The 276,654-nt window shown below is 35.5% G+C and overlaps 18 protein-coding genes, 2 long non-coding RNA genes and 1 pseudogene across 30 annotated transcripts; 12 read left to right on the forward strand and 9 right to left on the reverse strand.

Moving 5' to 3' along the window:
- Positions 1-25,015: 25,015 nt before the first annotated feature.
- LOC110738347 (intron-binding protein aquarius-like) lies at positions 25,016-36,841 on the forward strand. The gene is made up of 14 exons (XM_021918718.1): positions 25,016-25,441; positions 25,537-25,629; positions 27,081-27,143; positions 27,545-27,631; positions 27,743-27,895; positions 28,024-28,178; positions 29,241-29,475; positions 29,586-29,696; positions 29,812-30,870; positions 30,998-31,249; positions 33,493-33,678; positions 33,782-34,936; positions 35,296-35,646; positions 35,953-36,841. The coding sequence occupies exons 1-14, from the start codon at positions 25,016-25,018 to the stop codon at positions 36,262-36,264; spliced, it is 4,638 nt and encodes a 1,545-aa protein (XP_021774410.1). The 3' UTR covers positions 36,265-36,841.
- A 1,185-nt stretch (positions 36,842-38,026) lies between these two features.
- On the reverse strand, positions 38,027-44,644 carry LOC110738350 (U3 small nucleolar ribonucleoprotein protein IMP4-like). The gene is made up of 9 exons (XM_021918722.1): positions 44,385-44,644; positions 44,182-44,265; positions 43,244-43,353; positions 43,089-43,139; positions 42,014-42,157; positions 41,834-41,923; positions 40,559-40,665; positions 39,067-39,151; positions 38,027-38,369 (listed from the first exon to the last, which is right to left on the reverse strand). The coding sequence occupies exons 1-9, from the start codon at positions 44,494-44,496 to the stop codon at positions 38,271-38,273; spliced, it is 882 nt and encodes a 293-aa protein (XP_021774414.1). The 5' UTR covers positions 44,497-44,644; the 3' UTR covers positions 38,027-38,270.
- A 7,377-nt stretch (positions 44,645-52,021) lies between these two features.
- LOC110738311 (mitochondrial import receptor subunit TOM9-2-like) lies at positions 52,022-52,345 on the reverse strand. Its single transcript, XM_021918675.1, has one exon. The coding sequence runs from the start codon at positions 52,343-52,345 to the stop codon at positions 52,022-52,024; it is 324 nt and encodes a 107-aa protein (XP_021774367.1).
- A 5,915-nt stretch (positions 52,346-58,260) lies between these two features.
- On the forward strand, positions 58,261-59,663 carry LOC110738352. Its single transcript, XR_002514602.1, has 2 exons — positions 58,261-58,529; positions 58,948-59,663. It is a non-coding gene; the product is annotated as an uncharacterized LOC110738352 (long non-coding RNA).
- A 95-nt stretch (positions 59,664-59,758) lies between these two features.
- Positions 59,759-64,227, reverse strand: LOC110738351 (U-box domain-containing protein 43-like). Its single transcript, XM_021918723.1, has 3 exons — positions 63,186-64,227; positions 62,787-63,087; positions 59,759-61,471 (listed from the first exon to the last, which is right to left on the reverse strand). The coding sequence occupies exons 1-3, from the start codon at positions 63,957-63,959 to the stop codon at positions 60,024-60,026; spliced, it is 2,523 nt and encodes an 840-aa protein (XP_021774415.1). The 5' UTR covers positions 63,960-64,227; the 3' UTR covers positions 59,759-60,023.
- Positions 64,228-69,036: 4,809 nt separating this feature from the next.
- LOC110738353 (basic blue protein-like) lies at positions 69,037-70,704 on the forward strand. The gene is made up of 2 exons (XM_021918724.1): positions 69,037-69,322; positions 70,150-70,704. Exons 1-2 carry the CDS (start codon positions 69,151-69,153, stop codon positions 70,515-70,517), a joined length of 540 nt encoding a protein of 179 aa, XP_021774416.1. The 5' UTR covers positions 69,037-69,150; the 3' UTR covers positions 70,518-70,704.
- A 1,246-nt stretch (positions 70,705-71,950) lies between these two features.
- Positions 71,951-78,587, forward strand: LOC110738354 (diaminopimelate epimerase, chloroplastic-like). Of its 2 annotated transcripts, none has more exons than XM_021918725.1 (10): positions 71,951-72,105; positions 72,679-72,969; positions 73,107-73,274; positions 73,694-73,764; positions 74,921-74,978; positions 75,553-75,732; positions 76,281-76,365; positions 77,663-77,722; positions 77,898-77,971; positions 78,131-78,587. In XM_021918725.1, the coding sequence occupies exons 2-10, from the start codon at positions 72,691-72,693 to the stop codon at positions 78,245-78,247; spliced, it is 1,092 nt and encodes a 363-aa protein (XP_021774417.1). In that variant the 5' UTR covers positions 71,951-72,105; positions 72,679-72,690; the 3' UTR covers positions 78,248-78,587. The 2 variants fall into 2 exon arrangements, with proteins under 2 accessions (XP_021774417.1, XP_021774418.1); XM_021918726.1 differs by having other exon boundaries at positions 72,686-72,969.
- Positions 78,588-82,794: 4,207 nt separating this feature from the next.
- Positions 82,795-84,181, forward strand: LOC110738277. Its single transcript, XR_002514589.1, has 4 exons — positions 82,795-83,331; positions 83,437-83,505; positions 83,623-83,783; positions 83,878-84,181. It is a non-coding gene; the product is annotated as an uncharacterized LOC110738277 (long non-coding RNA).
- A 2,241-nt stretch (positions 84,182-86,422) lies between these two features.
- Positions 86,423-91,194, reverse strand: LOC110738356 (putative disease resistance protein At3g14460). 2 transcript variants are annotated; one of them, XM_021918727.1, is made up of 2 exons: positions 90,392-91,194; positions 86,423-88,911 (listed from the first exon to the last, which is right to left on the reverse strand). In XM_021918727.1, exon 2 carries the CDS (start codon positions 88,097-88,099, stop codon positions 86,966-86,968), a length of 1,134 nt encoding a protein of 377 aa, XP_021774419.1. In that variant the 5' UTR covers positions 88,100-88,911; positions 90,392-91,194; the 3' UTR covers positions 86,423-86,965. Both variants share the same exon structure in this region, with proteins under 2 accessions (XP_021774419.1, XP_021774420.1).
- A 1,472-nt stretch (positions 91,195-92,666) lies between these two features.
- Positions 92,667-103,365, forward strand: LOC110738357 (putative disease resistance RPP13-like protein 1). Of its 2 annotated transcripts, XM_021918729.1 has the most exons (4): positions 92,667-93,657; positions 96,748-100,480; positions 100,563-100,622; positions 102,853-103,365. In XM_021918729.1, exons 1-3 carry the CDS (start codon positions 93,271-93,273, stop codon positions 100,568-100,570), a joined length of 4,128 nt encoding a protein of 1,375 aa, XP_021774421.1. In that variant the 5' UTR covers positions 92,667-93,270; the 3' UTR covers positions 100,571-100,622; positions 102,853-103,365. The 2 variants fall into 2 exon arrangements, 1 of the variants encoding a protein (XP_021774421.1); XR_002514603.1 differs by lacking the exons at positions 92,667-93,657; positions 96,748-100,480; positions 100,563-100,622 and adding an exon at positions 100,720-101,632.
- A 1,901-nt stretch (positions 103,366-105,266) lies between these two features.
- LOC110738278 (pectinesterase-like) lies at positions 105,267-107,273 on the forward strand. The gene is made up of 2 exons (XM_021918652.1): positions 105,267-105,715; positions 106,364-107,273. The coding sequence occupies exons 1-2, from the start codon at positions 105,343-105,345 to the stop codon at positions 107,056-107,058; spliced, it is 1,068 nt and encodes a 355-aa protein (XP_021774344.1). The 5' UTR covers positions 105,267-105,342; the 3' UTR covers positions 107,059-107,273.
- A 394-nt stretch (positions 107,274-107,667) lies between these two features.
- Positions 107,668-123,292, forward strand: LOC110738358 (CSC1-like protein At3g54510). Of its 5 annotated transcripts, none has more exons than XM_021918731.1 (10): positions 107,668-108,553; positions 109,477-109,617; positions 111,171-111,234; positions 113,127-113,339; positions 114,215-114,409; positions 115,380-115,678; positions 116,676-116,955; positions 117,244-117,522; positions 121,497-121,730; positions 122,148-123,292. In XM_021918731.1, the coding sequence occupies exons 1-10, from the start codon at positions 108,270-108,272 to the stop codon at positions 122,283-122,285; spliced, it is 2,127 nt and encodes a 708-aa protein (XP_021774423.1). In that variant the 5' UTR covers positions 107,668-108,269; the 3' UTR covers positions 122,286-123,292. The 5 variants fall into 5 exon arrangements, with proteins under 5 accessions (XP_021774423.1, XP_021774424.1, XP_021774426.1 ...); XM_021918732.1 differs by lacking the exons at positions 107,668-108,553; positions 109,477-109,617 and adding exons at positions 110,216-110,856; positions 112,800-112,954; XM_021918733.1 differs by lacking the exons at positions 107,668-108,553; positions 109,477-109,617 and adding exons at positions 110,801-110,819; positions 112,800-112,954.
- Positions 123,293-127,353: 4,061 nt separating this feature from the next.
- Positions 127,354-133,522, forward strand: LOC110738359 (integrator complex subunit 9-like). Its single transcript, XM_021918736.1, has 11 exons — positions 127,354-127,947; positions 128,148-128,534; positions 128,646-128,860; positions 129,967-130,272; positions 130,458-130,665; positions 131,061-131,153; positions 131,264-131,355; positions 132,099-132,216; positions 132,304-132,389; positions 132,737-132,788; positions 132,875-133,522. The coding sequence occupies exons 1-11, from the start codon at positions 127,939-127,941 to the stop codon at positions 133,349-133,351; spliced, it is 2,043 nt and encodes a 680-aa protein (XP_021774428.1). The 5' UTR covers positions 127,354-127,938; the 3' UTR covers positions 133,352-133,522.
- Positions 133,523-134,341: 819 nt separating this feature from the next.
- LOC110738360 (annexin D3-like) lies at positions 134,342-139,787 on the reverse strand. Of its 2 annotated transcripts, XM_021918737.1 has the most exons (7): positions 139,584-139,787; positions 139,333-139,478; positions 137,110-137,337; positions 136,327-136,539; positions 136,142-136,231; positions 135,338-135,424; positions 134,342-134,779 (listed from the first exon to the last, which is right to left on the reverse strand). In XM_021918737.1, exons 1-7 carry the CDS (start codon positions 139,657-139,659, stop codon positions 134,576-134,578), a joined length of 1,044 nt encoding a protein of 347 aa, XP_021774429.1. In that variant the 5' UTR covers positions 139,660-139,787; the 3' UTR covers positions 134,342-134,575. The 2 variants fall into 2 exon arrangements, with proteins under 2 accessions (XP_021774429.1, XP_021774430.1); XM_021918738.1 differs by lacking the exon at positions 135,338-135,424 and having other exon boundaries at positions 139,584-139,784.
- A 10,581-nt stretch (positions 139,788-150,368) lies between these two features.
- On the forward strand, positions 150,369-154,329 carry LOC110738361 (annexin D4-like). The gene is made up of 6 exons (XM_021918739.1): positions 150,369-150,491; positions 152,699-152,874; positions 153,021-153,239; positions 153,370-153,585; positions 153,747-153,818; positions 153,918-154,329. The coding sequence occupies exons 1-6, from the start codon at positions 150,443-150,445 to the stop codon at positions 154,125-154,127; spliced, it is 942 nt and encodes a 313-aa protein (XP_021774431.1). The 5' UTR covers positions 150,369-150,442; the 3' UTR covers positions 154,128-154,329.
- A 1,317-nt stretch (positions 154,330-155,646) lies between these two features.
- Positions 155,647-158,089, reverse strand: LOC110738363 (annexin-like protein RJ4). Its single transcript, XM_021918740.1, has 6 exons — positions 157,905-158,089; positions 157,237-157,382; positions 156,783-156,995; positions 156,462-156,683; positions 156,198-156,281; positions 155,647-156,094 (listed from the first exon to the last, which is right to left on the reverse strand). The coding sequence occupies exons 1-6, from the start codon at positions 157,975-157,977 to the stop codon at positions 155,888-155,890; spliced, it is 945 nt and encodes a 314-aa protein (XP_021774432.1). The 5' UTR covers positions 157,978-158,089; the 3' UTR covers positions 155,647-155,887.
- A 1,094-nt stretch (positions 158,090-159,183) lies between these two features.
- Positions 159,184-162,308, reverse strand: LOC110738364 (annexin-like protein RJ4). The gene is made up of 6 exons (XM_021918741.1): positions 162,149-162,308; positions 161,778-161,923; positions 160,344-160,556; positions 160,026-160,238; positions 159,815-159,904; positions 159,184-159,711 (listed from the first exon to the last, which is right to left on the reverse strand). Exons 1-6 carry the CDS (start codon positions 162,219-162,221, stop codon positions 159,505-159,507), a joined length of 942 nt encoding a protein of 313 aa, XP_021774433.1. The 5' UTR covers positions 162,222-162,308; the 3' UTR covers positions 159,184-159,504.
- Positions 162,309-202,862: 40,554 nt separating this feature from the next.
- On the forward strand, positions 202,863-221,300 carry LOC110738365 (protein LNK2-like). Of its 3 annotated transcripts, XR_002514604.1 has the most exons (10): positions 202,866-203,206; positions 209,300-209,591; positions 210,078-210,213; positions 212,048-212,360; positions 212,457-212,543; positions 215,572-216,288; positions 216,524-216,675; positions 219,605-219,995; positions 220,093-220,277; positions 220,363-221,300. XR_002514604.1 is itself a non-coding variant. In XM_021918744.1 (9 exons), the coding sequence occupies exons 1-8, from the start codon at positions 203,183-203,185 to the stop codon at positions 219,951-219,953; spliced, it is 2,064 nt and encodes a 687-aa protein (XP_021774436.1). In that variant the 5' UTR covers positions 202,863-203,182; the 3' UTR covers positions 219,954-219,995; positions 220,093-220,650. The 3 variants fall into 3 exon arrangements, 2 of the variants coding, with proteins under 2 accessions (XP_021774436.1, XP_021774434.1); XM_021918744.1 differs by having other exon boundaries at positions 202,863-203,206; positions 209,300-209,585; positions 220,093-220,650; XM_021918742.1 differs by having other exon boundaries at positions 220,093-220,650.
- A 29,023-nt stretch (positions 221,301-250,323) lies between these two features.
- Positions 250,324-254,578, reverse strand: LOC110738366 (F-box protein SKIP5-like). The gene is made up of 5 exons (XM_021918745.1): positions 254,230-254,578; positions 253,171-253,315; positions 253,008-253,086; positions 251,384-251,442; positions 250,324-251,022 (listed from the first exon to the last, which is right to left on the reverse strand). Exons 1-5 carry the CDS (start codon positions 254,426-254,428, stop codon positions 250,671-250,673), a joined length of 834 nt encoding a protein of 277 aa, XP_021774437.1. The 5' UTR covers positions 254,429-254,578; the 3' UTR covers positions 250,324-250,670.
- Positions 254,579-262,445: 7,867 nt separating this feature from the next.
- On the forward strand, positions 262,446-266,880 carry LOC110738367 (DNA-directed RNA polymerase V subunit 5C-like). The gene is made up of 4 exons (XM_021918746.1): positions 262,446-262,735; positions 264,555-264,731; positions 265,477-265,590; positions 266,565-266,880. Exons 1-4 carry the CDS (start codon positions 262,490-262,492, stop codon positions 266,688-266,690), a joined length of 663 nt encoding a protein of 220 aa, XP_021774438.1. The 5' UTR covers positions 262,446-262,489; the 3' UTR covers positions 266,691-266,880.
- Positions 266,881-267,982: 1,102 nt separating this feature from the next.
- On the reverse strand, positions 267,983-270,167 carry LOC110738312 (annotated as a pseudogene).
- Positions 270,168-276,654: the final 6,487 nt, after the last annotated feature.

Below are 276,654 nucleotides of genomic sequence, written 5' to 3' on the forward strand. Positions count from 1 at the left end.
CAGCAAGTGTGTTTATTCATGCATGATCCCAAAGAGGCTCATTATGATGCATTGAAACGCATTCCGCGTTATATTCAGGGCTCCACTGATCATGGGATACATTTATATCCTTATCATCCATGCACTTGATCACTTATACTGATGCAGATTGGGGCGGGTGCCTAGACACTCGTTGTTCGACCTCGGGTTATTGTTGCTTTCTTGGGGACAATCTCATTTCCTGGTCGTCTAAGCGTCAACCTACTCTTTCTAAATCCAGTGCAGAGGCAGAATATCGAGGCGTCGCTAATGTTGTTGCCGAGGCATGTTAGTTCATAATCTTCTTTTGGAGGTACATTGTCCTCACCAGCAGGCCACTGTTGTTTATTGTGATAATGTCAGTGCAATTTATGTATCTCATAATCCCGTACAGCACCAATGCACCAAGCACATCGAAATGGACATTCATTTCGTTCGAGAAAAGGTGGCGTTGGGGCATGTACGGGTCTTGCACGTTCCATCTCGTTATTAGTTTGCAGACATATCTTCACGAAAGGCCTCCATCGACAACTATTTTTGGAGTTCAGATCCAGTCTCAGCGTCCGTTCTCCTCCCGCTATGACTGCGGTGAGTGTGATAAAATATGATAAATATTCTAGATATTATTCTGTAGCGAAGTATATAGTTTGGTGAATATTCTGTAAATATCTTTCGAGTTTTCCTAACGTGATTAGGACTCACCTTTGTAACACTATATATATGCATCAATGGAAGCACTCCAATCCAAGGAGTTTCATATTATCTAACAATTTGTTTACTCCCTCTGTCCAAAATGATAATAGTAGCGGATTTTGGTCAAAAATATTAAAGGGGTCGAGATTTGAGCCTTTAACCTCTTGCTCAAAATATATCACCATGTCCCAATATTTTTTATAAGTACATTAGGTTATTCAAGTTCAATAACTATTTAATCAAATAATTTATTGGGGGCCGCGGTCAGAGTGGCTCTGGAAGGTCCCCCTTTGAAAATGAAGTACTGATTTCCATTTCCATATGGAGTATTATTCAATAAATGTAGATGTAATGAGTAATAATCGGTTGAGCTGATATCTTGTTAGGCCGGTTTACAAACTTGTTTTAGTATAGAGTGCATGTGATAATCTCTTAAGCCTTAACTCTTAAGATAGAGAAATTAATTACGTAAAAATAAGTCCAACTTCACTTGGTCATTTACACAATAAGTATGTAGCTTTTCAAAATCAAATAAATTTATCAAAGACGTTATTTGCCGATCTTCGTTGATTTTCCCTCTAGCCTACTCAAACTCTTGCAGTGTTATTCACTCTTACAACCCTCCCTATTTTGCATTTTCAGAGAGGCCCTGCTATTATGCATTTAGTTAGGAATCGAGAATTAATCTATAATTTGTGTTAAAAGGTCATTTCAATCAAAAGCTTAAACTGATGGTTGAGGGGCTTAGGAATATATTTGAACTTGTGACCTTTGTGTCACGTTGACTTTGATACTATGCTAAAGGATCATCTCAATCAAAATCTTAAGTTGATGGTTGAGGTCTAGAAATATGTTTTATATTCTATCAATTTACAATATAAATTATAATTGGAAGTGGGGAGATTTGAATCTCTGATGTATTAATGTAAACAAGCTCTTAGTCAAAACTAGCAACTTATAGATGTTGATGGATAATTGCCTAGAAATATGATTATATTTCGTAAAAAGCAAAACTTTGTATTTGGATCTAACCTAGTCTTGGCCCAATTACTAGTGAAACAATGAAATTATCCCTTTCTCTAAGATCGAGCTTACCTTAATCAAGTCCATTACTCTTAAACCACCCATAATATCACTATTATGGATTTACCCCTTCTCGATCAATCCAAGGTGTATTAATATGTAATCACATTGCTGGCTTAATACTATAATATCATACATGCAATAGAGACAAATACCTTTTTTTAATTTATTACTAGACTCTATCTAGTCTCTCTACAAAGGACAATTTTGATTTGGTTGTAAAATGGACATTGCAGGATCATAGATGGTTGGGTAGTCTTACCACTCTATGTTGAGCTAAGTTGGAACACGATGAGTAAAATTATGAACACTAATAATTTTAAAGTATGTTATATATATATATTGTTATTTGGATAGTATACGACAAGAGGGGAGGTGAATTGTAGTATGTTCCTAGTGGCTAATTTTTGCAAAATATAAAACAGTTAAAGTTAGGAACTTAAACAATGCAAAGCGGATTTTACGAGAAAACCTTCCAGGGCCCAACTGAAAGTAAAACCTCGACCCTCCAAGAGATTTTCAACACAAACACTTCACTATAATAGGGCAAAACTCCTAGTTACATCATACTACACACGAACCTTTCTCACAAGTTCCTCCACCACAACTTGCTACACTCACAAGTTCCTAACCGGACACTTGCTACCTGATAAGACCCTATCCTACCCAGGGGCGGAGCTAGCATGGGTTCAAGTGGGTTCATTGAACCTACTGATTTTTTTGAAAAAAATTAAAAACTTTTTTTTTGTAAAAAAAAAAGAAAAAAAAATCAAAATAGGTTTAAATAGAATATTTGTGTAATATATGACAAAAAGTAAAGCTGTAGCCCAGTGATTATTTTTAGCTCCCATCACACAAGATTTGTGGGTTCAAACCTTTTCTCTTCCTCATACCCCCAAATTGAAAAACCCTAACCTCTTCGGCCTTCTCTTTCCGTTCTTCCTCTCTCTCTTCTCTTTCGTCCTCCTTTTCTTGCAACCCACCGTCCTACCGGCGCAACTGCAGGTTGAGTACTAGCCAAGGCTCAAAGCTGCGAAGCAAAGCAGACCCACAGGCCACAACCACTCAACCCAATGGCGGACTGGCGGAAGTCAGCAAATCACAGTCATAGCCCGACATCCGTGTGCCCGTGTCTACTCGTCTAGGACTCTAGGTAAGTGAATTTGGGGATTTATTTTTGGCTAATGTAATTTACTTCTCAATTTGGGGATTTTTTTTGTGATATTTTGAATAGCTTTTTGATATTGTAAATGGTGGAAAATGCAACTTTCAGTGATGTTGTTTCTATTTGTTTCCATGTTTTACCTTGCTGATTTTTCTCAAGGTAATTTGTTTTGGCTTTTAAGCTAATTTATGAACTTTGATTTGGAATTTGTTTGAATTTAGTGTTATATTTTGTTTGTTTGTTGGATTGGATGGATTATGGATGTTGGATTAATCTTGGGATTTGTCATTTGTGCTGAATTTTACTGTTTAGTACTAATGGTGGTCTAATAGAAGTAATAGTAGGTTGCTTCTATTATTAATTATTATATTTTTTTCGGAAATTTCATGATATACCACTGAGTTTCTTCAGAATTCACCATATACCACACAAGATCTTTTAATTCACCATATACCATTCAGTTTCCGTCCGTTAGCACAGAATACCATTAATGACAACTGTCGTTAGTGTGTCGTTTGTGGTAATTTCTTAATTCACCATATACCATTACTTTTTTTTATTTTGCATTAAATACCATTTTTGATTGAAAAAATAATTGAAAAACTTTTACAAAAATAATTGAAAAAAAATAATTACCACCACCAACTCCCAGCCATCTCCTCGCCCCCAACCAGCACCCAGCCCAGCCCTCCGCCCCCCGCCACCCGCACCCAGCCTTGAACCCCGCGCCAGTACCCGCCCATTCCCTTGAACCACCATGCCCCCACTTCCCCTCTTGAACCATATCCTCGCCTTTCATCCTTAGCCAAAAATCTGGCAACCCCCTCGAAACCACTTCGCCGACAGCCTAAATCCCATCCCTCCACATCGCCACCTCCCACCATAGCCGATAACAATACCTCGTCACCTTTATACCCAAAAATCGAAATCCCCAAATTAAAATCGAAACCCTAAATTTCGATTTTAGGGATTTTTAATTTGGGGTTTTGGTGTGGTGGTTCAAGGGGTGGAGATAGCAGGGGGAGGGGCGGTTTGGGTTCGGGGTTTTTGGACGTCGAGGGTGGGGAGGGTTTTTCGAGGGAGAGAGGATGGGGTTTTTCGATTGGAGGGCAGGGGGCGTTTGTCGGGAAGGGGAATAAAGGAGGGAGGGGGTTGTGGGTAGGAGGGATGGAATCGCCGGCGAGGGCGGAGGTCACGCCGACACCAATGCGAAGGAAGGGGTGGATGCCTGCGACCGGCTGGCTGGGGTTGGGTTGGTGTTGAGATGGAGGGTGGATGGTGTCGGGGTTGGTGGAGTGAGGAGGTGGTGGTTGTTTTTTTTTAATTCTTTATTTAACTAATTAATTAAATAATATTAATAAGAGCCAATAAGTGACAGCCACGTGGCATAATTAACCCTAATTACTAACGGCGTTAACGGCACACTGACGACAGTTGTCATTAATGGTATTCTGTGCTAACAAACGGAAACTGAATGGTATATGGTGAATTAAAAGATCTTGTGTGGTATATGGTGAATTTTGAAGAAACTCAGTGGTATATCATGAAATTTCCGTATTTTTTTTTTCTTTTGTTAATTACGATTTCAAATTTTTGAAGTTTCGAACCCACACTTCGAAAATCCTGGTGACGCCACTGATCCTACCCAACCTAAGTTCCACACTTAGGTTCACTCAGCACTCCCAGAGAGTCTACACCCGGCTTCACACTAGAAGCTCACTCACTGTGCACTCACAGCTACCACATGAATTTTATAGAATTCAAATTCATAAGCTCACTCATTGTGCGCTCACAACTACAATCGAATTTTAGAGAATTCAAACTCATACCCCAATACATAAAACACTCAAAACCCTTTTTCTCATTACAAGATCTCATTGAATAACTCTAAATACATATATATGAATAAAGAGATAAAACTAATATGTTGGACACTTGAGATCTGTCTGGAACCCATTGGACGAACTGAAACCAAAACTTGATAGGAACTTTGACCAGGAGGACTAACTTAGCTTTGTGGTAAAGGATGAAACCATTAAGCACGGCCACTACACTTCGTCAGCCTCAACTTTGAATGAATACATATGAGCATATTTATAGTACACTTGAATTATTCATTTCATCTTGAAAAAGATAGGTTTTATCAAAAGATAAGTTTAAAAGATATTTTCTAAAAATAAGTTTTCCAAAAATATATCTTTTTGTTGAGAATAAAATCTGTCAATAACAATAAGATATAATTGACATAAAATCTGATTTTATTCAAAACTTATCTTTTTGTTTAAAAATACTTTCTAAACAAACTTATCTTTTTCCAAAAGGGATTTATTAAAAAATAAATATCTTTATTAAGTAAAACCAAATCCCTAAAAGATATACACGTATTAGGTGAATGTATATATATCATTTAAACCGACTTTTAAAACATGCATACTTAAGTTCCTATTAGCTTCGGAACTCCGACAATCTCTCAGGTCAGTAACTCTAAAGTTCACCTTGGTTCCATAAACTTGTTCAAGACCGACTTTTATGTCCAACATACTTACATAAATCCTAGAGCAATATACTTCTATTTCTCCGTCTTCATGTTGCTTCTTGAAACTCTTGTTCTGGAATCCTGTAATCTTGATGTATTCAGGATCTCGGGGCAACGTTCCACTTCTGGAACCGCAGGCCAAGTTCTAGTTCCTAACTGGAACTTGCTGTCACTCTTCTCCAGTGGCATTACACTGCAACTCGCAGACCAAGCTTCACTAAGCTTGTTGTCATGCTTCTGTTAGGAAGCTCCTTGTGTGTACCTGTTAGGGGACACCTCATGTACCTGTTAGGGAACATGCTCCGACTCTCGTGGGAAAGCCTATCGAAAGTTCCTTCTGCATCTCGTTGGAGAATACCTTCAGGTTTCTTTGTGGTTTGGTTCTCGTGGGAGAACCTGCTTTAGTTCATTCATTCTCTCTTGTTCCTCTTGAAGTATTCTATGTTCCAACCCATTGACTTCACCTAAGTCAGTTCATGTCTTCACATAAACACTTAAGAGAACATTAGATTGAAGTTTGTTTGTCACAAACAAACTTTAAGTGAGAGAACTAATTAAACTTAAAGCCACGTATTTTTATATTTTTATATTTATAAAAACAAGAAAGAAAACGAAACAGAACTAATCTAAACTAGAGCTAACTCAAAAGCAAACTAGAAAAACTAAACTAAATTAAAAGACTCCTACACATATATGACCCATGTATGCATAGGATACTTACCTCATGAAGCTAACATATGCAAACACCTATTTACATAGTTACCTTCATGGTTCCTTTGCCATCATCATGCTTATCAACCATCACTCATCATTGCTCTTGTTCCTTCTATTGCTTATCATATATTGCTCAGGTTCCTTATATCTTGTTCTAATCATAACTTGTTCTCTCTATGCACAACTTAACAAACACTCTAGATTGATAATCATCATAAGTTTACAATCATCAAAATCCTTTCTTTCCGTTTCAATTCTTCTTTATTTTTGATGATTTTCTTCATTTACCGAATTTTCAATCGAATACAATTGGTGATTACTGCGTGTCTGCGTTTCTTAGATATTGAATTAAACTCCCTTCTTTTTGCTTCAATTTAATTGATTTTGATTTTCTTCACTTACTTCTTACTTGCAAAATTTTGTTACTTGCAGTATGTTAATGGCGGAACTAGATCTTCTGGAAATGGGTATAAATATTTCTTCTTTTTCTTGATTTTGTTTTTCAACAACACGCACAAAATTGGCTTCTTTAATGGTGTTTTATTCTTCATAAACCATAAAAATGGTGAATTTCTAGATAATCCGCTGAAATAAAATTTAGTCATTACAAAATTAAAGCCCTTTTTTCGTCTCAATTTGAACGATTCACTTTGCTACTCAAAATAGCTAAACACCTTTTTTCAAAATATTCAAATCTCTTACGATTTATCCACCGAAATACCGTTTTAGTAGTTCAAATGTATTCGAATCTAACTTAGTTCAGTTTATTTTATTTTATTTTATTTTTGAACAAAACTGCTTTCTTCATTTACTTACTCAAAAATTGAAAAATTGAATCATGACACTCATACTCGTATTTTATACAAACCCACAAATGACCCTAAACCCTAAACCCTAACCCTTAACCCAAGCCCTAACCGTAAACCCTAAACCCTTTACCCTAACCCTAAATCCTAACCTTTAACCCTAAACCCAAACCCAAACCCTAAACCCTAAACCCTACCTCTAAACCCTAACCCTAAACCCTAACTCTAAACCTTAAACCCTAAACCCTAACCCTAAACCCTTAACCCTAAATCCTTTAATTAGTGAGCACATACTATTTATTTTTATTAATTTTCCTTGCCTAGGTTTGTGCACAAAATTGCAATATTACTACCTTGATGCATAAAATGCACTAATAAATCTTCCTTGTCTCACCCCCAACTTATGTGAGTGAGTAAAGAAATAACTGTTACTCGACTCATCATCACCATTACAAAATGGTTGAGAAATAATCATGAATCATGCTCAATAATTACAATTTTAGCTCCTTTAAACAAACATAATCCTGCTTAGTAATTTCATGTTTTCTTGATATTCATTAAGAAATAATACGACATGATTCAATTACTTTGAACTCAAGCTCGTAATAATAATTCCAACATACTCACATGCTTACATATAAGACATGGATATTAGATCAATTTCCAGCAACATAACCAACTTATCGTGCTAATAATCTCATACATGATACAAAAACTAAATTCCTTTCATGATACTACGCATAATTAAGTCATCCTACACGCATAAGTACCTTTTATAGTCTTTCCAATTAGCCACAATGCTAGAAATCACTCAAACTTAAAGTTTCTTACAATACCAAAGTACATAAACTTATTTAATCCCTTGATTATACAAATTCTCAGCAACTTTTAAACACTTATAAGCCTCTCTAATAAGCTGACATTTTTGTTTAAAACCATTACATCACTTTTGTTAAGTGGGTAATTAACACTTCCAACGTAAAAACTCCATTATAGTGTTTATATAAAATTACAGCGTACTTTTTAAGGTTTAAACTCTTCAAATAAACCTAAAAATTCTATTAAATAAACCACTTAAATCTTCTCTAATCTATCTCTCTCTCTCTTCCTCTCTTATTAATGGGTAATCAAACCCTTTTAGTAAAAACTTAATAGTATTACTTAAATTAAATTTTCAGCAATATAATTTCAATAAAAGCTCTTTAAAAACTTCATAAAAACATAATCTTTAGGTTTTATTATTAATTATAAACAGTGGTTATACAAAACCCCCAATTTGATTGCAAATTAGAAACCTAAAAATCAGCTCTTAAATACTTTTCAAACCCAAACTTTAAAATTTATAAAATCTTAAATTAAAATAATTTATAATATGAAATTCATAATCTTTAATCATAAAAGTATACTAACCATATTTTAACAATCAAAATCAAAAACCTAAAACATATAATTGTATAGATAATTAAAAACAAATTAGATGTAAGAGAGAGCGAGAAAACAACCACCATGGGTTGTGGTGGCCGATGGCTAGGTTGGTTGGTTGACGATAGCGTGCAGTGGTCGGCGTTAGGGGGATGCTGCCTGATGGTGACGTGGCAACGTGCACGGCAGCCTCAAGCTGCCATGCGTGAGCTTGGTTCACATATGAAAGGAAAAAGGAAAAGAAAAAAAGCAAGGGAAAGAAAAGAAAGAAAAGAAAAGAAAAGAAAAGAATTAGTTACATCCACAAATCTGAATTTTGATCTTCTTGTGTGGCAAATTTTGGGGTGTAGAATAGATTTGTTTATGGATGGTAGCTTAGGTTTGGGCTTTACAAATTAGTGGGCTTGAAATATTGAATATTTGACCCTCAATGGATCAAATATGGGATTGGACTTATTTAAAAGACGTGGATTAGATCCAATAGGAGTAGGGAGTTTAAGCTATACAATGTGATTTACCGAGTGAATCATCGGGATTATACTCGGTGTTTTACCATTGTATTGGAAATTATACTTGGTAATGTTGCCGTATGTATTTTCCATCTTGCTCACTCCTTACATAAGAGCTCGGCGTATGTGTCGTTTTGCTATTTTTTATGACAAGTCTTACTCGGACTTGGAAGGGTGCTGTATGAACAGCTCAACCTCTTGTAGAGTTTTTTTTACTTGTTCGGATTAAGGAGCCATCCAATATACGCTTGGACCATATAAAGATTTGTATATTTCCCTAGGAGGGAGGCTTGTTTGAAGGTATTAATACGTTTTACATTTATTGGGCCGTAGCCTTATACTAAGGGACCTTTGTCCTTAATTTCGAGAAGTGGCTACTCAATAAGGAATGTATGGACCTTAGTCTTTCCTTATTGCCCCAATGGGGTGGCTTGTCTTTCAAAGACTCGAATAAAATGTGACGGCTAGCATTTGGTTTAGTGATTTGGCCATTCAATTACTAGAAGCTGCCTTATCTTATCTTTGATAGGCTGTCTTCACCCTTCGATTATATTGTAATGATATACCCAACCTTGAAGCTATCTTACGAGCAATGAATGCTTACATAGATGGTTGGACACTTAGTAGGAATCTTGAAATCATGGAGGGCCTACTCGGCCTAATTATAATTCTTGCATTAAGCTTTCGAAATTTGTTGCACTTGCGGTCTTTAGTAATAAGTTGAGGCCTAATGGTCCTTGTCCACTTGGCTTCTCACGAGTGCTGCTTATCTTCCTAAAGGAAGGTTGTTTGCTCATTGGCTAGTCGGCACTTTGACTCTTCCAAATTATCTTCAAAAAGGAAGATTGTTTGCTCAAGCTAGGCCTTTTGGCTCATGCGTCGACCAGCTCGATCAGTTTCTTTATTGTGCACTATACTTTGCTATCTTTTGTGTACTAGCCCATATCCATTAGGACTTTATGCTTGGTTGGCCTTGTTGTCGTTTGACTTTGTTTCTAGACGACTCTCAAGGGGCCCAACTTCAGTACGCCGGCATACGGCTGATTGCATGATTTGGCTAGGACATTAAAGCCTTGCCATTGATTGTTGCTAGACACTTGGTACTATTGACATTCGTCTGGAGCATACTAAGACTGAATCGACTTTTTTGCTGCCCCTTTTCCTTTGTACTAGCCTTAGCACTTTGCATTTGTAAGCCCGGAGGTACGCCTCGTTGTTCAACAATCGACTGCCAACAATATAAAAGAAACATGGTTGGCTGTCACTTAGCCTCTGCCCTCGCAAGAGGCTCTCTTGCCTATCATTTGTCGTCATTCTACCATCTTCGGCAGTTCCACTTGGACAAAGACTATCTTGGATACTTTGACTTTATACTCGGCTCTTAAATATCGACCAAATTATCATTCTCGACACTTTAACTTATGCAGTTGTGAATGCCTCTTAGTATTTTAAAGAAAATCGTCCACTAGGGACGTGCATGGCACTTAGCAACACTGCCATGTAATGTACGGTAGTATAGGTAGGCTTCACTAAAGGGAAGCTCGACCATCTTACTTAGTAGCTATGCTCTTGACTTAGAGTTGTCTTGCATGCCCATCTTCGGGTGATGACACACAACGTTTGCTCGGGTAAGGTGTTGGTCGGCCTTAGCTCTTACCCACTTGGCAATGGTTATGCCATATGCTCGGCAATATTATTATTCACGCCACCTATTTTCTCAAAGCTAGCTTCACTTATATGGCCAGCTCGACTTCACATCCATATTCGACGAGGAAACCAGTAGCTTGCCAGTCTACCTTGGTGCCGAATTGTTTGTATTGATTAACTTCTTTTGCAATAGGTCACCTAGAATTGAGAAGATGATCCCTTGCTGAATAGCAGCTCGACCACCTAGCTCGACAAGGAAAAGGCCGGCTAAAATGAGAAGGTGCTCCTTTGCTTAATAGCAGCTCAGCCACCTAGCTCGTCAAGACGAAAGCCACTTAGAAATGAGAAGGTGATCCTTTGCTCAATAGCATCTCGCCCACCTAGATCGGTTGTGTTGGCCGACTAGCCACGCTTACTTGTACATGTTGGCAGGTCTTCAGCATTTTCGCCATCTTGGCATGTAATAAGCAATGTCCATTTGATTTCATTCGGCACGTTCATTAGCTGTCCGAGTAAAAGTGATTAGGAGTTCCTTTGCTCAATAGCAGCTCGGACACCCAATTTGATTCGCCACATTAGCCAAGTGAATACCTGTCCGCCTGAAAGTAATTAGGAGGTCCTTTGGTCAATAGCAGCTCAGACACCGAGCCATGGCCGACCATATATGCACTCGGCCAGGCAGCTCGAAGGTTTTTTTTTCAAACATAATAATGATGTCGGCTGATAATAATACCATCATTCGGCCTTAACACTCGTTCATTACATCGAGTTTCCTCATTTTACTTGACTCAAAAAACATTTAAGTGCCTTTTTTGGGCTTTAAATGAACTCAGATGGCTAAAAAAGCCTATTGTTCATTGCAAAGCAGTGAGTTGGACTCGTTAGCCCGTTTCCCTTTCTGAAAATATATTTTTTTGAGGCATTCTAACAAGTACAAATTTTTGCTTTCCATCATCGCTCGAAGGCATTGTTTGCCTAAAAGGGAGAAGATAGTTCCTTACTAAAAGGCAACTCGGATGCCCCGTGCTGGCCGATCATATATGATGCTTTCGAGGGCGGGGAATCCGAATTCATTCGGCTAAGAAGCTCGGCCACGTTGCTGGCCGTATGAAAGTAGGAACATGGGCTTTTACTCAATAGCAGCTCGGTCAGGCAGCTTCTCGGTCATGCCGGCTACTCGGCCAGAATTCCTTGGCTGTATCAAATTCTAAACATAGAGCTTTGCGTGAGGGAAACTCGGCCAGATTTGCTCGGACATTAGCTTGACCTGAAATTAAAAGTCGGGCAAGGCTTCTCGGCCAATTAGGCTGCGGCTACAAGGCTACTCAGACCTTATAACCTGCTTAGCCAACACTCGGTTTTTATATTGTGTTATTGCTGCCTCTGCCTCTCATTAGCTTGGACAGGTTGCGAGCTCTATAATATCGCTCGGACAGGATGCGTGCTTGGCTGCCTTGGCCAAAGATCCATGCTCATGTCAACGAGCTTCTTAGTTTTGCTCGGTTTGGCTACTTGGCTGCCCTGACCGAGTAACTATGCTTGAATAAGCAAGCTTTTCAATTTTGTTCGGCCTAGTAGCTAGCTAGCTCTGCTTGGGCTTCTTATGTCCGTTTCAATGTTGGGCCGAGCAGCTGTTCTCTCTGCCCTCGTTGATACTTTTTTGCTCGACCATCAATGTTGCAGCTATGTTATTGGCCGCACAAAAGTGGAGACATGATGCTCCTCTGAAGTGCAACTTGGCCTGGCTGTTGCGCTATTGCTGCCGAGTGTTGGCTCGACCAATTGCTCAGTCAAGCGTCCAACCTGCTATGTTTCCGCTGCCGAACTTGCTATGCTGCTGCCGAGTCTTGGCTAGGTAGCTAGACTTGGTAGCTAGCCGCATGGAAGTGAGCACATGGGGGGCAGCTTTAGGGAAACTCAGCCAGGCTGCAGCTCGGCCAAGTTGCTGGCCGTATGGAAGTAAGAACTTGGTGCTTTGCATGATGACAGCTTGGCCAGGCCGGGGGCTACTCGGCCAGGGTCATGCTGCATTCAGTTGACCTGCCATGTAGGGGAGGGCATTCTCTGCCTTTTTACTTGACCATCATTCGATTTTTTCATCTTTTTTGTCTCGAAAAAACGTTTAAAGGCTATTTTCGAGCCCTAAACAAACTCGGATGGCTAAAAAAGCATGTCACTCACAGCAAAGCTGTGTGTTGGACTCATTGGCCCATTTCCGCTTCCGAAAATATATTTAATGAAGCATTCTGACACCGAGAGCCCGACTAGTAGAAATCATTTCTTTTATTTTTGACGATTTTCTTCAACGTCAAGTACACGAAGAGCGAGCTTCCATTTCAACTTGGCTACCTATCCGCCTAAAATTAATTAGATAGTCACTTGATTAAAGGCAGGTCGGACACCCAACTCGGCTGCCGTCTGACCACCTATTCTCGCAAGGACCATCTTCGTGTTTTTACTCGGCCTCTTGGGCAGCTCGGATAGGTTGCTGGCCGCACAAATTAGAAGACATGGTGCTTATTTGAAAGGCAGGTTGGACACCCTTCCATGGCCGACCAAGCATTCTTGCGAGGGTGAGCTTTCTCATTTCACTCGTACAAGAAGCTCGGATAGATTGCTGGCCGCCTAGAATCAAGAACATGAAGCGTCTTTGAAGGGCAACTCGGCCAAACTACTGGTAGCTCGGCCAGGTTGCTATTTCACACTATGTTGCTGCTCATTAGCTTGGTCAGGCAACTCGGTCAGGCTACCTTGGCCGAGTTCCTATGCTTGCATGGGTGAGGTTTCCCATTTCACTCGGCCAAGCATGGCCTGCTGCACGCTTTTTTCTTTTCTTTTTTTTTAATCAAGTAATGAACTTTGTATACGGCCTTACTGATGCCGCTTAATTTTTGTACACCCACAAAGTTTTCATGTTCACCTTGGCCTTTCGGCTTATATACTTTTGTATATATTGGACAGTAACCAGCTCCGCTAGCATGCACCCAGCTCGGGCCAGGCTGCTTAGCTTCTTTGCCCGAATAGCTTTGCTCATGTAAACAAGCTTTTTGTTTTTGCTTGGCTGGCCACGAGACCGACCGGCTTTACTTGCAATGGTGTGCTTTTCACTTTTTCTTGGCCAACTATGCCTAGCAGCTGGGAAGAGCACTCTTAGGAATTCTACAAGGCCTTTCATTGGAAGAATTATCAAGATGCTTGGCCGCATTGCCCAGCCACATTGCTCGGTTGTGCTGCTGCCGCTTAGCTATGCTCACAAGGGGGAGCACTGCGTGGCTAAACAGTCACGCTGCTCGGCTAAGATGCCGACTTCAACGACTACTCATGCCATTTATGCTCGACCACAGACATTGTGTTGTTGCCGATCAGCTACGCTAGCGAGCGCTGCTTAGCCTTTCCTCTCGGCCATGCATGCTATTAAGTTGCTTGATCAATCAGTTCGACTGCCTGGCCGAGCATCAATGCTTCAAGCTACATGCTTCACTTTTTTGCTCGGACATGCTACTTTGCTGTCATATCCGAGCATCAATGCTTGTGTCAACGATCCTCTTGTTTTTGCTCGGACGGGTTGCTTGGCTATTTTGGTCGAGCATCTATGCTCATGGACTCACAAAGAGCTTTTGCTTCGCCGACTTTGATGGCGCTCGACAAACGTTGTTGTATGTACACCTATATAATTTGACAACAATTGTACTGAATTTTTTTTTTTTTTTTGCTATCATAATAATGATTATTATTTTGGATTTTAGTGCCACCAAAGTCTTGTCTTCATACAAGAGTTCGTCTCATTCTCTTTAGAATGACGACGACCCAAACGATTTGGGATAATTACAACTTTGCCCTCACATTGGGTTACATTTGTAACGAAGTAATCTACTTCTTGAGAAGGAGTTCGATTATGGCTAAGTGTCATTCTAGATGTGTCCCCCCATAGACGGCGCAAAATGTTTCAGGGATTTTTGAAATCACCTGAAAGGGGTGGGGGTATGGGTTCCCTCGGGAGACAGATTCGAAACGCAACACTTGTACGGCCTGAACACTTGCAAAACAACGAATCTCCTATTTACCGGAGATTCGCCTCCAACATCAAGTTAGTGATCGCAAATGAAATTTTAGAGAGAGAAAGTAGAGAGAAGTGAGAGCATATTTTAAGGCAAAGTGCCTTTGGGAAGTGGAAGATCATGCTCCTAGGGTTTCATAACCTAGGAAGGTCGGCTGCCTTATACGTGTTTGACACGTGTATTAGAGTTTGCTTCATGCTAGGCATGCTTCCTTTAATGGGCTTTGAGCCCCTCATATTCTAATATCTCTCTTTAGGCCACGTGTCATGCTCATATTGGCCTTTTTTAGCTAAGCATATTGTCAAGTATCGACTTATAATTGGGCCACTTGTTGGCTTCTTATTTATCTATAAAAAAAGGGGTACAAACACCCCGAAACAGCTACCACAGACAATATCATGTATGATAATCATACTTAAATTTTCCGATTTCCAAACATATAAAGTCACTAACTGTTACATTACTTATTGCAGCAAGTACATGTTCAAAACAGAGGTTCATAACTTCAATTGTATTAGGGGATGCTTCTAGTGTAAAATTCTTTGTTTTACGGCAGAAATAATTCGAAAGAAATATAAAATACCAATATAAGTAAATCACATCTTAGAACTAATTATATCGCATATTTGTTTAACAATCACATTAATTAAAAAACTTCATATGAAACAATATAATATGTGAGTTAGCACTAATTCGACTTGATTTAAATTCACAAATTGTAACACCCCAATAATTCTCTTTTTAAACATGTAAATACCTTTAATAAAATGCATGAGAATTACTGACGTGCTACCGCCACGTGTTCAAACGTTAAGGCTAATTCAGAATATAACAGCGAAAAAACTAACTCAGTTATATATAAGTTTATAAACTAACGAACAAAACCAAATTAAGCTTACAAGTTGGAACCATAAGGCCCTTATTCAAAACCCAATAAACAAAGTATTAAATAAACCAAACCAGAGTTTAAATAAATTCAAACTTTTGAAAAGAAATAAACTGCAATTAATAACCAACTCTCCACTCAAAATCCCACCACCTTGATGCAAGTCCAAAACTATGTCACCTGTGATAAGTCTGCTCCTCAATATTACAAGTGTAAAGATTGGATCATTACAGGGTCATTGAGGCAAAGGCCATGACCAAGAAAAGACACACAAAGGCACGCAATCAGCAACGCTGAGTACATACAAGCTACGAAGTATAACAAAGAATTCCTAGCATGCTACTAATTATCAATCAATACACAGCAGTTTAATTAAACACATGACTCAACTGTTAACATTACTAAGACTTCTCTAATTAGTACTGGTTACTTCATTTCATTTTATTCATTGGATTAAGCAATAAACAAGGTTGTCTCCCCATGCTCCGATTTGGAACATCAATAAAAGAAAAACCCCATGCCTCCTTTCGGAAACATCAATAAACATCCAATGGCAGACGGGCGCAACTCCGTGGTCATAACTAGTGTGAGATCTCATCTAACTCCTTATAGTTTTAAAAAGTATTTGAAAATAAGAAACTCGTAGATCAGACGGCCTCTAGAAAAGTGCATGGCTAATACCCCGTGTACCTCAACCCCTGTTTGTCATTACTCTAGATGTGCACAAATCTAGACTTTATTGCTCATCCATCTTGCACTTTACGTGAGTTACAGGTTTAAACTTGGTGGGGACTCATTTACAAAAGCAATACAACCAATCAAGCATTAATCATTCAAGCAAGTTCAATTTCCAATTTAATTCTTGAATTAGTAGTGCAAACAACATTTAGTATTGAATTCTTTAAACTACCTCGGTGTATAAACACCTTAAGTGCGTAAGGCGCCTCAAATCCTCGACCTCATCTAAAAAGACTTCAATTCTTCCTTTACTCATTCCATTTCAATAATCATGAACAAGTAATAATAATAAGGAAAATTTGTCAAAAAAATCTTTTAAATGCACTATTTTGTGAAAAAAAAGCTTTTAAAAGCTTTTTCGTAAAAGAAAACCCGAAGTTAAATTTTTTTGCAAAAGACAACTTGTGCCTCTAATTCACTTAATTAAGCTCTAATTTTTTTGTAATTATCCTATAACTCTCACTTAGCCATTTTATAATTAAATTAAATAAAAACCACCATATCATCCCTACCACCACTCCACCAGCCAGCCACCCTCTCCGTCTCCTCGCCCTCCCCCCTCCCTTGGCAGCAGCCCTCTCCCCCCAACTGAGACACCGCCCTGAATCGACGACGCAGCGGCGACTGCCAGAAAGAGGGAGAGAGAGTGAGTCAACGAGAGAAAAGGAAGAGGGAGAAGAAGTGTGCCACCTTGACCGGAAACACCCATTAATTGCTTGATGTTATACGTCGTCGAGGTGGGTCGCCGGGAGTTGGGGGTTCAAGGCGGTGGCTCGGTTCGGGGGAGGGGGTTGCTGCCATGGGAGGAGAAAAGAAGAGAGTGGCTGGTTGGTGGTGGGGGTGGTGGTTTTTATTGGCCGTCGAGGTGGGTCGTCGGGAGTTGAGGGTTCAAGGCAGTGGCTCGGTGAAAGGAACGGGGGCTGCTGCCATGGGAGGGGGAAAAGGAGGGAGTGGCTGGTTGGTGGTGGGGGTGGTGATTTTTGGGTTTTTATTTATTTATAAGTTAAATTAATTAGTAAATGGTTAAGTGAGACTTAGAGGATAATTAGAAGAAATTAGAGTTTAATTAAGTGAATTAGAGGCATTAGGTTGTCTTCAACAAAAAAAATTCACAGTTGAGTTTTCTTTTGCAAAAAAATTTAACTTTGGGTTTACTTTTACGAAAAAACTTTAAAAGGTTTTTTTCGCAAAATGGTGCATTTAAAAGGTTTTTTTTTGACAAATTTTCCTAATAATCATTCAATCCACATGCTCATGTATTTTTGCCTCCAAGTTCATATTGCAAGTTAATGCATATAAAATTACTTACAAGATAACTTAACATACTTAAAGTTATAAATCATGCACATTCAAGCATAAATACCAAAGAGATTTATTACCAAACAATTTCAATCAATCATAAGTTTCCTAATCATGATCCTAAGTTTTCCAAATCCTTAAACATGCTCCTAAAGTCACGGTTTTTCGTATCCTTGTACGTACCTTGAGTAAACGAATTGGTTAGCCACTTTAGAAACTAGAAATCACCCTCTACGAAGTCGTCTCCTAAACAATAATAATTCAATCAATGCCCAAGCAATTAAATTTACAGCAATACTAACTTACTTTAAAACCTTCAAAATTAAATTAAACAACACTTTAAAACCTTCCCTTTTACTAAAATTAAAATCTTATATATAGCTCTTTAAGTTTCCTACATAAAAACCTTAAAATACATACTTATTCATGAAATTACAGCAAGTTTAAAGCTTTATAAAAATCTGAAAATTTACTTTATACAAAAAATCTTAAAATTATAATAATCTTTGAAACTATCTACATTATAGATGGAGATAGTAGGCTTTAAACCCAAAAATTCACCAATTCAATGTAATTAAAGGCTTCAAAGTAATCAACAAAAATCTAAAAATTAATTATAATCACCAAAAATATAATTTTTAACATATATAATCACTATATATATAAATAACTTGACTTACACGTTTTTAAGCCCTAAAATCATGAAAATCAAGTTTTAAACCCTTATTTCTTAATTAAACCAAATCAAAAAAATTTATTCAATAAATTAAACATAGTATAATTCATAAATTTGTAATCTTTTAGGATGATTAAACATTATTAAACAATAATAATAACAATTCAAAAATAAAAACTTAATAAAGATTAAAACTTGAAATTTAACAAAAGAAAGAGAAAGAAGGAAGGAGGGAGGGAGTAAGAAGGGGAGAACTGGGTGGTCGCTGGTGCAGGCGGTGGTCGCCGGAGGCAGCAAGGTGGCACCGGTGGTGTGCTGGCGTCGGCAGTAGCAAGGTACAACAACAATTTTTTTATTTTATTTTTTTTTTTTGTGTCGTGATCAGCAAAAAGGGGAAGGCAGTAGAGAAATAACGTGGGTGAAGGGGGAAAATTTGAGGGTTTTGGGGTTTTTATATAGAAGTATGGGCTTGGGTGTTTAAGCTTTTTTTTTCTAATCCTAATAGGATTATAACTTATTTTTTTGGGCTACAACATGTTGGGTTAGATGAAAATAGGCTCTATTCATTTAAAATTGGGCTACTATTATTATAATACTATTGTCAAACTATGATTAGTAGATAGGAAGAGGATTTTTAATTTAAAATAAAGCTTATTCATTTAATAATGTTCAAATAAAATTTTACATAAAATAATTTATATAATGAAATCGAAATAAAATATTTGTATAAATAGTAAAGAAACATATTATAATTTACTCCAAAAATATAGGGGATTACACAAATGCATAATCGTTTGGGTGAAAATACTCATGTGATCATCTAGATACTTTCGGAGATTATAAAACTCTATATATTCAATCCACATCAGACGAACAAACAAAGAAAATTAAACACATCAGAAGAACCACCATCTTAAGGATGGAATAGTTATTGAAAGAAATAAAAATAAAAAATATAAAAAAAGTTTTTGGGGCTTACCACCAATAAGAACACCAGTGGAATCCCCTACAAATATTCATAACTAAGACCAAGAAGAAATAAGATGAAAGAGAAGGAAATAAATGAGAAAGAATGAAGGAAAAGTTGGAAAAAAAAACAGAAGTAACTTGGAGGCTAGGAAAAACCCTAGAGTGAACCAGAAAAAACTCTCCCAAAGAGAAATCCCATACTTTTAAACCCTAAATCCTAGACTGAAAATTAAACATTTATGGTGGTTATGTTTTTAGATATTGTACTGCAGAGTTAATGACTACTTTTTAAAAATTTCCATACAAATTATGCTGCCATAATTTATTTTCTTTTTATTTTATTTTATTTATTTATTTTTTTTTTTTTTTGCATGGTTAACGATGAGTTAAGGAGTAGTTAACTCACCGGATTTCTACCCTGATTATCTAAACTATACTATAAGCAAATAAAACATAGTACCTAATGTAATACTCTGAATTTTGGAAATACTAATTACTTTAGTAATTCCTTCTATTATTTGAATTTGGAGCCAAAATAAATTTTAAATTTTGGCGCCTAAATATAAGTATTTAATTATTTGAACAACTAATTATTTTTTTATTTCTAAATTACTTATAATTAATAATCTTGGTCGGTCCATATTTTATTAATTTCGAAATTTATGTTGTACGTACTTTTAGACTTAATTACAAGTATATTATTTTCCAATTTTTACCTTAATTAATAATATTCAACAATTTTAATTATTATCTTATGATTTACAACTAATTTTAGTTTTGATATTATCTAAAATATATTATACATTTGTATTTTTCAATAATAACTTGATTTAATTATTAGAATTAATTTTTTAGTAATTAAATTATGATTTCGCTTTTTTTTTTTATCTTAACCTTAAGTAGTTAAATATCCTAGATTATCTTACTTATTTTCTATATTACTCCCCTAACCAAATTAACATGTATCTTATTTTCTCTTCTCATCTTTTTGATTAGATTTTTCACATGAAAACCTAGACCCGATTGTACTCAAATTCACTTAACAAACCTAAATCTATGTTGCTCTTATACAAATCTTACTCCTCCTTAAACTATATCTTACTACCCCTTAAACACCTATAAATAGGCCCTTGATTCTCCTCACTCATTCACACACACAAAAAAAAAAGAAAAAAAAAACAGAAAACTCTCTTCTCTAGTTCTCAACTCATGACCCTCCTTCTCCCTCTATTCCTTTCTTATTTGCTCAAACAAACACCGCAACTGCACCATCATTGTTGTCGCCAACTGCCACCCTACTGCCGCCTTAACGCCAGCCACCTCACTGCTGCCTTCTGCCACCTCATTGTTGTCGTGTCTTGCTGCTAGCAAGGTGCAGTAGCACTTTCTTTCTTTCACCCTCCTTTTGCCACAAGAAACTAGAACCACAACAAAAATAATACTTGCTTCCTTTATTCCTTATCTAGTTATCTTATTATCATTATGAGTATCATTATTACTAATATTATACTAGTGCTATATTGATACTAACATTACACTTTTGATACTAATGTAACTATTTTTAGTACTAACATAAGCTATATAAAAAATTCGATTTGATAAAAGTTAATATTTAGGTAACTCATGCACAAGTAGAATGGTGTTTATGGTTTTTTGTTAACCTTATATTAATTAAGGTTTATTTGAATTGAATAGGAGGAGTCCCTTGATCTTGGTCAAGTGTAGTCTTACCTAAGTTACTTGTGATCAAGGTACATATAGGTGGTTGGGCCTTTGGTAAAAGTTGTGATTGCGTGTTTTGATGAATGATTTGAATGAATGAATATATGTTTGAATACTTAAAAGGTTGAATTAACGACTTGATGACGAGTTAAAATAATTTACGAGTTAAAGGTTGATCTTTTAAAAGTATTAACCAATTTTGATAAAGTTGTTTATAATTAATAATTACATGGTTTTGTAAGCTATTGAATTAAAGGAACTAATTTGAAATTTGCAGCTCATTATGGGTCTGAGTATGTAATATTTATTGCACTTCTACTCGGAACTGGTTAAGTAGGACTATGAACTTTGAATGATCTAGTCTTTCCTCGAATATAGTTTGACTTGCTTGGGGGTATGCACACTTAGGTGAGAAAAATTGGTTTTGAAAATTTGTCTAAGATTGAAAAGTTTATTAATTTGGAAATACTATATTTGAAAAGTCTAATTTTAGAAAGTGATGAATTTTGAGAAAGTCATATTTTGGCAAGTTAAATTATAGTAATTTTTTCGAAGGTATGTTTCCCTAATAAAAGTATTTACATACCTTACACTTATATGTACTCAACGATTTTGCTAACCTATATTCCTTTTTGTTTTTGGTTCACCCTATTTACCATTATTGGTAAGTAGGTGTGGAGTTGTTCATGCGCATGTTTGAGTCGAGATAGGGATCACCTAGTTAAGAATTAATTTGTTTATTCATGAGTTAGATAAATTTTATTTGGAGTATTTTGAAACAATTATTATGGTTTTTTTTATTAATAATAAAAGTCAGTTATTTTTCAGCTGCCATTCTGAGTAGTTTAGTAAGCTTTAGGTTTTCACGTGGCAATAATACGCACAAGTCTATTTCTACTGTATTTGTATATATATTATTATAATATTTACGTAGAGGGGGATTTAGTGGTGTTATACCTAAAGGATGAAAAAGTTGAAAGCTTAGTACCTTGTCTTGTACTTAATTCTACAATATAGAGTAATATAGATTATTATTTAGATTCTCTAATGTACTTACATTTCTGTTAGATTAGATGATATGATGTTGTTTAGTATTTAGAATACATTTGTAATTAGAAGGTTTTTAAAATTTATATATTATGTCAACATTTCACACATTTATGTATGTTCTTGTCTCAACCTCGCATGAGTTTCAAAAAACAACCAACTACAAATAAAGACCTATGTTGCACAGATACCGACACGGACACGGACACGGACACGATACGGACACGGGAAAACGGCAATCCTGAAATAGGGGACACGGGTACGGCGTATATCAAGGCATATAATATATCAAAAAAACGAGAATTTGACAACCTATTCAATAAAACACTAAATAATTAGCCTCAAAACACACAATTTTGTTTAAACAAGTAAATAAACAAAGTGTACAAACATAATCTCATACATATCAAGAAACCATAAAACCAAATACATGTCTTGATAATAGTTTTACAAATCATAAATAAGATAAACATAAGTACTAATAGTTTCATTCTTTACCATCACCAAGTACATCATCAAAAATCATATTTTCCATCTCGGGTTCATCAAGTGAGAGCTCGACCATCTCGGGTTCATATTTTCCAAAAGTTACATTTCCATTTATAATTTCCTCCACCACCCGATGTTTTATCACCCTTAACCACAAACTTCCACAAGGGTAGGGGTCTTTCATAGACTCAGATGAATTACTACTACCACTGACATTGCATGAAGCAGAGGAACTAGAAGACATTCCTGAGAATTTCAACAAGACAACAATACAATTTCAGTTTTTCATGCTTATATCAAATGCATTAAAGTTTAATTAAACAAGTCCAACAAGTCCAGCAACTAGCCAACTATACAGTATACATCAAAGTATCAAAAATCAAATTTTCAGTTCTTCATTTTCATTACAGTATACAGGATGTATACATGAAGGATCAATTATGCACGCTTGTTCCTGATTCTAATCAAGTTAAAGTTAAATTAATTGAATGTATACATGAAGGAGCAATTGAATTTCAGAAAATTAATTGAATGTATACATGAAGGAGCAATTGAATTTCAGAAAATTAATTGAATGTATACATGAAGGAGCAATCGAAAATTAGAAAATTAATTGAATTTAAAAAAAAAAAACAAAGTAGAGAACCTCAGAACCATACCTGGTGGCTGACGCGCGACGGACGACAGGCGACAGACGACAGTGAGCTGGAGACTGGTGGCCTGGTGGGCGGTGGCTGAGGACGAACAACGGTGAGAGAAGGCTAGCAGCCTAGCACGAGCAGCAGGTGACAAGCCTAAACAGCAACGAACGGTGACTCGGTGAGAGACGCAGCTAGCAGATCAGAGACAGACGTTTGAATGTGACAGCGGTTGTGAGACCGACGGCCGGCGGTGACGACTGACGGGCGACGACGACGAGCTACAAAGTACTTAGGGTATGAGTTAGTGAGAGAATGAGAGGATTGAGAGTTTGAGACTTGGGAAGTTGGGAGAGGCAGAGCATGAGTCAGTGAGGGTATTGTATTTCGCGTGTCCAATACAAAACGGGCCGTGTCTTGGGGTGACACGGTCCGTGTCCAAGTATCAAAATTTAAAAAAAAAAACGGACACGATTTTCTGCGTGTCGGACACGTGTCGCCCCGTGTCCCACCCGTGTCCGTGTCCGACACGCGTGTCGACTCGGACTCTCCTGTCAGGTGGCGTGTCTGTGCATCACAGATAAAGACCATAGATAATGACATTTATACCATGTAAATTAATACCTTACCAAGTGAAATTTAAGAGAATAACGACCCCAAGTAGTTGTATTATACTCCCTCCGTACTTTATATTTATAAGTGTTCTATTTCTCTGGGCACATAGTTTTAAGAGTGATAGTTAAATACATTACTTTATTATTGAAGTGAGGTAGCTTGAAGAAAAAAAAAAAAAATCTGAAAAGAGAGTATCAGAAATATTGAAATATGATATTAGTAGGGAGGAAAAAAGTACATTTTTGTCATAAGTTTCAAAAATATAAATGTAACATTTACTAAAAATACGACTAGAACTGAAAAGTAAAGCACTAAATCACTTACTAAAATACGGAGGGAACATCTTTTCATTATCTAGTTGCTAACATCCACTAGTTTAAGATTAATTTAAAAGTGCATTTTGTTATCGGGTCGCTATAATAATTAGATGGGGATATGAAACAAAATTGCAAAATCAAGAAGCTAGTGAGCCATTTGTCGTACTAAAAATTACGAGTACCATCATTTGATATTAGTGTATGAAATTTAAGGTGCGCATTCTTGAGGTTATACTAGTTACCCAAATGGCCAAATTGAGTAACAAATCTCAAATAGCAAAATTTAATTGTGAACAACTTTTTAATTTTTTTTTAATTTTTATGATTTTAAAAGCTAACCTCCGTTTCCTTCCATCTTCTTCAACCTCCTTTAATTTCCCTTCTTCCTTTCTCATCATCAATGTCAAATGAACCCAAACAACCATAAGAAACACCGTGTCTAACGTTAACTACTATACAATAACCCAACCCCAACACCACCATTTTTGGCGGGTTCGCAACCGAGTTTAACGAATAAAAATTAAAGACATGGTTAACCTCCAAATGTAAGATGTTTTCCTTCTTCCATTGATCTTATCGACCTTAAGTGCATGAAGAATTCAAACTCCATCAATAACGCCCGATTAACGCCTTCCATGCCAATAAATAATAAAAGACGTTGTATCTCCAATAAAGTGCACGAAAATACTAAAATACCCCTTGAGAAACTTGTCGAGTCCATAAAATACCTAAACACAAAATCGCAAAATTAAGAAAGCTAAGGAGCCTCGGACACACACACACTTTCAGTCATAGTGCTTTCTTCTCCGCCATGACCACCGCCTCAACATGCTCAGAAATGGCTTAAACCAAATCTCAACCTTTCGAACCTAAAACCCCATATTTTCTCTCTCCTCCTTACTCTTTCTCTCTCCTCAATCTTCATCTTCTTCCCTCAAAAACCCTAGAAAAACCCCCAATCTAGTTACATGACGAAAGTATATGGAACTGGGACCTACGATTTCAAACGCCATAGAGTGGCGGAATACCCAGTTGAAATCACCCATCAAATTGCTGTTGAAAAAACCCCTGATTCAATCCCAATTTCAAATGCCCCCAATTCAATTAGTCTTTCTGAAATTAATCGAGACCCTCTTACTAAAATTGCTGCTGATAATTGGATCAAATCTGGTGTAAATGATTCCAACCCCAGAAAACCCTTTGATGCTGAGCTTGTCAATGATATTTATCGCAAGGAGTTGCTCGTGAAATCGGGCCGAAAACCCGTGCCCTTGCAAAGGGTTATGATTTTGGAGATTAGTCAGTATTTGGAGAATTATCTTTGGCCTTATTTTGATTCTGAAACTGCGAGTTTTGAGCATGTTATGTCTATGATACTCATGATTAATGAGAAGGTTGGTTGGTTAGTTGATTGCATTTTTCGTGTTTTGTGTTATTAAATTTTGTTTTTTGGATTTTACATGGGTGTTTTATTTTGAAAATTTTGCAGTTCAGAGAGAATGTAGCAGCTTGGGTGTGTTTTCATGACAGGAAAGATGCGTTCAAGGCATTTTTGGAGAGGGTTCTTCGGCTTAAGGATCAGGTTTGTTTTTTGTTCTTATGTTGCGTTTTGATACTTACATTGAATTCTGCAACTGTTTGAGGTCATGTATGCAATTAAGGAACTGCTCGCAATGTTGCTCTTGTATTTACAGCGTATATGTAAAAATGTGTACGAAGTATAACACGGATTGTATACTTTGAGTTCTGTAAAATATGGGGGAGTTAGGTTTATAAGCCTGACTATGGCAAATGAAAGATTATGATCTTTTAGGGTGTGTTTTATTCAACTGAATTTGACTGTGAATTGAATTTGCCAGAACTTATTGTAGCTGTGAACCGAACTTATTGGAACTTATATTAAATTCAGTAAAGTTGAATGGAACACACCCTTTGTGTAAACATATATTTCATTTGTGGAGGTGGGAGGTGGGTTGCGGGTTATTGGAATATCATCTGGTAGATAATCATTACTTTATCAATCATCTTTAGGCCACTCAAAAGGAAAGAATAAAGAAAGAAAAGCAATTCGAAGCTGAAGTCCTGTTATATGTAGCTGGTTGGTGTACCAGTTATGTACACCTTTGGGTTATTTGAATAGCATCTAGAAAACAATATCTACTTTAACAATCATCTCTGCGCCCCCCACCCCCCCCCCCCCCCGAATAGGAATGAATTAAGAAAGGAAATTTGGAAGTTGGAAGTCCTGTTATATCACATATATGTAGCTGGTTGTTTGGCATGTTGCATTATTATATAATATCTTATGGAGTAAATTACTTTGCTTTGAAAATTTGAATGTTAGCTCTCTCCATCAGTCATCTCCCCTTCCTGATGGTCACAAACTTACAAGCAGTCAATTTTTCATTACTTGGAAAAATAACTAATGTGTAAGAAACATATCTCATGGAAAATTCACACGTACAGTGAAAATTTGAAACAAAGAGAAAGGGAAGAAAAAGCATTATATTCATTAGATTAACACGAATCTATTTTCAAATTGATATTCTTACAGTAGTGTACAAATTGCGTAATAATATGCATCTTAACATATAATCCCTCTGCACTCATTTGACCATTTTACCCAAAACTCTTGTCCCTCAATAAAATCTAATTTAAGCTTTATTTGTTAATTTATTCACTTTTAATAAACCAAAACCCCACCATTTACTTTTTAAATTCACTTCTTATTCAGTATCTATTTTTTAAATCATCTTTAATCAACAAAACCCCACTATCTTACAATTTTATAGACTATTCTAAAATGTGGTGCAAGGGCAAATGAGACTTTCATTTTGGGACAAAGGGCGTACAACATTTGTAATATAATATACAATATTTATCATATCATATACAATATATATACACAATATATAGATTGGATGGATGATTTTTCTCATTTTGCCTCTAAATATGTTAATTATATGTATCACATAGATACATTAGGCACTCCTCTTCTAACTTGTATTTTACTATATGTAATATTTGGTGCAGGGGGAACGCTTTACTATTGCGGAGAAGACCAACTACTTGGTTTTCATGATTAATGTCTTTCAGGTGTGCTAACATTTCACCTAATTGTTGCTTTTGAGAGTTGGCTTGTGTCAATAACTTATATCCATCATGTTAGCATGTAGAATTTTGAGTCGTCTTTGCCTCAGACAAAGTGCCAGGTTTATGTTTTAAAAATAGCAAAACTTTATGCTAATTGGTATGCTATATCAATCTCTTTTAAGTAGTTATGTTTTAAATCAGTTATTTATTTTTTAGTAGTATTTGTAGTGCTTCACACTGTTGAACCACGACACATGTGCTGAATTCTACCTTTAGTTTTATCTTAAACATGATATCCTTGAATTAGAGTTCAGAAAATGGGGAAGGAAATAGTCTGTTACGAAAATGTTGCCAAGGAGAAGCTGTTATCTAACAAATATATTTCATGGAACTTGTATTTGCAGAGTTTGGAGGATGAAGTTGTCAGCGATACTGCTTTAAGACTGGCAAGTCTGCAATGCTGGCATAGCTTGTCATATGGCCGTTTTCAGGTAGAGTTTAAAGAGGATATTGCTTCAGACTATATATATATATATTTTTTTTTTTTTTTATAATTTTGGTCTTCCCTATTTATTGATCATTTTGGTTTTACTGCTGATCAGATGGAGCTTTGTCTAAACCCTGATTTAATAAAGAAATGGAAAAAGATGACTAAGGCAGAAGCCAAGAAGGCTAAGAAGCGGGGAGAAAATTATGATCCATCAAAATCTCTTGAAGCAACATTCTTGAGAAGTCTCGTCATGGAGTTCTTGGGGGTATGTACCTCTGAAGAAGTCTATTTGTTTTTCTAGATCGCTAATATGTATGCTTGGAGGTTGATAGTTTTGTTCCTTTTGAGCACACTAATGAGAGTGTAAGTACTTACACATGTACACCTATGCAGGTATTGGATTCTGAGGTGTTTTTCTCCACACAGCATGATGATTCAGAAAGAATTAGTACGAATGGTTTACAAGAAGTTGATGATGCTTGTGTCTTGTACTGTGAGAGGTTTATGGAGTTCCTTATTGATTTACTAAGCCAACTGCCAACAAGGAGGTATGGTTGTGCTTTGATAGGATTCCAATTTTGTTTTATTTTTGCTTTGAATGGGCTCACCATGATAACATAAACTGTGTTTCGCTTTAGAGGGAAGTTTGCGGGGAGGGTGGTGGGGGTGAGGTCTTAGTCTGAATTCTTTTGTGTGTATATCTTTATTCAACTGCAGTATGCCTGTACACTTTAATAATGACTCCCTTTCCTTTTCAATATTGACTCTCTTTCCTGTTTAATATTGGCTCCCTTTCTGGCTGCTGATGTTTCTCCTTCCAAAGTAAATCTGCAGATATAAAATGTTCCTTTTTTAAAGCTATGAATGCAATTCTTCTCTTCCTCTCTTTTCCACAAAACTGTAGATATGGTCCAGCCATATTATTCGAAATATCTCTCTGCACTTGCAGATCTGAACACATTGACTTATATCTTGCTTTCTCTGTGGCTTTAGTTACTGATATTTCACCTACTGGCAGTCCCCATATCACATGCACCGGGGATCTATTTGATATCATGCATGATGGTAGCTTTTTTGAGTTTTCTGAATTTTCTCTTGTTGAGCAGGAATTGGAACCATAGCTATTTCAAAATGAGACTACATACATGCATGCTGTAGTTTTGTTTTCATAAGAGAATGATGTACACTCTATTTATATATGTGAAATGTTGGAATTATTTTATTTTGCAACGGTTTTGTTAAAACTTCGTAGTTGTCTAATTAGTGTCCTTAAATTAAAAATACTTCACTTTTCAAGCATTTCCTACCTTTTGATTATATACATTTCTCTTTTTTAATTTCATTTTTATTCCCATTTTATGTTTCATAATGTGTATTCGCTTGAAAACTAGAGGGGTTTCAGCGTTAGGATTCTAGAAAAAAAATCAAAGAACAGAAAGTAGGAAGCACAATAATTATTTTGACTCTTTAGGAGGGGGTTATACTTTGTACATGAAGATGATACTGTCTATTTTAACTTGTGTTTATTGGTTGTATATGTCATATTTTATCTAGCTGTCATTATGTGTTTTAAGTCATTTTTCTTATTTCATTTCTGTTGGCTATGCTAGATACTTGAGGCCTTTGGTGGCTGATGTTGCAGTTGTTGCCAAATGTCACTTGAGTGCACTTTATACTCATGTAAGAGGAAAGCTGTTTTCACAACTGGTTGACTTGTTACAATTCTATGAAACATTTGAGATCAATGATCACGAAGGGACTCAACTGACTGATGATGAGGTCGTTCAAGCACATTATGATCGCTTTCAATCCTTTCAATTGCTTGCTTTTAAGAAAATTCCCAAGGTTTGTGGACTTCGATTGTGTTAATAAAGCTGTGAAGTGATTGCAACTTGTCCTTTAAATTATTAAGCTACTTGTTCATGTAACCTTATGTATGCTTTTTTGTTCCTCAGTTGCGGGAGCTGGCTTTAGCAAATGTTGGTGCAATACACAAACGAGTTGATCTTTCGAAGAAACTTTCTGTTCTTTCGCCCAATGAGCTCAAAGACTTAGTGTGTTCTAAGGTTTATTTACGCTTTATTAAAGTAACATGTGTTGATTGGTTTCCAGACTGCATCACTTTGTGTACCTCTATGTCTGTTATATGTTTGTTAATTTTTTCCTTCCTTTTATGCACAGCTCAAACTCATTTCAGACAATGATCCATGGTCAGACAGGGTTGACTTTCTAATTGAAATTATGGTATCCTTTTTTGAGAAACAAAAGTCTCAGAAGGAAGCCATAAATGCTCTCCCACTCTACCCAAATGAGCAAATTATGTGGGATGAAAGTCTTGTACCTAACATTAACTACTCTGGAGAAGGATGCCTGGCTCTCCCTAAACTTAATTTGCAGTTTTTGACCCTTCATGATTATTTATTGAGAAATTTTAATCTTTTTCGTCTGGAGTCTACATATGAAATTCGGGAGGATATTCAGGAAGCTGTGCCGCACCTTCTTGCCTATATCAATAATGAAGGGGAAACAGCTTTCCGTGGTTGGTCGAGAATGGCCGTACCCATTAGGGAATTCAGGATTAGTGAGGTGAAGCAACCTAACATTGGGGAAGTAAAACCAGCAGCAGTTACTGCAAAAGTTACTTACAGCATTTCCAGTTATAGAGCACACATAAGATCTGAATGGGATGGATTAAAAGAGCATGATGTTTTATTTTTGCTTTCTATACGGCCTTCATTTGAGCCATTGAGCACAGAGGAAGCATCTAAGGCAACTGTTCCTCAACGACTTGGGCTTCATTGTGTACGTGGATGTGAAGTGATAGAGATCCGGGATGAGGAAGGAGGTCTGATGAATGATTTTACTGGAAAAATCAAACGTGACGAGTGGAAGCCTCCCAAGGGTGAATTGAGAACTGTAACTGTTGCACTAGACGCAGCACAGTACCACATGGATGTCACAGATATTGCAGAGAAAGGAGCTGAAGATGTGTATGGAACTTTTAACATTTTAATGCGGAGAAAACCAAAGGAAAATAATTTCAAGGCCATTTTAGAATCTATTAGAGATCTTATGAATGAAACGTGTATAGTTCCTGATTGGTTGCACAACATATTTTTGGGTTATGGGAATCCTTCAGCTGCTCAGTGGACTAACATGCCTGATCTTTTGGAGACTGTAGATTTTAAGGATACTTTTCTGGATGCCAATCATTTGAAGGACAGTTTTTCAAATTATCAGGTGTGTAATATATGCCATAATTTAATGCTGTTTTCTTTGAATCAATCATACCTTTCTGTTTTGGTTCCCCAGAACAATAAATGTACGTAAGATAATAATTTGTTTTCATTTCACCTTTTGGTTTCAGATTTCTTTCGTTAATCCTGATGGTTCAGAGAACCTGCATCCGGAGCCTCCATTTCAAATTAAGCTTCCAAAGACGCTGAAAAGCAATGTTCAAGCTCTCCCTGGCAACAAATCTAATATAACTGCTTCCATTGATGGTGATGTCAATGCAATTCAAGAAAGGCTCATTGTTGAGACATATATTCCTCCTGATCCAGGTCCATACCCCCAAGACAAGCCAAAACAGAACACAGTCAGATTTACCCCTACTCAGGTTCATACTTTAACTTGTGATAAAATGACATGGGTTAAAGGATTCCTTCATGCTTTTGCAGCATTGCATTTTTTGTTGGGAGTATTACTGTATTGCTGGTTTCTGAATCTAAAATCATCGTTATACTTGGCTTTAAATGAAAGCTTCTTTAAAAAATCAACATCTTTGTGTGACATTGAGAATTTTCTACTACACCTAAGATGTAGTAGACTATTAGTTGTGATCTGTTTGTGTTCTTTAATAAAAGAAATTCGTTGCTCTGATTTTCATGTGCCAATGGTAGCTGCGCTGGCATGGTCTCTTGCTTGTGGTCTTTTAATCTTTGATGTATGTGAGTTTAGGGTACTTTTGGGACCTTTTATTTTAACTTATCAAGGACGGTATTCTTTATTAGTTTTAATTCTTTGTTAACAACCCTGGCTGCTGACTTGCTGATTCTACTAACTGCCTGTTAAAAATTATTTAGAATATGGGATTAAGGCTTTGATTGATTTAGAATATGTGTTGGATTCAACCACCCCCCCCCCCTATTTAATTCACTTTATATTCTTTTTCCTCTCTCTCTATTTCTTCACCTTCATTACTCAGATATTCAGCATAAAAGTTTACTTTGATATAGAAAACCCAACTAGAATAATCACCATCCTTAAAAGAACCCAAGATCACGAAATACAACATAAGTTGTTGGAAGTAGATGACAGTATTTAATTTGCAAAAACTTGCAACCATAATTTTTACTGGTTTTTTTTTTTTTTTTTTTTTTTTTTTTTTTGCCTTTTGTCCTCCCTATACTTCTAGCATTATGATGATTCATTATTGTGATAATACTTCATCCGTTCAATTCTAGTTGCAACGTTTTGACTTTCGATTTTGCTGATGCACATCTTTGACTATGTTTAATTGTCGATTAGTAAAAAAAAATTATTTGATATTGTTAGTATATATATTGATATGAATCTAACAGGATTTTGCATGACTATGTATTGATATCGTTTATTTTATGTTTTATTTTTAATTTGCGAAGTCTTAACTCTTAACACAAAATAAATATGTTGCAACTAATAGTATATACAGGAAGTAGCTGTTAGTCACTTGGGCAAGAAAAAGGTAGTGCAAAGTCTTAACACAAGATGCTAAACATGTTGAAAAAAAAATGTAATCTATTCTCTTTCTGTATTTATAGTGCATATAAGCTAATGACCTCAAACTTATCCAATTAAATCCTTAGTAACTTAGTTTTGCTTCGAAGCAATTGACAACCATCATCTCAAGAAATGAAATTAATGTCATCTAGATTGCATTACCAACTGAAGAAGTTGAATCAGAAGAACAGCATTATGTTTACTCAAATAACGAATGCTCACAACTAAAATTTTAATTACAAAATTTCATCCCTGAAAACTTCTATGATAACAACAATACAGTGAAACACCTGATTCAGAAATCAGGTAATGCAAGTGTTGTCATCCATGAAAAGCAACATAATATATACAAAGTACTAAAGAGTAAGAGCTTTTGACTTTATCAATGGAGCAGAGAATAGGGAGTGAGAGCGCAAGCCTTATATATTGTGGAAGCATTGTTTAAACTTTGAAGTAGTTTGAATGTATATCCTTTTATGTTCACATATACTCCATGTGCAAATCACTAAAATAATCAAGATTTGGGTTTGTATCTTCAAACTAAGTTTTATTTATTTTTTATTTTTTTAAATAAGATGGTGAATTGGTGACCAATATATACGCAACGCAGAGAGGGTTTGTGTGTGTTGGGGGGTGGGGGTGGGGGGGTGTGGGGGAATGATAGGATGAGAGCAGAGAATATAAATTTAGTACATATATAAATTTTTTATAGATTTCTGTTCTTTTAATGGTTAAGATAATGCGAGCTGAATCTTGAGTCCTTAACAGTGGAAAAGTTCTGGTCCCATAGTTGACCTTTACACTGGAATGGGTGTTACTTGGATAAGTTTCTGCCCTCCAGTATTCTAATTTTCTAAGGTGTCTATCTTCTGTTTGCTTGTGCCATTTTATTGATATGAAGATTTTTGTTTCCTCATTTTATTTGTGTTATCTACCTATCCTTTTTATATAGCTGCTAGACTTGAATCTGTTGCTTCAAAACTGCAGCTTTCATCTTCATGATAAAGCACACCTTGGAATGACTCATATATCATGTCTTGTAAGACAAAATTTATAATTAATTTCTAATCCTCCATTTCTGTTTGTACCTTTCTTTGGCAGGTCGGGGCAATTATCTCTGGTGTTCAGCCAGGCTTGACTATGGTAGTAGGTCCACCTGGTACTGGAAAGACTGATACAGCTGTGCAGATCCTAAATGTTCTATATCACAATTGTCCTTCCCAGAGAACTTTAATTATAACACACTCCAATCAGGCTCTGAATGATCTTTTTGAAAAGATAATGGAGGTAGCTTTAGCTTGCTGGCTGACATATGTTGTATAATTTTTGGATGACTTGTTTACTTTGCTTGTTTAATCTGCCGTTTAATTGTTTTTGTTGTTTTGGTTAGAGAGATGTGCCCGCTCGTTATCTTCTTCGATTAGGACAAGGTGAACAGGAATTAGCAACTGATCTGGACTTCAGTCGTCAAGGTCGTGTTAATGCAATGCTTGTGCGACGTTTGGAACTGCTTAATGAGGTGGAGAGATTAGCGCGATCTCTTCAGCTTCCTGAAGATGTAGGCTATACTTGTGAAACAGCTGGATACTTTTGGCTGCTTCATGTCTACTCACGTTGGGAGCAATTTCTAGCTGCCTGTTCTGATAATAAAGATAAACCAACATTTGTTCAGGACCGTTTCCCATTTAAAGAGTTTTTTTCTGATGCCCCTCAGCCAATCTTTACTGGAAAATCGTTTGATAAAGATATGCGGACTGCCAAAGGATGTTTTCGCCATCTCAAAACCGTGTTTCAGGAGCTTGAAGAGTGTAGGGCATTTGAATTGCTGAAATCAACTGTGGATAGAGCTAACTACCTAATGACTAAGCAGGCAAAAATTGTTGCTATGACTTGCACACATGCAGCTCTCAAGAGAAAGGATTTCCTTCAGATTGGATTCAAATATGACAACCTATTGATGGAAGAAAGTGCACAAATCCTGGAAATTGAAACTTTTATTCCAATGTTGCTGCAGAGACAGGAAGATGGTTATGCACGCCTTAAACGTTGCATATTAATTGGTGATCATCACCAGCTGCCTCCAGTTGTAAAAAACATGGCCTTTCAGAAGTATAGCCACATGGATCAAAGTCTTTTTACTCGTTTTGTTCGTCTAGGCATTCCCTATATTGAGCTTAATGCTCAGGGTCGAGCACGACCAAGCATAGCTAAACTTTACAACTGGAGGTATAGAGAGCTGGGAGACCTTCCCTATGTAAAGGAAGAAGCTATTTTTAATAGAGCAAATGCTGGGTTTTCTTATGATTATCAGTTAGTGGATGTGCCTGATTATAATGGCAAAGGTGAAAGTGCTCCTTCACCCTGGTTTTATCAGAATGAGGGAGAGGCTGAATACATTGTTAGTGTTTACATATACATGCGCCTGTTGGGTTATCCTGCAAATAAGATATCCATCTTAACTACTTATAACGGCCAAAAATTCCTCATTCGTGATGTTATCAGTAGAAGATGTGTTCCATACGACATTATTGGCCCCCCAAACAAGGTAAGCCAATTCTTTAATGTCAATTGTTCAAAATAGAAAATGTTAGTATTCTTTTTGCATTAAATCACAAACAGCTATAATAGAAAGTATCTCTCTTCTTTCAAGCTAGGCTTAGTATTCTGATTTGCATGAATGCATCCTGATCGTAGTCATAGTGGTATTTTATCACAGGCACTTCTTACTGTAAAGGCTGTTAAATGATGTTTGACTGATTAGTTATGCTACATTTTGGCCTTTTATTATTAATAGATCATAGACATGTATATCACTAGATGTGATCTATAAAAGACTTTTGCTTCGCTCTTGACTCCTAGTAAATTTATTTCTGTATATTTACCCCCTTTCGACTTTAATTTCAGGTCACAACTGTGGATAAGTTTCAAGGTCAGCAGAATGATTTTATCTTACTGTCGCTGGTGCGCAGTCGATTTGTGGGTCACTTGCGCGATGTGAGAAGATTGGTTGTTGCAATGTCTCGTGCAAGACTTGGCCTCTATGTTTTCTGCCGCCGTTCATTGTTTGAGCAGTGCTATGAACTACAACCTACTTTCCAGCGTCTTCTACAGAGACCTGATCACCTTGCTTTAAACTTGACGGAGAACATGCCTTTCACTGATCGTCATGTTGAGGATACAGGTCCAGCCTATCTTGTCAGTGGTGTGGAAGAGATGGCTAATATTGTGAACTACAAAAGACATCAGGTTGACCAGGTGAGCTGACTTGTCTTGTATTTTTGTATAATTACAAAAGTTGATAGTTTCTTGCCTTAGAATGCACCTACTCCTTCCTTCCCAGTTGAAGTTTACCTAGTTTAATTTTGTGTCACAGATTTTAAAGCAAGGAAAATATTGTTGGGCTGGGGGAAGTATAGTTGATTTTTTTATTAATTGTTTTTAAGAGAAAATTAGGCAAGCCCTAATTTAAGATGGGAAGTATAGTATATTAAAAATATGTTTTATATTTTGTTGGGTGACGAATTTTGGGTATTTTCTGACATGTATATGCTGATGCTGCAGGCAAGGATGATGAGCCTTCAATATAATTCAGTTAATTTTGAACAAGGAGATCTGTCTGTGGGTGAACCCATCCAGAATGGACAGGAAGACTTGACCTCAGTGAATGACATGGAGACAGAAGGATCTGTCTTGGAAAATGGTAAATCAGGGCAAGTCCCGCCTGGAAATAAATCTAAGGAAAGTACAGTTATGGAAGAAGATAAGATTGGTCAAAACGGAGATGTGCAAGTAGAGAATCCTGAGGTTCGTGTAACAGAAAACGCTGTAACAGATGGTGATGCTGATCTTGCTGCCTCCAATATGGAGGAGTAAGTTGATGGAAGTATCAAAAGGTGATGTTTTACATGGTTGATATCTTATGCAGCTAAATTTAGCAATGTTCAACCTTGTCTTTATCCTTTGCTAGTCGGTATAGCCATGTCAACAAAAGAGGTTCAACAAAAGTGGCCAGTTAGCTCTTTGTTTTAAATGCCACGCGTAATAGAGACTGCTGAACCCCTAGTACATGATGATTTGAGCTGCTTATCGAGGAATCGAGTATATTCTTTGATGTAACTATGTAAGCCTTCAGCTCTATGATTTCTTGTAAATGAATTTCTTCTTATGTAGCTGTGGTAGCATGAAAATTACTGAGCAATGTCTCAATGAGCTAGGCAAAATGGCAATCATGGGATTGCTAATTTCAGCAGAAAAGTAGAATCGTTTTGGAGGGCTTAGGAAAAGACAGTGTGTTTCATAGTGGCTTTAGCCGTAGATTAGATCAATTCAATTTTGTACTGTACTGTATACAGGTTGATGTAACCTTAAGCTTTACTGACCCTGAAGATCTTGATCAGTATAACAAGAAAAGAACAATTTTCTAATTCTTATATGTCCATGCCTTCAAAAATTTGCACATTCAATTATATAGGATTGCGATGCATAGATTGAGTAATAATCGTGTTAGCAGCTGTCACAAAGTTCTGAATAGCTAATTCTAAAGAAAATCTTTTTATGTATGTTTTACTTATTTTCCTTCTCACTATGATTGCTCTTATTAACAATTTTGTTACAGTGGACAATTTCGAAAATTAGTGCGAGAGTGAAACGTTCCAAATTATTCTTGACGCAGACAGAGAGCTACTTCACATGTATAATAAATGAGTGAGGGAGGTGAGGAATAATACTTACGCTTTTTTATTCTTTTTTTACTTTCCATTATTATATTATTTTTTTCTACTTTTTCGTTATACCTTTTTTATGGCAAATTACAACTCTTATCCTTCTTTATTTCACCACAAAATCCACATGCTACATAATACTTCGTAATATCAATTTCTATACACAATTTACTACCCAAAAAAGTAAATAAGGGACTCACTTTTCACTAATTCCTCCTTTTCTTGTTATAGCAAGTAGGAAGATAAAAAAGAACTAAATGAGTATTTCATTTATGATACCATTTTTTTAGGAATTACTAGTGGATGAAGAAAGTTTTACTGACCCTGAAGATCTTGATCATTTTAACGACAAAAGACCCTGATCACAAAACGATTATAACGAGAAAAGATCTTGATCACAAAACGAAGTCATAGTAGTAGTGCACAATTGATTAAGAAAAAAGTGAGTGGTGCACAAAGTCAAAACTTGTCAACTAAAATAAATTGGAAGAAGCATTAAACTAAAACCCCATGTTCCCACTATCTTTATTCTATAGTTTTCAATTCCATAACAAACCCCAATTACACAATGTTTGTACACCATTCTATACTTATAAATAGAGAGGAATTTTTAATAAACTGATATCTTACAAAAATATAAAATGAGATTAATGCAATATAATTTAAAATTTAATACTTAAAAATACAATGATGGCAAATAATTGAGTATAAATAAGTTACTCTTTGTCAAAAAAAAAAAAAATAAAAAAAAAATAAAAAAAAAAAAAAAAAAATTGGAGACTCAAATCGTTGCAAATAATTTGAAACGGATGTAGCAGCATATATGAATGACGATAGTAAGTATGTGAGGTCATCTAAACATTACCTAGACCACGTTGTACATTATAGTACATATGAATGCAAATTAGCAAATATAAATACCAAAGATAGCACAGTAGATTACTCATGGTCAGTCTGACAAGAGATTTTACCTATTTTTATAACATGATCAAATTAATGTTTCAGTGTCAAAATTGATTACAAATTACAACATAAAGTTGCATTCATCTACCCATGGTAAGTGTGAGGCATCGCAAGGAAAAATTACAGGTATATTCCTGTTAAAAGAAGAAAAGAAATGACAACAGCCAACATCAGATCTAAGGTCAATCGATGCAATCAATCGCCAAGGAACTTTCTCTTCTTCGTAGTATTCATGTATGGCCTAAGTACCCATTCATTCTGGGCTTCTTTTTGCTCCACTGTCCCTAGCTTAATCTGCATTTGGGGAGAGTAAGAAATTAATTAGCAGACAGAAACATTGTCCTAGCATAATCTTTTCACGAGAAGGGTTAAATGTATTAGTTTAGCTTTAGAGTTCATCAGATGCAGGGTAGTTCATTTGTAAATCCATTCCATAGGACATGCCTTTAATGACTATGGATACAAATTATGAACTTAATCTTCGGTATTCCAGACTAGAAATTTGTAATAATTTCATTGATATAATAAAGGGGCAAGTAATATTACATTGGTAAATGGGGAAAGTAATAAGAAAAATAAGACAGATAACAAGAAATGGAGTAGCAGCTTCAATACTGATACCCTTGATTCTGCACTTGTTAACAAAGTTAAAAGAAAGATTACATAAGTATTCATAACTTCCCAATCAGTCATCAATTTCATGTAAAATAATTATAAGATCATGGGGAAGCCATTTTTCTCTAAAGAATAATCAGGAAATATTTGTATGTAGCAGTTGCTTTTTAGTATATTATATTATATATGAACAAAAGAGAGACTGAAATTACAGTGGAACTTGTCAGGAAGGCATCGATGAGACAAGCATATGTGACTATGCCTCTATGACCAAGTGCAATTAAGGCATGATATCATTCACAAAAATATAATAAAAACAAGCACAGCTGAGTTCTTTAGCTTTTGGTAACAATAAACAAGGCATCACCAAGTTCACCTGGTATAATCGTAGCTCAAAACGAGGACCGATCTCCTTAAGTTCAATTGATTTTGGACCCCCTTGTTTGTCATAAACATGGTGTCTGCAATACATTGAGAACAATTAGCAAAGTACAAAAAAAGTAAAAATTTAATGAGACAGGCGAAGTTGAAGGTAGATAGGACCAATTTACCATGAGATATCATTATCATGGTACTTGTTCTCTTTTCTTAATCTTCTTTCTTCATTTTGTGGGTGTGTGTGTGTGTGTTTGTTGGTGTTCTGTTGGGGGAGGAGGTTACTTCCCTAGAACATGTCTCATTACTAAGCCTAAAATAAGAATAGTACCTTACAACAGCATTTTTTTACATGGGGGAAAAGCACCCAAAATAGATAAATAAAAAAAACAATACTCTCCTAGTCTCCTTAGTCATTAAGTAGGATTGTAGGAGTGATAAAGTTAGGGACAACTGTAAGATGGATCAGTGGATGATCTGGTGATAGTGGCCAGGTAGCTCATAAGCATCAGAATTTAGTCTTTGGCTGTCATATCTTAAATCCAGGTCTACTACTTGGAACACAAATTGGGCATGCAGCAATAATGAAGCACAACACTACTGCTTGAAAAGAGTTATGCTGCTGCTCCATTAGATCTCTACATTTCCTGCTTTGAACGGCTAGTGTAAGGCTGTATTCTCTTCACCTTATTTTTGCTGAACTCTGATTATTTTTACTGAACAGAAATTATTTTTATTGAACATAAGTTATTTTTACTTAAACAATTCAAGTATATGCAATACATAAACTGAAGTGAAATTATCATTCATACTACCACGTAGAATTTCCACTTTTGGCATAGCTTTCCTCCCATCCTTTCATGCCTTGAAATATAGAATAGAATAGTAAAAGAGCACTAATCTAGATGGTCCAAATCCTAGTTACCTAAGTCTTAATAGCGAATTTAGAGAACATAACTCAAACAAAGAATGGAAACATGGATGAAGACGAGGAACTACTGAAAAATCAAGAAACTTGAAGGCTATGCTTGGTTTGACGTAAAACATATTCAATAAATAAAGATTTTCCATGGAAAATATTGCTGCTAGGGAAGACACAACTACAAACTAGATTTTTATTTGTTGGTTCCTCACAAGAAAAAGTTATTGAAAAAGGAAAATGGAAATAGAGGGGAAAATATAGATGGGAGGAATACATAATATGGCAATTTTTTTTCTTACAAAAGGAATAAGTTTTCCACTCTTGGAGAGCTGTTTTCAACCCTTGAGAAACATTTTCTCCGCCCCTTGATAAACTAAACAAGTTCGTAGAAAATATTTTTCGTCAAACAAAACACAGCTGAAATGTAAAGGCAAAAAAATGTATTCATTTCAGCGAGGATGTTGGGAGGTCAAGGTGTGACTTGATGGTTCATAAATACAAAGGTATTCCATCAAGAACTAGATTAAGATACCACAACATATAAATTATCTTTAAGCACTTTTGATCTGACCTGAATGAAATATAATCAGACTGGTTTGCAAAAGTAATAATTCGCTTAGAATCTGGCTTTGGTACCGGAAACAGATGCTTCAGGATAGTTGCTGTCCGATCCCCTAGCTAGAAAATAGTAATACAGCAACAAAAATATGATCAGCTTGTACGTATAACAGTTAAATCATGATATACAGAGGTATTTATATGAAAAAAAATAGAATCCCACTATCAGCTATGTGACTGAAACAAAATTAACCTATATTTGAGTGATATACATAAGCCACATCAATGAGGCTTAATTCTGACTATTTAAATTATAAAAAAATAAAATAAAAAAAAATAAAAAAACACTTGAATAGAGTAAAATTGATGTATCTCTGAACCACATTGCATATACTCAACACATAATCTTCAGTTTTAGTATTCATTAGCTGCAGATAAGTCCAAGAGTCAGCCCTGAGAAATTAAGCAGAAATTCAAGTTTTACTCCATGCAAAATGTGTCACGGGAAGATCTAGTATTTAAGAAGTGCACAATATAGCTTATGTCCACTGTAAAGGGGCTTCATAAGAATCACGGCACTTATGAATTATGTCATCGTAGATTTATGCACACCACCACCACCACCACCCCCCCAGCAAAAACCAAACAATAAAAAATAAAAATAAAAAAATAAAAAAAAATACCGAGGCCCACACTACTCGCTTAGGAATTAGGATTTTAGCAATCAAATTAGCAAGTGGAGTTTAAAGCGGTAAACCCCTTTTATAGTTCAGGTAACTTCTCCAACTAGTTATGAAGATGAATGAGTTAAATGGAAAATCTGAATATACATGTACCTTCAATGACAATTATTCTACTAGATTACAAACCCACTCCAATGTTAACATAATTGACTACTGCATTAAATAAATTTAGAGGAATATACTTAATAGACATGATAGTCAATACACTATAGTTGCAAAGTCCACAGTAAACTGTACTTGCAAAATGGCCCAAAGAGAGTCAATAATTTTTAATACAAGAAACATGCAGAGTTGCATAATATTACATGTGGACATCATGTGAACAAAATCTATGCAATACATTACATTAAAAATAAATAAATCAATAAAAATTAATAAATTAATAAAAAATAAAAATAAAAAAAGGGGCAATGGATCTCAGCCCGGACAGTCAAAATCCTTGGAGTGAGTTTGAAGAAGTTTGAAGCTATAACAAGACATCTTATACTCTCTGCTATGAACAATCAACAAAAGATAAAGTCGGCAATTTAAAAAATATGCCATACCTTGGTGGTGAAATTATTAAGAATAAGATGTGGATTAGCTCCTGGCATTGTTCCAATTGAATTTTTGTCTTTGATGTCATGTCTGGTAACCTGCAGGTAATATGATAAGGATCTTCCTTCCATGCCACAGGTGTAAATGTGTAAAGGCCTCAAGTACAAAACTAAAAGTGAAATACTTACGACATTGTGTAATCCAAAATATGCAGTAGGACCAAAAGGCAAATGACAAACAATTAGCCCATCAGGCACACCACGGTGCTCATGAACCAATATAAGATCTGTAAACTCTCGTGCACGGCAAGATTCAATTATCTCATTTATAACCTGCAGCCATAATAAAAAAAGCGTAGGCTGACGCAAATAAAAAAAACTTACAAACAAAACCTTGAATAAATCTTAAGATACCATTCTCAAACAATAGTCGTCAACTAATGCACTCAGAAGCAAAGCAATGAAAGAACGAAATAGAAAATAGAATCACTGATGCAGGACAAGTGATTTTTTTTACAGCCTATAAGGTGCATAAAACACATAACCAACATCTTCATTAATCAAGAGAAAGCCACTTGCTTCTCACAGTTTTTCTTCATGTTTATAGGTCTTAAAAAATATGTAGTCTAAAGCTTGAACCTAGCATTAGCTAATACTCCGTACATTGTATTCAGATCATAGGGGTAACTAGAGGGGCAAGAAACTCAGTTTGTTTGTGCAACTTGAGATGTTTGTCTTCTTTACATATATAAGACCATATACGTGTCCTTTTTCTTCATTTTTTCTCAGTTGGGAGGGGAAGAGGGGGGGGGGGGGGGGGATAAGGCTTTACAATCGGATTTCACATAGTCCAGGCTCCATACATCCAATATTGGACAAATTTAGGGCACGTACATGCTAAATGCAAAGGTCTATGACTTCCTGTCATATATGTCTACAGTTCAAACATTTTCAAGTATATGCAATACATTACTCCATCAACTCTTGACTTGTGTAATACAGAAAACCCCTTCTATTATAAAAAAAAAAAAAAAAAAAAAAAAAAAAAAAAAAAAAAAAAATTATGTATATGGGATTATTGGGTGAAGAATTTGCAGCCAACACATGTACAGCTGAGTAGCTGACAGAAACAAGGGTAACACAATTTACACAAATAAACAATGGATGACACGTTGCTGCAGAGTAACAAAGTTCCTATTATATATCTCAATTCTAGATCATAAGTTGATGGAGGAGCAATAAGAAAATAATTTCAATAACAAACCTGGCCTCCTCTATTCATACGTTCTGCATTAGGAAAGACAAACTTCAGCTCCTACAAAATAGCATTCCCTGGATCAATAATACTCTTGAATTCTAAAACCAAAAGGAACGTTCATATGACAGAAGCAAAAGATGATCACAGAAACTTGGACAAACCTTTGTAAACTGGGTAAGGGGTTGACTAGGATCCCTTGATGTAGTTAAAAGAATCTTCGGTTCTCGTTCAGTTGCCTTGGCATATTCATCATCAATAAGCGACCTAGGAACTGTGCAACGATGGGAACGAAATAACTAAATACTCCATTTAAAGGTATAAATCAGCAATAATCTAAACAGACCAATATTTTCCCTAGGGGCAAGTGGATAATAAACTACAAGCCTATACAGTCTGCATCTTGAACGTGTCATTAGCTACAACTTAATCCATCTCTTACCTGAGCTATGAAATTATAAAATCTACAATTTTTAAAGCTCATCCTTTAACAATGCTAGCCATACAGAGTAAAATACAAACTTTTCATTTCACATAAGGCACCCATGTTTATCCATGCATATGGCCGATATGGGAGCATGAAATTACACTAAAATAGAAAACACATAATTATGTAAAAAATGGCCAGGATTGATGATCAGACACACACTGAGTTTTATACTCGTAACAAAGCCTTGCATAATAGGCTACAATGCATGTTTTGCACTTAACCAAAGGGAAATACAAAGCAACTGAACATCATTTTACAAGATGCAGATTTCTTTTTCACATCGCCTTTCTCAACAACTTCCTAAGAAGTTTATCTTCTTGCTAAAAATAACTAAGAAGCTACAACACCCGAATCCCATCAAAACAACGCCTTAAACGAAAAACCAACATAAGTACATAACAATAAGCTTACAGCTCCTCTCAGTTGAATTCAAAGTAAACACAAACCCCCATAACAACCAAAAAGCCAACAACTTTTGGATGACAAGGCATAAGCAAACAAGTAGCATTATTAGTTTCGTATGCCTTTTCATTTGGATAAAATCAAATAATCTCTTAAATTCTCATAAAATTAAAACAGATTGATTAATGAAAAGATGGAAAAGGAATATACCGGCAGTGTAATCGTCTTCGAGGTCGATTTCTTGGCGAAGGGCAGCTTCTTCATTTCTCAATTCCGTTGGAATTGGCTTCCCATCTGTCACAAAATCACCCACAATAATCCATCCAATCACTTACACCCAGAAATGAATAAGAAAATAAAAAACCCAGAAATAAAAAATAGAATTAAACCCAGAAAAACAACAAAAATCAAACCTTCAAGAGCTTCTCTGATTTTGCGTTTCTTCTCATACAACAAACGCTCTTTGCCTTCTAAGCTTTTTCGGTAGAGATACTCTCTTCTCAGTCGAATGTTCCTTCTCAACATTTTTCTGAATTGGAACCCCTAATTTGGAATTGGGGATTTGATAAGCGTGGGTGAAGAGAGAGGAAGGCGAGTTTAATGGATGGAGGGTTTAGGGTTTAGGCAGTTCAGCAGTCTGCACTTTGTGACTGTGTTCGCCTAGCAGGAAGAAGGCAAGGGGCAATATGGTAATAGTACACAAGGCCTATAGGGCTATAGACAATGATGCAGATGAAATTCGAGTATACTCTGTATCTTAATTACTCGTATTATCCATATAAAGTATTCCCTCCATCTTATAATTTTGTGCCTGTATTTCTTTTTATGTGTTCCAAAATGTTGTGCCTCTTTCTAGAAATAGCACATAATTATTATTACTTACTTTTTTTATCTTTCTCATACAATATACACATATATCCAAAAAAAATCTATTACTTACTTTTTATCTTTTTCATACTACCTCCGTTAAGTTTTAGTTGCAACTTTGGGATATTATTTGTGAGATATAAAATATTTCAAAGTTGCAACTAAAAGTTAACAGAGGTAGTATAATATTCTCTACTTTTTATTATTCCCATATAATATTCTCTACTTTTTATCTTTCCAATAGAATATTCCCCTACTTCCACCATTTTCCTTAATTAATGTATTATTTGAGAAATAGGCACGAAATTATGGGACGGAGGGAGTAATTATTAATAGCTACACCCTAGTGTAGGAATTACTCCCTCCGTTTTTAAATACTTGCTTCATTTCCTATTACCTACACCCCTTCCCCATTATAAATTAATTTGCCACATAATTTTACCAACACTAGGATCACGTGTGTGTGTGTGTGTATATATATATATATATAATGGGTAGTTATTGATCCTCTTTCAAAAAAACGATTTTTAATTCAAAAAATAAATGCAGTAGGCAGTTATCTAATTGGAGGTCATTGAGGAAAAAAAATAAATAAATAAAGGGAAATTATCACTGGTACACTCCAGGTTCTGACTTTTGTCTTTGATACACCTCATTAAGGTTTGATCATCAACAGGACACTCATAATTATCACTAATTTACTACAGTAACTAAAACGTTAAGCAAACGTTTAGTTAGGGATAATGACAGGGGTTTTACTAAGACTTGACTTGACTAAAATGCCCTCCCACACATTAATTCTCCCTCCAAGCCCAACTGTCACCATTAACTCCAAATGTTTTGAACGTTCGTCTCCTTCACCCTTTCCCCTGTCCTTACTCTTCCCTAAAACCCTAATTGACGCGCGGGTGAAGCAAAATTCGTGGAGATTTAGGCCTACTTTGTGGATTGTAAAAGGTTAGTGTTGATATGTTATTGTAATTTGTGAATTTTTTGCTTTAAATTGTTAGGTTTTAGTTAATGTATGCAATTTCGTTTAAGTGGTTGGATTATGAGTTCGAGTTGAATTATGCTCGTTGTTGGATTTTGCTTTGAATTATGCTCGATTTGCCTTTAATTATGTGTGCTTACTAAATTTTGTATTTTATAGCTATATAATTCAAAATTGGTGTGTTTGAGTTTGCATGGTACAGTGTCAGTGGTTGTATGCTTAATCTAGGTTTAATTATGTGTTTTTCTTGAGTATGTGAGTTATTGTTGTGCTTAAATTGTTGTAGTTTAATCTAATTTTGCAGACTAAGTGACAAGGTTATACTGAGATTTAAGTATAAGGTGCATAATGTTGATATTGAAGTGGACTCTGATACTTGCAACCTCATGGATTTAATCATAGAATTTGAAGATCGCTTACAAAAAAATGGGAACAATTATATTGAACCCTATATTTTCTTAAGCATATAGTGGCAAACACTGACCAATAGATGATGATGGTGGTTTAATAAGATGTTTAACACATTTCCTAATGCTGACTTGTTTGAGATTTTGGTTAGGACTTGCTGTGAATTCAACATTCATGAATGATTTAGTTTATGAGTTTAGGGGGAAAAATAGTTGTTGAACAAGCTAACCAGGCTTTACATGAACCACCATAAACCACCTCCTCTAAATCAACCACCATAACCAACTTCCCTAAATAAACCACCACTACCACCTCCTGTAAATCAAAATTCCCAGCCTTCTATAGAATCTGTCCAACCTTCTAAGACTGAGAATGAGAACACCAAACTAAAGCCTAGGAGGAGATTAATTAGATTGAAATACTCTGAGGATGAAAATGTTGATCCCACGAAGTGCTTACTTCTAATAACCCTTCAACACAAGAGATATTTGATACTGTTTTTAACCATGACCCATAATCTACCTGGGCTAATATACAGGATGAGTATGAAGAGAGTGATGCAAACAATTTAGCAAAGCATACACTAAGGGTAGGAAGGAGTTTGAGAAATCATGTGAAAAGGCTCAGGGTAAAGGAAAGGGTAAGGGAAAAGCTGGTTCTGGGAGTAAGAATGCTAACGGTAAGGGCAAACAACCAAAATAGGTAGGTACTAGGAGTGAGAAGGGTAAGGGAAAGGGCAAACGATTAGTTTTAGTAGGTTCTGGGAGTGAGAAGTTACCCCCTTCTCTAATTTCACCACACATTGTCTTCAAAACACTTGTTGTGAGAAGAAGTCCAAGGTTTTCACCAGCCTAAGTCAAAAGCATACCATTCTCCTTCTAAGGTCAAGTCCAAACAACCAACCCTCAAATGTAATCATTGACCCTAACCTATTTTCTAGAAAAATGCCTAAGAGTACACAAATTAGGAAAGGGTATATGGAGTGGTTCTAAAGGGAGAGTGCCTGAATAGGGCAGACAACTCATGAAGCTAGGGGAAACTAGTGCACCTAGTGCTAGAAGAAAGGTTACTTATGTTTTGGCTAATACTGGTGGTGATCTTGATGATGGAGAAGATGATTCTACTGATGGGGATTAACAGGGAGGTGTTAATGATGATGAACCTCTAGACTCAGATGGAGAAGTGATTCCTGAAGATGATGTTCCTAAAGATGAAGTGAATAGTATAAGGAATGTTCCCCACATAGAAGACAACTGGGAACTTAGTTTTTGGTTAGGTTTCATATTCAGATGATGATGAGGTGAGATGTATGAAGATGTCAAATTTCGGAAGATTGTGCTTAGACCTTGGGTGATATTCATTGACAAGAGTCATTTGAGGGAGACCTTGAAGAATTATGTAGTTCAAGAAGGGTTTGTAATTAATGTGGTGGCTACAGACAACAAGAGATACACTCTCAATGCTGTGAATGGAGGATGCATGCTAGTAGGCTAGCAGATGGCAAGACTTAAGCTATTAAGAAGATTTTGCCAAATCTGCATAACTGTCGAGGTTTAGAAATGTACAACCCTATTTGTATAATTAGATGGGCTGCTCCAAAGGTTATGGAAGACATAAGGGCAAATCCAGATATTCCAAGTGTTTAGGGGTTTTCGGAGTCCCTAGGAGAGTTAAAATTCCAAGACTGGATGCCGAACGTTTGTACCTGCAAAATAACGGAGACTCCGATTGGGTGGAGTTCTGGCTTCGACGATCAATTAGTTAGTATGCGTATGGACGGAGTTACGGTTGTGGAAAAGTAAAGAGTCTTCTCGAATTCCGAGAGAGAATATCTGCAATTAATATAGCTCTTGTTGGTGAATATCTTTTTATGAATGCATTTAATGGGAATATCTCCCTATTTATAGGGTCTGAAAATCAGCCCCCAGTTTCTAGGTTATGGACCCCAAAGATTGGTGGGCTGATTCATGGATTTGGCAAGATGGCCATTCTCTTCTTTATGACTGGGGATGCCACGTGTCAGTAGAGGATTGGTTCATGTCGAACCTCTCTGAGAGTTAACGTGTCACCATCTAATTGGGCCACATGGCCTGGATATTTTTACCTGAAACACCAGGAAAGGCCCTAAATGAGCTCTTATTTCAGAGGTTTGACATTTACTTGAAGCAAGCCACCTTGTATATGATATGAAAAAGATGAACAATGATCTAATTTGAGGAATTTTTGTGAGTTTTTGACGGAAAAAAAAATAAAGATATGATCTTGGATCAAGATCTATGAGAACAAGCTAAAATAATCAAACACCAAGTAAATTATCTAGCAAAACTAACTTGATTTACTAGTCACAAAGTCTAGAAAAATAAGGGTTTCAATCCAATCAATCACAAATTTTGATATAGATTGAGATTTTACCACAAAGGAGAGATCACAAAGAACTCATTGAAGAGAAAACCTATCATATTTTCAATAATCAAAACAAGTCTATGTTTTATATCATAAAATAACCCCTTATATAAGGAGGCACTAGTACAAGAGATAAAACCCTAAACTTCATCAAATCTAAACCATACAAAATAAAAGGCTAGGATTAATTATGTAATAATAACTAAAATAAAAACAGCCTAAGTTGCATCCCACATATGAGGAAAATTATCCAAATAATTCAAATCGAGCCCAAATATTTTCGGTCTTTACCAAGTCAAAATTAGTCGGTTTTGGGCAAACAATTAAGGTGTTACATGAGTTAAAATAGTATCCAAGTTAATGAAAAGATTCACATTGATGGATAAGGATTCAAATGATCCATTCAAAGAAATTTAGTTTGTTTAGGTAATGTTAAGGGAAGGAAAAGAAGGGGAGGGAGGTGAAGGAAGGGGAAGGAAAAATGACGAGTTTTCCTTCCTAATCTCTCAATTGTTGGAGAGATCATTTTCTTAGAATTTAATCCCTCCATTTCTCTCCCCTTCAATTTCCTTCATCCCTAATTTGCTATCCATATGAAATATACCCCTCCCTTCATTTTCCTTTTCTTCCTTTCTCTCCATTTCCTTCAATTCAAACACATTCTTAGGGAAAATTAGGAATTTTGAGGGTAAAATATGCGATTGAATAATTTCATTAAAATTTAAAGCACACAAATCAAATTAACAACCCTTAAACCTCTATTTTTATTAGAAAGGTGATTTAAGAGGTTATTTTATGGAATAAGTGATTGATAATACTTCAAATGCGCAACTCAGATATGCCTCTTATCTCAACAAATGTGTCAATATAGCTAGTTCACCTCATAAGAATTCATGTAAACAACCATGTGTATAAAATTTCTTAATAAGGATAATAACACATTTAATGTATGAAAACATATCTCAGATATTTGAACCAAAACCAAAGACCAAGTACTGGTACACACTATTTGAAGTCCACAATATTATCCTTAACCTTCATAGGGTTCTTCAAATCGTCAAATAGATACTACGAATGAATAAATCTCATCATTAAGGGTTTTTTTTCTGTTTTTTTATTATTATTTTTTTAATAGCAACCTCCTTGGAAGCTTGAAATATCAATTGAGAATTTGAGACATTGCTTGCAACTTCTATTCCATAGAAGCAAATCAAACGAGTGACTAGATCGCAAATAACATTTGGTTCCCTTACATGTTCTCAATATATAGGCCTTGTTTGGTAAATGACTTTTGCTTTGCTTTTTGGTTGACTTTTGACTTTTTGCTTTTCATCTTGGTCAAGCGGTCAAAATAAGAGTTTGGTAAATGGCTTTTTTGTTGACTAAAAAGCCAGCTTTTACGCCAAAAATAAAAAGCCAGCTTTTTAGTATAGGCTTTTGGCTTTTTACCATTAAATTAATTTCCTATCTTTAATTAATAATTAACAAGTAAGCTCATCTTTTTTTTTTTCATCACTTCTTTAAATATAAGGCATGGTTGTTCAAGGTAAGATAATCCATAACACGACCATCACGAGTGCAAAAAAAAATAAAATCAAAATTAGCTCCTAAACAAACTTGAGAGAGTAATAACATGCCTTAACTTGGCGGCAATGAATCATACAACACCAGCAGAAATCCTAATTATACATGTTAATTACAGTCTAACTAAATAACAACAGGACAGAAACCTAAAAGGTTCCAAAACACCATCAATTTCAAAGACTAAACAAAGCCATCGCCCATAAGCCATAACGCATGCTTAAGACTTTAAGAGCAATGGTGGTAAAGCATGTGAATCCTAAGAAAACAATCATACTTTTATTTTTTAGGGATTCCTAAGTAAGGAAACAATCATAATTAAGTAATCCCTAAAAAAGACTTAATCCTAAGAAAGGTTCATGAGAACAAGGAGCCTACATAGTAATGGTTACAGAACCATACCAGGGATGATATTTATGAAAATCAGAGTAGACAAAGTCACAAAGCATATAATTTTTGCATAGAGTTGATGGGTGCTAAACTGCTAACATCAGATTCTTGATCCTACAGAAAGGTCATTTGAAGGGTAATTAAGTTGTTTGCTTCTACTCTCAATTTGATCTCCTCATCTCATTTCAATAACAATGCTCTGTCGCGGTTACAAAATATATACACAAATAATATAAGTCTAGTTGGCATGTGAAAGAGGTGCAAATAAACAAGCCCTGCTGGTATGATCCTCACATTCATGACCGAAATTAACAATCCTACTTCCTAGTATATCCACCATTTGCATCATGCATGCCCCCCTCATTTAACAAAAGAAAGTACCTAACATCAATTTTCTACATTAACTTTCTAGCTTCAAAAGAAACACAACAGCCATATGTCAGATTAATTGATACCATATAATTTAGTTTGTATACCACTATACCCTCTTTAAATTTTGGTTTAGGGACAGCTAAAAGTTCTCCTAACACACCTAGGTGCTGCCGTCTTCAACATAACAGCCATTGCCTAATTTCAATGAACCTCGAATGCAAAAGAAACTCGAATCACCGGCTTCTTTTCTCTATATCTGTAATACTCCTTCAACTTATAATCAACCAAATGGATGATTGTCGGGTCCACAGATATGGGATCCAAAAGCAGAATTTACCCTTCTCCCTCACTTCATAGCCCCTTGAAACTCACTATCAAATTCACCACAACAGCAAACTTTCCTACTCATAAGAAGTTTTTCAATTGGTAATGTTTCATTGTCTAATGTCTATCCATCAAAACATAAGAGCAGTAAAATAATACAAACACACCAAAAAGACAGAAATTTTTCAATAAAAATTACATTGCCCTAAAACCCCAAGTCCCCAACATAAAACCCCAGCAAGTCTGCAACTAAAATCAATATATAAGGTTAAAAAAAAAAAGCCAAGACCTTTAATCAAAATCATCACACATTCACACTACAGATTAAATAGCAAAATAATGGCACCTTCATCAGAATTCTTTCATAGCAGAAGGGTATTCACTAAAGAAGGTAATATCATACAAACCCAAAATTAAGCAAGAACACCCCTTAAACCTTCAATTCTTTCATAGCAGAAGAATATTAAGAACCCATAAGAAAATTAAATCAAATGTAATAATTCATAATAAATAATAAACATCAATTAGCAAAGTAAGCAGGTCCAATTTCATTATTATACCATTGAAAAACGGCTAAAACACATGAAAATAACATCTGTATATAAAGCCCAAAATATAGTTATATATATATATATAAATCCATAGATTATACCAAAACAAGAACCCTAAAACCCCAACAAAACCCAAAAATTACTAAAATCAAAGAAACAAACTTTAATAAGATTTGGGGGCAGCAGGAGGTGGGGTGCCAAGAAGGCTAGCCTGCTGAAGCTCCAAAGCATCCAACTGAGCATCGCGCTCGAGCTCGATGATCAGGGGAAGAGCGAGGACAAGGAATGTTGTGCCAACTATCCAAGCAGCTTTACCAGTGCTCTTAAGCAGCTTCTTTGTACTATTTGCCGCATTGCTAGCAGTTTGCTGGGTTTTTTGGTAGATGGGTGAGTTTGAAACTGTGGTTGTAAATCTGCTTAATATTCCTCCATTGTTGTTGTCGTTGCTTGATCCTGTTCGTTTTTTTCCGATGCTTTTTGATGCCATTGATTGATTGATGAATTTAGGACTTGATTTTTGTGAATGATTTTCTGTTTGTAGAAGAAGAAAGAAAAGAGAGAAGAGACAGGTAATGTAAGAACAAGAGAAGAAGGGTTTTTGTTGGGGTTTGGGGTTTAGGGATTTGTTCTAGAATGTACAAGAAGTTGAGGCTGTCTAGACTTGCACCGTCCTAGGACTTTTATCCGTGCACAAGGGCTGTTTTGTCTTTTCATACAAAAACGTAATTAATTTTGTTTTTTTTTTTTTTTATAAAAAAAAAATTAAGAAGAAAAAAACATTAAGAGTCCATCTCGGGAATTCTTAATGTATCGAAAAAAAAAATCATATATCATATCATATCACTAATAAATAAAGTCGGTCTCGCAGATAGACCACGAGATAGCGATACTTGACATTCCCATTTCTTTCAAGTGTCGCACCACGTAGGAGATAAATAGGTATTATTGTGACACGTATGATGCTAAGTAAGCGTTTTTTCCTTTTTAGATAGATTTTTTAAGATAAAATTATTGTGTAAAGTTTTATTATCGATAGAATTCTAATATTTCATATATACAAAATTAATCATAAGTTTTAAAAAGTTTTTTAATATAAAATCCATTTATAATACATTTAATCACAAACTTTTATACGTAGTTGGCCAAACCGTGTCACCAACTATTACAAGATCAAAGTTACTTCGTTAGTTTTTTTGGTGTTTAGAGTTACTTCATTAGTGTTATAGGGGTTACTTGGTCAGTGTTATATTGGTTACTCAATCAATACGTGTTATAGATAGGGGTTACTTAGTCAATGTTAGAGGTTACTTAGTTAGTATTACAGGGGTTACTCGATCAGTTTTATAGGGGTTACTTTGTCTGGCCAAATGGTGTGGTTAGCCGCATACAAAATGCATTGTTATTTAATTTATTTTAAAAAAATATTAGAGAATCAGTAAAATAAGTTTAGTCAGTATAAATAATTTTGGTTTGGTAAAAATACTTTCATTTCAGTGAAAATAATTGAAGTTCAATAAAAATAATTTCAAGTCAATAATACGGAGTAACATAGATCTATTTACAAACAAAACTATACAAAGTACACTTCATATGATATAATATGTCCAAATATCCTACATTATCAGAACGAATTATTTGACTGTATTTAACATTCAAATAAAAATGTTATCTTAAAATTTTATAAATCAGCTGGTTATTGTAATTAGATTAGATTGGATAGATAAGTTTAGAATAAAAAGGTATACATAAAATAATGGAAAAATTCATGGGAATAATCCCACCTTTGGGACGTTTCTTTTTAATAATCCCACATTTGGGATATTTTTAAATAATCCCGCCTTTACCCCCCCAATCTTTTTAATGGTCCCAATCGGTCATGTAACCTGTTATAACAAGTTACATGACATGTGGCGACCTGTGATTGGTAAAAAAAATAACTAAAAAAAAAACAGCCAACCCCTTGCCGCCGGCCTCCCTCCCCTTCCCCTCCTTCCTCGACAACCCCACCTCTGTCCTTCCCCGCGTTTTTCGGCGTGGTAGCGGTGGTTTTCTAGGTGCTCGGGAAAAAGAACAAGTAGGCATGAACATTTTTACTTAAAGAAGACAACAATGGAGGAAACTCCATTGAAGTTCACGTATGAAGTTCATGGCATAATGGGAACCTACTCATTTCTTCACCAAAATTCATGAAATTTGTATCAAAATGCTCACAATCCAACGTATATTCATTTGGTACAACGAATTACAAGAGTAGCTTGACCAAACAAAAAGGCCAAAATTAATTTTTTTTAGAATTCTTCACGAAAATCGGAAAATTTGAGCATATAAAAAGGGGAGGTGGTCGTGTGGGGAGACGCGGCATTCCAACGAGGGAGGGGCGGCGGGCTTGGCAGTGGTGGTGGAGGTTAGGGTGGACCGATGGGGGAAGGGGAAGCTTGCTTGGTATTCTGATTTTTTGTTTTTTTTTTAATTTTTTTTTAATTTTGGACAAATCAAATTGTGACACGTGTAAAATAAACTTAGTAAAAAAAATACCTCTTCAACCAGTTACTGGTCACCCGGGACCATTCTGAGCGGATTGGGTTAAAGGTGAGATTATTTAAAAAAATATCCAAAAGGTGGGATTATTTAAAAGAAATGCCCCAAAAGTGGGATTATTCTCATGAATTTTTCCTAAAATAATTTATAATTCTTTTTTTTAAAAAATTATCTTTTTATTGACAATAGAATTTTACTTATAACAACACAGTGACACACCACAAATCATATATCACTAATAAATAAAGCTGATTTCGCAGCAAGGCTATGAGACATCGACACTTGACATTCCAGTTATTCGCCAACTGTCACGCCATGTTGGTGAAAACAAGGTATATTGTGACACATATGATGCTAAGTAAGCGAATTTTAGATCGATTTTTTCAGATAAAATTATTATATAGAGTTTTATTGTCGATATATTCTAATATTTCATATATACAAAATTAATCATAACTTTTAATAAATATCCAATAACTCGGTTCTATTTCCATCATAAAATTCATTTTAAAAAGTTTTTTAAAATAAGATCCATTTATAATACATTAATTTATTTTAAAAATTAATAGTGAATATTGGTAAAAAATACTTTCAGTTCAGTAAAAGTAATTTAAGTTCAATAAAAATAATTTCAAGTTAATAATAACATAGATATATTTAATTTATTAAAAAATAGAGAATATGTAAAAATAAGTTTTAATCAGTAAAAATAATTTTTGTTTGCTAAAAATACTTACAGTTCAGTAAAAATAAATTAAGTTCAATAAAAATAATTTCAAGTCAATAATAACATAGATATCTATTTACAAACAAAACTACAAAAGTACACTACTATATAAATTATCAAAAGGGATTATATGACCGTATTTAGTATTTATGCAAAAACTTTATCATAAATCTTATCAACCATTCGGGCATTGCCTGAGCACAAAACTAGTCACTAATAAATAAAGTCGGTCTCGTAACCAGAACACGAGACAACGACACTTGACATTCCAGTTTTTTCGCCAAGTTTCATGCCACGTGGGCGACAAATAAGTATTTATTGTTTAAGGCTGAACTAGAGACACAATGTGGTAAGCACATTAAGATTGTGAGATGAGATAGGGGTGGAGAATACTATGGTAAATACACCGAGAATGGACAAGCATGTGGTCCGTTTGCAAAATTTCTTCAAGAGCATGGGATTGTTGCCCAATACACTATGCCTGGTTCTCCAGATCAGAATGGTGTAGCAGAAAGAAGAAATAGGACCTTAATGGAAATGGTGAAAAGTATGCAGAGCAATACTACACTTCCACCATTTTTGTGGATTAAAGCCCTTAAGACGGCAGCGTATATATTAAACCAGGTTCCATCCAAGGCTGTCTCTAAAACGCCTTTTGAGTTGTTCAAAGAATGGAAACCGAGTTTGCGCCATATGCGCATTTGGGGATGCCCGTCCGAAGTGAGAATTTACAACCCACAAGAAAAGAAACTTGACCCAAGGACTATAAGTGGGCATTTCATTGGATATGCCGAAAAATCTAAGGGGTATAGATTCTATTGTCCGTCTCATAGCACCAGAATTGTGAAATCGAGAAATGCAAAATTTCTTGAGAATGACTTGGTTAGTGGGAGTGATCAATTTCGGGACACCGTTTCTGAAAAGGATCATGTTGAAGTTTCCCCTATTAACTCAAGTGACATGATGGTTATTGTTCACGTCCCTCAAGTTCAACCGGGCGTAATGCAACCACTAACCAATGAAATTCCACAAAATGCTGATAATAATTTAATGGATAACAATGCAAATGAGGAACATGTAGGTGATCGACACATTGATCAAGTTCCTTTAAGAAGATCCACTAGAGCAAGAAGATCAGCTATTTCTGATGATTTTGAGGTGTATTTGCAAGAATCGGATTATAATGTTGAAGTTGACAATGATCCAATTACGTTTTCACAGGCCACAAACTCAATGGATACTGACTTGTGGATGAGTGCCATGAAAGATGAAATGAATTCTATGGCGTCTAATAAAGTTTGGGATCTTGTTGAGTTGCCCGATGGTGTAAAAGCCATTGGATGTCGGTGGGTCTTTAAGACAAAGAAAGACTCATTAGGCAACATTGAGAGACATAAGGCTAGAATTGTTGCTCGAGGGTTCACTCAAAGAGAAGGAATTGATTACAGAGAGACTTTTTCTCCCGTATCAAAGAAGGATTCTCTTCGAGTGATCATGGCATTAGTAGCTCATTTTGACTTTGAGTTACATCAAATGGATGTGAAAACTGCATTTCTGAATGGTGATTTAGAGGAAAAGGTTTATATGAGACAACTTGAAGGATTTATCTCAGAAAAGGGTGAGCATATGGTTTGTAAGCTTAATAAATCCATATATGGACTAAATTAAAACAGGCCTCCCGCCAATGGTATATGAAGTTCCATGAAGTGATTATTTCATTTGGTTTTGAAGAAAATATCATGGATCAATGTATATACCATAAGGTTAGTGGGATTAAAATCTGTTTTCTTGTATTATATGTGGATGATATTTTGCTAGCAACTAATGATAAAGGGTTGCTATATGAGGTGAAACAATTTCTTTCAAGCAAGTTTGTTATGAAAGATATGGGTGAGGCATCTTATGTCATTGGCAATAAGATCCATAGAGATAGATCTCGAGGCATTTTGGGTTTGTCTCAAGAGACCTACATCAACAAAGTGCTTAAAAGATTTAATATGAAAAATTGTTCACCAAGTGTAGCACCTATTGTAAAGGGTGATCGATTCAGTTTGGACCAATGTCCCAGGTTTGACATTGAAAAAGAAGAAATGAAAAATATTCCACATGCTTCAGTTGTTGGAAGCATTATGTATGCTCAGGTTTGCACTAGACCTGACATTGCATATATTGTTGGAGTATTGGAAAGATATCAAAGTAACCCAGGTCTTGATCACTGGAAGGCTGCAAAGAAAGTGTTGAGATACCTTCAGGGGTACCAAAGATTACATGCTTATGTATAAACGAACAGAAGATCTAGAAGTTGTGGGTTATTCAGACTCCGATTACGGTGGTTGCATTGACTCACGAAAATCCACCTCAGGATATGTGTTCATGCTAGCCGATGGTGCTGTTTCTTGGAGGAGCTAGTGCAAAGCAGACCTTAATTTCTACTTCTACTATGGAGGCTAAGTTTATATCTTGTTACGAGGCTACATCACATGGTGTTTGGCTAAAAGGTTTTATATCTGGGTTAAGAGTTGTTGACTCTATTATTCGCCCAATAAGGATGTATTGTGACAATTCAGCTGCAGTTTTTATGGCTAAGAATAATAAGAGTGGAAGTAAAAGCAAACACATTGACATTAAGTTTCGAGCCGTAAACGAAAAGAAAGTGATCATAGAACACATTAACACTGACTTGATGATTGCTGATCCCTTGACCAAAGGCATGCCAGTTAATGGTTTCAAGGGTCATGTACAAAGGATGGGACTTGGTTCCGTCATGTGAAACATTCGTTTGTTGCATTCAGTTTTGATATTTCTTGCATTTATGTACGTACATTTGGTTTTTTGGTTAATTCAATAAGAAATGTCGTTTTTGTTTGACCTAGAGTGAACATAAGATTTACTCATTTAGTTGTATGAGTGATGGAAAACTAAATATATTGTGATACATGGAAAATTAGTTCTCGCTATTAGGGAATTCGTCGCTATGATTCATATGTTGAGTTTTCTTTTAAAAAAGGACCAAGTGGGAGAATGTTGGATTATTAAAAAAAATAAAAAATAATAATAATCAATTTCAATTAAGTGTTCCATTTATCCTGGTAAATAGTTTCCCATGATCAAGGAAACTGATTACCACTAGTCCAACCACTTATCTACCTTTTTAGAACCACTACAACCAACTCTCATGTAATGAGGGTTTTTTTATGGCAAAACTCCCCATATATGTAGAATTGTAGATAGAAATTGTGAGTGTAATTTATAAAAGGTCACTACATCCAACTCTAAAAAAACAAACGTCATCTAAGTGAGACTGAGGGTTCAGCACCAAATTTACAAAAGGAGATCAAATTCGGTTTCGGCGCCGCAATGAGGTTGTTCATCTTCATCTTCCTCGTAGTTCCTGCAATGGCTGGAGGTAAATTTTACACTTTAACGCTTCCGCAATCATGAATTACATGTTGTAATTCAAGCTAATGAGAATGTTATTGTTTACGCGTGATTTACATGGATGAGAAGGATGGTATGAAACCACGCTGCTCTTCCTCGTGAAGGTGGACGTCCCCCATGCCAGCACCCGCTGGTAACCCGGCGGGGATAGCAGGAGGTGGCAAAAAGCCACGCTGCTGGGTGCTGGGGGGAGTATCGCACGCTTGCGAAGTCGAGCTGTGGGGAGAGGAGACTAGGTTAAGCTAGGAAACTATACACAAGATAATTACCATATACAAGAGATAATTATCAAAGATAATTACAAAACAATATATACATAAATAGATTATTTGCATAATCTATCACTTGGTAAATGCTAAATGCTTCGTATTTTTGTTATGATCAAGTTTATGCAGCAATCCAATTATTGGATTGGAGCACATCTGAGGACAAATGATTGAGAGATTTCAACTCACAATTTCGAGTTTTCTTCTATCATATGCTTGGTTTTAGCTGATTTCTTTACTTTAGTTCCTTGCTTTGTAAGTAATACTTTCATGACTGAAGTTTGATTCCAATTAGCCAGCATTTCTTGCACAATAAACCTTATGTGATTTCTATCATACATAACATATGTCATGGAGAATTGAAGTGATAGCGTTCTAAAACTCTGCATTTGTGCTCATATAAACATAGGGGTTTCTGCATCAATTCTACAGAGTACATTATTTCTCGAACAAAGCATGGCCGGGGCAATGGAATCCATCATGATCATCATCTTTTCTAGAATTGGATCTTAGTCAGAGAATTGAACCTTACTAAATACAGCAAGCAGAAAAGGTTGTTCTGCTGGTCAGTTCTTCCTGCTTTTAAACTATTTTGAAAAGAGTTCAGTTTGTGGAATTGATTGCCATGATGGTGTTGTTTTTCTTGACCTTCTTGTATGTTGAAGTAGACTTTTCTTCTTTCTTTGGAAGATAATAGGTGCTTGCATTGGTGCTTGATGCTGCTTCGTGTATCATAAAGTCGTACACTGTTAAATGGTACAATTCATCTTGATTTATCTTGTAACATAATCTCATAGCCATTGCTTAGAAAATAGTATCACAGCCATGTTCTCATTCTTCATGTTTATAAGAAATATACTTTTTTATGCCTGCTTCCCTGCTAATTCTCATAAATTTAATGGGATTAGAATTCAAATGAAATATACAAGTATTAGTAAAATTTTAATGAAAGGTTCCAAATCGTTTCATTTTCTTTCATACAACTGATTTCGTGTGCATGCTCAACTATTGCATGCTTGTGCTTATGCATTACAGTGTACACATTATTTACATCCATCGATATATATCTTTCCTTACATTTCCTCTATTATATATGCTCACAAGCCTAAATGATCCAATCTACTGCATTAAAAAACAGTTATACAGGAGTAATAAAGAGCAAAATATTATATAATGTATCCTATCAAAAAATATGACTAGAAGTAGCTGGATTGATCTTGTAACAATTCAAGCTGCATCAATATGTTAGCCACCAGGGGTCTCAAAGAAGGCTCCCCTTTGTGAGCAAGATCGATTAACAACACTTGAGTTGAACCTCCATACTTCGATCTAAATTCTTCAATCCGAAGAACTCTATCCAATATCCATAGTGCCGTTTCCTTAGCCTTTACACTTCCTACTTCTAACACCCTAATAACAGCCTCCACTCCACTTGATATTTTAGCTATGAAATTGCTTCCATCTTCCCAAATTTCATCCTGCAGTAGAGTGGCAATGGTTTTTAACACTGTTTCATCAGCTTCTCTTTCATCTCCCTCCAAAATACGGATCAGAAGAGGAATAGCACCAGCTTTTACTAGGCAAAAGTTTCCTTTCACACTGCAATATCCACTGTGGATTTCACAGAATCCATCTGCAGTAGGCGTAGGAACACAATAACCCCACCTCAAATTCCTAACCCTTTTAGAGGAAAGGGTATTTTGTGATAGCTGAGTTAGCGATGTTGCAGCTCTTGATTTGGCTTTAATTGATCCATGTGAGAGGATCTTTATTAGAATAGGTATAACTCCCATTTCTGCTGCATAGACTTGTAGTTTCTTGTCTGAAGGTAGTGTAAACCTGATAAAAACACTTGCAATACTTTCTTCTAAACATTGAGCAGTGGTGGTTGAACTTGAAGATCTCAAAGAACCAATTAACGAGACTAGCATAGGCAACAAATTCATCCCTTTGAGTATATCAGTTGCCTTTTTATCAGAAAGAGGAATGTTGCTCAACAAACCAATTGCAGCTGCCTTTTCAGCCTCTGACGATGAAGATGAGATTATATTCACTATGTTTGGAAGATAACTTTCTTCAATGGATACATTATTCGATATGGTAAATAAAAGATCCAAGGCTGCCACTCTTATTTTGGTGTCGGTTTCATTGATAAGAGGAATCAAAAGCTGCATAGCACCATTTTGGGTTGTTTTGCTTGTAACTTCAGCTGCACCAGGCTGAGAAAGAATGTTGTTTAAAGCTAGAAGGATATTGCACTTGATTTTTGGACTAGACAAGTTTACAAGTGACAGAAGTTGATCAGGCAAATCTCTATGTTCAAGAACAGAATCCGAACATGATATGGTTGCAAGGATAGCAGATGCAGGTTCCCGGAGGCTCATGAGAGAAGAAGTAACAGAGAAAAGGAGCTGAAGCAGAGGAGGGAGGACACCGGAATCAACTATGTACGATATATTTTTGGTTGTGAGGGAAAGATTTTGTAAAGCATTTAAGGCTGAAAGCTTTGCTTCAAGCTTTCCTGTCTTAAACATGATGATTAATGGTTGAATTGCACCGTCTTCTCCAAGTGAGGCTCGAGATTTTTCTGTCAATACCATTCTTGAAAGTGCAGTTGCCATTAGAATTTTACTCATTTCTGAACCTGCAAGAATATATGACTTTCATCATATTAGTGTAAGATTTTCTTACTTACAGTCACTCAAACTACAGATTCATACTACCAATTCATAACAGCAAGTAGAGCCTGTTACATTAATACTGCAATCAATAGTCCATTTTATTTACTATTCTTAAGTTCAGCAGAACAAGAAGCCTTCCACCTAAGTCAGACTGTTAAGTAATTATGATTTTATTTGGCTGGAAGGATATGTTTTCCTAGGAGAGAATCCATTTTTCCATTTTCAATTTTGAAGGGTGGAATATATAATTTCAAACTGAAAGTAGCTTTTCGGTGATGAAATATATTTTCTACAATGTATATTGTTTTCCATCATTTGCAACCCATTGAATAGAGGATGGTATGCTGGAAAATGTTTTCAAGCCTTTACCTTCAGTGAGTTTCCATCAAAGTATATCTTCAGTAGAAAATAAAATTAGTATAGAATGTTTTCCCTAAACTGAACACAGCCGAAAATAATTTTTGATAAACTGAAAGTGTTAGTATACTACTATATGCAATCCTTATTTAATAAAGTTTGCTCAATCTAACTTACAGTTAAATCTCTTCGGTCCCTAGATCCTAAAAAGAGTAGTCAGACTGCAGTAAAGTTGTATGGTACTTGCTCTATAAAGCAATAAAGTAGCTTGATCTCAGCCCCACCTTCCAAAGTTTAAAGTTTGATTCAAATCCAGGGATTCTTCCCTAAGCTTCTTTTGAAAGAAAAGTATCTCAGTGAAATGATATCCATTTGAATCTTTTAGATGAAAACAGCTAATTTGGCCACAATACAAAGGTGTAAAACATGTCTTTTATAAAGAAATGTGCTTAACAAGTTGCTTTACTATACTAACTTTGCCAAAGTTCTTGACAGCTTGATTTTTTTTAATCTAGACCTTCAAGTTTTGCCTACACATTGATATTTCCTGTAATTTCCCTGAATATCAAATTAGAACCTGTGATATGTAATTTGTAACGTATCTCAGTCATAAATCAGGCTGCCCAAGTTACAAGTAACTCAGCTCTTTATATAATTAACAACCTTAAAAACGATCTTATCCTAAAAATTAAAGCAACCTTGAAATTTGAAAAAGATTTAAGGGGAAACAGAACAAAGAGCAAAGAAGAAAAGGAAGTAAAGCTGCTAAAGAAGCTAGGAAAATACTAGTAGGTTTGGGAAAACCACGGTCCTAAAGATGTATCCTCGAATGTACTCATGAAGAAGTTGTCTCTTGATTAATTAATGCAATAATCTTTTCCCTCAAAAGAAATAAGTTAGGAAAGTAATAGTATACTATACCTTCCTTAAGATGCTGGATTAGAGGATGAAAATAGCCAGCCTCAGCCATAAGAAGAGCATTTTGAGTATTACATGAGAGACCAGCTAATAATTTCCCTGCATCATTTGATGAAATTGGATCACTCCCGTTTAATATAGCCACCAACATAATTATACACCCTTGGATCCTCCCAACTCTTCGTCGAACTGAAGATAGCTGAGAAAGATCCATCAGCAATCCAACTGCTTCTCTTCGTTCCATCTCATCTCTAGCCAAGGACTTCACCAATGTTGTTAGGGAATTAATATCTGCCATTTTTTCCTGTTAAACTTAATTAGTACAAAATCTAACTGTGCTTAATTACACTAGGAAAAAAAACCAAAAAACAGTTTAACAAATTAATAAAAAAGAGTAAGTACCTTGGTTCGAGGATTTTCATGTGCAATGCTTCTGAGCACCTTGATTATACTTAATCTATCAATACATTTGCTCGAACCCATTCGATTAAACAAAATGGGGATTATACCTTCATCAGTAATCCACTCGCAATCAACGATTTTATCCCTAATCATTATCTCTAATCCCAAAAGAGAATTCTTAAATTCATCATCATTTCCATACTTAAGTTGTAATGCAACATCCTCTCTTTCTATGATCATAATCTCTTCTTTTTCGCGGTAAATCTGTTCTTCATTCATGATCTCCTCAACAATCTCCCTAGTACTCTCACTCGACGAACAACAGTAAGAATGATCAAACTTAGCATTCATCAACTCCTTATGCAAAATCCCAAGTTTGTCCTTTAAGTCTAAGGACACCCCAATGGTAGCAAACAACAAAAGGCCTAAGGATCTCCCAAGATCATGAGTTAATTGTTGGATGACATCGAAACGATGATCATTCGAGCATGAATTCCTATTAACAATGCAGTTACGAGCTCGTTGAAGCTCGGCTTCTAAGGACCCTATGGCAGACCTTATGCTTGGAGTGTCCATGATAATCTTATCTTCTCTTAGAGTGTCTAAGATAGGCGAAAGCTTCTCAATGTAGATAGCAAACTCACTTAAAACTTCCGTGTCGATTTCCGAGTCTTTTGCTAGAGAAACCACTTCATCTGCAGATGCTACAAGCTCTAGCACTAGCTCTGAGAAACTCCTTGTACTCTCCATTTTTACTTGCTTAATTTTCTTCATTTTTTTTCTAAATTTTTTTTGGTTTTTTTGGGATCACCCCTTTAATTCTTTCAACTATTTATACTAGTAGTACTTTTTGGCTGAATGAAGATTGTGGTGGTTTGAAGAAGAAGAAGAAAACGAGTGATGAACAAACAAGACTAAAATGAAATTCCAGGAAAATTGAATGGTATAACTCTTTTTAATTAGATTAAGTTGACTGTTGTGGCCAAGAAATGAAGTGGAATGGTAAGAAAGGGCCTACCTTGGACTCTTTCTTTTGTTAAGTTAGTCTATAGAGTATCATTTCTTTATTTCTTTCCATGTATGTTGCGTTTCAAGTGTGGTAGAAAATTTTGACTCCACAAAGATTACTGAATTCTTAGAAATTCAACATGTTTTTCTTGTAAAAGGAAATAGCGTGGAAGAGATTCAATCTTATGTTACGGGTACTTCTCATACGACATTTGGTATTGAGTCAAGAATTGGGGATAGTATGAGAGGCAACTAACGCACGGGATAAGGAAAGCTGTATTCTAAAACCACATGACAATATAAGAAGAATCCTACAAACTTTATAAAATAGTCACCTTCTTACCGCTCTTTTGAAGTGGGACAATTGATCTCTACACATACATGGAATTTCTAATTGTTTTTTTCTTCTTAAAACTAAATATTAGGAAATTTTAGAAAGAAAAAAAAAACCCAAATTTTGATGATGAAAAAAAAATAAAATTATAATAACACCACAAATAAACTTAAAAATTTGATTTCACCACCTCGTAACGGATTTTTGGATGGAATCCGTTAATGGGGCCATAACTGACATGTGTCAATTACCTATTGGTTTTAAAAAAAATTATTAAAAAAAATAAATAGAAAAATTAAAAAAAATAAAGAGAAAAAAACCCTAAACCCAGCCAGCTCCACCACCGGCACCACCTTTCCCCATCCATGCCGACAACCTAATCCAAGCCGCCGGAACCTCCACCCCCCACCAAAACTGCCGAAACCAGCCCTTACTCTCTTCCCCCTCCCCGAAAACCACCCCAGCCGGGTAGCGTCATATCTCCAACCACAAATCCGCACCGAGCAACCCCGCAACCACCTCCGCCACTGCACAAAACCAATTCCCACCCCTTTGAACCACTGAAAATACCGATTCGCACCGATTCGGTGGATTGTGGTTGGTATTCGCGGTGGTTTGAAGGTGATGGGGTTCGAATTGGTTGTGATTGTGGTTATTGTTTGCGGTGGTTCAAAGGTGCTAGGGTTTCAATTCGGCGATTGGGGTTTCAATGGTGAAGTTGCTGTTGTTGAGGGATGTGGTGATTTGCAGTGGGTAGGTGGTGATTTGCAGTGGGTTTCGCCGGTTTTGGTGGGGCAGGAGTGCCGGCGGTGGGGGACAGGTGGTGCTGCTGGTGGGGCTGGCCTCGGCTGGGTTAGGTTGTTTAGGATTTTTTTTTTATACTTTTTTATTAATTTTTATAAACCAATAGTTTAGTGATACATATCTGTTGTGGGCCCCAGTAAGGATTCCACCAAAAATCCGTTAAGTGGCAGTGAAATCAAATTTTTGGTTTTTTTTTGTGGTGTTATAATAAAAGTTGTTTTTTTTTTTTTTTTTTTTTTTTTTTTTTTTTTTTTTTTTGTGGCTTGTTTTGGTGTTATTATCAAAATCGTGTCTTTTTTGTGGTGTTATTATCAAATTAATCCTAAATATTATTACAATAGTTAAATTCTATTTTTGTGTTCTAGTAGTGTTAATCTAATATAGCGGTAATCAAAGTAAAATTTCATGTCCATTTAAGCGACAATATTTCATGTCATATCCCAAAATTCTGTAGCAAAATTATCCTGTAATGTATAGTACCATGTCAACCTTTTTGACGCAGATGACTAAAGAAAAAAGGGAAGATCAAAGATTTTGGCACCCTTACAGAGTTACGCCAATTAGAATGTGGAATGTTGGGGGTTGAATTTCGGATTAGAGAGGAATATAATCGAGTGGAAAAGTTACATGTAGTGGAAAAAATTGTAAAATTCTAACGTTGTAAAAATGGTCCAATATTGTCGTGAAGTTCGTGGTAGTGTTGGAAGACCAAGTCATAGGCTAAGTTAATGTCTTCATATATAATCTTCTTCTTTAACAAATCACAATCACCGAGTCACTTTCAAAATGCAGCATATAAATATACAACTAGTTTTTGAGTCCGGGTGATGTCTCGGATTATTACGTAAAACTGATCATTAATATATGTTTTAATTTATGATTCAATTTTCTTGTAATTAAATTTATTGTTCATATTATCATTTACTACATATTAATATTTTATATTCAAAAGATTACATAAAAAAAACACATACTTTGGTGGTAAGACACTTAATTTTAGAATTAGAGGTTTAATATATTAGTATAGATTCCTTGATTGCTTTAATTATATTTAATTTTCATCTATCGATTGCAATTTTGTTTGTACGTTCCCCCACTAGAAATAAATGCCATTATGGATTTGTGGCCACCCTTGTATTACAATATGGCCAAATATGGTAAGCGAAATGACTACTCCCTTAATCCCTAATTTTTTTGTCCTACTACATGGAAAAAATGTGACTTTGATTAAAATAAAATCATATAGTATTAAAGTTATATTTTTTTAATCAAATCACCCATTTACATGAAGTGGTGGAAAAAATTCATGATTTTGACTTTCTAAAGTTATGCACAGTGAATTTAAGCCAAATTTTGTTCCGTGTAAACCTCGACTGGTTGAGACTGAAAGTTACAAAGGTTTTCAGGTCTAGGGTGAACTTGATAATATCGAGAAGTTGATGCACCAATCAAGTAGATTGAATTTTAGAACAAGGACAAAAGGGAGTGGGCATATATATTGATGACTTGTTCTCTTCACCTATAGTAAGATTTTCAAGTATAACGTGCATTTTTCTTAATTTTTAATCTTTTTTTTTTCATATTAGCGTTTACCAAAAATACTTACAAATGATGAAATCTCGTTGAATTTGTTTTCGGTTCGATTATTACTTTTTCAAATATGTTTAATCTTACTTAATTGGTGCATGGCCATTAATTAACCAATATTGGTAGTGGATGAGTAGCGTGAAGGCTATTTATTCTTCAAAATGGGGAAATTTTTGTTTGGATACGACAAGCTTAGTGGCCAAATGGAACCCTTTAGACGCAGGGCCGTCTTAATCATTTTCGGGGCCCTGTTCTGGTAAAAATAATTGGGCCCTTAATATAAAATGTACAATTTTTACTAACAAATCGTAATTAAACTTATTTTTTTAATTAGTCTTTGAATGTTGTAAAATAAAGAGAATAGGAGAGAGATTGGGGAGACAATAGATCAGAGTATTATTCTATTAAGTAAGGGATATATACACATATACAATAGTTAGGGTTTTCTTAGGAAACACTAAACCCTAAACCTAGAATATTCCATAGAGTACGGGAATATAATGGGCATTCACAAATATTTCATAACACTATCCCTTGGATGTCCATTATTAAAGATTGTGCCTCGTTAAAACCTTAATAGGAAAACCCAATGTGGGGTAAAACCATGGTCAAGGAAAAAATAGTGCAGCGCGTATTTTCTCCCCCTGATAAATACATAACATAAGATCTTCTAGAGCAATAAATCCAATATGGTTGGGTATCTTCTCATGTATGTTTCATAATACCATTCCATGGTCTTCGATCCTCCTAAATTGAATTTGCACCTTCAAGTCTTCACGTGAATGTGATAAATGTCTTCAATTCTCCATACTTGCGATAATAATACATGTGTTTATCTCTACATCATGCCAAATATCTGTTTAAAATTGCCTTAAATATTGCCTTCTTCCGATCCAGAGGTCATATCAAGTATAGTAAAACTAAGATCAATGTTTGATTAAAGACTAATTAATAATGATCTGATGATGTAGGGAATATTTCAAACATCAACTTTGAGTCCCATTGTGATCATGCATTTAAGCATAGTGGCGTCCAAAGGAAAAGAAGCTAGAGAGATAATTAATAAAGGTTCCAAGAGAGATAATTAAGGTCATATTGATTTGAAGGCGGAAGAACCAAAGTAATAGAAGGCTAAATTAATTACAAGTACAGCGTAGTAGTTATAGGGGAATGAAGGTCATTTTGGGGCCCTTTAAACTTTGAGGCCTCGTGCTAAGGGCCTATTTGCACAGGTCCTAAGCCGGCCCTGTTTAGGCGTTGAGCTCCGGGGGTAGAAAGTAGAAAACCAAATAGCTACCCCATAAGCCATAGTTAAGATGTCATCTATCGTTGAGGGATGAAGTACTCCAATTAATTAATGCGAATTAGGTTACATCTACTGAGTAATTATTTACATATAGAATAAGTGATTGGTGTCTGATTGCTCAATCAATTCAACTTATTTTGGATTATTTAAATTTGTCTAAAATTATTTAAACTTATTTGAATTATAATTAGATAAACATTAAGAAAAAAAAAAAGACTAATTTTTGTCTAAATAAGTGAGTGGGTATTAACTTTAGATCTACGTAGTATTTATTTTTAAAAATTATGTTACTTGAGCTTATTGTACTGTATATCAGTATATGTTATCTAAGGAGTGTTATGGGGTTAGACGACTTAAACGGTATACACGGAATTTGCTTTGATTGGAATTCATTCTTACCATTGTCTATTATCTACTCATGCAAAATGTTTCAGCAATAAAATAGATAAATGAGTACAGAGTATTTTACAAGAATACAAATATAAAATCATGCACCAAATTGACTAATAAACTTGCAAATATTAAACCCCAAATCATACCAAATTCAAAAAGAAGCAAGGAAAAATGAATAATGTATAATATAATCTGATAAAATTTCAAATTAAGCAAGAAATCTTTTCAAATAATAAATACCTTTAGAAAAATTGAGATTTTGAGACTCCCAGAAAGTTCATACAACCAACTATGATGGTGATAGTCTGTCAATAATCTTAGCACAGTAACAGCAACTATAATCCCTTAGTTGCAAAGCAAAGTTTAAGCCACCTGCATTTGTCTTCATAAAAACGTTAACTTTTATTTATACATTATATATAGCATAGCATTGTATTCCTACGATTGATATATTGTACTAATTAATAAGCTAATTTTTCGAAGAGAGATTTGATCGAACACGTACGAGCAATATAATAATACGACAAACTAACATGGAAGGATTGAAGAGAATGTCGATGATGGTGGCAGTGGTGTTTATGGTGTTGATTACAAAGGAAGTTAGTGCAACTCAACATGTTGTGGGTGGAAGTGATGGTTGGGATGAGAGTACAGATTATGATTCATGGGCTAAAAGCCAGACTTTCAAAGTTGGCGATACACTTGGTATGTTCGTTATATGTACTTCCTCTATTTTTTTTTAAATGATTTTTTTTCGTTTTGTATCTTTTGATATGTATTGTTTTAACCATTTGTTGTCTAGATTCTAAGCTTAAACTTAGTTGTGTATAGTATAAATCTTTGATAATAGATGTTTTTAGACATCTGATAAAACTATACAAGTATGTAGCCTAGGTTATATTTCAAACACACACACACAAAAAAAAAGTTTGTTCTATTCATTTGATTACCCCCCTATTAATTTCTAACTAGCTTAGTGAGTAGCTCGGGCGTTGTCCCTAGTTGCTACTGTTGTAGACGTGTAATCGATAAATTTTATAAATTCTTTTCAAAACTGCAATTGTCATTGTTAAACCAAAATTGAGCTATTCTTTGACTATTTTTTTTTTTTAATTTTTATTAAACCGTGTGGTTTGCATTTATATAATTTTTTTTTTTTTTACATATTAATAATATAGTTGATAATTGGCTTAGATGGTTAAATAGTTGTTTAAGAGGTTGAAGGTTCAAACCTCCTTATCGGCACAACGACCTTCTTAGGAACGTTTTTTAATACATTAGTATAGATATTTTCATGAACTTATTTTTCGTGAATTAAGGTGAACATATAACATAGGCTTATAATACTTTTGAGATTATACTTATACGTGGTAATCTTATACGTATGACATTACTCACATAAAATTGTTATTATAATGTGATAATAATACATCGTTAACTTTTAAGTAGACGGCTTGCTTTGAGCTTTGGCAATGACAAATTTGAATCCAATATATTTATTTTCACTAATGATGTTTTTTTTTTCTTTTCAGTGTTTAAGTACACTCCTGGATTACACAGCGTGATGGAACTAGGGAGTGAAAGTGAGTACAAAAAGTGTGACACTAGCAACGCTGCCAACTCAATGAACGGGGGTAACGATGTTGTTAAGCTAGACAAAGCTGGCACTCGATTTTTCGCTTGTGGAACTGCAGGACATTGTAGTGCAGGAATGAAGCTTAAGGTAAACGTTGTCGGCGCAACAGGATCATCGTCATCTTCCTCTTCACCTTCGTCTTCATCTTCATCTTCATCCTCGACTTCGGATGTGTCTAGTGCTTACCAAAGTCTCCTTCGTTACACCCCAATCATGGCATCACTTTCTCTAGCCATGACCTTTTTGCCAATGTTTGTGCTGTGAAAGGGTTCCTTTTGAATTGAAGAGTTATCTTTTTGAATATGTTTAATTAATGTATGTAGTCTTGCATTGGTTTATGTATGCAATTTTGTTATGTTTGCTATATATTGATTTTGGTTGTAAACTTGTAATAATATTCAAATTGTAGGTGGTACGTACGGTTAATGGAAAATAATCTATGTTACTCCAACACCCTACTATACAATGTGTACAACGACTGTTGGGTGTCGGATCCTCCAACACTTAAACAATGACATGATATCCAAATATTTAATGGCCTTATATGAAATTTTATAATTTCTTGAGCGTCGAAGGATCCGACACAATGTCGGGCATATACCTGAATCCGAGTCTGAGCAATATAGAAAGTAATGCATGAGGATTAAATTATCAATGTCATATCCTTCATATTAAAAATCTGGCCAAAAGTTTAAGTTTCTAGTGTTTGATTTTCATCTTTTCACAGATATTGTCACAATGGAGCTTGTGAGAGCCACACAATGTATAAATAGAAAATTTAAATCATTTCTACCTTTCCTCAGTTAATGGAGTGTATCACATGCGCACAAAAATGGAGGGAAAATGAAACTCAAAGGCCATAAACTTGACTTTTTGACCAAAATCAATCATTGAAGAGCCATTTTTAAATCAAAATTTAAATAAAGGTATCAGTTTACAAAAAAAATTAAAGTAATAAGGTACTATAATTCACAAATTAACTTACAAACAAGGTACGCTCATACGGAGTATTTTCAAATAATTTTGCCTAATTATTTTGAAACGAAGCAAGTATATGTAAAGAAGGCTACACCCAAAATTGCTAAACCAAATGAGATTATCAAATTTTGTCACCTTAATAAACAAAACACGTTAAGCTGGCAAAACTATACATAAATCAAAAAAAAAAAAAATTCAGATTAGTGTAATATTTTTGTAATCCGTAATAAGGTCATCAACAAGTGTGGTGTTCATTTTGTATGAAATTTTGTGAATTTATTAGTTGTATCAAATTTTTCACTTAATTAGCAATTTTTTTTTTATGACTAGGTTGGCTAACGGACAACATAACTAGCTATGTCCAGGAGCTATTTTGTTGGCAATATAATGAAAGAAAATATCTAAACATATATTTGTATGGGTATAAATATCCGCACATTATTTAAAAAAAAAAAAAAATGTAATGAGGGCAAAAAAATACGTAGTATTTTAGAGGATATATTGTTACTTGTAAACACTATTAATAATCATTAAATCAAAGGAAGAATTTTGAGGCACATCATATCAATAGGGACATACAAGTATATGTAAAGTTGGAAGGATAGTGATAATTTTATTTTCTCCTTGTAAAAAAAAAAAAAAAAAAAAAACCCTTGTATTTTCTCAACCAAATTACATGAGAATTAATGATGACCGTTGATATTAGATCGACGGTTAACATACTGTGTGTAATTTTCCTCCAATGTCTGTACGAGTATTTTTTTAGTTTTTTTAACCCCTTCGGAAATTCTTACATTTACGCTGCTCTTCTCCTCTCTCTCCTCCATTGAAGCAGTTTGTGAGCTTCCTCTATTCCATTGAATCTGCTTCTGAGGTAAGACATTCATTTTCTATTTTCAATCATTGAATATCAATTTCACTGTCTAGGGTTTAATTTTAATTTCACAAATTCACACTATCGTTTATTAAATTTAATTGGCAGTATACCCATTTCAGGTTTTTTCTGAGTTAGCTCATTGAACTATTGATTACAATTAACAAATTATTGAAAGATTATAACATCGTTCATATTTTTGATATGTTATATAGTTTTTTCATTCTTGCTCTTCATTTTAAAATTCCATGTAAAGAAATGATTATGCTCTAATGAATTCTGTTCACAAATTGGTTCTCTGTTAATATTCTTGTCTTCTACAAGTATCCCATCAATAATTTGGAGCATGATGCTCAATTTCTACTTGTAAAATGTTGGACTTTTATTGGGTTTTGTTAATTTTAGGAGCTAACAGTTTTAAATATTTGTATTTTTTTAATGTATAGTCCGATGGTTTAAATGAATAAATTAGTATGGTTGTTTATTGTGAATTGATAATGTATAAGATATACTACTATTGTATGCTGTATTGGATGAATATTAGAGCTTTTTTTAAACCAATTGATATGGTAGCTTACAGGTTAAATGGCAGCCACTACTACAAGCTCGATTTCCATCTCCTCTTCCTCATCATTGAATTCAAGCTCTCGGCGTTGCCTGTCCTCTTTGGTTCAGTCCCAACATTGTTCTTTTTTAAGGAACAATTTGACTTTGAATAAATCTTGTAAAGGACGTCGTAGTTTTCAAGTTGTGGCTGTGTCAATGGCCCCTGAAACTCAGGGGAGAGCCTCCTTTTTAGACCGGAAAGAGAGTGGATTTCTTCATTTTGTCAAGTACCATGGACTTGGCAATGACTTTATTTTGGTAGGCAATGTCCCCTTCATTTTGTTTGTTTACTACAATATTGAGTGTATTGAATTATTTCTCATATGATATCTCTTGTTGGGGAATTTTCTTGCTTAACTGTTCTGCCATTTACCTACTTTGTTTGTGCTGAGCAGGTTGATAATAGACACTCAACTGAGCCCAAGGTAAACCCTGAACAAGCAGTGAAGCTATGTGATCGGAATTTTGGAGTGGGTGCTGATGGCGTGATCTTTGCAATGCCTGGAACTAATGGCACTGATTATACTATGAGGATTTTCAATTCTGATGGAAGTGAGCCAGAGGTGTGTATATCTTTGTGAAGAGTGTACTTCTTGTACCAGTTTTATGAGGAGGAAATGAGGAATATGAGTTTTCATTTTGAAGTTTGGATCTTATTTATATGATTGTATTCTCTATGGGTTTCAAGTCTACTTTCTTTTTGTTGAAACTACTGTTACAACTTACAAGTTACCTCGACAATGCGTTTGTTTAAGTATAAACTTTGCAATAGAGGTCATCTATAAAAATTAACGTTTCAGACTACATGCGACATTTCTTAATTGACTGGATACATATATTGTTATGGTTACCTATTGTAGTTGCTCCAATCAAGTGTAACATTAATTTTAAAAGTAAGTGTTATTTTAAGTACTTCTTAACTGGTCTTTTACTGATTTTTTTTTATTTTTTTTTTTTTTTTTTTTTTTTTTTTTCTTTAAAGATGTGCGGTAATGGAGTGAGATGCTTTGCTAGATTCATTGCCGAGCTCGAGAACTTACAAGGAAAACACAGGTAAATGCTTTTCGACTCAATCATTATCTTCTAACTCCATTAAATGATTAATGACTTTTCTTTCTTGCTTTATGATTTACATTTTTACCTATTTGTAATGACTAGTTGTTAGTGTTAAAAAATGGTTGACCTGTCAAAGCATTGATAGAGAACTATAACTAGGTTTCTATATTCCCACCTGATCTGAGCTTGGAACTGCAGTGACACTTGACTGAAGATACAAACTTTACCTTTTACACCGTCAAGCCCTCCCCTGCCTGTGCATGTTGATCTTTATTTCATGTATATGTGTAATGTAAATAATTCTCTAATAAAAATGCATTTTCTTTGTTGAACTTTCACTGGCTGTAACATATCCTATCTTAAATCATGTACATTACCTATTGGCTTCGTGAGATTTTAGAAATGGCTTGCTCCTAAAAGAATCACTTGTTGATTAATTGTCATAGTATAGCCATCCCATAAGCTTCCTGTTTTTTTTGGTTTTAATCAGCCAGTTCAAATACTGAAAAATTGACCAGACTATGTCTTGTATGGCTAAAGCAACTGGTTAGCAATGATGCTTTGTACTTTTGGATAAGCAGGAACTGTTGTGCACTGTTAGTGTAAATGTTGTTCCTCTTGTGTAATTATGAACTGTACTTGTACAATTTGGTAACATAGCTTACACTGTTATTAAAGCCCTTGTTTTTTGGTGTTTATTTATTTTGATTTTTTTGGGTGTTTTCTAAGACTCAAACAAGTGAACAGGGCGTTTTCCTTTTTTTTTGCCATGTTCGGCATGAAATGGCATCTCCAACACTTTTTTTAAAAAACAGTTTTAGCATGACGAGTCATCAGCTGATTTTTTTTGAAAAAGAAAATTTTTAAAAGAAATGGTGCTTAGACTCTTTCTTCATCACGCAAGGAAGATCCAGAACAATTTGGGATATACGTGGACTTTCTTCTACAGAATTTGAATAGACATCTTTCCTTTTTCTTTTCCCAAGTGAGGAGAAAAAGAGAGGGGGGGGGGGATACAGAAGCCATTAATTTATGGACAGCTCATTGTGTTCTCTTTTGTGGTTGCTGAAACTCTTGTCTATCAAAAATCAGTTTGATCTTTATTCTGCCTCCCTAACTAACTATGTGTCATGTTCTATGCTATGCTGTTCAGTTTCACCGTTCATACTGGTGCTGGTTTGATTGTACCTGAGATTCAAGATGATGGAAAGGTACATAATTTAGCCTCTAGCCCTTTTTGGTGTTTTTATAGGGTATGTGTATTATTATATGGTCGCCTTTGCAGCTTAAACTTCACCGCGTATTAAAAACCACTATTTTCCCCCTCCTATAGCCTCATCTGTACAACTGTTCGACTGTACATAGCAAAAAGTAGTGTAAAAAGTTGATTGAATAAGTTTGTGCTCCCTTTTGGCAATCACTGCCTTCGTCATACTACAATTGCCCCATACCCCATAATTCTCTCATATAAGAGTTGGTTCATTTCTAAGCATGCAGGATGCTTTTTTTTTTTTTTTTTTTTTTTTTTTTTTTTTTTTTTTTTGCCTTTATGCAGTTGCACATGGGCTGTTAGAGGAGGAAATTATATCCTTTAAGTAACAGGGCAATCTCAATGGGACAACCGGACAACCATATTAGGAATATGGGGTAATCTTAGTGGGATGGAATCATGGAAGGAGTACAAAGTATTATGATTTTTGGATAAAATTTTAAAGACAAAAGTCTATGTTTCTGCTTATATGCTGGCACCTTATCCATTTTACGACATTGTTTTGTGTATGTAAGGTTAAAGTTGATATGGGTGAACCAGTGCTTAGAGCTGCTGATGTACCTACAAAACTGCCTGCAAACAAGGAATCTTCTGCTGTTAAATCAGATCTAGTGGTGAACGGAGAAACCTGGAGCGTCACCTGTGTGAGCATGGGGAATCCACACTGTGTTACTTTTGGTAGAAAAGGAGAGCAGGTATAATTTTGTCTGTCTTGTTTAATAACATCTTTTGATTAGAGATTGTGTAGGCTAATACTGCTAGATTCTAATCTGTTGAAGGTCAACGTATAGAATATGTTATTTCATGATTAGCTGAAAGTTCAGAGTCTGGAATCTGGTCTAGTTAGGTGTTAGGTCCTTATGGTTGACCATTTCTCTTTTCTTCTACATGAACATCCTTTGGCTATCTCATTTCTTCCTTGAAGAGTACAAAGAGTGCTTTATATGTGCTTTGAAACCTCTTTTGCTCTTAACTTCTCAAGTTCAACCCCTCTGCAGAATTCAGATTTCTCTGTTCTGCTCCCCACTCTTCTGCTGGAAATGTTTTTTCCAACTGGCTTAACCCCACCTGTTAAAATTGAAAGGAAAATATTTAGTATATGAAAGAGTGCATTATGGGTTGTAATTTTTATTTGTTAAGACATTGGTCATCATTTTCTTTCCCTCACTCACCCTTGGTGACGAATTATTTGTTTGTTTTCATGGGCATAATTTGAAATTTTGCTGATTTCGTGACCAAACAGAATCTGGTGGTTGATCAAATACAACTGGCTGACATTGGACCGAAATTTGAGCACCATGATGTGTTTCCAGCTCGAACTAACACTGGTCAGTTTTTAATTTTGATAAATGATGACATGATGTAAAAAATAACTGTACATTTTGTGTGTTTATCTTGCAAGGACGTTTATTCTCCATGTTTCCCTGATAATTAGAATACTCTTTCTTCTCATGAATATGTTGACATTAGAGGCAATTTCTGTGTGCCAAAAAATTTTATGATATCATCCATTGTTGATCCAATCTGAACTGGAACAAGTAGTTAGTGATTCTGAAAGCTTGCGCCTTGTTTCTTTAAACAAAGATATATCCATACTTTGATAGTCTTCAACACCCGTCCCACCCCCCCTCCCCCCCAAAAAAAAAAAAAAAAATATTTCCATGTTTGGACATTCGTTAATATTTGGCATATGCTGTCATTGTGCTTCTTATCTTCTGTTAATTTTCCCCTGAAATCATTTACAAGCATAGATGGCTAGCAGAAAATTTTGTACTCCAGCCTGGCAAAGTCCTGTTCAAAGTTGAAGCACTTTGGTTTCTGCAACAATGGAAATTTAGATTCTAACTCCTCTCCACTCCCCCCCCCCCCAAAAAAAAAAAAAAAAAAAAAAGAATTTTGCATATTATCATAATGGGATCAATCAGCGACTCTTTGAACAATCTGGTGACGATTGACTTTCCCCTGTATGGATATATTTCTATGTATGTTCTTGAACTCAAAGAACGAAAAACCTATCACACCAATTTGGCAATCTATATTTTTGGCTGTCTGAAGTCCAAGATGTTAACATTATGTAGTAATATCTATTTGTCTTATAAATTAAGCAAAAATAGTGGGATCTTGCATGCGGATATATCTACTTCAACATGATGTTGCTTTTGCCTTTCTGATTAATACGAAGCACACTATTACACTTTCCTGCGGAACATATAGAATTATAGATACACCAGACTGTCTGAATTTATCCATTGACAATTTGTTACCTATGAATCTTTCCGTTTATCTCAAAAAAGGCTCTATTGAAGTGCAGTCCGTGTTCTTTGTTGATTTATTCTTTCATTAGGTAAGATAAACTTTACTTGTGCGAAATGCACACTATTATTATAATTTTTTTTTACTCTGGGAGAGGGGGGGGGGGGTATAACTACTACATATTTATTATACCAGTTTCTGAATTATGATGTACTGGTCATGAATTGTGGTATTATGGATATCTGAACTTATTATTTCTTTTTAATTTTGGAAACATTTCAGTAAATCATACACTGAATTCTTTTTGAAAGTCTCGTTCATCGACAGCTTAAGGATCATGAATTTTCCTGAAAAACTGTATTGATCTTGCAGAGTTTGTTCAAGTTTTCTCTCGGTCACACCTGAAGATGCGTGTATGGGAACGTGGTGCAGGTTCGATTTTATTTGGAAGTCTTTTTAATAAATATATTTGAGAGTATAAAATTATAGAATGTATTTTTCTTTCCCTTCTTCTAAATTACTTCGTATATTTATATACATCTACTTATATTAGTTTGGCTGTTCCTCATCCTTGTTGACTCCAATTACTTGGTGTGCACTTGTGCAGGAGCTACTTTAGCCTGTGGAACAGGAGCTTGTGCAGTTGTTGTTGCTGCGGTGCTCGAGGATCGATCTGAGAGGGTGAGTACTTCTTGTATTTCATGTTTTTTTTATGCTCCCTGATAGCCAAACAACGTTCATATTCCTCTCTGAATTGCTTTCTGTTTCTTCATAGCCTATACTGTTTGATATTGCTACTTTTATTGAATATTTATTTATTTATTTTATTTGGGGGGTTAGAATTGCACTGTTGACCTTCCTGGAGGGCCATTGGAGATTGAATGGAGGGAGGAAGATAACCGTATATACATGACAGGCCCAGCTGAAGTAGTGTTCTATGGATCAGTACCACTATAATTTCCTCTGAAGCATCTTTCAGCTTTTGCTGTGCCAATTTTCTGCTCTTTTATTGAGTATTTGAAAGGCGGGATTGATTGTTATTCAATTACTGTGGTATGAACTAACCGTAGATGATGCAAGTGCATCAGCTTGTAGACTCATTTTTGTATCTCTTATAGTAGCAAACATGGTTTTTGATCTTAGTAAAAGTTGATTCAAGGCATCGGGATTGTTACTTGCTAGGTTAGATTATTTGTACTCCTCTTTGGTGTTGATGTTATTTGTATTGAATTCATAAAAACCAAACCTCTTTTCTTCCTCTTGGACCATCTGAATAAATCCATCCATTTATTATTTTCGTAGCTGCATTAAAATCAAATACATTAAATTGATGATATGTTTACTTCAAATACAGACCTTTTGATCATGAAATCTCTAGTTGCTGGTAGCCATTTTCCATACAAATACAATTATTAAAGTTAACAATGAAAATGGGAAATCTTGTCTGCATCGTATCAGCTTCTGCACCTTAGCCCATGCTGCCTACATTTTCTTTTCTTTGACAGCTTCGCGCCTTTGCCTAAAGTTACTTAATGACTCAAATAATGCCTTCATTATATGTAAGTAATGCAGTTTAACGTCTTAAACTATACATTACTCTATATACTCAGCTGATAAGCAATATTATGTGTCAAGTAATCGTTGATCTGTACACCCGGGTGTACCATGAGCATGGTACATCCGGGCAAAAACGACGCTGCCCAAAAAATAAAACGTAGGCAACAAACAAATTAAAAAAACACAAGAACATACTGTTTTGTAACAAAGAACATTCTGCTGAAAGAACTTGTAGATGTGAAACAAAGAACGCGAGTTTTTTAGGTATATTCATTAAATTTCGAAAAGGAATCAACCAAATCCCACATTAATTGATACAATCTTTTCAAAAAAATTAAGATTCTAGAAATTTTTCTCCTTCCAAAATTATTTTCTTCAAAATATTTCAAGATTATTTTTAAAATTCAAATTCAAAATTCAGATTCAAAATTTCATTTTCATATTTAAAATTTCAGTTACCAATATTTTATTTGATATCTTAAATTTAAAAAATCTCTACTAAAATCAATCATATTCTTTCAACAACTTTTTTTTTATGTAATTATTATAATATTCGTTATAATAATAATGGTCATGTGTAATTCTTGTAATGTTCTTTATATATTTTTTTATAATGTTTTTTATTAGAAAATATGATGTACTTTATTTTTGTATGTAAAGTACAATTAATTATTAGCACTATTTTTCTTCCATATGTCCACTATTAATATTATGATCTTTATTAGATCTTTTGATAAAATATTTTAAATGTCCATGTTCTCTAACTGTAATTGTAATGTACATTTATTGTCACATAATATCCATTGCTTATTGTGAAAATGTTCTTTAAATGTTTGGATCATTATTGTTAAATTTAAATATTTTAATTTAAGTAGTGCTTATTACATAATATAAATGTTATAGATGTTCTTTGGATCTGAAAACCAATCATCAATGTATGATGTCCAAAAAGAATATCTCCATCAACCATCGTGATCCTGAAAAAAAAATGTACACACTTATTTAATGTTATTAACATAAAAAAAATACAAATTTAATAAATAATATTGAAGATGAATAGTTTAATAATTAAAAATGACGTAAAAACTAATTTTAAAATAATATGTGCTATATCCTCAATATCCAAAGAACATAAGAGTTAAAATAAACGAACATGAACATAGAAGAACATATTATTCAGGTAAAAAGAACATAGTTCATATTATTGAAACACAAAGAACATTATACGTTAAAGAACATAATTTGTAATGTAAAGAACATATAGTTTAGATTCAAAGAACATATTAATCGTACTTAAAGAACATATTCCATTACAATTAACAAATTGAATGCGTGATAAAGGAACATTCATCATAATCAGAAGAACATCATCTTCAACCTTTGAAAATAATACCAAAAAAAAAAAAAAAAAACACCAATTTCCTTTGATTACAAAATAATCCACAAATTATGAAATTTAATAATTTAAGAGAACATTATCATTAGCATCAATATCGTAATTATAATTATAAAATTTAAATACGAAAAAGCCTATAAAAAAAAAATTACCTTCATATTTGATGTGAAATCCTCAAATTCATCTTCATTATTAACCAAATCTTCATTCTCATACTTATTATCAACAAATCTTTAATGAAATCATGTCGAATTTCTTACACCCCGCCATTAATTTTCTCTGCTAAAAATTTTCTCTCTCTGGAAATTCTCTCTGTATTTCGAAATTGTAATTATGTCTCTCCAAAAATATCAAATCTATTTTTGAAAACTATTAATATGGAGAATAACTAACAAATCCCTTAAATAAAGGAGGAATCATTTAAAAAAAAAAAAAAAAAAAAACTCATTTAAAGAAAGCCTTTATTTTCTACCGGGTGAACCGTGAGCATGATACACCCTGGTGTACTATGCAAATATCAAAGAGAGAGAGAGAGTGAGTCGGGTGAGGGAAATTTATATTCCCTTCGCCATTGAGAGTGCTCTAGCGTATCAGTCTCAAACTCTCGATAATTTATTATAGGGATTCCTTTGTTAGTAATTATAAAAGTTGTTTTATCAAAGTGTAAGAGTTAATTTATTATTTAAGGTTTACTCAACAAGGAGTAGGGGTACTCTTGTCTTTTCATATCTAGCATTCAACTTTGTCTCTCCTCACTCCTCTTCTACCTCAACCACCACAGCCACCACCATATCATCACTTCTTCGCCGCTGAACTCGACCCACAACCATCACTCGTTTTTTCAGATGTGGGTGGAGATCGGGGGAGGTAGGTGGAGATGTGGAAGCTTGAGTTTTGTTCCGCCGTGGCGTTGTGGGCTTGAGAAAGGACGAAGAAGAGGAGGTCGACGGGGGAAAGAAGATCGAGCGAGAGGGCTGTAATGATGGTGGTGGCTGTGGTGGCTGTAAGGAGGAAGGAAGAAGGAGGAAGGAGGAAGGAGGAAGATGCAATTATTTACAATTGTGCCATTTGAGTAACAACATTTGTTACTCAAATTGAGTAACTGGGGCTAGCTCACTCAACAAGGGGACCTTTATTAGTGTAAAAGTTTAAAAAGGTGTTTGAAAAATGAAGAAGAAAGGAGGAAAAGCACATACTAATAATTGATCCTTAGCTTACGACATGGAGGATATCTTGGATCATTTCGCAATCGAAGCCCAACGATACCAGTCGAAACAGGTGGAGGAAGATCACTCTCACCATGGGATTCTAGACAATATGGTTTGTGCTGCTACCTTCTTACTGATTTACTTTTCTCCCTAATTGCCAGATAATACTTCCTTTATTTTTTTTTACTGAGTAATGTATAAAAATTAGTTGTTATGAAAATATAAATTTAGAGCAGTCTGATAAGATCTCAGTTGACTTTTTTTTTTTTTTTCGAACCTATAAATCACTTAAAGCCAGCCAAAGTGAGACGTGAAAATAATATAAAAGTCAAACAGTTGCTATTTAAAAAAAACAAGGATGTAATATATATTTTTTTTTTATATATAATTTGTATTATTTTCTTACAAGTTGCAACTGATGAAACAAGTTCAACTTTGCAACTAGCTAAGATGAGATCTTACAACATTTACTTAACAATGGACATGGGAAGCTAATCCATATCCGAGTATTCGACTAGTTGACCCAAAACCTGTAATTTATTCAAGTTACTTGACCAGATTTTGAGAGTCAATGTGTCTAATAAGGACTATTTGAATTAAAATAAGCATTTTGATTATGGAACCGAATATAACCTGTAATTTACTAGAAGTTACTTGACCAGATTTTGAGAATCAACTACTATGCAGTATCAAAAAGAATTTGCTTACTATCAGAGGAACCAAGATAGACAAACCAATAAAAGAGTGGGGATTGCACCTTCTTACTTCCCTTTATGAGCTTAGACTTGAAAATGTAGGCAGCTGTGTTGATACACTAGAGTCCATTAGCTCTGCCCCTGTCTAGAGGCAGGGAATGGAAGATTCTCCCTGCCTCTGTCTCGAAGTCAACCAAGCTCTGCCCCTTCAAGTAAGTTTTATATGATGGAAAAATTTTCATTTTTACATCAACTTACATTTTCATATATCTCACTTCTGAGTTCTGACAGCTTGTTGATATAACAATCCTAATAATCAATGGAACTTCAGTAAAGCAAAAGATCAACTGGTCAGTATGAATTCAACCATCTCAGCCTAATTTATGCATTTTATAATTTGCAATTTTTGTCTCTTTTGAGTCTAATCTAATCAATCATAGATAGAATATATTTTGACTTTTTTTTTTTATTTTTTTTTATTTTTTTATTTTTTATGTGGGGGGGGGTATGTATACAAATATTATATGCAATGGATCTATACGATAAACAAAGTAAAAGCCAAAAAAAACACAAGAAAGAGAAAGGCAAAAAAAACTTATGGATGACTAGTAACTCACGCAATAAGCCAATATGTAAAAGCGAAAAAAAAAAAAAAAAAAAGAAGGTAAAAGCACAAAATAAATAAAAAGAAAAATGACAACACAATGTCAGGCGGAGTCGAACCCGCGACCTTCAAGTAAAACTAATGGACTTCAACCGCTGGGCCGCGTTAGAAGTTCAACACATTTCATTACATTATACTAGGTATTTTATTTATCTAAACTTTATAGCAAAGAAAACTAATCAGAATTTTCCGGATCAAGTATGGGTTCAGTGGGTTCACCACTGAGTATATATTTTAAGTACAATTGGAGAGTTAAAAAAAAAAGTTGAGATGCATTATTATGATGTTGGATTTGTTGTAGGAGGGAGTACATGTTCAACAAAGTAGCATAAAGATCTATACATAACTTTCATGAGATACAGTTAAATTTCAGAAATGGAAAAATCTTTATGGCATTTTAATAACTTGCAGAAAATATTTAATACAAAAAAAGTGCAATATTGTGGTATCAGGTACATACTCTTCAACTGTCAACTGTCATAGTGTCAAGACTCAAGAAGCTATTGAGAAGCTAAACCATGGTAATAACATCTACCAAAGCTTCCCTTTAATTTAACAGGAATGTGTTGAGTAATGCTTGTTTAATCTTTGACTTCTGAAACCAATGCTTTTGTTCTTCTCCTCAGTTTGAAGGTGGTTTATGCTTGTGATTGTCCTTCAATGAAATTCAACTGTCTTTAATCATCTGGCTGCTGGTAAAGACAATAAAATTTTCAGTATCTTTCTTACGTTACACAAAAGGGCTGCAACCCTGCAAACAAGAAAGTTCTCTACTTTTAGGCAATTACAACACAGTATTTTTTTCTCCTCAGGAAATCAATATATAGTGAAGTTCCTGTGAACAAGAACGTGAAGTGAAGGCCAAACTTTTGCAAATGATGGAAGCACGGTTTTCTACTGAAATCAGATAGTACAAAGCATTCTCAAGATCTACACTTTGATTATAGCTATCATCAGACATAAACTCTATAAGGTTAGACTACCTGATTTATGGTTATTAATTTATCTTGTAGTTGTTTCTATCATGAATTTTAAACTTAGGCTATTATAATGTCTCACATTCTCAGTTCAATGCCAACATCCAAGGACACTGGGGTTCATCAATGAAGATCTGACATCTGATGAGCTGTTTTGCTGCTGATGATGATGATGGCTTGCGTGACATCATTAAACGACCTTGAAATCATGATTTTTGGATTCTGACTATAGCTTGGTTTGGGGAAACATGAATGGAGGTTTATTATTGCCTTGAATTGTTGTGTATTGATTTCTTCATCTGCATAATACCTACTCATTTTGTTAATTTTCACTTTTGATTTGGGGACAAGTCATCTAGATGCGCCTATAACTTTTATTCACCGAAAATTTAATGATCTGCTTTTCATCGTAATGAATATGCCTTTCATCTATTTTCGACTGTTGGCATTTCAATAACAGCCAGGTTTTCTTCTTTAGGCACATATTATTGCTAATATAATTTCATGATTATAACCTAAAAAAAAAAAACGTAAAAGAAATAAAGATTGGGGCTTTCCACTAGCGAAAACCGATGGAAGCCCCTTCAAAATTAACGATGGAGGCTAGAGTTTAGGATAGAGAAGAGAGAGAGAGAGCAAGGAGGCTAGGGTTTCACTTTTCAATTCAAGATTTTTTTTCGAAATTTCAGACAAATGCATGCCTCAGACTTAGACATTGTACTGGTTAAGAGATACGTTGTTTGCGAATCCATCCACACAGTTATAGGAGTTTCTTTTTACTTGTCATTAGGAAGGATGATTATATTGAGATTAATGCTTCTAATTAGTACAGTGGTTCATAAAAGTAGTACGTAAAGGTAAAATTTGACTACTTTTAGCCTTTAAACATGATGGTGGGGGATTTATTTTTCCACAATATTACCCAATATTATCAACATTAAATCATACTTTAGTGTTTATTTGATTATTGTGCTATATATACACATTTTTATAGGCATCTTGATATTCAAGATTCGAAGTGGAATGGGGTTGAGTGGTAGTTGGCTCCAATCCTTTTATTTGGCAAATACTATAACCGAAAGTTTAAATTCCACCACCTAATTTTATGCTAGTATATGTTTCTAAGCAACTTTAAGCTTGAAGAATAGTATACATACTGCATAAAAAAGTACTGCAGATGCCAAAATGATCATTTCTGAAGGAATCATATAGTATCAATTGAGATATCACACTAGATTATATATACTTTTTAGATACCCATACTCTTCTAGTATTTCTTCCTCTGATGCTTTTTTTAGGAAATACGTCACTCGGTATCAAATCAATTAAGCCCAAAATATAGTAGATATTAACTACACAAGTAAGCAGTTTTACCTCACAGATGCTTTCACTGCAGGAAAACTGAAGAAAGACTGGAGTCCGGAGGCCGGACGTCATATATTGTTTCATAGACTAGAATTTACATTCTGTTCATTCTAGGTTGGTTTTTTCGGACGTTTTCTAGGATCACTAGATCGGCAAGGGAACCCGTAGGAAGGCGAGCTACGTGAGGCCAAATTCACATCAGAAATCGCCAACTCTGAAATCAAGAAAATAAAGAGAATAAAAGACTTGAATAATAGACAAAGTAGGAAAGACACTGAAAAACACATTGAAAAAAAGTGCATAGTTGGGATGTATGATAGTCACATATTCACATGGTATCACCTTATCATTACAGGGACTGCAAAAGACTAGCAAAAACGGAGATGAGTAATGCACGATAGAGTGTGACGAAGAGGATCCTTTTCCATTCGACGTTTCAGCACAGGACACTGAACAACCCATAATTCTTTAAGTTCAGGAGGAAGACAATTATCAACAAAACATTCAAGTTTTGGACATCCCCTAACATAGAGGGAAGTGAGATTTAGAATACTTAAGCAAGATACTGATTTCATATTAATGAAACCACTGATGGCTAATCCGGTCAATGATCAGGGCAGACGAATATCCTCATTTGGGAAGGAGTATATTGAATTTGAAGAGCACCCAATATCGGATATTGAGAGCTTTTCAAGAGAATTAAGGTTGTGCAACTCCCCATTCTTGCATTGGTTGTTCAATGTTGAGTCCATCCATGTAGAGTGAAAGCAAGTTCATGGGTAGACCGCCTTTTGGAAAGTAGTGGATTTTTGGACAGTTTGTAAGAAACAGGTCTTGGAGGGAAGTGAAGTTATGCATTTGATTTGGGAGGGACTCTAGGTTTCGACAAACTGATATCAGAAGATTTCGTAGGCCAGGGAGAACAAGATCTTCCGGAAATGAGATGAGATAGGGACATTCACTTATTGTTAACTTGGTGAGGTTAGCAAGTTTTGATGGACTCAAACCTTCTTCAAATAGTGAAAGATCAGAAGAAGAAATATTTCCTCTTTCTGTTAATCATAAAGTGGGAAAAGAACTAGGAGTTTCAAGGGTTTTGAGGCGATCTTTACTCAACAACGTTAACAGAGATTGGCAATTGACAACCTCCAGAACCTCCAGAGTAAGTTTTTCATCATAAGAAGAATATGAATCCCTGAATTCCACGAACTGTAGTTTCTGGCAACTAGAGATAACTAATTGCCGAAGGGTCAAAGATAGCTGATCAACCATGACAAGGGATGAACAATCATCTATTATCAACTTTTGGAGTCGAGGGAGGCTTGGAAGAGAGGCATACAGTTGCTTGCAACGTTGTATCTCAAGTGTGTGTAGCAAAGGGAGACATGAAGGTAAAGATTGCTGTAGAGATGAACAATCCTTGATTGAAAGCTCTTGAAGGCAAGAGAATCCCCTGTTATCAGCTGATGACTGTAACCAACTCTCCCAAGAAGTCATAGACTTAAACCTCAGAGTTCTTAATGTCGGAAATGGATTTGAACAACCAACACCATGAAAATCATAACCTACGACTTTAAGACCACGCATTTCTTGAACCTCAAGCTCCTTCAATGATGGCAGCTTTCCTAGTGGTGGTAAAGATTCACATCTCTCACAACCTACTAGCTTTATAGTAACCATCTTAGTAAAAGAAGGGTCTCCCAACCATCTTGGGAACGCCATACCGTTGTAGTTCCGCAAAGTTAACACTTTGATAGATTTGTGAGGCTCCAACTGATCAAGCACATCTATTCTAGTGTTGTCATCAACCCCGTTAAAAGTTTCCCCAATCCCATACCATCTCTAGCTCATGAAGACCTGATTTCTGATGCAGCCTTGCTTCTCTTGCGTCATTGGAGCTTAACACATTTTCTAAGCCAGTTATAGTTAGCTTTCCCCTAAGATGATTCAAATTCTTCAAATCTCTTATAATGGGTGCATTTGCTCCTATGATAAAATTGTTCAATGTTTGCAGGTTCGTCAGATTCCCAATCCCCAATGGCATCTCATGAACAGAGGTGCCATCAATATCCACATGGCGAAGGTTGATTAAGCATCTCATATTTTCCAACAGCTTTTGAAGTTTGTCACAACCTTTCAACAACGAAGTTTGGAGATTAACAAGGTTGCTCAAGGAATCAGGCAATTCTTCAATATTATTGTATGAGAGATCGAGAAACCGTAAGAGCTTAAGATCGCCTATGGATTCTGGAAATATTGTAAATCCCATGTGAGGTAGCAGTAGCACCCTCATGCATTGAAACATTCCTATAAGATCAAGTACTCGATTTGAAGAACCAGAAAATATATGCTTGTCAAAATGAGCAAAAGTACGAAAGTGGCTGACCTTCAAGGAAAACATACCGTCGCATCTGTCAGGCTCATCTAGTTCAGTGAAGGATATATGTCGAGCTCTACAAGAGGCCTTCGGCCAATCTTTATTAACTGAACAATCCTTTATTGCTAAGCATAATTTACCTGCAACCTCTCGAGCCAAATCACTTTGTAGGCTGTGCATTTTGAAATATTCTGATCCCTTTATGCTCGGTTCAAAAAATGATCTTGATACTAGATCATGAAAATAATCATGGCCTATGTCTTCCATTTGCTTGTTTCCTCCATTTTCGGGTAAAAATCCTTCAGCCATCCACAATAAGATGACATCCTTCCCTGTAAATACATGATCATATGGAAAAATGGAGCAATAAGAATAACACCGTTTCAGATGCGATGGAAGGTCATGAAAACTCAACTCCAATACCTCTAATACCCTGCTCTCGCTCATCCTCAAAGTATCATAATCAAGCGTCTCTTGCCACTCATCCTCTACTTTAGACCTCAAAAGGCCTCCAAGAGCTTTCGCTACCATGGGTAGGCCTCTGCACTTTCTTGTCATATCATCTCTCATTAAGCTAAAATTTGGGCTTAAAGAAATACCAGCATCATCAAATACATTTTGTACAATTATACGCCAACATCATCATCTGAGAGACCCTCCAACAAAATCATACTATTCAGCTGTGGATTCATGATCCTGGCAACTTTCTGGCTTCTTGTAGTAGCCACAACTCTACTTCCCTTCGCTCCTGCTCTTAATGGGGTCCGTAACCTATCCCAATCACTATACTTCTCACTCCATATGTCATCAAGTACGATCAAGAATCGTCTACCTGTTAGCACTTTCTTCAATTGCACTTGAGCTTGATCAAGATCACAAAAAGTGTTGCTTTCACCAGTGATTGAATTAATAATTGATGTTGTTATTCTTTTAGCATCAAACACTTGAGATACATAAACCCATGCCTTTAAAGAAAACACTTCCACTTCCTCATCATTGTAGATGAGCTGAGCAAGAGTCGTCTTACCAATGCCTCCTATTCCAACAATAGGAATTACAACATAGTTATTACCAGTCATTGAGTTCTCATCATTCAGTAGTCGACTTATGGTCTCTTTTCTGTCACCTTCCCGTCCATAAACAAATGGCTCACATAACAAAGAAGTTGATTCCTGCCAGCTTTTCCATTCTCGTTCTGCTCTTGGAGGTATAACTTGTTGCTGCATCACATGTACAGAAAGTCCTAAGCCCTTAGTCTGGCTTAAAATTTCTTTCAACTGCTGATTAATCTCTTCTATCTTCGCTGTTAAATCTTGGCCCGAGTTAAACATGAATGACAGATGCTCCACAGCTTTTGATCCACTAACAACAATGCTTTGCACCTGTCAGAAGATATTGCTATTAGTTACTGAAGGCAATTATAGTGCAGCAAGGAAACTTGAACATTAGTAAAACTCATGCATTACTGTAAAATTTGAGATAGTTAATGAATTTGCATACATTATATAATACTGAATACTCGATAATAAACTCATTACGAAAGAATTAACTGTCAATTTGATACTCGACAATTATTAGTCACTAATCAGTCGAAACATGTTAGCTACTGCTATATAGTTGCTGGCTATGTACATTGCTTATGGTAAAAAGAGTTTTTCTGCAAGACAAATTATGTAAAGTAAGATATTGTATTTAAAAATTAAAAAAAAAAAAAAAATCAGAAATTCTACATGAAATTATCCTAAATCATTCTATGATTTTATTGTATATCAACACTCAACATCCTTAACATTCCAAAGAATCCATAATATTGCTTAAATTTGTATACAATATGCTCATAAGAAAATTCTGTAAGAAGAATTACAGGTGAATGCAAGAAAATAACTGCTTAATGTTGCATACTGTGTAATACGAGTACAACTAAGAATATCATGTACGCTAGTTAATCTAATTGCGACATTTCATCGAACAGGTGGTATGCAATATATAGAAACCAATTCAATGAGATAGTCATTTGGCGGAAAAAAAATAACCCAAAAGATTGGTTTGAACAAGACATAAGTATGAATACTTCGGAATTCCCGACAAAATCAGATATGCAAGCTGCGGCAAAATTTAGCCAAGTGCACATAACAATTACAAAACACAGGGAGATGACTTGATACAAGTCACACCCACGTAAAATTTTCATCCCACCATCTACCCACTACGTATTGACCTATTAGGTATGTATCTAATATCTATACTCGTTCAAGTGGATATAAATTTATCGTTCTTCACTTCCTCTATATCTTGATCCACTTAATTAAAATTTCTATACCCCTACGACAACCCCACCTACCTACTCCTACCCAATATCGGCTACCTATAATGGGTATGTATCTAACACCTTGAAATTTGATGATTTAAGATACAATTAGACAAATTATTTTATTTTATTTAATTTTTTTTTTTTTTTTTTTTTTTTGGTTTTGGAATAATAGACAAATTATGTTTAGATAGAACCATACTGGTAAAATCGGTCTAAATTCCTAACCAAACAATTGGGACTAATGTATACTTTTTTACGTTAAACCATGATAATCTTCGTGGTTTGTTATTTGTATATACTTTTATAACTTGTTCAATTCACAAATAAAAATCTTCTTATTAGGTTTGGACTTGCATATTAAGAAATTAGTAGGGTGAAGTAAAGAAAAAAAAAAATATCAACGTCATGTGTATTGAAAAAAATGAAAAATTCTGTGGAAGACTAGTTAAAACAACAAATATATATAGGAAGATTATTGCGAATGAAAAGATTATAGTAGTAATATACTACCAAAATAAGCAATATTGTACAAAGTGGAGGACTTAACAAACCATATTATTGTTAGGTGAACTAGCAAAATTGGGGTCGTTATTCTTCAAAACACGGCCGTGCACATCTTCCTTGATCATCATCAACTCATAAATTTGAGCTTGTGTAGCAAATGCATCCAACACATCTTCTAAATCATAAGCCAAGTCTCGAAGATCCTGCATCCATGACTTTACACCATTATTACTACTATCAAGTTGCTTCTGCCCGGCATCGCTTAGTACCGCCTCTATCATTCTAAGTTGCTTCTCCCATTGCTTTATGGTTTTTCGTTGTATTTTGCCTCCCTTATTAACTTCATAAACATTGTAACTCCTGGTGACAACATCTTCTCAAACAATACTTGCAAAAATGCTGAAAGAAAAGCTTCTCCTATAGCCATTTTATATTTTTTTTTTATGTATGTTTACTTTGATATTAGAAATTCAATTGAGGCTATATTTTGTAAATTAGGAAGTAAACGATAATCGAGTCGTTCTTTGATGGTTGATAGTGGGGTGTAACACTATTATTTGAGTAGAATTGTCAAGAGTCATCAAGATCCCGTGGTTTGGGCAAGTCAACAGTCAAGCTTTAATATTAATTTTATCCACCCACCCATAATCCGTCCTCATCTTTCTTTCTTAGCGTAAATTAAAAATTATACTACGTACTTTCCATCTCTTTAAGATTGTCACATTGGTTTTTAGGTCAATATCAATTAAATTGTCATATTTTCATTTTAGTTGTTATGATCCCCACAATTCCTCTCTGTAACTCACAAAAACAAGATAAAACAAATATAAAAAAAACAAAATAAAAAATAAAAAAAAATCGACCCACTTTGCATAATAATTTTTTATCTTAACATGGAGAGAGCGTTTCAAAAGTAAATATTATTTTTTTTAAGTTGAGGAAAGTGAAACTAGCTAGATGTAGTGATCATTTGGTTGAACGTAGAAAAGTTTATTTCTTTTAATTTTTAGTTCCTATGGAGTTTACTTCTTAGAAAATGAGTGAAATTTATGTATGTAGTCATGCTAGTGGATGCTAGTAGAAATGGCAATGGATCGGATGCGGCTAAATCTAAATCTGATTCGTTTAGTAAACGAACCCTGGACTCGAATTCGAATCCGAAAAATCCGAATCTGAGTCCGATCCAACTTGTAATTTATTTCGGATCCGAATCCGGTCCATTTATTCGAACCTTGAAATGATCCGCTTTTTTTTTTTGGGTAATGTGTGATATATTATAATTGCTTGTATTATCATACTGATGAGTGAAGTATAAACATAACATATTTAAATTATACACTAAGTTACATAACAAAATTTTGTTACAAAACAAACAAGTAATTGTCCCAAGTTGTAAACCATATGCTTATACTCTCGGACTCGGTCGGACTTTGCATAAGGTCCAAGTCCGATCCGCCTCCTATTCGGATTTGGATTGGAACTAATTTTAAACGGATTCGGATCAGATTTTTTTTTTCTTCGAATCGGATTCGAATTGAATTCAGATTGAATTGCTATCCCTAGATGCTACTCATCTATTGTAAGTGATTTTCACATATAAAAAACATAATAATAATCTTCCGTAATACTAAAATTGTACCAACCAAATTTAAAGCTAAGCTAAATATAAAGTAATTAACAAAGAATCAACAACACACATCGGATTTTTCAATAATTAATTTCGAATTGATATCAGTTGACATGACACTATATATATAATAATTAGCCAATAACTTAATAATCAAAGGAATGGGAAAGATAAAGGATTTACTTGGTTACTACGTACTACAATAGTACAATGTAATGGAGAAACCTCCAATGATCATTGTGAAATGAAAGATAGAGAGTAATAGTACTCGGTAATAAGTTGCAGGTTGAAGCACAGGATTAGGTTATATACTCTATATATTATTGTATGACACTAGTGGAATTTAAGTTGATTCCTGGAATTAGGCTTTGTATTTCCGCTGTCCTTTTTACATGTTTATATTAATCCTTATAAAGAACAAGTGACAAAGATACTAATTAGAGAAGCGCAGGAAACTAAACTAGACATCAAAGGAAATTAAATAACTGCCTCTCTTGTACTAAATAATGTCTTGCCTTGGAGTCGAATTGAGCTAGGAAGGCCTTTTATCTTCTCGTGAAAAAAAATGTTTAACTCTTTAATATCGTTATTTACCCTAATTACTTAATAGTGCCAAACCTCCTAATAGGACACTTAAAAAAGAATAATGGGTACCAATATTTTACGTCAATAATTCATTTCTTCCCATCTTTCACCCTTAAAAACCCAAAGTAGGAGAACCATTCATGTCATTTACAAATTCACAATCACTTGTTATCTGAATTTCCAACTCTCATTTACAATATTTCTCCACTTGTGTCCACATTATAAACCCCCAAAACTAAGAGAACCATTCATTTCATTCACAATCACTTGTTATCTGAATTTAATTTCCATCTCTCATATATGATATTTCTCCACTTCTTTCCACTTTATTAACACCCAAAACTAATTAAGAGAGCCATTCATTTTAGTCATAATCACTCGTTCTCTGTTATCCAACTCTCTGCAGTTTTCAACTTCATTTCACCTCCCCCACCCAAAAAAATATGAAGGAGAAACCAATTCAACAAAAATACAGTTCTTTCCACAATAATTGACCATTGTGACTGTTGTGAGTACCCACATGTAACATTTCACTTTAAATGTGAGTACCAAATTATCCACTTCTTTCCACAATACTAATAATTCAGTTCTCCACTTGTTTCCACTCTAAACCCCCAAAACTTACAGAACCTTTCATTTCATTCATAAATTTTTCTGAAGAGTTTTCAACTTTATTTCAAAAAGAAAGGAAAAAAAAAAAAAAGAAAAGCAAGTATGGAAGTTGTAGAGATGGTAGTTTCAGCAATGTTTAAAGAAGTGTTGGATAAACTGGTCTCTGAAGGAGTGAAGCAGTTCATGAAGCTGGTCAACAAAGGAAAGAATTCTAAAAATAAAATCAATATCGAAGATTGGAAGAATGAGCTGGAGATGATTGAAAGGGTTTTGAGCGATGCTGAACAGAAACAATGTGATGAGCAACACGGAGCTGCAATCAGGTTGTGGCTGGAGAATCTTCAAGACTTGGCTTTTGATTTGGAGGATCTTTTGGATGACTTTGCATATCAAGCCCTGAAAATGAATCAGGGTAATAATGATGATTTTGATGTTCATCATTTCAAGAAGAATGCTCGTGGATTTCTTCCAACTTCCTTCCATAATATGGTTTGTACTTCTATTTCTATCTACTAATCCACTGCATTTTCTAAAGTATATATTTGCTCTTTAATTCAAAGTGTTACTCGTACACTTTTGTAGATACATGTAGAGTAGCTGAGTAGGATATAGTAGTGCTAAATGTGCATAAATTAAACTTAATCCATTTCTTTTACCGAGCTCACATGTTTTGACTGTGTTAACCCACTTTGACTTCATTTTGTGATTTAGAGCTTCTTTAATTCACTTTTTAGTTGCTGATCTAATCTGATTGTCTCATTAAATCAAACTTTGATTTTATGTGAACGATAATCTAAATAAAAATTGTATTAAATGGGAGTCTTGTTATATTTGTAATAGTGTGTATCTTATTAATTGATAACTTTCAAAATTAAAGATATTTAGCGATGAAAATCGCATATAATACGATGATCTCATCTGAATTTATTTTTAATGAAAAAAAAAATAAGATGAACTATGTTTTCTTAAGCTCGCCTGTTTTCGTAAAAAAAAAAAAAAAAAAAAAAAAAAAAAAAAAAAAGGGTGAACTAAACATGGACTTGATAATACTTAGTTACGGAGTATATGGGTCTTGTTAGACTTCGAACGATACATAGCTTTAAGTAATTTAATTGACTTTATAAAAATAAGAGATAAGTGAGGGTAGTTGGAGTATTAAAAATTGTAAAAGAAATATAATGGGGTTAATACTTAATAGTTTATTGAAAAGCAATAATAAATGTGAGAGGAAAAATTTAATACTGGAGTAATTAAAAAAAAAAAATACACTTTAATAATCCCAAATTTGCCCAATTTAATTTAGATAATCCTAACTTTTGATTATTCTACAATAATATCAACTTTTACCTGTGTTTTCTTTCTTCAATCCCGATTACCAGTAACCTGGAGAGAAGGTAAATTTTTCAAAAAAAAATCATAATTGCCACGTGTCGCTTGTTTAAGAAAAAAAGATTTAAAAAAATAAATATTCAAAACACCAAGCCTACCATGACCACAGCCGGTGGCCACGGCCTCACCAGCCGGATTTCCAACTCAGATTTCCAGCGCCCACCACCATTTCCCGACCCCTCCCTTCCCCTATCCCGCAACCTAGCTAGCCCCGAAACCGTAGCCGTTGGGACCTAGTTTGAAGGTGGGGGAAGGGAGGGAGTCAGTTTCTGGGTTGGGGGAAGGGAGGGAGGCCGGTTTCGGTGGTGTGGGAAGGGAGGGGACGCCGATTTCAGTGGTGTAGGAAGGGAGGGGGTCTATTTTCGGGGCGTTTGGAATGTGGGAATGGGAGTTCGGGGATTAAAAGGTGGGAATGGGATTGGGAATTAATTGTTGGGAATTCATGAAAATTTACCAATACCTTGTTTGGATAGTGAGTTGGAATATATAGGGAATAAATAACAATTTACAAATTTACCCTTACTAATATTTCCTTTCATTGTTTTCATTAATGACAAAAATGTCATTTTAAACTTATTCCCATTCCCATCCATTTATTACCTACCCTCCTTGGGTAATAAAATGGTGGGAATTCTCCCCTAAATATTTCCATTCCCAAACCTATTTTATTCCCATTTCCATCAAACAAACAAAACTTTTTTCTTGAATTGGGATTTAAACTCCCAATCCCACCCTCAATTCCCAAATACCAAACACCCCCTTTGGAGATTGGGTTGGGGATGGGAATGGTATCGTGGCGGCGTTAGAAGGGCGGTGGTGGTTTCCAAGGTGTGGTTGAGGTGGGGGGACCGATTTTAGGTGTTAGAGTTGGTTTGGTGGCAAAATCCGGCAGCGGGAGGCTGGGAGGAGGTGGTTAGGGGGTTGGCAGGGGAGAAAGGCCACCATTGGTGGCTACGTGGCTGGATGTTTAGATTTTTAAAAAAAAAATTTCTTTTTTTTTCCTTGTACTTTTTTTTTATTTTTGAACCACTAACGTGTTGACACGTGTTAGGAACCTAGAATAAAGGGTAGTTGACTTTTTTTGACTAGTTTGGGATTGCAGAAAGAAAACGCAGGTGAAAGCTAGAATTTATTGCAGAATAATCGATAGTTGAGATTATTTAAAGTAAATTTGGCAAAGTTAGGATTATTAAAGTAGAATAAAGGGTAGTTGACTTTTTTTGACTAGTTTGGGATTGCAGAAAGAAAACGCAGGTGAAAGCTAGAATTTATTGCAGAATAATCGATAGTTGAGATTATTTAAAGTAAATTTGGCAAAGTTAGGATTATTAAAGTGTATTTTTTCTAAAAAAAAAAAGTAGAAATGGGTTTAGATCGAGACCATGAAAAGATAGATATATAACATTAAAAATGTAATTTTTTGTTAAAAAAAGAAGTGTAACACTTATTAAAATATGACCGCATTTAGTGAGTGCAACACTTATTAAAATATAGCCGCGTTTAGTGAGTGTAACACTTATTAGATACGGAGAGAATATGACATGTTGTTCAATTGTATATTGATATTGCTCTTTAATTGGAATTAAGCCAAATATGCCTATCAATTCAAAGATATAAGCAAAATAATGAAAGATTAGTAGTAAAATTAATGATCCTGTTTAATATTTTTCAATTTTTCATTTTTCTAGGTAAAAAGATATATGAAGAGATGTTTATAATATTTGACTCAACTATCTTCTATTATATAAGAAATTGATAGAACCAAGAGACGTAAGTGAACAATTAATTATATTTTTGAAAGAAACTAACTTCATGTAGGTGAAGAGGAGAATCACAAAATACAAGTGACTTTTAAGTGAAATAAGATTCCGGAAATGAAAAAACAAAAAATTAAATGAAAAAATAAAAATGAAAGTGTAACAAAAGAGTGGGACACGTGCCAATGTATATTGTTTGCAAAAGTTCTTGCTATTAAATATTAGTATAGATTTTTGGTTTTCGTGAAATAGAAAAGTAAATAAATTAAAAAATAAACATGGAGAGAGTAAATAATTTGTTTATGCATAGAGAAAGAAGGATTTCTATCATATTTTTATACAAGTTTAATTTTAATAGTTTATTTGCTTTTTTCTTGAATAAATTAGCTGTAGAATTTCAGCATTGTCTAAACGCATCATTTGCATCAATCAGGTTGGCAGTGTTTTGGCGTGTGGATGTAGTACTTCCCGGCAAATTGGATACTCTGGTCCAGACTTTTCATCAAGGATTGATGAGATAAGTAATGCCTTGAACAAGATTCAAACCCGGGTTTCGACTTTGGGTCTCCTAACCAACAACTTGAGGCAACCAACAAACGCAGTAGAGGAGCAGCATCGAAAGATGCGAGAGACCTCTTCTTTGATAAGCGACAAGCATCATGTTTACGGGAGGAATGATACGAAAAAAGATATCATCTGTCAATTGTTGGAAGATAAACTAAGTTATGAGAATTATGTTGTGATCCCTATCGTTGGAATGGGAGGCATTGGGAAGACAACTCTTGCGCAGTATGTCTACAATGATAAGGAGGTGAAGACTCACTTTGCTCTTAAGGCATGGGTGTGCGTATCAGATGCGTTTGATGTGAAACGGATAACAAATGATATCATCAACTCGGCCACCCAAGGCAATTTTGATTGTAGCAACCTGAATCAAGCACAAGAGAAATTGCAGCAAGTGCTAAAGGACAATAAATTCTTAATTGTTCTTGATGATATTTGGAGTGAGAAATATGAGGAGTGGAACCAGCTACAAATACCTTTTCTTGGTGCAGCACGAGGAAGCAGAGTCATCGTCACAACCAGAAAGGAGGTCACTGCAAGGGTGATGAATAATCCCAACCCCATCCATTTAGAACATTTGTCTGGTGAGTATTGTTGGAGTATATTTCAGCAGCATGTTAATACTATGCATTCAGACCTTGCTGAGAGGCGGGATGATATTATCCGCAAATGCGATGGATTGCCTTTGGCTGCAAAAGCTCTTGGTGGTCTGCTACGAAAGACAGTGGAGAAGAGTCGGCGCCAAAGGATAATAGATAGCAATATTTGGAGCAAGACGTGTGAAATTTTGCCTGTTCTATGGTTGAGTTATCATCATCTGTCATCTCTTCTGAAGTGTTTATTTGCTTATTGTTCCATATTTCCTAAAGATTACGAATTTGAGGAGATGGAGATTATCCAACTGTGGATGGCTCAGGGCTTCCTACCAGACACCACAACAAATGAAAGAATGGAAGATATTGGCCATGAGTACTTCAATGATTTGGTATCAAGGTCATTATTTGAAAAAAGTCCATCTGCACGAGGAATGTTTATCATGCATGACCTCATACATGATGTGGCTCAATCTGCTGCAGGCAACCTATGCAACGTAATGGATGGCACGGATACACAGACGGATTTCAGAAGAACTCGTCATTTGTTTATCACCAAGCATGTTCAAACCTTGGGAAATCAAATTATGGCTTCTCAGTTGCGTACTTTTCTATGGAATTATGCTTTGAAAATTGACTATTCTGATTTTTTCAACAAAATCCGTTACATACGCACTCTATTTCTATATTCGGATGAAATTGAAGCTTTGCCAGAATGTATCGGTGATTTAAAGCACTTGCGCTACCTTAGTCTCAAACTTAGAAGAATAAAAGAGTTGCCACTTTCAATCAACGATCTTTGGAATCTCCAAACACTTTGTTTGAAAGGATGTGGTGGACTTGAGAAGGTTCTATGTATTGAATCGCTTGGGAAACTTCGTCACCTGTACGCTGGAAACAATTGCGTTGGCATCGGGAAATTAACAAACTTGCAGACTCTGGATATACTAGGTGGGTCCAGGTTAAGGGAGTTGGGGAAGTTGAATCAGCTCCGTGGAAGATTAAGAATCATGTTCGCGCTATTAAATGTGACAGAGGTTGAGGTTAAGGACGCAGAGGAAGCCCAGTTGTGTAAGAAAGAGCATCTTGATCGGTTGGAATTGATATGGAGGCGTAGATGGAGAGAAGTGGTCAATGGCAATAAAATGCAAGATGTGGTTGAGAAGTTGCGGCCTCACACTTCCATCAAAGAGTGTGAGTTGGGGGATTACATGGGCTCGACATTCCCAAGTTGGTTGGGAGATTCCTCTTTCATTAACATGGTGGACATATATGTGCATAGTTGTGATAATTGTGTATGCTTGCCTCCATTGGGGCAACTACGCTCATTGAAGAGTTTTAAGATTGTCTGTATGGATGGTATTAAGGAGGTTGGTCTTGAATTTTATGGGAAATGCCCAATTCCTTTTCCATCTTTGAAGACTCTAGAATTTTCTTGTATGAGATCCTGGGAGAAGTGGGTGCACCCACTAGTTGACAACAAGGCATTCCCCAACCTTGAAATGCTTTCTATTTATGATTGTCCGTCATTACAAGGTGATATACCTCCTCATTTGCCTTCTCTTAGGAGGTTGGAAATCAATGAAGTCGAGCAGCTACAATCCTTGGAATTGAAGAATTCGTCTTCCTCAACTTCTCATCTTCCCTTGACTCTAAAATCGCTGAGGATTTATAATTGCAAGAAACTACGGTATGTAGAATTTGATAAACTATCTACGAATTCGTCTTCCTCAATTTCTCATCTTGAAGAAGTCATTGTTATGTATTGCAAATCTATGGTCTCTATTGGTCAAATTCCCTTGACTCTAAAATCGCTGATGATTGATGATTGCGAGAAACTACGGTATGTAGAATTTGATGAACAATCTACGAATTTGTCTCGTGGAAGTGACAAATTGGAACTTCCTCTTCTCACCGAATTGGAAATAGTAAGATGCCCAAGTCTAATATCATTACAGCAAAGCCTGCTTCTCCCAGCTTTACGAGATCTTCACTTAAAGGAATGCGAAAATATGGAAAAGCTTCCTGGTGAATTTGATAAACTATCTACGAATTCGTCTTCCTCAATTTCTCATCTTGAAAATGTCATTGTTGAAAGTTGCGATTCTATGGTCTCTATTGGTCAAATTCCCTTGACTCTAAAATCGCTGAGGATTAATGATTGCGAGAAACTACGGTATGTAGAATTTGATGAACAATCTACGAATTTGTCTCGTGGAAGTGACAAATTAGAACTTCCTCTTCTCACCGAATTGGAAATAGTAAGATGCCCAAGTCTAATATCATTACAGCAAAGCCTGCTTCTCCCAGCTTTACAACATCTTCACTTGAAGGAATGCGATAATATTACCTCCCTGGTGACAGAAAAGCTTCCTGGTGAATTGCACAATATTACCTCCCTCCAGAGCTTAGCGATTGAAGACTGCCCTAAAATCCATAGCTTAGCAGAAGGTGGTTTACATTTCCTGACATCACACCTTTCTCTCCCTTCTTCCTTGTCTACATTACATATCAACAGTTTCCAAAATTTGAAAACCGTATCATTCAATGGCAGCACCAGTCCCAACCTCACTCGTCTTGTTGTTAGCGAATGCCCAAGGCTTGAATCATTGGGATTGCACCTTCTTACTTCCCTTGAATTTCTAGATTTTTATAATGAAGAACTTAGTAATTCCCAAGGCTTGAATCATTGGGATACACTAGAGTCCATTAGCTATCCTGACTTTCCCTCTTCCTTGTGTGAGTTAAATATCGGGAGTTTTCAAAATTTGAAAACAATATGTTGTTCCACTCTTCCCAGACTACGCAGGATGCATATCTTTGGTTGCCACAAATTGGAATCCTTTGGTGACAATGGCCTTCCTCCACACATTGATAATGTCGATATTGAATTGTGTGAAATGATAGAACAACATTTGACAAGTGATCCCAATGGTCGTATAACAAATTATGGGAGAGGAAAATTCTCAATGCCTCTGTCCGGAAGTCAACCAAGCTCAGCCGAAACAAGTAAGTTTTACATTTTTACATTAGCATACATGTTTCATTTTCTTACATTTACTTACATTTTCTAATATTTCACTTCTGACAGCTTGTTGATACAACACTCAACAATCAATGGAACTTCACTCAAACAAAAGATTATAAACTGGTTAGCATGAATTCAACCATCTCAGGCTAATTTATGCATTTTACTTTGCAATTTCTGTCTCTTTTCAGTCTAATTATAACAATATATGATTGTACAAAGTACAAAATTTTTTATGCAATAGATCAGTAAGTTTAGATATATAAAGGTATTTTCTTTTAAGGACATATTCTTTAGCTGATTATTATTTTCAAGTTTTCCGTGCACTGGCTTAATTGATACATAAACTAGCTAATCTTGATATTTCAGCATACCTACATGCTGTTGAAACTTGGTTGTTGTACTCGTTAAGCGATACTTTGTTTAGGAATTCTAAGACCATGCAACATCTATAGACCAGAACATTAGTACATTGATATTGCCTGGCCTTTTTGCCTACTTTTTGTGGGGATGCCCCAGTTTCTCATAGTGAAAAACAAAATTTGTTTCTCACATGGCATTTTCGTTAATAAACCAACAATTTTATTCAACTTTATTCAATTGTGAAGCCCACAATAATGAAAAATTTGTTGATTTATTCACGAAAATGTCATGTGAGAAACAGGGAATTTCCCCTTGTATTATGCATTCTCAAACAGATAATTAGTATAGAGTTCTAGAAAAGTGAAGGAACATTATCACGATGTTGCAAATAGTAATCGCGGAAGGGAAAACTTGATCAACTAACTAGTTGTACATATTTACATATCTTTCATGACATACTACAATTTAACTTCAAATCAGATTTCAATTTTGTGTCATTGTGGAAACTAATGGATATTGTAGTTGTAGATACCTTTTCTATGTATTTAACTTGATTGTTACAAATTTACCTTTTTAGATGTTTTTCAGATGAAATAAAAATATTGATATTTTTACTATCTTGAAGCTATTGTTATAGAATAAATGTGCAATGTTCTGATATATCGTAATAGCAAGTACATGACCTTCAAATGCAACTGTTTGCTCATATTATGGTGCTAAGAACTCATGCAACTGAAAAGCCTAACAGTAGTAACATCTACAATTTTAAGGTACTGGAAAATTAAGCTTGCCTTTGCTGTCAATTTATTTTTAATTTAAGATGTAATTTCTAGTGCTGCTGATGGTGATCTGAAAAACTACGTTACCTGATAGAAATTTCAACTCATGGCATGTGTTTATGGTTTAGATTTTTGGGGTTATTTCTTTGGCTATCTTGTCATTATTCGTGTCTAAACTTCTATTGCTGAACTTATTCCTTTGCTCTTTCAATTCCGTACTTCTAGTTTAAAGGATACCTCAAGGACTCGAGTAACATATTCTTCAGTCTGCCAGAAAATTAAAGGATTTGTTTTTAATCACAATTAAAGTGCCATTCATCTGTTCTTGACTTCTAGTAGTTCAATAACAACCAGGTTTTCTTCTTTAGGCATGTGTTATTGCAGAGTTATCTCAAATTATAAAAATCTCTTGGCTAATTTATTGTCTTGATCATCCCAAACTAGTATGTTCTGATGTATAATCACTCATAGCTTATTAATTACTAATACTCTTCTTTCTTTGCTCTGTTGATAAAACTTCCTGCTGGTTCTGTTTGTTTTCCTACCATTACCCATTTTTTCGGCTACTGATGATTTCAACCTCCTAAAATCTTTGGAGTTATTCAGCGCCAACTGAAATGTAGTGTTAATTCATGTATCCAACTTAGTATTCCATGAATAATGCTTGTTAGTTCACTTAACTTTGTCAATACTCATTTTTGCATAGTTCAAAAAGAAAAAAAAAAAAAAAACTCATTTTTGCTGATATTGTATGCTCTTCCCTTTTATTAACTGGTAAGAAGATACTTCTTCTGTGTCATGTACTGTGTAAACTTTTGTAAATAAACAATCACTTTCACAGTTGTAAATTTTACTCCTTTTTATGCTATTATAGTTAATCATTAGTCATAGACTCGTAGCCAATGACTATAGAAGATATACATTAAGGATGAAAATTTCACAGCTGCGCCAAACAAAGTATTGTAAACCTATTACTGAGTATCTGTAAGGGAAGGGCAATGAATTTGACTTCTACATACTGCTAGTAGGTGATTTATAGTCAACGAGGTATTTTATAATTTTCAAGTATCATCTTTTTTTTTTTTTTCTTTTAAACAATGAGATGATTTGTACTATTTTATCTCATGTTTGCACTAGAAACTTGTAGAAAGCTAGAAGCAATAGCATATAATCCTTTGCCTAATAGCATTGCACATACTCTCTTATATCAGGTGACAAACATTATTGGTTCTACACTTCTAGAGCTGCAGAAAGTTTGTCCACGTTCAGACATTCATCCAAGGATTAATGTCATTTCATAGTTGCAAAGTGATCAGATCCCGGCAGAGTGTTTTAGTTACGCTGCAGATGTGCCAAGTAGAATGAAGCTTGTCAAAGCTAGGAAGTTTCGACGCTGTTTATTACAGTAAGCAATAGTGTGGCTAAGATACACTGCTATAGTACCAAGAAGCATCAGATAAGCATAAATTGGCATTTCTCTGTTTGAGCTTGATAGCAACTTTGTTTAGCCAATATACTTGAGACCGCTCTATATGTTGCAACTTCAAGGTTTGTTATTGCCTTAAATTGTTGGCATTTTTCATTTATGATTCAGAGACAAGTCATCAGGATGCGCCTTTTATTACTAGAGAGACATAAATTGAGGATTTGCTTTTCACTGTCAATAGCAACGCATTTCATCTGGTTGTTGTTCAATAGCAACCAGGATTTCTGCTTTTGCTCCACACGTTTAGTAATTTCTACTATACTATTGATGATCAATAGCTTTAGGAAGCACTAATACTAATAATATTTATTTTTTGTCATTTCAATCTCCTAGAGTAATTTCTCCTGATGATCTAGCTAGCACTTGAGTTGCAAGTATGCACAAGAAAACTGGAAAGTAACGTAAAAAATAAAAATTCCCTATTAAAATTGCTCGTAATTTTTATTATCAGGCGACACATTTTTGGTTCTTGAGCTGCAGAATGTCTCTCCATATCGCTCAATCTAGTTGTTGACATTCATTAAAGGATTACTGAGGTGGCGTGTAATTTGCAGATAAATACAACCCCGGCATAATCTTTTGGTTACACCACAGCCATATCAATTAAAAGCAATTGGGTGAGCAAGATACACAATTATAGTACGAAGCAACATATATTATATGGTGGCATACCGTACTGGCATTAGACATCTGCACGAGTTTGTGGCAGCTCTCGCGCTTTGGTTAGGCAAGTTACTTGGGACCCATTTTAATGTCTGCAACAAATTGAATGTGTGATAAAGGAACATTCATCATAATTAGAAGAACATCATCTTCAACCTTTGAAAATAATACCCAAAAAAAAAAATCACCAACTTCCTTTGATTACGAAATAATCCACAAATTATGAAATTTAATAATTTAAGAGAACATTATCATTAGCATCAACATCGTAATTATAATTATAAAATTTAAATACGAAAAAACCTATAAAAAAAAAATTACCTTCATATTTGATTATGAAATCCTCAAATTCATCTTCATTATTGACCAAATCTTCATTCTCATACGTATTATCAACAAATCTTTAATGGAATCATGTCGAATTTCTTACACCCCGCCATTAATTTTCTCTGCTAAAAATTCTCTCTGTGGAAATTCTCTCTGTATTTCGAAATTGTAATTATGTCTCTCCAAAAATATCAAATCTATTTTTGAAAACTATTAATATGGAGAATAACTAACAAATCCCTTAAATTAAGGAGGAATCATTATAAAAAAAAAAAAAAAAAAAGAAAAATTATTTGAAGAATGCCTTTGTTTTCTACAGGGTGTACCGTGAGCATGGTACATCCTGATATACTATACAAATTTCATGTGATAAGTAGATTAAAAGTTAATTACTCCCTCAATCTTTTCTTATGAATGGAGGGGTATTTATTTGGTAATTAGAAAGTTATGACTCTTTTGAGTATGATTAATAAACAAATAATCCTAACCATTATGAACCAAACAATTCTCGCTATTAACCTAATTTAAAACTTCAACGAGAGAGTGGCAATCCCACTGCTGCTTCCTACCTCTCAGGCTCTGACACTGTTGAATTTCCTCAATAAGACAATAAGCCGTGTTAATACCTTTTCTAATTATTAAAATTTGCCAAAATAGATAATGTTACACCATGTAGAAAGTTAACGTACATATATATTATTTATCAATATAGTTTTCTGTTATGAAACAAGTAGCCACATATAAATGTAATAAGGTTACACAAAGTTACATATGTGGTTGGCCACACCGTATGGCCTGAATTACTTATTCAGAGTTTACGCGGTCCGTCAGGGTTACACGGTAAGGGGTTACTTGGTCATGGATTACTCGGTTGGTTAGGGATTCGGTCAGTCAAAAGTTACCCAGTTAGTATTTTGATGTACATCAGCCGGCTACACGGTGTGACCAGAACGCGTTGTAGATATACTTATAGTTTAATACTACGTATTAAGAAATCATTTTTTTTTAATTATTTCATGATAAACTTTAAAGAATTCTTTTAATTGATCTTATACAAGTAGATAAAAACTCTTGAGACCTAAAAACAATCAACTTGATAAAAAAAAAAAAAAAAAAAAAAACATAACAAAAGATTAAGAAACATTTTCCTCCGTATGATTTTCCTACATACACAAAACAACCAAAAAAAATTGTATCCACAATAATAGTTGCACGAAAATTCAAAATGGCAGAAAATAATTGTGTTTGGCTTATACTGCTGATTCTTGTAGTGGCTGTTCCTGGAGTTTATTTCTTTGTAAAATATCATGATAAACTGCATAAACCCAACTCCATTACAAGCAATATCAACTTCAATGCCACAGTATCTCTAGATGGAGATGGGGATTTCACAACAATCTCAGAGGCTATCCTCTCTGCTCCATCATACGCCTTGTCGCGATTCCACATTCGGGTTTGCTCCGGAGTGTACAATGAAGTGGTGACCGTGCCTCAAAGCAAGACTAACATTGTATTAATTGGGGATGGAGCAGAAGTCACCAAAATAACAGCTAACCGTCAGATTTCTGAATTTTCAACTTCAGAAACTGCCACTTTCAGTAAGTATATATCAGTTTATTGTTGTTCATATTGTTTCTTGATTGTGATTAATTTTTCAGTAACAATAGATGATTTTTATTGTTTTATCATTGATTTCGCGCTTTGTGTTATTGATATATTAATATATAAATGCTCAGATTCTACAGAAAATGGTGGCAATTAGCAGTTTTCTATGTTCTGTATCATCCTTAGAATCTGATGCACTTGACAAAACAATGCTTATATCTTCTGTCACAACCTGTTTTTTAATCTGTAAAGCATATAAAAACTTTCAATATATGGATTTCAATTAGATTGATTTTGTTTTAATTTGGTATGTAATACACGAAACGGAAGCTGCATTGACAAGTCTTCTGATTCTAGCAGGATTACTTTTTTACTCGTTGAAAGCCAATTTCATACGCTGTATAACATACTTTTATATATTTTCCAGGAAAGATGTTATATACTTTATACAATTCATTATATGTTGTAATGAGCTGTAATTTAGCATACTTTATGCTATGATATGTAAGATTGTGTTTGTGTCTCCTTTGTTTGGAGGTTCGATAGTGTAATTGATACTTTGTCAATTTGTCATGTTAATTCTCAAGCAGAAGATTTTAGTTTACGCCCGTGTTAATATGATCTTGTACATGGAAATGTAGCTGTTTTAGGTGATGGATTCATGGCACAAGACATAGCTTTTGAGAACAATGCAGGAAGTGAGAGTGGCCAAGCAGTAGCACTTTTATGTTCTGCAAACCACGCGATTTTTTACAGATGTAAAGTCATAGGGTACCATGACACTCTGTATGCTAAAGAAGGTAGTCAATTTTATAGAGAGTGTGACATCTATGGAACAGTTGATTTTATCTTCGGATTTGCAACTGCTGTATTTCAGAAATGTAACCTCTATGGTCGCGTATCAGAATATCAGATAGTGACCTACACAGCACAAGGAAGACAGTCCTTAGATCAGAATTCAGGATTCACACTGCAGGGCTGCAACTTTACATCAGCACCCGAGGATGGGTTAAGGACCAACATAAGTGGATTTCTAGGTAGACCGTGGTTTCCTTACTCAACTGTCATGGTAATGGAATCGTTCTTGGATAGGTTAATCAGTCCTTCTGGGTGGGAAGAGTGGCCTAATACCACTGATTCAAATGCGATTTACCTCGAGTACAGAAACTTGGGACCGGGAGCTGATACGAGTAGGAGAGTAAAATGGTCAGGTTTTAAGGTGGTTGAAGATGCAAGTGAGGCATTGCCATACACTGCTTCTCAGTTGATCCAAGGAAATGAATGGATCCCTGCAACTAAGGTTCCCTATGATAGTGAATATCTGTCATCAAATTAGTTGAACAATGCATATTTTTACTGTAAGTTAGTCTAACTTATTGATCTACTTCTGTCAAAGTAAGGCAAAAATATGTAGTAGTAGGTAAATTTTAGTCATAGGTCAATATACAATTATTAGGTAGTGGGTAACTACTAACTAGTTAGGCTTTGTATTGTTTCTTTGTCAAAGAAGGCAAAGAAAAAAAGAAATCAATTTCTTACAATTGTTTACAATGTGCCACACCATTTATTTATATGAGAATTTCATTGGGAATTTTGATAGGGGTTTATTGTCACCATTGATGTATGAATTTATGAGGAGAAATAGGCTAAAATTACCACTCCTTTCGCCTCAAAATAATTCATATATGACTTTTAAGGTAAATTATTTTAAATTTTGAGTGTATTTTGAACTCATGTATAGATATTAACATCATTAAATAGAATTTGTTAGATTGGTTACACCATATATTTTTAACAAATTAAAATTTAATAATATCTATTAAAAAGTAATGCGTATTTGACCATTCACAGATTTGATGTATATCAACCAACAACACAAGTGGTAGAATCTTACAACTAATTTGGGATGGAGTACCAAGTTGCATTGATTTGGGGGACAAAGTTACCAACTCTTAAAATTGAAATCTTTTATTTCATATAATTTGGTTGTCTCGAAGCGAAATTAAGTAAATAAAATAGTTATAATTACAAGAAAACTGCTTTGTATTAAAGATTCATACCACTACAATCACATATGGATTTCACTTGAATTTTATACATTTTTATTTGCTACTCGTGTACTCCTACTACCTCTTTAGAACTGTCTCATTCTCAATCAATTCAACTTTGTTACACTTTAGCATTTACAGTAATAAAAAAAAAAAAGTAGAGAGATTGGTATGACCCTGCTAACTTTAAAAATAAAAATAAAAACATCATATATTCCTATAGGAAAACAAGGAAACTTAAGACGGACAAAGATATAGTAATCGACTAAACCGAGTAATTAAGTTTGGCCTGATTCAAACACTAGTTATCGTCTCACTGAGGTCCTTTCCCTAACGGGTAAGCAAAAGAAGAGGGCTAAATTCCCGCTCTAAAACTCTGCCACGTTAAACATGCAATAGACAACAGTGTCAATTGAAATGTCACTCAGAAACAAATCAATTCACCTCCATTTTCACTTCTCTCTTCTCACTTTTTCTCTCCTGAAAAACCTCCATTAAAATGACTCCTGAAGGTCTTGTAGCATCAGCAGCAATAAACATAGGGTTAGCAATGGCGATCCTCTGTATTTTCTCCATTCTCAAGAAACAACCTTCGAATTCCTTCATTTACTACGCTCGTCGTCTCTCTCATCAACAACAACCGCTGTCGTTTGATCGCTTCTCGTTTCGCCGTCTTCTACCTTCCGTTTCGTGGATTCCTCGCGCTCTTCGGGTTTCCGAGGATGATATTCTTAGCTATTCTGGCCTTGATGCTCTCATTATCATCCGTCTCTTCAAATTTGGGTATTTTACTACATATTCAAACATTTTATTGAATTAGTTTTGTTTGATTTTATTTTCTTCCGTATTGTTCTGTTTATGAATTTTTTTTCTAATTTGTATGAGTTAGATGAGAATATGTGAAGGTATACTATAGGTATAAAATACAATGCTGTAATTTTTAAAATTGAATTTTATCATTTTTTTTTAGAGTAAAACTATATGAAAATATATTCATATTCAATTAGTGCAGTATTTTTTTTATTACGAAATGATGTAATTTCAGGTCAATGAAGCTCACATTAAATCCTATTTGTTATTGATGAAAACAAGAAGGTCTAAATTAAAGAATAGGACAATCTTTTTAGATAAAGTGATGAACACTAAACTATTGGTGGTAATCAGGAAAATATTGCTATTTGAATAACGTTCACTGTTTTGTGATGGATAGTTAAGCTTCTTCAGATATTTTGCATCTGACCTCTCTTCTATTAGTCAACAAACACATAAAGCCAACTGTTGGAGATGTGTAAGAGTTAATTGTCTCATATGAAACATGTAAATCGTACACTTATATTGATTTATGGTTGATGATTATATGATCTCCTTGTTTAACACAAACAAAAAGCATTTTACTATGGGAACATTTGGGGTAACTTGGTACTACAAAAAGAATGAATATGGATTATGGATTATCATAAATCTATGATCTGCTTTTGGACTAATGCCTGTTAGAAATGATGTCAAATTTAAAGGGTTTTCCGCGTTACATAATTTGTGCTGTTTAGTTTCTAGTGTTAACCATAATTGTTTGGAACACATGTAAGGTATGGTATGTCTTCTCTTTTATATCTAACTCAGTTAGTTCTGATGTTCCATTCTTGTAAGAAACTTCTGACTATTACATCCTTTTCACTGTTATTTATACGGAGATCTCTTTTTTGCAGTATTAGATTTTTTGTGGTTTGCTCTGTGATCGGGTTGCTAATACTTCTTCCACTCAATTACTATTCCGAGTCCTCACAGTCCAACCATTCACATTACATGAATTCGTTTACCATATCAAATATCAGAGCAGGGTCTAATAGGTACAGAGTAAATGCTCCCCTTCATCTTCAGCAAAATAATGTATGAGAGTAGTTGATTGTCTTCATTGCTGCTTCTAATTATATGTACCTTATTGTCTTGGTTTCTGCTTGTAGATGAGTTTAGCAAATGATTGTTGTAGTAAATCACCCTTCGCCTTCTGTTTTCCCCTTAAAGTGGGTTTTGGACTTTTGTTGGCAGGACTTTTTGCTGTTTCTTTTCTTTGGAGATAATTATGGCTGTATTTCTTCTAAACTACTTAATTTGAATTAATATTTCTGTCCATTATTTATTTTTTTTACTTAAAACTTTTCATTTACTCCTGTGGTGGAAACAAATCTTAATATAATCAGTAATTTGCATTGTTTTGCGTCAATGATATAGAGTATGAGTTGAATTTTCTTCTAAATCTTAGAAGAGGACTTAAAAGTAAGAAACTGTACTAATGAAATAGTAGTAACTTGCATTGTTTTGCATCATCTTTTTGAACTTTAAAGGTCCTTTATGGATAAGGGTCCCCCCCCCCCAATTAGCTGCCATATCATTCTATAGTAATATGCTATTCTTCTTCTTCGCGTCTTTGTCTGACACTACTACAAGTGCCTAGGGATAGAAATATCTAGTGGATGATCCAAAACCCTAATCACCTCGTTTAATATCATGGAGGAAGTGGTGACGGATGCAGGTCGGATTCGGGTAATCTATTTTAGTCCATCACCCGTTTACCAGTCATCCCACCAAGGCCACCACCCGTTTAAATAGCTCTACTTTAGACATGATATGTGTGGGGTCTGGGGGTGTAGTTCTAAGTCTTTATTATTTTTTTCTAGAAGAAATGATTGTATATGTAGGAAGATTATGTTTCATTAATTATGGATTATGCGTGATTGGTTGAATTTATTTTATGATGTGTAACACATCTTATCTACATTTGGCGGCCGCCTTTGCCTCCATTAATGGGCATGTTGTGAGAGGTCATTGGGGGTAATTTGTATGATATCCTTGGTATCACTTCATTCTCAATGACTTCATCATATTTCTGAATTGGACGTTGAGCTGGATGTATAATTTTATGATGATACCCTCATAGATGTTGGATCCTCATGATTTGGAGCCATTAAAGTTCAAGGAATCAGCCCAGGCCCGTCATCACTTATGCTTGCAGGAAGGCCAAGAAGAATTCACCAGCAACTTGAGAGATGAGGTGGAATTCTGTTATGAGATTGTTAGTGGGTTTTGGGGTAATAAAGTAATTTTGGAATTTGTCTGTTATTCCTTCTTAGCTGTAAGAGTTTGTTAGCAACTGATTATAAATAGAGGAGTTGTAAGAAGAGAGAGGTTTCCTGAAAATTGTAGTAAGAAGTTGGGAGAGAATCCTTCCTCTCGAAAGAAGGATTGTTGTGTTGTTAATTTCTCTGATTATCAATACAACATAGTATCATTTGGGGCCTAATTTGCTTCTTAGCTGTACTTAGAATCTCTGTTTCTGATCTAATTCCTAGCACAAAGTTAATTTTTCAAGTGTATTGACAACCTCTTTTACTTCTATCAACAGGCTGTGGGTCCACTTTTCTTGCTTATGGTTCATTTCCTTGTATGGATTGTACATGTTGTATAAGGTGAGTTCTGCACTCAATATCAATCGGTCGTTATACATGCTTTAAATGGAACCATTAGTATTGCTTGATTAGTATAATAGTAATTGCCTTCTATTGCACAAACGAATGTTCATAATGTAGATTCCTAAGTAATCTAGATTTAAGGTTCTCCTCCATTATATTGGGAGTTGGTATCATCATGTTAACTTAGAGCGGTTAGAGGTGTCTTAGAGCTTCCTAAACTTGAAAGTGTAAAAATATATTATTAATCTATTGCACTGCTTCTTCTTTTTGGCTTTCAATTTCGAAACTAGTTCTTTCTGATTTTTCTAGTGTTATCATTTGGTTGGGATACAGTATTGCTAGGATATTGGCCTTATTATATCATCTTTACAGAGACAGTTCTAGAAGAAATTGGTATAGGAATTCAGGCACTTTCAAGTAGGGCTTTTTCATTTTTTAACTCAAATAGATAAGAAATTTCAAGTGGAGAATAATGAATCTGTAAAACATGCTATCACTTTGCAAAAGATTTTCTTGATTCTTGTGAAGCCTTGCAGTTTGACATTTTTTTGAATTATGAAGGTGATTCAAGAGGAATCTAAATATACTCTGCATAATATCTTGAAAATTTCGATGTTGTAAGAATTGTAAATTTTCTTTCCCAAGAAAAGTATGCATGTTTTTTTTTTAACAACTTTGGAAATGACGGGGATGGATTGGAGTTGTGGATTGAGTGTAATGAGGTATTCTGAGGATGACAAATCTTCTTAAAAGATAATCTTCCTCTGTTTAAAGGTTCTTTTGCTAGCTAAAGAATATTTGAGAAAGGAAGTGTCAATTAGCGGATCAGCCTATATCAATGATAGGACTTGTTCTGTGCATTGCTGCTAGCATGGAAAGAAACAACTGGTAAAGGAATTCTATGTGGTTATGCTTACTAGGTGCTGCCAATAGAACTATCACCTATAGATTGTATTAGGACCACTCAATGTAATTATCATTAAATGGGATGTTCAAGGGTAATTATCAAGATGTGAGAATGCCTTGGTCTAATTACCTTAAACTATTGAAAGTTTTTTAATGCAATCTCTAAAAACTAGGGTTGCTATTTAAGCTTAATGTATGAGGAGCTAAAGAGTTGCCGATCTAATTTATTATACTACCTCTGTTTCATATTATGTGTAACACTTACTAAAAATGGCTGCTACACATTATGCAGCAAATGTTTTCTTTCCTTTTTAAGTTGTCATTTTTCTCTATCTCTTTTCTCATCAGATACATTTTTATCTCACTCTTCATTTAACACTCACAAACAAATTTTGCCTAAGAGTCTGTATAAATTCATTTGTTGCAAATAATATGAAATAGAGGTAGTATACAATTGACTATACTGACAACTGATAATGTGACTCATAATATACTGCACACTTCTACATACTCTCTTTGTTTTTCAATAGATGCATCATATTCCTTTTTGGGAAGTTTTACAATAGATGCATCACTTCTCTTTTTAGTTAGCTTTATGTGCGAAATTATTATCTTGTTCTCATAATAAGTGTAGACCAACTCTCCACTTTTACCAGGTAAAGTTTAACACATGGACAAATATGTAAATCACACCACTCTCTTTCCTTCTTATTGGTTTGTGTGCCATTTCTCTATGATGCATCAATTGAGAAACGTGAGGAAGTATAACCTTAACCTTGTCAGAATGAGACATTTTCAGCCACTCTTGAAGGTAATGGCACTGATGAGATCTGTAGTGGATTTTAGCCTGGTTTATGAGAGGGACTTACTTTCCATGACTCAATGTGAATAAGTTTCGTAAAGACAATGTTCTTTTCTCTTTTTGATATATGAATTACCTATGAACCAGTAATGCCAAGACTTACATCATTTCTAATATGCAGGAATATAAAGAGATTCTGGCTAAAAGAATTCTATGGCTTCAAAAATTAAAGAATAGACCAGATCACTTCACTATTTTAGTTCGAGAAATTCCACTTTGTCCTGAACATAAAACCTATGGATGCAGTGTACATCACTTCTTCACCAGACATTATCAACATGCTTTTCAGTCCCATCAGATGCTGTATGATGGGAGGGATCTTGTTTTGCTGCAGGTAAGCACTATGAGGCATCAACTAATTGCTATTTTCTTGAATATATTTATATAATTGTGCACCAATTTGCAGACTGCCTATAGATGAGACTTGAAATCAGCATTTTCTTCAGAGTGTTTGGCTACTTACCTAATGTATGTCATTTATGTAAACTTTTTGAAAGAATGAAGGGTTGGAGTTCCTTATTGTTTTTAGTGTCATTAAAGATATGAATTTTATGTGCATGACCATCCTGGGAAAGTAAATAGAGCTGCAAACCACAGTATATATATATTGAAATCTAAGATTTGCATTTTTGTTTTAGTAATGAATATTCCTTATAAGTAGAAAGTAGAGAGATATTTAATTCAACTTGATCGGATTTTTAGCCACCCACGTTACAGCCTTGCTTCAGATAGTTTGAGCCTTCTTCTTCTCTTCTGCTTCCTTATTATGTACTACATATCTGTTTCCTTTGTGGGACTGTATCACTTTCTTGGTGTTTCTCTGGAGCTAACTTTCAATAATGGTGTGAAATATGGCTAGCTCAATTTAGTTTTTTGTATTACTTATTTTCCTTAGTAGAATCTTTTTCTTTTGTTTTTGTGCTCTTGTAAATGATCTTAGAGAACTTATTAAAAAATCATATTCTTCAATCGGCTAAATCACAAGTACACCAGGGATTGATGTTTGATAGGGATGTTACCCCTGAATGCTGTGTCCTCCCTATCATATGTATTTTACTCTCAGGGGAAAAAAAGTTAAATTAGTTGGCCAAATGAATAACAGTTGAGTTGCTTCAAGCTACCACTCTTGTTCTAAGTTTGGGAACTAGATTAGTCTTTTCATTCTTGTGGAACTATTAGTATATCAAATAAATACATTGCCTTATGCAGGAACAAGCAGCCTTAATACAAAGAAAGATACAACGATTGCAAGAGAAGTCCATGAGAAGGAAGTTTAATCGGAAGGATTCACTTACTGAACCTTTGAGAAAAGATGCCTCAAAAATCACTTTGCTGGAGGAAAAACTTTGCAGAATATGTGGTGTTATAAGTGGTATGCAGTATGAAACTATGCTTCAGAAAATGGTAAATTAGTTTTGTAGTGACAGTTTCATTCATTACCTAAGATTAGACATTGTTACTATTTGCTGTTCGTTAAGACTTGTGTGGAGCCTGTATGGTCATACTTTCTAGTTGGATAAGATAAATGCATACGCTCTTCTATTTTTGTCTTCCCAACCCCCTTCCCTGATTTATAAGTGATGAAGTACTTTGCGTGTGTGTCTTTGTGTATGTATGCACACAAACATGCAGGCTTTTAATCATATACATGTAAGTATAAATTTAAATATGGAAACATATTCATGTACATGTTTTTGGCTAAAGACATTAATGTTTGTTAAACACAGTATCTTATGTGGTGTATTATTTAAATTGTTACTTAAAAAAAAATGGTTTCTGAGCAAAGGAGGGGTGGTTTTGGTGATGAGCTGTTGATGGTAGAGAGAGCCTAAATAGGTGGATGAAAGTAAGGAAGAGATTGTGGTAATGGAGAGTGATAGGAAAGAGAGGAAAAGGAATGATGTTAGTGGGTGACTGGGTGGAGGATTATTCTTTTTTCTCTTACTTTTACAAATGAAATGAACAATGCCTGCCTCAGACTATTATCGGAATAGCCCTTACTCTGCCTTTAGTTGTGAATATTTTGAGTTAGCTCAAAGTCGGGATTAATAATAGATGGCCAAAACTTGAGATTATTCTTGTCTACTGTAAATATTTTTTTTTTTTTGATGTGCGCCCGTGCATGTGTGAGCACAGGGGAGCTAAAAATTATTGTAATTTAGTGCTTCAAATCTTAGTCTTGTACAATTTAACCTTTTAGGTATTGTGTTTAAGACTTGGCCCCTTTAAATATTCTTTTGCCAGTTTCACCCATCAGAATTTTCAGTTATGGTAAATAATGGAATTGAAAGCAGCTACTAATCCCTTTTCCTGTCCATAACGTCAATTTGTGTTGTGCTAAGTTAAGCTCACCAAGAATCTTTTGTTTTTTCAGGAGTTGGCTGCTGCTTTTGTGACATTTAAATCTCGGGTGGGAGCTGCACTTGCTGCACAGTCCCAACAGCACCCACATCCTTTCTTGTGGATTACAGAAGAAGCTCCAGAACCTAGAGATTTGTTATGGAAAAACTTGTCAACCCCTTCTCGGAGGCTGCTGTTGTACAAAATTGGGTTCTATCTTGCTGCAACACTTCTTACAATTTTCTTCACTGTGCCGGTAGCAGCTGTTCAAGGAATAGCTAAATTTGAAAGGCTGATGAAGTGGTTCCCTCCAGCAATGGCCGTGCAGTTAATGTGAGTATTCTTGTTTCATAGCTATCTATATGCTAGCTTAATATGGATATGTGGATTTAACATAACTTCTCACACCTAAACATAATTAAACATCTAAGTCTATAAATCAGCCTATATAGTTGATGAAGCTACTGAACTTGAATTAAAATACCCAACATGTAAAACTCACATTTTGCTAGCATGGCAAAATCATGTTAGCTATTAGATAGTAAATTGGTTGGAAACTTACCCTTTTTTTTATTTGATCTGGTAGCAACGTTTTTTAGTTGAAAACATTATTTCTGGTCTTAAGTATAACTTGAATCTATGTCTTTGTGAGCCATTCTGCAAAGCCACACCCTAACATCAAAGTCTACTTTGTCTAAGTTAATTGACAAATGTGTTTTCCTCCATTTTTGTGAAGCATGTTTGTTCACTTATAAATTTTGATAGTAACTTCCAATTAAGATAAACAAAACAATGACTTGGCCAAAATATATCTATTATTTGAGATCAGATTCCTTTGAAATGAACAGTATGTAAAGGTTAATAGAATGACTTACGTGAAGTATAACTGATGATTCTAAATTTGTCATAAATCTATGCCAAAAAATGATTTTTGAATGGAATTGTAAAATTTAGGAACACAATCATGCATTGTGTTGTTTTCTTTTGGCACACTATACTATTATTGCTTATTTAATGGGTTGAAAAACACGTGCTTAAAAAATAATGCTCAGCAAGACTTTAGCCGAGGTGAAAAAAATTTAGATCATTCATAGATGCAAAACTTATTTTGTCGTATAAATGTTTGATTGGACAGGAGCCACAGGACACACCTATATAGGATATATTTTTTTGTCTGTTTTATGGTTCTGTGACTTCGTATTTGCAAAATTGAGCAAACTGCAACTTTTTTCTTCTCACCTATTTTTTTCATTATTGCTGATGCTGCTGAAATGTTGAATGTAATGATGCTGTATGAATGGTTAATTCAAACATTTGAACTCTTTTGCAGACCAGGATTAAAATCTGTTGTAACAGGGTACCTGCCAAGTGTTATACTCAATGGATTTATATACGTTGTTCCTTATTCAATACTGGGGATGGCTCACTTAGCAGGCTATCCCTCAAGGAGTCAGACAGAGATAAAAGTCTGCAATATGGTGTTTTACTTTCTAGTTGGCAATGTCTTCTTCTTGACCTTATTATCTGGATCTCTCCTTGATGAACTTGGAGAATCTTTCAGTCATCCAAGTGATTTTCCAAGCCGCTTGGCTCGTGCTGTTGCAGCTCAGGTAAGGTTGTCAAACCAGTTCATAATGCCAATTTTTTTTATGGAATCCGGGAATATGTTTTTTGTTTTTTTGACACTACTTGATTCCATATTTAAAATATATATATACATATATATTAATCTGTGATATCAAAAAGTAAGGTATGAGGGAGTATTGTTTTATTTTTAGGTATGAATAATAATTTTAATTAAATCCTAGTATCCTACTCTGTAAAATGCAATGATTTCAAACATGTATGCTTTAACATTGTAGATTATGAACATCTCATAAGCTTAATTTGTCTATCAGGCTGATTTTTTCACAACATACATCTTGTCTGATGGACTGTCTGGTTTCTCATTAGAAATTTTGCAAGCGGGCCTACTGGTTTGGGATGCCATAAAGAGACATACATTTGGTCGTGGAAAGGAAAGATCTCCTTATGTTTATTCTCTGCCTTATTTCAGGGTCATCCCCTTTGTTTGTCTCTGTTTTCTAATCGGCATGGTTTATGCACTTGTTGCTCCCTTGCTCCTTCCATTTGTGCTTGGCTATTTATACTTGGGATATGCTGTCTACATGAACCAGGTTAGTTTGTTCAAATTGGAAAGAGGAATTGTCTTTTTAATTGATTAGGGTCATGGTCTTGCTGCTAATTTGGAGTTAAATTATCAATTTGCTTTTTTTTTTTTCCTGCCTAGTTGCTACTCAATTAAAATGAGGGGAAATATAAAGGAAACAGGGCAGGTTTGCTGCCATTTTCCCCTTTTCTTTTTAAAGAGGGGGGTGGGGGAAGTTGGGGCTTTGTGTTCTCTTTTAAGAGGGGGGGGGGGGGGGGACAGGTTGGGGATCTGTGTGTTTTCTTAATCTGTTTTGAGTGCACGGCATAAGAACTCACCACTCACTTCGAACGGCTTTCATTATTTGCTGGGTGTGGTAGTCATGTAATCTAATAACATTGAGAATGTGAATTTCTTCCAAAGAATCTTGTTTTCTGGATGTTACATAACAAAATAATGATAGCGTTAAAAGTGAAACATTGAACAATAAATGTATATTGATAAAAATGCAACTCAAAAGAATAATAACCATATATGAGGAAAGACATGATAATCACATACAAACACACATCCTAGAGTGTGGGAGGTGGAACATTTGTTGATGTGAGGATGTGAGGTTCTGAACAGCTAAAATGAAACCCCAGTAAAGTATCCTTAAATTGTGTGCACACATCTCATCTTCTATGGAGGTAACGCAGAGCTTATACCAAATCACATCTTTCTAAGGTATTCTTCTTACCTTTACTGCTAATTAAATAAGCATCCTTGCAACCGATATGATATTCACTGGCGATGTCCTGCACCATAATTGAGTGATCCAGTGTAGCAGTTAGCAACACATGTCTTTTGTTTTAGAGAAGAATATTCTATGATTATTTTTATAAATTCATAAATTGCTGCACAAGTTCACTTGAAAATGTAGCTGCTTATGCAGTTGCTGTTCAGCTCTTCAACATGAAGTGAATGTATCGCCTAGTCTTTGCTGTTTCACTTTTTTCACTATATTTATCCATGGATTTCGTCAATCTAATAGGTATATTAGCTAATGAATGATTAAGATCTTTTGGATTCACATGGGTTTATGTTTAGACCTCTTGTGCAATTACATGAGACTATGAGAGTATGTTGTTTGATAAGATGGTCAAACTTTCATGATCTTTCAGAACAAGATAATGTGTATATCCAATCAATCAATCAATCAAAGCCTTAATCCCATAAGTGGGGTCGGCTACATGAACCAAATTTGATTATTCCGTGTAATCATCGACAAAGATCCTACTCCTCCATCCCTTACAATCCAATGCCTCATCCTCATGCAAATCCAAAAACTTCATATCCTTCCTAACTCCTTCCAACCAAGTCATTTTCGGTCTCCCTCTCCCTCGTTTAACCCCTCCATGGTCCCACCCTTCCACTCTTCGTAATTTTTCACCCTCGGGTCTCCGTCTTACATGCCCAAACCAACGCAGACGATTTTCCCTTAGTTTCTGCCATGCCTGCCACACCTACCTTCTTGCGAATAACCTCGTTTCTGATTCTATCACTTAGAGTGTTCCCGCACATCCACCTTAACATTCGCATTTACGTAATCTCCATCATTTTAATGTGCTTCTTCTTAGAAGCCCAACATTCTGTACCATAAAGCAACACTGGTCTTATGGTAGTATTTTCCCTTGAGCTGTAAGGGAATGTTTCGGTCACATAACACTCCCGTGACTGCTCTCCACTTAATTGACCCCTCCTGTGGGCCACGTCTTGATCACCAATTTTCTGGATGATTGAGCATAGATATTTAAAGCATTCACTCATGGTCAAGTCCTTTCCATCCAAACTCCCCTCCTCACCGCTTGTCCCCCTCTGGGTACCAAAGCGGCATACCAAATATTCAATCTTACTCCGACTTAGCTTAAACCCTCTAGATTCCAATCTTTGCCCGCATTGCTCCAACTTGGCATTAACCCCATCTTTTGTTTCATCCACCAAAACGATATCATCCGCAAACAGCATACACCATGGGACTTCATCTTGAATTGGTCTAGTTACTTCATCTAGAACCATTGCAAACATGAGAGGGCTTAATGCAGACCCTTGATGCAATCCAATTGTAATAGGAAAATCTTTCCCTTGATGCAATCCAATTGTAATAGGAAAATCTTTCGTCAACCCTCCACATGTCCTCACATTTTTTGACACATCCTGATACATATCCTTAACCAGGTCCACGTACCTTCGTGGGATATCTTTCTTCAACATTGCCCACCAAAGCACCTCTCTTGGCACCTTGTCATATGCCTTCTCTAAATCAATAAAGACCATATGCAGATCCTTCTTCTTTACCCTATAAAACTCCATCATCTGTCTTATCAAATGGATTGCTTTCATAGTAGATCTCTTTGGCATAAAACCAAATTGGTTATCCGAAATGCTTATGCATGTCCTAAACCTATATTCAATCACTCTTTCCCACAACTTCATAGTGTGGCTCATAAGCTTGATCCCTCAATAGTTAGAACAATCTTGAGCGTCTCCTTTGTTTTATAGACCGGGACCAAGGTGCTCTTCCTCCAATCTTGCGGGATCCTTGTAGCTCTCCATATCTTGTTAAAGAGATCTGTTAACCAATCAATGCCAATCTTACCCAAACACCTCCACACCTCTATCAGTCCGGCCCAACCGCCTTCTTAGGCTTCATCTTCTTCAATGCAATCTCCACCTCTACTCTCCTAATCCTCCACACATACTCCATGTTGATTTCTTCATCACTCACAGAGGTATCTCCTATCACCCCTCCATTACTTCCATTAAACATTTCATCGAGGTACCCCTTCCACCTGTCCTTGATGTCCTCATCTTGTACTAAAACAACTTGGTTCTTATCTTTGACACACTTTACCATGCCAATGTGTATATCCAATGAAAATTTAAATTCTATGGCCAATTTGCTGTTGGTTGTCTTGCTGAATAATAGCAAACCACACAGTATAATCTTGCTAGGTTAGCAGGTTCTTCCCATATTTTTGTAAACCATTCATGTGATTCTTTCTTTGACAACAAGTCTTAATATTTATCAAATAATATTCCTAAACAATCATAACTGTCAAAGTCTCAAAAGAGGACATGTACAAAGTACAATGGCTTAGCTTAAATCTGCTTGGTAAAGTAAAGTAGTAGGTTTTTCTTATAAGACAAATCTTATTAGAGTTAAACTAATAATAAAGTTTGTCTTTTAAAAAAATAACAAAAACATGATCAGAAATTTATTACAGATATTATTCTGGTCCCTATGCTGAAATGAACGTAAATTATATCTCTATAGTTTCTTCCCTTGATGACAGGCTCTGCGATCTTAAAGTAATGTAAGCCTCTCCCAGTGAAACTTAGATGAGAATCAAAATCTTGGTAGATCTCTAATCTTAGTGTTTCTTTGATCTCTCGAGTACCTAGCTTACAAAAAAAAGTAGTTGCACTATGTTGCCCATCACATCATGAGAACTGTTTCTATAGTATAACTCTGAAATGCTTTGCATGATTTATCAAACTTTGTAGGTGCAACCTGAGGATAAAAGGTATTCGAAAATTTTCAAGTTTGAGTGAAAGATTATTTAGAAATACATATGAAGCAAGCTGATGTACTGAAAATTCATTGGCATTTGATGCCTATGCTAGAAAGGTATTAAATAGTACAGTATCTATTGCTTAGGCAACAACACAAGACAGGTTAATCCATAGCACAGGTATATATCCTTAAGAAAATTTGAAAGGCAGCACACACGCGCACACACACACACTCTCTCTCTCTCTCTCTTCAGTGCTAGTCATAGGATTGAACTCATTGAAGTATCAATATAATATAATATACAATACATGCTGATGTGTTGAAAAGGTTTTTTGGTTGAATATCAGAAAGTAATTGACAGCTTCATAAATTCTTTTATGTTTTCCCTAACAATACTATTCAAGTCAGATGCATAACTGGAATTTTTCAATCTATTCTTGTTGCAGATTGAGGATGTATATCCAACTGATTATGAAACTAGTGGACAATATTGGCCATACATTCATTCTTACATCTTTTTTGCCCTCATTCTCATGCAAATTACTATGATTGGTCTTTTCGGATTGAAGTCAAAGCCAGGGGCATCAGTTGCCACATTGCCACTTTTTGTGTTCACATTGCTGTTCAATGAGTATTGCAAGCTCCGCTTTCTTCCGTCTTTCAGCCAACATACTATCCAGGTGCTTGTGAATTTCAATATAAGTGATTAATATGTTGTTACTTCCATATTTCCATGTCCTTTCAATTTTTGGATGTTGGATGTGGAATAGAATTGCATTATGTACAAAGTTGATCGTTGAGCTACACTTTGGGGTTTTTTTTTTTTCCTTATAAAATTGTTCCATTTTGACTATGCACATACCGTACCATATATTTTGCTGTTGGAATGGACGCATGGTTATGGAATTTAACCTAAAACATTTGCTTCATGTCCGCTTATAAATTCTTCTTATTGTATTGAAAATTTAAATTTGATATTATGCACCCATGTGGTCATTAAAGCTCCCAGTCTTCCTGTTCAAGAGAGGGAAGGGTTAGATACTGCTGTACTACTTTGCCATTTTCCTTGTTAAAGCTCATTAAACTTTCTCTTGTAGATTCTTAAGGAGAATGATGAGAGCGACGAGAAAGAAAGTAATTTGGATATCAACTCCCATAATGCAGCAGATGCATATCGACCACCTTTCTTAAGACCAGTTAGCTTTACTGAAGAAGGATCAAGCTCTTCTCAGTGACCTGTCCAATTCTTTTGCTGTTGCTAACTGAATTAAGCAAATGAGCCCATCTTGGACTTCCTGCAAAACCTCTGTCGTAATCTGCTCGGCTATGTGACTTTGTAGCTAATTGTATAGGATATGCTGGAAGTATAAAAATCTTCCATAGCAGAATTTACTGATATAGCAAAAAGTTTAGTCATCTGTGAACATTAGCTGAATATTAGCTAAGGTAATTTTTGGGTATTTTTCTTGTATTATCTTGTTGATTATAGTTTATCACTTGGCTGTTTACTTGTTACTCTGATTTTGGGGTCACGGAAGGTATTACAATTTTGACAGGTTGATAAGTTAGATTAGTTATTTTTTGTAAGGATTTTGATTATAAAAGATAAGATATTGTATGTGTATAGTCATATAGATAATTTTTTATTTCCAAGTGTAACAATTGAGCTTGTATGCATATTAGTTGTACAACAATGACAATGCTTTTTCCGACTTTTCTCCAAACTAAGCCCAATTGATAGAATAAATACCAAAATGGTTGCGTGGCTAAAGTATTTACCAAACTAAGCTTCCAAGGTAAACAGCGTTTTATGCCCTGGTTTTTTTTTAAAAAAAAAAATCAGCTTAAAAACGCTGTCTAGGACAACGTTTTTAGTTGTTGACTTTTTTTTTTAGAATTTTGTAATTTCTGTTTTTTAAAAATAAAAAGAAAAAAAAAATTAATAAACACATAAACGCTGTTGGGACAGCGTTTCTCTGCTGGTCTGCAGCACCAACAGCCAGCAGCCTTTGTTCTCTAATCTCTGCCCTGCTTCTCTAATTTCTGCCCAACAGACCACCCCTGCCTTGATTAAGCCACCACAGTCAACCACCACCCCCACCACCAACCCCCACCGTCGACCACCACCTTCCGCCACTTTCGACCACCGTTATGCACTTCAAAACAGTCCAACTACCCCCAACAACACTTCAACCACCTCCACCACCAACCCCAACCTTTCCACCACCGTCGACCACCACCCACCACAACCAACAGCACTAAAACCACCATGAACCACCACATTAACCACCACGGGGCATCGCTTCTACCCCGCTTCAGATTATGGATCTCAAATGTCTGTTGTTTGATATATATCGGCCTAGAAGAATCTATTTTGACTGACATAAGTCCGATTTGGATAAATAAGGAAACTGAACTTCAAACTACTCACAGATTCATTCAACAAACATGTATTATATTAATAATGTAATCGTTATATACATCATTCTAGAAAATGTTTCTCTACAACAAATAAATCATACAATACTATCCCGACTCATCAATTGGGGCTAAAGGTTCCCTAGCCTGACTGTCGTCCGTCCGTCTATGACGCCGACTGTAATGAGAAATGGTGTTGAATGGGTCTCGGGGCGGTGGGGGAGTGAGTTGGCTGGACGATGTGTCCTCCTAGGTCCCGGTGGGCGCTGTGGATGATGTACTCCTCTGCGTCTGTGGGTGTCCTAGGATCACCTCCACCGCTACTCTGGCCGGGGTCAAACAAGGAGTGGCCATCTTGACTGTCCCGCTGGTGGACGAGATAACTGTGACCATGTCTCTGTAAGAAAGTCACAGACATATCTCGCATCCGCTCGACCTGGGCTCTGGCGGGTCCGTCTGCAAGGGCGAGTGACAGTGCATCAAACATAGCCTGCATATCCGCCGCCTGCAATAATCATCGATTAGTCAGTTACATGATATATAAAAAAATAAAAAATGAGGACGATAAGTAGAATAAAAGAAACTCACATATCTGCTAATGACGTCATACGCTGAATGGTAATGTGTGGACGGTGGTGTGTAGCTGGGGTTGATGAAACGGCGTGTAATACGCCTATACCACACCATGTACGGATCGTGAGGATCCATAACGCCCTGTATCGGATCACCTCAAACGACATAATCCAACCGTTGCTGCCATAGCTGAAGGAATTGCCAATGCTCCACTGACCAGTTTATCTCCCCCTTTCCCTGCCGGTCAATGCCGTGAAGGCGTACACTAGTGTCACAATGCTGGGGAATAGGCTGGCGTAGTCAGAATTGTCGCATGATGCGGTCGGGTAGGTGACTCTCCACGACCTCGAAACAAATCAGGGGACCCTAGCACGCCACTCTGCCTGATGATCTAGTAGATGTGCAGGCATGGCATCTACCAACTCCGGTACATACGGATCCCAGGTGATCTTGGAGAGAGGAGCACAAGTATCTTGGAGAGAGAGGGATTAAGTTAAGGGAAGTTTGGGAATGAAGAAGTTTGGGAATGAAGAAGTGAGGAACAAACGCTGCTTCGTAAAAAAAAATAAAAACGTTGCTTCGTTTCATTAACAACAACAAACGCTGTCTCAGACAGCGTTTAGTACTCTTTGTAAATAAATTTTTTTACAAACTGGTAATTACAAAATTCTTAAAAAAAAGTCAACAACTAAAAACGTTGTCCCAGACAGCGTTTTTAGGTTGAATTTTGTTTTTTAAAAAAAACAGGGCATAAAACGCTTGTCCGAGACAGCGTTTTACCCTGGAAGCTTAGTTTGGTAAATAGTTTTGTCACACATCCATTTTGCAAATTATTTTTCCAAATGGGCTTACTTTAGGAAAACATCCAGCTTTTTCACTAGCTTTGTTGTTATTTAACTTTCATCCCATCAACCTAGCAAATTGATCTAAATCCAATTACGCTATCGTAGACTCGAATTTTACCCTAAATCTTTTTTTTTTTTGAAAGCTACCCTAAATCATTTTATTTGATTTGACTCGTTCCAAACAGACTGATAATCATTTTATGTAATAATGATACGATATATTATTCTTCAGTAATTCATAGGATGGTACATTCACTGGGATATATTCATAAGTCGAGTTTAATATGTCAAATGATAAGAAGTTAAAACAAGGGTAAGAATCGAAGTACAAGTATAAATTTTGATTAAAATTAAATAAATTTTTAGAGCATCCACATTGGTGGAGTAGCTCCCAATTTCTCTCTATACTTTTAACTCTTCCACATCATATTCCACTAACTTGAGTCACTAAGAGCTACCCTAATGGTGAAAATATTCTCCACATGATTTTTTTTGTTTGGGAAATTCTACACACTGCCACAACTACCCTTTCCCCCCTCCTCTGTCACCACCTCCCTTTCTCTCTTTTTTCCCCTTTCTATTTATCTTTCGAGGGAGTCCAGGATTCTCCATGTTTATCTCGATGACAAATTGTGAATATTTCTATATTCTGAATAAAATAAAATAAAATAAAAAACTTCATCTTAATCTTCCTCCTCCCTAACCGTGATCCACCTACCTCCATAGGATGGTACCTCCACATCCATCCCCACCTAAAATCTTATACTCATCCTCGTCCCACTACGCATGGCGAGTTTAATACTCACATCCATCCCCGCCCTAAGCTAATGTCCTTTCCCACCTCACCAACCATTTGGATATCCATACTTATCCCAGACCTGCCTCATACCCACTACACCACTGGTACTATTGAGTGTCTTACTATTCAATTTCTTAGGCAGGTTTCAATAAATTGTAAATTTTTTATTATAGTATCTAGACTCTTTAATCTACTATATTATATTACTCTATTTTACAATTATACTTACTTATACAATTATACTAAACTATTTTACCGTAAGTTTCCTTAAAAAATAATTATTTTATTGTAAGTCACTAAGGCGAGTAAAGGGTGGGTTTACTCTAAAATCCAAACGCGCTCGTGACATGTACACTTTTTATACTTATCCCCGCCCCATCATATGCTAAACCACTCTCCATCCTTGCCTCATTGGGGCGGATATAGGTTGAGTCTTCTATTTTACCCGACCCAAAGACATCCCTTATGAGTCCTATAATTTATAATTTCATAAAGGAAAATTTGCAAATTACCACCCACAAAATATGCCTATTTCGATATAACCACCCAAAAAAAAAATATTTTAAAATACCACCCACTAATTTAAAAAAACACTCAAATGACCACCCATTTAGCAATTCCGGTGGAATTTCCGTCAGTGGGCCCCACTTTTTTTATTTTTTTCCTTTTTTTCTGGCTTTCTCACTCTCTCTCCCCGATTTCACTCTTCTTCTTCCTACCTTCTTCCTTTCTTCTTCCCAACCACCACCCCCACCATTGCTCCCTCACCCCAATCTCCCCCACTTTCTCTCTCCTCCATCAAATCTGGGCATTTTGTCAACTTCAAAGCAAGATCAACAAAAACCCCAAATTAATCCAAATCAAATCAAGCACCAAATTAATCCCAACTTAGGGTTCTTAAAATCCCACGATTCAACATCCCCCCATCAAAATCAATCAAAAAAACAACCAAAAATCAATCAAACACCAACCAAAATCAAAATCAGATCCCAAAATTGAATCAAAATCAAAAATCAAAATCAAAATCAAAAATCAATTTCGAGCAAACAAAATTGAAAAACCCCAACAACCACCACGACATCCCCTTCCCCGGCGAACAAACCGTCCCAACCACATCAAATTGCAGCCCGGCATGCGCAGCCACATCAACCCGCTGCCACCAATCAGCACCCCAATTGCAACAATCAGCAGCAGCCCAGAATCTTCAGCGGTGTCACATTACAGCAACCTGAATCACCATCGCCACCATTTCGCACATCACAACCACCATTACCGCTGCAGCAACCACGCCACCGCAACCCAGCTCTGCTTCTCTACTTCACAGCCCGCTCACAGCAAATCAGGAGATGTGAGGATGAGGAGGAGCAAAAGCAGGAAAGAGAGAGAAATGGGGGCAAGGGGCAACTGGGCAGCAAAGCAAGAGAGAAAATGGGGGAGATTGGGGTGAGGGAGCAATGGTAGGGGTGGTGGTTGGGAAGAAGAAAGGAAGAAGGTAGGAAGAAGAAGAGTGAAATCGGGGAGAGAGTGAGAAAGCCAGAAAAAAAAAGGAAAAAAATAAAAAAAGTGGGGCCCACTGATGGAAATTCCACCGGAATTGCTAAATGGGTGGTCATCTGAGTGTTTTTTTAAATTAGTGGGTGGTATTTTAAATTTTTTTTTTTTTGGGTGGTTATATCGAAATTGACATATTTTGTGGGTGGTAATTTACAAATTTTCCTTTCATAAATGCGACCGGTAACTGACAATTTTATTGACTTATTTACGATTATGTTACTTGATAAACCAAATACCAAGTGAACTCCCTCGTTTTTCTCTCCATTCTCTCTGCCCTCACACAGCCACGGCCACCATCACCTCTCTTACTCAACCGCAGCTCCCAACTCGGCAACTATGCCGACCACCGAACAGCCACCGTCATTTCACGCTGTTATTCTTCACTCAGTTTCTTTTGCTCTACGCACAGCCATCTCGCTGCTTCTGAAACTTTTGTTTCTTTACAACTTTCGTATATAGTAGAATAGCTTGTCACAAATTTGTCACTATTATCGTTGTTCTCTTCTTGCATTCTTATTCATACATTTTAGTACCAAAATCACAAACACCCTCGCAAAACTGTTTATTTCCCGTCATGCTCACAAGGTGTTCGATGAAATGCCGCAATCAGTTTTAATGGGTGAATGTCATTGAGGAAAGGATCATCAGATACCCTTGCTTATATGATCATTTGGGGAAGTTCTCTTTTTTCTTGTTTCCATGAAGCTTGTAAGTTCTTCCCCTTTTTGTTTCACTTCCCGTCAAGTTATTATATGTACTTCCTCTATTTTCGGGATTAGTACTCACGTCGATAGTGTAATTTGAGCTAATAATGTGATACCTGAATCCGGGAGATAGAATATATCGATATATGATCATTTCCTTCCTATATTCTTCATTATCCTTAATGTTTTCTTGTCAATTTGCAGACTTGTTTAAGCAAGGGACAGGGTTATTATTTCCCGCCATGTCACATAATTGAAATTAGTGGATTCCGCATTTTGGTAGATTGCCCATTGGATCTTTCAGCTCTGTTGATATTTGCTCCTGTACCTGTTTATTCTGAAAGACAGCTTGAATACGCTTTTGATTGCTCGTGCCATGCGTCTGTGGACGCTGATGGTGCAGCTCATAAGAGGCAAAAAGTTGAAAATTTCTTTGATGCTAGTAGTCTGATTTATGGGGTCCCTTGGTACAAAACTGTTAGTACTTTGCACCTGTGGGATGTTTCTTTTATTGATGCTGTCTTAATCTCAAGTCCTATGGGAATGCTTGGATTGCCATTCTTGACACGCAATAAGAATTTCGTAGCTAAGGTGAATATTTCCCACACAAAAGTTACTTCTGTTATCTGATTTTCTTCTCTCTTTAGTTTTGTCCCCTGTGGATATGTTAGTGAGTTTGTTGATGTGGTTTTCGATGATCAGATTTATGCTACTGAAGCAACGACAAGAATTGGGCAGCTTATGATGGAGGATCTTCTTTCTATGCATAGAGAGTTCAGGCAATTTTATGGACCTGAGGACTCTGGATGTGCCACGTGGATGAAGTGGGAGGAGCTTGCCAAGTTTCCGCCTTCTATACAAGAGATAATCTTGGGCAAAGAAGGGACAGAGCTCGGTGGCTGGTTACCATTGTACAGGTAGTATTATGCTTATGCAGCTCCTTTATGTTCTTATCTTAGGGATCTGTTATGCTGCTTTAACTTTCTTGGATGATGATAATTGATGATGTTTGGGTGTTTCAGGACTTATTTTGATGATTTAACTTATTGAGACTTTTAACATGTAATAATAATAATATATTGCTCACTCGTTTTACTTATGTGGTTGTATTGGCTTTGTTTTCTCATGAAACATAATACCTTGGTTATGTTACTAACACAATTACAAGGTAAATCATTGTAACAATGCCCTTTTTGTACTCTCCCTTTTATAAATCCAGAATTAATCCTGTTAATTTAATGCAAAGTCAAGAGCAGGGGCGCTGAGGCGATAGGGATCCTAGAGTCTAGCTCAGGCCCAAGGTCCATGCCTCACTGATGTATGCCTTAGTGTGCTTATTTGCCCCTCATCCCACCCCCCCCCCCCCCACAACACCCCCCGCGCTCATGTGCGTGCTCAACTGTTTGAATTCACCTCTCGTAGCCCAATCAAAGTGCACAATTTTTACACTGATTGTACATTGACTATTTACGCTTTTAATTTGGAAGGTGGCATTTCTAGTTCAACTGTATGAAGATAACAGAAGCTGGATGAGCTATTTTCTAATGCTACTTAAATGTTTAATTTGTTTATTTACATTTTTTTTATAAGCCAAAACTCACTTCTAACCATCAACAATATAAATTGAATGCAGCATGTAAAATACTTGGCTGGTAATGATAGTTGGAATTGCAGGGTTGTTGCAATGATCTTTGCGAGATATGAATTGATTAATGGTGCAATTGGGCAATGATTGTTACATCGTTATGCAACCAAAAAAAGTAAGATGCATGAAAGCGAAATACTTGATTTAAGTCCTCACTAACTTAATTAAGATGACCTTTTTCTAGATGTCACTATGTACTGGATTCTCTTTCCTTGTGTTAAAAGTTTTAACTTTTAGATTTTGTTAAATAAAATTGCCTCTGTAATCCTCCTCATTTCATCTCAGATCAGCTTTCCTTGGTGTTTCTGATTCTTATACTCTTCACGCATTGTTCCTGAATTCTTTATATCTTTGATTATAAATTAAAATTCTTCTTAGTGCAGCTGACGTGAAGAATTGCATTCAGAAGGTGCAATCACTTAAATTTGCTGAAGAAACTTGCTATAGTGGTTTGCTAATTATTAAGGCATTCAGCTCTGGTCTCGATATTGGCACATCAAATTGGGAGATTAAAAGTCCAAAAAAGGATGTTGTTTTAATAACTAGTTCTATCCTTGACTCTGCTCCAGCCTTGAGTTTTGATTACCATGCTCTACAAGGTTGTGATCTAGTACTGTTTTCAGATTTCTCTTCTCTCGATGATATGGAAGATGTTGATGCAGAGACTGATCACTCATCTCCAATGTAATCCTCTGCTCTGCGTTTAAATCTATCTTACTTCTAGCTTTTGGTAGTCTAATCAAGAGTCAAGACTTTGATAACAGCTACAGGAGAAAGACAAATAAGATACATAAATGCTTTGATTAGATTTTCTGCTGTCATATAATGCCATGATCTCTTAGAAAGCTTGTACTATCACTGTATTGCAGCAATGAAAATGCAGAGGTTGCCTCTATCCAGTCCTTAAGCGACCCTGATGGAAGTTCAGAGGAGGAGCAGAAGCTAGAATTTATATGCTCTTATGCTATTGATTCTCTTAAAGCGGGAGGCTCAGTCTTGATTCCTATTGGTCGCATTGGTGTAGTGTTGCAACTATTGGAGCAGATTTCAGTTTCTGTGGAATTATTAAATTTGAAGGTAGGTCAACATTCCTGTGTGGGCTGTTAGATATAATTGGAAAAAATGTCTAATTGGTTCAAGAACAGGTGTAAGCATCATGTGTGAACATCTATGTCAGTCATATAAGATTGACATTAAATGAATCAAGGAGTATAATCAGATAAATTTTTTTAATCGGTTATTTAAAACCATGGTTGAGACGTGAGATAGATTTAGGTATGGCATGGAAGGGGATACAATTCCGTGTCCTGTTTTGGTTTGTTTGACTTCTTGATATTATAATTTGTTCTTATGTGTCTTTAAGAAATGCAGCCTTTATTTATTTATTTGGTGGGGGTGGGGATGGGGGTTGTCTAGAAAATTTCCTTTACAATTCGACCTTACAACTGACCATCAGGTTATTGATTTTATAGGTCCCCATATTTTTCATTTCTTCTGTTGCAGAAGAACTTTTATCCTACACCACCATAATTCCAGAGTGGCTGTGTGTTCAGCGACAAAATAAGGTATGTGCATTAAAAGCTTAGCTCTAAATGTATGTATGTCAGTAAGCTGATTGCCTGATTTTATTATTGAGGTTAAGATTACCTGGGGGTCTCTTGTTGTAATATTGCAGTTGTTTGCTGGTGAGCCCTTGTTTGCTCATGTTGATCTTATAAAGCAGAAAAGGCTTCATCTGCTATCTTCAATCTGCACAACTGATTTATTGTAAGACAGCATCTTTTCTAACTTGAATGTGATGTTTTATGTAATTTCTGCATTAGGATAGAACTTAGAAGGCAACAAATTCTATTTCTAATAATTAATGTAAACCGCCTACTTGCTAGTATTGCTACCACATAAAGTACATTTGTGCATCAAGGGTTGGGATGGGGCACAACAAAGAGAGGATAAAAGCATTTGAAGAATTCAAACTACTTCTAACTACCAACTTACCGAGACTTTCATTCCTGTTTTATGCATCAGATACAATTTTGAGTTGCATTACAAATATGTGGACATCTACTAAGGCTATCATTTTATGCTTAATGACATGTACAACCACCATGCCTCTTTGTTATTTAAGCTCTCTACTTTTGTCCTTTCCTTTTTGTTGGTTACACTTTTGCTTTTTTCACTATTTGGCAAAAACAAATTCAGCACAAACCCTACCTACAATACTCTCTTACATACTTTTTCTAATAAATCCTCCACCTTCAACACTCTCTCCTACACATTCTTACACATGCCCCTCTTTTACACTCGTTCTTCTACCCTACTTGGTCTCGAAGCTAGTGGCTACAGTAAGAGTAGTTATCATTTAGAAACGCAGGTGGTATCTAACATGTTTACATTTCTTGTCTTGGATTTTACCATATTAATAAGATGTTGCTAGTTTTGCCATGAAGCACCAAACCTTGAGACATTTGTAGTTGGCATGTTCTGTTCATAAGACTGACATTTGTTTCCAGGAAAATTTGGCAGGAACCATGCATAGTATTTGCTCCTCAATGGAGCCTGCGGCTGGGGCCCGTTGTTCATTTTCTTCAGCGTTGGCATGAGAATGAAAATTCATTGCTTGTTTTGGAGGTAATTTTCTTCATATCACTTTGTCATGCATGATTATTATAATTCCTCTTTTATTGTATACAAGAGTGAATTGTATGATTGGTACAGAAAGCATTAGATGCTGATCTAGCTCTCCTACCTTTCAAACCTTTGGCCATGAAGGTCCTTCAATGTTCATTCCTCTCTGGCATTAGGTGAACTATTTTCACTCTTACTTATGCTTTTTTAATATATTTTAGTTGCACTCATTTTCTAGGTGAGTGTTGCTTGGATTGATTTTTCTTTGTGCCTTCCTTTTGGCATTTAGATGTTACTTGATAATGCTTACTTATTTTTTGAATATTGTTGTCGATGTAAACTGTTAGAATCCACCTTTGCATTCCTCAAGAGAAAGCGCTATCGTAAAAAACTAAAGAAAAATGGAATTGCTACCAGTCTCTATAGTTAATTGTCATCTGTTTTACTGCCCTTGGCCTAGTTTTGCTGCCTGCAGTTTGTCTCCATATGCTTGTTGTCACCTATGGCTTTTGTGTTGTTTCAGATCAAGTAAAGTTGCACCTTTGATAGAGAAATTGCAACCGAAGTATGTGTTGGTAACTCTTCTTCCTCTAACTATTTGATTCAATCTCAATATTTCTTTCCATTAATTCTGAAAATTTTCTGTTTATTCTTGAAATAGTTACCCGAAAACTTGAAGGCTCTTGTAAATGCAAAGTCAATCTCAGTGGTATACTACACTGAAAATATTATGCTACGCGTCCCCAGCTTAAAGAGAAGAGCAGAACTTGAGATTCCAACAGATTTAGTCTCCCAATATCACTGGATAAGTTTGAAGGAGGAAGATATTAACGTTACGAGACTAAAAGGGGAGCTGAGTGTAGAACATGGGAAGTATCGGTTACTTACAATGAAGGAATCCAAGGGGACCTGCATTGATTTGGGAAGGCTTTCAACTGCATTACAAGATATGGGTTTTAAAATAACAGTAGGACAAGATGCAATTGACGGATCAGGTAAATCTTTTGATATACATGTGCATGAGCCTAGTAATGCTTTACTAAAAGTCCGACCAACAATCACAACGATCAGCACATCTGACAAGTATTTAGCCTCCAGCATTTACAAAGCTGTGGATAGTATACTGTATGACATGTAATGAAAAAGTTCGATAGTTCATTATAAGGTACACTTCTGTCTTGATTTGAGAAACATGAAGTGAATAGCCTTTGAGCAAAGTTTTGTTGCATATAATTTTACAGAATTTTCATTGAATTCTTGAGGATTTGTTGAAGAGCTCATCTTATGGAATTTGTCGTTAACCGTGAAATGAACTAGTTGTCTTTGTTTGTTGTTGCTGCTAATTGCTATGGCTTGGTTTTAAACTTAATTTTACTAAATAGAACTTTTTTATGTGAGTGAATTAGAATTTGTTCCACTATAGTAAAACATATTCTGTGATCTTTCTTCATCAAAATTAATTTTATCTGAATTAAGTTAAAATAAGATGAACCATAAAGCCTTTGGAGCAATAGTGGAAGGCTTGCCCAACTCTTTTCTCTCCTTTCCTCCTTTACCTCCTTTTCTACTAACTTTACACCCTACCCTCCCCAATTCGATTTTGCCTTCAACAATGATAGTCTTGCCTAAAACTTTCTTTATCAAACTGTTATTATACCTCTTTAACAATAACATTTTTCACTTAATTCATTAGCTTTGTCATAAAGGTAGTACGTCAATTAGATTGACACAATCAAAATTAGCTACTTAAATAAGACTAAGGGTGTAATCTATTCACCTAATTTCACTAACCTAAACTTATTTGAACTTAGTAAATCTTATCAAAACTTATTTTAGTTATAATTTAAACTTAAGTAACCCTTATCTTGAAAAAATCATTTCGATCTTGAATCTTGATAATTCTAATTTCTAACACGGGTTTTGATATATCTATAGCATTGTTTGTCATTGCAGCATTGCATGCACCCTTGGTTGAAGCTTGGGTTGTGTGCGCCTACTTAGGCTGAGCTGTTGTGTGCACCTTGGCCTTAATTGGTGATGTAATAGTCAATTATGGGATAATATTTTGAATACATTTTTAATTTTTTTTTTTCCTTAATATTTCTACACAGCTTCACGTAGAACTCAATAAAAAGAAATAGCAAAATTATTTGAAAAAGATTCACCCTTAAACAACAGAACGCCGAGCAAAACTCAAAAGCATCTTCCATGGTAAATGAATATTCAATGACTCAATCCATTACCAGTATTGATTCACACAAATGCTAATAAACACTACATATAGTACAGTAATGCGATAAACAAGCCAAGATCATCGACCAGATTGCCTTTATAGAGTTATAGGACTATCTAATTTGGGTGCTTATATTTGATTGCCAAGCAAAGTGAGCAAGAAGTTCTTGTAGTCCCCTGATGTGTCACCAATAACTGCATCCACAACACTTTCTTTGTACGCCCTGGAATACTCTTCGTTGATCTTTACCATGTCAACTTCAGCTCGAGTCACTATCGCTCTAGTAAGTGAATCTTCATCTGTACCGAGTCCAACAACTGATGAATTTATAACCTGTAGACACACAGGTCAGCAACCAGTAGCCATCAAAGTATAAACTTTCATAAACCAAAACCTAATGAACCACAGCATGACAGCATAATACTTTAAAATAAATAGGAGATGAACTGAGCAATAGGTTTACAGCCTGAACTTTCATAAAACAATTAGAATGTGAACCTCTCAACCAAGCCGGTCGGGTTAGTTCAGGTCAAGTGAAATTGGTTTAAGTACACGTCAGAGAAGTTTTCAACCTCATTTGAGTAAAATTGTCAGAGGTTCACAAACATGTTAGAGGGGTTCTATAAATAGTCCATATCATTTCGGCAAAAACTAGTAAAAACAATGTCTTCCACTAGACTATCGTTTTCCCTAAGTTATAGTAATTTCACATTAGTCACCACTTAATATATAAGTTGTACTTGTTAGTCACCACTTAATTTTTGTATAAGGCTCCATGAAGGTAGGATTGATACGTTAGTAGTCTAATTTACAATCACGGTACTGCAGTAGTTCTAGTCCTATTAATATTGATATATCAATAAATTTGGGAAAAGAGGAAAGCAAGTCCACCTTACACATGTTGCAGAGAGTTGAGCAATCTAACGAAAAAAGAGAAAAGCAATTACACCCTACACATTCAGCTGACGAGTGAAGAACCTACAATCAAAGTGAATAGACAACAAAAGACAATTCTCAAGGGGAAACCCATCGTAATTGTAATTGATTTGCTCCATTTAGTATGGATTTTTTGCTCAAAACTGACACTGATTATACTAAACAAAACATATCTAGTAAAAAAATTACTAAAAAATCCTAGTGAACAAAACGCTAGTTCACTCCCGATCATCTTAAACAGTTTAAAGTTTATCTATTCCAAAATCAGAGAGAAAATAGCAAAGTCCATCGAACTGAAGGATGATATATTCTGTCGAAAGCAAATAAAATATGAAATGGGTTTCGAGGAAAGGAAAGAACAGAAAATATGGCTTCTTAACTTTGGGACGCTTTAGATGATAAGAAAGTAGCAATACCGTACAGAAACTGAAAGTTCTGAAGAGGAATAAGAATTTCATTTTCTAAAACGGGGGAATATATGTTAATTTATATCAGTACTATGAAAAGCAATCCTGGGATATAAACTCCAAATAAGTTTTAAATGAAATGGATAAAAACCAATATGGATCCTGCCATTGTCAGGGTCTGCAAGGTCACTATCCAAACTAAACTAGAAGAGATATTTCGAAATTGGATTTTCAGTCAGAAATAAATCGAGGAAATATTTTTTATCCCAATTGAGTTCAGATGTTTCTCATGGCATTTGTATCATTCATAAAGTAAATATTAACAATAACATAGTTATGAGTATCGAATCACCTCAGCAAAGTGCTTCTCAGGGCTTTCAATGCACAAAATGGTGATTCTGAGTAAAGCTTGCAAATCATCGTTCCCACATTTCAAAATATCCTGTCAAAGACAATGGATTCAAGGTTCGTTACAATTTTGTATAGTTAAATTCAATTATCTTGGGTACATTTAAACAGAGGTAAGAAAGTGGTGACCTGGTCAATGGTACTAGAATACTCCTGCTTATAGCAAGCAAATGTTGCTCTCAGCTGAAAGAAATTTCGAGTTCCAAGAATCCACACAACATGATTATGGTCTAATTCCTTCTTTTTGATGGATTCATGAAGGTGAGCAGCTTCAAGTTTGGCAACATTCATGTCGACCACTTCCTTGTCATATCTGTAGGAGCTCACTAAAGCCACAAGAAACTACATAATACAGGTAACACTAGTCAGCCAAAATACTCCAATCCCAGCGTCATGCTAAGAACTGATACAATGGTGCTAACTACAAAAAACAGTATTAGAACGAAAATTACTCCCATTGTTTGGTATCTAGTCACACATTCTGTTTTATGATGTCCGAAAAAATTGTTGCTACACTGTCATGGTTAATGATTAAATTAATAACATGCCAATACATATATTAAATAATGGTTAGACGATAAAGATAAGTCACATAGCACAAAAACTACGAATTGAATAGAATTTTTTTTTTTTTTTTGGGTGTAAAATCATAATCATAATATATCCTATAAAATGAGGTTGGAACAATGTGACTCCTAATTATGGATAACAATGGGAACAGACAATACTGTTACTCCACAAAATGACACAGAATATAGCCCACATTTAGTTGGTATAACAGATCTTAAAATTGAACATAATCGCATACATCATACAATTCTATAATTCATGTAAGTACATAACATTGGCATTATGATGTGTTTCAACGACACTTAAAGCTAGTGACTTAGCCCCCTTAGTTATTCAAATTACCTTTCTCAATGGAAGTTGTATATTTGATGCGATATCTTCTTCAACAGAGCAATCAAATAAGGAACAGTAAGCCTGCCTGACAGCCATCAGATGATGAGGGGAAGAAGCACATGCTACCTCAACTATGACTTGCAAATGTTTCACCCCTTTCTTCCTCGCCTTTAAAGCATCATTAATCAGTCTCGCATCTCTTTCCGGAGGATCATATGTCCATAGAAGTATTGCATTCTGTAAATAGCAAAGATGTTATTTGATAAACTGTGTGGAAAAAACTCAAAAAAGTGAGCACCCAGAAGGAAACTTTGAAGAAATTTTATTCCAACACAAATTGTAGCAATCAAGGTAAACACTAAAAGCCTCATGCATAAGCTTTAAGTCTTTCAGAGTAAAACAGTCTATCTTAAAAAGTTCTGCATATGGTCACACATCAACACAATGCAGTTATTTTATAGCTAAACTACTAACTAAATATCCCATTTACAGTACAGTCATTGGAAGTTCCAATCATTTTTTACTTTCCTTCTCACTAGGAAACATGATAATGCCCCATATTAAATTTTGCAAATGGAAAATCTCTCGTTTGCCCAAATTCATTGATTATACACCCAAATGTCATAAAAATCCAAAATTTCAGCCTTAACACCATAAGAAATCACCTAACTGATAACACTAATGAAATAAATTGAATAAGGTTAAAAAAATTAAGCTGCCTAATTGAAGTAGAATTGTTGATAACTTCATTCTCATTTCAACAATAGAATCTCGTATAAAATTGGAGTTATATACGTTTTAAAACGCGCTTTGAAGATCGTGTAAAGTCAAATGAGGCAAAAAAAAAATAGGGACAGAGGGGGTTAAAGTTCTGCGTTATAACTTGGAAGCATAAAACTCATTACAATAGTTGTGGAACAGATGCAATACACATTAAGATGAATCCAATGAAATCAAAGTATCCCACTATGTGACTAATTATGTTATAACACTTTGATTTCCATATAATTCACATTAATTACATACTCTACTAGAATGCATCTGTTTTAATTTGAGAATTAAAGATTTGGAGAGTTGTGGTCAAATTTTGAAAATTGGCAAACTTTTCTTCAAAAATTAATCAAGTGGGATCTTATTAGCATTGCTAAACAAGTTCGTGTATCACATCATCCTCTCCATTTTCATTGGATTTTGTAAACTGAACCATTGAGGTTTGTCACAATACATGTTATCGTTTATCAAAACAATTAATAAAGGTACAATATAACTAGGGGTGAGCAAACCGGGTACCCAGTCAAAATTTTAGGACCCGGATCCGGAATTGGTTGGAACCGGGTCCTAAAGTTCGGAACCGGAATTGGAATTGATTCAACTGGGTCCTAAAATTTAGGACTTGGAATTGGAACCACTTATGTATATATAATTGTTAAAAGATAATATAAATTATAATACTTATTTTAATCTATTTTCATTTTTAGCGTTTAACACTTGTATTTATATATGCATTAAGCTATTTTAATTATTTTAGGTATTAACAATAATTTTTTTTATTTTACTAACTAGATACATTCAACATAATTTTATGGTTAAAAACTCAATTAGTGTAACATATGTTGGGTAACCGGTTCCTTAATTAATTTATTCAACCGGTTCTGGGTCCAAAAATTGAGAATTAGAATTGGAACCGGTTGCAACCGGTTCCTTAATTAATTTATTACCCGGAATTTTTGTTCACCCCTAGATATAGCGGGTAAATATAAGTTGATCTCTGAGATTAACAACTTTTGTTTATCACATGACATTTTTATAAGTAAATCAAGAACTTTTATCTTAAAAATGGGCCCATAGTAACGGTGACTTGATGAAGTTGTTGATTTATTTACACATGTTATAAAAATTAGAGATTAACCTGAGCTTCCTCCAATATAACAAAGGAAAATGGATTTTAGAAGTATATGAATAAAACTTGTTCACATAATAACCCTCCTTTGGGAGTATTGGGACCCAAAATCTAATTAACGTTTAAATATGCATTGACAAACATAATTGAGAGGCATTTCATCATTTAATGGAGGAAGTATTTATGAAAATTTACTGTCAAAGTTTTTAGATTTTGACCGTTCATATTTGCTTAAATTACTAAAGGGCCCTTAAAAAACCATAATTTAACATACAACCATAATAATTAAATAAAAGAAATTAAAGAGATAAAATTTAAAGGAAAAAATATACCAGAAAGTCACCGGAAATTTCAGAACGAAGACTATCAAAGATAGATTCATTGTAAAGCTGTTGATAAGCTTGAGTAATCTTCTTCCTTTGACCTGCATTTCTCTGACCCAATACTCTTATTACTGCTTTCTTATCTGTTCCCCAACCTGCACTTTCAATCACCCATTTCATCAATTTTTCAGAAAAAAAAAAATTGTAGGAAATTCAATGAATAATGAGAGTCAAAGGAGAGAGAAAGAGAAGGAGATGACCTTGAAAAGCTTTTTTGAGAGTCTCAGAATCCTGAATTGGAGAAGGAACAATTTCTGGGACTATCAGAGTAGCCATTTTTGATGAGTTTTTCCTCTCAGAAGAAGTTAGAGGAGAAGTGGTTTTTTTTGGATTTTGGGTAATGTAAGATTGTAATAATGTTCGTGTTGTTGTAACAGAGATGGCACGTTTTAATTTTTTAAATGGTTTTACCTTCGGTTATAAGATCACAAATTCACATTTCACAGGCTATCCTTTTCGTACTTTCATTACAGATAGATAATTAATTCTTTAGTGTAATGGTTCCCACTTTGTTGGTAGTTAGGCCTTTACAAAACTATCCGAAAATCCGAAAATCCGAAAATTTAATTATCCGATCTGCAACTTATTCAAATTCTTGGATATCCGATCCGAGTTTTCATTTTGAATTGGATATCCGATCCGAAAAAGCGGATATTGAATGCGGATTTAGATATTGACTTTCAAATTTTTAGGAGGATATTCGATATCCGGAATATAAAGGTTGAAATAGTGAAATATATAAAAAAAAATTAAATTGTTCATATAAAACTGACCCTATATTCTTAACTTATTATAATGTTCTTAATATATTTGATGATAATTTTTATTGCAAAAAGACTACTATTTTTCGGATCGGGTTTGGATATCAGTTTCTTATATCCGAGTATTTGGATATCCGATCCAAAATGTAATTTCGGATCGGATATCCGATCCGTGAACAAGCCTTGGTACTGAGTAATGGTAATATGAAATGCGATTGAATCCGGATGACCTGTCAATTTGGGTCAACGGGTCGAATTCGGGTTAAATTTCAGGTCATTTGGTTGGAGTTGTTTAGATTGTTTGGAGTTTTTTAGATTGTTTGAGTCATTACTCCCTCTGTCTCTAATTGTTTGTCCTATGCCCATATTCTACAGTATTAAGTTTTTGTTGAATGAATTGATGAGAAAGAAAAGCAGTGGGGCACAAAGTATTTTTGTGTGAGTAAAAGTGATAGGTGGCCCCCATAGACATTTAAGGAATGGGGTAATTTTTATGAAACACCTATATTTAGAAAATGGGGCAAACAGATAGATAAAGAGGGAGTACTGTACAAAATATGATAAATGGGTCAAATTCGGTCGAATTCGGGTCGTTGGGTCGAGTTCCTGTTCTCTCTTATTAACTTGGATACGGGTCGAGTCGGGCTATCGGGTCTAGTCGTGAATTGACATGTCTAACTCCGGTCTATGGAGTATCAATTAGGGAAAAAAAAGTATTACAAAGTAGTTCCTAATATGTTGTCAATATTTTATTTTTGGGTGAATCGAGTAGATTGTACGATCGAGTCCTATCTTTGACTAAGGGTGAGCAAATCGGGTGCCTAGTCAAAATTTTAGGATTCGGGCTTGAAATTGATTGAGATCGGTTCATAAATTTGGAACCAATTCCAAATCCGATTTCTAAAATTACGACACAACCTAGTACAAAAAATTACAACATGTTACAACATACTGGTAATATATATATAATATGACTATTATTATTTCTGAATAGTTTTAGCTTCGTTAGTTGATCCACAATGAACTTGTGAAGTTGTAATGTTGTATCTCTATCGTTTTCTAGTTTTATCTTTGAATCTTTCAATAATGAATTAATGTTACGCATGCTTTTGTTAAGCTTAAAATATATTATATTCTCATTGACCTTGGAATCATTTGTCTTAAACAAGGAGGAAACACGACAGCTAGAATGAGACACTAATAGAATTATGCAAGTATTAATTCTTTAGTTTTAATTAATACGTACAAGTATTCAAAATGCAAGGCAGTTAGTTAGGTGAGCAGTCATGAACTCATAATATTTGGTGGTCCATATAATGAATATATGCTCTAATTATTTTCCTAGTTAGAATGATTACATAGTTTTGTATGTTTCTCAATAAATTATGTACAAATGTAAACGGAGAAATATATATACGTCATGACAATAGATAGACATGTACTTCTATTTTTTTTTTATTATTTTTTTTTGGTTGGGTATATAATGAAAATAATATTGTACTTCTTATACGAGTACTTAGACAAACAACCACTAAGTTACATTTCAATATAATCGGACTCTTCGACATATCTACCAAGAAGCCAATTGGACAACTAATTGGAATGCTAATCAGCCATTTAATTTTTGGACATTATAGTATAATTTGCTATAATTGTAATCTATTTTCAATATTGTCTTGCATGAGATATGTATTTCTCTCAGAGGAGAATTTTTTTTTTTTTTTTTTTTTTTTCTCCCCTACTCTTTTATAATTTTAACCCTTCACTCTTTATGTTTGTCAATGTAAAACTTTGAATACACACACAATCATACATAATAATACTCAGATTCGTATCATGTAAGTTACGGAATAGCTATACTTGTGAAGGTAAGTTTAGGGTAGCTAAAGATGATGGTGAAGTCCACTTTGCATTAATTAGTCCCTAACTAATTCAATTATTGAAGGGATAAGAGAAGTTAGGAACTTCAAAGGGAAGCAGCGTGCAGCACATGTGGAGTGGGGTTAAGGAAGATTACAACCATATAATAATAGTATGCATTTAATCAAATGTTTGGTTAAATATAGACAATTATGCCAGTGTTGATTGGGGTCATATAATGATATAATTCATTAGTGAGGGAGCACGTTAAACTCGTGTTTTATTTTATTTTTTTTGTAGGTGTTACAATTTATACTCGTTATTTGGTAAATAAACGATCTTCTCCTCGATCGGTTGAGAGGTCATAGTAGGATAGGGTGTGCCATTTTAATTACAAGTGTTCAAATAAATAGAGACAGATATGTCAATTTTGGGATGATATTATTAATTAGTCTTTTTTGCACATTCCTATATATTGATCATTTCTTTTAATTAATCTTACGATTAGTATCCTTAAACGACTTGATCTTTTTGTCCGTTGCTAGCTCATACTGCATTTAATTAGGGCGTACCATTTTAAATTTACAAGTGTTTGGCAATTATAGCGTTAGCAGTGGTTGTTCAGTTGTTAGTGTTTTATGAAACTGTTAGCGGCACTGTTTGGAAATTTTATTGACAAGATAATGAGATATTGGTTTAGGTAGGCCCCGTTCACTTCACCTTAATTTTGCTGAACTGAAATTATTTTTACTGAATTGAAATTATTTTTACTGATTAAAACTGAATTTTACTGATTAAAACTGAATTTTACTGAACTTATTTATACTGAAATTATTTTTAATGAACTGAACTTATTTTACCGAACTGAAATTATTTTTACTGAACTGAACTTATTTTACCGAACTGAAATTATTTTTACTGAACTGAACTTATTTTTACTGATTTAGATATTATTTTTACTGATTTAATATTTATATATATATATATATTAGGTAAAATAATCTATTTTTGTAATTTATATAGTTGGCATATATAACGATAATATATTATGCCAACCATATAAATTTACATAATATCGTATATAAAAATGGTTGGCCTATATATTTTGGGAATATGTATTTGATATACTTGTATATGATATTAGGTTTAGGGATATTGCCTTTCGTTGCCTAACTTTACCGCCAAACATACCAAAACAATAAAACTAATAATAATAAGAATAAAATCATAACTTTATTATAATCATAAATTATTACAAGGATTGCTTCTTATTGCATATGACTATTTAAGTTTATTATTCAATATTGTTAAATCTTACACACAATATGCGTGCTAACCATATATATGTACTCAATTTAGGAATTTACTTTCAAAATAAAATAAATATCTTAAACAATCCTTTTTAAACAAAAATTTATATTTTTGTTTAATAATTAATTACATTTGTTGAACATAAAATTAAACATTCTACAATTTATTTAATAAAAGTCAAACACACTGACACTATTAGTATATATATATAAAAATTTATATTTTTGTTTAATAATTAATTACATTTGTTGAACATAAAATTAAACATTCTACAATTTATTTAATAAAAGTCAAACACACTGACACTATTAGTATATATATGTATATATGTATATATATGTATATATATATATATATATATATATATATGATTATATGAGACTATTAAAATATATAGTTGATCGTTAAAATAATTTCTAAAGCAGCGAGTTGGAGTTAACGATCTCAAACCCAAAGACTTTAGCACAATTTATGACATGCATGAAAAAAATATTGTTAATTAAATTTTTGATTTGAATTGTCGGTCAATTTTTTACTACGTATATGTTGGTTAACTACATGTAATTTACAAATAATTATAGCAAATATTGGTAGATTGATTGATCATATCAAGGCATGTGATATTTAAGCAAAAAAAAATATAACGACATATTGGTAGTATTGTATAGATCATGCATATATAATCATATATGAATATCATATTTCAATATCTTATTGAATTTATTGTAATTGATTAGGTATGCTATTACGATGAATTTTGTTACCCTTTTTTAAAATATAGTACTTGTATTTACCAAATATCACCGACTACAATATTATCAATAAGACATAATATTTTATACTTGACAAAAAAAAAAGATATTATATTTTATAACTATACAATATGTGATAAAAGTATAGACAAAAGTGATGCATACAAAAAATATATGTGAAGTATTAAAAAAATCTTGTACGACAATATTTTGCAATATATGGAAAAAATAATTTACATAAAAAAGCCTAGTAAAAAAAAAGCATCAAAGTACATGAACTTAAATTAATTTTGCTGAAATTATTTTTACTGAATTGAAATTATTTTTACTGAACTGAAATTATTTTAACTGAACTTATTTTTACTGAACTGAAATTATTTTTACTTAATATTATTTTTTTAAGGTGAAGTGAACAGGGCCGTAGTGGTTAGTGATAGCAGTAGTGTTTGAATATCATCTTGCAAATGTTAAATATAGTACTCCCTTCATTTTATAACATTAGTCTCATATGGAATCAATTATATAAAATAAGAAAAGAAGAATATTTGAAATCTAACATTAAAGTACAAGATAATTCATAATTAGTTTACCTTATTTAAGTTTTTTTTTTTTTTTTTTTTTTTTTTTTTTTTTTGGGAAAGCATAAGTCATAATGCATAGTTCAAGGTAGAGATTTCCTTACTTAGAGCCATGTCATCAATCCACAATCAATTAATTCCAAAATATTTAAGTTAAAGATGGAATATATTCAATATGGGTAGATCTTTTTGAAACACCAAAAATAGTATATGAGACTAATATTATGAAACAGAGGGAGTATTGTTTTAAGGGTATCGAGTAATATGCGATCTAATTATAGTTAATTGTCAATTAATATAAGTAACTTTCATTGTATTTTGAACCTATGACAACTAAAGATACCCATTACTCCGAACAAGGCCTTAATGTTTGTTGTAGTGTTTGATGGGTGATTTTAGACATTGTCAAATTTATATTTGTCCCTTGCTGATTGCTAAGTTTGTTAATTAGAATGAGACTTCACATAATCGCCTTAAATAGAGCATTTACTTTGGCATTGCTTTGATGTAATAATTATAATTTATTTGATTGATGTAGAGTTCATATGTCTTTTTTTAAGCTAAGGAAAATAATCTCAACAAGCCAATACGGAGTACTTCTTATGTCTCTCACTTGTTAAACTACTGCAACTTTACAAGTCATTATTGCTGAGACCAGCGAGTAGGAAGGGAGAAAAAAAAAAAACGATTCCATGGCCTTCAATTCTCAAGGCCAAACTCTTACCATTAGGCCAATTTTAGAGGTAACGAAATGGCTAAACATACGTATTCATTGTCAAACACCTACATTTCAGAATGTTTATTTTCGTGCAAATATATTAAATACGGATTTGGGTCACACACGCAAACTAAGAGAGAGAGTCTACTTCACAAGTCCAAAGGAGGTTCTATCCTAAAATCATATGGCAATAGGAGGAGTAACCCTTTAGCCTTATAAAATGTTTAACTCTATTGTTTCTCAATGTGGGACACTTACATATGGTGATACTTGAGAGGTCCGTCTATTCTTCAACAAAGTAGTCTTGTATCATATTATTATTTTTTGATGGGAAACAATGTTGGAACATTGTGAAACACCTATAATTTAGAGTATTTTTTTTTTTGATGGGAAACAATGGTGGAACTTTTTATTATTTTTATTATTATTATTATTATTATTATTATTATTATTTATTATTATTATTATTATTATTATTATTATTATTATTATTTTACAAGAAGAAAAAGGAATTAATTAATGAAAGATAGTCAAATGGCACTCACAAACAATTCTAGGAATCTAAAATTCCAATACAAATACAAATCACCTTCGAACTAGTTACATTGCAGAATCGATCAACGATCGCCTTAATCAAAAACTTCATCCGAAACAATACAGTATGTGAGTTAGTACAAATTCGGCTTGAGATCCACGGATGAATAGTTGTTTGGGTGAAAAAAACTCATATGACCTTCTAGATACTTTCGGAGATTATGAAATTATAAATCTTCAATCTTTGGCAGACGAACAAACAAAGAAATTAAGCCTATTAGAATAAACACCATCATAAAGATGAGATCCATTTATTGAAAGCAATTATAAAGTTTTTTGGGGCTTACCACCGATAAAAACACCGATGGAAGCCCCTACAAAAGTTTACAATTGAGACCAGAAGAAAAGAGATGAAAAAGAAAGAGAGTAAAGGAGAAGAGTGATAGAAAACCTTAAAAAAAAAACAGAAAAAATCTAGCAATGGAGGCTAGAAAAATCCTCCCAAAAGAGAAATCCTAGAGGGAACCAAAAAAACCCTTCTAAAGAGAAAACCTAGAGGGAACTATAATCTTACACATTAGTTTATTATTATTATTTTTTGGAAAAATACACTTTAATAATCCCAACTATTGACGATTTACTTTTAATAATCCCAACTAAGGTTTATTATTTAATAATCCCAGCTATTGGGTATGTTTACCTAGAGTAGTCCCAATGACCGGTAACCTGCTAAAGGGGTAAAAATTTTTTTTTTTTAAAAATCCACATGTCAGCATGTAATTGCTTCAGAATAAAAAAAAATTTAAAATTAAAAAAAAAAAAAAAAAAAAAAAAAAAACCGAAACCCATCCCCAGCCACCTCCCCCCCTTCCCCCCACCGTGAAACCCTAAGGCCCAACCCCAAGCCACTGAAAGTCGGTCAGCGACCTCCCGTAACCCCCACAAAATGGCCAACCGGCCTTCCCAACCCCCAAAATCATCAGCCATTTATGCAGCGATGCTTGAATTGGTTGGAGTTGTGAGTTGCGTGGCTATATGGTGGTTGAGTTTGTGCGTGGCTGGTAATTGGTGGTGGTTGGAGGGTTGGAGGAGTGGAGGCTTGGAGTTGCGAGTTGCGGGGTTGCTTGGGGTTGAGCGTGGTTGGTAATTGGTGGTTGTTTGGGGTTGTGTGGCTAGTAATTGGTGGTTGTTTGGGGTTGTGTGGCTGGTAGTTAGTGGCTGTTTGGGGTTGCGTGGCTTGTAATTGGTGGTTATTTGGGGTTGAGCGTGAGAAGGGAGGTGGCTATTTTGGGGTCAAGGTTGTTTTTTTTGTGTAGTTAGGTAGTTTTTAGGCATGGGTAGGGGTTTTTCAGGGTCGAGGTTGAGATTTCAGAGGTGGTTATTAGAGGGTTTTCCAGCGCGTCAAACGACGGAGGAGGCGATAGGAAGAAAGATTGGGAAGGGGGGTTTAGTGTCGGTCGTTTTCAGGGGTAAGGGGAGACGGTCGCGGGCTGGATCTGGGCTTCGCGGTGGCTGAAAGGGATGGGTGGTGGCTGGGAGGTTTTTTTAGGTTTTTTTTCCTTTTATATTTATTTTTCCTTTTTTTTTAATTTTTTAATTTTAGACCAATCACGCGCTGACACGTGGATTGATTACCTGTTACAACAAGTCATAGACTTGGTGTTGACCGGTTCAGAATACTCTAGACAAACATACCTAATAGTTGGGATTATTAGACAATAAACCTTAGTTAACATTATTAAAAGTAAATCGCTAATAATTTGGATTATTAAAGTGTATTTTTCCATATTATTTTTACAATGGGAAACAAATCAAACAATGATATAATGAATTTTTTTTTTGATGATGGAACTTTGCAGGCAACAGCGTGCAGTGCATTTCATTATTCTGGTTAATATGTTAATGAGATAAACTACTGGCCCAATACTAGAGATGGCAATGGATCGGATTTGGATCGGGTGGAGCTTCACCCGCATCCATCCATTATCCTAATTGCTCCATCCACATCCATCCGTCATCCGCTTCACCCATCATCCATATCCGTCCGTCCATCATCCGCGGATGAAACGGGTGGAGCGGATGACAAATGGATGAGTACTAGAATGAAAAAAAAAAACTCACATAAACTTTAATTTTCGTTTATTTATATAATTATTATTTTAACTTATTAATAAAAAAGAAATAATAACAACATATTGTTTGAAAAATTAATTTGCAACAAAAAAAAAACAAGTAATTTCTTGCACATTCTATATTTTATTAGTAAAATTCTTTGATTAAAAATTTAATATATGTTAAACGGATGGGTGGATGGTTAGCGGGTGAAAAAAATATCATCCACATCCGATCCAATCCATCATCCGCTTCATCCGTCACCTGCTTCTCATCCATTTAATTCGGATTTTCGTCCATTTATTTTAAGCGGGTGGAGCGGGTTAGCGGATATCCATTTAATATTGTCATCCCTACCCAGTACTCGTGCATCACGTTTTGTACTATTCACATTATGTGTACGGTGAAGGGTGAAGACAAATAATAATACGGACTTACGTGGTATGGGCGTATGAAAAAAAACATACGACTACATATGCAAATACTCCGTAAAATGCAATCATTGCCTTTTTTTTATTTTTATTTTTTATTTATTTTTTATTTTTATTTTTATAATTTGTTTATAGAAAATACTACATTCTACTTATTTGACAAATTTTGTAAAAGGTGATTGATAGTTTATATAAAGCGATCCTGAAATTTAACCATTAGTTTAGCATTTTGGTTGAGTTGATTCTTTAATTAACATGGTATCATCAAGAGCTAGTGTAACACAAAAATCATGAGTTCAAATCTCATTCACCCCCATTCTCAGGTGAAATATTTACATAATTTATGGTTGGGAAATCAATATAATATTGACAATCCTTGTTTGGGTTGTAAAGGGAATTGATTGAGAATAAATATCAAATTTACAATAACACCTTTACTAATGTTATATCTTATGCTTTCATTAACGACAAAATGATCTTTTCCTCTTTACTCCCAATTCTAATTTCTATTACTTCCCCCCCCCCCCCTCTAGGATAATAAAATCATGAGAATAGAGCTATTTTATTTCCATTCCTAATCCCATCTACAATTCTCCTTCCCACAAAACAAACAAGGCAATATATATTCTCACCTCCTCAATTTATTCCCAAACCCCAATTCTCACATACCAAACACTCCTTAGATATAATATTTAGAAGCATTGCACCAATCTATATATTATGGAACAAACAAAAGTTAATTAAAATAAAATAGATAAGTTTTTTTTTTTTTTTTTAAATTTATTATTATTATTATTTTTGACAACGAAAATAGATGAGCTAACAACGCACTTATCACATAAAATTTAGTACGTAGATGATCTCTAAATAATCACCATATGCTAAATAAGCACGTACTTTTAGGACTAAGAGGAGTAATGATCTCTTAAACATGGTTTATTTTTGACGACAAATCTTACTTTTATTGAATTTCTCCTTTGTCCCCCCACCCCCCCCCCCCCCTCTCGAGTTTTGACGATTAATGTTTTTTCTTCTTTTAAAACGTTTTTTTTTTCCTTAATCAATAGGAAGATACGAGTACTTCATAATGTATTTATTTGAAACATCATTTATGGGAAGTGTTACTGTTATTAAAATCGAAGAAAGTAATAATTATGGTTTATTTATTTATTTATATTTTTTTTATAAACAATTATGGTTTCTAGTGAAATTCCAATCTAATTTAATATGCATCTCTTAAATTTGGTACGATGTAACACATTTTTTAAGTAGTGACTCAGCTAATACAAAAAAAGGAGCTTGTTTGTCATAAATTTCAAATTTGTTGGTCTTGACTTTCTCAATATTTGTCACCAAATTAGTGAAATAGGTCGAGTTAATGTCAAGTATTACAAATTCATGAATAAGTCAAAATTATGGTAGTTTCTAATGTTCTTTGATTTGTATAATTATCTTCTCACATGAAAAACACGAACTTATATTTGATATAACCAAGTTTATTTGTCAACAGAACTCGATTGCTTTTTTCTGACCAGTGTATTAGTTCCTCAGACTATAAAAACGATAAAAATAGAGTGCAAGGGGCAATCCAAGCAAGCCCGTCCAAATAGTACCACACAAATCACATATAAAGAGCTAATTATATTCATATGAGGATACTTTTACACAACGATCATGTACAAGAAATTTTATTGAAACCATTAAGATAATTCAAGGAACTTATTTATAAATACTGAAGTTACTTATATTAATAAGTATAATTTGTACTTTAGATTAAAGGATGTTTGACCAAAGTAATGCGTTTCACAATGTCATAAAATAATCAATAAAAAAAATCACAATGACATTATATTAAAATTAATCTGCCTTATAATTACATAAATGACGAAAATACCCTCATGATTAAATCAACTCTGTATATATACAATTAGGTGACCATCTATTTAAATTATTTCAGTGCTTTTACCGGTCTCTCTCCTCAATAGAAACAAGAAGTTCAACCATGGCTGATATCTCTCTTGATCATGAAGCTGTCACCAAGGCTTTCTCAGGTTTTTCTCTCTCCTATCTCTTTCATCTTAAAGTTATTTTAAAAAATGTATGGAATTATTTTAATTTAATATGCTACTTTTGAAAAATAAATTCTGCTTAATTAGTCGTAATATTAGCCATTAAACAGGATTCATTTGAGCCTAACTCATAAATTGCAATGTCTTGTGTAAATTTGTTTGTTGGTTTTTAGCGAAGTACTTTCCCGAATCATTTTGAGAATAAGGCTTTGTTGTTGGTCTAAACTTTGAAAGTAATTATTCAAAAAAGTTACAGAATTGGTTTGTTGATCAGAATTTGTTTCTGGTAAGTCACACCAGATTGACATTATTTAATAATTAAGCAAATATTGTTATTATGACTTGAATGAAATTATTGGTCAAAGTTGATCCTCAGAGTCTAGTCAATTAGTCATAGAAACTTAGATTTACATTACTGCTTAGTTGAGTTTAAGTTTGGGATATTTTGACAATTTTCTCAACATCAAATGATTCAGTAATTAGCCGTAATTACCACGAGAGATTTTCTTTTATTACCACGTGGAAAAAAGAAAGAAAGCATAAAGTTACTCTGTTCTTAAGTCTATAAAATGAAAGTTGTTGTGTTCTAGTAGAATGAGAGATTCTTACATATATTGAGATGTATTAAGGGTATTTATTACACACAAAAGTATTGGTGCACCTAACTCTATATATAGCCAAATGCATCACAATAATTCGTGCTCTTCAGATAATTTGGTAAAAAAAAATTATATTGAGTAATTCAGTTCTAATGTGAAATAAATAATTTTAGTTCATCTAAACACTATACTTGAAGGGAAAGAAAAACGTTCCAAAATTACGTGTGATTTTAAATTGATACAAACAAAAATCAAGGATATGCATGTGGATGTTACTAGACTGTAGGTCCCTTTTTTGTTGGATAGAAATTAAAAATTTATTAGAACCATGAATGTTATTTTAGTTTCATTTTTTTTATTAATCAAATGAGCCACGAGAGAATTACTAATATACATATTTCAATCTTCTACCACTACATCAAAATTTCATTTCATTTGAAATAGTTGTATGAAATAATATAGACAGACTTATGGGATGTAAATGATCATAAGAATAGGGAGAAGAGAAAATTTTCTTTGTCGAAAGAAAATTTATAGGGATATTATACCATGTGACCTTGTGTTTTATGCGTTTTTCTTATATAACCCCAACTTTTACACTACTGCTTGAGGTAACATTAAACTTACAAAAACTCATTAAATTAGATGTAAAACATAACAACTTTAATTAATTTCATTATTTTTATACTAAAAATCTAAAATAGTTAAAATGAAAAGAAAAAGAAGATAAGTAACTTAAGAAATTAATTAATGGTGTTAGCTTTTCTGTCCAATTTAATGATTTTACAAGTTTAAGGTTACCTCAAGAAGTTGTGCAAAAGTTAGGATTACATAAGAAAATTATATAAAACACAGGGTTACCTGATATAATTTCTCAAATTCAAAAATAGGTAAATAAGAGTGTTTAGAATTAGGACTAACCCAAATAACTAAACACATCCTTAATAGTTGACTTCAAAATTGACTCAACTTAACAAAAAATAAATAAATAAATGTGCTTATTTAGGGTTCGTTTGGCATCACTGTAGTTTTCTGTTTTTTGGTTTTTTGTTTTTCAAAATCATATGATATATGTCATATAATAAATAAAAAACTAGTTAAATTTATTAAACTCATGATAATTTTGAAAACTGACAACAGAAAAGTGAAAACACCTTTTTCTTATTTTCTGTTTTTGGTTTTTTATTTTCGAAAAACAGAAAACTGAAAGCAAAAAAACAACACCAAACATGCCCTTATCAATTTGATGAATTATTAATTTGTCATTATACATTTACACGTAGCGAACTATTTATCTGGACCATCTTTAATAAATGGGCCTACAAATCAAGCCTTTTAAGTGACAAGAAGACAGCGATTTTTTAACAACAATAAATTTATGCTTTCTGAGTTGTCTTCTATGCCATGTCATTGTTGTACCATAAAAAAAAGGATGATGCAAAAGTATATCTCTTTCATTTTTCAATAATCGTAACATTTTGACTTTTACACTTGTCAAAACACAAGTTTGACTAATAATTGTACGAGTTGTTTGTTACTAGGAATGGTGTATACTTCGTACTAAACATATTTTTTCTTACCTTAATGAAGGACTTGGAGTCGATGAGAAGGCATTGATATCGACTGTTGGGAGGTGGCAACATGACCACAAAAACTCGTTTAGGAAGTCTAGTCCAAGCCATTTTTTAGCAGATAATGAACGCCAATTTGAGAAGTGGAATGAGAAACAAGTTGAACTCATCAAGCATGAAGTTTTGCGATTTAAGGTATATGAATATTTGTTTTTCGCTTCAATTCTGATGAAGTTTATATTATCATAAATGAATAATTAGACTCTTGAGTTCGTCACCTAGACTTTGCTGTTTTATATTTGGTGCTTAACTATCAACTTTCTTACACATGCATTTCTTAGAGTGCTTTGGTGCTATGGACCATGCATCCTTGGGAAAGAGATGCTCGTTTGCTCAAGGAGGCTTTAACCAAGGGCCCTCAAGGTTATAACTTGGTCATTGAAATTGCTTGCACAAGATCGTCAGAAGAGCTTTTGGGAGCGAGGAAAGCTTACCATTCCCTATTCGACTCTTCAGTGGAGGAAGATGTTGCATCCCATGCTTATGGCCACGAACGCAAGGTTAGTTTCTCCCCGTCCAAAATTCACTCTTTCCTTCTAACTTTCTAAGGCTGCCTCAAAACTACATCAGTCATCTTTGTTTTATTAACATAAAGTAACAAATATTTATTGGTTTTTGCTGGATATATAGTTTTTGGTAGCACTAGTGAGCGCCTACAGGTATGAAGGTACTCGGGTGCATGATGGGACTGCTAAATCTGAAGCTGAGGCTCTTCACCATGCTATCAAGAATATTCATCCCGTCGAGGATGAAGAGGTAGTGAGGATATTGTGTACAAGGAGCAAGCCCCATCTCACGGCTATCTTCAGACACTACAAGGAGTTGTTTGGCAAAGAACTGAATGAGGTATAAAATTCCTCGGACTAAATTCAACTTGATTAAGCCCCGAATATAAAAACACAGAAAATTTTTATGCGCTTAGACTGCAATCAAGCTTCAAACTTGTGCTAAACCATCTGATTGGAAAAATGAAAACAGAATTTTCACCACTGTACTAATCTCTGCAGGATCTTCATGGTAATCCGAGCTTAAAAGTAGCGCTGGAATGCTTAGTTGTCCCTGCGGTGTACTTCAGTGAGGTAAGGCGCGATTAAAGATATCAGTCATGTAGCTAACATAAAGCTTTATTGTTGTTTAAGATACTGATGAAGGCTTATGATCAAATTAATAAACTACAGGCTTTGGATGCGGCACTGAGAAAAGGGGCTGATGAGTTCACCCAAGAGGCTCTAACTCGAGTAATTGTATCTCAAGCTGATGGTAATATGGAGGAGATAAAAGCTGCATACCAGAAGCGATTTGGAATTCCTTTGTCCCAGAAAATCGAAGAGACTTGTCTCGGAAACTTCAAGGAGTTCTTGCTCACATTGGTTGCTAGAGGGGAATAAGCTTATAAGCACAAACTGGCTTTTGGTGGATGTTTTAATTCTTCAAATTTATGTTTATGTCTTTCTTGTATGTACTCTTATATGTTTATCTTATTTATAAGAGATGAAGGATTATCCATCAGAATTGGCTACTTATTATTTGTAGGCATCTACTTAATATTTACATCTATGAGAAATGGTTATTATTGCTTGCTTTTGCCCATAATCTTGGTTTATATACTATACACTTCAATGCATACTAAAAAAAACTTGGGAAAGCTAATGCAAAGATACTGGATACTAAAAGAACATAGAACAAATTGAAGTTTCGTATGTTCATTACAATTCAATCCTTTAGATGAATACTAGATACTGGTTGTTGCAACCTTTATAGAAATTTTCTTTATATGCTTTGTGTTTAATTCATACTTTTCTTTAATAATACTGAGTGGTTAAAAATAAGTGAATAAAAGTATTAAACCATGCCTGAAGCTGTACTTCAGCTTTACTGTTCAACGCTCCTATTAGGTGAATACACTCTGCCTAGTTAAATTATCTCTGTCTTGGACTACATATAATGTCATGTGACGCATATATTTACACCAGTGTGCATTTCTCACTTGTCATGACTCAAGTTTAATGAGTGATTGTTCAGCAAATGATTACTGTGCTGTTTAGCCGTTATTGCAGTCGTTTAGTGCCATACAGGTAGTGGCATATATACAGATGATCAAGGCAGATTTGTCAATTCCGCCACGAGTTGACAAAAAACAATGTAATCTGTAATATTGTGGAAGATAATTTAGCTCTTTTGTAGTATATTTTTGAATATGTTTTTCATTAAGTGGCATGCTGAAGCTGTTTTTGTTATAGCATGTGTTTGTCAACCCTTCAGCCATTACTTGCTACAGTGGGTTTTGAATTTCTTTTGTTTAAAGATCAAATTGGCTTATCAGGTGTTTGCTGAATAGTGAGGTTCATCAGGATTGATTACATCCTGATGCACAGTTAAATGAGCTAATACAGCTTGAATTGCAGGTATTTGGTGAATTCGTTTCGCGCTCCTCTCCATTATGAGATGAATTGCAGGCAACTGGCCAGTGAAAACTGGCTTAACAGATTTTCTGGAAGCTGGACTCATAGGTCTGTAAGTTCTATGTAGTCAGTGCTTACCTATTTCACCAGCATATTAATAGATTGTTCATTGTCCTCTTGTATATCTTCCATTGATATCTGCTTGTTCACTCATTCGCTGATTCTTCCATTTCCACTCATATTTACAGATTGCTCATTGTCCATTCCTATTATTAATTTCCCATTTAATACGAAAATTTAGCTGAAGAGGTTTAAGTGCAGCTTCTGCTTCCTTTGTTACTTCGCGCAGATTTATTGTACAGTTTATTATACTTTGTAAGTATGTGACATTACTTTAGATAAAAATGGTTTTATCGAAAATTATATCATGAAATCTTTTTATCTTTCATTATTTACTTGTTCTTCAACTATTCATATGAAATTTATGCCAAATTTCATCTCTATCTGAAATTTAACTGATGCCACGCCAAATTCATTAGAGGGTAAAACACTCAAATGATATTATTCTCAACAATACATAGCACAAAGAACCTTGTAGCAATACATAGACTGCACAAAACCTTGTAAAATCTCTCAGCAACATCAAAGCTGATTAAATTGGCCACAAAACAAGCCAAAAGAAAAGATACACACTCATAACAGAGACGACAATAATAACATTGGTATTGTTTTGTGTTTAATCTTGTTTAATGATCCTTCTTTCCAAGCAAAGCAAGGAGGAAGGGCTCGTAGTCCCAGTGAGTCTCCTTGGCCACAACTTGCTCCAGAGTCTTACTGTGCCTCTGGTAGAATCGCTCCTTAATCTCTCCCAAATCCTTTTCAGCCCTTGTAACTATGACTCTAGTCAGTGCATCCTCATCAGTTCCATGCTTCAATAGCGCGTCAGTCAGAACCTAACGATTTCAGAGTTCAGACACGTTATCAGAAACACTTTTTTTTATACATGAAAATACTTAAAATTCTTCCTAGATTAGCAAATGTAGAATAGCTAGCTACCTGTTCCAAGTACTCCTGGGGGCACTTGATGCATCGAATAGCAGCTTGGAGTGCTACGACAAATTCCTTATCAGAATCCAAAACCTGTGGAGACCAGATCAAATTTACTGCATTAGATTATCTCCTTAAGACGAGTTTTGATATGAAAACACAAAGTAAATAAGCTCAAAAACCACGACAAAAATTATTCAAACAAGTTCATATAAGTTCACAAAGTTTTATTAGGAATGCTGTCAAAAGTCCATGATTGTTAGTTTAATTCACCTCAACAAGGGGAGTGCCACTGATATCTTCATAGCGATAGAAGGTTGAAATGAGATGAGCCTTGCTCCTAGTGGTGAGGATCCTAATGATCTCATCATGGTTATATTCCTTATCTTTGATGCAATCTTCAAGAATTTTAGCCTCTGCCTCGACCAATTTTGGGTCTGTCACTTCAGTCTCATATGAGTCGTACCTGTAAACACTAACCAGCAGAAGTAGCAGCTGCAGCAACATTCAACATTACAACATTATTAGTTATGACAATCTAAAGACATCAATAGCCAACTCAATATAATCAATGGTTAGGATCCGAGGACTTGCCTTGCGCAGATCACCAGAGAAATGAGAAGCCACATCTTCTTCCAAGCTATGCTTGTATCGAGCTTGATAAGCTCTCTTGATTGCCAACAGCTCATCAGAAGATGGGATGCATGAGATTTCAATGATAACTCCGAACTCCTTTTTCTTCAAAGCATCATGGGCTAGAACAGCCTCCCGTTCACATGGGTCCAACATCCATCGGTATACTGCTTTCTACATTACATAAAAGTAAGATTTAGAACTACTAGATACTCATTGTCTCATTGTTTCATAATAAATTTATAATAGTCCGCATCTATGTTAGGATCGGACATAGGTATGTGTCCAAGTGTCACACTCACTTATTTTGTGAAAGTGTTACATGATTGTGGCCTAAAATAAAGTGTCGTAGTGTCAAGTCTCTAACACTGGTAAATGAAGAGTACGAGTAACAAAATGGTCTTATAATTTATACCTCGAAATTGCCAGAAAGCTCTTTCTCAAATCGCTTGATAAGATTTTCACTGTACATCTCTTCATATGCTTCCTTAATCAGCTTTAACTGGGCTGCAGTTCTGTGACCGATGATTTCGATAATTCCCTTCTCATTAGTTCCCCATCCTGCATTTTCCAATCAACCCACCATTAAATTTAGATGATAATTTATCATAAAGTATTCCCTATTTAATTAGATTGAGATGTATAAAAATAAAGTCAACTTAAGCTTCAGGCATAACAAAACCAATGAAAAAAATAGTCAATGTAGCACATCTGAAGATCAAATGCTAAAAACAATTGACAAGATTAACAAGATTAAATCAAGTAATGTATTTAGTTCATAGGACCATAATTAAGATCAAAATAAGGATGATCTGATTAAAGTCTTGAGGGGGTGGTACTCAAGACTTGGGATTTGGGACAAGTCCCATCTACCTCACTTGCCCTTACGGCTTTCCTAATACCCAAAAACAAAAAAATTAAGATCAAAATTAAGAATGAAATGATAAAAACCCACAAAACAGAGAAATCAAAATCTTTAAAACAGAGTTAAAAAGCACATCAAAATAAAAGATGACACAGAATTAACATAATGTAAATAATGTATTAAAGATGATGATAATTAAAATCAATGATGATGATGACCTTCACAAGCAGCTCTTAGAGCTTCAGCATCAGCAATGGGATCAGCATGGTCAGGAGCAACGAGGGTAGCCATTGTAATTTTATAAAATTCAGACTTTTTTCAAAAGATTTTGATTTGTTGAATGAATGCTGTAGCAAGTAGATGGATGGATCAAGTCTTAAATAAAAGCACAGGGTCCCCAGTCACACTATACTATATACATGTAATAATTGAGTTGGTAACCTGATTGTTTGAAAAGCCTTATTATAATGTTTTGAAATAAATAATGTGATGTCAAGAAAAGTATTGTTCATTGTTTTCTACCAATTCTACGTATTTATCTGGTGAAGTTTGACCGGATAGTTTCACACTTTATTATTCCGTTGAACCAAATTACTCCGTATTATACGAATTGTTTTATTGTGATTGTTTAAAATGTGACTATCATAGAATTTTAATGATAAAACAATATAATTAGTTTGTTTTTCAAATTATGAGCCTCAATAAGTTATAAAGCTTGGAAATTTAGTCGTGTCACTTGGATAAGTCTAAGCACAAGGGGGAGGAAAAAAAAACAAGAGAGGGAGAGAGAGAGAGAAAATGGTACAATTCACTAGAGAAATTAGAGTGTTTAAAAGTTGACCAAATTATGGATGAATCAACTTGAGTAACAAGCTAATTAAAATATGTCATGATTTTAAATTATTCAAAACAAACTCAATATTAATCCTATCCAAACATCTAATTTGATACCTCTGTTATTTTGAGCATCTCCAATTAAGTAGTACTGGTAATACAACTATATAAGTACGAAAGTAGCAAAAATATCTTATGACATATGATATTTTTCATGGTCTCAAAATAAGACTATTTTTTAATTAGCGAGTGATAATGCTAACAATATGTTTAGGCTTTATTATTCAACCCTTTTTTTTTTTTAATTATTATTATTTTTTTCTCTACAAAGTTAGGAGATTAGTTATATGTTTAGATCTCTCCCTTCCGTCCAGCCTCACCATGTGATGTTTCCTTGGCTCGGTCCCACCATATTCTCTTCTTCTTCTTTGCAATATACGAAGTAATATTGTAGGTGTGTATGTAGTGTATATGATAGAGATAATGAATTACATGTAAAGCGCCCTATTAGGCTCTAAGGAAGTGAAACCATAAAAAGTTGTCTGGTTGACAAAATTATACGAAGTATGTCATAAAAAGTTTCGCTTTCTACAAAATGGAGGAATTTGCTCATTTAAACTCCTTCAAGTAAATGGAACTTTTTATGAAAAGTTAAGACTTCTGTAATCAAATAAACAACTTGAGGAATTGTTTTCCCTTTCAAACAATTTAAAACCCACATTTTACACATGAATATAAAAAAATTTGAAACACGGTCACAGCTAAAAGACCTTACCTCAGTTGATGTGTAGCCAAATCAACTAAAGTTCAAATGATATTCCATTCATATATTAAACTCCTCAGCATAACATAACGCACACCACAAAAGGTTCAAATACATAGCCTTGTTGAGCTTCTTACTAACGATAATGCTCAACTTAAATTACCACAACATAACTAAAAACGACACTGGAATTACAGGGCGGTTTTATATGATCATGTAGTTTAATGATCCTGTTTTCCCAGAAGTGCAAGGAGGAACTTCTCGTAATCCCCACGAGTCTCCTTAGCCACGGCATGCTCCAGGGTCACACTGTTCCGCTTGTAGAACAGCTCCTTGATCTCCCCCAAGTCCCTCTCAGCTCTTGTTACAATCACCCTTGTCAGAGCATCCTCATCAGTTCCACGCTTCTTGATTGCCTCGGTCACAAGCTATACGCAAACACGGCATAAATTAACATTATAACAAGTAAAACCAAAACAAAATGTTTCTAACAAAAAGTATACTTGTATATAGAGCAAGAAGAGAAATTACCCTCTCTAGGTACTTCAAAGGGGACTTGATGCATCTGATGGCTGTTTGAAGCGCTGCTACGAAATCCTTGTCTTGATCAGAAGCCAAACTCTACACAAACAAAGGAAAAGTTTTGCCCATTAGTTGCTGTCATAAAGCACAAATGAAATTTTCAATCGAATTTTGCATGAAATATTTGTCAATAATGAATCATGTCCAATTACTTATTTACCTTAGTGATTGGAGTGCTGTAAACATCTCTGTACCGGTAGAAGGTAGCAGTGAGATGAACCTTGCTCCTGGTGGTAATGATCCTTATGATCTCGTCATGGTTATAAGCCTTATCTTTGATACACTTGTGAAGGATTGCAGCCTCGGCTTCCACCAGTTTTGGCTCTGAAGCCTCACTCTCATACCGGTGAACACTAACCAGCAGAAGCAGCAGCTGCAACAATATCGAAATTTTTAATGTTATAATGATGTAAAATGACATCTAAAAACGAAGTAATTTAAATCATAATAATGGCAAGGATGCGATCAGAAGACTTACCTTGCGCATATCACCAGAGAAGTGAGATGCAACATCTTCCTCCAAGCTGTGCTTGTAACGAGTTTGATAGGCCCGTTTGAATGCCAAGAGCTCCTCCGCAGATGGAATGCATGCGAGCTCTACGATTACTCGGTAGTCCGATTTCTTGAGAGCAACATTGGCTAGAACAGCCTCCCGGTCCAAGGGATCCAACATCCATCGGTACACAGCTCTCTAAATATCACAATTTGAACCATGTACAAATTAGTGAAAGCTACACTTGTTATGACTTAGAACTTTTGTTAGGATATATTTATGTTAAATTAGATATATTATGTGAATATATTTGTATATATCTTGTTATGAGTTTTTGGCAAGTTAGGTTATAACCCTATATATTTGTGATTAATGGTAAAGGCTTATCAAGCCGTTTTTTACTAAATATTTTCTTGAGTTTAACATGATATCACAACCTTTCTAATTTCTAGAGATATTTTTTTAGAAGTACATAAGATTTAATTTACACATAAACAAAACTTTGTGGTCGAAAAGGTTTTTTTTTTTTTTTTTTTTTTTTTTTGGTCCGATTGAGCCAAAATAACATTACATGTTATAATACAAATGGGGAAGGGGGATTTGAACTTATAACATATTGTAAACCAACCCTCAGTCACGAATATTCAACCCAAAATGATCCAGAAAAATGCTGAAAATTTTATTTGACTTGATAGCAACTTTAAAACTGACTCGTGCCCGATTAGCCGAACCCAAATTTATCCGACCCCAAACCAAACTTGGTCTAATTAATTGTATGATTTTATGGTAGTCATTCACTAATTTTTTATTGGTTGATTTTGATTTATTTTTTAATGTCGATCATTTATCTAATTTTTAAAATACAAATATTTATTTTGAAATAATTTTTGAATTTTTTCTATGATTTTCCTAATTAATTTACAAAATTCAGTTTTTATTATTACTGAAATTAAAAAATAATTCACAAATAAATTATGAAAACATAAAAATAAAATAAAAAATAAATTTTGAAAATGAGGGAAAAAAAAAACATTTTTAGTGTAATTAATTTTGACATAAAAATCAGCCAATAAAAAATTAGTATTATTGTAGTCATTTTAAGGATAATTACCATAAAATTTTCACTAATAAAATGCTTCACAAAAAAAATTAAAAAAAAATCTTCCTATCACCATAACCCAGATGAGATTCAGACGTTGTCTATTTTATACATACTGTATTCCTATCAATCTCAAAAAAACATGACCCTACCAAAAGATTATTAATGTCTCAGCAAAATTTATGCATAAACATATAATTCTGGGACAAAACAACGAATTAATTTGTCCAAAACATCAATAAAAACAAGAAAAAAACTCATAAAATGAAATAAATTTCTGAGATGATTGAACGGAAATAAACAAATAAATAAAAATTCACCTCAAAATCCCCAGAAAGCTCCTTCTCAAAACGCCTAATGAGATTTTCATTGTACTGCTGCTCATAAGCCTCCTTGATCATCTTCCTCTGTGCTGCATTCCTGTGACCAATGACTTCGATGATACCCTTCTCATTAGTTCCCCATCCTGCAATTACAAATTTACAATCAAAATTGTCACATTCGACTCACTCTATCAGAAATTAATAGTTACATATACTATTTGCCTATTTGGCCATGTCCGGACCCTACCGATAAAACTTTGTCACATTTTTTTAAAACACGAGTATAAATTTGTGAAAATAATAATTTTAATAATAATTTTCATGCAAAAATTAATCAATCTAACAAAGAAAATGTTGATGATTATTACCATGGCATGCTTTTTTGAGAGCCTCGGCATCAGCAATAGGATCAGCGTGGTCAGGGGCAATGAGGGTGGCCATTTTTTTGTGAAATTTTTTTTCCTAAAGATTTTTTTTTTATTGGAATGAGAGATGTTTCAAAATCAATTTCTACTTCATTACCTTAGTACCTGCCCTCTATTTATACTACAATTTGAACAGTGTCTTAACCATTAAGGATAACTATGTTTACTGTTTAATTAGTACTCCATGGGACCCACCGCCCATAGAAAGTAGAGTAAGTTTTGCGTGAGATCGTCTAACACTAATTTATTAACTTGTTTAATTTATAAAACTTGGTTAAATGGGTCAAGTAAATTGAGATGAAAGAAGTATTAGAAATTAGAATAGTAGTTAGTGACAAAATCAAATGTGATCAATGTAATAAATCTTTTAATTAATGCTTAAGATTTTCATTTTTAGCTTTTTTAATAATGTCATTCATGTGTACTCAATTATTCATGACAATAATTGAAATGTATCAAATTATATCAATAAAAAATTCATATATTAGGAAATGAATCAGACTTCTTAGTTGTTAATTTAGCTTTTTAAAAGGTTTTTTCTTATAGCCAGTGAAAAATTGTAAAACAACATAAGAAAATACATTATACATACGAGTATTACAAAATTTTAATAAAATCGTCTTATCAACATAAGATCACCCTTTAGGTGATAAGTTGGACCAAATATTGGTGTATACTCGTGACTTTTATATCATGGCTATTGGCTACTGCTTGGAAATATTTGGTCACACATTAAATTTTTTTATTTTGAATGATTTGATTATGTATACATTTTAAGTTCAGTGAGGTGCATGACAGAGAAAAATTAGGCTATTAAATGAGTTAGTTCAGCACTTCAAACTTTAAGGTAAATTTTTACCAAAAAATATAATACCCCGAGTTGTTCACATATGTGCCAATGTACGTATAAAAAGAAACTATAACCCTTTGATGTCAAGACTCAACTAACTTAATGGCATTGAATAAAAGTAAATCTAATTCTCCGAAATATGGTGTAAGTGTTCGTTTAGTATTACTGTATTTTTCACTTTTTAATTTTTTATATTTTTGAAAATCATATACAATAATACATTTCATTAAAAAAAAAAAATCATAATTTTGAAAATTAAATACAGCAAAACCATGCGTAACTCCCTCCACAACAGTACAAATTACAAAGGAATTATCTGTATTTATTTCATACTTGTTCATAATCTTTGAACCATCTCTTGTAAAAAAAAAAAATAATAATCTTTGAACCATCTAAACAAAAAAAAAATGGGGGTACAAATTTAAGAATTGAGTTTCGATACTACTTAGAAGAATTATCAGGTCCAACTTTGAATGGGTTGGGTAGGTGACTGGCCACAAAATTTGCTGAGATATTGAATGACATTTGGCAATTATATAGAGGAGTGTTACAGAAAAATTGGACATATATGGTACGTTATCAACTTTTATACTTGCTCCAAAATTATATTAAAAGATCTTTCTAAAAAAGTTTAAACGACCAAGTTGAGGTGCTGGAGTAGTGATATCACTCCCACCTTGTATCCCTGAGCTATAGGGATCAAATTTCATGAAATTTATTTGAGAGATTTCCCACATCTTCCCCCTTAATGAACCTCCTCCTTCTTACCATTAGAAAAACAAAAATAAAATAAAATTAAATGACACGTGACATGTTTAATTTCTCTAATTTCATGTCAACCTTTTAATTATAATCAAATAAAAATAAAAATGTTGCTAATATAATGTTAAGTATCAAACTTATAATCTTTAAAATTAAAAGTAAAAACTTTTATCACTATTAGTCCGTACAATATAACATTATTGATTAATGTTTCAAAAATCAAAAGAAATGAAAATAAATCCTTACAAATATATAACTTTAAGAGATTTAAAACATGTAGTTGAACCTCCAACTCAATTATAGTAATATTGTAATAATAATTGATATATTATTATTATTATTATTATTATTATTATTATTATTATTATTATTATTTCTTATTTTAGTTCATTGTAGAGTTATATCAAGAAATTAGTATATATCATGTTATGTCATCAAATTTTCCTCATTTAAATATAAAATACAAAAAATATCATGGGACATTATCCGAGATAATCACTAGTTATATATTAAGATGAGTATAACTAGATCTCACATATAAATAAATTACACAAAATAGTTATAAAAAAAAAAAACGCATTCAAATAATGTAGAAATCAAAATATATCAATGAAAAAAACGGACTTTATACGGAGTATATACTAGTAGTAGTACACTTAATTACTCTATATAGTAGTGGTACTAAATTTCCTGATGACAAAGGTAAAGTTTAGCTGCAGAATCAACGTGAGTTGTTCATGCATTAGGTGTGGGTCATTGTCTTTGAGCAAAATATTGACAAATTGGGAGTCATTATTTATTTTATGACATAAATTGGAATCAAATTTTAAAATAAAGTTAGTAACAGACACAAAAGATTACTCATTTTCCACGAAAATTGTTGTGTCCTATTTGGCAATTTGTACTTTTTTTTTATCTGGCAATTTTCTATGTTTTGGAACGTGTAGCTTTCATAGTTATTCCCTACTTTCTAACTAGGCACCCATGCATCATACTTTCGACTTAAAGAGTGCGAAAATACACACTTTTTATTACTTCTGTGGGTTTTTACTCAATTCTGCCGACCTCTATACTTGTTTCGATTTTTATATAATCGCAACATGTCATCTTGACATACTACGTATGTTTTAAGGAAAACAATTAAAAAAAAAAAAAAAGTTATAACAAAAAAAAAAAGGAAGAAGAAGCTAATAATTATAGTTCAATTAATTTTTTAAGCCAAAATATTTTTCCTGGTAATTATAACAAAAAAAATGTTTTGTTTATGAAAGAGATTTAAGGAGAAGATTTTTATTGATAAGTTTGTATAAGTCTCCAATTAGATACTCCCTACATGCCTGCATCCCATAAAGATTGCGCCATTGCAATTTTTTGGATTAACCTTAGAAGATTTTGACCATAACTTTCATTGATTCATAACAAAAAAATAAAATAAAATAAAATTATCATATACTCCTTCGTTGTAATGTATACTTTTAGAATATTAATTTTTTAATATTTTTATGTAATTGTTGATATTTACATTTAAAAACGTGTTATGACAATTTAAAAACCGTAAAAAGACAAAAAGCTAAATGGTGCAATTTTTAAGGGGCTAAATGAATACCTAGATATAAGAGTAACCTGTATATATATTGATTAAAACACTAAAGGGATACGGTTTATAGGTGACGATTTCTCGTGCTTTAGTTATAAATTAATGCTCTACTACATTTTTTTTTGAGGGAAGATGTTAACAGGAATTTTATTTCAAGTCAAGTTCCGCAATAGCTAAAATGCTTTGTGGGAAATTACCACAACATACAACTTCATCACTATATACCCTGGGTATCCCATCGAGCTGCAAGATGGGCAACCATATTTCCTGCTCTGCGTACATGATAAATATTAAACATGAAAAGTCTTGGCAAGACGATCTATATCATTATAGACCAGCCAAATAGAAGAAATACCATTATTTTTGCCTGTTTAATCTTGTTCACCACAACTTCAGCATCACATTCGACCCACACATGCATAAGGCCAAAGTGCTTAGCTACTTGACACCCATACCAAACCACAACAGCCTCGACCACTTCCACATCCCAATTAACAGGGGACTTCTTGACTGCAGCCTAAAGAATGTTGCCCTCACAGTCTCTAGCAACCACCTTAGATCAAACCCCCATTAGCAATCGAACCCACATGTACATCCACGTTCAGCTTAACAACAACATTTGAGGGGCGCAACCATCTATTAACAGCAGCAACACGAGGCAAAACAGGTAGCTTGAGAACCTTGGCTGCATACGTATTGTGCTCGTGTACCATACGGAGAAAACCTGCAGCAATAAATCAGCATCAAGAGTAGCATTTTCATGTACTCTCTTATTCCTGCAAAACCACATAGCCCACGCAATTGAAAAGATAGTCCTAAGCTTCACTTTGTCCACCTTGTCAGCCATCCATAGCAGTCATACAAAGAAAGGGCCATGCCTAGGCGAGTCAAAAATGATAAGAGTCAAACTCACAATTTCTCCAGACATTTTTTATCATCCTGCAATCGAATATAGCATGGGATATAGATTCTTCTTCTATCCCACACCCTCCGCACAGCTCGTCAGAAGCTATGTGTCTTCTACGCATCTCCCTCTTAACACCATACTTCCCTTGCAAGCATTCCATACAAAATGCCCCAGTTTGGGCGGACCACCAATTCCCCAAGTGATATGCCAAACCCCCTGGTCTACAACGTTACCTGCATTAAAACCCGCCTAAGCTAACCCCAATTTCTCCGAGGGAGCCCCAGTTTCTCAAGTGAGAAACAAAATTTGTTTCTCACATGGCATTTTTGTAAATAAACCAACAACTTTATTCAACTTTATTCAATTGTAAAGCCCACAATAATGAAAAAGTTGTTGATTTATTCACGAAAATGCCCCCATGAGAAACAAATTTCGTTTCTCGCTATGAGAAACAGGGAATTTCCCAATTTCCCTAGCCAATATACTGACTTCACACTGTACACCCCATCCATCGTATGCCCCCAAAATCTCATATCATCTGGCATATCCGTAGTTAGCGGTATTTGAAGGATGAGAGCACATGCCTCATTTGAAAAGAGCTGCTATAATTTATCCACCCTCCTTTCGCCACAATGCTGGCCAATTAACTCTGCAACACGAAGTTCAGGGTCAAAATTCGTATCGTGATGAGGGATAACATTGTCAAGGATCCATGAGTCAAGCCAAACACTAAGATCTTTTCCATTCCCAATCCTCCAATTGAGCCCCTCGAGAAGCAGCGATTTTGCTCCCCACAAACTCCTGCAAGAGTAACTTGGATCATACCCTCGATACGCCCTCTAAAATCGAACTATTTTTGAAGTACCGAGCTTTGAGTATTTCATGAAGCAGTGGGTTTGGATTATTATATAATCTCCACATTTATTTTTCTAATAAGGCTTGATTAAAAACCTTGAGATCATGGAATCCAAGGCCCTCTTGGGACTTCGGTTTGCACATAGAGTCCTAACTATGCCAATGCATCTTCCTAGATGTTTCCAAAGAACCCCACCAAAATCGAGCCAATAGTGCATGAATATCATCAATCAAACTCTCTGGGATTTTAAAAATACTCATTGTATAAGTCAGGATCGCCTGAGCTACAGCTTTAATCAAAATCTCCTTCCCGGGCCTTGATAGCAGCTTTTCTTTCCACCCTTAAATTTCCCACCAAATTCTTTCTTTTAAACTAGCAAAAATATCTTTCTTAGACTTCCCACTGATAATTGGCAAGCCTAAATATTTTTCATGTTTCTCCACCTCTCTCACCCCCAAAATACCAACAATTTTCACACGATGAGACTCACTCACATTTTTGCTAATCGACATCTATTTTTGTCAGATTAACACTTTGGTCTGATGCTCTTTCATACTTGCTAATTATGTCAGCTATCACCGAGCACTCATTGACAGTAGATTTAGTAAAAAGAAGGCTATCATCGATAAAAAATAAATGTGACACTCTAAGGGCACCCCTGCAAATTCTTGCACCTTGAATCAATCTATCCATAGCCGCTTTCGATAACAAGGTTAAGAAAGCATCAGCAACAATGAGAAATAAATACGTTGATATCGGATCACCTTGTCGAAGACCCCTAGAAGGAACAACCGAACCAGAAATTTTCCCATTTATTTTAAAGGCAAACGAGACACTTGACAGGAAATCCAGAATCCTTCGAACCCATCCATCACATAAACCCAATTTATACATAACTCTTTCCAGAAAACCAACTCTACTCTATCATAAGCTTTGCTCATATCCAACTTCCGAGCAATTGTACCCTCCTTTCCTTCACCTCCTCTCTTCATAGCATGGGAAATCTCAAAACCTACCAATGCATTATCGGTAATTAACCTTTTTGGGACAAAAGTACTCTGATTAATTGAGATGATTTTTTCCAGAAAAGGTTTTTTTTATTCAACATAACTTTTGAGATTATTTTTTACACCACATTACAGCAACTTATAGGTCTGAATTCTGTAATTCGTTTAGGGTCTTCAAATTTCAGAAATAGAACCACACAAGCTTTATTAATATCATTCAAACTCAATTCTCCACGCCACCAACTCTTCACAAAACCAATAATATCATTTCCAACAATATGCCAAAGTTTTAGAAAAAAGAAAGCATGCATATCGTCGGGTCCTGCGGCTTTGTTAGGATGCATCTGGAAAAGAGCAAATTTGATTTAATCTGTTGACGACTCCACACATAGAAGCTCATTCATCTCATCTGTCACAACATGTCGATTTCCTCCAAGGCTGGTTCGAACTCCGTGGGATAGCAGGTCTACTACATAGATATTGATAATTTGATATAGAAATTTTTTTCCATATAGAATTGATTTTTTATTTTATTTTATTTTACTTATTTATTTTTATAGAAAAAAAAGAATTGAAATACTTTGGATACCTCAAAGTGGAAATTATATTACTAGTACATTCTACTACCTCCGTTTTTTTTTAGTTGACACGTTTTGACTTTAACACTATTCACAAACTTCCCTTTGACCGTATTTTGTGATTGTAGGCGTCATTCGAAGCGCGCATACGTTAAGCATGTTGTGAATATGCTTGGTAATCATAGGAATTGAGAATTGAAATTATACGATTAAGGATAAAGCAAAGTAGGGAGCCGCCAACGAGTTTTTAAGAAACTTGTAAACCATTCACGGATCATTTAAGACAACCACGATTAAGGGACAACAAGGCAACAACGCTTGACCCGTGAAAGGTTACACCTCATTCATAATCCATGAGATTACTAACTCCGTATGGTTCGGAACCACGAAAGGAGGATAGGGGATGATGGCGTACGAAGTGAGTCATGGAGTCACATTCGCCCGTATTGGCCTCTACTTGATTTTTATTGTGAAAAGTGATTCTTGCGATCTCAAAGGCATACAAACAAAGATTCAATTTGCTCCAAACTATTATTAAGCTAAATTGTTTGAATGTTATTGCAACATATAATTCTATAATATTAGTGATCACTTTGATTAAATAACATGATTAAAAAGGAACCTAAACCGGTTGTCCAAATTATCTTATTAAGCGTTATATTCAATTACATATTCCCTTTAAACATGCAACATGGTGATCAACAATACCAATAGAACAAACAATAATATTGGAAGCAATTTAACCATAATAACGTTAGTCAAATCAAAGCATAATAACCCTAATCAATATACTAGCGATATAAAATAAAATAAGTACTTAAATTAATTAATTACTCACGTTTCGCGCGCTTCTTTAATTGCTACATCATGAACAAATTGTTAGTAACTTTAATAAAAATAAATCAAAATTGAAATTAAATTAAATAAAAGAAGAGTTGGTTTGGTCCAAACCCTCAATCGGTTCTACCTTTCACGCCTTGGTTTAAGTATGAAACTTTGGGTGTTGTATGAATTTCGGGGAGTGCTTAGGGGATGTATTATTGAAGAATAGGGAAGGCTAGTGTTTAGGCTAGAGAATAAGAGAGAAAGAGAGAATGATTTGGTGTATAAGAGGGAAAGAGAGAATTGTTTGGTGCCCCAAAACTGAGAAATCAGCCTCGTATTTATAGAAAAAAAATGTGAGGGGTGAAGCACGGAACCCTAGAACTGAAGCGCCGCAAAGATATTAAACCTAAAAATTGTCGTGTCACGTTGTGTCACGACGCAAATTGCCATTACACGGTACAATTTGATGTGACACGACGCAATTTGTTGTGATGCGGCAAAACTTGTCGTGACGCGGCATTTTTGCCGTGGCGCGGCAAATCTGTTTTCCTGAATTTGGTCTACATTCATTTTATCTTTTTCTTAGGCATTAAGTACGTGATAATTAGGCGCTGTTTCAGCTATTCAGGACTTATTTCAGGATTAGGGTTTTATTATCTACTAATTGGGCTTAATTAAGAAATAAAATGAAATGAATTAAAGGGTTTGGGCTTAAATGTGAGTTGGACTGAGTTTGAATAAATGCTTAGACTGATTTTGAATAAAAGCTTGGACTGATTTGTAGATTGAATATGTTTTGCTGAATATGGGTTTTAAGCACTCTCGAGATTAAATACTCGACCCGACCAATAATTGCGGTGAAAGGTTGTTCATCATCGGGTTTGGTTTTGGAGAGACATTTTTAGGTGTCTACAGTGATTTACACGTAATACAAAATATAGTCGCGTGGGGTCTTGTTAGATTTATCACGATATATATTTTCAAAATATAAATTTTTATAATTTTTGGTAATCGGTAATTAAAGATATTAACGGTTGAATTTGTGCATTGGCAAATGACAAAAGAAACGTATCAACTAAAAAAAATCGGAGGAAGTATTTTAGTAATTCGGGAGACAAAGTTTAAGTGTTATGGTGACTAGGGTCCACCAATTGCTACTTGGGGTAAGGGGTGGGTGGAGGGAATAGGGGTATACAAGTTGCCTTGATCCAGTTCAGTAGTCCTCTAAGTTTGAAAACATTTATTGGACCAGACAATAATCTAAGTCTTTCAAAATACTCCTTTGTGTTTTAAGCCAATTCATCAGTTATAGGTTTAAAAAAATTGATAACTAGTAGTAAATGCCTATTTAATTCATTTTCATGGTTTATTTTAATTTATTTCTCCCTTTTATTTTTCCCAATTAATTTAAGCTGGAGAAAAAAAAGGTTTAAATATTAACTTCCATTCAATTTTCAAACACAATATACTAAGAAAATAAAAGTGGGGCTGGAAAAAATTAGGGTAATTAGGTATTTACTTAGGATAAAGTTTAGGAAAGTTTGTCTTTTCTGTAAATTTTATCATAGCGTGTGTCAGGGTCTTTGTCTAGCTGATTTGTTCTAGGTCTTAAGTAATTTCTATCTTAGGCGTATGTTATGGCCTTTGTCTAGAAAATTTGATTTAGGTCTTCTTATGTAAGTAGGAATCTTAATGTAATACCCTAAAAATTTCCTCCTTTCAAATTACTCTTTTCACTCTATATAAAATTCATTTTAGGAAATAACCAAAATATTACCGCCATCGTGATAACGACTAAGGCTATTTTCAAAGTCACACAACGGAAGTCTACAACTAAAAACAAACTTTTCAAAATAAAACTTGAGTTCACAACCTCAAAACATAGGTAAAATAAAACGTTCACAAGGTTGGAACCAATATAAATATGGCCCTTTAAAAACCAACTTAAAATAAAGCATAACAATTTTAGTCCATGTATAATAAATAAACAATTCAAAATATAAACCTAAGAAAGTATAACAAGTAACTCTCTGCACTCTTTCCCTTCATGCTCTTCATTCTTCAAGTGCCTGTCACTTTCTCTTTATTTTAACCCCTCTACTCACCATTTATAAATGGGTCATAGTAGGGAAAATCCAAAGGAAAGCCAAACACAAACACAAAAGTACGAATCAACAAAAGCTGAGAGCATATGCACCACACTAACACGAATATCCTAGCATCAAATAAATATATGAAGCATGCTTGTCATACACTTCACAAGTCAATTTACCTTTGACTCATAATTAATTATTAAATAATAGTTTTGGATTACCGTCGAACGGGTTTCTTTCCTTAAAAATAGCCCATTTAAATATTGAGCTTCCAATTAGGGAGCTACCCCAATCGGCACCTACTATGTCACCTTGTAGCTGAATTCCAGCGCATTAATAATAAAATAAAGTAAAGCGTCATGTACCCCTGTAGAAGCTATGATCAAATATAAAGTCACATAACTCCCCCCATGTGTTCATACTCAAGGTGTATATGTTCCAAGAGTTTTGGTGTATATCCTCTTACACTTTACGTGATTTACCAATTTAACTTGTGATGACTCCAACCAATCAATAAAGAACAAACATAATAACAATCAACACATACTTCCATTTCATTCTTGAATTAGTTAGTGAGCACATACTATTTATTTTAAGTAAGGTTCCTTGCCTAATTTTGTGCACATAATGCACTATTACTACCTTGGTGCATAAGATGCACTAATAAACTTCCTTGACTCAATCTAAACTTTCATGAGTGAGTAAATAATTAAACTAACTTGACTCAACTCCAATAATAAATGGGTGAGAAATAAAACCATGAATCACGCTCAAGAATTCTAACTTTAGCACTTTTAAACATACATAAGCATTGCTTATAAAATTCATGCCTTCTTGATACTTGAAAATAAGACATACTCCCATGATTCATACATAATCAACTTGTGTCATGCCTCAAATAACATGTTCACATGCTTGCATAATAATTCATGATCAACTGACATTAAATCTAAGCATATAATCATATATCAATCAAACATGCTATTAATTCATCACTTGAAATATACTTTACAATCCTAGCATAATACTACGTGTTTCGGGGTTTTTGGAGTCCCTCGGGAGAGTTACAATTCCTAGTATGCGCGTCCGATGTTTGTATCTTGGTGGGAGCTCCGCCTCCGACGATCAAGTTAGTATACGTCCGAATTGAAATACGTGCAGAATGGGTAAATACTTCCCTCTGATTCAGAGAGAATTCTGCAATTAATATGCTCGATTTTTGTGTTTGTATTTATAGATGCCAATAAATGAGGTTTGGTCCACTATTTATAGTGGAGGGGATCAGTTCCCCATCTAGGGTTCAAGGGACACGTGTCAACAGGGGATTGGATCCCTTTGGGCCTTTCTGAGGCTGACACGTGTCAGCAGCCCATTGGACCACGTGGCTCAGGGTAATTTTTACCCTAAACATTTGCCCTTCACAGGTGTCTTGTTTTGGGTAAGTGACGGTTCGTCAACTTCCCGCCTCTTAATAATAAATTTTTTTTAAAATTTGAATTTCAAATTCTAGGACAGAAGGCGACGATTCGCCTTCTGGGTTTCTCTATAAATAGAGAAGACCTTCTCTCTATTCTTCACTTTACATTTTTTTCACAAAATTTCTTGAGAGAGAGCGCTCTGATACCGGCTGCCTTAGTTTGCAAAAATCAATCTTTCTCACACATTCGATCACCGTCTGTGTGCTATCCAAGCCAAGCTTTTAAAAACCGCCTGGCCCCTCTTCAAACCCTTGCAATTGCATTTGCTATACCCACAGCCGGCTTCTTCCGTCTGTGTCGTTTCTTAGCAAACTTCTTTTATACCGTCTGAGGTATCTTTGTTTCCTCTTCAAGCCTTTCAACACACCCCTAGCCGGTCAAAACCGTCTAGGGTACTTTCAAGCCAGGTTTCTGAAAAACGAGAGAAGCTTAGCAGCTTTTAAAGGAGGTACATCCGAAGTACCACCTGTGGTATCATCAAGCAGATTGGAGGATTTCCGGCTGCTGTTTCAAGAGATCTACACCTTCCAGAATTTTTTACAGCTTTAAAAAGGTACCATCTCTACCCATTGCAACTATTTTGCGTTTTTCGGTTGTGTAGTTAATAAAGAATAAATGGGTTCTCCCATCACACACACGGCACAACCTAGGATAGTTGCCAGCCGGTCACCTAACACGTCTGAGTCTAGGACAGGGGATGTCGTCTGGGGGTGTTTGGACCACCCTTTCTCAACTTCGAATCCGACCGTCTCTGTTCATGTGCAGGATAGAATGGCTCGGATCAGACGGTCGATAATTGACCCTGACTACCAATCCGATGACGTAGCTGTGGATCCGGCTGCCCTAGACAATAATAACCAAGCCAAAGTTTCGGCTGGGCATGTACCATATATGACGCACTGGGTGTGCCTAGTACACCTAGTGACGGTATTCTGAAAGAGTCTGGCTCAGACGGTGAAGAGTCCGTTGAACAGTCAAGCTCTGATGAGTCTTCCTCAGAATCGGATGTCCCCATTGAGGAAGATGCATATAAGTGGCCGGCTGTTGGCAACCCAACCGAATCACATATGACCGCCAGAGATGTGGTCACTTCAAATGCCACTTTCCCTGCTTTTTTGGAAAAACAGCCAGTTGGGAAGGAGTGGGTGGTTAGGTGCCGCATGTAGAGGCCACTGTTGTTTTGGATGATGACTTGGACCACGCCGATGACTATTTCGGCTGCTATGAGGCGGCATTCAAAGCCGGCCTCCGGTTCCCCCTACACAATGCCATTAAAGCCATCCTAAAGGGATACGACCTAGGTGTTTGGCAGTTGACACCCAATTCTTGGGTCAACATATTAAGGTACATTGCCACCTGTGAGATGCAGGACATAAAGCCTAGCTGGGAGGCTTTTGCACATATGCAGTACCTCAGTCGTGCCCCAGGCGGCTGGAATGCGTGGTATACCCTGACCACGCACCCGGACTACATGATGACCTTGGACAAGCCGTCCAAGTGGACTAGTTGGAAGAGCAAGTTTTATGTAGTCTCTTCCCCGACTCCTCACTAAATTGCCGGCTACGCCACTATAATAAGCACCCGACTCTTGTTGGTAAAAAGTGCGCCCTTCCAAAGATACCAGATGAGGCTTGGGACCAAATAATGGAGCCGGGTCTCTTTTAAAAGACGACCCTTCCTTTGGATGATGGAACTGAGGTTACAGTTCCCAAGTTCTGGGTCCCTCATCCGGATTGGTTCAAGGACGAGGCATTCCTCTCCGCCTGTTGTCTTAGCACCATATTTACTAGACGTAGGTCAACTGTTTATTCCGGCATTTTTGCCGTCTGCTGCCATAATCCTGTTTTTAACTTGCTTTTTCCTCTCTTTACAGAAATAGCATTAGAGACGCTGCCTGCTGAGAAGACACCGGCTATGTCGGCTGCTCAAATAAGAAAAGAGTAGGTCGAAAAGAAGAAGTCGCAGTTGGCGGCGAAGGACGGTGGGGTAAGCTCTATTCTTTTCTTTGTGTTGCCGTCTGTATTACTTTGGTGTAAATTTATGACTAACCGGTTGACTTTCCTTCTTTCAGGCCGGGAGCAAAAATGTTCCCCACTCCCTGTCCAAAATGCTTAAAAGGACGGCTGGGGAGATTACCCAGCCAGCTTGGGGGGGTTTGATGTGTTCATTTTATATAGTATTTTATCCCCGTCCCGTGATCATAGTTAGGAGTATTTTTGGTTCTTTAGAGCCAATTTTATTACTAATATATGTTTTCTAGTGTTTTCGTAGTTGTGGTATTATTTTACAGGAAATTGCAGATTTAGAGCATTTCCCGGTGTTTAGTAGAGCCACTGCGAGCATTGGAGAGGATACGCGTTGCTATGATCGTATTCCTAAGCCCAGGACCGTATTTAAGAAGTCAATCCGGTGATTAAAGGCTTGGTGAAGAGAAGAGGAGCTCGGGCTATTAAATCTAAGAAGGATGTCGAATTGGGCCAAGAAAACAAGCCCAATCAATGAAGAGAATGGTTTCCTGAGCATCCGCCCGATCGGGCAAGGGCTCGCCCGAAGGCGCGTCCGGCCTGGCGCGAGCGAACCGTCATGAAGTAAAAAGGCGCGCCCGGTGTTTTTGTTATATATTTTATTGTCTTTTGTCTTTATTTTTAATTAGGAATATTTATTAGATATAAATACGCTTTTAGTTAGTTAATTAGACCTACGTTTTCATTATCTCTTAATTTCGTTTTTAGATTTTTCAAGATTAGATCTTGGAGATTTTCCTTATTATTGTTTCTCTTTCTACACTTTTTCATCCATTCAATACCATTCATATTTTCAATTAATTTTGGGTACGATTTCTTCCTTGCTTTTGTTTACCGCAATTTAATAAATTTGTTTATTCATGTCTCGCTTAGTTATTATGTTTAGCTGAGATTTGTTTATTCATGTCTCGCTTAGTTATTATTCATGTCTCGTTTTTAGTTATTATGTGGGGATCCATGAATAATACGAAGGGGTAATTTATCATTGTTAATTATTTATGATTGATTAATTTCCTATTGATTAGATTTAACACTATGCAAATCCTCACCCTAAAATAATAGAGATTATGTGTAAGTAATTTTTATTTTTGTAACTTTTATAACAATTATTGAGAATATTTATTTCATTTGTTTTGTAGAAAAAATTGTAGGGAGGGTTGTGGTTAATGAAGTATACTATGTCAATTCCCGTTTCTCTTCGGGTCCAGATTTGCTTTGTGGAGAAATTCATCGATTTCACGAATACATGCCTTCTGATTTTAATCCTGGAAAATGTTTTGCTCGCGTGAATCATTAATTATACATCAAAAACATTTTATAACACATGAAACAAATTATACAAAATCATTCACGTAAGATAAATTAACAAATTACGTGAAATTACAAAATCATTCACGTAAGATAAATTAACAAATTGATGAAATCTCTTTTGTTGCCTCAATTCGCCCATGCTACATACACTCTGCGCAGCATCTTGACTTCTACCGCAAATCCTCACCCTATAATAATAGAGACTATATGTAAGTAATTTTTATTTTTGTTACTTTTATAACAATTATTGAGAATATTTATTTCATTTGTTTTTTTTGAAAAAATTGCAGGAAGGGTTGTGGTTAATGTAGTATACTATGTCAATTCCTGTTTTTCTACGGGTCCAGATTTGCTTTGTGGAGACATTCATCGATTTCACGATTACATGCCTTCTGATTTGATCCTGGAAAATGTTTTGGTCGCGTGAATCATTAATTATACATCAAAAACATTTTATAATACATGAAACAAATTATACAAAATCATTTACGTAAGATAAAGTAACAAATTACGTGAAATTATAATATTATTTGTTTCATGTAATATAACATGTTTTTGGTGTATAATGATCCATGCGAGCGGAATATTTTTCAGGATGTAAAATTGCGTATTGGGTGAAAATTATGGAAAGGACAAAAATGCCAAAAAACTAAAATTTGTGGGTGTCATGTGGAGAAATGCGGGCGACGAAACTCCTCTAGAGGATTGTCACTACCCAGTTTTTCAATACTGTGATTTGCCGTTGTTTGTTGATGGTCTTAATGCTCATGAGCAAGGTGACAACCGTAGATCAATACTGCGACTACAAGCTTCATATGACGCGTGGACCCAAAGCCCCTCTCCATACGCTCGCCTTCTTTCTCTCGTGACTTCGTAAGCACTTCAGATAATGTCAACTGGACTCCCATCCCACGGCCGCCAAGCAGCTACGTAATGTATACCGTTACAAGATCTTTGCTCCGGGTGGCATAATTGCTTAAAAAACACTATAAGATTTCGAATATTTATACCGATTGATGAAATCTCTTTTGTTGCCTCAATTCGCCCCTGCTACATACATTCTGCGCAACATCTTGACTTCTACCGCAAATGCTCACCCTATAATAATAGAGAATATATATGTGTATGTAATTTTTATTTTTGTAACTTTTATAACAATTATTGATGTATTTGTTTTATTTGTTTTGTTGAAAAAATTGCAGGGAGGGTTATGGTTAATGAAGTATACTATGTCAATTCTCGTTTATCTTCGGGTCTAGATTTGCTTCGTGGAGACATTCATCGATTTCACGATTACATGCCTTCTGATTTGATGCACACTGTTGTATATCTCCCATCTATTCCTTTTCATTACCGAGATTATGCAACAAATTATTTTCCTTCTAACCCTTTCAGTTGCTTCATAATCTCGGTAATTAATAGAAACAAAGGAAAGATACACACCAGTGTACATCAAATCAGAAGGCATGTAATCATGAATTGGATGAATGACTCCACAAAACAGATATGGACCCGGAGAGGAACGGAAATTGACATATTATACTTCATTAACCACAGCTCTCTCCCTCTAATTTTTTCAATGAAATAAATGAAATAAATAATTCCTCTATAATTGTAATATAGGTTACAAGAATAAAAGTTACTTACGCATAGTCTCTGTTATTATAGAATGAGGATCTGTGGTGGAAATCAAAATGAAGCGCATAATGTACATAGCCGGGGCAAGTAAGGCAACAAAAGAGATTTACCTTATCAATATACATTTGTAATCTTCCAATGTTTTTTCGGCAATTATACCACCAGGAGCAAAGATCTTGTAACGGTATACATTACGTAGCTGCTGCGGCGGCCGTGGGATGGGAGTCCAGTTGACGTTTCCAGAAGTGCTTACGAAGACACGTGAGAAAGAAGTCGAGCATTTTGAAAGTGGCGTTGGTATGCGTGTTATATAAAGCTAGTAGTCGCAGTATTGATCTATGTCTGTCACCTTGCTCATGAACATTTAGACCTTAAATAAACACCCTCGACAGAAGCAAATCACAATATCGAAAAACTGGGTAGTGAAAATCCTCTAATGAACTTTCCACCAGATTCTGATTCGATGCAATACTACGTTTGATTACGTGGCGCTATAATATAGAAATATACGCGAGTTGGTCGACCTAAGTCCCTTCAGCAGCGTCTCTATCAACATCGTCCCTTTTGTTGATAGAGACGCTGCTGAGGGACCCAGGTCGATCAACTCGCGTATATTTCTTCATTATAGCGGCACGTAATCAACCGTATGATCGCATCGAATCTGAAACTGGTGGAAAGGTCACTAGAGAATTGTCAATACCCAGTTTTTCGATACTGTGATTGATTTCGTCAAGTGTCCCAATCTCATCTCTGATCGCCTGTAGATACTTGATCATTGCCGGATGGGTGGCCTCATAGTCACCATGGTATTGGCTAACGATCAATTGAGAATCAGAACAGGCGTCAACTTTTCTTGCCCCTGCCGCCTTACACATGCGGATACCAGCCAGCAGGGCCTCATACTCCACCTCATTGTTTGAGGCCTGGAACTTGAACCGTAGTGCATACTCGTATTTATCCCCTTCCGGAGATTTGCAAATTACGCCTGCACCACAGCCGTTCATAGTAGAGCTTCTGTCTACAAATAACTCCCAAACCTGATCGGTATTTTCCGGCAGTACCGGCCTAGTCATTTCGACAATGAAGTCGGCAAACGCCTAACCTTTCACTGCCCACCTAGGTTCGAAAGTTATCTCCAGGCATTGTATTTCAACAGCCCATTTGGTCATTCTACCGGATGACTCCATAGTAGTCATTGGACGCTTGAGTGGCTGATCAGTATAGACGATCACCGGATGAGCCAAGAAGTAGGGCTTCAACCGCTTGACCGCTTTGAAGAGAGCCAGCCTAAATTTTTCAATCATTGGGTACCAAAGCTCAGCATTTCTGAGAACAAGGCTGATTAAATACACCGAGAGTTGTTTGCCGTCTCTCTCAGCAAGAAGAACAACACTTAGGGAGTGATCTGAGACGGCTAGGTACATGTAGAGAACCTCCTGAGGCAGAGGGCTCACTAGCCTTGGCAAAGAGTGTAAGTGTTGCTTTAACCTCTTAAATGCCGCCTCAACTTCCTCTCCCCATTCAAATTTAGACCTCTTCCTAATTGCTTGGAAGAAATAGAGGCACTTGTCACCTGATCGGTTGAGGCAGGCAATCGGTGAGTTTCTGGACTTCCCTGATAGTGCGTGGTGACTGCATGTCAATTACCGCCTGTACCTTTTCCGAGTTAGCCTCTATGCCTCTTTGGTCAATCGGAAATCCGAGAAACTTCCCAGATTCAACACCAAAGACACACTTTTTGGGATTAAGCATGACCTTATGCCGCCTGAGGGTGGTGAAGGTTTCTCGGGTGTCAGCTAGGTGATCCGCCTGTAGCTTGGATTTGACTATCATGTCATCAATGTACGCCTCTACATTCCTTCCAATTTGATTGATAAAGAATGTGTTAATCATTCGTTGGAAAGTAGCAGGCGCATTCTTCAACCCAAACGGCATCACCGTGTAACAGTATAGCCCCTGATCAGTGACAAATGACGTCTTCTCTTGATCTTTTTTCCACATGGGTATCTAATGGAAACCTGAGTAGGCGTCCAAGAAACTCATCAGGGCATGACCGGCTGTAGAGTCGACCAGACTGTCAATCTTTGGAAGCGGGTAACTATCGTTTGGATATGCCCTGTTCAGATATGTGTAATCAACACACATCCGCCAGGTACCATTTGACTTTTTCACAAGAACAACGTTTGCTACCCAATCCAGGTAGTAGCATTGCCGAATGAACCCAGCATCTAACAGCTTTTTGAACTCGGCGGCTGCCGCCTGAGATCTTTCCTCACCATGGTTCCTTTTCTTTTGCCTAACCGGCTTCTTTTTGGGGTCCACGGCGAGTTTGTGGACAGCAAGATCCGGGCTTACGATTGGCATCTCTTCCACTTCAAAGGCAAAAATGTCTTTGAATTCCTTCAGCAGTTGGAGCAAGTCTGCTCCCAAAAAAGCAACCGTCCCAATTTGACGGTTCTTTCAGGCCGGCTGTCGTCAAGGACGACATCAACGCTTTTACCAGCTGGCTGGGGACGGAGATCATCTGACCTTTCCCCGGTTAGTGATTGCTATTGTTTTTCTTTTTTGACGGGTGCCAATCGGTCCGCCTTTCTCTTTTTACCGGCTGCCCATGGAGCCAACCCTGCCTGATCGCAGTTTTCAAGCTCTGTGGGCTCTTTGCCTTGACCGGTTGAGACCATAGTTGGTTTGACGTCTGAGAGGTAACACTACTTGCCGTCTTTTGGTCCCCGTTCAGGGAACCGACTGCCCCATTATCCCTCTCAAATTTGATCAACATAAGAGACGGGATGATGAGTGCTTTAGATTCATTGAGGGTCGGACGGCCCAAAATCAGATTATAGGCGGTCAGTTCCTCAACAACCAGGAACTTGACAACCATGTGTCGTCCCTCCCCGTTTTCTCCTAGCCGGATGGGTAGGTCAATCCTGCCCACCGGATGCACTACTCCTCCCCCAAAACCGACTAAGGGGTGAGAGGCCTTGTTCATGCTACTAGGCTTGTACTTGAGCTTTGTCAAGCACTGATAGCTTATCACGTCAGACGAGCTCCCGGTATCGATAAGGATCTGGCCCACTCGTTGGTTGGCAACTTTGCACTCGATGACTATGGGGTCATCGTGAGGCTGTCTAACCTTGCCCCGGTCCTTTTCAGAGATAAGGACCTTAGGAAAGGTGTCCTTCGATGCCTGGCCCACATCCACTGATTTGACCAGCTTCCTGATGTTGTCTTTGGTGTCCCGGATGGTAGGACCCCCACCCGCAAAACCGCCTGCTATAGTGAAGATGGTTTCTTCATCCGTTTTAGAGCTGGCAACCGGCGTTTTGGACGGGTGTCCCTTGTTTGCTTTGGGGGTACCCTTGGACTTGGGTATGTAGGACTTTAGGGCCCCCTCATCAGCCAGACGATCCAAAAGCCGCTTGAGGCTATAGCAACCATTGGTGTCATGGCCAACGTCCTCATGGAGTTGACAGTACTTGCTTTTGTCCCAGCTGTTGACAGGACTTTTCATTGCCGCCGGTTTCTCAAGAGTCAACCGGTCTTTGATCTCCATGAGGATAGAGGAGTAGTCCTTATTGAATTCGTACTTTGGGACACACGGCTTCAACTCTCTTCTTTTCTTCTGGGACGGCTGACCAGAATGATCCGTCGCCCAGACTTCTTTTCTTTTCTTTTCTTTTCTTCTTTCTTAGCCGGTTGGGTAGACCGGCTCCCTCTCCTATCAGACTTTTTAGGGTGTGACAGATGCTTCACAGAATAAAGCTCCATCGCCTGTATGTAGGCTTCAGCTTCCATCAATGCCTCCTGGAGGGTAGTATCCTCTTTTTGACCAGGTTGAACTTGAAATTCGACCCGTCCATCAAACCCTTGAAGAAGTCTGTGTATGCAAATTCGTCAGACAACCCTTGAATCTGAATTCTCATCAGATTGAACCGCCTGACATAAGACCTCAGTCCTTCCTTCTCCCCTTGCTTTATAGCCCCTAGATCGAGGCTTGTCTTTTTGGTAGGGATGTTCATAGAGAAGTTTGACGTAAAAAAGTACACCAAAGTTTTGAAGTTTTTGATGCATCCGGCTGGCAGATTGCCAAACCATCGTTGCGCTATGCCCTTCAATGTGGCTGGGAAGCATCGGCAGCAAGCGGCGTTATCCAACCCCTGTAAGTACATGAGGTTGGTGTAAGCCATCAGGTGGTCTTCCGGGTTGGTGGTACCATCGTAAGTACCGACCAACACGTTCTAAACCTTGGACAGCTGTGTCGCCTCAGTTATCTCCCTGGAGAAAGTCATTGGTTGTTCCCCAAGGTTTAGCAGCCGGAGCTGCCAATCCATAGGCTGGACCTGCTATGCCACCTGACCCCCAAAGTGGGCCGGCTGTATGTATGGTGATCCATACGGCATGTATGGTGACCCATACGGTGCCGGCTGGATAATCTGAGGGCCAGTGCGCGCGGAAATGTCGCGTGACTGATTTTCTCTGTTTGTTTTCGAATGCTTCATTTAAGTATTCCGGAAGCTATCTGGGTATGTCGACGTTAAAGCTGGCGCAGACATTTGTTGACTTCTCTTTTCCTGGAAAAACATTTGGGCGTCAAAGTAAGTCTTTTTTTATCCATCCGGCTGTACTTGTAGGATGGGCTTCCTTTGCCCTGATTCAGGGAAACAAAGCTTTGAGAGGTCAATCATGGGCCCATCCGTCACCTTTGGTTTCGGATGAGGAGTAGGCACACGATCTATCAATGCCTTCATCCCAGAGGAAAGAAGTTTTTTAGCCGACTGTTCCTTATGAGAGCTAGTGGACTTGTTTATGAGGCTCTTGATCTCCCCCTTGAAACTAGTCATGAATTTCATGAGTTCATCTCTGGTTACGGGAGCTGCGCCTTCTGCCGCCTGGGGTATCCTACTCGGCCTGCCGGTTAGGCTGCTTGGAGCAGCCTTGCTTTCACCCCGCTCCTTTATTTCTTTGGAACGAGTGTGTTTTGTTCTGAAGGACCCGTCTAGGACCACATAGGTGTCGACTTCATAGTCGTCACCACTATCTAGGTCCGTGTGGACCCCAGACTTGACTAAAGGCCACTTGCCTTCAGTAGTCGGTACAGGCTCAAAAGTCATCTAGGAAGTACTATCCCCACAGACGGCGCCAAATGTTTCGGGGTTTTTGGAGTCCCTCGGGAGAGTTACAATTCCTAGTATGCGCGTCCGACGTCTGTACCTGCAAAATCACGAAGACTCCGGTTGGTGGGAGCTCCGCCTCTGACGATCAAGTTAGTATACGCCCGGATTGAAATATGTGCGGAATGGGTAAATACTTCTCTCTGATTCAGAGAGAATTCTGCAATTAATATGCTCGGTTTTTGTGTTTGTATTTATGGATACCCAATAAATGAGGTTTGGTCCACTATTTATAGTGGAGGGGATTAGTTCCACATTTAGGGTTCAAGGGAAACGTGTCAATAGGGGATTGGATCCCTTTAGGTCTCTCTAAGGCTGGCACGTGTCAACAACCCATTGGACCACGTGTCTAGGGTAATTTTTACCCTAAACATTATGCATACACAAATATTCTTATGCGCATATGTACCTTGAATAGTGCCTAAATTCGGTCACACTCGGTAGAAATCATTTAGCTCAAAGCTTCGTACAAATAAAAATACATACTACCTCCGTTAAATGTTATGTGCAACTTTGGGATATTATTTGTGAGATATAAAATATTCCAAAGTTGCACATAACATTTAACGGAGGTAGTATCTATAATTAATCCACTATTCTCACAAATTTCCAGCAACTATAATATACCTTAAACCTCACTAATTTTAACCCAATTTAATGGTTTAAAAGCCTTAAAACCTTTTCTTTAAGTGAGTACTTTAAATCCTTTCAAAAAGACTTAGTTTTCATGACTTCAATTAAAATTCCAGCATATTATTTAATTCTCCCTCTGCCCACAATTATCTGCAACATTTGCCATAAATAGGAGCTCGCTATTATGTGCAACAAAATTTTTTTCTTTCCTCTTTTAGTAAATTTTAAAGAGTAAAAAGACCACCTTACCCTTACTTCTCTTTTTGTAACTTTATTTAACATATTTTAATTACACTCAATTAAATCTTAACACTACTAGAAATAGGCCGATTTCCGACGGACACGTATTTCCGTCGAAAAAATCAGAAAATCCGACGGATTTTTATTCCGTCGGAAATTGCCGACGAAATATAATTCCGTAGGAAATATAGGCTTTTCGACGAAAATATTCCGTCGGAACAGTTAATTTCCAACGGAAATAAAATCCGTCTGAAGCTTCCGACGGAATATTTCGTCGGGACAGTAAATTTCCGACGAAAATTAAATCCATCGGAAGTTTCTGACGAAATATTCCATCGGAATTCAATTATATAATAAAATAAAACAATTTATGTCAAACCCTAAATGGCCCCTCCTCCTTCATTTAAATTCAGTTTTCTTTCTCTCACCTTCGTACGCCCCTCTTCCTTTCTTTTCAGTGTTTCTCTTTCTCTCTCATCCTCATTCTCTTCCTCTTTCCTCGTCCTTCTCTTCCTATGTGCTCCTCTGTATTCCTTCTCTTCCTCTCTACGCCTCTTTGTTTTCCTCTCTTCTTCTACGCCCCTTCTTTCCCCTCCTTCTTCTTTACCCCCTTTCTTCGACCAACAACCAACACCACCGCCATCACCATCAACCACCATAACACCATAATCACCGTGCAACAACAACGACGACCACAACAACATCGGCTACGCGCGACAATCGCACAAGTCTAGTTTTATTTTTTGACTAATTTCTTATTATGTTTAATTATTGAAGTAATTGTCATGTTAGGTTATAAATTTTTTGAGAAAATTTTATATTTATTTAATTTTCTTTAATGTAATTTGATTGATTTTTTATTATGTTAAATCTATTGCTTTCGATTTATTTTTTGCTTCGATTTACATTTTTTTTTTCTACTGCTTCGATTTATTTTTTGGTGGACTGGATGTGGTATTCGAGGTGTGAGTTAGGGGTTTTGGTGGTGGTGGGGTTTGGGTCGTTGTAGGTTAGGGATTTCGAGTTAGGGGGTTTCGTGTGTGGATCTAGGTTGTAGGGGTTTCGTGGGTAGGGATGTCAATGGGGCGGGGCGGGGCGGATGTTGGTCTTCCCATCCCCATCCCCATCTAAAGTTTCATACCCATCCCCATCCCCATCCCCGCGGCGGGTCTAAAATTCATCTCCATCCCGGCCTCAACGGGTACAATTCTAAAACCATCCCCGCCCCAACCCCCCTTGGATATCCACCCCCACCTAATCCCCACTTAACACCCACCTAATCCCCGCCTCCCAAATACACAATCTTTCATAATTAATAAAGATTGCAAAAAGAAAAAAAAAATATTGTTAATATTACACATTTTTTGTTTATAATATAAGTGTATTACAAACTATAATATTTACTATTTTATTTTACGTAATTTTTTTTTTATAAAATAGTATAAAAGTATATAATTTTGTTTTTAAAAATATAATGATGTGGGGATGGAGTGGGTACGAAGAGGGGCGGGTGGGGATGGGGCGGGTACGAAGTGGGGCGGGTGAGGCAGGGCGGGGATGGGGCGAGTACAACCTAAAATCCACCCCGCCCCATCACCCATGGAGGGTATGGTTTTTATCCCTATCCCCACTCCATCACCCGCCAAACCAAGACCCATCCCCGCCCCAACGGGGCAGGGATGGAGCGGGTCTCCTATTTGACCCGCCCCACTGACATCCCTATTCGTGGGTGAATATGGGTTGTGGGATGGTGGTGGGTTGTAGTATGGTGGTGGGTTGTATTGGTGGTGAGTTGTGTGTAATTTTGGGTTAGGGGGTTTCGAGGGTGGATCTAGGTAGTGGGGGTTTCGTGGGTGGATTTGGGTTGTGGGATGGTGGTGGGTTGTACTGGTGGTGAGTAATGGCGGTGGTGGTCTGAGGTTGAGGTTAGGGGTTGGAGGTGCTGGGTAGTGTGGCTGGTGGTACGGGTTAAGGGGGCTGGTGGTACGGGTTAAGGGGCTGGTGGTGGGGGTGGGGGCGTTTTTTTTTTTGTTTTTTTTACTGACTTCTCCGACGAAATTTCCGTCGGAATTTTCCGGCGGATTTGTATTCCGTCAGAAATTTCCGACGGACTTTGTGGTGGCCGGAATACCTCTTTCGACGAACAAATTCTGTCGGAAATCCGTCAGAAAAGGTTGTTTTTCCTACAAATGGGTTTACGACAACCTGTTTCGATGGAAATTCCGTCGGAATTGGCCTGTTTTCTAGTAGTGTGATTATCTAACTCACTCTAATGATTCCCACCAAAATTTAACCCCTCCATCCCTTTCTCATCAACATTTACTCATCTCCCAACTAACACATTCAATGTTCTGCATTGAATTTCCCTCGAAGATGCAGCCCATATTGAATTTCTCCTGGAAAATTCACTAGAAGTTCATCCAAAACCCTCTTCTCTCTCTTGTTCGCACTTTGTCCTCATTCCCATTTTATCTGCGAAACCCTAACTCTAATTTCTTCATCTCTCCCTGAAAATATGAGTACAAACCCAGATCCAAGTGCGTCCCTTGAACTCCAAACCCCTAAGAAGACGAGTGAACCTTCGTTCACTCGCTACAAGGCGCAGCGCGAAATTGGAATAATGAAACCAATTCTTTGGTGCTCTTCTTCCTTTTCCAGATTCACCCATGGAAAAATTGGAGCGAAACTCGTTGAGTACACTTCGAGTGAAAAAGAAGAAGAGCAGGGTTTGAACTTAAATCTAGCGAAGAAGGAGATTGTGCAGGAGGAAACTTCGATTGATGAAGAAGAGGAGCATGGTTCGATCGCAGATCTAGCAAAGAAGGAGGTCCTTGAGGCACCCATAGTGGTGGTGGAGGTTCTTGACTCCCCAGGGGTGGTGAGTGTGGTCTTCCCTGAGTCCCTACAGGCTCTGGCCAGTGGTGGCTTCGCTAGTGGGAGGAAAACAGGCAGATTTGTTTTTACAGACAACTACAGTGACTGGGACCCTAGTTAGATGGCCTATATAAAGGACAAATACCCTCATGACGTCCATCCCTTTAACTGATCTTGCAGCGTAACTATTACTAAACCCCTAATTTCGATTTTAGTTGTTTCGAATTATTTTTGCCTTGTTTACTTTGTGATTTTCGGTGCTTATCATTGTTGAAAAGCATGTGAATTGTGTGAATGTGAGTTCCTACTACTGTTTCTTGCTTGATTATGCTGCTTGATTGTTGTGTTTGGAGGTTTATGCTGGTGGATGTGTTACATTGGCTTTAAGTTGGATAGTTGTTTGAGTTCCCTGCTGGATTTTGGTTATGTATGCTTGTGTATATGATGCTGGATTATGTTGGATGGTTGTTTGTGTACACTGCTGGATTTTGTTTATGTATGTTTGTGCATATGATGCTGGATTATGGTGGATAGATTATGCTGGATGGTCTGTGTTGGATTGTGTGTGTTCTTGTAGTGTTGGAATGGCCAAGGGAATGCATGATTGATGAATGATGGGTTATGTTGGATGGTTGTTTGTGTACAGTCCCATTTGAATGTTGCCTAGTAGTTCTTGCAAGTCAGTGCCTGTGGCTTTGTGTATGAGTCCCCCACAAACACTACTAGAAAACAGTCAATTAACGACGAAAAAAATCCGTCGGAAAACCCTGAAATTCCGTCGAAAATGCCCATTTCCGACGGAATTCCGTCGGAAGGCGTTGTCGGAAGACCCTTTGTAGGTATTTTGCGATATTCCGTCGGAAAGGTCGATTCCGACGGAATTTCCGACGGATTTTGTTCTGTCGGCGCTTTTGTTGAATTTCAGCATAAATCCGTTGCAAGGTTCTGACGGAATTTTCCGTCGGAGTGGGGTATTTTCCGACGGAAAATTCCGTCGGTGGGGTAGATGTTCTGACGGAATATTCCATTGGAGGCAGTATTTTCCGACGGAATATTCCGTCGGAAAAAAAAATAAAAAAAAAAATCCCCACCCCACCCCCACCACCAGCCCACCCCCTGCCCCCCTACCCTCAACCTCAGACCACCACCCACAATACCCCCACCACCAGCCCACCCCTACCCCCTTACCCCTACCCAGCCCCACCACCACCAGCCCACCTGATAAGTCGTGTTTTGTGTATATTATTTAGCTTGTTTTTAGTTAGTTTTGTTAGTTTAGTTGAGTATTTGAATCCGTTTTGGTGTAATTTGGTTTAGTTTCGATGATTCGATGCTTTTATGGGTAGTTTCGTTGTTTTTGATGTATTTCAGGATTAACGGAGCTAATTTGGAGATTTTACGAAGTCACGAAGCTATGCCGAGGCCCACGAATATTAAATCATGTGTTCAAGACGAACTTGAGTGAAAATGAAGCAAAACGTTGATGAAATACTTGACAAATATGACATCTGTTCACTATTATGCTCATAACTTTTGGTATACAAATGATAATGGAGTGATTCAAATTGCATTGGAAAGTAGACTTAAAGACCTTTCCAACGATATATTACATGCCTCAAACGAAGCTCCGGATATGAAGTTATGACTGATTTAAGATGAGTGATACGCGCAGCAGAGCAGGCACGTCCGTGCCCATCACCAGGCACGTCCGTGCCTGGAAGACAGACTCAGCAGCGTTTTTGTTTTTAGAGAGGCACGTCCGTGCCTCCTGGGATCCTTGTGCGCCAAGCTTTTTGCCGACTTTCTTATCTTTTCTAGGGCTATTTATATACTAAGTGGTGTTTTATTAATTAATTAAGTTTATTTTATTTTTCAATTCCTATTATTAAGAACTAGTTCTCTATTTTTATTTCCTTTACTTTTGTAATTCAAGATTCAAGCTTTCTACCTTCAATTCAATTCAAGATTCGGTATTTTCTTTTAATCTCTTTATTTATTCATGTTTTCTTTATTATTTATTGTTCTTTTTTTTTTTTTTTTTTTTGTTAATATGTTAGAGTAGATTGTTGTTCTAGATTTAGGTTGAACCCTAATATGGTTAATACTTAATTTATTCTTTTAAATTCTCAATTAATTATTTATATTGTTCATGCTTAATTGATTGCGCTTATGCCAATACTAGATTAGAGATAATTAGTATTGTTATTATTCCATTGTTTTAATAGCAGCGAGAGTTGGGTTTTAACGGATTTGAATAGATCAATTAAGGGTTTGATATTCATCACGAGAGTAGTTGAATGGATAATTAGGAAGTTAGAGTAATGTGCTTAATGTCTCTAATTTGCATGATTCCATGAGAATAGGCTTGATTGTGGGTTAGAGAAGCCATTGATACTCGAGAGAGGTCCTTGGTATTATTTAGGGATTACTTTTCCTTGTGAGCATATAATTAATTGATTGGGGTAGGAATTTATCTTGTATTGATTATATTAGCGGTAATACTTAATTCTAGAGTCTTTATTATTATTAGATTTATTTTGTTAGTTCATAGTATATATTATTCAACTCATTATTTTATCTTGATTCGGCTATTGTAATTCATAGAAACCATTGTTTAGTCCAACCTTCTCTGTGGGATCGACCGTGACTTACCCTACTACATATTAGGAGGTTTAGTTAGGTTTTTATTATTTTTGTTAGGTGTGCGACCGCCTACCACCACCCCAGCCCACCACCAGCCCCTTACCCTCCTAACTTACCCAAATCCCTACCCCCCACCCACACCCAAACCACCCTTCATATCCAGACCACCCACACCCAGCCCCACCCTCACGCACACCCACCCACACCCAGCCCCACCCTCACGCACACCCACCCTCACCCAGCCCCACCCTCACGCACTCCCTGCCAGCCCCAACACTCCCACCACTACAACCGTTCACCAAAAAAAAATCGAAAACAAAATATGCAGTAAACTCGTAGAAAATCGAAAAAAATACGAAATTTTAAAGCCAAAAAATCAAAAAATACAACACAAACCAGTAGATTTGCTAATTTAATTAGAATTTCATAAAAAAAATTAAAAAAACGATAATTATACATTAATAATTACAGGAAATATAATTAACATTACAAATACATAAAAAAACTAAGTAGATCTACAATCTAACATAAATTAAAACTAGATCTACAAATTAAATGCCTTGAGAGTGGATGACGATGGTTGTAACGCCGATGTTGTTGGTTGACGGTGGTTGACGGTTGTTGGTTGAGTCGTTGTTGTTGGTTGAAGACTTGAAGCCAACCGGAAAATGAAAAACAAAAATGAAAAATACAGAGAAAGAAATGAGGAAAGAGAAGAGAGAGAAAGAGGAGAGGAGAAAGAGAAATCAGGAAAGGAGGAAAGAGGAAGGAGGAAAGAGAAAGGAGGAAAAAAATGAGGAGAGGCGCACTAGAGGGAGAAAGGAGGAGGAAAGAGAAATGAGGAAAGATAAAGAAGGAGAGGCGCACTAGAGGAAAAATCCGGATTTTAGGGTTTTTTTTGTTTTTTTTTTAAATTATAAATGTTTGGTTTTTTTTTAATTAATCACAACTTCCGACGGAATTATTTCCTATAGTGCGCCTCTCCTTCTTTATCTTTCCTTCTTTATCACTACTAGAAATAGGCTAATTTCCGAGGGATAGCTTCCAACGGAATTATTTCCTCTAGTGCGCCTCTCCTTCTTTATCACTACTAGAAATAGGCTTATTTCCGAGAGATAGCTTCCGACGGAATTTAATTCCGTCGGAACCTGTGATTTCCGAGGGAAATAATTCCGTCGAAACCCACTCCGAGGGAATATTCCGTCGTAACACAGATATTCCGAGGGAAGACCAATCCGTCGGAACGATTCCGATGGAATATTCCGTCGGTAGGGAACCTTTCCGAAGAATTATTCCTACAAAGTCAATTTCCCTCGGAAATTTTGAATTTTCCGAGGGAATTAAATTCTGTCGGAAGCTATCCCTCGGAAATAAGCCTATTTCTAGTAGTGAAAGGGTTATATGTGTGTACAAATTCCAAGTGATGAAGGGACTCACTTTGAGTTGGATGTGTAGGTTAGTTTTACTCCAACAAGTGTCTTTTTAAACTTGTTGATGATGTAACAACCTACAACATCTCACTGAAACAAAAGTAACCTCTCTAATGGGATTCATTTTGAAGCTGCAAATTCATTTTTATTCATTACAATTCAAAAAGCTACATGTTAACAGCTCCTTAACCTAATCATTCATTACATGACTGCCTAAAATAAAGAAGTTTATCTACCAAAATACACATAACCAAAGCATTATAAGCATGAACAAAAAATAGTTGCTTACTTAAGACAAAAACCAGGTGTGAGTCCTTCTTTGATTATGTGTGGAAGTCATGTTGTCATTAAATGATGGTCATCTGTTGAACCTAGCCTGCATCAAACTCCATCTGCATGTAGTATGCATTGTCTTGATTTGTTGGAATAAAAAGTGTGTTGAGGTGGTCAACTGCTTATTCAATGAGTCCCCTTTCAACTTCCAAAAACTCAGGGAGATGACCTAGGCTGTCCAATCTTTTCTTGCCCATATGAGGTGAATTGAAGTTCTTGCCCCCTTCCTTCTCTAAAATCTTTTTCATTACTCCTTGCAAAGTGATCCATGTGTACTTGTTGAGTATTGGATCAAACCATTCATAAGCCTCATACACTTTCTCTATTAGTTCATCAATTATTATGGGAATGGACTGGTATTGCAAGGACTAAATGACCTTGAATAGACCAAGGTCCAAAACATTCAAATCTGGAGATTGAGCTGGTTGAAACACCATTTGAATGTTGAAACCATTAGCTGTACATGCTGCAATGAATTCATAATCCCTTGGAATTTGATGTGGCCTTGCATTGTCCCATTGAATGAATATGTCTTTAGACAGACTACGATGCCATTGCTTGTGTATTGCTGGAATGATGTTGTTCATCAACATTATCCTGATTTCTTATTTGGTCACACTCCGCACAACCTTTGTCTCCATGACCCCTGCATCTTTGTTCTTGCTTTTCTTCTTAGCCCTTTTCTGGTAAGTAAATGGAAAAATTCCATACATCCCATTATGTAGCATATTGCCATTGATGTCATAAAGGGGCTTACCAATCATCCCCATGAACATAGCTTTAATTTTGTATCTCTTGGACTGCTGACATCTGTAGGGGTTTTCTTCCTTTGGTAAGAGGTAGAATCTCCTTGTTTCAGGGTTCATATAGAACCATTTTTCATCTATGTGTATAACCTGTTGCATATCCACGAAAGTTGGATCCCCAACTGCTAGAATAGGATGAATATGGCCTAATGCCCACTTAATAGCCACTTTGTGATTTGATGTCAGTGCTGGATGGTTGGTGCTTGTATGTGTTCTTAATTTGCCCTTTTTCTTCAAGTTATGAAGAAATCCATGTGACACTTCAGAGCAGCTGCATAACTCCTCTTTGATGTCCTTTTGTATAAAGGCACTTACTACAAGAACTCATCAGAAATCAGTTTGGGTTTGGGACCAGTTTTCCCCAGTTTTTTGCTTCTAACATCAATCACATTCCCTTATGCTATACTTTGCTTAACAAACTGTCGCACCCTCAGTGATGTGCTTTTGTGAATGCCATATTTTCTTTCCATTTGTGACAAAAACCCTGTGGGTAATTCCCTACCATGCATGTTCACAAGAAAGTCATCAACCATTTGGCGTTTTTGCTGCATAGTTAATTGCTTCCTACTTATTGTCTGTGCCTCTGCTTGTTGTTCCTCTTCACTGATGTCCCCCTCAGCTTCATCATCCATGCTGTCATCATCTATGTTGTACTGAAATGGTCCCTCATTTAGTAGTTGCTCTATATCAAAAAACTCCTGATCAAAGTATTCTTCCATGTGTTGTGTGTCCCTTTTTTCCTGTTTTTGCAGATTTGAAGGATGGTGATGAAGTTTTTTGGCTGCTATTTTTTTTTGAAGTGGTGATGAAGTTGAACCCTAATGTTGCCCTTAGTTTAGGACTAATTTCAGTGTAAGCAGTAAATATTTTGACTAATTATGGATGTAATTAATGGGTTTTTTTTAAGAAACTTGATTGTGAACTTAATGCCCATGGTGGGTTAGGTTTGTAATAAAATTGAACAATGAATGACCTATGCCTTTTATATGAGGCACCTTTTTTGCATCAATAGTGAAATTTGAAAAATTGATGAAATTTGAAATTTTAGTGAAAAAGGGAATTTTGGGTGAAATTCCACACCAAAAAAAAAAGAGGGAAACAACACTCCCTCACTTACTGCCAACCAAAATCAGAAAAGGGGGGGAAAAGTGGGACCATTTCCCACCTTTTTCCCACTAACTTAAACCCACCCAAAAACAAAAATGAGTAGGACCATTTCTTTCCCTCCATTTTTCCACCTAATTAAACCCACTTAAACTTAATTACACTCCAATAAAAGTTTTGCCTAAAAGTCTGCAAAAAATCCCTTTGGTGCAGATTATTGTGGGCGGAGGAAGTATAAAAAATCACTAATAGACTAGGAAATCATATTTAAATCATCAAGTAGACAAGACTTTTTCTTTTTATGGGTAATCAAACTCTAACACAATAGTTAAAAAAGTAACGTGTATAATCAAACTCCAGCATTAATTAAGGGATTAAAACTCATTAAAAACAGGTTCTAATCATTAATTTAACAACCACAACAACCTAGGATTAAACCTTAATCATACATTAAATTCCCAAATTCTAGGATTTGTAAATTGGGGTTCTTAATCAAATTAAAATCTGAAAATTATAGGAATAAATTAACAACATCAACTACCCAAAATCAACATCAAAATATAATCAAAATTATGCTTAGAATTAATTAAAACAACTTAGAAATTAAACTAATTTAGGAGAAAAGAGTTTTTCTTTTATTTTTTAATACCAAAACCGAAAAGAGGAGAGAATAGAGGAGGGACGGTGGGCTGTCGGTCGTGGGCCGATGCTGCTGCTAGCCGCCGGTGGTCGCCGGTTGTGAGGGAAAGAGAAGAGAGAGATGTGTGGGAAAGAAAGGAGAAAAAAGGAGGAAAAAGGAGAGAAAAAAGATGAAAAATTTGGGATTTTGTGAAATCTGACAATTTGATTCTTGAGTGTGAAATTCTTAGGGTTTTGGGGTATTTATATCCCCTTTTTTTAAAAAACAAAACACTTATTTACAAAATTGTCATTACTAATCCCACTCCTCCTTGAATTCTCTTTTGAGGTCAACTTGTTAGGCTCTTAAGAACTCTTTATTCCCAACAAGTTGATCCAACAATTTAATTGATGTTGACCCAATTTAAAATACTTTATTGCCCCAATTAATAACTCATATTATTTTATACACACTTATTTTATTTGTATTTAAATAATTAATTCATTTAAAATGAAATAAATAATTTTAATTTATAAATAAAATAAATAATAAATTAGAAAAATATGGAGCATTACACTTAAAGCTTATCTTTTATAGCCTAATTAAGGCATAAAGGTGTTTAATAATATTAAGTTGATTTTGTGATTAATTTGGCGTAGCCTGTTGGCTTGTTTGACCACCACCACTAGAATGAGGCTTAGAGTGTGTTTGGATTGAAGGAAATTGAGGGAAAGGAAGGGAAGGGAAATGGAGGGAGGGAGTTTCTTTCATTTGGATAAAAAATTAGGGATGAAGGAAATTGGAGGGGAGAGAAATGAAGGGACTAAATTCTAAGAACATAATCCCTCCAACAATAGAGAGATTTGGAAGGAAAACTCATCCTTCATCCTCCCCCTTCCTTTCCCTTCCCTCCCCTTTACCTCCTTCCCTTTCTTTTCCTTTCCTTAACATTACCCAAACACACTTTTAGTGCCCCCCCACTAATGTGTTGCTTCTAGGTGGTTTTATCTATCAATTCATCTTCCATTAAACACAACTCCCTAATAATTCACTTCAATTGGACTCAACTTTTTTTTTTAAAACTTTTGGATCAGCTTAAAACCATTAACGGTATTAGCGGTTTAAGAAGACAACAATCAAAGTGATCGAATTTTAGTAAATGATCGGTCTTCTTTCTTCCTTAGTAAACCATAAATTTCCATGCAAAGAGCAAAGAAGATAGCGTGTCATATTTTTAGACTTTAAGTTAAAGATAACAAATTTCTGTATCGATATTGACTGGTCTTTTTGCTTTCTTTTGTTTTTTTTCTTCAATACAAAATCGCTATAGTTATTAGCAGTTTTAATACTATAAAGTTCTTACAACATTAGTGGTTCCATGATGAACTAAGAGCATATTCGTGATTGTTTTAAATTTTAAGTTTTCTTTTTTAGTGAAAACAAAAAACCAAAAATTGGAAAACTAGAAAAAAAGTATTTTTGTTTTTTTGTTGTTAGTTTCAAAATTATTATGATTTCTCTCACCATCCCTAAATATTTTCTCTATTTTATTTAGTTCTTCCCTTTGAGTTTGTCCCATATTTTTATTAATTGTAAGGACCACAACTTTACTCTCATACAATTACTTCATCTAACCCTACCACTTTTCTCCCCCCATCCATTCCTTTCAACTAAAAATTCAAAAAAACGACTCCACCCCTTTGGAGCAAATAAATATGACTTTGGAAAACAAGGAACCAAAGAAAACTCGGTGATACCAACAAACCATGTAATAGAAGGAAAAATTGCGAGGAAGGTCCTTTTAAGGGGTCGACCTTGTGAGGAAGGTCCTTTTATGGAAAAGGTGGCATAAAAGGTCCTTTTATGACGTTTGGGTTGTGAGGAGGGTCCTTTGACCAAATTGCAACGTTGACCTTCAAATTTCGGCCAAAAAAGGTCACGTATTGAGGTGTATTGAGGTGTGTGCCAAGTTTAACTTGTCAAACATCTACCAAAATACCAATGGCGGGACTAAGGGGTTGTGTGGGCCATGGCATCCACCTTTAGTTTTGATTATTTGTTAATATTATCCTTACACTATTTATAATTTTTTTCTCATACTCCTTCCATTTCGTAATAATCGCAACACTTTTTTCTTACACCCGTTTCATAATATTTGCAACACTTTCTTATTTGGTAAAGGCCCACTACTATTTTATTATTTCTCTCTTCTACCACCTAAGGCCTTGTTTAGTTCACCTTATTTTGGTTGGTCTGATCTGAACTTATCAAGTATGATATGATCTGAACTTATTTTATTTGATCCGATCTGATTTGAACTTATTTTTTCTGATCTAAACTGATGTGAATTTTTTTTATTTGCTCTAATATCATCATCATCATTATTGTTGTTGGTGTTGTTGTTGTTGTTGTTGTTGTTACTGCTATTACTATTATTATTATTATTGTTATTATTATTATTATTATTAATTACAAATTACTTACTCTGTTCCGCAAATATTGCAACAAGGATGAACTTATGCATCCTAAAACACATTTTATAGGTTAAATATCTATAATTATATAAGAGTAAAAATTGTAAAAAGTTGATATTGTAAAAGTATTTTACGAGATGAATCTAACAAGACCCCACATGACTATATTTTACTTTACGTATAAATCATAATATGTGGTCAAACAAGCGTGATGAATATTGTAAAATTCCAGTTGTTGCAATATTACTAGCTTAGAACAGAGGAAGTATAATTTATTATTATTGTGCTATTTGATAATAAAAAAAATAACCGTATATGATATGTACTTATATGAACTTGTTTGATGTGAACTAATTATTACTAATTTGATCTGATATGAACTTATTTTTTTTATCTGATCTGATCCGAACTTATTTTTTTTGAAAGAATTAAAAGTAAGTTGAAGTAAACAATGCCTTACACTACTCTTTTACTAATTTATAATAATACTCCATTTGTTTTATAATGATCATCGTATGTTTTACTAATTTATAAATAAAATTTTTAACTACCTAAGTATTGCTTCTATTGACAAAAACTCATTATAAAACAGAGAAAGTATTTATTTTGAACGGTCTCATGTTCGAGGTTAAACATTTGGTAAATGCCTCACGGCTAGCCGCTAGAAGTTATTCATCCCAGCAGCCGGCTTACCACAAACACGAGTGTTAACACTGCGCAAAAAAATGAAGACGATTTGCACAAACAAATCTGAGGACGTTTTTCCAAACTAAGCTTAGTTTGGTAAATATTTACCAAAGTAGACGCGTGGCAAAAGTATTTACCAAACTAAGCTTCTAGGGTAAAACGCTGTCTCGGTCAGCGTTTTATCCTGGAATATTTTTTTAAAAAAATTCAGTTGGTAAAACGCTGTCCCAGACAGCGTTTTACCTTAAAAAAAATAAGAATTCAAATTGAACATAAAACGCTGCCCGAGACAGCGTTTTAGGTTCAATTTTTTTGTTGAACATAAAACGCTGTCTGAGACAACGCTTTATGTTGAAACCTAAAGCGCTGTCCCAGACAGCGTTTTTCTGCTGGAGACAGCAGACCAGCAGCAACCACCACCAACATGCTCCAGCAACCTGCAGCACCCCCAGCCTTCATACAGCCAGCACCCTCAACCACCACCAGCAACCCCTGCCGTCGACCACCAGCAACCACCACCTCCCGCCACTTTCGACCACCCTTATGCCGTTGATAACACTCCAACAACCCCTGCAACACTGCAATCACCACCACCACCAACCCCTACCGTCCCACCACCGTCGACCTCCACCAACCACCACCTCCCGCCACTATCGACACCCCCAACAGCACTACAACCACCGTGAACCACCAAAGTCCGATTTAGACAAATAAGGAAATTAAACTTCACATCACACAGATTCATTAAAAAAACATTCATTATATTAATAATATAAGTGTTATTTACATCATTCTACAAAATCGGGCTACAGGAAGTAAATGACCTAATACTATCCCGACTCATTTATTCGGGGTAAAGGTTCTGTCTCTGTGTCGGCCCTCCGTCTGACACGCCGCCGCCTGTAATGTGTAATGGTGGTAAACGGGTCTCGGGGCGGTGGGGGAGTCAGCTGGCTAGACGATGGACCCTCTTGGGTAGGGGTCGGCGCAGAACTGTGGAAGACGTAGTCCTCTGCGTCTCTGGGTGACGTAAGATCACCTCCACAGCTACTCTGGCCGAGCTCGAACTGTGAATGGACCGAGCGCCCATCATGGTCGTCCCGCTGGGTGACGAGATAGCCGTGACCATATCTCTGTAAGGTAGTCACGCCCATATCGCGTACCCGCTGGACCTGGGGTCTGGTGGGTCCGTCTACGAGGCTGATTGACAGTGCATCAACCATCGCAGCCATATCCGCAGCCTGCAGTAATCATCGATCAGTAAGTTGTATGATATAGAAATTAAAAATTGATAAAAATAAGTAGAATAAAAGAAACTCACATATCCGTAAATGACGTCATATGCTGGGTGGTAATGTGTCGAGGGTGGTGTGTAACTGGGGTTGATGAAACGCCGTGTAATACGCCTGTACCACACCATGTATGGATCGGTGGGATCCACAACGCCCTCCCATCGGGTCACCTCCAACGACAAACTCAAGGCGTTGCGTCCACAGCTCAACGTAACGCCAATGCTCCAGTAACCAGCTGGTCTCCCCCTTTCCCCGACGGTCAACGCCGTGAAGGCGTACGCTCGTGTCACACTGCTGGGGGATAGGCTGGCGTAGTCCAAACTGCCTCAGGACTCGGTCGGGTAGGTGACTCTCCACGACCTCAAAACAGATCAGGGGGACCCTGGCGCGCCACTCCGCCTGATGGTCCAGCAGATGTGCAGGCATGGAATCTACCAAGTCAGGTACATACGGATCCCATGTCATCTGCAATAACACAACAACAATAATATCAAGAAAAGGTTAGTCTCAGACAGTATTCACATTACAAAAATGATTACAAGTATCTTTAAATTATTACCTGGTCCTCGGTCAGGCGGTCTAGGGCGTCGCGGTAGTATGGAAGCCCCCTCGCGGTATGCGCATGTGTCAGTCTGCGGACCACCCACCTAATACCGGAAAATGATTCAGGTTATCAACTAATACAATAAATGAATGAAGTCTACAGTAATGAAAACGGTATCGAACCTGCAACCGTACGCCTCATCAGGTGTAGGGAGCGGTGGAGCATCGTACGCCTGGTACTGGTCGTCCCGGTCCTGCTGTCCCGGCCGATGGTACGCAGGCCTACCTGGTCTGCCTACATGTATATGCTCCCAAGCCCAAAACTAGCACACAACAATACAAAACTCGGGTTAGTTTAAACTATGTAAAAGGCTTTCGAAATAAGTTACTGGTAATTAATTAGGTGAGTTACCTGAAGCACTATCAACGGACCCCCGATCTCGCCAGAACCAAGGTGGGATTCTCTGCACAGCTGGCGATACAACGTCGCCAAGCAGGCACTACCCCAGCTGTAGCCACGGATATGATCCCAATCGTGGTCTAACAGCTGCAGGTGGCTCCCGCTCTTGTTCCCAAATAGCACGCCCGAGACGAGGAAAAACAAGTACGCCCGAGCGTATCTCTGAACCGTGGCGTCATCCGCGCCCTGAGGTAGCTGACTGAAAGTGTCGCGTAACCAGGCGGTCCTCAACCCGGACCCCCTAATATCGCCGGGTTCTGGCCGAACCCCGAGAACCCGATCGACCAAACCAGCTGGATCGACTAAAGCGTGTCCTGTTACCGCAGACCCATGTACAGGAAGGCGTGTCAATACGGCGACGTCACGCAACGTAACGGTCGCCTCCCCAACAAAGAGGTGGAAGGAGTGCGTCTCCTGTCTCCACCTCTCCGCGAGCGCAGTGACAAGCGCTCGGTCGATCTCCCTGGTCGCCATCCGATGTATGCCACCGAAGCCTGCAAACTCGATGTACTGAAGAACGAGCGGATCGATAACCCATCCCACCATAAACCTGGTGGTGTAGTGCCTACAAACTAGCTGTTGCGCTGGATCAACCTGATTAAAAATCGTCGTACCAAAATTAATAACACAAATTATAATAACAGTACATGCATGAGTTCATAAAAGGAAAGATGATTCAATACCGTCTGGTCCCAGATAGAAACGCTCCGATGTGTGTGCTGTAGTGTCAACACAGAAGGGTCCACAGGTCCGGGCCTACGATCATCTCCGTCCATGATATATGTACATTGAAAACGTTATAAACCAAACAAAAACTAAATACAAGATTGGGATCTATGTAGGTCTAGATGGACACGTTGTTCGGTTGTGACCCTGCTGGTGACAACGACCGCATTTGGTCGGGGGCCGGTTAGTCTCATCCATTTCATTGCGTAGACGCTTTGACCTTGGCCGCCCTTTTCCACGCACCATGCTGCCGTCGGGAATGAGTTTAGGGCCGACGTATTGCGTCCAGGTTGTCTCGCAGGGAATAGGCCAGAATTGTGGTGCGTATGTGTTTGTGTAGGCCTCCGATTGCAGCACCGGGTCCACCCACGGCCGCTCTGATAGTGAATACGCCGCACAGACTGCCAGAACATGAGAACATGGGAGGTGGAATATCTTTGGTTTGCTGCATGTGCACGTTCTCAATTGAAAGTTAACAGTATGCTTATGGCCTCCTTTACTACCGAATCGCTCTCCCCTTTCTGTTGTGACTTGGTAAATATGCAGCCGGCGGTTATACGCATCCACTCTATGGTACCTGGCTTTTGCGGTGTTCTTCTCCAGGATTGCAGTGACCTTTGGGGGATATGGAAGTCCTTGTTCAGACCTTGCCTCAGAAGACTCCCTTCTCAAAGTGAAATACCTGTTAACTCTGTGGAAAGTTAACTCGAAAAGGGACATGATCGGTAGAAACCGAGCTCCCTTCAACACATTGTTGAATGTCTCAGAGAAGTTTGTAGTGCAAATCCCATATATACGACCCCCGTCGTGAAGGAGAGACCACATAGTGAACGGAACTTGAACAATGTACTCCATTGAATTGGTACACGCCTCACCGATAAAACACAGATCGGCATGAAGTTTTCTTTCCTGCCTTTGGTACGCCGCATTCGACTGAAAGTTCCCATCCCAAATTCAGTTGATGGAATGTCGTGTGAGGGCACTTGGAAGGGTTCTGTGTTGTAACTTGAAGTATATGTAGATTGTTGTTCTGCCCGAGTACTTTGTTGGGTACATATAGGCACCATTTCTACATATATCTCAGTGGGAACACCCTTCATTGCAACAACGCTCCTTAGAGCTTTCACATGCTTATTCGTAGAAACCGGTAACACTTGAACCCCATTGCCGGTCTCAAACCTCATTTTAATGTGTACTTCAACATTCCTCGGGTCTGAACCAATACTACTATGAACCTCGTTCATCAAATCATTCATAGTCATATTCGGTTCAAGTGTTAGTGGTTCCATATTTCCCCCACTATACTCGACACGGGGTCCATCAAACAAAATTTCACCTCCCCACCGGCATAACAAAACTACATTTTGTGCAGCCATATTCTACATAACCAAAACACATTTTAGGGTTATTGAAATCTAGAGCGAGGTAAAACAGGTTGCCCACAAACTAAGCACTAACTCCATTTATAAACTCTTAGTTTAGGTTGAAATGCAAAACGATTACTAACAAACTAAACTTGCAAACATTACACTAATATAAATTGATAGATATATTATCAATAATGAACTAAGACTCTTCTCACCAATAACAACTTCACCATCAACAACTTCACCACTTTCAAAAATTTCAACAATTTCAACAATTGCATGAACAATTTCAACAATTTCATGAACACTTTCAACAATTTTATGAACAATTTTAACCTAAACTATTTCAATAATTTCAACAATTTCATCTCTTCTCACCAATTTCAACCATTAACAATTTCAACATTTTCACCATCAACAACTTCACCAATGTCATGAACAATTTCATCAACAATGTACCACATCACCATCAATAATTATCAACAATGTACCACATTTTCATTAATAATTAGCAACAATTTCATAAAATTGACATGAATTCACCACAACTTAGAGCAATTACACAAGATTGAGTTTAGGGTTTTACCAAGAAATTGAGTGGAAGAGTGTGAGAGAAAGCAAGGCAGCAGCAAGGTGGCGGCGGCAGCAAGGTGGCGGCGGCAGCAAGGTGGCGGTGGGGGCGGCGACAGCACCGGTGATGGGGACAGCCTTGGTGGTTTAGTGTGAGAGGGAGGAGGGAATGGAGTGCGTTTTTGTTGTTGTTGGTGTGTTCTGTTTCTTCTGCTGCTGCGAATGTATATACGCGCATGAAACGCTGTCTCGGACAGCGTTTCTCTTCACGCATGAAACGCTGTCCCGGACAGCGTTTCATTAAACGGTATAAGACGCTGCCTGGGTCAGCGTCTTATGTGCTACCTTGTTTTTTTTTCCTCCTTTTACCTATAATAAACTACGAATTTAAAAAAAAATTAAACACAAGGTAAAACGCTGTCTGGGACAGCGTTTTACCAACTGAATTTTTTTTAAAAAAATATTCCAGAATAAAACGCTGACCGAGACAGCGTTTTACCCTAGAAGCTTAGTTTGGTAAATACTTTTGCCACGCGTCTACTTTGGTAAATATTTACCAAACTAAGCTTAGTTTGGAAAAACGTCCCAAATCTGACGTGGTTAACAGAAAATCAAAATCTAGTAAACCAGAATATACGCGTCAAAAATTAGCAATTTGGAATTGGAACCCACAAATATAAAATACTTGGGCACTATTGCCCAACCAATGAAAGGCAAGGAATAGATCTAGAAACCTCCTCTAAACCACTAATTTAGATACGCTCTCTCTCCTCCGCCAAATTTCCCTTACACGTGTCAATCAATCACTTTCTCTCTCTATTACTCAAATACAATCACATAAACTTCCAGTATTTCTCTTTCTTTCTCTCTCCTGTTTTCTGCCTGACGTTTGTCGGAACAACTTGTGCTTAATTATTATTCATTTTAGGTTTCTGCAATTTGCGACATTTTTTTCTGGTTCTCAATTTTTCTGCTTCCTTTTTAGTTGAAATTGTTGATCTGAGGTTGAATTTGGAGTAATGGTGGATTTGTTTTGAGGTGATTGTGAAGAGGATGGGTTAAGCTTTCATATTCTGAAGATGTTTGATTGGGACGACCAAGAGGTATTTATTTTTTAAATTTTAAATTTTACGAATTAATTTAAGTTGTATTTTCTTTTTTATTATTAATTTTGAATTGTTTGTTGTGAAATTAAATGTGAAATTTAGTCGAGAATTTTGCGGAATTTCTGTGGATTTTGGTTAAATTTTGTTGAGCTGAGCGTATTCTTGCTAATTTTCATTTTTTTAAAAATAAAATCATTATATTTGTGGATTTATTTGTGAACTTTACACGAAAAAAGTGCCAGAAATTTTTGTGGATTTTTTAAAACAATTTTTGAGGCAGATTTTGTTTAAAATTGATTGACAATATTATATTTGCTTAGTTTACGGTTTACTATGATTTTTTCTTTTATAAATTTCATGTAATTTGCGGAGTCATACATGAATTTTATACGAAATTTGGCGAAATTTCTGTGGAATTTGATTAATTTTGTTGACGGAGTATATCTGTTAATATTTGTATAATTATACGAGTACTAGTAAATTTTGACTCCGTAATGTATTAAATTTAGTAACTCTGAATATTTACTTAAATTTATTTATTAAAATTTTTTCTAGCATAATATTCATAGAGTAATGAGAATATTTTTGGTACGAGTATCAAATTACATGTTACATTTACTTTTTAATTTTTTGAGGTGATGTTGAGTAAAATTGAAGGAATTGCTGGATATTGCAATTGACTGAAGTACGGAATAGTATTTTCTGGATTGCTATGATATAAATTCTATTTTATGTGTTAATTTATTATTTGTGGAATTTGTGGATTATAAAATTAGTTTATCATTATCAGAAAATTCTCATTTCTCATAGATTCACATGCTTATGACATGTAAGTAGGTAATCCAATACCAATATGCCCTGTTTTGACATTCCATGATTTTTGGCTGTGACCGTTGTGCATTAGATTCTGGCTAAGGAAAGTGTGGCAACTAGATTTGCTGTTGTAAAAAATCTGACTATGAACATACGAACTAGCTAAAACACCATACAGTGAAAAGAACATTGGCATATTTTCGGCGAACCTATAATGTCATATATGTATTGCAGTATGTGAGAAGATCTATACGTAGATTGGGCCGTGCCTCAGGCAGGCCCGGCCTGGGGTTGGCTTGGCCTGGCCCAAAAGCTACGGGCCACTTTATGCCACAATCTTCAAATAGTCAACCCTGGCACGGCCTGCCCATTGTGTTTGTTCTTGCTGCACATTTGCTTTTCTAAAAGATTGTGGTTGAGTAATGAGGCATGACACTCATACACTGCCTGACATGCACACTTATGTGCTGCATTGGCTAGGCTTGACTTGCACAGTTATGTGGTGGGTGTGCTTGTCTGTGACGTGCTATTATTATCTGTGCTTGGCTTTTTTGTGGTGCGCTTTGTGTAGACATAAGCCATCTTTATATGTATGCAACTTTATCCTTACTATTAAAAACCATTGTTACCTATTACTATATCATTGAATTGGCCAAATATTCTCTGATGCAAAAAGATACAATCTTTCATCAGTAGCTGGTGTTCATCTCTTATTATCTCTTCCTCGAACTTTTTCAACCTTCTCCTCTATCCAGCATGAGGAACAGCTAAGAACTTTTATTGCCTTGGGCACTTAGATCTTCATATTCTGCCTATAGGTCTTTCCTGAAAAAGCAAACTCTTTGTCATTCTAAGATCAACTTCATTATGGATGATGGATTTGTTCTCAGAAGATTTTGATCCTCAAATTGGGAGTCACTGAAGTTCGAACTTGCTAAATATGATAAGTGGTAATTTTGTTGTTGTTGTTGTTGTCTTGAACTAAATGTTCTTAATTAAGCAGCAGTAAATTCAGTTGCTGCAAGTCCAGTCATAGGATGTTGACTGAGATGCACTTCAACTTTGGCCCAACTAGCATTCCAATCGGGCTTTTAGTTTGGGGCAACTGCATATTTGGCTATGGTTATTTCTAGACTTTTAAAATAAGTGTCTGTATACCGGGGGGGGGGGGGGGGGAAGAACTTTATGGAAGCTTCCTAGCAATTGGACCACCTTCACATGGAAGGCTAGCAACGACTTCATCCTCCGTTTCTGAAAAATCTGAAGAGGATTCAGGGCTAATCTACGACGGTTATGATTCTCCCTCCAGCCAAAAATAAAAAAAAATTGTTATTCTGATTCCTTTTGATCCAGAATATAGGTCCTACAATACTATTGTAATATGGAATGTTATTTGTCAAACTCAAATTAGTAATATTGGCTATATTACCTTACCAATTCCATACTGGATGTCACTTCACAATATCATCACAACTCTAATATTAATCAGCTTTTTATCACACTTGAAAAATGATCAAGGACTTCGGGAGTATGAAACAGGCCATAGAATTGGATCAACATGTATTTATACTACCTCCATTTCAATTTATTTGCAAAGATGTGACATTCACCAACATCTAAGTAAAATTTATTTTGAGTGGTTAATGGTGGGAGAAAATAAAGTTGCATGTGATGAGGAGAGAGATTGAAAGAAATGACAAGTAAAAAGGAAAGAAAACATTTGTTGCAAATAGGAATGGCAACGGATCGGATTCGGGTCGGATTTAGTAAACGGACCCTGAATCCGAGTCCGAAAAATCCGAGTCTGAGTCCGATCCGACTCGTAATTTTAGGATCCGAATCCGGTCAGTTTATTCGGACCTCCGAATGATCCGAATACTTTTTTTTTTTAATGTGTGATATACCTATAATTGCTTGGATTGTCATACCGAGTAAAGTCTAAACATAAAATATCTAAATTATGAATTAAGTTACATAACAAAAATTTGCTACAAACAAGTAAACAATTGTCCCAAGTTATAAAGCATATCCTCATACTCTCGAACTCAGACACTCGGGTCGGACTCGGTCGGACTTTGCGCAAGGTCAAAGTCCGATCCGCCTTCGGATCTATTTTATCGAATTCGGATTCGGACTATTTTTAAGCGGATGCGGATCGGATTTTTTTCTTCGGATTCGATTTGAACTCAGATGGAATTGCCATCCCTAGTTGCAAATTATTTGTAGTATCCATTGATAGTAAATGTTGCAAATAAATTGAAATAGATGTAGTATAATATATTTGTTTTTATTAATTTGCAATAATTTCGTGGCTTAGGAGCTTAGCCAACTAAATAGTTTCTTAATTATGCTACATGTAGAAGTCAGATTATTTGTTGAAATTGAAGAAGAAATGCTTCTCTTCACATAAAACTATCAACTTATATTTCATAAGCATTATAGTTGGTTTGATCTTTTTGCTTGCATTTGGTAATTCTGCAAGTCTGCAACTATTGTTTCACTTGGAATATTGTGGCTTACCTTTGAAATTGAGTGGGACATGTTTTCGTTATATCTTGCTTAAGTTTATCCGGAAAAAAAACCCAAATAGAATAGTTATTACAAATTTGCGCATTTAAGCTCATTTTAAGCCTTTCTATTTACCTTACTGAGATATACATTGATTGGTTTTTGTGTATTTTCATCATACTTGCCAACCAATCTTCCACCTATCCTTTTAAAGCAGTATGAAAAAATTTATATATGATCTAAGTGAAGTGTATATGAAAATTCCACTTTGAAATGATGGGACTTCTTGTGGAATAGAGTTTTTGTAGCTTGCCCATACTTCATGTCATGCAGTAGGCTTGTGTCTAGTAAAGTAATGAATGGCCACAAGCCACGAGCCTGTGCAATAAAACCCTCTCCCCCTCCTCTCGCTTGAGTTGAGTAGCTCTTTAGTCTGCAAATCCCTAGTCCCCTCCAATGTTGTACACCCTGAATTACTCCCTGATGAAATTTTCACTGTACTTTTTAAAGAAAATTACACTGTATATCCCTGGCTATGGCTTGTAGTGTGTGGCATAAGTTGATTAAGAGTCAGAATCCATCGTGTATAATATCTGACAAGTCTAGATGGTCTTTTAAATCTAATAAACGGAGGTAAAATATAATAAAATCAAATAATGTAATCTATCCATCCCCTAATGCTTCTCAAAAACTCATGTTCTCTTTGACTCAGGGAAAGCATTCTTTGCAGCTGTAGGTTGTCTTACAACCCCCTGTTTAGTTAATAGGGCTATCATATTATACATGTTCCTCATGCATATTGGTAATGCCTCTATTGTGGTTTAGGTCTATTTAACCGAACTCTTGGACAGTTAGTGATGCGATAAAAATGCTACCTATCGGTTCATATCAACATAAAGCATAGGTTTCAAGGATGCTCATGTATCAGTTAGACTCTGCGACGTAGTCTTAGCTATGTTTCTTGCCATCTTTTAAAATTTGTTTAGAACATGGGTTTATTTTGTTATAGAAATCTGTCGTTTAGGTCTTCATGTTGCTACTTTCACATGTTCTTTAAGTTATTACTCATTCAATATAAGCTCTTGAAGGTATGTTCTCTCTCTCTCTTTCCCCCCTTGCCAGCTGTGGGCTTGTGAGGCTTAAGCAGGGTTGGGAAGCAGCCATGCTAATTCTCCTGTCCTTTCTGTAATAATCTCTCTTTTTAACGTCATGCCCTGTCACAGTTTATGTTATTGTTCTTTGCAGTTTCCATCACAAATTCACAAGTTAGATGGGTGGACTGGGTGCTTTGTTTAGGGCCTTGTCTTATAGTTCTTTCTAACAATTCTTGTGAAAAATATCCTTTAGGCTATTTCTTTAATTTTGTATTCTATATGGATCGATGGCTACTGTACTGTCCTTTGCACTTCCATTATCTATAGATTTGTTTTCTTGGCATTGTGGGCCTTTTTGGATTTGTTTTCTGATTTGATACTCAGCATGTTCCTTAGGTAGAGAAATTTTTTACTCTAATGTTTTCTTCCATATTTAAGGACTTTATTTTCTTGCTTGATACAAGGATGACTACTCATCCAGTGAAGCTCTTGAGTATCTGGCATGTGCCTTAGTGTCTTCTCACTATCTGTTCTTTTAGTTTGTCATCATAAAAAGAGTGTGGTAGTGACAAGATCTTTAAGCATAACCTTTGGCCAAAATGGGTGTTGTGGTATGTACTATGTATGATGGAGTGCTCAATATTCATTATCTCGGTTATCGTTATTCATTACTTGTTCTTAACGAATGAGTTTATGTATGAAACTTTAGTTACCTTACAATTTGCTCTATACACACACACACACACACACACACACACACACACACACTAGTATAAACTAGTGTAAACTAAATTTATCTCTCCATCACTTAAAAAAAAAAAAAAAAATCTCTCCATTACCACAAAACCACTTTACATGACATAAAGCTAATGGTGGAGTTAAACTTTCAAAGGACAATGACTGCACCAAATACCATGTTAGTAGAGTACTCATGATCTCATAGAGTCACTTGTTTTCATTAATCTCATGATGCTACCTATTTGTTGGGAATCCAAAGTCATGACATTTTTTCTGGAGGGCTTGTGAGGATGATATTAGCAATATATTGTTTTTTCGCATTTGGTAGAATTGTTCTATGAACTTTGGGTGGAACCAATGTTTATATGTAAGGAATGAGAGGTTAGCATGATGATTACGACTTGCAATCAATGAAACTTTATGAAACTTACAATGTACTTTCTGATTTCTGAGAAGTTCATTTCCAGAGGTGTCAATGATTCACAATTCTTTGTCTTCGGATCTTTTTGAACTTGGCTCATTAATCTGATTGTGCAAGGGTGAGTTGGAACTCTTGGAAGTAACCTCATTGTTATGGGTTGAGATTGCTAATCTGACTCTCATTACTTAAGTTGTCGCCTAGCAATAGTAATCTCATAAAATTAAATAGTGTTGATGCATGTGATGCTGATGCTGTACATTAAGGAATTTCTTAAAAAGTTACAACATGTCTATGAGTCTATTCAAAGAAAACGCCATATTAGGATTATTCAAAATACCAGGCACAAACTTTTTTTTGGCCATTATTTTGTGTAGGAAGGAATAGAAAGTCTTCCTCATCATGACATGATTAAGCTTTCTCTTTTCAGTTATGGATTGAAATTGCTGCTGTAAGCTATCGTTTTCTTTTCTCCAATTAATGCCGTAGGACTAATTGATTGCTCTAATGTATTTTCAGCTTGCAAATATTATATGGGGTGAAGGTAGGGAAGCTGATGATCACATTGTGCCTTATCCAGAAGATATTGAGAAAAAAGTTTTGTCAGATTCTGGTGATAATGACCAAAAAACATTGACTGAGAAGAATTCTAAAAGTGAGGCTGTTGAAAAAAACGCATCTACCTCTAAGTTGTTTATAGACGGATGTAAAAGAGATAAGAATGATGGTTTGTCTGCTTCAGGAGAAGTTGTGGATTCTCAACTCGATTTGCCTTCATTCAGTGCTTCAAAATCTGATGACAGTGGTATAGGTATTAATGTATTATAGTATTTCATCAGTAGTACTGTGATGGTGGTTGGAAATGATAGGTCCATTAGGGCTATCATCTCTTCAACCCTTTGGCAATTTTTTTTATGTATGTAATAACACAATGAGGTTGCTGGTTTGACAAGATTTACTATGTAATTTTGTATCTGAAAATTCTATTGTCATATGAAGTAAGAAACTTGAGTATTTAGGCACTTGTAAAAAAAAAAAAAAAAAATCCATGAGCCAATGCCAGGTGTCTTCTTGTGATAAAAAATTTCCTGACACTTGGTACTTTCTTAATGTACCTCTGCTAATTCTTTATTCATAATATCTTAGCTTATTATTATTATTATTATTATTATTATTAATTTTATTTTATTTTATCCCTTTGCCATCCCTTAAAACAGAAATTGTGCTGATCTTAGTTTTCACAAATATAATCTAATACACTATCTCTGATTATAGAAAAATAATGTTTTCCTTGTAGTTGGAGCTAAGAAAATTCAGCTAGGTGGTGTTTCTCAAAGTTCCCAAATTCATCATGAGGATAAAGAGCTTGGTGATCTTGTAGGCAACAGTTGGGCAAGCATTGGAAGTTTTGATGATCTTGATAGGATATTCAGGTAATAAAAAATGTCCTTGCTCCTGCTGGATTTTGGTTGTACGTATGTATGCATGGCTATGATGGTCTAGATTGTCCTTGTTCTATGGGAAAACTCAATGTAAATTACTTACCCAGTTTACAAGTCTAGTCTTTGTATGTGTGTTGTGTGCATGTCTCTGTGCTGTTCTATATATGAAAGAAACACTAAACTAATTTAGAGAGAATTTGTGATATAGACATTCCTCTACAAATGAGCAAAACAATTATGAAAAATCTGTTCAACAATGGTTAACATTCACATTGAAATGAGGTGTCTGATCTTCCTGAAGATAATTGGTAAAGATCCAATAATTTTAAGATTATATTTTGTTGTCCAATATTCTCTTTGTTTGAACTCACTCATTCACTATTTGAATACTATTTTTTTCATATCTAGTAAAGACAACATGGATCCCGTGGTCATAGTATTAAGGGCTTTTACATCATAAACCACCCCAAAGTAGTACCACTATTCCCAAAACCAATTCTAAGTGAAAAACATTACTCCATTGTCCCCAAATTAAAGTCCCATTTGCCTTTTGCACACATTTTTAGGAAAGTGAATAAAATAATAAGATATATTAGGGTTTGGTTATTAAAGGTGAATAAAAAAAATAAAAAATACAAGATAGTGGGGTTTGATTGATTAAAAGTGAATAGAAAAAGAAGTTAATGGGTTTTGGTTGATTAAAGGTGAAAAAATAACCTAGATAGAGGTGAAATGTGAAGTGAGACTTTTATTTAAGGACAAGTTTTTTAAGTGAAATGGAATTTTCAATTGGGGATAGAGGGGTTCTAACATAATCCCATAGTTCCTAATTATACTCTCATAGCCACCCATTATCCCTAATCACCCAAATTGACTCTTAAAACTATAAGTAGAACTAATTAACCCCCATTATCCCTTAATCGTAACCAATTGAACCCCATGCTCCACCATGCCTTAATTTAATCCCTACCATTAACAAGCACCACATAGCCCCCACTCACCTCAAAACCACATTATTGTTTCCTTCACCTACTTGCCAACTATACCATCGACTTCACCCCCCTTCACTACCCTTTTATTCACCCTTTGCAAATTTCCAGCACGCTGCCTCACTCAAACTGCTCGCAACACCACCTCATAATTGCCCAATTCCAACATCTCAAATTCGGTTACCAACACCACCGTACAATTATCCAACTAAAATTTCAAGTTACATGTGACCTCTGCTATATATGGTTCTTAGATTGGTGGATAAATAGAGAGTCATCCTCAAGTAACATAATTGATGCCATGGATAAGGCTAAGGGGTTCATTATTCAATAGCCTAGCTTTGGAAATAAAGAGTGTTGTCAGAAATCATTGTAAAGTGGGACTATGAAGTGTAGCAGCTTCACCAACCTTTGCATGCAGCGAAACTCTACTCTTAAGGTCTTAATTCTTAAGCTTAGGCTTAGGCATACATATAGGAAATAGTAGCTGTTAAGCTGGCCGGTGGGAGTTAGAAAAGGATAGATTTTAACATTGGGCTTAGATAGATTGGGAATGTTTGGTACAGAGCATCAGATACCTAATAATTTGCTGTAGCACGCCCTAAATTAGGGCTTCTTGTCTTTATTTGTTTATATAGTCATTTGTACTTATTTGGTTTTATCTTCCATATGTGCATGACATTTTGTTCTTGACTTACGCCTATGCATTCATTCTGTTGCACAACAAAATTTGAAGCCCTTTCTGATTAAATCTTTATGGTGGAGAAAACAAAATTCTGTAATTTTGTGATAAATATCCATCTAACAAAGTATTCTCACAAGTGATGATATTGCAGCAACGATGACCTAGATGGAAGCACAAGTCTTGGAAGCACAGATGAACTATGGTCATCACCTAAGGATCTCTTAAGTGGGGCAGCTAAATCCTCATCTGCAGCTCTACGCTCGACACATTGGGAATTCGGAGCATTAGGAAGCGCCGCTACTAACATTGAAATAAATCCAGAATATTTGCACAATGAAGATTCCTCTGTAACAACTGGCTGCCGAAAGGCCGGCAGCATCTCACCTTGCCCTCGACGTACCATCGATAGACATCTGGAACATAAAGATTATGCTGTGGATACTACTGGCTTGGTTGAGGAAAAGGTACAACCCGTTATTAGTGTCAAACTGATTGTAATTATTCTTCACATTCCACAGGGTTTATTATAGAATGCTGTAATTGGTCACTATACTATACAGATAGGTTTGGGCATCACTCTAAAGACACCAATTGACTCTCATACTGCCGCTGAAAATATTGCTTCTCCAAACAATCCCACAGTAAAGGTAAAACATTTTCTTATTGAAGAATTCATATACGGAGTATGTTTTTCTTTATTGTATGCTTTCTTGCTGAATTTGTGCCAAATGTGTGTAAAGAAATGACAATGGATTTTGGCCATTCACCCTAGTTAGATTGTTACATCATTGAGGTTGAGATGGTAAACACTGTAAAAGCTGCATAAAGTGAAATACTATGAATCTATGATCGGTCTGAATGCCTGATATATATTGGTCCTGCACACGAACCAATTAACATCAACTAGATCAGTTGTTGTCTAATACGAAGAATGTCTGTAACTCTTATTCTTTCAAAACCATATCTCAGCTGCATGAGATGAAATACTATAATAGATTTAGAAAAACACTTACCCTGCAAAGAAATCATTTAATTCCAATGGGATTTGTCATTTTCTTAACAGTCTAAATCTGTCAATAATATTCAAAAGTCAAAACCAGATCTCAGGTGAAGGATTTCCCCTAAATCAGACATTTCATATAGAGTTGGTTAGAGCAGATAGGTGGTAGAGAAAGGGTGATTGTTATATTGACGCACATTTCACATTTCCAATCAAACTGCCATACATGTGCAGTGGTTGGTGATGCTTTCGGATGTTTGTAGGGACTGGTATAGAGGGTGATATGTCAAGCCAAATTATTTTCATTTGTATGACTCCCAATATCATTGTTGAAAATCTGAATGTCATAAAGAGTCCAGGGAGCTTAGAGAATGGTTGAGACTTTTTATTCTATTGGTGGTTAAAGAGACAGTTAAAATCCACAGACTTTTCTTTACACCCTGAAGCTTAGTTCTAGTATTATGATAATTTTTGTGCTTGGTATCATTGTTTTATTTTTAAGGTTAAAGAAATGACTATGCTTTTTTGCCCCCACTCATATCTTTTTAGACTATTTCATTTGAAATTTGAGGATGGTTTACAAAATTCAAATTGTTCTTTTTGTTGGAGGAGCTTCACTTTGTGAAAATTTATGTAAGTCATCAGTAGCTTGTTCTTTGTCTAGTATTGTGAAATTGAATTAGTAATTTATACCTGTTGAGGCTGTCTTGCCTTTCCAATAACATCTTTGTTTTCCTTGTTGGCAGACTAATGTCTTTATTGTCCGGGACAGTTAATGAGGGAACTAAATGAGGTAACCCTGAACTTATGGTGTTTTTCCAAAATAACCCTGATTTATTGGGAGTTTCCAAAACGACTCAAGTGCCAAAGTCTGTTCCACAGTAATCTTCCTTGTAATGGAACTATAGTTTTGTTAATGGAGTATGGTTTGACGTTGATATGATTTGTCATAAAGGCTCACTATTAATGATTCTTAATCTTTTCAATGAATGAAATCATAATTCTCTTACAATTAAGATTCGTTGGGAGAGATTTTGGCACTTTAGCATTATTTTAGAAAAACACCCAGGGTTGGAACCATTATGAGTTACCTTGAATAATTTCCTTGTAACAACCAACAACAAAGCCTTAGTCCCAAAATTATTTGGGGTCGTCTAACATGAATCGTCATAAGGAACCGTCTGACAAAGAGAAAAGGACATAACAAGATGACCATTTGAAATAGTTTGATAAGTGTGTAAAGTAAGAAAAAGAAAGTGCATCTAAGTAAAATTTAAGAGAGTTTTATAAGAGTACCAAGAATAAAATTGAAGAAGTTTTAAAGGAGTGGTAAAAACGTGTGAGTAAAAAACATAATGGTTTGAGAAAACTTAAGCAAAGGAAATCAACAAAGTTTGTATAACACGAATTGAGTAAAATAATACAAGAAAATACTAAGATAACATAAACAAAAGTATATATGGATCATGACACGTCGTTGAAGTGAATTTTCTCATGATTCCTTAATCCCCAAAGCACTCATGTCACTCTCTACACCCTCTTCCATGTTTTCTCAGGTTTTCCCTTCCCCTACCCCTCGTGATCCCAACCCTTTGCAACTGTTTGAGTCTCCTTACTGGAGCCTCACTTGGACTCCTTATATGACCAAACCACCTTAAGCGATTCTCCCTCATCTTGTACGTAATCGGTGTAACCCCTTCTTTCTTCCTAACTATCTTATTGCTCAACCGATCTATTCTTGTATGGCCACATATCCATCGCAACAGACGCATCTCTGCCACATTCATCTTATGCACGTGGCAATGCTTTACAACCAACATATTGTACCATATAACAAAGTAGGCCTTATTGCCGTTCGGTAGAATATACCCATCTAAGAGGCATGTAGGGATCACATAAAAACCCTATCGCAATTTTCCAACCAATCTGCTTTGATCCTATGAGCTACATCTACATCTAATTTTCCATCCTTTTGAATTATAGATTCCAGAGGAAGACCTCAGAAACCTGGACAATCTTCCCATCCACCTTGAATAATTTCCTTACAATTAAAAATATTCTTTTATTGGAAGGAAAAAAAACATAAGAATATTATTTTAATCAAGCAAGAAATTACTTAGAGCATTTTTATGGGTTAGATTAGGAAAGGAAAATTATTAAGACTAACAACTTAACAATAGGTCTGGTATGATGAGCCAAATGGATGGTATAATCTACCATTTTGTTAGTCATACCCTATAGGTAATAGAATTGATTATATTGTAAAAGTGCGACAATTTGAGATAGAATCATATCTATATTCCAATACATAGAAGCTAATGACGCACAAGCTGTATTTCCTTTGATGATGAGACTCTGTATATTTATATTTAAATCTCTGGATTTTGAATCCCTAAGAGAAGACCCTAAAGCTTTTACTTGGTGAATAGAGATAGAACTACATTGTTTGGCATCTAAATTCTTACATGGCCTCTGATTATAAAACTAAAAGCAGAGATAAGTCTCATTGATAACTTTACTTTCTGTTGTAAACTGTGTTCCTTGAAATTTGTTGCAAGATGTATCCTCCTAATGCTATCTTCAATATGTCATCATGATTACAATGTATGAATTTCTTAACTGCAATAGGTAAGAATTATGTCCTCTCCACTGATGTTTCTTTGTCTTTCCTACAGGAAAAATGGTCTGAAACTCAGTCAAAATATGAGCTGGCAACTGATAGATTAACTGATTCCAGACTACTGCAGGATGTATATGACAATTGGCCATCATCTGCAACAAATGCTCCACAGTTCAGTCGCCAATGTGCTCCAAGTACAGTAGAAAATCATTCGGTCTCAGTCCCTGTTCAACATCAGTTGTCCCAGGAATTTAGGCCTTTTTCATACCAAAATTTCTCAACCCCATATGGTGCTCCTTATGCTTGTGGGAATTTCACCAGTAATCCAGCCTTGCGCATGCTGAAACATACAGAAGATGAAAATCAGTCTATTTTGTCAAGTTCTGAAGTAAGTCCTGGAGATGTAATTAACAAACCTGTTGGGAGTCTTGGGACTTCAACAAAACACACGAAAATGACACCCCAAGAGAAGATTGAAAAACTGAGGCGGCGTCAGCAAATGCGAGCAATGCTTGCTATACAGAAACAACAGCAGCGGTTAGGTCACCAAGCTTCAAGTGGGGATTACTCCCGATCTCGTAAGAGCTGCCTAGAGGATCCTGTCCGTCATATGGAAAACTCTGACCTTGAAGTCGATGATATCTTAAGCATTGTACCTTGCTATGATCCTGGTTCCCCAAACAAAGGGGATGATTCTAGTATGATTTCCAACATCGACGACTATTCAGCAGAGGACACAGTTCTCTACCAACTTCAAGATATTGTATCAAGAGTACGTCCATGTTATTCTCCCCTTGATTCATGAAATTTGGTAGTTTTTTGAGTCATCCCAAATATGCTGGAAATTACACTGGACTCAATTATATGTTTTGCGCGAGTTAGAAATGCCTATTTCCCCTATTTTTGTATTTATATTATAGTATTCTGATAAAATGATGCAAATTAATTGCATTTGTTTTCTGCATAATGTGAAGTAAATCTGAAGGAAGCTCCTTCTTATTATGCAGTTGGATATGAAGATAAGGCTGTGTATAAGAGATAGCTTATATCGATTGGCTCATAGTGCAACACGAAGACTCTATGTTAGTTATACTAGCAGTAAAAAGAGCAGCACTTTTGAGCCTGATATTGCAAAGGAAGAGACAAGCAATCATGACAGGTTAGGAAGTTAAACCTATATGATTTTATATTTTTCTAATTGTTATATGGTTCATATTTATCAAAGCTATGGGCTATAGCTTCATATTATTGAATTGTGCTAGAACTGGATAAAAAAAACAGCGAGATTTATAACTATTTTTTAAAAAATGAAAATGAAAAGAATGATTTGCAACTCAAAGATGTCTGATTTGAACCTAGGTCAAACTACTTTCTCAGGCTAAAAGTTTAATAATGAAATTAGAGGCAAAGGTTGGAATCTAGAGGGTTTAAGCTAAGTCGGAGTAAGACTGAATATTTGGTATGCCGTTTGGTACACGGAGGGGGACAAGTGATGATGTAGTGAGTTTGGAAGGAAAGGATTTGACTATGAGTGAGTGTTTTAAATATCTTGGGTCGATCATCTAGAAAAATGGTGTCATTGATCAAGACGTGGCCCACAGGATTAAGTCGGGGTGGCTTAAATGAAGAGCGGCCACGAGAGTATTATGTGAACGAAGCATTCCTTTACAGTTGAAGGGGAAATTCTCTAAGACTGCCATAAGACCAATGTTGCTCTATGGTGTTTAATGTTGAGCTTTTAAGAAGTAGCATATTCGAAAGATGGGAGGTTATGGAAATACGCATGTTAAGATAGATGTGCGGGAACACTATAAAAGATAGAATTAGAAATGAAGTTATTCGCAAGAATATGGGTGTCGCAGGCATTGCAGATAAACTAAGGGAAAATCACTTGCGTTGGTTTGGGTATATAAGACGGAGAGCCAAGGTCTCCGGTACGAAGAGTGGAAGAGTGAGATCATGGAGAGGTTAAATGAGGTAGAAAGAGATCGAAATAGACTTGGTTGGAAGGAGTTAGGAAGGATATGAAGCATATGGATATGTAGCATTTGATCGTAAGGGATGGAGGAGGAAGATTTTTGTGGATGACTATACGGAATAATCACTTTTGGTTCATTTAGCCAACCCCACTTATGGGATTAAGGCTTTGATTGATTGAAAAGTTTAATAATGAATCAGGTAAATTACGTTATTTCCATTGATCAAATCACAGAAAGCTATGCTGATAATGTTGACACACAATAACAAATATGTTTAGGATGCTCAAAGGTGTATACAAATATGTCAAGGATAAATTTTATTAAATATTCATGTAATAGTCTATTCATATTGACAATGAAGGTAATCCTTTTGGATATCTTGTTTTCTAGGTAAGTGGGGAACTTATACTAAAATATCATACTACCTCCGTTTCATTTTATTTGCAACGATGTGATATTTACCAACATATAGGTAAAATTTGTTTTTGAGTGGTAAATGGGGAGAAAATAAATTAATTGCATGTGATGAGGAGAGAAATATAAAGAATTGATAAACAAAAAAGTAAAGAGAACATTTGTTGCAATATTTTGTAGTATCCATTTATGGTAAATATTGCAAATAAATTGAAACAGAGGCAGTACATTTTTTGTAAATTCCATATCTTGTTGTCTAAGATTGCATGAACCTCCAACTGTCACATTGTGGATGCAATAGGTTTTAATTACCATGGTCGAATAATATTTTTGCACTTTTAAACCTCCTTAAATAGTTATACTCCCTCCGTGTTTTAATAAGTGTTACACTTTGACCAAACACGAATGTTGTGATACGATTTTGACCATTAAATTATCTAATTATATGCTAGTAAAATTATAGGAAAATTGATATTATGAAAGTATACATTATAACGAATCCAACAAGTGTATGATACCATAACATTTGTTTTTTTTTTATATATTAGTAAATTAATAAAGTCTAAACCATTATGTGAACAGTGAAAAAAGTCAAAGTGTAACACTTATTAAAACACGGAGAGTGTATTAGTTTGTTGTCTCTAATATACTATACTATTTAGACCGACCAATGGTGATATTAAGACATCATTATAGAATAAGAAGTTTGTTCCATAATTGGAATTGTTTTTGCTTTCTCGGTATTTAGGGCTTGTTTAATTCACCTTATTTTTGCTTATCTGATCTGATGCGGTCTGATTTGATCTTATCTGGTGTGATGTGATCTGATTGTCTGATTTGACCAAATTTTGACCTTATGTGTACGATGTAATTTTCACAATTTTTTCATTACGAAATTAAAGATATTTAGCGATAAAAATTGCACATAAGACGATAAAGTGTGTCTGAACTTATTTTTTTTATCTGATCTGAACTTATATTTTATGAAATAAGTAAAAATAAGGTGAACTAAACATGGCCTTAGTTATTTAACGGACAGGTTCTTTTCAAAAGGATTGTGATTATTTGGAAAAAGTTATGATCTAGGGTAGATTTTGGTAAAAATTCTAATTACTGGTACGATTTTGGAATCTTAAGAGGTATTTAGGCATTTTTTTCTTGCATTCTGATGTATTCTTGTAGTACATTGAGTGGACCACTTTACTATAATATGTATCACCTTTGACATCTGATATCTAATTTCATGCCCAGATAGAATAGCTTTTGAGTACCGTTCTGTGTTTATCTTAATACGTTGCTTTTTATATGAGCAACAAGTGTGCAATTTACTCCGTGAGCTATGTAAGATATACTGGACCTTTACAGTTAGTCCCTGGCTAGATTTATTATTGTTTGTTTAAATTTTTGCCCCTATCTATCCAAAAGAACTTTTCTAAGGAAAGGAAATGCATAACCATGGTAATTGACTGATAGACATTGGCCTGGTGTATGGATGTGGTTCAATCTTTTTACTATCAGAATTCTTTTAGCGTTTAAGCCAAAGACTGTTTTATTCAGATTTTATTGACATTATATATTAGAACTACTGCTTTTTTGTTTAATATAAAGAGAGATGCTTCACTGTGATTTATTTTTTTATTTTTTATTATGAATTAAATTTTAACCTCATCCATATTTCTGTACGTTTAATTTCAGATTTGTTGGAAATGCAAATGTGGAGACTGAGACCAACCATATTGACCGAGCTGTGGCTCATTTGCTCTTTCATCGGCCTCTCAAGCTGTCAAGCAGGTATGCTGAGACACCAGAGTCATCCACATCAACAAAAGTCTCAACTGAACCAGAACCACCTGCTCCAAGCAGCAAGCCAATTGGTTTGTTGCCCAAGAACTCCGAAAATGAATATATTCTCTATCCACGTGGATCAAAAAGTCTTCATGATTTTGTGGATTCCAATGAGGGAGATGTATCAAATGACGTTTCCCTAAATGAGATGAGCATAAATCCACCAATAGAACAAACAACAGCAGAGCATGCAGACTGAACTTTGTTGGCTATTGTTGAGATTTTAATCAGGATGATAAGGGTAATTCCTTCCTTTATCTCTTAATGGTTAATAAATTTGCATGTGTAAGTTGATCTACCGGATTACTTGTAATTGGGTGGTTTTCTTTGTTTGTCAGCCAACTTGGTCATTGCAAGGCGCATGTCATGGAGGTTATAAATTCCTTGCTGCTGACAGAGCCATCTGTCTAAGTAACTTAAGCCAGTATATCTACCTAGTCATCTCTATCTTTCAAAACATCATTATTGCCGATGATTGCTTGTGGGCATTGCTATGTTTCAAATGAAGCTACCTGACTTCATGGTAGTAAGTCCACGCTCAGTCTTGGTAATGATATGTATGATTTATATAGATTGTTGATACCTAATAAATTAGTTAAACTGCCCAGGTGGATTTTTCAGTATGATCTTTATCACCATTTAGGTTTATCATGGTACTCAGTATGAGTGCTGTGAGGTACAGCCTTTCATGAGTTCCATCACAGAAGACTGACAGGTATGCAAGTACTTGCAAATGTCAGTTCTTATATCATGCAAGATTGTTGTACCTACTTCTTATCCCACCATAAAACTGAAGTTTCGTAATAAGTGTGCTGGTTGGAAAAAATTTCTTCTATGCTACTTTAGACCTGTAATACCAAACAGTAACTAATGTCACCTTTGGCATTTCAATCAAACGGAAGCCTCCTTCCTCCCCTCCTCCCCAAAAAAGAGGTGCTGTTACGTAGCCCTTGAGAACTGCTAACATGTTTCCTAGTATACCCTTTTTCTTATTCTCTTCACCCATACCTTTCATAAAAATTGACTGGCAGCAATTGTAAGGGAATTATGTTGGCTGGCGAATTCAGATTAAAATATATATTATCAAAAATTTTGTTAAGATGTCTCTTGAATTTTGCTCAAATCCAAAAGGCAAGTTTAACCATAAACCATTGTGCGAAGGATGGATTGTTGGGCATAGTTGATTACTTGATTTAGGTGTCCTTAAGCTTTCAGTGAGGTGTCTTTGTTTTAAACTTGAGGTTTTCTCTTCTGCATATGGTGTCTGCTGGTCAAAGTTTGTGCTTCATTTTAAAGCCTAATCTGTGACAATTATTCTCAACCTTGGAGTATAATGGCAATCGACTTGGAGTTTTGTAGATGTTAGAGATAGACAGGTTGGGGGACTGTCATGAGGACCTTTAGGGGTGTGTTTTATGTTTACTGTTTAGGGTGGAGACTTACTTGGAAAAATCATGTCCGAACACTGTCCCTGGGAAAGACCAACAGATAGATTATACATTTATACTGATCGAAATAATAATTTATTGAGTTTATAAGTTTGGATTGTTTTGTTTCCCTTTGTTTTCCTTTATAGGGTTACTTCATAATTCTTTGTGGTCTTTCCCTAAAATCCATGGTATATATATATATATATATATATATATATATATATATATATATATATATATATATATATATATATATATATATATATATATATATATAATTTTTTTTTTCTTTTTTTTTTTATATTATTTTTTATTTATATATATGATCATCGATTTTCTAGTTTAGCTGGGCAGATCTGGGTCTTACTCTTTCAATAAGGTTAATATGATGTCTTCTGCATTATACTTTTTACCAAGTTAGATGTATTTTTGGATCTCAAGGTTCTGGATTTGATCTTGTAAATGCTCTTGTGGTTTATTTTGTTTGAGTCTGATGTTATTGTTATGGTGCTTTATCCATTTGATATGTAGCTTTGTGTAGTTATTCATGTACTCTTCTTGCTAGCAAAAACTATAATAAGGTGCACCAAGAAAAGTGAAAAAAGTAAATAAGTTATCAACAGGAATATTTGTTTAATTTGGATTGATGACGTTTCACTTGGCAGCATGTCTTTATTTGGTGCACCCAATAGCCTATCTTCTCGTCGTCATTCATTGTTCTAGTGTTGTGCTTGCTTATCAGTTTTAGTGATTGGTTGATTTAAAATGAGGGCCGAAATCAAAGGGGACCAAAATAGTCTTGTATTGGATTTAGTGAATATGTAAATGAAAATATGAAAATCATGTTTGACAAATTTGTTGGTTTGACAAATGTTAGATTCTAATTGACAAAATTTTAGCGTTTGGTAAAAATGAAAATGTTTTTACTCTAAAAAATACCTCTGCCTCTCGCCAAAAAAAATAAAAAAAAAGAAAAGAAAAACTCTGCCTTAAAATGTTACTTTCTTGAGAATTTTCAAAATATTGTTTTTACCTCTAAAAGCTACTATGTACTTCTTGTCCCTTTATTTTTAGCTCATTGCTATTTTTGAGGTCAAAATTTGAAAACTTTGATCATAAATTACCATTAATCTATAAAAGATAATTTAGTCATGAGTGGTTTTGTTAGATTCGTCTCATTATTTATTTTATTAATATCACTTTTTATAATTTTTACGTATATGAAAATAAAGATATAGATATTTTAATACGCGTTTTAAAGATCGTGTACAGTTAAATAGGGCAAAAAAAATAGTGACAAAGGGAGTACTATAGAACTGCTATTGCCTTCTTTTTAGTTAGAACTAAATTCAAGACTCGTGCGATACACAGTCTTTTTTTTTATTTTTATTATTATTATTTTATTTTATTTTATTTCGTGTAATTTCTTAATTCGAGTATTTAACAATTTTTTTTGTTATTCTAATTTTTTTTTTACATGAATTTATGGTAAATTTTTTCTTAAGTATTTAAACTATTTGATTAATTTTACTCTCATTCATAGGTAGAACTTGGATTTATTAAAGTGAAAAAATTATAAAAATATTATCTCATTTATTGGATATTTCGACAAAATCTAATATCATATCATATCACTAATAAATAAAGTCGGTTTCGCAGCCAAGTCACGAGACAATGACACTTGGCATTCCAGTTTTTCGCCAAGTGTCGCGTCACGTAGGCGATAAATAGTCATTATTGTAATACGTATGATGCTAAGTAAAAGATTTTTTAATTGATTTATTAAGATAAAATTGTTGTATAAGTTTTTATTATAAATAGAATTCTAATATTTCATATATACAAAATTAATCATAACATTTTATAGGTATCCTATAACCCAATTCTATTTCAATCATTGACTATTTTAAGAGTTACTTCGTAAGTGCTATAGGGGTTACTTGGTCAGTGTTATAGTGGTATTCAATCAGTGTTATAAATTGGGGTTACTTAGTAAGTGTTACAGGTTACTCACTTAGAATTACAGGGGTTACTGTTATCCAATTCTATTTCGTTTTAAAAAGTTCTTTAAAATAAGATACATTTATAATATACTTAATCACAATCTTTTATATGTAGCTGGTTAAACCGTGTCACCAACTATTTTAAGAGTTACTTAATTAGTGCTATAGGGGTTACTTAGTCAGTGTTATAGTGGTTACTTAATCAGTGTTATAGATTGGGGTTACTTAGTCAATATTAGAGGTTACTCAGTTAGTATTACAGGGGTTACTCAGTCAGTTTTATAAGGGTTACTTTGTCTGGCAAAGTGGAATGGCTAGCCGCATACAAAATGCATTGTTATTTAATTTACTTCCTCCGTTTTTTTTTTATTGCGCTATGAGGGATTTCACGCTTGGCAATGCATTACTTTAACTATTAATATCGTCAATTATACTTTTGTAAAAATTATAAAAAAAATTGATATTTGAAAAGTAGATTTCAAGATGAATCTAACTAGATCCCACTTGACTATATTTTTCCTAATGGATAATTTACAAATGATAGTAAAAAAAGGTTAAGTGAATAGTTTAAAAGTCCATATGGTGCGTTAAAAGAAAAACAAAGAAAGTATTTAAAAATATAATAGAGAATCAGTAAAAATAAGTTTTAATTTGTAAAAATAATTTTAGGTTGGTAAAAATACTTTGAGTTTAGTGGAATAATTTAAGTTCAATATAAATAATTATAAGTTAATAATAACATAGATATCTATTTACAAACAAAACTACAAAAAGCACACTATTATATAAATATAAGTCATATGATAGTATGTCTAAAGATCCTACATTATCATAACTGATTATATGACCGTATTGAACATTTAAGTAAAAATGTTATCTTAAAATTTTATCAACCATCTGAATTGCTTGGGCACAAAACTAGTCACTAATAAATAAAGTCGGTCCCGCATCCAGGCCACAAGATAGCGACATTTGGCATTCCAGTTTTTCACCATGTGCCGCGCCACGTAGGAGATAAATATATATTATCGTGACACATATTATGTTAAATAAGCGGTTTTTGATAGATTTTTTAAGATAAGATTGTTGTATAAAGTTATATTATCAATAGAATTCTTATATTTCATATATACAAAATTAATCATAACTTTTGATAAATATCCTATAACTCATAAGTTATTTCCATCATCAAATTCGTTTTAAAAAGTTTTTTAAGATAAGATCCATTTATAATATATTTAATCACAAACTTTTATACGTAGCTAGTCAAACCGTGTCACCAATTATTACAAGATTTAATTCGTTAGTGCTATAGGTGTTACTTGGTCAGTGTTATAGTAGTTACTCAATCAGTGTTTTAGATAAAGGTTACTTAGTCATTGTTAGAGGTTACTCATCTAGTATCACAGGGGTTACTCAATTTGTTTTATAGGGATTACTTTGGGCTAGATGTTGTGGTTAGCTGCATACAAAATGCATCGTTATTTAATTTACTTAAAAATAATATTAGAGAATCAGTAAAAATAAGTTTTAATCCGTAAAAATAATTTTAGTTTGGTAAAAATGCTTTCAGTTTAGTGTAATTTAAGTTCAATAAAAATAATTTCAAGTCAATCATAACATATATATCTATTTACAAACAAAACTATAAAAAGTATAGTATTATATAAATATAAGCCATATGATATCGTATGTCTAAATATCCTACATTATCAGAACGAATTATTTGACCGATTTAATATTCAATTAAAAATATTATCTTAAAATTTTATTAACCATTTGGGCATCGTCTGAGCACAAAACTAGTATATAAATAAATGAGACATTTTTCGGAAGCATTCGGCGCACCACATAAGCAAAATTATTATTTTGACCAATAAGAAATTAGATTTATATTTTATTTTAGAATTACAAAATTCATTCGCCACCTAAAAAAAAATAATAAATGAGATTTGAGAATTTAACCACGTAGGCGAAAAAAATAAAAAAAATAAAACGAACAGTAATTTATAATTTAAATTGTTATAAAAACAAAAATTACTTTTTTATTAGGATTTAAATTATTTAAAAACTAATTAAAAATTTCTTTTGATATTAATGATTTTATCTAAATATCCGATAAATGTGATTATATTCTCACAATTTATTTCAATTTTATAAATTTAGTTCAACATAAATAACTAAGGAATAGAAAAAAAATTTACCTTAATTTTATGTTAAAATAATTAGAATAACTACAACACAAAAAAAAATGTAGATATTTAGAGATTATAAGAAATATACAAAATATATATATATATATATATATATATATATATATATATATATATATATATATATATATATAAACTGTGTATAGCACGGGCTTAAATCTAGTCGTTAATATCAAAAAATATTTTGTTTTAAAATTTTAATTAGTTTTTTAAATAATTTAAGTCCTAATATAAAAGATTTTTTAAAAGTTTGTAATTAGTTTTATAAATAATTTAAATCCTAATATAAACGATATTTTTTTTTTGAAGAAAGATAATTTTTAGTTTTTCAAAAATAATTTAAATCATAATTACTATTTGTTGTTCAATGAGTATTATATACTCTTGGAGTACTATGGATCATGGTACTTCATACCGAATATGCTTGAGTTATTTTGTCTAAACCTTATGTTATTTTGTTTAAATCTTGTGTTATTTTGCAAAAACAATAAGTTATTTAGTTATCTACTTCAACGTCAGCTCGTGCTATTTAATATAAAATTTGTGTTATGTATATATGTGTGTGTCTGTGTGTGTGTCTGCGCGCGCGCGCGCATTTATGTGTATTCTCACTCCTTTGAGAGAATTAAATATTATATGAAAATTATTGTCAAGAGTATGAAATATTCAAATTAACACAAGAGCTTTATACAGTGAAATGATCGATTTTGAATATAAAAAACAGCATGCATGTATAAAATAACATGTCCTTATTTAAAAATAACATATATATAAATTGAATTAATAAGAAGTTCATATCAAAATAACATGAATCTTATAAACCTGGAGTACCTTGTGCATGACAGCATGCATGTATTAAATAACATGCATTTATACAAAAATAACATATATATAAATTTAAATGAGGAAAAATTGATTTTAGTAATCCAACCTTTAGCCCCTTCCCCCTTGCCCCAGCAACCCAACCACCCAACTTTTGAAATCTGGCTACCCAACCTAGCCACCTCCTAAACGCCAAAACCCACGAAATCCGGTCACCCAACCCATTGAAACCCAGCCACTGTACCTTAAAATCCCTTTGCAGCCCGAAACCAAGCAAAATAAATCAACCCAGGAGCGGTGGGAGATTTTAGGAGAAAGGGGTTTTGGGGTTGTTGGTGGTTTCGGGGATTTGGTGGTTGTTTAGGGGTTTGAGAGTGGTCGGAGTTTCGAAATTTCATGGTGGTCGGGGTTTTGGTTAGGATGACGACACCCAGTAGGTGGTGCATGTGAGAGTAGCGGCGAGCTCACGAGCGTTGGCTTGGACAAGGAAGCGACGGCGACGTCTTGGAGGCAGTGGTGGAGTTCACGGAGAGCAGGATTAGGTGGGTGCGGGGTGAAAGGGAAGGTGAGGGGGAAAGGGGTGGTCGGAAAAGCAAGGGGAAGGGGTTGTCATCGCCAAAATAAATGGAGGTGGAAGGAAAGGGGATGTTTTAATGGAAGGGGAGGGGGAAAGAGGAAGAAAGGAGGAATGAAATAAAAAAAAAACTGTAAAATATATTGGACAAATTAAACACGTGTCAAGGTGACATGATATTGTAGGTTGGTGACCGGTTTGGCCTACTAAAATTGAAGACTTCTTAAAGCTTGGATTATTCCTGAATAATCCAAAGGTTGGATTAATAGATTTGAATGGGCTAAAGGTTGGATTATTTAAATCAAATTTTCCTTTAAATAATAAGAAATTCACATCAAAATGACATGAATTTTATAAACCTGGAGTACATTGTTGGAGTACCTTATGCATGGTACTCCAGGAGTACAAAAGAAATTGCCTACATGGTTAAATTTCCAAATCCCATTCATTACATTTTCTTAAATGGTGAATGGATTTATATTCTAAAATAAAATATTAATCTAATTTTTCATTGATCGAAATAATGCTTTTGTTTATCTGGTGCGGTGAATGCTTCCGAAAAATAGCACGTTTTCTATGTGGCCACCAAAACTCTGATTGAGTAACCCTTGATCCAATAATTCTTGCACGATCGAGTAACCCCTGACCACGACCAATCAAGCAATCCCTGGCCAAGTAACCCCTGACTAAGTATCCCTTGACCGAGTAACTCTAACTAAGTAAACCAGCCATACGGTGTAACAGCCCAATAAGGCCCTGTTCACTTCACCTTAAAAAAAAATATTCAGTAAAAATAATTTCAGTTCAGTTAAAATTATTTCAGTCCAGCAAAAATAATTTCAGTTCACTAAAAATAATTTCATTTCAGTAAAAATCAGTAAACTTAAAGAAGAAATATAATAGAAATCAGTAAACTTAAAGAAGAAATATAATAGAAAATCAGTAAAAATAATTTAAGTTCATCAAAAATAATTTTAGTTAAGTAAAATTAATTTCAGTTTAGTAAAAATAATTTAAGTTCAGCGAAAAAATAATTTCAATTCAGCAAAATAATTTCAGTTCATAAAAAATCAGGTGAAGTGAACGAGGCCTTATTCTCCCTTTTCCAAATTACTTACTTCAAATAAAATAGAGGAGAACTATTGACATGTTACCGCCACGTGTTAAAACGTTAAGACTTTATCAGAATATCGCAGCGGAAAAACCAAACTTAAGTCTTTAAAATAATATAGTAAAGAAAACCAATAAGTCAAAGCTTACAAACTGCAACCATAAAGGCCCTTATTTAAAACCATATTCAAAACCCAAATCATAAACGAATAAATAGACATAAATAAATTCAATACAAAGAACGAATACTCTCAATCACACTAATCCCTTGACAATGCGTTGCCAAATCCCCGAACTTCACATCATCAAGCTAACCTATGCAATATTGCTCCCCAATAAAACAAGTCTAATAATTGGATCATCACAGGGTCATTAAAAGGCAAAGGCCATGACCAAAAGAAAGTACACACAAAAGCACGCAATCAACAAAACTGAGTACATACAAGCTATACAACGCACCAACCTAGCATGCTTAACTAATTAAAGTAAATAAACATACATCACGAATTCATTAAACAAGACTCCTCACTTAATAATTCAATCAACTCAACATACTTACTAACCAATTTCAATCACTTGACTCATTATATTTAATTTAATTAATTAGAGTAAGCAATAGACAAGGTTGTCCAACCCATCAAATCATTTTGGTCCCAAATGATCATTTAAATTAAAAAAAATAGCGCGATGTAAGAATAGGCACGACTCCATTCTTACAAAGTTAGTCTAGGATCCCATCTAACTTTCATTATAAAATAAAAATGTAAATACCAAAAGAAAAGAGGACATGTTGATCAAACAAGCCTCGGAAAGCCACGGGCTACCACCGTGTACCTTTACCCATAATTGTCAATACTCTAGAAGTGCACGCTTTCCAGAGATTTATTGCTCGTCCATGTTTCACTTTACGTGATTACAAGTTTAATTAATAGCCGACTCAATCAAGTAAACCATACATAATAATCATACATATAATTCACTTTTAATCTTATTTAGGAAAACGGTGATCACATCACAAATTGACCTTTAGTTCCATTAAACTTCCAAGATATCTAAAACTGTTGAACATAGTTAACCCGCCTACCATTTCGGCTTAATCCACTTTTACTCAACATATTAACAAGTCATGCTTGAGTAATAAATAAAATATCAATAACCTCATGGAATAATTAATAAATTCATTCCACTTAAACCATTTAATTCCAATCCTTCAATAATCCAAATATGGTCATTAAGCCAATCTAATAAAAATATGCTTGTATCAATATTCCATACAAACAATTAATTCAATTTAACATGCTTGTATCCATAATTTCATACAAACATAATCAATTGACCAAAACATGTCTCATAAACATAAGCACATGAACTAATTCAATGTTTAATCAAACAATTTCCATCCAAGAGTTCTCTAAACATGAAACTAAATTCTTTCCTTTGGTACTTAAACATGATACTACTTACGACGAAGTAGACATGTACGTACCTTGTATAAACAAATCTTTTGTGCCACTTTTAATTACTTAAAAGTCTCCTTGGGAATAATCACCTCCTAGAAAACAACCAATAATCATAAGTTAATGCCCAAACTAATTTCCAGCAATATAATTAGATTTAAAATACCTTAAAACTTCTTTTAAAACATGTTTTTATGCTTAATTAATCATTAGAAATACATTAGGTACAAAAGCCCCAATTTAATTACTCATTAGAACCCTAAAATCCCAATTTTAACAAATTAAAACCCTAGGTTTTATAATCACAAAATCTGAAAATTAAAACAACAATTATAATTTGAGATAATAAGTTTTAAATCATCAAAATCCATTTTTGATACTAATTAAATCAATTTCAAACAATAAAATCAAACCCAAAACAATTTAATGTTTAATTATACAAATCAATGCAAACAAGTAAAAGAAGGGTGATAGAAGGTGGGTTGGTGGTGGCTGTAGTGAGTGGCTGGGAGTGTTGCTTCTTCCTTGGTGACCATTGTTTTCGTTGTCTGAGTTGTTGTTGCTATTGCCAGATTTGTTGTTGCCATTCACCTTGATAGGCAGATGGGTCCGGCCGGCAGCAGTATTGACAACAGTGAGCAGCAACTCACGTCAAAGAAAGAAAGAAAAAGAAATAAAAGAAAAAGGAAAAAGGAAAAAGAAAAGAAAAATAAAGGAAAAGGAAAAAGAAATAAAATAAAGAGAAAAGAATTTAACTAACCTTTTTGTGTGGGGAAAATTTTGGGGATTAGCAAGGTATTTACAGGAGGAAAATTATAGGGTAAGTAGGGTAAGGTTGGACCTCATGAAAATAAATAATGGGTCACTTAATTAATGAAATGGTTTGGAATTTGTTTTTAATGAGCATAAATTGTAGAATATAACACATAAAAATTCCTTTGTAATAAAATCATTTATCAACCCAAAAATAATAATTTGAAACCTTTTAAAATAAATTCTTGATAATACAAATAAATATTATAAATATAATAAAAATTTCATTTATAAAATATTTTAAAATACGGGGGATTACACACGATGTGTCCAGCCACATATGAAACTTTGTGTCCGAAAAATGTCTCTTTTATTTTTATATATTAGATTTGTTTTATTTATCTTGTGAAAACCAAAAAATAAGACAATTGTGGTCACTTCTAAGTCATTTGATCTTTTATTTTCTATGAAGGGAGTTTGGTTAAGCTTTTTATATTGTTTGCAAAATCAAAATTTATAACCTAGTTTCATGAATACCATTATCTTGATTAGATTTTCGCCCCAAAAAAAGTGTCTGTTGGAGGAAAGTACTAAGGGACATTTCCTATATTCAGTTTTATATCCGACCTTTTTGAAAGTTTATCCAAACGCTTATAAATAGTGTTATGTCAATTATATCCTTAAAAATGTTTGTTTCATGTATACCCCATTTATGCATGCAAAATTGTAAATTATATGTGTGGCATTTTTTTGGGAAATTATCAATGGTACACCCAAGGTTCGAGCGTTTATAAATGGTACACCTACTTAAATATTGTTTATCAGCTGTACACCCAAGGTTTCGCACACTCATCTACAGTAACTACTCCGTTAAACAAACGTTAATCCTAGTTAATTTTTGGCTTTTTTTTTCAATTTTTTTAACTTAAAAAACTCCCTCCTTATTTTCCCTCTTTAGTTTCCCTCCTTATTTAAACTAACCCACCCACCCACTCCAACAGTATATATAGTTTCCCCCCTCTTTTGCAGCTTAGTCTTCTTCTTCTCGAATTTCCCTTCCCCCCCCCCCTCTTTTTTTTTTTTCTTCTTCTTCTTCTTCTTCTCAATGTATTATTTTGGCATGGGTTCTTCAAGCAACAGGAATGGAAGGGGTTTGTGGTTCAAATCAGTTAATTGCAACTGTGACCCCTCAAGATCTGTTGATATCAGATTCTCAAGCTCTGTTTCAAACCCAGGAAGCTCCTACTACAAGTGCAGGTTGTGTGAATTTTTCATGTGGGTTAAGGAGGATAAGATTGTGTGTGACACGGTAGATAGGGTGGGTAATACACCTGAAGCTATAAGTGTTCAAATACTGAGGAGAAAATTCAATGAGTTTATGCACAAAGCAGATGAATTTGCTGGCTTTGTTCATTTGGTGGTCAAAATTGTCATTGTTATGTTTTTGGTGTTGTTAGTGGGATATGTATTTGGTGTGATTAGTGGTAGCTTTGAAATGATGTAATGTTGTTGTAATTTGCTATTTGATATCAATAAAGCTAAGTATGTTATTTTTATGGACTTCTTATTTCAAAATTGCTGAACTTCTTATTTAAAGGAGAACAATTGTTGTGAAAATCAAAATGCTTAATTCAATACATAAATACTAACCAAAAGAATCTGCATTTTCCATTCATTGCATAAGTCAAAAGCATAGAGTACTAAAGTGATTGTCAAAAGCATAATACAAAATTCTGAACTTAAAACTGATTGTCAAAAGCTATTATAGACATTGACCAACACAAAGGTTTAATACTGACAAAATTTAAGCACATCTAAGCAAGAAGATGCAAAGCCATCTAAGTTTGGGACCGCGATTGACTGAGAGGGGGTTGACTTTGCACCTGTGAAGCATCAAGCACTATTGCAGTCTGTTGTGCAACCTCTTTGCTGGTTAAACCTCCCTTACAGGTCCTAGAATTATGACCTATAGAACCACAGCTGTCACACTTGACTATCCTTGATCTTTTCCAAGGCTGATCCTCCCCTTCTTCCCTTCTTCTATTCCTGCTGGGCCTACCAATCCCTCTTTTCATTTTTGGAAGGTCAATGTGAGGGAAAGCATCCATGCTTGGCCACTGACTCATATCAGGCACAAGATTTATGCAATGGCTATACAGTTGCTTGTATGTTTGCATAGAATAGCAAGAGTTGATGAAATTGTAGTGATCAACCTTTGCATGGACCATTACCCTAATGGCATGCCTGTAAGGTATGCCAAATAGCTGCCAAGCACCACAAGAGCATATCTTGCTCTTCAAGCTTAATGGGAACTGAGATTTTCCCTCATGTATCTCATACTCCCCTGGACTAGATTGGTATGCTTTGTAAGTGGTGGTTGCCTTGCTGATGTCTTTAACTTTCTTTGCTATCTTAGGACACACATCATCATCATTCTATGACTTTGAGTTCTTATACCTAGCTGACATCCTAACCATACACACCCTTCTAATTCCTATCACAAGAACAAGATCAATTTAATTAGCAAAATATAGCATATGCAACAAAGTGAAAATGAATCAAAGTTTTGAGAGTATATCGTTCACCAGATTTAAGACAGGTCTGCACCTGTCAACCCCAAGGGTTGAGTTAAAACTCTCCATAAAGTTTGATGTGTTTGAGTCATTACAAACATTTATATCAAACTTGTATTTGCTCCATCTGGACTGATCACCAATTTCTGCAAACCACTTCATCACCTCTTCACCTCCCTCCTGTTGAAGCTTCTCCATTGCTTTTCTAAAACTGAACTTACAGGTTGCATTGCAGGTCCTCCCGAATAGGATATACATTAATGGACCTGGGAAGAGCTTTTTGAAATTTCTGCTAAGGTGTCTGCAGCAATACCTTCTCCTAGCTGCAGGCCAAACTTGCTTCAAAGCTATGTCAACACCCTGTAATAACAAGTTCAAATCAGTTAATCCTAGTCTAAGTGTGAATGAAACTGTATAATGGAAAGCAAAAGACATGTAACTTTTGTCTATCAGATATTTTAGTCCAATCTGTCTTGTTTGAATGTTTAACAAGGTTGTGCAAATGCCAAAAGAAGTATTTCCTTGTCTTCAGCACTCATTATAGCATATGTCACTGGGAAAATTTCATCGTTTCCATCAATTGCAATAGCAGACAATAAGATACCCCCATAGTTGCCTTTTAAATGTCCCCCATCAACACCAATTTGTAGCCTGCAACTACTTAGGAACCCCTTCCATGGCCCAGCAAAAGATATGAAAATGCTGCTAAACAAGTTCACCCTTGGGATGCTCTCACTCTCATGCCATGCTACAAATGTTGTTGATTCTAGGTTGGTACTTTTAATCACCTCTTCATATGTAAGTAAGTGAGTGTAAGACTCATCATGCCCTCCAAATAGGACATCTCACATACCTCTTCAATCTGTACAAAGAAGCTTGCTTCATGTATATGCCATACCTTTGAAATAGCAGTTCATTCAAAGGTTTCTCAGGGATATCTAGATTATCCCTAATATCCTCCATCATCTTGTATGCAGCCCATTTGACAGTGCACATTGGGTTGTATGTCTCCAAACCCCTGCAAATGTGCACATCAGGCCATATTTTCTTCATAGCACATGTCCTGCCATCTTGCAGCCTGCTTGCATGTAATCTCCAGTCACAACATTTAGCATAGCAAGTGAGTATATACCTCTTGTTGTCTTCATACACCACATTTAAAGCAAACCCTTCCTGGACAGCATAATCCTTCAATGTTTCCCTCAAATGACCCTTATCAATGAAAAGCATCCAAGGTTTAAGTTGTATTTTCCCAAAGTCTTTCTCTTCATAAATTTCTCCATTTTTATACAGCTTGTTGAAGTAGCTGTCATCATCATCATAAGCAATAAAGCCATGCCAATTTTCAGGCTCCTAATTTTCTTCTACATGTGGAACTCTACTAATTTCTTCCATTTCATCAGGTTGAATGTCATCAGATATGATGAGTTCATTGTCAAAATTGTCATTTTCAGGCCCTCCAACATCAGAACCCCCACTTGCATCATCAGTACCCTCACTTGCATCATCAGAATCCTCACTTGCATCATCAAAATTCACCATTCTCCTCACAACACTAACAGTTCTATCATCTTCCTGCACATTTTGGACTTTTTTTTTTGCAAATTTTGCCCACACACCCTTCCATATAGTTGTGGTTTTAGGCATTTTCCTATCAAACAAGGTGATTTCAGGTAAAGAGATGCTAGGGTTAGATTTTGGGACTATAAATCTAGGACTCCTCCTCACAGCAAGAGTTTTGAAGATGGTGTGTGGTGATTCTAGAGATGTGGAATTCTTTGACCAAGAGCATTACTGACAGCTATGCCCTTTCCCTTACCCTTAGCTACAGTAGAAGTCTCAGCCTTCCCCCCTACCCTTTCCCTTACCCTTAGGTGCAGCAGAAGTCTCACCCTTCCCCCTACCCTTTCCCTTACCCTTAGATGTAGCAGTTTTTTCACATGCCTTCTCAAATGCCTTCCTACCCTTAGTGTATTCTTTACTAGACATGTTAAAACCACTATCCTCAAGCTCCTCTTACATATCAGTAGCAATAACAGTTGGATCATAATTAAACTCCCTAGGGAACACATCTTCTAATGAGGGGTCAGTAGATTATATTATCTAATGAGGAGTCATGAGTAGCAATATCATCTAATGAGGGGTAAGTAGAAATAGAATCATTGGTGGACTGGTATGTCAATCTCAATCTCCTCCTAGGTTTGAGTTTGGTCATTGGAGCATTTGAAGATTGGGCAGAAGAGGGGCTCATTTCAAGACCTACAGTAGGTGATGCACCATCATTTGTAGGCTGGTGAGGAGGTGTTAGTGGTTCTTGATTTACAAGAGGTGTTGGTGGTGGTTGATTCAGAGGTGGTTCATTTAGAGGTGGTGGTTGAGCCTGATTAGCTTGTTCAACAGCTAATTGTTTCCCCCTCCACTCAGACACTAGATCATTCATGAAAGTGTAATCCTTAGCATTGTCAACTAAAATCTCAAACAGGGCAGCATTTGGGAATGTTCTAAACATCCTAATCATACCACCATCACCATTAATAGGCCAATGTTTGCCTCTATATGCATAAGCAAAGATAGGATTCAATATAACTATACCCTTTTTCTGTACCTTTCTTCAAATTCAATCATTAAATCCATGAGATTGCAAAGATCAGGATCCACTTCAATATCAACATTATGAACCTTATATTTAAATCTTATCACAACCTAGTCACTCATTCTGCAAAATTAGGGCAAAATACCACAATTCAATCCCATCATCAATGAATGAAAATCATTTAAACATGGCATGCAACACTACATAACACATAAAATGACCTAGGGTTACCTATAACTAACAAACTTAGAAATATCAACTCAAACACACCCAAATCGAATTATGTGTGCAACAAACACAAAATTAAGCAACAAATCATAATCAGAGGCATATCATGCATAATTCAAACCATAATCGAGTAACAATTGTACATGGAAATCAAATTTCAACCATTTAAAAAAATATTCATCTAATACCATAAAGCAAACTATTTTATGCAAAAATCACAATATTGAAGGCTCAAATCAACACTAACCTTTAACGATCAACAATGAAGTGCAGAATTTCCAGGAATTTTGCTCCAAATGCGCTTGAATTAGGGTTCCTCATAATAGCAGAAACAGGGGAAAGAGTGAGAAGGAAGAAGAAGATGAACAATATTCTATTTAGGGTGTTTTTAATTTAGGTAGTTGGAGTTTGGAGGGAGAGAGTTAATGTCTGTGGGTTAGGGGGCAAGTTAATCATTGCATTTAAATTAAACTAACCTAGGATTAACGTTTGTTTAACGAAATGGTTATTGTAGATGAGTGTGTGAAACCTTAGGTGTACCGCTGATAAACAATAGTAAAGTAGGTGTACCATTGATAAACGCTCGAACCTTGGGTGTACCATTGATAATTTTCCTTTTACCAGCATAAGTTTTTTTTTTTAGCCTTTTTTTTCTCTACCTTTTAAAAGTTTGAGATAACTCTTATAAATATTGTTTGGATAATTATACCTTTTTAAAATAATTTATCTACGTATTCGACCTCATTCATGTTAGTTGACCCTTGGTTTCCATATAACCAATTAAAAGTTGTATTGAAAACTCATTTGGCAAGCACAAATTCTTAAATATGGCTAATCACATGGTGTGTCCAATTTACATATAAACAAATAATTAAGTAATGTGTGTTACACCAATAATCAAATGGAGTTACCTTGACGGATAAGAAGTCACCACAATGGAAAAATGACGTCATTCTTATAAACATGCAGAGTTGTTCTTTTAAAGTCAAAATAGAAGAATGGTTACCCGAATAAATAAATGGAGTTACTCATCTTTTTATTAATGTAGTTACTCGTAAAATAAATTGAGGTTATTCTTATGAGCAAATTAAGGTCACCTACCTGATTTTTTTTTTATTTTTTTACAGTTGATGTCACTCATAGTAACGAATAATGTTATTGTAATAAACAAATATTCTTAATATTGAAATAAAAAAAAATAAAAAAAAAAAAAAATCTCAAACTCAAAACATGTTGTACTCTCCAAAAACCTTTTAGGGTTGGGTTCACAGAATTTTGGTGCAATGTATCTTTGTAATAATCTAAGCCCTCAAACTACCGGCCTCCTAGGGTATAGGGTTTAGAATCTAAAAAGGGATAGGGTTTACTCGTACTTGACGCTTCGGTTTTAAATATGAAAAAGTAATCATTTTGTTTAGGAAAAATTGACAGGCATAATCCCAACTTTGTTCGATTCGCCCAAAATAATCTCAACTTTCGATTATTTTTTAATAATCCGAACTTTGATATGAATTTGCTTCTAATGGTCCCAACCGGTCATCAAACTTGTTATAACAAGTCACATGACACATGTCAGGAGGTGATTTGTCAAAAAAATAAAAATTTAAAAAAAATTAAATAAATTTTTTTAAAAATAAAATAATTTAATTAACCAAGAAGTAAAACCCACAACCCTTCCCTGGTAGCCCAGCCACCTCTCCGGCACTGTACCTCTGCGTAACCCAAGGTCCCTCGCCCCCTCCTCCGGTCGCATCCAGATCCACCCCCACCGCCCTGAAAACGGCACCCCCCTTCTCCTATCGTCCTCCCACCCTAAAACCACCATGGCCCACTACTAAAAATTAAGGTTTTTGTGACCGCCGCAAACGGTCGCTGAAAATAACTGCGACTGCCAACGGTCGTAACGAGGTGGTCATTATTCACTTGGTCACAAAAATTCATAATTACAACTGGCTAACAGTTGCAAAAAAATTGCGACCGTTTTCTTTATTTTCAACGACCAGTACTAAAACGGTCGCAACTGCTATTAATTGCGACTGGTATATTAGCGGTCGCAGATATATACTTTTGCGATGGCTATAGGCGGTCGCTAAAAGTTTTTTAAAAATGGCTGCAAACAAATTAACCTAACAGATTTCTTAAAAAAAAAAAACCAGCAGAAATCCACCATATGCGAAACCCAGCAGATCTAAATCGAACCAATATATATCAAACCAAAGATTAAAAAAAATCAAATCAACCCAAAAACAAACCACAAAATTCAAACTAAAACAAACCGAAAATCAAACCAAAACCAAATCACAAAAAAAACCAAAAATCAAATGAAAAACAAGCCATAAAAATCAAATACTCGAAATCAAACTTAACAAAAATCAAACTAAAATCCAAACAGAAAATTAAATAAAAAACAAATCACAAAACAAACCAAAAACATGCCACAAAAATCAAACCAGAAATAATCAAAATTAACAAAAATCAAACCCAAATTCCAACCGAAAATCAAACGCAAAATTAATAAATAAATAAAAAAAAATTAAAAAAAAAAACGAAAATCCAACAAAACATCAAAACGAAAATCAAACCCAAATAAAATGAACAAAAATTGAACAAAAAAAACATTTTAAACACGAAAACATACCTCAAACCCCAAATTGACGTCGAATTTCACCTTGAATTTGGTTTAATAAGCAAAATTAGACCATGAAAAGTCTTGATCTAGAGTTTTCATGGTCGAATTTGACCTTAAAAACCATTAACTTGTTTAACACCACCATCTAAGCATCGAACCAAGGGAAATAGGGACTGTGAGGGTGAAGTCGCTGGACTCGTCAACACCACCGACGTTGCCGGAAATTTCCAAGGGACGGAAGAGGAAACAAACCGAACTCGTTAAAACCACCCAAGTGTTGCCGGAAATTTCCGTGAGAATAGGAAAGAGAATGAGAAGAGGAAAGAGAAAAAGAAGATAAGAGGAAAGAAAGGGTGAAAATGCGAGGAGAGAAGAAAGAGAGAGAAGAGAGGGAAAGGAAAGAAAAGAGAGAGAAAGGAAGAGAAGGATGAAGCGGCGCCTAAGAGAATTAGGGTTAGGGAATGATTTGGGCACCCCTTTTATACCTAATTTTTTTTAAAAAAAAAAAAATAACATTATGTATTTTACCGTTTTTCAGAATTTTTTTACATATGTATTTTATTTAAAATAAATGTTTAAATACCTTAGCTATCGTTTAATAGCCCAAAAACGGTCGCAAATCTGCGACTGTTTTAAAAACGGTCTCAATTCTGCGACTGCGTAAAAATCGGTCACAGATTTCATATTTTGCGACCGTTTTGGTGACGGTCGTAGAAAAACGGTCGCAATTTGACCGAATTTTAGTAGTGTAGTTGATGAACTTTTTCTACTTAGACTTGGTGTTCTAAAACTCATACTTCTCAGCATTTTAGGTTTTGTAGTTATCCCAATATGAAGCAATCCTGATTCATCAATTAACAATTTACTTGACCTATTTTTTACTGGATTCATGAAGAATTCTTCCCAAGTTTTTTCAATTTCTATTTCATTAGGATTTACCTTTATATGGATAATCTTTTTCTTAGGACCTCCTTCTTGCTCATATTTTTGAGCATCTATTATTTGTTTCTTGAAAGACGAATCTATATTGTTAACCAACTTATAGACTACCTTCCATCTTAATTGTATAGGTCGAGTTCCTTTATGCATGGTTGCTCCATCAGTTAATAACTTGATTGCTAGAAACTTTGGAACATATGAATCTTCTAAACTTACATAATATCTAGATTCACATATATAACTTACCGTTCCTTGACTTAGACTACATGTGGTACCACTAATGATCTGTTCATAGAACTCTATATGTCTAACATCACAAACGAAGCTTAAACATTTAACATTTTTACCAAAATCTTGTAAAGGAGTTATGTATACTTGTACTGCACCAATACAACTATAATTTCCTTTTTCTTTATGGTTCTTAATGCTTTTCCAGTTTATGATATTAATTTCTGCTGCTTTTTGTTCATAATCCTCGATTACTATACTTCCTTCCATTTCTTCATTATACTCATTTTCTTCCTCGATTATTTTTAGTTTTAAAGAAAGAAGTTTTATTAGTTCATTATACTCATTTTCTTCACATAATTAGTTCATTATACTCATTTTCTTCACATACATATTTAGTTCTATTTTTAAAGAAAGAAATTTTAAATATTTTATCTTTAGTGTTCTGGGGGAAATTCAAGCTTTCCTTGTTCGTTTGATCTAGGAGTTTATCTTCAATTGAATACTCAACTCTTTTTAGTTGACCTATAGTCATTTTACTTTTATCATCTCCATCATATGACTCAAAGTTTTCTAATACTTCTCCTTCCATCATATTATTTATTTCTTCATAATTTTCATCTTCGAATTCACTGTCTTCAAGTTCTTCATTATACTCATTTTCTTCCTCGATTATTTCTTCTATTCCTTTATTATTACTCAAAGCTAATTCTAAAGCCTCATCTTCCGCTCGCTATTTCTATGTAATCCCAACTACCTAAGGTTTCCATAAGTTTATGATTAGCTTTCTTACATTCATTAACAAAATGCCCTAGTGCTCCACAAGACCAACACTTGCATGTTTTCTTTTTCTCAGGAGAATATGTTGCTTTTCTAAAGAATCTACTAAGTTTTCTATATTTATGCTTATAATACTTCTTCTTATAGGTTTCTCCTCTAGATATATCAAATTTATTCTTCTGTTTTCTTCTTGTTATAATTCCTTCTTTCACATCCACAGTTATTTGGGAAATCCCAACAAGTGAGAAATTGTCTCTTCATTTGTTGAGTTCTTACAACCTCTCTACATTTCTTTTCAATCCACTTACTTAGGAAAGCAATTCGGTTACCTAGGGAATCCCTAGCTATATATTTTTCTCTCCATTTTTGATATTTTTCACTAATTTCTTCATTAAGAGGATTTGGTAATTTATCATAAAACATTCCAAGGTTTGTTTCATTTTCACCAATTTTATAATAGTATGTTTCAAACTCCATAATGTAGTTCTCAACGTATTTCATATCGTAGATGGACAAATTACTTAATTTTCTTTGATATTCCATTCGTTTTTCATTAGGGTCAGCTCTAGGACCAATGAATTCTAACTCAATGTATTGACATAACTATCTAAACATTCTAGTAGGAGATTCATTAGTTCTTAATTCCGTTTTAACTTCTTCATCAATACCATCATACTAATCTTCTACACAACCATAGAAGCTATGTTCAATGTAATTCAAGAAATTTTCAGAATTCCATTCAATGTTTAAGTTAAGTACACTACTCATGCTCTTTTCCACTGATCTAAAACATCTTGTCTATCTCTTACTCCATCTATTTTGAGTTTATAACTAGCTTGGCTAATAGGAAAGAGTTACTTCTTCTTGCTTTGGTACTTGAGTTGGCATTATCTTGACACTAAACCGGGTAGTCTTCCTTGGTATGTATCTTGGTCGTGTACAACTTCCTTCTCCTGGATACTTAGGCCTTTGGATAACATTGTTTACGTTATTTATTATTTCTTCTCCAATGTCATTATTATCCATTATCCTTGTACCTAATTTGTTTTCAATCTTTTGTTGAACAACTTCAATAGGTAAAAAGTCTAAATCTTTTAGCTTTATTAATCTCATTTGGTTGATGTAAATCTTCTTCTAAATTAACATAATTATTTTCTTCTATTTCATTATCAGAAGTTGTCCCTTTTTCAGAAATTATTTTCATGATCTCATTTAGTTTAGTGAATCGCTAAACATCGCCCGCAAATCTCCATATAAAGCCCACAAATTTGTATTGAAGTGACCTTATTCCCCTTTTCGTTTTTTTTTAAAAAAAACCACTCTCTACATCTCTCTAAAAAAATCAGAAGGTCTACCCCTCTAAAAAAAAATTATTCACGACAACGTCAAGGCGCCAAGGGAAAGAGGTGGCGGCGGCGGCGGTGGAGGAAAGGCGGCGACTTAGTGGCAAGGTAATTATTTAAATATTTTTTTTAAAAAAAAAAATAAAAATAAGCGGCGAAGGTGGGGCGCCTAAACTGGACGTCCACCCAGAGGCGGCGGCGCCAGGTTCGGCAGCCAAAGCTGGTGGCGGGGCGTGTGGCTTGGAAGCCCAGCCACGGAGAGGCGTCCAAACCAAACGCCAGGCCATAGGCTCTAGCTACCAGATGTGGCGCCTCCGCCTATGGGTGGGCGTCCAGTTCAAGCGCCTGCCCACTGGCTATGGCTGCCGGATCTGGCGCCACCGCCAATGGGTGGGCGTCCTGGCCAGGCGCCCCACCTGCCGTTTATAATTTTTTTTTTTTTTTTTTTTTTTGTAAATTAATTTTGTTTTTGGAAAATCAGAAATTTTGTATTAATTTTAAATAATTTTGTTTTATGTCTAATTTTTTTTAATGTGTTTGATTTTTTTTAATATTTATTAAGTTTATGTGTTATTTTTTATAAATCTAGTATATATATTTTTTATAAAATCAGATTAATTTTTTGTGTTAATGTTTAATTTTTTTATGTTTGATGTGTAAAAAAATTTTATGTCTTAATTTATGTAGTATGTGGAAATTCTTTGTGTTAATGTGTAATTGTTTTTTTTTTTAAATGTGTAATACATTAGGGTATTATGTGTGTATTTGTGTATGTGTAATATATAATTTTTTTTTGTTTAATTTTTTAAAATAATTTTTATTTATTTTTTTTATAATCAGAAATTTTGTTTTACCTTTAAATATTTTTTTTTTTGTGTCCTATTTATTTTTTATGTGTTTGATTTTTTTTTAATTTTTATTAATTTTATGTTTATAAACATGACGATATGTTGTAAGTTTTGGTATTTTGTATGTGTAGGTAGTTATTTATTTTTCTAAAAAACTTTTGTATGTTTATATATTTTTTAATTTTTTGTAGAATTCACTGGGTCGTCATGGTGCGGGGAAGAATCTAGACCTTCTTAGTAGAAGCTATTCAGTGGAGAGGTCGGGGCATAGACATGTTAAATCCCGTGGTATTTTGGCCTCGGCTCGTAGAGAACGGATCCACCGTCGGGATGAGGATGAAGATGATGATGTTGAGGAGGGTGACCAGGAGGAGCAGGAGGAGGACGCATATGAGGATGAGGATGTGGACGATGGGAGTGGACCGTATGATGATTACGGTCCATTCAGTCAGAGGGTTGATGACATGTACGAGACACATATGGTAGAGGTGCGTAAGGGTAGGGGTGGTAGGTTTGTTAGTAGATCTGGCACATCATCTGCGTCCACTGTGTCTGGGGTAAGCAGAAAACGGTCGAGGGCCGTTAATGATTCTTGGGTTGTTAGAAGTGAGGTGCCCGGTGGGCCTGTAGACGGGAGTGTGATTCCTAGCTTTCTAGGACACAGAGCTACCCGTATTTGGGAGGACCAGGAGAGGCCTTCAGTGACAGGCTTGTTGAAATGTCATACCCGGGAAAAGACTTGTAGCTTTTTGCGTACATGGGCTGAGGCTTGGCCGGTGGAGAGCGAGATGTTCGAGCGATTGCAGGCCACTAGGGTGAATCACGTTCCTGCCACCATGCACGATAAGATTGAAACTACGCTGATCACGGCTTTCGTTGAGTGGTGGCAACCGGATACAAACTCTTTCCACCTTCCGTTCGGTGAGATGACGATCATGTTACATGACGTCGAGGCCATTCTTGGGATTCATGTTGACGGTAAACGACTTTGTGCTGTGACTGATGCGGATCAGGCAGATTTGCTGGCGGAGTTGTTTACGGTGGATAGGGCTGCACTGTACACCGAGGCGCTTGGTGTTTGGGAACACGGAGATGTGAAGATCGCATCCGTGTCGCAGTAGTGTTTGTACCCCAGTGCACGTAGGACGCACGATGCACAGCTGGCTGCTTATGTTTTTCTACTCCTCGGATGTACCTTGTTTCCGGATAAGAGCGGCGGAAACAAGCTCAGGCCACGCGGCATAGTTGAGGCGTGTGACCCCGACAGTGTAGGCCAGTTTTCTTGGGGATCGGCTACGTTGGCGTATTTATATCGCCAACTAGGATTTACGAGTCGGGCTGACGCGGCAGGTATCACTGGGTGTCTGACTTTATTGCAGATCTGGATATACGAGTATTTTCCTGCATTGCGACCACATCGTGACCCGGTTCCTATTGATGAGGGGATGCCGCGTGCTTGTGCGTGGAGTCTGCGCTCGGAGAAGAAGTCCGTTGACTGCCTCCGATCGATACGGTTATTGCTTGACAGGATGTCCCCCTTAGAGGTAAAGTTTATAAATTATTTCTACAATTTTTCAGTAATGCATTTATTATATGAATGTTACTAAATTTTAAAATTATGTGCAGGTGAACTGGATGCCTTTCGGCCCGAACCCTAGTAATAGGGTACCCAGGACCCTGTACACGGGACTCATTCAGTATCGTGAGATCGTGGAGGCGTACATGCCCCAGCGTTGTCTTCGCCAGCTTGGATTTGTCCAAGTTGTCCCTCCTCCCCCGGCATGCCCGATGAAGGCGGTCCGATCTGCGTCGTCGAAGGACTACGTCGTGCATTGGCCGGATATCATGACTGGGACGTGGGACCATTTTCCAATGGTTGCCCGCTTATGGACTGCGGAGTTACAGAGGCCGCCATCTGGGGTTCCTCCCATGTGTGACCACTACTACATGGAATGGTTTAACCGGTCTTCGCACCCGAGGTTGATTGCAGACCTCGACCACAGCGATGCTGATTATATGCCACCGCCTACTGCCGTAGAAGCGGTATGTCTCATAAAACATTTATCGTTGTTTTTTTAATTAAGTTTTATATGTTGTTATTGTATTTCATGTTTTATTTTTTGTTGTATGTAGTGGATGGGAAAGATAATGCAAGACGTACAAAAACACTCTGTGGAGAAGGACAGCATGAGTGCACCAGTGAGAGCTGCTGTTGATAGTTTGGAACAGACCCTTGCGCATTGGGAGTCGGCGTCCAAGAGGGATTACTGATGGTTTTGGCATTTTATTTGTAGAGCATTTTAAACACTATCATTTTAGTTTTTGAAATTGGACATTATGTTTGCACTTCGCAGAATTTAACATTATGGTTTAAGTTTGTAACATTTTAGATTATTGTTTTAGCTTTCAACATTTGACAACATTGTCGTTGCTGTTTTTAAATTTTGACATTACCTTTCAACTTTGTAACGCGCAACTTACCAATGCAAGATATAAATGTAGTAAGAAAAGCAATATAAAAAATTAATGTTCTCATTAAATTAGCAACGTAAAAATAAGGTTACATAAAAACAATGTACACATGGAAAACTAAAAGGCAGCTAGGGTGTTCCATTCGTGGATCCGGTCATGATATAGCGCATCCCAACCCTCTACGCTCTCTTTGCGAATGGTGTACCACCAAGGTATAATCGGTGGCACAGGAAAATCGGATGACAGGTCTAGTCGGAAGAAATGTCTGTATGACGACCCAAGAAAAGCAATAGCTACCTCTCTGACCGGTGTAGTGTCAGTCTCACGCGAAGACCAAGGGAGAACCGTGGTACAAGGATAATAAGCTTGACTATGCAATCCCAGCCCGAAATGCATGACTGTACACTTGTAAATGTTTGCAACGGCAAACAGATCTAGTGGCGCGTCAAAATAATGATTTTGACCGCAAGGTCCACCTCCCCACCGAATACGCCGCAGAGCCCTATCCAAGTCATCCTGGCACACATGACGATAAACATCTCGGTTAGAGGCAATTTCGCTGTACATCAACTGACGCACTAAACCGTAGTTGTCTTCGCCCATTTGAAAAACATCAGCCACGACCCGGAATCCGCAGTTACCATCTCCGACTACATCATTCCACCCTTCCAAGTACGGCATGATGATGTTAGGTATCCTGTCCTTGTACGGAAACTGATCAATATCGTTTCTTCCTATTCAACATATAATTAAATTCAGTTAACAAGGCAGAAGTAACCTAAAAAACAATGTACAATGTAAATTAAAGTAAGCAACCGTACCAGTTCTCAAGGGCATATTCACAGACGAAGAAGAATGACTACGACTAGATGACGATGTCCGACCACGACCACGACCACGACCAAGACCACGAATGTACTCAAACGCACTCCTGTTCCGCCGTTGGCAACCTCGAGGACGCTCAACCCCTTCGGGTTCCTCATAATCTAAGCAAGACGTGTTGAACATGTCATGAAGTACATGAGTAGCGTCACGAATAATAGAAGGATGACTGGAGGACACTCGGTCATACATCGAACGAAACTGCTCCAACTCCTCCTGTTCATGGTCGACCGCTTGAGTATCTGCATGCTCACCAATAACGAGCGTCCGCCAGAATGAATGAACCTAATCAACATGTAACGACGCCCTTTCTTCTGTAATAATGCGGTGAATGGTGCATGCGCAAGGTAATCCATGAGATACCGAAATAGCACACCCGCACCAAACATACACTTCATCAGCCAAGTCCCTCATCCTGTTGTACTCAGTCAAAATCAACCCCAAGCAGTAGTGTGACACACGACCATGGAGAATCTTAAATATGAAATGGCTATACATCGTACCATGTCGCAGTCTGGAGTCCTCTAGAGAGTTCCTGATGTCGTTCTTCTGAGTTTCAATTGACTTGTTTAGTCTATCAAACAGTGTATCCAAAGCAGCGGTGGAAGAATCAATCCAGTCCTTGGTAGCTCTATGAGCGCTCTCAACTCTACATGTTGTAGTGTTCCCAAAATGAAGTACTTGGTTTGTCCAATATTTGACAAACTTTTCCCTGTGAGGTACCCACTGTTGCATCACATAGTTAACCACTGCCGAACACCATTGGTACGAATCTGTGAAGTTAGCCAAGGCTCGATCGTACTCTGCCTCTATGGTAGCTTGTAGGATCTTCCGCCACTTACCATTCACCAATCTCTCTGCCATTTCCAAATTCTTGTTGAAAAGGTTGTAGGCTTTCACTTTCATGCAGTTGTTGATGTGCCATGTGCACAACAAGTGCTTCGACTCTGAAAACAACTCCCTAATGGGGGCAAAGAGACCTCCCTCACAGTCACTGACGATGGCTGCTGGATGAACATTAGGCCCGATGTAGTTTCTCAGCTTCTCCAAGACCCAATAATAACTTGGAGCCGTCTCATCCTTGATGATTGCATGACCAATCAGAAAGTTCTGGTTCGTTAGAGTCATCCCCATGATCTCAACCAGTGGGAACTTGTACTTGTTTGTCTTGTACGTTGAGTCGATCAAAATCACAAATGGCCAAGACTTGATCATATCAGCACAATCAGGATGCACAAGGAAAAGATGAGTCACCTCCGCTATATCTTCATCAGAATCAAACCAGAACAGGTAACCACGTGATTGTGCCTGGTGTAGCAGCTGCTTTATAGGTTCCTTCCCTCTGACCGTTCAAACCTGAGTTGCTGTTTGACGTTGTAGATGTGTCTTCGGTTTGGATGGTCTTCTGGAAATTTCTCTAACACAGATGCTAATATTTTAGCAGGCTTCACTTGAGCATCACTCATTTCTTTGACAGCTAGTTTCGCAGCAGGACTTAAGCCGCTCAGCTGTCGATGACCCTCTTCATATACTATCATCTCATGGTTGTGATACCCCCATTTAGAGTAATAAATCACTTCCCAACCGTCACGACTCCGTATTTGTCGAACCTTTACTCTGAACTCACACCCACAACCTTTCCGCTTTGTATCAAACCGAGTGGCTGTACTGAAATCTCTTTCTTCTCTTTTGCGATAACGGTTGCATCTCAAAATGCGATCCATTCTACCATCCCGTTGAGATTTATGAGTTACTACTACCAAGCAAAATCCAGCTGTAATTGCAACCTGTTTTGCCCAATCAATCGCTTGTTGAGCATCTTCGAATGGACCATCATGTCCAAATATCCCACTGTAATCATTTCCGTCTCCACCATAATCCTGCATCAAATATATATTATAATAAATATTAATTCAAGCTTAAATTAATACATTTAACACAACATTAACACATAATTAATATCTACATTTTTAATTTGTAAATTTCATTTTTACATTTAACGGATAATACATTTACTTTCTATAGTTACACAGAATTAACACAAAATTAAAAACATAATTATGTATAATATTATTCATACACATAAAAATTTAAAACACAATCATTTATAAAAGTATTCATACACGTAAACAATTAAAACATAATAATAATATATATTAACACAAATCTAATTTCCACATCATAAATAAAAACATAAAATTATTAAACTTAATTTAAAAAAAACCATTTTGAATTTTCAAATTTAATTTAAAAAAAAAACTTAATTTAAAACCATTTCGAATTTTCAAATTTTCAAACCATTTCGAATTTTATTTTTATACAATTTTTCCATTTCAAATTTAAAACCATTTTGAATTTTCAAATTTAAATCCATTTCGAATTTTCAAATTTAAAACCATTTCGAATTTTCAAATTTAAAACCATTTCGAATTTTCAAATTTAAAACAATTTTGAATTTTCAAATTTAAAACCATTTCGAATTTTCAAACTTATTTTGCAAAAAAACCATTTCGAATTTTCAAATTTAAAACCATTTCGGATTTTTTTTTTAATACAATTTCGAATTTTCAAATTTTTTTTTTTTAAAAAAAAAAAACCACAAAATAAAATAAAAAAAAAAATTTACATTGCAGGGGCGGCGTCTGGCAGAAACGCCAGAGCCATGGAGATGGCGCCTGGCCAGGACGCCTGTGTGGTAGTTCTGGCGTCTGGGCTGGACGCAGGTGCCGTGGCTGTGGCGTCTGGCTTGGACGTTCATGCTACGGTAGTGGCGTCCAATTAGGCGCCGGCTCCACTGCACAGGCACCTCTTTCAGACGCCGTTATGTACAACGTGAAATTTAACGGTACTTTACCTCGTTTTCCGTCGACGACGGCGTACCTCCGGCGTCCCCCGCAACTCCGGCCTGCCCTCCGGTCTCCCCCGGCGACCCAGTACGGCTCCACATTCACTTTGACTACAATTTTAGAAATGGGCATAATTGTCAAACCAAGTCTAATTTGTGGGCTTTATATAGAAAATTGTAGGCGATGTTTAACAAATCCCTTAGTTTATCAGGGTCTTCTTCTTTATCAAATAAGGTTTGTCAATCGTTTTCCCCTGAAGATGATGGCTCATCTTTAGTCTCTTTATTCTTTTCCTTTTCACTAGTGGTTCTTTAGGGAGTGATACTAAAAACTTCTTATTTTTATCTAAGTTCTGAAAAGGATATTTATATTTATAAGGAACGATCTTTTCTTTATTAGGTGATACTTCTTTTTTAAACTGATGTCTAACTTCGTTAGTTAAAGCAAGTTGCACTTGTTTAAATTGTTCTCCTAGCTCACTTAAATTTTTGTTTATATCAGATGTTGTTGCTAACAACTTATTTTCAATATTCATGCAACGACAATGTATACTATCAACTTCAATTTTTAGTTCACCAATTTGATCTACGATATAATTAAGGAGTGGACCAAAATTACTAGTATTTTCAGGAATGTGATAATAGTGTTTGAACTCTGGTTTCTTACACTCAATAGATGGTCTAGAATTCTCCAGTTTTACTTAATTAACAACTTGTTAAAGACCGTATGGCTCTGATACCAAATTGACGATCCTAGACAATAATAAACAGTAATAGACAATATTAGACTCTTAAGACAATATATATAAAATTCTTAATATTTTTGAAAGTCCAAATTATATTTTCTAACTATAACTAGCTAATCTGAGTAACACAAACAATATAATATAAGTAATGACAATAAAACTTTTGAATGACAATGTTTTTTTAGTTTTAAAATTATTGTACTGATAAGAGTTTAGAGTTCTGGTACTTTTTTTTTTTTTTTTGGTTAAGGCCCCACACCGTTACTTTATGAATCCCGTCTGGTTGTACTCTATTATCAAATGGAGTATAACACTCCAATACTACTACCTCATAACCCTAATACCCTATAACCCGATATAAGAAGATAATCCTTTTTTCGAAAAATACATATACTTCGTATAAATAGTTGTGAATATAAGGTGGAGATTAGAAGATATCCACATACCCATCGGCATTGTCCAACAAAGTCATTGCCATACCCGCTCCAACATAAACGAATGCAATGCGGAATACAAAGTAAGCAAGCAAATGAAATAGTAATACAAAGTCCGCTTGACATCCCTGGTTGCTAGTTCATCTAACTTTTATACCTTAGTCAACCAAGTCTTCTTCAAATCAACGCAAGTAAGAGAGCATTGTACGTGTTTGTGTACACTTTTTGGCAACCTATCTAAGAAAGGGTGGAAATCTTCTTCAAACTCATTCTCACATAAGCAGAGCTACACAACAAATCCTTGGAACCCCTGTTTTTCAAACCCAACTTGCCATTAATGGAAGAATTCATTGAACTTACCCATAGTGGAATAACTGTTTTGACGGCAGTGATCAAAATCCTTGCCCATAAAATTGGATACCCAAAATTAGTAGTGGAGCTTTTTTCTTTTTTACAGTATAAAGTTAATTTGGCTCATAATGCTTCAAAAGGTCGATAAAGATTAAAACAATAAGAAAGATAGAAAACTTGACAATTACTAGGCCCGTTCTTTTGGACTGAATGCATTCTAATTGAACTGAACTACAAAAAAGTGAGGAAACCAACTGAATTGAGCTGAAAAACAGAATTACAAATCCAAAAGATTAGAGCCCTAGACCAACAGATGTACCTGAAAGTATTTTCTCACACAAAATGTGAGAAACAAGTTAGGTCTATGCATTAACGTATACAATATACATTAGATGGATTCGATTTCCAACAAGTCTAAATTCAGTCCATACTTTGGAATATTGGCAATTGTGGCTAATTAGCATGAGTTACATTGTAACCTCTCAACTAATGCCCATATTAAATACACAGTTGTCTTAAAAATTATTAATGAAGTATAAAGCTGATATACAAACAGGATACAAGGAAAAGAAATTTAAACAATGAAAAAAAAAAGGTGAAATTTTACCCAAGTTCTTAAAGGTTACAAGACTTACAACAGGTAACGGAGGATGAAATGAATCATCACTGATGCTCAACTTCAAACCAGAAAAGGACAGAATTACGACCATAAATGACTCGTACACTTTGCAACACAAGGGTGCCAATGGTCATAACAGCCTTGGCACCACCTTCAATCCTAGTACAAGAAACAGTAACACCATCTCCACGGGACATTGAAGAAAGAGATGATAACTTCTTTGGCCCCGTGGCTGTGCTCACTATGGGGCATGAAAGATAATCCAAAGGATCTGTTTCACATTGGAGGAGACAACTGTCTATAATCAACCTCCCACTCCTATGAAGCAAGCAGCAGCCGAGCTCAGCCTTCACTGTCAAGTTTGTAATTTTGCAGGTGGAAAGGAGCTCCAGAGCACTGTCCAACAAAAAAAGAAACAATGTACAGACGATACTGTCATTTGCATCCAAAAAGAATACAGGGTCACTACCCATAAGCCCAAAATGCCCAACCAATCAAGCCTATACTTAAAAAAAAAAATTGTGATCAATGCCTTAATCTCTCTAGCATGAAGGTTTGTCTCAGTTGTCTGGCTGGCACCAATGAGTGGGAAAAAGGAAAAAAAAAAAAAAAACACCATCTCAATCAGATTGGTGAAAGGCTCCAACCCCAAAGGTTTTAGTAGCAATGCTTGTACTTAGAAATGCTCAAGTTTGGCAGGGGTTCATCAGTTTAGAAAGGCTCATTCAATAAAGCCCAGCAAAGAAATTTTGCGAACCTGTCAGTGCCCCGGGAACAAAGAAGAGTGGTTTCTTCAGGAAGCTCACCTCCACCAATCTGAGTAAAAATAATCAAATTAGAATATTTTAAAGGCAACAGTAATGAGCATGAAATCATGAGATAGCAAGGATACACCTGACCTATTCCTCAACAGAGAAAAGAATGCTTCAAAGACGTTAAATTTGCTACATTACTTTAATAAGATACAAATGAATGCAATGTGGTGAAAGACCAAAACAACAGAAGATCAATCTATTGCACCATTATCATCTAAATCTAAAACTATGCGTTGCACAAATACTACTTAGAGCACGTACATTGGGGCTCTTCAAGTAATTCTTCAAGTAGTACTTGAAGAAGCGAGAAACTCAAAAGCCAACTCTACCCCAACAATGGGGCTCTTGACTAGCCTTCAGGTGGCTCTCCATGAAGAGTCACTTGAGAATGGCTCAAGGACAGAAGTCATAAAAAAAATAATTGTAGAGCTACTTCTACCCTTCATTAAATCACATGTGTCCATAGCTCTTTGAATTTTGTTGGCTTATACTTGGTTGTATCCACATGGAGACACACTTACCATCGTTGGGTTTTTATTTGGCTAGAGATCTTGAGAGTATCTTGAAGCGAGAGAGAGTGAAAATCTAGTTCTACCAATGTACCTGCTCTAATAAGTGCAAAGTTGTGTACGCACAAAAGTGTAATTCAACTATCCATATTTGAGATACATTCAAATTCTCCTAGGACTTGCCCCGAGTCATTTGAGTTTTTTATATGTTCTAACATTAATATTTTACCCAAAACTAAAAGAACCCACCTCCTTAAGGGAAGCTAGCAAGTCCAAACATATACGAGTCTTTGGCCAAAAATACTCAACAAAAAATTAAGATGGTATATGAGGCTATTAAGCAAAACAATAGTGTACCTGATTAGACATCTTTTTCAATGTTATATTCAAACTAATCTCTTTCACATAGGCCAATATCAAAAACAGATAAAAAAATCAGTGGTAACATAAAAGAAAGCAAATGTGCATGTGGACAAGTATACTAACATCCAACCTGTACCAAAAGGAAGAGATAAAGACACGATAGGTGAGGGATTGAAGCAAACTAAATAATACATCTACACTGACACTGACACTGAACTCCCTGTGCATATCCACATGGCCATACAGAGAGAGACTCACACAGCTATGTATAAAAAAGCTCAAGGCGAGCTGAAGCAAGAAGGGTTCTGCTGCGCCTAGGCGTGCACGCCTCAGTGCGCCTCTTTGAAGTGAGGCGCACTATATGAATAGTTAAAAAATTTGGCAGAAGTTTGATTTAGGTGCGCCTCGTGCGACTAACCTGCGCCAAACCAAAAATGCCTCGCTCGGACCAAGTTAAGCGATTACCCCCTATCGCCTTGCGCCTCAGCGCTTAGGCACGCCTTTTCAAACATTGTCACACAGTCACACCAAGTTTCAAACAACGCGAAATTATAAGGATGATTGAAACATTCGGAGAGAGCAAAAGCTCTGGGGGTGTGAAAAACTATTACAAGAGTTCAATGGCTTCTCTTAATAAGAAAACAGCAGTAAATATGGAATGAAGGGTATTATTGGGAAAGATTATTAATATTACCAAGCAGAGAGGCTTCTTGATCTGAATGTTAGACGTAAAATGGACCCCCCCAGCAGCAATCAAGATTGTATCACCAGGCCTGAAAGACAAGAAGCCTGTGAGGTTAATTGATTTTTATTAAGACCATAAGACAGCCACTCAGCTAATTTAATTTCGTACTCACTTTGCAGCGGAGACTGCGGCATCAATACAAGAGAATACACCAGGTTCCGAAAAATCCTTTATAGTTCGGTCAACTCGCAACCATAGGCGTGGGTGACATGCCAAGAATCGCCATCTGTGGCAAACGAGGGCGGTGTTATAACGATCTGCAAACTCAAAAGCAATAAGTGACAAAAGCTGATACACCATAATAATATGGTGACATAAACTAATAAGACAATTAGTCCATACGCCATCAACACAAAAGCTCATCCACCTGAACAATTGCACTATCAATAAGGACTATCAACTATATGAATAATAGAGTCCTACACAATCTAATAAAAAAAGTTTAACAATTTATAGGGAAAAGAAGAATAAGAGGAAAGACAAGCAAATATCAAGCACTTCTTCCACAATTATAGCCAAAGCAACTCCCTAAATCCCAAATTTGAATGCAAAAGCGAGCAAAGTCAGCAAACATTCAGGCACGGATTTTAGAACGTATTGGCCCCATTCATTTCTATAGTACTACTTCTTTAATAGACTACATCAACGACAAGAACTCATCGAGGAAACTCTTGAAGCAAACCAATACAATTAAAAATGACAAAAGTCACTGCCTCAAAATCCATTCAGCTAAACAAAAACTGATAGATGTATGTCCCATATAATCACATTCAAATTTCAGCTCAAGCAATGTTCAAAGGCAGCAATAATCCCCACAAAGACGAGCATTTTGTCGCCATTCTATTGGTACAGTAAACCATTCATCCAATTCTAATGCAAAATATTAATCATTTCACTACAATTTGAATGCAAAACCCAAACCGAGCACAAGAACCCGGTAAAACCCAATTACCAAAATCAAAACTTTCAACCTCCTTTAACCTCAATTTCACTACTAAACTCAACCAAACGATCAAATTCCACAAAATACGATATGGGTCAACCTCCAATCAGAATAAAAAGATCCAAAATCACATCAAGAGGTAAACAACCACCAAATGGAACAACAAATTAGGGTTTTAATTTGAAATTTGCAAATTGTTGAAAATAAAATTAGGGTAAAGTAACAAACCAGGAAGAGGAGAGAGAAAGCTGAAAATGTGCATGAGGCAACCATCATCCAAAGTGTTGATTGGGGAATCTGAGGTAGTTGATATATGCTTTGAAAGACGCCTCCATTTGTTCTTACCCCTCTGTTTTCCCCCAAATTTAGGCATAGAAATAGCTTCGGAAGCAGGGTTTGATTGCTCCTGATCAGCTATAGACGCCATAGAAATCAGTTTTCATGAATAAAATCTGGGTTTTTTTGGTGCTGCAATTCAGGGGTTGAAGAAATGGTAATTTACAGAATTTTGTGCACCTCAAACCGACGACATCAACGATAAATTAAAAAGTTTGCGTGTACACTCTTTTTAGAGGCGACCCCAGTTGATATACTTCCTCCACCCATAATTATCTGCAACATTTGTTATAAATGGGGGCTCTCTATTATGTGCAATAAATTTTTTTTTCTTCCATATTTTAGTAAATTTTAGGGACTTGTTATTCATCGCCCGCAAATCTCTACATAAAGCCCACATTTTATAATTTTTTGACAAATTTGCCCTTTTTATAATTTTAACCGAAGATAAATTTTTCGCACTAAAAAAATGTGGAGCAGCACCGGATCGCCGAGGATCACCGGAGAATCGCCGTCGTCATCGGAAAACGAGGTTCGTAACGCATCGTAAGGACGAAATGGTGGCTGGCGCCTAGCCAAAAGGCCATGCCGTGGTTGTGGCGCCTAGCCAGGACGCCGCCACCGTGGTAACGGCGCCTGGTGGAGAAGCCTCGACCATGGTAGTGGCGCGTGGCCAGGACGCCGAAGCCACGGCCAAGGCGCCTGGCCAGGACGCCGCCACCATGGCGGCGGCGTCCTGACCAGGCGCCTAGGCCGTGGCTTCGGCGTCCTGGCCACGCGCCACTAGGGGAATATATTTTTTTTTTTATTATTTTTTATTTTTTAATTTAATCCCCTTTTTTTTTTTTTTTGTTTTTTTTGTTTTGTTTTTGTTTTTTTTTTTAATTAAGTTTTTTTAATGCATCTTTTATTTTGTGTTTGTTAAAAGTTTTATTTTGTTTTATTTTGTTTTGTATTTGTTTATTTTTTTTTATTATGGTTTTTTTTGTTTGTTTATTTATGTTTGATAAATTTGAAATGAAATGTGTGTTATTATTTTGTTTTTTAAATGTATTATGCGTTAAATATAAAAATGATATTTAGAAATTTAAAATTTAGAAATTGCGTTTGTGATAATTTTGTGTTAAGTGTATTAATTTAATCTTAATGTAATTATATTTATACGTTATATGTTATTGTTGCAGGATTATGGTGGAGACGGAAATGATTATAGTGGGATTTTTGTACACGATGGTCTGTTCGAAGATGCTCAACAAGCGGTTGATTGGGCGAAACATGTTGCAATTAGATCAGGTTTTTGTTTAGTAGTAGCAACTCATAAATCTCAACGGGATGGTAGAATGGATCGCATTTTGAGATGCGACCGTTATCGCAAAAGGGAGGAACGAGATTTCAGTCAAGCGATTCGGTTTGATACAAAGCGGAAAGGTTGTGGGTGTCAGTTCAGAGTAAAGGTTCGACAACAGCAAAGGGGTGACGGTTGGGAAGTGAAGAGTTACGGTAAATGGGGGTATCACAACCATGAGATGATCGCATATGAAGTGGGTCATCGACAGTTAAGTGGCCTAAGTCCTGGTGCGAAACTAATTGTAAAAGAAATGAGTGATGCTCAAGTGAAGCCTGCTAAAATATTAGCATCTGTGTTGGAGAAATTTCCTGAAGACCAGCCAAACCGAAGACACATCTACAACGTCAGACAGAAATTGAGGTTTGAACGGTCAGAGGGAAGGAACCCTATACAGCAGCTTCTACACCAGGCACAAGCACGTGGTTACCTGTACTGGTTTGAATCTGATGAAGACACATCGGAGGTGACTCATTTGTTCCTTGTGCATCCTGATTGTGCTGATATGATTTCGTCTTGGTCATCTGTGATTCTGATCGATTCAACGTACAAGACAAACAAGTATAAGTTTCCACTGGTTGAGATGGTTGGGATGACTCCAACGAACCAGAACTTTTTGATTGGTTATGCAGTTATGAAGGATGAGACGGTTGCGAGTTACCGTTGGGTGTTGGAGAAGTTGAGAAATTACATCGGCCCAAGTGTTCAGCCATCGGCCATCGTCAGCGATTGTGAGGGAGGTCTCTTTGCCCCTATAGCGGAGCTGTTTCCGGAGTCGAGCCATTTACTGTGCACATGGCACATCAACAACTGCGTGAAAGTCAAAGCCTACAACCTTTTCAACAAGAACTTAGATTCAGCAGAGAGATTGGTAAATGGTAAGTGGCGGAAGATCCTGCAAGCTACCACGGAGGCAGAGTACGACCGAGCCTTGGATAACTTCAAGGATGCATACCAATGGTGCCCGGCAATCGTAGACTATGTGATGCAGCAGTGGGTGCCTCAGAGGGAAAAGTTTGTCAAATATTGGACAAACCAAGTTCTTCATTTTGGAAACACTACTACATGTAGAGTTGAGAGCGCTCATAGAGCTCTGAAGGACTGGATTGATTCTTCCACCTCTGCTCTGGATACACTGTTCGAGAGAATAAACAAGGCTATTGATACTCAGAGGAACGGCATCAAGAACTCTCTCGAGGACTCCAGACGGCGACATGGCACGATGTATAGCCATTTCATATTTAAGATTCTCCATGGTCGTGTGTCACACTACTGCTTGGGGTTGATTCTGAGCGAGCACACCAGGATGAGGGAGTTGGGTGATGAAGTGGCTATTCGGTGCGGATGTGCTATATCGGTGACTCATGGACTACCTTGTGCATGCACCATTCACCGCGTAATTACGCAAGATAGGGCGTCGTTACATGTTGATCAGGTTCATCCATTCTGGCGGACGCTCGTTATCGGAGAGCATGCTGTTCCACAGACAGTCAACCGTGAACAGGAGGAGTTGGAGCAGTTTCGTTCGATGTTTGACCAAGTGTCCTCCAGCCACCCTTCAATCATTCGTAGTGCTACCCACGTACTTCATGACATGTTCAACTCGTCGTGCTTGGATCATGAGGAACCTGAGGGGGTCGAGCGACCACGGGGCCGACAACCACGGCGGGAAAGGAGTGCGTTTGAGTACATTCGTGGTCGTGGTCGTGGTCGTGGCCGTGGTCGTACATCGTCATCAAGTGGTAGTCAAACTTCTTCGTCGGTGAATATGCCCGGCACCGGTACGGTACTTTAGTTTAATTTACTTTTTAGAGTGTTTGTTTAGTTTTCTGCTGACTTGTTAATTGTGTTTTTTGATGTGTGCAACAGGTAGAATGGACATTGAACATTTTCCATATAAAGACAGGATCCCTAACATCATGATGCCGTTCCTGGACGGGTGGAATGATGTGGTTGCAGATGGTAACTGCGGATTTCGGGTTGTGGCTGATGTGTTTCAGATGGGTGAAGACAACTACGGTTTAGTGCGTCAGTTGATGTACAGTGAAATCGCCTCAAACCGAGCTGTTTATCGCCACGTGTACGGACAGGACTTGGATAGGTCTCTGCAGCGTATCCGGTGGGGAGGAGGACGTTGCGGTCAAAATCATTGGTTCGACGCGCCACTTGATCTCTTCGCCGTTGCAAACATCTACAAGTGTGCAGTGATGCATTTCGGCCTTGGTTTGCATGGTGGAGCTTACTATCCATGTACCACGGTTCTGCCTTGGTGTTCGCGTGAGACCGTCACCAGACCGGTAAGAGAGGTTGCTATTGGATTTCTGGGGCCGTCATACAGACATTTCATCCGACTGGACCTGTCACCCGATTTTCCGGTCCCACCGATCATACCAACGTGGTACACCATTCGTACAGCAAGCGTAGAGGGCTGGGATGCGCTATATCATGACCGGGTGCAGCAGTGGAACAATCTAGTTGCCTTTTCTATGTGACCTTCTATTGTTATTGCTATGTTTTTCCCATTTATTTAATTTTCGGATTCTAATTTTCGTATTTAGTTTTCCCATTTAAATGTGAACTTGTATTTAATTTTCGTATGCCCACTAATTACAACTTAAAATAAAAATTATAAAAACTAAAAATATAATGTCAAATTCTAAGAACTTAAAATAATAATTATAAGAATAGATAATGTTAACTTTTACAAACAACTAGGAAAATCCATTGAGTTGATCGTACTTCTCATAATGTCCATACTCTTCCCAGCCCCAGAACGAAAATACGATGCCTAACACAAAATAACAAAACATGTAATATGCAATATAAACATGTAATATAAACATAAAAAAAGTAATTAAAATAAATAAATAAAACAATATACATATGATGGAAAATAAATTAAAAACATTACAAAATATTAACAACCTAAAAATAAAAAAATTAATAACCTAATAAATCAATAAATAAAAAATTGGAAAAAACAAAGCAAAAAAAAAAATTACCCAAAAAAAACAAATTGGAAAAAACAAAGTAAAAAAAAAAATAAAAAATAAAACGGAAAAACAAAAACAAAAAAAAAGCAAAAAAAAAATTTGAAAAAATAATTCAAAAAAAAAATAAATGAAAATGAAAAAAAAAAAAAATTAGGGTTCCGGCGCCTGTCCCAGACGCCAGAGCCACGGTGGTGGCGCCTGGGCAGGACGCCGGTACCGTGGCAATGGCGTCTGGGACAGGCGCCGGAACCGTGGTGTCGGCGTCTGGGCCAAACGCCGCCGCCCATTCGCCGCCGTCCAGCCACCACATTTGTTCGAGAGAATATAATTTTAGTTCGAGGGCAAAAGAGTCATTTCACTTTTAATTTGTGGGCTTTATGTGGAGATTTGCGGGCGATGTTTAGCAGTTGAGTAAAAAAACCACCTTATTCTTACTTTTATTTTTTAAGTTTATTTAACCTCTTTTAGTTACACTCAATTCTCCACCATTTTCCAACTCATAAAAGGGGTCTTTAATTTTCCACCTTTTTCCCACTCACTTTAACTCACCCAAAATTAAAAAGATAAGGGCCACTTTTTTCCCTCCTTTTTCCCACTTAATTAAATCCATCCAAACTTAATTAAACTCTACTAAAAATATTGCATAGGATTCCGCAAAAAGGACGTTTGGTGCAGATAATCGTAGACAGTGAAAGTATTTGATATTCAACCCTAGTTTATCAAGTGGTCATTTGGTAATTAAAGCGAACAGTATTTATTGCCACATCATATATTTGCCGTACACTTACATTACTTGGAATGCTTGGTCATCTAACTGCAACCTGATTGTATATAACTCCGTTTGATAATTGTTAATTGCCGGCGTCGCATGCACTAAATGTGAGTAACCGAAAAAATACCACGTGTGTGGTTGAGGAAGTGATGTAGCTTAGATAGTCTTGCCCTTCAACTTAAGATCATCAATTGAAAAAATGGTGGGTAGTCTCGTTTGAAGGCAGGTGCTGAAGAATTACTAAGTAAGTCCGCTTGAAAGTTCTCCTCAAATCTTGACACCAATCAATCATCTAAATGTGAGATCCATCACTAATCCAAATCTTTGTAAGTACCTCCTACTGTATTATTCATGTTAATTGTAATAAGTATATGTATACATTACGATATCATCTTACTTGACAAGTTGTTAACGTGATCTACATTTAAGGTGTATTATTTACATATAGTGACATCAATATTAAGTGACAACGACTTCTTCTTGACTACGCAAATACGTGATTAAAACGAATGTGATGTTGCTATTCTAAATTGTAATTAGGAAGGTATATGTAATTTAGCTTTATACGTATTAGAGTATATATTTGAGTATGGATTTCGGATCGTTGTGGAACAAATCAAGTAAAAAATGTCGTTTGTTTGGCCAAATAAAGTACGTAATCTTAATTTTCATTCAAAGTATAAAAGAGTTTTAAAGTATAGTATTGTGTTTCATAGTTGCGCAGTACAATGTATTTTGATTGATATGGGTATTAGTTATTTGATGTAAAACATTTTACCTTTGTTAATGTTAATATTCAGATAATTATTAATTGTTTGCGTTTGACGGTAGTATAATGTGTAGGGTCTGTGGATTAATTAAACTTGGAAATTGCCGTCGGGGTTGTAAGAGCAATATCAATTTTGTGTTTTAACCCCTTGGAAAAATACTTGTTGATCAATCTGATTTCATGCCGTGTTGAAGTTCTAATGATGTGATTATGTTGAACTATTTGGTAGGTACTCTGATTAATTAGGAAGACATGGACATGGATGGTAATGGTTGTGAAATTTTTTTTTTTATTGACATGTGGAGTTCTGTTGGTGTTAATTTCTCAAACGAACCGAGGATGGAAATGATCAACCAGTATGTGAAGAGATCCGTCGTGATATAATATCTTATGTTGAGGGGCAAGAAACTCCGTCTGCTAATAAAGGACACTACCTGTCTCCTATCAAAATAATTCAAACTGTCCAAACTGTTGTATCTAGTAACCACATAAGCGTTGTTTCTTTTGTTGAGCCACCGAAGGTTAGAATGGTCTTTAAAAAATGGGAAGATGTTGAGTCCTACTACAAAGAGTACGCTGAACAACAAGGTTTTGGAGTAACTAGAGTTCAAGGTGTATTCTCAAAGAGGCCTGGTAGGGAACGAATAGCTTTGACATGGAGGTGTGAGTGTTGGGGGAAACCTAACATGAAGGCCAAGAGGGAAGCTAAGAGACGGGCCAAAGCAATGGATGTATCAGGTTCAGGCGGGGTTGCAGATGGGATTGTATGCGAGGATGAATTGAATCGAATGAACGAACGTCAAAGAAATGTGAGTGCACTGCTAAGGTATATGCTGGTAGAAATCGCGATGGCGATTGGGTGTTGAGGCAAGTTGAGCTGGAACATGCAAACCACAAGATCTCACCGAGCAAGGCTAAGCTAGTCAAAGAGAATCGCATGAAGCATTTCACTTCAAGAGTTAGGAAGAAGCTGTCGAATTTCTTTGACGAAGGAATTCCTGTGTCCCAAATTCATGGATGCATCGCAACTGAGTTTAATGGACATGAAAAGATGTCGCTGACTGTTAAGGACCTGCAGCACGAGGTTTATAAGGCGAGACGTCTTAAAATGGTTGGTGGAGATTGTGTCGCGATGATGTCGTATTTTCAACAAATGCAAGCCGAAAACCAGCACTTTTACCACGCTCGGAGGTTGGATGACCAGGGACGTCTGAAAAACGTATTATGGGTTGACGCACGCAGTCGCGCTGCGTATGATGAATTCGGCGATGTGGTTTGCTCAATTTGGATCCTTAAGGATCAAAAAAACTTCTAAATCCTTTAACGGAACATTTTTCAGCACGCAAAATCGAGAAAAAATTTTAATAGGTGTAAAGTGGGCCCCACTAACGGTGACCGTTACAGGTAAGATAACGGCAAGGTCACTATTGATACATAATTGTAAGTTGAAGCTTCCAGTGTGTAACTTTCAAAAGAAGGGGGCACAACTTAGAAAAGTTAATACCAGAGGGTTATAGTGTAGAATTTCCTAATATGTAAAGATAAAGTAAACTAAACATGGCCTTACAAATATACAGAGGGACTATAAAAAGTCAAACTATTGTGGGCGTTACTAATATGAAACAACCGTAGTACTACATAATGAAATACTCCCTCCGTATTTTATTACTTGCTCCAATTTACTTTTACGGCCGTATTTTATTACTTACTCCATTTCCTTTTTGAAAACTTTTACTTTATTTTACTAATGTCTTCCCTCCTAGTGAACCCACAAAATATCATACCTCAACACTTCCATATTTTCTCTTCTCTTAAGTATTATAATTTATTCTTCCATCAACCCCACTTTCTTCGTATTTTATTACTTTATACTATTTATCCTAAATCTCTATGCATGGAGAAATAAGGCAAGTAATAAAATACGGAGGAAGTACTCCAATTAAAAGTTATCATAGTATTGCCTTAATTTGAAATGATCAAACAGAGTAATGCATTCACTTGTCCAAGCGCTCGAAAAAATATTTCAATTAACTAAGCTAATTGGCATCCCTTAATCCTGGTGTAATGAATGAGGTACCTCGGGCCCATCCCACAACATTAGCGTGCTTAAATATAGCTCCTACAGTAACAGTCCTAGGACCACACCCTAGCATACGTACGTCCCTTCCTCTTCCTGTCTTCCATCCCTTAAATAACCTCCTCTTTTCCCCCTTCTCCCACACCAGAAAGAGCAACATTTACATTTACATAGAAAGCAAACCAAGAGAGAGAAAATGGCTGCTAACAATGGCGAATTCAGCAACTGCTTAACCCACTTTGTAGACAATGGAAGCGTCGAAAGTCACAGGTATTATCTGGCAAGTAAAACCCTCTTCGAACTTCTCAATGACAGGGGTTATGCTGTTCCTACCTCCGAGTTGACTCGCTCTCTCCCCGAGTTTCGTGCTGAGTTTGGCCAGAAACCTGACCCTCTTTCCCTTCGCATTTGTGTTCCTCTCCGAGTTGACTCGTCTTCTAAGGTACCCTAATCAGTATTTTCATTGTTATACTCTGTTTTTACAATAATCCCATCATTTTTATGGGGCTGAAATTATGTTGGTATTGGTAGATTTTGATTAAATATTGATTTATTATTATATTGGGATTAGTAAATTATACAAAAATGTGATTTTTGGGGTACCACGTTGTAGGGAGATTGTGGGTGCTTGTTATTTTTAAACAATTCTGTAGAAGAATTATTCAAAATTGCTAGTATTACTTCCTCGTTTACCAGTTTTTTGATATTTGGTTAAATAAAAATATGCTTTTGGGTTCTGAATATTGAGTATGCTACGTTTGGAACCCTAAAGTTGCTGATTTTTGGTTTTGAATGAGATGTTGGCTGTGTTTTGAAGTTGGATAAATCATATTTTTTTTTCATTATTTATTTTTTGGTATGATAATGCACGAGAAACTGCGTAGATGTAAGGTTCTAGTTTGCTTTTGATTTTTGAGTATGTTATGTTTGGTTGTTTGAAATGTGGTGTGGTCGAGGCAGTGGTTGTGAGGGCGGCGAGGTTCCAAAGCTTGGCAAAGATGGGGTGGTCAAGGTTTGTGTAAGTTAACTCGTCTTCTAAGGTACCCTTAAATTTATATTTTGAGATCATGTTTTTTGTTAACATGTCTTGGCTGATTTGTGTACTACTCTATGGTTTTATGTTATTTATGTTATGCATTTGTAGCGAATATACATTTTCAAGCATGCAACAATGAGTTCCTGCTTGCAAAATCCTGAAATGAGACATCCATGATTCCATGGTAAAGAAGAGTGTTTTTGAATTTTTTCCATTAGGTGAAAGTGTGCAAATGAATGTGTTGGCATCTGCTTAATACCACATTGTGCAGCCATTCTGTGTTGTATTTAGAGTTTGAGACCAAAGACCCTTAAACATGTGTCTCATACTATTAATGTCACGTGGTCATTGTGTGCTATTTCAACCTGTAGAGGCATACATTTCCCATTTTGTTGATATTATTTTCCATGTATTGATGGCACAAAAAAATGAAAAAAAAGAGTTTGAAAAATGGACATTAACATTTAGTTTTGGTCTTTGAGGTTATATACTAGGGGGCACTGGTCACTGAAGAGTGGTTCTATCTGAATATCTTAAGAACCTATCTTTGCTAGTCTGTGCTATGTCCTTGGGTAATTTGTACCCTGCTATTGGAAAGGGCTTATGCTGTCCATCCCGTTTTCCTCCAAATCATTAGGGTAGCACGAGAGTTGGTATACTGTGCTTAAACTAAATTTGTTTGGTATACCTAGAAAGACTTTGTAGCCATTGTATTATTGATGACTTAGCTCATTTGAGACGTAGTTAGCAATCAGAACCATTTGTCATCAACTTTTGCTGTAGCATTATATGGACAGGTAGTGCTTTCTTAAGCATTTTTTCTGGTCAGTCATGGTCAGCAATGTTTAATTGTATATTGTCAGCCCCCAAATGAATAAAGAGACCCTGCTTTTATGTTATTCGCTTGTTCGTTCCCTTTGTAATGGATCCTGATTCCTGAAATAACGAGGATGCCTGGAACTGAGTAAGCCTATTGTTCTGTCATCTAGCTTTATAGCATCCATGTGAAACTATTCTTGAGCATTCTTAAGATGCTTTTGGTAGAAGAGAGGTTAGCCTATTTACTGTTAGGAACTCTAAGGCAAGTTGATATGGAGATATGGTTGACATAAAAATTTCAAGTTCAGGCACTCGAGAATGGAAATAAATTATTTTCTTTATTTTTGAGCTGTTTTTTTTTTTTAAGTCTCATAATATCTAATACCACTAATTTCCTGTCCTGCAGATTTTGGTCATCTTTTGTGGAACCGAGGAAATTAAAAAAGGCAACATCCTTACAGTTTTCAGCCAAATCATTGACAAAGAGAGCTTGCACCGGATTATATTAGTCCTGCAAAGCAAAATGAATCACCATGCTCGAAAAGTTGTGGATGAATACCCAGTCAAAACAGAGATTTTTCAGGTCATGACTGTAGGCAATATTAAGCCTCTGCCTCAAACTTTTTAAGCAATATAGTTTTAGCCTATTTAAAGACTCCCACCCCCCCTAATCTCTCGTACATGTTCTGTTAAATATATCCGTGGCTGTTAAATGCACTAATCTTTCAGGAAAATCCACCTTATCTTCTTTGGGAATATCTCATATTTATGACTGTGAGTCTGTGAGGGATTTTTTTTTTCCTCTGAGGGGGTGGGGGGGATGTTCTTTTGAATGTCTGTGCCAAGCTTTATATCTTTGTATCCAACAACATCACTAGGTAAACACTAAGTTGAAGAAATTTTGTACTATACTGTTTCTTCAAAGCAGCTGATATTGTACTCTATTATCAGCATGAATGGATTATCTGTTGGATTCTTATCATGATAGCTTATCTTCTGTGCTTATCTCGCTATTCAGTTATGTATAAGCTGCTTAGATTCGGGGTTTGGAAGAACCTTGATCAAGTATAGGCTGATCCCAGCTCTAAGTGGCATGCATTTTCCTTTTAAATATCTACTTGTGTTTTTATTTAGTATTACATTTTAGGTTTTCTTTTACCGGGTTAATCTATAAATATACTATATAGTCAGTTGAACCGTCAATTTTGCTTTTATCTGGATGGTTTGATGTATGCTTGGTGCCAGCTTCATTGCAGTAGTTCATCGAATGGCCTAATTGAGGTGCTTGTGTCAAGATGTAACATTGCGCTACTGTCTTTTCCTTGTAGATCAGTGACTTGTTGGTCAACATCACAAAACATGTCTTAACACCAAAACATGAAAAGCTGACTACTCAGGAGAAGGAACGTCTGCTACAGAAGTACCAGGTGAAGGAACACCAGGTAAATTGTTATTCCTCCCTTGAAAGATGCATTGCACTTCCATCCTGGTGCACTTGAACTTGCAATTCCATGTCTATACACACGAGCTAGAAGGTATAAAGTTAGGCTGTTTGGTATTTACTGAACTAATCCACGAGTCTATTCTTTGGCTGTACATTTTCATTACTAATGCTGGTTTTTGGTGCGACGATTTCCCTATACTCATTAATTTATTTCACATTTGTTATACATTGATAGTCATAGTGCAGTCCTCAATGCCTAAAGGAGCAGATCTGTAGATTTAAAATTTAAACTTATGTTTGAAAGATCCTTTAATGGAGATGAAGGGAGGGGGTGAATGACTGTCTGGTGTTTATTTTTCCTGAAACTTGTCCTGTTCCATCTGTCCTCGTATTGCAATAGGCGTCATTATGATCTTCTTAACATGAATCTTAACATAATTGTATTTCTAGGTTGCATTAGATGTGTTTCTGTTCTGCTGAGGTTGCATTAGAAGTTCTGGGTTGTTATATCTTTTTCTTGTCACTTGCTAGTATTTGTTGCAACAATACTCGAAGATGCATATCTACAACAGACGAAGTTTTTAGAGCTTGATTCACTAATCATAAAGCTTTGATCCTTGTCGATCCATTTAATGGCTGTAGGTGTGATTGCACAGTTACTATGGAATTTGAATAATTTGATTACCTTGATAAAAATCTTTCTATATGAATTTACTGCTATCATCTTCATAAGCAAAAAGCCAGAGCGAAAATAACATTTTATAACTATTAACTTGTGATTTTCTTTGAGAACAATTTATGATTTTCTCCTGTGAGAATTTCGTGTTTCTCAGGCTTTCACATATGCAGGACTTTGTTTACGCACAATAATAATTTTGTTGTTGATCGTAACTAGTGAAACAATAAGCATGCCCCATCATTCTTGTGTTCTATGCCCCAAGTAGTATAACTTGGTGACATGTTTATTTTCAGATGCCGCGAATGCAGGAGAATGGTGCGTTTGCACGATACCATGGACTTGAGAAGGGGCAAGTCATGAAAGTTAGCTACACTGCTGGGCTACCAAGTTCCCTGGTTACTTATCGGTGTGTTCTGTGATGACTGGAGCTACAAACTCGATCAAAATTCACTCAAACAGTTTCAATCAGACTTCTTTGTAATATTATGACATGAAAACACTCATCTAATGCCACAAATTTTTGATTATTTTGCTGCGAGATGCAAGCATGAAACATGTAAATTTGGTGCTGGTGATATGAAGTACATAAACAACGCAGTATTTGATGCATTCTACTTGGATTTGTTGCTTTGTAGGTTTCACTTAAAATAGAAGATTCAAGTACTTCCGAATATTGATTCCCATCATAGCTTATATTCATTTTCCATACCATTTTTTATTTTTTTTTTTATTTTTTTTTATATATATATATGGTTAAGGGCCTTACTAGACTGGAATCTCTCACACGTCAACCCATCCCGGGTTAGATGGCTAGGCCTTTTGAGAGTGGGGGGAAGAGTAAGGGAATTCCCACCCCAAAAAGTTGTGAGATGTTGAACCTTACCACTAGACCAAGCTTTACTTGGTTATACCAATTTATATTAGAATGCTAACATTTGTAGCTGCTTTTAAGAACATGCATATACACTTCCTATTATATGTCTTAATTTTATAATAAAATTAATATTAGAACATAACCTAAAATATAAAATTGTTTAAAAAATCAGATAACAATACCTTAGGAATATAATTTTCTTGCAAAGAGAATAATGAACCTTGTCAATTAAAAAGAATAGTAGGTGACTTTTATTGATACGGGGCTCACTTTTGATCATTTTTAGAGTAGTTTTACACCCACTTTACCATATTTGTTGTCCAATCTCCTTGTTTAAGAGTTTGTGATAAAACATATTCCATAATCCCATAAAAAAAGTGTGCTCCTTACAAAACTAATTACAACTATTAACTTTGTTACCATAAATTTATTGAGAAAAAGAGGTAATTCATTTATTTATTTTTTTACGAGCGTTAGAGACTCGTTTCGTAATGTGTATAAGAAGTACTTCTGCTAAAAAAAACTACAATAGTTTGACTATAATGTTTGCAGGCATACAAATTTGAACATTAATATCACTAATTTTCCATAAGAATTCTAGAGTTATATCCAACAACATGAACAATTTACCAAAGAGCTAGATAGAAAACCCTTTTTCATTATTTATTTTAACGATTAGGGAGCCTACGTAACCATTACAATTTGTGAATAAAAAAACATTGAAAGGAATTACATGTAATTTAATCTGTATTAATATTATTAGTTTAAGCAGGTTCATAACTAACATAAATTTGAATAAGAAAAATACTTAAATATCGAAAAAGGAGTTTATCAAAGTTAAATGTATCTAGAAATAATACAGAAAAAACATAGCTTCAACATAAAACACTTAAATTTAATGAAAGAAATTAAACTTGAGAGGAGATGCCTCGAACAATTTGGTTGAATAGCTCTTTGGCCATGACTCTGAGTCATGTGAACTCCATCCCAACTCACTAGTTTAGAGGGATCGCGACAAACTGGAACTCCATTATTTCCACACATTCGAGTAAGGTTAAAATTATATTCGTTGTCGCCAATCCCACAACATGTCTTTTGTACTTGATCCTTTTCAAACCCTGCATATATTGATAAGCGTATGTATTAGTACTTATTCTAAACAAAAGGATAATTAAATATTACAAAATTGACAAAAACTAACCATGTGAAGCTGCATTTTGAAGGAGTCCCTTCAATGCATTGAAATAATCAGCATACACAATTGCAACGTTTGGATACTGTGTTTGAAGCTCCGTAATAGCTTCTTGTAATCGATCATTTTGAAACGTTGCGAATCCATTTAAACCCTTTAAACAATGGAGTTCGTCATACATATTTGAGTCATTCGCCTTGAAAGTGCTAAGATAAAATAGGCATACAACCTATTGCAAAGTTGCCGGGAATTATAACTTTAGTGGCACCAAGATTAATAACATCCTGCATTATTATGTAATCCATTGTATGTAATTAGTAATCCATAATTATTTTATAAACAATTTTAAAAGGGTAAGTGATACGAAGTACGTTAGAAAAACAAACCTTGGCAGCACTAATAATGGCTTGAATAACTTGATCCACCATTTGTTGCACTTCTTCCATTGTTTTTCTTCCCAAAAAGGCGTAGTTAAAGTCGTTCCCTCCGGTTTCAATGATGAACAACGCATTTGCAAGTTTAGACTTACAGTCTGCATATTATGAATAAGAATAATAAGTTACTATAATCTTGATCGTTAATATCCTTTAATATATAATGCTAAAATTTATTGGAAAAATTAAAAATTCCGATGGATTTTTATTCCGACGGATTGTCAAAATTCGTCAGAAATTTCCGACGGAATAAAAATCCACCGGAATTTCTAATTTTTCCGACGGAAATCGACCTATTTCTAGTAGTGAATTTACATTAAAACAAGTCCGATCAGATAATATTTTACGTGATATAATCTATTTTATATTAGTAAAGATAATAATGTAATCAATTTTAAATATACAGAGAAATTTTTATAGAATGGGATGGGAAGTATTAATAACCTTTTGGGTCGTTAGGGCAGAGTGATTGAAGGTGAGATCTAAACCAACCCAGTTGAACAGATAGTGAACTTTGGGTGACCGGCGATGTAATGTTTTTGGCAGCTAAGGTTGAAGAGTCCAGAGCCGTCGATCCCGCGACAGCGAAGTTCACACCATGAGCGAAGTTGCCAGCTTCATTAAGATACGCATCAAGAAAGGGTAACTTGAAGTATTTGGCTGCAAGTTATACAACAGAATAAATTTAGTTACATACATATATTAACATACTGACTTATACAACAGAAATAATTTAATTACTAGGGTTACATACATATATTAACATACTGACTTATACAACAGAAATAATTTAATTACTAGGGTTACATACATATATTAACATACTGACTTATACAACAGAAATAATTTAATTACTAGGGTTACATACATATATTAACATACTGACTTATACAACAGAAATAATTTAATTACTAGGGTTACATACATATATTAACATACTGACTTATACAACAGAAATAATTTAATTACTAGGGTTACATACATATATTAACATACTGACTTATACAACAGAAATAATTTAATTACTAGGGTTACATAAAGCTGACTAGTTATAATAATCCATACGACTATCTAATTATGAAATTAACTATTTAACATAAAGATGATTAGGATGTCTAACAAAGTGACACATACCAAGAAAATCGATCATAAGAAGACCATTGGAGCAACGACCAGTTGGCTTATGGAAGAAAGTTTGTCCATAAGGAAGTCGTGCAAAGGTTGTATGTTCTCCAATGGGGGATTCACGTATTAGGTTACCGGTATCGGATATCGAATCACCAAACTGATAGATCGCGTCTACTTTCGGTATTTGTTGAGGGAGTGCATAGAGACGAAGAGGAAGGGAAGAACAAAGAGCAAGAACAACAAAGAATATTAGTTTCATGCTAGCCATAATTTTCTTGTTACTACGTACTTTTTTTTGGGTTGTGTTGTGAATAAAATTGAGAGGGGAAGTGTATGAATTTATAGGATTAATGATCTAGTCGGTTATTCGGTTAAGGCTTAACTTTCTAAGAAGTTTAAGTTTTACTAGGATTAAAATTTCCTAAATTAACGTGTTGTACTAATCCTTAGATTATCTACTTAGGATTAAGGTTTTACTCATTAACTTGCATCACAAGAAAAACTATTGCTAATTTACTAATGTATATAATTCGTAGGATATTAGGATTAATTTTAGTTTACTAAATTAACGCGTTGCACTTTTCTCAAATTTTGCTTAAAAATAGGTCATCCAATGGATAATGAATGAAGTATTTAATAGAAAAAATAGTTCTAATAATTCTATTTTACCCAGCTTTCTTTAATATTCTCAAATTAAAATTATTTTTTAATAATCCAAACCAACTTGAAAATAGAATAGCTCAATTGATTTAGACTAATGGACAATTTGTATTGATTAATAATATATCTAGCGTTTCGTGAAAAAAAAAATAATAAAAAATAATAATAATAATAAAAATAAAAATTAGATCAATTCTCTGGTCTATAAAACAACATTTATTTTGATTTCTCTATCAAGTTCGGTCCAGGTAAATCCAGACTAGAGACCTAAATTTATAAAGTTAATATGAAGTACTCGTAAATAAACTAAGCCCAACTCCATATATTCTAGCTCACTTGTTGAGAGGTAGGACCCTATAAATTGTGACGAATATGTATGTTTGGACCATTTCCACCAAAGTATCTTGATTTTGGTGGAAATTGATCTTTATTATATATATATATATATATATATATATATATATATATAGAGAGAGAGAGAGAGAGAGAGAGAGAGAGAGAGAGAGAGAGAGAGAGAGAGAGAGAGAGAGAGAGAGAGAGAGAGAGAGAGAGAGAGAGAGAGACGTGAGAACCATTCTAAGGGTGTGAACCCATATTACACCATCCGTTTTGATATTATAGATGGCTGAGATTGATTTTCGGATAGCTGAGTTGGTAAAGGTGGGGTCTTTATTTTCTCTTGGAACACACAATAAGTCATTATTGCCTACATTGAATATGCTTTATTTTTTTATTATTATATTCTCTTGAAACACGGTCTTCTGTATTGGAAAACCAAGAGACACAGCAAGAAGGTACAAATTTAATTTTAATAGCCTACATTCAGCCATTGAAGAGAGAGAAAATGGAAAATCTGGTTTCATTTTAATTTAGCTATTGAAGAGAGAGGAAAATAAAGAAAATTTTTAAATGAAGACAGATTTCAAATGAATATTTCTCTCTCATAAAGAAAGATTTTGATGCGATTTTTTTAAATCTGATTATTTTCTTGTGTAGAATAAGCTTACAAAATTTCAGAATTTTTGGAGTTTGTTTGATATTTTTTGGGTAAAATTTTCGAAGCAATGTAAAAAAGGAGCAAATCTGGAAAGGCATATTTCAAATGAAGATTTCTCTCTCATAAAAAAAGCTTATGAAGCTTTTTTTTTATATGATTTTTTTTTTTTTGTAGAATAAGAATACAAAATTTCAGAATTTTTGGAGTTCGTTTGATATTTTTTTGGGTAGAATTTTCAAAGCAGTGCAAATAAGGAACACATGTGGAATTGCAGATTTCAAATGAAGATTTCTCTCTCATAAAAAAAATCTTTTAAAGTGATTCTTTTTTTGAATCTGCTTATTTTTTTGTGCAGAATAAGCATACAAAATTTCAGAATTTTTGAAATTAGTTTGATATTTTTTTGGTAGAATTTTCGAAGTAATGCAAAATAAGAGCAAATCTGTATGTGGTACAGTAGTTCAAATTTCTAGAACGACATAATTAAAATTCGAGAACTATGGGCATTAATGTAATTGGAACACTAATTCTTATATATGGAACAATATATAATATTTATGGGACAATAGTTCATATTTCTGGAACAATATAAATACTATTCGACAATAATGGGCATATCATCCAATTGGAACACTAGTTCATGTCTATGGAACAATAGACCATATGTGTGATACAATAGTTCAAATTTCTGGAACAACATAATTAAAATTTGAGAAATATGGGCCTATCATGTAATTGGAACACTAGTTCATATATATGCAGGTAAGGGAGATGATGATTGGGGTTTATGCGAGTGAGGGTGAGGGAGGTGGAGATTGGGGTTTATGCAGGAGAGGGAGATGTTTTTTTTTAAGGATTTCGGGATTGACGAGGATGTATTTAGGCTAAGGCTAAAAATATGGGAACAAGAGAGAGAATGGATGATTAAGAATATTAGGCGTGATGATGATGATTGTTGGTGATTGAAAAAAAGGGTGAAACGACCTCTATTTGTAGGAAAAAGAAAAGAGTCGAAGCGATCAAAATTTGGAACGGAATAAAACAGGTTCCATCACAAGGCGATAGACTCATTGCGGCGCGATGAGGTCCATCGCTGCGCGATGGTCTTGCCATTCAGCGATGGATCCCAGGATTGACTAAGTCGTACAGAATATGATTCCTAATAGAATTGGGTTAACGAAATACACCCGTACGTCTTTTAATTCGATCGGGTTTAGGATTATCAAAAAAGAGATGTTTTATTTGGCTTTGAATTATTTAATCTTTATCTGTCAGGGAAAGGAGAAATTAGGATTGAAAATAACCTTCTAGATGATTCTAGAAACTCGTAATAAATCCTAATTTGGTTTAGAATTGGGATTAAGGTATTTGAACCCTCCACATGATCATTGGGTCGTAGGTAAGGTGGACCTAGGTCCGGTTTGGGCTCGATTTAGTATTTTGACCATAACTTATTCGTTATATGTCGGATTTGGGCTTATAATATATCGTTGGAAAGCTCTTTTCAAACCCCATCCAACTAAACAATATTTGGACCAAGATTATGGACAAAAATAAATTGTTTTGAACGTTTTTATGGGTTGGACACGAAATGAATGATTTTCTACACACAAAATGAATGATTTTGGGTTTAAAGGCACGAAATGAATGATTTTGGATTAAGACATTTTAAGTAAGGTTAGAAATATGGTTAAGGCTTAAGGAAACTTCACGAGAATCTTCAACTCTTTACCGAACTCGTTAATCAAAGACGTGAAAAGCACTCATCACTGGGTTTGGTTTTTGGGGAGACACAATCAGGTGTCTACAGAAGCCACCACTTTGACTGAGTTTGGAGAAACGTAAGTTTCGAAAACAAAAGTCAAAATAAGATCGAAAGGGACAGAGAATAATTCAGAACGTTCTGCTATCCTAAACCATCCTTTTTAACGCCAAAATATCAAATTTTTCCGACAAAGTAATCAAATTTCCTAATTTAATTTGTTATTGTGTTTTTTAAATTTTTTTTTCCCATTTAAAAATTAAAATTAATATGACATCTCCTTTTATTTTGCTTATAAATCCCAATATCAAATTTATTTCCATCCCTTTAAAAAAAATCGTTAATAAGGGGTAGAAAAATTAAGTGAACACAATAATCTTTCTTCAGATTGTTAATTCCGAAATAAGGGGTTGGAAAATTAGGTAAGAAACCACGAAAAACGAACTAAATTAAGCATTTGCGAGTAGTTTGTCGGAAATTTTTGTATATTATTGGTTAATTGTCGCCTAAGATGATTTTTTTTTACCAAATTGTCGTTTGAGGTTAGCTTTTTTTTTCCAAATTGTTGCTAGGGGTCTTTTTTACTTACCAATCTGGTCAATTGGCCTTCTACTTAGCTTATTTTTTTGAAGTACGTTGTATAGTATATATTTTTTTCGAATTAAATTAATTCATTAATAAAAAGTCATACAACATCTACATTATATAGTTTTACTGGGAATAACATGCATCATTAATGTAATACAATGGATACTATGTTTAAATATTTTCAACACAACTAATCAAAAATAATACATTTTTTTTTTCTCAATTGTAGTTTTAATAATTTTTGCCTTATTATTTCATTTTTCTTATATCCATTGCATTTGTTTATTCCACATAAAAATTATCTAATTTTTATATTATATCACAAATTAATTATGGGAAAAATAAAAAGACTATTAGTACTGTGCATCACGGACACTAATATAGTTACACTAATTATTTTCACCTTTGAAGGAAAAGGCTATAAAATTAACAGAATAAACTAGTAATTCAATATAATTATTTGCTAACCTTTTCTTATTTTCTCTTGAAAAAATGATTGTTAAGCATGGTTAGGCTAAGTATGTGGGGTCAATCCACTCATTCTTGGGGAAATTTATTAATTTTCTATCAATACTATCTTGACTTTCAACCATTTTAAGAAATCAAGTGGGTTCATTTGCACCCCCTAACCATACAATGGCTCCGCCCCTGCTTGGGATTTGTGACTCTCGAAACGAAACAATGTACATAAGTACAGTATATAAGTATAATTGATTAATGGAAAAGAAAAAAAAAAAAAGTCAAACCAATGTCTTTGAATGAAAGGTAATTTTATTGGAAAAAAATAGGGACGGAAGGAGTATTCACTAATAAGAGCATCAACACTCGTAGTATAATTTTATATCACAGTGTAAAAACTCATCAAACTCCTGCAAATTTTTACTATATTGGTGGTGTACAATTATACCATTTGAGGAAAAGATTGGCGCATAGCACCTATATGCTTAGAAAGTGTATAGGAGGACACTGATTTTCTAGTGGTGCAATTCAAAGTACAAAACGTATGTACCACTTTGATTAAATATACCAGCGTGATTTCAGTGGTACATTTTCGGAGTATTAAATGTACCACTAGCGCAGTTAAATGGAATATTCAAGTTTTCTAATGCCTGGTAAATTACGCTTCTGCCCTCCTATACACTTCGTTTGTCAATAGGTGCTATGCCCTGATATGAACTCACCATTTGATGGTAAACATTTTGCTTTGGTCCATGTGGAACATGAACCAACCAGGTCACATGCCATATGGCCTAGTTATCATATTTTTTTTATTATTTTTTTTAGTTGCATTTTAAAATAAAATGATAAAGTTAAAAATAATGAAAAAATTACCATTGCTCATAATTCTTCAAGACCTACACATAGACACCCATATTAATATAGTTTATATATTTTTCGAATTCGCTTTTTACTATCTAAATTGCTATTTTATTTAATTAACTGTACAAATATTAATTAGTTATTTCCAATAATAAATTAAAATATAATCATAATTAAATTAAATGTATAATTAATATAAATAGGAGAGAGAAAATTTGGTGGTAAACTTTTTTTATATCATGGGTGGGAAGATTTTTGGAGAAAGTAGTATATTGTGTTATTATAGATGATGTGGTAGGAGTGAGAAAGTGGTAGTAAGAGAGAAAATGATATAAATTTTTATACCATGAGTGATGATGGTCTAAATAACAAAAATATATCAATCAATTAATCGCACGAGTCTTACAATTGTTGCCTTTCCTAGTCTGCTAGTTCCTCTTTTTGATGCTAAGGCCATAATCAATCAAAATATTTATGAGAAAATCTTTCGCCATAATTTTTTTTTTTGGTGTTTAGGGAGCCACAAGAGCGAGGTGAGAATCAATCCCAGATCTACTGAGACCGGGAGGGAAGCTTTAACCACTTGAGCTATCCCTCACTCTCATTTTTCAACGGGTGTTGTTAAACGTCGCTCCCAAATTACAAGCCAGCGCTCGCATTTTTTTCATGAAATTCCGTTTTTGCCCCCGTATATAAATACTCACGACGCTCACTCACGACAGTTAGAACACATTTTTACGCTCATACTTCTCTCTCTAAAACTTTCTCTCTCTAATAACTGAAATTCTCCTCAAAAATTAAAAAAAAACAGATTTTTTTTTAAATCTGAAAATTCAAAAAAAAATCTGAAAATTCAAAAAAAAAAAAAAAATAAAATAAAAAAGGAAATCAACAACCACCACCACTTATCCAAAACACCCTACTCCAATGGCGGATCGGAGGCAAACAAGGGTCACTTACAGTGGTCGTGGAGGCGGCGTGGGCGGCGGCGAATAGGTGTGGGTTATACCTGTTTTGATTTTCGAAATTTCGTTTTAAAAAAAACATCCGGAAAATTTGGGACATCCGCCTGAAATTTCCGGATGTTCCTTGGGACATCCGGAAATTTTAGGCAGATGTCCCTAAAATCCGGTTTTTTTTTGTTTTTTGTTTTTTGTGTTTTTTTGTGTTTTTTTGTTTGTGTTTTTGTTTGTGTTTGTGTTTGTGTTTTTCTTTTTCTTTTTTTTATTTTTTTGTGGTTTTCGTGCGGTTTTTTTTTATTTCATGATTACTGTTATGTAATTTTGTTTTTTTTTTGTTGTGATTAATATTTTATAAATAATCAATTAAAAATATTTCGAATATATTGGTTTTTTTTTTTAATGATTAATGTTATGTTTTTTTGTCGTGGTTAACAATTTTTTGTTTTTGTGATTATTCCGAAAAAAA

Source organism: Chenopodium quinoa, unplaced genomic scaffold (genome assembly GCF_001683475.1).
Source record: "Chenopodium quinoa cultivar QQ74 unplaced genomic scaffold, ASM168347v1, whole genome shotgun sequence".
Classification (NCBI taxonomy): Eukaryota; Viridiplantae; Streptophyta; class Magnoliopsida; order Caryophyllales; family Amaranthaceae; genus Chenopodium; species Chenopodium quinoa.

Coding starts and splice junctions, on each gene's coding strand:
- LOC110738360 (XM_021918737.1), bottom strand. CDS start 139,659: ATGGCTACTCTGATAGTCCCAGAAATTGTTCCTTCTCCAATTCAGGAT. Junction 136,540..137,109: donor TACAACTTCCATTGAGAAAG/GTAATTTGAATA, acceptor TGTATTATGTAG/TTTCTTGTGGCTTTAGTGAG. Junction 136,232..136,326: donor ATTCTAGTACCATTGACCAG/GTCACCACTTTC, acceptor TGTCTTTGACAG/GATATTTTGAAATGTGGGAA.
- LOC110738367 (XM_021918746.1), top strand. CDS start 262,490: ATGGCTGCTAACAATGGCGAATTCAGCAACTGCTTAACCCACTTTGTA. Junction 262,736..264,554: donor GAGTTGACTCGTCTTCTAAG/GTACCCTAATCA, acceptor CCTGTCCTGCAG/ATTTTGGTCATCTTTTGTGG. Junction 265,591..266,564: donor ACCAGGTGAAGGAACACCAG/GTAAATTGTTAT, acceptor GTTTATTTTCAG/ATGCCGCGAATGCAGGAGAA.
- LOC110738350 (XM_021918722.1), bottom strand. CDS start 44,496: ATGTTGAGAAGGAACATTCGACTGAGAAGAGAGTATCTCTACCGAAAA. Junction 43,354..44,181: donor CGAAGACGATTACACTGCCG/GTATATTCCTTT, acceptor ATCGTTGCACAG/TTCCTAGGTCGCTTATTGAT. Junction 40,666..41,833: donor TTAATAATTTCACCACCAAG/GTATGGCATATT, acceptor ACTATTTTCTAG/CTAGGGGATCGGACAGCAAC.
- LOC110738364 (XM_021918741.1), bottom strand. CDS start 162,221: ATGGCCACCCTCATTGCCCCTGACCACGCTGATCCTATTGCTGATGCC. Junction 161,924..162,148: donor TCTCAAAAAAGCATGCCATG/GTAATAATCATC, acceptor TTGTAATTGCAG/GATGGGGAACTAATGAGAAG. Junction 159,712..159,814: donor CTTTGAAGTACCTAGAGAGG/GTAATTTCTCTT, acceptor GTTTGCGTATAG/CTTGTGACCGAGGCAATCAA.
- LOC110738363 (XM_021918740.1), bottom strand. CDS start 157,977: ATGGCTACCCTCGTTGCTCCTGACCATGCTGATCCCATTGCTGATGCT. Junction 156,996..157,236: donor AGCTTTCTGGCAATTTCGAG/GTATAAATTATA, acceptor TATGTAATGTAG/AAAGCAGTATACCGATGGAT. Junction 156,684..156,782: donor TCTCTGGTGATCTGCGCAAG/GCAAGTCCTCGG, acceptor ATGTTGCTGCAG/CTGCTACTTCTGCTGGTTAG.
- LOC110738351 (XM_021918723.1), bottom strand. CDS start 63,959: ATGAAGAAAATTAAGCAAGTAAAAATGGAGAGTACAAGGAGTTTCTCA. Junction 63,088..63,185: donor ATGAAAATCCTCGAACCAAG/GTACTTACTCTT, acceptor TAAGTTTAACAG/GAAAAAATGGCAGATATTAA. Junction 61,472..62,786: donor AATCCAGCATCTTAAGGAAG/GTATAGTATACT, acceptor ATATTCTTGCAG/GTTCAGAAATGAGTAAAATT.
- LOC110738354 (XM_021918725.1), top strand. CDS start 72,691: ATGGCAGCCACTACTACAAGCTCGATTTCCATCTCCTCTTCCTCATCA. Junction 75,733..76,280: donor TTGGTAGAAAAGGAGAGCAG/GTATAATTTTGT, acceptor GTGACCAAACAG/AATCTGGTGGTTGATCAAAT. Junction 77,972..78,130: donor TCGAGGATCGATCTGAGAGG/GTGAGTACTTCT, acceptor TTGGGGGGTTAG/AATTGCACTGTTGACCTTCC.
- LOC110738365 (XM_021918742.1), top strand. CDS start 203,183: ATGTTTGATTGGGACGACCAAGAG. Junction 210,214..212,047: donor GATCTTGATAGGATATTCAG/GTAATAAAAAAT, acceptor ATGATATTGCAG/CAACGATGACCTAGATGGAA. Junction 212,544..215,571: donor CAAACAATCCCACAGTAAAG/GTAAAACATTTT, acceptor TCTTTCCTACAG/GAAAAATGGTCTGAAACTCA.
- LOC110738353 (XM_021918724.1), top strand. CDS start 69,151: ATGGAAGGATTGAAGAGAATGTCGATGATGGTGGCAGTGGTGTTTATG. Junction 69,323..70,149: donor CAAAGTTGGCGATACACTTG/GTATGTTCGTTA, acceptor TTTTCTTTTCAG/TGTTTAAGTACACTCCTGGA.
- LOC110738347 (XM_021918718.1), top strand. CDS start 25,016: ATGACGAAAGTATATGGAACTGGGACCTACGATTTCAAACGCCATAGA. Junction 27,632..27,742: donor TGTCATATGGCCGTTTTCAG/GTAGAGTTTAAA, acceptor ACTGCTGATCAG/ATGGAGCTTTGTCTAAACCC. Junction 28,179..29,240: donor AGCCAACTGCCAACAAGGAG/GTATGGTTGTGC, acceptor TGGCTATGCTAG/ATACTTGAGGCCTTTGGTGG.
- LOC110738278 (XM_021918652.1), top strand. CDS start 105,343: ATGGCAGAAAATAATTGTGTTTGGCTTATACTGCTGATTCTTGTAGTG. Junction 105,716..106,363: donor TTCAGAAACTGCCACTTTCA/GTAAGTATATAT, acceptor ATGGAAATGTAG/CTGTTTTAGGTGATGGATTC.
- LOC110738356 (XM_021918727.1), bottom strand. CDS start 88,099: ATGAGAGATGATATGACAAGAAAGTGCAGAGGCCTACCCATGGTAGCG.
- LOC110738357 (XM_021918729.1), top strand. CDS start 93,271: ATGGAAGTTGTAGAGATGGTAGTTTCAGCAATGTTTAAAGAAGTGTTG. Junction 93,658..96,747: donor CAACTTCCTTCCATAATATG/GTTTGTACTTCT, acceptor TGCATCAATCAG/GTTGGCAGTGTTTTGGCGTG.
- LOC110738366 (XM_021918745.1), bottom strand. CDS start 254,428: ATGGCGTCTATAGCTGATCAGGAGCAATCAAACCCTGCTTCCGAAGCT. Junction 253,316..254,229: donor CTTTCTCTCTCCTCTTCCTG/GTTTGTTACTTT, acceptor TTGAGTTTGCAG/ATCGTTATAACACCGCCCTC. Junction 251,023..251,383: donor TGTTCCCGGGGCACTGACAG/GTTCGCAAAATT, acceptor TTTGTTGGACAG/TGCTCTGGAGCTCCTTTCCA.
- LOC110738311 (XM_021918675.1), bottom strand. CDS start 52,345: ATGGCATCAAAAAGCATCGGAAAAAAACGAACAGGATCAAGCAACGAC.
- LOC110738358 (XM_021918731.1), top strand. CDS start 108,270: ATGACTCCTGAAGGTCTTGTAGCATCAGCAGCAATAAACATAGGGTTA. Junction 116,956..117,243: donor CTCGTGCTGTTGCAGCTCAG/GTAAGGTTGTCA, acceptor TTTGTCTATCAG/GCTGATTTTTTCACAACATA. Junction 117,523..121,496: donor ATGCTGTCTACATGAACCAG/GTTAGTTTGTTC, acceptor TTCTTGTTGCAG/ATTGAGGATGTATATCCAAC.
- LOC110738361 (XM_021918739.1), top strand. CDS start 150,443: ATGGCTGATATCTCTCTTGATCATGAAGCTGTCACCAAGGCTTTCTCA. Junction 153,240..153,369: donor CTTATGGCCACGAACGCAAG/GTTAGTTTCTCC, acceptor CTGGATATATAG/TTTTTGGTAGCACTAGTGAG. Junction 153,586..153,746: donor TTGGCAAAGAACTGAATGAG/GTATAAAATTCC, acceptor TAATCTCTGCAG/GATCTTCATGGTAATCCGAG.
- LOC110738359 (XM_021918736.1), top strand. Junction 131,356..132,098: donor ATCTGCACAACTGATTTATT/GTAAGACAGCAT, acceptor ATTTGTTTCCAG/GAAAATTTGGCAGGAACCAT. Junction 132,390..132,736: donor TCATTCCTCTCTGGCATTAG/GTGAACTATTTT, acceptor GTGTTGTTTCAG/ATCAAGTAAAGTTGCACCTT.